This window comes from Biomphalaria glabrata, chromosome 17, assembly GCF_947242115.1.
Source record: "Biomphalaria glabrata chromosome 17, xgBioGlab47.1, whole genome shotgun sequence".
NCBI lineage: Eukaryota > Metazoa > Mollusca > Gastropoda > Planorbidae > Biomphalaria > Biomphalaria glabrata.
The window spans coordinates 15,406,872-15,650,664 of record NC_074727.1 but is presented as its reverse complement, the minus strand read 5'-3'; the positions used below and the strand labels follow the sequence as shown (position 1 = coordinate 15,650,664).

Genomic DNA, 243,793 nt, shown 5'->3' with positions numbered 1-243,793 from the left:
CAAAGGGAGGCTAAGGCCCTCAAATACCTAGCTACGCCACTGTTGTGTCGATTAGTTTTTTTCGTCCAAAACAAGATAATGCTGAGACAGCCAGGGCCATTAGGAATATAGTACAGAAGATAGGTACATTATATATTAAATAGATAGGTTGATAGGGTTATAGCTCTCATGACTTGCACAAGCCTACCTGTAGTAGTTATTGTTGTTAGGACCAAACAGCAGCGCGAAGAGGGGAGCGTTCAAGCCTAACACTATTCCTTGAAAAAAGTAGCAAGTCTAATTGCATCTTTCTGTCTAAATAAGCTGATACATACCTTTGTTTTACAGGACAATTTGATTTTTTTTTGGTCACTGTCAGCCGGGAAGGGGAGAGGAGCTAATCCATATTGTCACAGCCCACCCCGGGTACCTAGCTACGTTACTGTCAGAGGCTCGAACACTCTCTTCCAAAAACAAACCCTGGACAGAGACGCAGGTCAAGTGCACGTGGCTTCCTGTGAAAACGAGATTTTGGAAATGAGACTCTATGGAGACATCTAGAAGTATGGCCTGGAGGGTGCAGAATATGGTTAGAACAGAAATATTCGTTGATTATATGCAGTGATACAAGCACGTTCAAGGGAAGCAATCTACACAGTCGCTACTGGTCGAAACAATAAAAACAAAACAAAAATGATTTGAGGAGAAGCCTGTGTCACTCAATGTCACTCAAAACTGTTATTAATATCTTCAATCAATTAATCACATAAGACGTGCATCGATGTAATTCATTTATTTATTTACATTTCATTAACATTTGTAGATAAAAATATCAAAAAAAAAAGTTTCATTCTTACAGCAGTGATTTGAACACAATATACCTGCTATTTTATAGAAAAGACGCACATTAAATAATTACTTCATAGAAAATATATATAACGCCTTCTAAAAAAAACGTGGAAAAACTAGTGAAATAAGAACTAGATATGCAATCATTTTTTTCCCAAGAACATTTATTCCAGTTGGTAATATACTTTCATTTCATCTTCGGAACTTTGTATTTTTAACAAAAGGTAAGTATATTATTGAATACAATTAACTAGTGAAATCTTGTAGATATATGAAAAGAAATTTATAAGGCAAAAAATACAATGGTCCCAAATAAAGCCATATTGTTACTTATTCAAAATTCAGTGATAACTGCGACATGTTTGAGTAAAGGGAAATAAAATGTTCACTTTGTCCCTAATGTAGGGAGATGGGTCACAAATAGCTTTACAAAATGGAGCTAAAATGGTGACGCGTGGAACATTTAGCACCTTTTCTTAGCTACTTAAGAGCAAAACCCTCAATACAATGTTGAGAAACAAGTTTTTTATTGACTTCATGCACTCCTCCATTTCTTTAGTTTCTGTTCATACACAGACGCATACAAGCATTCACTCATATACAAAAACACTATTTCATCAATTCCATATATTTTTACTCTTTAGAGAAGTGATGCTGGCCAAAGAAGAGATGGCTTATTAAACAAGTGTAAAGGAAATTAATTTGGCCAAATGTAAAGGTTTAATACATTCAGGTTTTCATTGGAGAGAGAGAGAGGTAACAGTTAGTTTTGAAGGTTTCTGACTAGGAGATAGGAAATGTAACAACAGATTCAAACTCAATCTGTGCCACACACAAATACTTACCATCAATGCTAAGTACAGGCAACAATGTAACAAGTGACAATTTAACATTACATAAAATCATATAGATGTAGAAAAATAGCTGATTAAGAAACAATTATTTGCAGCAATATAAATGACAAAAAAAAAAATTGTTTTAGTCTAATTCCCCACCATACAATCTTATGATCATCTATCTTTGCTAACAACACAGTAAATGATTTCAAATACATTTTAAGCTTTATGAATAGCAAGATCCATTTCTCAAAAAACATTTATTCAATTAGTCTTCTTTATAAACATTTTCTGTCTACCAAGATAATAATTAGATTCAATCTAATAAATATATTCAATCTAGTTGACAGAACTAATAAGATTGGGCAAAAAAATGGTAGTAAAAAAATAACATATAAATGAAAATGAACTTAACTTAAGAAGTATAACCTATAAATTTAGATGCATAACCTATAACCTAAGGTGTATAACCTATAACCCAAGATGCATAGCCTATAACTAAAGATGTATAACCTATATATTAAGATCTATACAGAAAAGCTTCTTCATACAAACACTGTCAGAAGTGGGGAAAAAAAAAGCTGTATAATTGATCCACTATTTGATGATATATCACAGTGAAGCCAGTAGTTCACAAACCCTTTGTAAAACATGAATAGAGACACACGATTGGCATGATTTTGATAAAAATGTGCATACACATTTCATGTGCAACCCTAAACAATCTTGATAGAACTTATTTTTTAATGAAGCCTTTTATATCCATTTGCTAAATTTCAAACATCAGGTTAGAATGAGGCAAAAGTTATTCAAAAGACTAAAAGATTAATTAAGTGATATGGGTCAATCAACACTTGCACATCAAGAATCAGGGGGGATAACACACTCTCACTACTTATAGTGCTAACAACCAACAATAACATTGCACTCAGAGTATTTTAAATTTTATACAAATTTGTTTCATAAATGTTTACAAAAAAAATATTGCATACTTTGTAATAGAAAAACAAACACAGAAACTTTTGCATTCTTAGAACTAGCAATATTTTTTCTAAGTACTGAATAAATAATTCTTGTGACAGAAAAGATTCCAGAGTTTCATTCGTTTCCTAGAAACATAGAGATTTATATTCAAAGAATTTGACCCACTACAATTTCACGCAAAGACAACAATGTTACTGAGAGGATTCCATATGTCATAGAGTCTCTACTACACTTTAATAGCTACTAATTAATTCTGTAATACATCTTTTAAAAGGAGGAAATTTGACATAACAGCAGCATTTTTTTTTTTCAATTCATGTTATACTAGAAATATTCCGAAATAGGTATTTTTTAAAACACATTATGTCAAATGACTTTACAATCACTTGGAATGAGTTCTTCAAAGTCAAAGTTTACTAAAGGCAGAACAGAATCAACATGTTGGTAAGAAGTTTTTATCAGCAACAAGACTTTTTAACTGGACCATTGGAAGGATCCTTGCCATCTACCAAAATAGTATCTCCATCCCGGACATCATCTCCAAGCTTGTTGGCCCTGTCTTTCTCTAATATCTGTAATATAGAGGACATTAAAGTTACAGCAGCGTATTGTGATTTACAATCAAATATATCAGCATATATATATATTGTCTGTATTAACAAATTCAAAAAGAAAAAAAAAAGCCAAATGAAATATTAATTAAAGAATAAAAATATTAATAAAAATGGAAACTGCAAACTAGAGACAAAACTAGTGTAGTTTTTTTTAACGAAATTCAGCTTCAGTTGTATTTTTAGTTTATTTTGATTTCAGCATTATTTTAAATTTTGGTCTGTGCCTTTCTGTTTTCTAAAATCCTAATTTTAAAGAAAAACTTTTTTTTTTATTTGGTTAAGACTCATATTACTTTTACTTTTTTGGCTAATTACAATTTTAGTGAACTGCTTAATGAAACAAGACAGTTCATCTTTCTGAAATATTTAGATCTCAAAAATAAAACAAAACCAACTGATCCAGTGTTCAGAAATTCAGCTAAGAGAAGTAGAGATGAGAGGAAAGAAAAGTTGACAGGCTGTCAATTTTGTTTTAAGCAATATTATATCTAGTAGCCTCAGTTCTTTGAAAACAAAAATTATATTGATCGTAGCTTTTAAAACGTGATACTTTTTATACTTTTCTTTACAATTGAAAATTTTTTCATTTAAAAATGTTGAAAAATCAAATTATAAGCATAAAAATAAGCACCTTTGTAACTAAAAACCTGGCAGCCTCATCAATATTGATGTTCTCCCTAGCAGACGTCTCATACCAACCAATGAAACCTTTTTCTTTACAAAACTCATCCATCTGGGATGCATTGTTTACTAATCCTTCCTTAGCTTGATCACACTGTTGAGTAAGAAAGATCATACTAGAGTCATTGTTCAAAGAGAAAGTTGTGATTATTGCAATACAAACAAAAAAAACCCATTAAAAATACATTTTTAAAAAGACAATTACGTCATTTATACAACTTCTAGAACGATTGTTTTTTTGTCCAAAAATAAAAATAAAAATGAATGTTAGATTAAAAAACAATGGAACATATTTTACCCTGACCCATTCCCTTCAAGACAAAAATCCTGGTTAAGTGATCTACTACTACACTTTATAATATTCCGTTGATAGGCCTTTATATCTAGACTTAGAATACGATGCAAAAAATTTCCTGAATATTAATTTATTAAAACTCTTCAAGGAATGCGGAAATACCCAAAGACGTATAGTCCGTTTAATATAAATATTTTCTCATTCTCTAGCATATATTAAATTTATTTCTGTTCTTTCTTCTTCACACCCTAGATCTTTGTTACCTAACTTTTTCCTACGGCAGATCAATGGTACCTAGGTCAAGCGGAAGAAGGGAATATAAATTTCAGCCAAGTGTTTCCAAGCTGGCAGGGTATGAACCCAGGACCATTGAGATGATCAATGGCAGTCCAGGGTGCATACAGCACAACCAGGCAGCCATCCTGATTATCATTATACATTACTAATATTACACTACTTTGTTTTTTTTTCCAAAATCAGGTGCATCTATGCTGTATTCTTTTTATTATTTATTCATGCCGCCAACATTAAGTTTAGAGACAAATAATCTTGAGTACAATAAAAACAAAAAACTTTTAATTTGAGAGCAGGGCTGATTTAGACCTCACTTACTTTGTTCCCTAATAAGACACAGGGGACTGGGGAGCCATCAGAAAGCTGAACTTTGTTGTCGAGGTCACTTTTCCACTTCGTCACAGCCTCAAACGTTGATGCCCGTGTGACATCAAAAACAACAAAAGCCCCTACAGCTTCTTTGTAATACACCCTTGTCATATTACCGAATCTTTCTTGACCTTTGAACAGAAGAAGAAAAATGGTAGAATACAAACTAAATGAGCTGTTTTTTTAATGAAACCATGGCTAGACATACAGATATTATTATACATAAAAGCCATTGTAGAAGACAGGTGCAGAAGATGTAAAGAAAACTTAAATAGACCCCTGGCAGACAATGACTTTGTCTGAATCAGGTGTGGAAAAATATGCAGTTGGCAATTGGGTTTGCTTTGTTATGTGAAACACAGTACTAATTTTTAATCTTTGGAATGGAAGACATTACCATTATTATTTTTAGAATATCAAGGGAGATAAGAGTCTGAAGTCCCTACTAGTTGAATAGTTGGTCAATATTAGCATTTGTTCAACAGGAAGTAAAAAGTTTAAGTTATACTGTGGCCCTGTGGGTAATTGGGGGGGGGGGGAGCAGGTTGTTAGTGACACCACTTATGACTTTCTTTTTTTTTTTTTTTTTTGAGTATGTTTTAGGCTAGGGAAATGTTTGACATAAACCTCTCCAACCTTTTATTTACTTCTTAAGCATTTTTTTTAAAATTTAAAACTCAGTCTTCTCTTGGATTAAACTTCACATGACACATTGGTTCTTTAGCCAAGAACTAATCAAACTTGACTTGACACATTGGTTCTTTAGCCAAGAACTAATCAAACTTGACTTGACACATTGGTTCTGTAGCCAAGAACTAATCAAACTTGACTTGACACATTGGTTCTGTAGCCAAGAACTAATCAAACTTGACTTGACACATTGGTTCTGTAGCCAAGAACTAATCAAACTTGACTTGACACATTGGTTCTGTAGCCAAGAACTAATCAAACTTGACTTGACACATTGGTTCTGTAACCAAGAACTAATTAAACTTGACTTGACTCATTGGTTCTTTAGCCAAGAACTAATTAAACTTGACTTGACACATTGGTTCTGTAGCCAAGAACTAATCAAACTTGACTTGACACATTGGTTCTGTAGCCAAGAACTAATCAAACTTGACTTGACACATTGGTTTTGTAGCCAAGAACTAATTAAACTTGACTTGACACATTGGTTTTGTAGCCAAGAACAAATTAAACTTGACTTGACACATTGGTTTTGTAGCCAAGAACAAATTAAACTTGACTTGACACATTGGTTTTGTAGCCAAGAACAAATTAAACTTGACACATTGGTTTTGTAGCCAAGAACTAATCAAACTTGACTTGACACATTGGTTTTGTAGCCAAGAACTAATCAAACTTGACTTGACACATTGGTTTTGTAGCCAAGAACTAATTAAACTTGACTTGACACATTGGTTTTGTAGCCAAGAACTAATCAAACTTGACTTGACACATTGGTTTTGTAGCCAAGAACTAATTAAACTTGACTTGACACATTGGTTTTGTAGCCAAGAACTAATCAAACTTGACTTGACACATTGGTTTTGTAGCCAAGAACTAATCAAACTTGACTTGACACATTGGTTTTGTAGCCAAGAACTAATTAAACTTGACTTGACACATTGGTTTTGTAGCCAAGAACTAATCAAACTTGACTTGACACATTGGTTTTGTAGCCAAGAACTAATTAAACTTGACTTGACACATTGGTTTTGTAGCCAAGAACTAATCAAACTTGACTTGACACATTGGTTCTGTAGCCAAGAACTAATTAAACTTGACTTGACACATTGGTTCTGTAGCCAAGAACTAATTAAACTTGACTTGACACATTGGTTCTGTAGCCAAGAACAAACTAGTCAGCCACCTTAACCAAAGTACACATAAGTTACAATTAGAGTTATTTGGCACATCCGTACATTTCAGGCCATGTTGTGCCCATTTATTCCCCCCTCCCCAAGACTATTTAGTTATCAACCCAAACGGGAAGGTCAAAAACTGTTTCCCTCAAACTATAACGAGCATTTGACCTGTGCGGAGAAGACTATAGAGAGATGGACACAAGATGATTGTAGTTAACACAGGGCACATAAACAGGTAACTCTAGGGCACATAAACAGGTAACTCTAGGGCACATAAACAAGTAACTCTACTTCAATTTTCAATGAATCTTTAAGTCTTACTTGAAAACTATCATGATCAGATTTGGACCTAAGCAATTAAAGCTACTCTAAAACGCTGGGATGATTTGAAAACACCTACAGACAAGATTTTTTGGCTAGAAATATCTACAAGGCTCAGTTAAAGGTCAATAAAGAAAAAGCTGGCAACATAAGATGAAAGAGTTTTCTGGATATGCTTAAGAGTAGTGGAGAATGGAGATGCAGAGCCTACCAGAGCCTATCCAGAAACAAGACAAAGTTTCTGCAAGTCAGTGAGAGCCTACCTGCAATATCCCATAACTGTAACCTAATTAATGTATCCGCATCCCAGTTTAATACTTTCAGGGCAAAGTCAACACCAATCTGTGGAGAATAAAAACCATTTTAATATCAAAACTAATATCAAGATATTTGACTTTGTTGATAATAGCAGCAGACTTTGTTCCGCAAAACTTTTATTCCAGAACCTACTGAGATTGTGTGCTAGAGCTAAGAATAACTTACATTCCCATAAAAAAAATGAAGATTCTGGATTTCTCTAGATCCAAATTTATAGCTATAGATAGATAAACTATAGATAAAGAGAAAGAGAGAACAAAATGTTGGCTGTGTCTGTTGTGCTTCACTTCAGGCTTCTTATTGCCAGATTTATTCATTGAATTGTTAATTAATACAAGGAAACATTTTTATTTTGTGCCTATTCACATTCATAATAACGTTTGTGCTTTTAACTTATTTAATATTTGAAATAGTTTTTATTTAAAAAAGAGCTTCTTGACTATCTAAAAGGACAAGCTTTAAGCTTAAGTTTTAGTGTCACTACATCTAGATGTACTATAATCTATTAGCTACAAAACAACAGTTAGGTGTGGTAGCTAAACAGTATCTGTACAACCCCCCCCTCCAATGATAGCAATATATAACATTCAGCTGAGAACGTTACATTTAATTTCCCAAAGAACCAGTAAAGAAACTATATATTAATTATGAGATATTTTAAAATCATAAATAGAATGAAGATGGTGTGAATGTAGATGGTAAGAATGTAGATGGTGTCAATGTAGATTGTGTGAATGTAGATGGTAAAAGTGTAGATGGTAAGAATGTAGATGGTGTGAATGTAGATGGTAAAAGTGTAGATGGTAAGAATGTAGATGGTGTGAATGTAGATGGTAAGAATGTAGATGGTAAGAATGTAGATGGTGTGAATGTAGATGGTAAGAATGTAGATGGTGTGAATGTAGATGGTGTGAATGCAGATGGTAAGAATGTAGATGGTGTGAATGTAGATGGTAAGAATGTAGATGGTGTGAATGTAGATGGTAAGAATGTAGATGGTAAGAATGTAGATGATAAAAATATAAATGTGTGAATGTAGAATTGTAGATGGTAAGAATGTAGATGGGGACTAACTATGTAGTTGGTGTGAATATAGATGGAAAGAATGTCCATGGTGTGAATGGCTATTGGAATGGAAATGATGTCTGGGGAAAAAGGCTAACATGGAGTGTAAAGCTGTTGCCATTTATTATTCTGAAACATGGGATATCCTTGCAAGTATTTAGTAATTAATTTATTGTTAAAGTCATAATGAGAGAAGAGTCTTGCATTCTATAAGTGGCAATCAACTTAAAGGTAATAGTCATATATTTGTAAATACTTCTTTGAACATCAGTCAAAAGACAGTTGAGATCTTAAATCATTATGGTAGTGTACTATGGCAGACAAGACCAAGATAATAGTCTTGGGGAAGAAGGAAGGTTATTGGGTTTGATGGTCCAGAGGTGAGAAGATAGTCCAAGAAAGATAAGCAGAAAAGAAAATGTTGAGTCATTAAATACACATTACCAAACTCTACATTTACACCACACTACACCTCATGGTTGAGGAGGGGGGGGTTTAGGGTACAAGTGCAGTGTGGTGTGAATGTAAAAAAAAAGTAAAGTTCCCCTTTCAGACCTTGTGGTCTATAGGGCAGATGATGTAAAGGTCATCTGTTTCTGTGGCCTACGGTTAACAAGGGTGTCATGTGGCCAGCACAAGGACCAACCGCCTTTACTTTTTCCTAACTAATGTCAGGTACCCATTAGAGCTGGGTGGACTCAGAGGCGCCCAGAGATCCTGAAATTAAAAATCCCAGTCTCTACCAGGATTCAAACCCCGGACCCCGGTTCAAAAGCCAAGCGCTTTACCGCTAAGCCACCGGGCCTCTGTGAATGTAGATGGTGCTAATACATATTTGAATGGAAATGATGTTTGTAATAATGGACAAAAAAAAAACAAACAAAAAAAAATTGATGGAGAAAGGATATATGACTAAGGAAAGAGTATATTTATTGTGAGTGACTAGTAGTGTATTGTGTTTGACTGTGTATGGGCTAGTTGACCTTTATTGTTGTGCATGGCTGAGTTAAGCTAAGAAAGTCAGGACTGTGTTGAAATGGGTCAGAAAAACAACAGGATGCTGGAGTGGACAGCATGTACTGGAGGAGAAAGAATCTCAATTGTTATTTTTAAGTCTTCTATTACAAGAGACATACAAATGACAACTCACTGTGGCTCTGTAGTGTTGAGAGAAAAACTGATGCACATATCTCTTGATGATACTGGTCTTCCCAGTTCCCAGCTCTCCTATCACCAATATTTTGTACAAGTGCTCCTTCTTTTCTCCACCGCCTGCCTTTAAGATAGATGAGAGAAACTTTTTGAAACCACAGAAATACAAGTAAAACAACAGTTCTTTAACAACCAGAACTAAAGTGTTACAGTTGATCATTTAACGCCTTCAAAACGAATTTATTTTCATTTAGTTTTTTTTTAAACAAAAAAATTAACAAATTCAGGAAATGTTAACATTATATCATGATTTTCTAAAATTTCAATTAAATTATTTTTTTAAAGAAATCTCTCCTTTTTTTTTTTTGCAATAATATTTAATTCACTTTTTTTGTGTGTATTATTATGTTATTGCTGTAGATATCAATGTGGTCTAAAAGATACAAGAAACCACAAAAAGTAAAAAAAAAAATATGCAAGTGATTTTTCAACTGTAACATTTAATAGTTTCGTAAACAGTTAATAGCCAACTTAATACAAGTGTATTTGTAAGCAGCAGATTTTTTTTTTAGAATGATAAAATAGAAATTACTTTTTTTTAAATCTAGAGTCAATCTGAAAATAGTGTCCAATGCTTTATTTGAGTCTCTCAGGTTCTCACTCACATTGAGTTGAATGATGATGAGAGATACACCTGATTGATACCTGGTCTTAGTGACCCTTAAACCTAAATAATACCTTGTCTAAGTTACCATTAGGATCTTTTTTTTCCTGTTTTTTTTTCTTCTTTCTTTCTCTTTTTTTTTTTTTTTAAGGACAACTCAGATTTTTTCAGCTTTTGACATCAGTTGTCAAGCTATTTACATCTTATGATTTTTTGCTTCCTTTCTATGCCTCCTTTTTGGGCTTTGCCTCTTTTTTGGGCTATTGGCCTCTTTAAAAATGTCTGCAACATGTGGTGTTCCCAAGCGGTCATCCATATAAGTACTAATGACACCCAACATTGCTTGACTTTGGTGAGCGGACAAGAACTGGTATTTTCAACGTGGTATGGCCATAGGATCAATTAAGATAGTCTTTTATCTTACTACTATAACATGTAAGTGCTGTGAATCATAATGATCTTAAATTACATTTATGATTAGTAATTATTGTTACTGAACTAAATTTTTGGAAGGGAAGATATGCCAGCATGAAACATAATAACCACAGGTTTAAATCTTAAGTCACTGAAACAAGTTCTAAATGAATGTCTTGTTCAATGTACTGAACCACAATTACCTCCTACACATCCTGGTGGACAGTACTTCAATGTTTAACAGACATGGTCATCAAAGCTTTATGACAGAGTCAACAATAATGTAACAGTCACAAGGGCTACAGATAATGAAGTGCAATGCAATAAAAGTCACCTTAAAACCCTGTTCACCTGCTCAAGGTGGTTCTGCATGTGAGCTCTACTATATACAAGAGGATGAGGACAGTGATATGTCCCAAGTGTTGAATCAATAAAAGCTTGTGATTATGAGAAGTAATACAGAAAGAGGGGCTGGGGACAAAGAGAGTCAAACATAACAAGTGTTTATATAGTAGACAGTTTTCATTCATGCTGTCCTGTTGTCTACTTGACTGACACTAACACAGTGACTGTGTGTAAGCACACTCACACAGATGATGACTTAATATGCATAATGTATTCATTCATCAAATGCACACATACAGAAAAAAAAGCAACATTTATCTAATGCAGAAATATATGTTCTACATAGGCCTATCTATTACAAGCATAGATACTAATGAAGAAAGATTTTAAATAAAAAAAAAATTAATCTAATGCAGAAAGATGAGTTCTTTATATGTCTTTCTGTCAATAGCCTGGATGCTAGTGAAGAATAGGTTGTTTTCTACTAAAACTAAGAAAAAAAACTGCTTTATTGATCCTTATGGAAATTTGTTGTGATTACAAGGACTCTTTTTTCATATAAAGACAACACAACAGAAACATACACATAAATAGAATGTCATCTAATATAAACCTACAAACTAATAAAAAAAGTTGTAAAAAAACAACACTAATCTAATGCATAAAGATTTGTTCTATGAAGGTCTTTCTGTTATAATCCTACAGGATCTGTTACTAAGAAGAATAAACACACATTTATAAATAAAGCTCTAGATGAAGCAACCCATTTCTACCTAATTATTCATCACTGTCATTTGAATGATACATATTTTAAAAAGTAGATGTGGCAAGCTAGGGCTGATATTTTCTAAAACTTTAAATACATTTTTGTGAACCCTTATCTACTAATAAATAACTCAAATGTAATTCAAATGGCTGTATATTTAAATGAAATAAATACATATATATAATTAATTTGCATTAACAAATGATTAATGAATGTCAATACTTGACAATTATTTTTTTAAGTGATATGATATTTGATATTTTGGGTTTTGGCACATTGGCAAAAGTAAAATTTTCTTTAAGTAAAATTTGTGTAAAAATTCAATTGTTATTTCAAACAGAGTATCAATTTGCTTGAAGTTTTATTTACTTTTTTAACTCAATAAAATAATCTAAATTATATATTATTTAATATTTAAAAAAAAATATACTGGTGAGGTATTGTCTTTCTTTCCTTCAAAGCTAAAATGGATCATGACAGACTTGCAAGAATGGTTCCTAAAAATGTATATAAATGAATATTATACTGATTCTTAAGTGTCACCCTTATTAGGGAACTTAACATCTCATCCTTAACAGCCTAACAATAATTCTGAAAAGTTATGCACACATTCTATCAAAAGAAAACAGAGAAAAAAAAAAGATGTTGAGAAAAATACTTGTTAGCAAATAGGCTAAAAAAAAATGGATTGTTAGACATGAAATAAAAAAAAAAAGTAAACAGGACAGGAGGAAAGGAAAAAATATGTATTTCAGAAACTGACCCCATTATTTTTAATGGATCATGTGATACCTAACTTACAGCCCCACCCATCAACTATCCCCCTCCCCAGCTTTCAGCAGCAGCAACACAAAGGTGAGACTACTCCCTGACCTACTTGAAGTGTCAGCATCCAGGCCAACATGAGATCTACATTCTGTGGTGCATGCCATTGTATGTGCTGCTGTGTCATGTGATGTATGTGCAGTGCAGTGAAAATGCTTTGATGAATGTTGATGAATGCAACGAAGGATGATGTCAGTGAACTTTACAGCTAACCATGATTGCTTATGTTTATTTTGATTCCAGAAGTAGAAACAATATTTTGTTCTAAATAAACTTCTTTCTTCATGTTTAAAAGACATGTTCAATACAAAGGAGCTAACAATCTACATCACAACTTTAAAGCCACCAATCATCACAATAATTATGCTTAGTAATGCTACTTTACCAACAAAAGAGAGATTCAAATGACATGCAACCTTGTTCTCCCTGCCCCCCCCCCTTCCCCATTCACTTTCCTTATGCTCTCACACTGTCAATGTTATGTCTCCTTTCATTTCCCTCCACTCAAACTAAAACATCACAGTCCCAACATCTGTTATCGACCAATTAATCAAATCTGTATGGAACAACATTTGATCTTACCACTAAAGCAAAATCCCTAGTTTTTATATATATATATATATATAGGCTATCTAAACCAATAGAAAGACTTTGACTTTTCCACAAAGGCAACTGCAACAGTATAATAAAAAAAACAAAAAACGTGGTGGTTGAGTGGTAAAGCCTTGGTTTCTGAATCAACGGGTCTTGGGTTTGAATCTAGGTGAAGACTGAGATTTTGAATTTCTGGATTTTTAGGATGCCCAAATCCACCCAAATGGGTACCTGACATTAGTTAGGGAAAGTAAAGGTCATTGTGCTGGCCACAAGACACCCTAGTTAACTAGTTACATCATCTGCCTATTCATAGAAAGGTCTGAAAGAGGTACTTTTATATATCCATTTTTTTTTTAGATCACTGACATTGACAGAAATCATTAGTGATAATCATAAGAAAGAAATTTTTAAATTTTAATTCTTGTACACCATGATTGAAATTCATAAAAAAATATTTTAATAATCAGTCACAAAGTACAACCTTTTCGAAGGTATTACATGTGCTAGCACAGTGGATTACTAAATTATTAATTCACACACATTTTCTTAGAGAAGTTTGACCTGCTTACAAACCCAGTTTAGAAGCAGTTCTCAATTACCGCTAAGAACAGTTCAATTGAAATAGTAGGCCTACACTAGATTTACCACTTTGCATATGGACTACTAAAAACAGGAGAAATGTATCAGTGGTCTATTTCAGTTGAAACACTTTTGTCTTAGCTGCTGTTGTTTTTTTTTACTGTGTAAGTTGATAATGTCAATATTATTGGTTATTATTATTATTATTAATATTTTTTACATAACCTATTAACTAAAAAAAATGTATAGGATATGGGTCACTTTAAAATATATTCTAATAATATAAGAAGCATATTTATTATACATGTTAGTTGATAGCAGTTTTATTTACATTGCCAGGTGTGTAAGATGTTTAAAAGATCAGCATTGATTGACATATACACAGATAAGATAAGGCAGTAGTTCTCAGACTGTGATCCACTGACCCCCAGGGGTCCTCGAGATAACCAAATGGGGTCCATAGAAAGATGAAATTGTATACAATTAAAATATCTTTAGTAAAATCCAGTTTATCTAATACAATAATTTAATAATAATAATAAATTCAAATGAATATTCCAGGCTGGGTATTGAACACTTTTGCACATTGACAAACTCAAATCACAATCACAGATTAATCTATACTTATATCAAAGCAGCTTATTGGAATATACATAAAGCAGGTCTGGCCTTAAGCAAAGGCAAACTATGCAGCTGCTACAACTGGTGAGGGCCTCACACAGGACTAACAAAATAATTTTTTTTTAGAAAAAATGTATAAACTTGGATCAGATCTCGTAGTAGTGCACTATGACTTCATGTTTACTAGTCTAACTTCTGTAGTAGATTTAGATATAGATGGGCAGGTTGTAATAAATTGCATAATTTAATTTTTTTCACTCTTTCTTTTTATTATTATTATTTTATTTTTTTAAATTTCATTTGGGGCCTCCAATTATTCAAGGCTGGTCCTGACGAGGAACCAATATTTGAACAAGGATACCAATAATTCTGGTTACAAAAATATTCCAATTTTATATCCTACATTACGGGTCATTGTACGAACGTTGTTGACTGCTTTCCCATTTTCTTATTTGGAACAATGTGGATTCAGTGCCATAATGAACCTCATCACAAATAAAAAAAACAACTAGAAGTTTTTGCTCATGGAAATTTGTGGTTGTTACATACAAAGATTGGGCTGGACTTAAATACACACATAAAATCTCTTATGACTTATCCAAGTCATTAATGTTTTAAAATTATTTTTTTAAATGTATAATCTCAATAAACACTTTGTTAACTCTTCTTTTTTTACATTTGTAACTTATATCCTATGCATTATGAAGTTTTTTCCCTGGTTCAAATGAAAGTTTGAGAACCACTGAGATAAGGTATACACAACAGGGTCAGTGATGATACTTCTCATTTAGCTTATGTAATCTTTTGATCACAGAAGCCTAATTTTGTTGGACCTGTGTTAAGAGATATCATTTCCTGTAAGAGAACTAGTTTCACTATAGTTAACAATTTGTTAAGATACAAAAGAATGGCCAGCTCCTCTACCACCAAAGCAAAAGCCACTTTAATCTGCGATATATAAGGACGGGAGTGTTTCTCCAAAATAGTCTCCACAGTCACATGAAAAAGTTTTCGAGATGCAACAGTCCTTGTACGACTGAAAGAGGCCAACTGTATGTAAAAGACCTATCAGGGAACAGTACAAGGAAAAATAAAGCAGACAGGGAAAGCAATAGGAAGACAACCTTAAAGAATGGACGGGTCTGTCATTGAAAGAGATTCTATGCAAGGTAAAAGACAGAGAAGAATGGAGAAAATCGACAGATCATGTTTTGGGCCCCAATGGTTCAACAGACTAAGGAACAGGTGAAGTCAAAGATGTAAAAGAAAACCAAAATAAAGAAAAAGGATCCAATCTGGTGTTATGTCATAGGCAGATTTAATGGCATAGCACTTATTTTTTGTACCGGTATCATAGATATAAAAAAAAAAAAATAAAAAGGATAAAATCTGGTGCTATGTCAGAGGGGATTTATTTTATAGTTACAGCAGAACTCGAGGACAACAGTAGCAAGAAACTTAGACTCTACAGTCTCAGTTTATTAAACAGCGCTGTAAGACTATTCCACAATTCATTGTGGCACTCTATAGAGCCTTAAGTATGGTCAACTTTTATAGAACATGTCAACTCATAAATAAGGTTCATTTAAATACACTGGTCACGGCCATAACTAATGAGAAAAAAAAGGTCAAAGAAGTCAGTTCTATTAAACAAGTTCACAAAATGTAACATCCAGTTACAAATGTCCAGCTAAGACAGAAAGAATACCATATTTAAAAGAAAAAAAAATAACTTAAAACTATTTTTTAAAAAAGGTAAATATTGCCTGCATTTGTGTTCAATTCACCTACAACATTCTGTATTCAATTCAGCCACAACTTACAACTGCTTCCTTTAACAGTTGTTTTTTTTTTCAATTTTTTTTTAAGATAAATAGAAGAAGGAAGTTATTACATTATATGGGGAAATTCCAGTGATACTTAACAATATCTTTAATATCTTTTCACAATTTTTTTCAAGGATAAAGATTTGTTTTTTTTAAAGTTCTATTTAAATTTCAAAGAAACAAACAAAATAGAAATAAAACAATTAAGAATTGAGTATTTAACCAACCAGAGTTGACAACTTACTTTTTTATACTGCGTGACAATATCTCCCATTCACATAGACTACGTTCTCTGAAAAGCTTTATGTTTTCTAAATTATGTATCACTGTTCAAAAGCAAACAGACAGAAAGAAAACAAATGGCTAGTGTTACTGACTCTGATAATCACTAGTTACAAAAATAAAGCCTATTTCCTTAGTAACATGAAACAACAATATTATTTAAAACTCCTTTTCTTTTTTCACAATGTTTTCAAAATACTAATGAAATTTAAATGCCTCTCTGAAATCTAGCTTAAAATGCTAGCAGTTCACCAAGTCCTTTCCTTTAACACTAAACATGTGATAGTCCATGAAACATTTGTATTAGGTAAGCTAAATATAAATCATGTGGATAAAAAAAAGTAGATAAAGTAATCAGCTGACATCACACAACAAGGACATTCTTGGTATAGGTATTCTGTATAGGTATAGCCAAGCCAATTTGTACAGGTATAGTCAAACCAATTTGTTTGGTATAGTCAAACCACTTTACAAGTATAATAAGTATAATAACCACTTTGTAATTCTAATCAAACAGAATGTAGACAAAATAATATTTTTACATTTTCTATAATAAATAAATGAAAAATAAAAATAAATAAATGAAAAAGGAAAGGATTTATTAAATTAAGTTTCTAGAAGACATGATAAAAATCGCATCTTCTAAATTAAAGAGGTTCTCTCAATGTGTGGCAGATGTGATGATTTCTGCTTCTCTAGTGTCAATACTTGTGATGTAATATTTATTATTCTTCCTTTTACTAATGGCACAAACAGAAACACTTGCGGGTAATTACAAAGCTTGAAACACAATGAAGAAACTTCTGTATTCTTTTTTCTCTTCTTCATTAAACTTCTTCAAAGTTATAACTCAAACAATACATAGATTTTCAACTCAACATCAACTTGACATAAATATCTTGTTAATATTCAACTTTTAAAAAAAAAGAAAAAATAATTAATTTAAACGTTGTTGTGTAAATTAGTTTGGATTAGCCTTATAATTAGATTTGTAAAAGATCTACACTAGCAATGATAAATCTGTGCGATTACAAATATTTTTACTAATTATTTTTGTTTAGCGCATTTTCATGCTTTCAGCTTTCACAATATGATCCTAATCCTTGTCTGGACCAGTTGGAAAGAGGAAATGGGGAGACTAAAGGGCTATCAGGGTGAATGTTACCAAGATCACTTTAGAAAGAAAAAAACAAAGTTGAACAACCTGAATTCAAACTTGAGGGCTCAAGCTTCCAAAAGCCTTCACAAGCCAACACACTAAAAACTGTGTCAGGGAAGTGCTTATTAAAATAGGTTTTATAGTTATCTATTGTTAGTTTCAAACTTTAAAGCGAGACCCATTTCTTGTGGCAATGTATGAAGGGGACTACTCAACTTATACCACTACATCAGTCAATTAAAATTTCTTTCCCTTGTTTGATACCAAACAAAATATTAATAATAATAATAATAATAATCTTTATTTTCCATAAGGAAATTTGTCTTACAATTTGTGCATTACACCAAACAAAAAACATTATAACTATAAGAAACCAAAGTGTACATTCACACCAGACTCACTCATAATTTACATGTGACAAAGTTTATACCAGATTGTTCTTATTTAATGATTTGATTGCCAGGGGAACAAAAGAGTGTTTATGTCTGTGATGGAGAGGAGGAGATACATATTGCAAACTGATGGAAAATTATGAATAATAAATGGCAGTTGTATTGTGTTGACCTAATGGTTATTGTATTGTTTTGGAAAATAAAAAAGCATGTATCAAGACTTGTGGACCAGATACTGGTTAGACAGGTGAAACAGAGAAAGTAATTAGAAAATGAAATAATGTTTGTTTATTCAAGCTTGTGACAAGCAGGAAGCAAGTTATCAATATATTACCATAGACATAGACAAATATCTATATTCTCATGAAGTCAATTTTCTTGTAAACAAGATTAAATGAGAATTTCTTTTCCCCTCATGAGTCATCTATTTAATAAGCAATGAGGTAAAAAGGTCTTTGAAGACTGCATCACAAACCAAGAGATTCAAGACAGGGTTACTGCAGCGATTGGACCCCATGATGACCTGCTATTGCAAGCTAAAAATTTATGGCCATATTACAAGGTCTTCAGGGCTCGGAAAGACCTTCCTCCAGGAAATAGTACCAGGAAAAAGAAGAAGAGACAGACAGAGAAAGCGATGGGAAGACAACGTAAAAAGGCCAAACACAGAGAGGAGTGGAGAAAGAGGGTGGACAAATCTTGCATGGTGCCCCAACAGACTAAGGGATAGGTAAAGAGGTCAATTACGGAAAAGGTGAAAAGGCAAGTTTTAACATTTTCAGTAAGAATTTCAGAAGCAATGAGGTACAGACTAAAACCAACCACAAACCTACCTACCTTCATAAAAAATAAATGTGTTTAAGGCGAATGTGTAGCTGTTTTGGTTGTTTAATTGGGCCAAATGATATTGTTATTAATGGTATAGCATTGTTAATATTCATAAAAATTCAAAGAAATAATTGTTATGATTGTTAGTGTGAGCCTAAACTGATTAACATCTAAATTGATGAAGAAGGCCTTTATATTTTTTTATAAATTTATTTTGGCTATAACAAAGTATAATAAAAATACAATAATCACTTCCCATTCTTAATATAGCCTCCACTGGTTTTTTTTAATCTTAAAGTAAATAGTTTTTAAAATGTTATATTGCTTATGAAAGAGGCCTTTACAAACCAACAAACTAACCTCTGTGCCAAGGAAGTGCTTATTAAAATAGTAATTTTTAAAACAAAATGGTTTGCTTTCAGAAGATAAAATCTGCCATTGAACCAGAACTTTGAAAGCTGCAAAATATCATGAAATTTGATTTTCCATCTGTCTTCTAGATTTGAGATCTAAATGTAACAGATGGACAAAAACACAAAACTGATAGCAGCTTTCCCATGTTGGGGGCCACTAAAGATAGTATGATCCTGTTTTTCAAAGTGAGCAAAAGAAAGGATATAATTTATATAAAAGAGGTAAACTTTTTCTTTAAAAAAAAAAAAAAAAAAACAATTTCAATTTATTCTGTGACTGGTAAGAAATGTTTTTTTTATAACCAAATTTAAAAGATTTAGCTAATTTTTTTCAAAATACTTTAAAACTTATGGATGCCCACAAAACTGTTTCAATTATTAAATGTTTTAAAACTTTATTTTCAAGTGGTACTTAATGACTAGTCATTACGTCAACTTCTTGAATACATGGAGATAAGGTAATCTCTTTGAGTAAATATAATTAGGTTAACAAACAGGTCATCAGTTTAAAAAAAAAAGATATTTTTAAATTATTGTTCAGTACACACTGCTAAAAAAACAATTTTTAGATTTAGTTGGCTTAAAAAAAAAAGCATAAAATGAATTTAAAAAAAATAATTTTGGTTTTGAAAATGGTTACACATGTACCCATCCCTAGCACAATAAAAAAGTCAGACTGATAGAAAGCCTGGCAGTTGTGTTGGCTAATAACATCTTTTAAGTGCATAAACTGGAAAATTGATTCAACACATGCTCTGTGTTAGTGGCAACACCTGCCTTGAGTACTTTGAATCTCCAAAGGAATAATTGAGAACAATGAAACTTTAAAAATCATTATACATTATACATACAGTTCTATGGTCTACCCATGATGTGCTTTTTTTTTACCAAAGAAATTTTTTTAAAAATTCAATGTGCAAACACTATTTTCCTGTCAAATAAATTGGATACAAAAACAAACTTGTCCAAAGATCCTTTATTATTTTGTGACCCAAAAATATGAGGGCAGTGTTAAAAATTCAACAAACTTCACAAAAAGATAAAAAGCACCAGTAAAACTATCTAAGTCATTGTACTAAATTCTAATATTACAGATGCAGTTTAGAAAAAAAAAAATGTGACAATTAAGTTCCAGGATTAGAACCAACAACCTTTAGAAATGTTTCAATCAAGTCTACACAAACACAGGTAGCTTAACAGCTTTTAACAAACATACAAAAAGTAACAACTTTTACAAGTGAAATAAGTGCTGACTAATAGTAGCCATTAGGAGAGAGGTGGCACTATGGTGTTTTAAAAGTGTTTTGATTTTGCAAATGTATGAAATGGTTCACAAACTTTACTAGTTTAAAACATTGATAGAGCTACTACTGCTTATTGTATCACTATTTGAATTAATTACAGTTTAAGGCTAAATTTAAAAAGTTTGTTTTGTTTAATCAGCTTGTAAAACATTCTGTCTGATAGAGGTAACCTTAGATGTGTTTCTACTAAACATCTTTAAAAGTAATACTGAAACACCAAATTTATTACTACACTGGAATATATATATAGGCCTTCTTCAGTCATAGAACGACTATGGTTCATCTCGAACAAGCAAGATGAAAGCCTGGGTATTAATTATGGTCGGAATGATGTCAACCACGCAGCCGATGTGACCAAAGGAATGGAATATCCAATACAGTTTGGGATCAGTAGTCCAACAGGCTCTGCCAGGCTATAGCACAGTGTGCCAAAATCTACTTAAGGGTCACCAGCTCCTGATTTTTCCTCAGGTTTGTCTCCCGAAGCCTTTCCTGTGTTTGGTTATAGCCGCAAGACAGCGGAGGTTTGGATTCAGAGTTTTCCTTCTCCTAAATAGGTAGCCAACAAAGGCTGATGAGCCCCTCCTACTCGAAGCTTACTTATTTAGGTGCCAGTTGCTCACCTTTGCCCCTTCTACTGTTGGTGATAACGGTTCTGCTAGACTCAAAATCTGAACCCCACCTGAAGGCCAGGAGTTGGACTAGTAATCAGAGGCTATTTGAGACGCATGCCATTGGAAGCATTTTATAGGTAAAGATGGGCTTAAAACCATTACTACTTCTGGCATTAACAACCTATATATATGTGGCATCAACATCAAGTCAAACAATATCTATGATTCAATCAACAAATCATTTTTTAAGTTCCCTAAAATGAACTGACAAACCTAAACTAAAGTGGGTTAGGGGGAGCACTGTTACTCTAGTGGGAAATGCATATTCTGAGGTGTCTACTATGCATTACCCGCTACACTTCTATTAAAACTTGTAGGTCAAATAGCCCCTTGGCTATGCTAATAAAATTTGGTGTTTATTAGCTTTAAACTAAACAAGAAGATCCTTGAGACTTTTTAAGTCGCAACTATACAAAATCTGCTACATACGGAATAACTTGTTGGCAAGGCAATGCCTCATCTAAACTGTTGCAACGTCTAGAAAACATCATAAAAAAAAGCATCGAAAATTACATTCACAACATTATCACATTTAAAGGAACTTTTTGAACAAAAGTGTCTAAGAAAAATCGAAAAAATCTTGGAAGACAACGGCCACACGCTCCATCAGAATTACTTCAGGTCGTCGCAAAGTGGGCGACTGCTGTCAATCAAAACAACAATGGAGCGGTACAAAAACTCGTTCATACCTCACTCGGTCAGACTGCCATTCATTGATCAGGGAACATGCAATGCACCAAGATACCTGTGTGTAGTCATTGAATGAACTCTTTATGTTGTGTCTGTTGTATTTATGTGTATTTTTCTGTTGTGTTGTCTTTATATGAGAAAGGATACCTTGTAATCACAACAAATTTCCGTAAGGATCATTAAAGCAGTATTAGTCTTATAGTTTTCTTTATTGTTTTATTTTAAGGGGGATTTTAACCTCAAAACACTGGGGGGGGGGGGGGGGATCAAAACCTCCTAGGCTACATTCATGGAATTTCTTGAAACTTGACTGTAGTTTGCTTTTTAAACGAGAGGTTTTAATAACAAAAAAATAATGACAATCAATAAGACAGTTAATTAGATCTATAGTACACTTAAACTTAAAGCTCAACTTATCTAGACTCTAGACTAGAGTAATATAGATCTAGATAGATCTATATAGAATATAATTATAATCCTGAGTCAACTCTTTTAATTGTACTAGCTTACAAATCACACTTACTTAGATATCATATGATTTACCTGAGTTTACCTTTTAAATCACTGTGGAAACAAGGTGTAGAAGGCCTACTTACTAGGCTACTAATATAACCAACTTATTCCAACAACTTAGAACAATTCATTATCAAGTCTTTCAAGTGATGCGGGTGAGTAGTGTGAGTGTGATTCGCAAAACATTGTATTGTACATTCATAGTTCCAGATAATATTAATATTAGAGATGTATATATATTCACATTCATTTTTTTTTAAAATCATTCTCATTCGAACATGCTTCAATTATTTCAACGATTTTAGTAAATTTTACGATTCTTTGATTTTGACATCTCAGTTCTCACTCAACTCAATCAAGTGAATACACTGAATATTCATCTTTACATTGAAAATTAATGAGAAATCTAAATAATGGTATTTAATAAAAAAAGATCTAGATCAATAGTGTAAATATAATAACTTGATGGAAATAGTCTTACCATAATTGTGGTTTAAGAATAATATCAGCTACTACAGTCAGTAGTACAGAGAACGACTTTTTTTTTTTTTAATTCAGTCACATGATACAACCAAAATTAGAGCCGATGTAAACAAATCTGAATGTCGTAAAAGATTTTGCATAGTTACTTGCTTGTCGTTAAGCAATAAAAGATATTTGTTTTAAATAATTTTTTTTATTATTAAGAAAATATCAAATAAATGTAGAAAAAAATAATGACAACGTGAAGTACCATTATATTAGATCTAGATTTCAAGCGCCCATAAGTGGGCGTGGTTAGAAGTGGGTATTATAGTAAAAAAGAATGGGAAAAAAAATCTAATCACAAACCTATATACTATATATAGACTGGTTGATCAACTTCGTTCAAACATCAATAAGGCTTGTCTTCGAGTCCTAAGATTAGTGAGGATTGCAGTATTTCCTGTGGCTGCGCAGCCCCAGCTGTGACCTACATATTTTGCCACATCCAGAGCAAGCATATTAGTACCATTGTCCGCAGGTGGTCGATTTAGATTTTCTTTTCGCCGTCTGCGTTTGTCCTCGGCAGCGGATTTTCTTTTGGTCTAAAATGTGTATCCCGCGGCCTTCGTGAGTGACCTCCAGCTGTCTCGTTCTGAGGCCGCATGCAACCAGCCTAGGTGCTCTCTTCTATGTCAGCCAAGGAAAGTTGACGCCTAAGCTGTTCTTTGAAGCGTTCAAATATAAGCATTTGTAAAAGTGTACCATTGATTAGAGCAACATCCAATTATTTTTTAAGGTTAGGGCCTAATAATGTGCTGTCTCGGAGTCCCTTAGAAATCCAAGTTCACTACGACTATTTGCAGACCTAGTAGTGACCGACGCATAGCCTATTATAAGATAATAGATTTTAAATAGACACATAGGCCTATATATCTAAATATACGTGTAAAGGAGGACACAATATACAGGCCTATTTATCTATTTAGAAAAACGGGTCAGTTGGTGATGGTGAATTTATTTGGAAAAAAAAAGCCTCTCTATCAGGAGACAATGGAATTCGCCCCTATCTATTGACCCGGCCCTGCGCGTTTTTTAACGTTAGCATTGTGTCCGAAAATAACCAAGGAAAAAAAATCTGAAAATATGAAGGAATGCATGCTGAATAGGCCTAATGTATATTCTATTCTACTTTTTGAAAAAAATGTTATAGGGTGATAAAAAAAACAACAACTTTGTGACGATATCTTATTCAGGAAAATTTTATGTAGCTATTATATCAGATAGTCAGAAAATGACTTTTTTTCACATCTAATCAAATAGAGCGTACGAAAGTTTAACAATCGTTGCAGGTCGATCCAAGTGACTGGCGGAGTAAATTTCTTCTTTGGTGGTATCATCATGGATTTCTCCACATCGCACCATGCGCGACGGCACTTTGACTCGCTTTGCCTTTGTAAAAAAACTCAAAGCTGGTGTTCCATAAGTATAGTTCCATGGTTAGACTATTAAACATGAGTCATAATGCTCTACTTAAATCTACGCTGTCTGAGATCAGATCCTAGTTTCGCATTTTTTTTAGTCATGTGCGAGTCTCGATATCCCATCAGTTGGAGGCTCTGAATCGGCGGCTATTATATATATAGCCTACTTACTAGTTTGCCTATGCCTAAGGCCTGCGCTGATAAGAGTTTAAACCATATTAGCGCGCTAAACATGCTATTACACGAAAGATACACTGTGCAAAAGAATAAATATTTTGTTAAGTAGCCTAAATGCCGGCCGGACAGAGGGAGGGACCCCAAAAAGAGGTACATATTATGCCTTCTTTTGCCAGATGTCTTAATCCTACCTATATATTGTTATAACTATAAGTTGAGGAAGTTGTCTTGAAGAGGTTGACTCCTTTTATTCCTCTGCGCCTTAAGATTCTCTAAAGTAGGCCTACAAGTGCCAGAGTTTTGTGGAAGTTCTCTGCTATCTTTTCAGAAGCCACTTGCCAGGTGACCGATGAGCCTACTCCAATGTAAGAAAGCACGCTGACGTAAGCTGTCTGTTATTTTCAACAAATGTAAGCTCGCTAAATAACATGTAGCCTACATTTATTTTTCCCCAATGAAATTTGCCTCGCCGTCTGTTTTCTTAAAGCAAAAAAATAGAATCACAGAAAGATGCATGAGATAGAGAGACAGAAAAAGATACAAGGTAGAAACAGAGTGACAGACAGAAAGAGATACGAGAAAAACAGACCAAACAAGGGATCGAGCAAGTGTTCTTTTGCACTGAGTGCGAACAATTGATTTGACTCCATTCATATACATTTAGCGGACTATAAATTTAAAGATAGATGTGTGTCCTGTTCTTAGGTGAAAGATTGTAGATATAGCTCTTTGCGGGAAAGGAAATGGATACTTTCCAGTTTGTTTGGCGTGATCTTTTCTCTTTAAATAGCTCATGCTAGCGCTTCCTGGTGCCACTCTTCTTTGTGATAGCTGGATACCATTGCTTGAGAGTGCAATATAACTGATCTGTCCATTTCTTCAACAATGGACGATCCCGCCTTTGATAGGCTATGTCCGCCTTTAAATTTCTCATCATATAATATGTATCCAGATCCCGCCTTTGATAGTCTATGTCCGCCTTTTAATTTCTCATTATGCATATATGCCCAGATTCCGCCTTTCATAGTCTGTATCCGTCATGATGCATATGTATCCAGGGATTACTAGCGGATCAAGGGGGGGGGGAGGTGGTAGGTGAGAATGAAAAAGCTCTTAGGCTTCATATATTATAGCGCTGCGAATAGCGCATAGAAAAACGCACACACGGTTGCGGACAGTTTATCAGCATCTTTAGAAATATGCTTTTTAGGCAGACAAATCAAGCTGTGTCGGAGGTCTGCCAACATCGCATGGCCTGTGAGAGAGTCCCTGAACTGAAAAAGTTTGAAAAACCTCTGATATAGAACATTTAAAACAACACAAGATGCTGAAATCTTAAATATGAGAATTAGAAGAATTACAGGAATTGGAATCAAATTGGAGTAGGCCTACATCTTTTAACCTAAAAAAAAATCCATTTTCAAGAGTAACAAAAAAAAAAAAAAATTACTTTTCTTATTCATGGTAAACCAGTTACACAGACTAAAAACTAGGTGCTATAATAAATGAAAAACTATCCTAAAAATCACCATATAGACAAAATTATTAAAAATAAAAAAAAAAAAGCATTAGGATTTTTAAAAAGAAATTTGTACAAATCAAACAAGAACATAAAACTAAAATATTTTTTAACTTTGGTTAGAACAATATTAGAATATGCATCCTCTATTAGGGACCCTTCAACTCACGAAAACATAAAGAAACTAGAACAGATGCAAAATAGAGCCTTAGATTTATAAAAAAAAAACTAATTTGATTAGGGTAACATCATTAGTAAAATCACTGAACATAGAGACACTTCAAGACAGAAGAATAAAAAGTGAAGTAACTATAATACATAAAACACTGAACCATAATTTAAGATAAGAATTTAGATACCAGTGGAGTATATGAAAGATGTTATGGCATGATTAGGAATTAGTTATTTGTTTCATAAATAGGGAAAGTTAGAGACAATGACATGACTAGTCAAAACTAGACTAGCAAAATGTTAAAAGAATACTTGTGGACGTAGAGATTTAGCTTGATGACACTCGAGAGTTATTACTAAATTTGTTGTTTGACATGCACTATAAGTGTCGGCTAACTTCTATTGTTGGTCTTTCGCCTGTGTTATTTGATTTCTTTATTTGAGTGTTACCTCCATTTGACTTGTCTGCATAAGGCAGTCTGGAAGCACCTAACAAAGAATACACCTTGGTAGGAAAGGTTCCAAAAGTAAATAATTATGTTATGATATACTAGTGCAAAAAAGATTGCTAAAACTGCCCAAAATACTAAAAGAAAGATTACAGAGAATTTGAAAAAGGGAAAAAAAAATTGAGTTGCTAATATGTATGAATATACATTTTCAATAATAAATTATACAAAATATTTTGTTTAAACTGAATGCAAAGTAAAATTAATAGGATCAAATCAACTCTTCTCTACTATAAACACATTGGTCTTGAAACAAAATTAACACAACCAGTGAGAAAAAAAAAAGGAAATAGTTTGACAAATAAGAAATGAAAATGCTTAGTGACCACTCTGTGTTTAAGCATTTGAGTATCATACATTATTTAATTATTTAAGCCTACAGATCATTATCATATTTAAAACAAATGAACATATATAAGTATTTAAGAGTTTTAATTATTCTGGTTTGGCTGACACATTCTTTTTGTTAATTCCCAAAGCTTAATAATTTTATAATAATTGTCTAGTAAACATCATCTGCCCTATAGACCACAAGGTCTGAAAGGGGAACTTTACATACTTTTAATTTACAAATAAACATATTTTGTACTAAACATGCATTATTATAAAAAAAAAAGAATAAGCATATAGTCAGTAAATAATAACAATCAAGAAATATCATTCTTCTCTGTACATCATTATTTATCATCCCTTTAAAGCCTCACACCACAATAATATGTTTTAGCCTTTAGGGGCAAAATCTTTATAGTATCAATTCAAAGTAAAATCACACTATTAGATAGTAAGCTTCAATCACAATGAAGTTTTAAACAGCACAATTGAAAAACACAAACATAGGAATGAGCAACTCAAGTTTAACTGAACTGTAAAAATCAGAAATGAAACACACTCAGGCTTTATGCCTCAATCACACTGAATTGCACAAATAACTACACAATGACAAGTAATATAAGTCAAGTTCTAGGATTAGAACTTTGAGGGGAAATAGTTTTTACCCCTTTCAAGTGCCAACTGACCACAATAGTGTTTTGTAGCCTGCACAATGATCATATCATTAATAATATGATTATTATGATAAATATTACATATACACAAAAATTCATCAAATATCAGTAATTTCAAAATTCGTTGTCCACTTTTTTAAAGTGGAGTTTAATTTATTGAAAGTGGAGTCTTGTTTAATAAAAGTGGAGTCTTATTTAGCAAAGGTAGAAATAAGGTTTTTTAAAAATTGAATCTAGTTTGTATTTTTTTTTAAATTTTCCTTTTTTTTAAAGTGGGGCTTGATTTATGGAAATTGGAGTTAAAATTTGTTGTATTTATTGAAAATAAAGATGATTTTACAGAAAAAAAAAATTAAAAAAAATCTTTATTGTCTGTAAGGAAATTTGTTTTACAATTTGCACATTGCTTTAGAATTAAGATGATTTGTCATTATATTAATACTTTTGACTAAGCCCCTGACAAGAATGTCTAAAGCAATAATAATATGGCCAAGAGATTATACATTTTAATAGAAATATAGCTAGTTAAAGAAAGAATTTTCTGAAAAAATTAACAATTTTAAAATGTTTTTGAAATTCCTCATAGTGACCTAGTCTCTCTGAGTTGTACTTTCCCCGTCCTAAGTAAGGATAATGGAGAAGAGTAAGTTTAATGCTAGCAAATGTTACTTATAACATATTGCATGCTACAGTAACTACAAGTAAAAACTTAGGATGCTTGGTGAAACAAAGTCAGTATAAAGTAGCAATGAGATGAGTGAAGATGAATGACAAAAGGATGTCTACATTTTTTATCCAATATTCTGACATGCATTAAAGCTATTTACTTGAGAATTACAGAATGATACAACACAATGCCTGATTGGAGAAATGGGTGATCTACATGGAGAAGATGTAACTCTATTTCTCTGTAATTATTTTCCACGTTTAAAAGGAATAATTCATTTTCCCATTTGTTGATCACTTACCTGTTACGATTAAACTTCAATAATGGTTTTCTTTTAATCAGAAAATTTTATAATTTGGTATAGATAAATGTATGCCCTTTTTATATAATACAAATTAAAGTTTAAAAACTCAAAAATTAAGTTAATTTAATGGGGTCAAATCAATGATGGTATCATTAATCAGGAGAGACAGAGTTAATGAAGAAAGAACTTTCTAACATGCAAAGGAATAGCTCAAGACAGAAGGAAACAGTATTCAAGTTTAATAACTTATGCACAAGAGTGCATTTGGAGCTAATGATTTAAAAAAGAGATTATGTCTAGACTTCATTTACATTTATAGCAGCAGATTCTGATAGTGAAAACATTATATGACAATGTTTCCATGGCAAAAATATTAAAATAGAGTAATTGTCATTTTTTGAAAGTTTCTTTAATTTTGGTCGCCGTCTATGTCATTTCCACTAATTTAGAAGGTTTTAGGCAAAATCAGGCATACATATAGATTGTTTTTGGTTGTGAAAACAGTGAATCCTTTTTAGTGTGATCTGAGATTTGACAGTATTATATAGTAATTAGTATTTGAATGCAACTAAATCATTGTTTCCCCTTTGTATGTGGGTGATAAAAAAATATTAAACATTAGTCTGTCTCTAAGAAGTCATATTCTGTTTAAAAAAACTTTTCCAAAACTTAAGTTCATAATATAATTTAAATAACTGCAAGGTAGAGAAGCTAACAAGTAGCAACTAGCTAAGACTTAAACATTATTTTTACAAGCTGAATACCACAGCAGCAAAAGTATTACATCACATGCTTATAACAGAAATCCTACAGTGTTATCTGTCATCACTACCAGGATTTGAATGATGAAGTAAGCCATCTTCAGGATCATCCTTACCAACCTGTGACCGCACGTCTTCTTTAGATATAGCCTGCTTGCTCCTACTAAACAAAGATGATGTTTTCGATACTAACTTATGAAGAGATGAAACTTTTTCAGCTTTTGATGAGCTTTCATGAACAGCTTTGTCCTGTTCTTCTTTGGGAACTGCTGATCTATCCAGTAACCATGTCTTCCCTTTTGGATCTACTTCTGAGACGCTCTCATAGACTGAAACTATCTCTTCATCATGAGCCTAGAAAATAAAGTCCAATAAATAAGATATCAACATTAGCAAATGCTACTAAACAAACAATTCAACTTATATACAGAGTTTCAACTAAATAAAAAGGTAGTTTCTTTTTAAAAATCAATATCTTGGGAACAAAATAGATAGCTGCTTTTTTTCTTTTGCGTAGCAGTGTTGGGTGATTTTTCCTTATTAGATGAATATCACGTATCAATCACCAGCACTTGTCAAGATTTTATGCTGAGTTCCAAATTCATTTTTCTTATATTAGTGTACAGCTCTAATTTCCGCTGGCAAGGACAGACATAGATGGTGAAAAGAAAATCTAAATTAGCATCCGCAAATGTGCTAGATGTGGTAAAATATGTTGGTCACAGCTGGAGCTGTGTAGCCACAGGAAATACTCCATTCCTCATTAATCTTTGGACTCGATGACAAGCCTTATTATTATTATTGTTTTCTTATTTTCATCATTGCCTCAATAAATTAATATTCATGAGGATCATTATTATTATTTATACAACTTTTCTCAGTAATGTCACTGGGGGAGAGGGCACACTTTTGCACTGGGTGGCACATGACATAAAGTGGAAAAACATTTTAGAATTGATAGCAAATATATACATACAAAAAAAAAGCTTCTGCATGATTGAATACTAATTTTATTTTTGGTAAATAAAATGTAGGTTAAAATTTATATTTATCTTCAGAAAGTCAGACAGTACATTAAATGAAGGTTGAAATCCATATATATCTTCAGAAAGTCAGATAGTAGATAAAATGAAGATTAAAATCCATATGATTTGATTTTTGATTTTAGGCACATCGGCACAATTTAGGCCATGTTGTGCCTGCAGTCCCTTAAGGATTGCTCTCTCTCTAAACAACAAGTGTAATAGTTTTAAGAGCAGCAAAACACAAAAAAGCACCAATTCAGAATATGTTTATACATCATTTAGTAAAGCACATAGAGGGAAACAAAAACAGCAAGATACTTTGGTATCTTGTCTGAAAGCAAACCTGACATAGAACATTATGATCATATCCAAGGGATATAACTGTAAGAATGTGAGCTGTCCTGGACATCATGCTAATTTCATTTTTAATTGACAAAAACTGTCAAAACCTGCATTCATAACATATCCCAATATAATGCAGTTACTATGTCTAGAAATGCTTCTGCTTTCCAAACTCTACTAGCAATAATCAGAGACTAGGAGAAATATTCTTGTGTTAGTATATGTGTGTGTGTTATAATGTTCAAAACATGGGGTCCCAGAAATTATGGAAATATACACAACCTTGTTTTGTTTAGTGTAATAATTCCATCACTATCTAAAAACTACAAAAAGTGACAAATTATAAACAGAGCACTCTTCCTTGAACTGGTAACTGAAAGCAAAATAATACATGCAGCAGCATTGAACAACCTATAATGTATTATACCAATCCTGACAGCGAACTGCAAAAAAATGAAAGCTAATCCAGGAAAACTTCTTTTTCTAGCCAGCTTTTTGCTGCTAAACTGTGCAAAGGAAAGAAAAAGCATCCTGTTTTTTTTTTCCGCTATATCACACAGGTGATACAGGTGGGTCTACCTAAAGAAATTAACTTGGGCTATTCAAAGAGGATATAACTTTCATAAAGGTGAGTGCAGAGTCTACAGAGAGGTGGGTGTGTATGGGATTTACTCTGTGTAGGTGAAAATCTAAAAGCATTTGTCCTGTTCTTGGTTGAAAGATTGTCGATTGTTCTTTGCAGGGGAGGAATTTAACACTGTCCAGTTTGTCTGTCGTGGTCATTTCTTTGTACATAGCTCTGCCTGTATTTCCTAATGCTCATTGGTTGAGCCCCTCATTTTATGATTGCTGGCTGACATTTACTTGAAAATGTTATAGTTAACTGGTCTGTGTAATTGTTCCTTCTATGACCCTGTCTTTGATTGTCTGTCTGCTTTTTAATTTCTCATTATTCCTATGTGCCCAGAGATCCCTTTTTATGCATCTGTGATGTTCAAAATGGACATTCTATGGTGGGTTATGAAGAATAATGTTGTCAACTCTCTTGGACTAGATGGGCCTTGCTAGTCCACACTTGAAGAGTAGATGGTATTGACTAGAAGAGTAGATTGTGAGTCTGTGAAGACAATAGTATCTGATAGTTGCATTCTGTGGTAGAGCTTGTTTTGTACAGTCTGTAATGCAGTAATAATTGCTTCACGTCTCCATAAGGTGCATGGGTATTGTTTTTTTTCAGGCAAAACCAGGAGGAAACTAAGACCAGCATTTATGAAGGCTTGAAGGTTAATGTGTCAGCGTATATGTGGATAACTTTCTACAACTCTAATGTTATATTGTTTCTCTGGTGGATTGGTCAGATTATCTCTCAATAATTTTGTCCTAATGTTTGATTGTTTGAGAGGCATGCAAACAAAACAAACAAAAAAAAAGAAGTACTGACCCGATAGTAAAATAGTGCAACAAAAAATGACAGTGATGCTTTCAAAGAAAAGAAGATTGCTACACTGAGTAGGTTCACGCTCATATTGTGATTGTCATAAAAGAAACAGGAGCCCTCTCCATCACATCTTTTCTGCCACACAAGACAAGCCAGGTCAAACATTTTACCAAACAATATTGGACCAGGAATTGAACCTATAAAAATAAAAATAAACGAACAATTTTATTTCTTATACAGGATATAGGATAAGATTAGATAATTTTTTTTCGGCAAAACAAATGGAAATTCAGTTTGACTACAATTGTCCACCATAGCATAACTACTATAATAAGATATACAAGTTATATATGTTAAATGTGTAATAAAATGAAAAAAAAAAAGTATTTCATATACACTTCAGTTCTACATTTAAGACATTACCTAAACACCTGGCCACTATCCACTGTATTCCTAAGCCAAAAGATCTTTGATGGTCTGGAACACAGCTGAAACAAACAGAAAGTAACTTTTACTTCCAACTAACAAATAATTGAAATTATTTTGTCTCATGCTAAATATCGCTTTAAGTAGTCAGGTCAATAATTCTTTTAAGATCTCTGTCTTATACCCATTCAACATTGCATGACTAATGATAGTCAGATAAAGATCTGTTTTTTTTATATCAGTTCATAAAAGTAATGCTCATTATTAAACCAATATTAATTTTTTAATTACATCTCAGAAATTAGATATGCCTATTTAAAACAATTCATAAAAAAAAAGTGAAATAGTGAGCAAAATCTAAAGGTATATTTAAGAAACAAAAATACAAAATGTTACCCTAAACAAAGTTTGTAACACTGAGGCAACTACTAGCAATAAAATAAAATGAGTTGATTCCACTGCAGAACTCATCTAGGACTGGGCATAAAGGATGAATGCCTTAGGGTCAACTTACTGAACATTAACGAAGATGTTGAAACTAATTGAATAGGAATGATGTAAGATATTGTTATGATATATATTTTTAGTATTAGTTGGGGAAAAGTAAAGGCGGTTGGTAGTTGTGCGGCCACATGACATCCTCATTAACCGTAGACCACAGAAACAGATGTCCTTTACATCATCTGCCCTATAGACCACAAAGGGGAACTTTACTTTTATTTTTGAGTATTAATCTAGAGACCAAAAGAGTAGAGAGAATTAGACAGGAAATATGACATGTTTAGAGACGCTAGAAGGAATACAATAAAGAGGCTTAGAGAGAAGACTTGACAACCATTTTTCCATGTAAATAAATGCTTTAAAGGTTTGCTAGCATTTTTTTCAGTTAGTTGAAGAGCGTCTGAAAAGCCAAACAGTTGTGTGAACTCAGATGAAATAGAACAGTTTTGATTGGAGAATAACAATCTCAAGGCACAAAGTAATAGTAGCTTTCTTTACTTTTCTTCAACTTACCGCAGCGTGGCAGTGAGTGATGGCATGGATGTGATGAAGACAAAGACAATCATAAAGGTGAAAAGAAACAAAAAAGTTGTCAACCACTTGCACGAGTATTCACATTTTCCAAACACTCCCATGTAAGTCATGCCTTGTACAATGTCGTCATCTGTCAGGTTGTAGTTCACACATCGACAGTTGTAGTAGGTCTGGAACAATACATTGATTCTATTAAGTTCAATAATGTACAAGAATATTGTGTGGCCACCCAACAAGATCAACACCTGAGTAAGTTTGTTTTGACAGGTTTTGTGCGTTTTACAAGTTTGGAATGTTCTGTCAGAATGGAAGATTATAATATCCTAGCAGGATGGTGGTGGGCAGGGTTCGAACCTGGAACCACAGAGATAACATTCCAGAGCACATACCACATGACCAGGCAGCCATCCTTAATAGAAATGGTGGAAGAGTAACTTAAGTGCTGTCACTAAAGCATAGGTCCCCAAATTTTTCATCTCTGACAACAACTAATGTGTAAGAATTAAAGCTATATCAGATGCTTGTGAGTTACTATAGTGATACTAACCTCCATTGACTCCTTTAAATCTTGTTTAGACGTTTCCTTGTCCTGGTAATAATAAATATAAACACATGTAGTTGGGTTGTTAAATATTCAAGAAAACAAACAATGGTCTTACATTCATACAAGTTACTCTTTGCTACAAATGCATCTGACATGTGTATCATGTAACCTGGTAATACATTCATACAAGGTTCTCTTTGCTACAGTTGCATCTTACAAGTGTATTGTAACCCTAACCCTGGTCTTACACTATTGCTAAATGTTGACAGCATAAAACAAAACCCCACTGATTGAAAACACATTTTCTAGGGCTTTGTTATATAAGTAATGAGTTCCTAAGCCATTATATATAATCAAAACACAAAGTTAAAGCAACATTAAACTAAGTTATACAATTTGCTTTATCAGGACCGATATAGTTTTAAAATTTTAAGTTTTAAATGTGTCATAAAATTGCAGAATGTTGAAAACAAAAAAAATGCATTAGTTTGTTGAATTTTATCAGTAAGTATTAGGTATGGGAGGAGGTGGTGGTGAGTAAGTGATAAGCACTTGGCTTCTGAACTGAGGGGTCTTGGTTTCAAATCCAAGTAATGATTTTGGGTTTTTTAAAACACCCCTGACAACCAACTCTTAAGGGTACCTAATATTATTTGTGGAAAGTAAAGGCAGTTAAGTGAAGGCAGTTAATCATTGTGCTGGCCAAATGACACCCTTTTTAACAATAGGCCACAGAAACAGATGATATTTACATCATCTGCCCCTAAATTGCAAGGTCTCAAAGGAGCACTAAACAAGAAAAACATTAAAAATATATTTAAAGAAAAACTTATGTTAAGTGTAATTATATCAAACAGTCTCGATCAGCCATGTAATTAAATTTGTAATAGACCTCTACTAACAATAATAAATCTGAGTGATTAGAAATTTTTTTTACCAATGTTTTTGTTAAGCCCAAGTTCATGCTTTTAGCTTTCTCACTGCGCTATGATCCTATCACTTGTATGAACCAGTTGGTAAAAAAGGGGGGGGGGGCAATGAAAAGGGTATCTGGATGAATGTTACTGTGATCACTTTTTAAATGCATAAAAAAAGTTGTAAAACTTGAATTTGAACTCAGACCTCAAGCCTCTTCAAGGGGACAAATAGAACTTTTACCATCACAATGGTCAAGTACAATGTCTTGTGCAAAACTTCAACTTGATCTGAGATTGGGTGTAAGAGAAATAATGTGTACAAACTTTTTACCAGACAGACAAAGTTGATATAAGCTAAGTAAGTAAAAAAATTATAAGTAAAAGTAAATTGTTTATGATTTATGACATTAGTCATACAAACTTTTTTATCATACATTAATAATAACTCTAATAAAACTATGGCTATTAAGCATCTTGTTCAACCAACTATGACCTACTGATGTATTGTAGAAAGTACAACAATATAGATATATAGATCTATAATTATTATAAGCACAGTATAATGATAAATATAAGATAATATTAGCTTGAAGTTTAAAGACATGTAAAAAACAAATTTCAGTATTTGGTCATGACAAACAAGAAAGAGAGCCTAATTTGGTAATTATCTTTACACTGCTGGAGTCAGCAAATATTATTAGTAATTGTCTTCTTTGTAGATAATGATGTGCTTACACACCTAGAGTAGGACTTAGTGACATTATTTGTAGATTTTCAAGTCTGGAGTAAAATTGGTAATGAACATTGAAATATGTCACCTTGGAATCCTTGAACTCTCTCAAGCCAGTGCATCCTGCATAGCAGGGGGAGAAATACAGGACATTGTCTCGTCCACACATAGGAAAGTATTCTTCTTCATGACAGCCACATCCTTGATTGCAAGAGCTATCCAACACCTTACCCATGAATGTGGTATTTCTGGAATACAAACAAATTAATATGAAAGCTTTAATTATCTGGAAGCTATGATTGATTTAAGTTTGAAATATAAAGATTCTCAAGATAATGAAAGTCATCAACGATCAGAAAGTTATTCAAGAACAGAGAACTCATAGTGACAGTAGACCTATTTGTTGAGAAGAGCAGCAGTCAGTGGTCAGAGTCAGGTGACTAATAGGTAGAATCTCTGTGATCCATTGTGAACTAAGATGTTGAGCCCCAGGGATCAATGCAGAATCAACTAATACGACTCTAATTGAATATTCGTTACCAATAAAATGATTCCAATATCTAAACTCTCACACAGCCTGTGTCAATCAACTCAACTTGGCATGCAGCTCAGATATTAGACCCATTACATGTTAATCACTGACAGAGAAGGGACATAAAAAAGAGTAACTGGTCCAAACCAGGCTGTAGGATTTTACAAAATTACACATTCTGATGGAGGCTGAGACAAGAAGAATAAAACCTTGTGACGCCTAGCAAAGTTTAAAATGCTGCTGATGTTAGGGATCTTGAATTTTAATTTCTTAGGACTTCCTTGAATTTGTGACATTCTAAATGGTATTCAATCTAGCTAGGAAAGTTAACGGTGTCTGATCATTGTGGTTATCGGTTAGGAGCTTAGCCTTAGAAACAGCTGGCCTTCCCATAGTTCTCTGGTTTTTCAAAGGGATTTAACAACTTATTCCCAAGCTTCAAAAGTTGAACTGGAAAGTAGAAACAGTCTAAAATAAGTCTGTATGACTATCAGTTGTTTGCTTTGTGTGACATGTTTAAGATGTTTCTTTAGAATTGAAGTTTGTTACATCATAGCCTAAGCCTACAACAGGATGGTGTTCGAATCTGGGAACATTAATATGGCAGTCCAAAGGCCATATCACATGACCAAGCAGCCATACATCGGTTTACATCTACATGGCATTCATCTTAAAGATTTATGGCTGTAATTTTACTCGACTCTCTCTTTAATATGAACTAATGTTAGTTGTCAAGGCTTACGTGACATCCGTCTGTCCATAGGAAAGTGTCACGCCAGCAAATGGTCCAGTGTCGCACTCTATAACCAGAGCGAATGTAAGCAAGAACAGAAGAAAGGACATTACGGTGCACAACTGAAGTATCTCCCTTACTTTGAGATTATATAAATGAACAATAAAACCACCAGCAAAAGTAGCCCCACCTCCTGCAGGAATCACAGCTATCCCTGAAGAAGAAAAAAATAATAAAAAACTAATTAAATATATTTTAAACAAAATATTTTAAGTAGAAATAAAAATAAAGCGAACTGAGCTAAGACAGAAGAATGCAAGTGTTAAATGAAAGATATGTAAGTAAGTAAAACAACGCATTTAAGTGCGAAATAAAAGATATGCACTAAAAACAAAGTTTCCCCGGTGTAACAGAAAACGACGAATTAGTAGGCCCATGTGCAGGAGAAAGCAATTATATTGCGGAAGGAATAAAAAATGCCCTGGAGCATATGGAAAGGGTACGTATAGAGGAAGGAACAAAGGCACCGGCCAATGTAACCTTCTGTACAGACTCACTTTCCTGCCTGCAAGCTCTCGAGAGCCCAGATACATGGCCTACACAATTGGCAAAAACTGTGGCATGCGTAGAGCGCCTCGAAAGGGAAATATCAAGTACGTATGGTGATGCAATGGATTCCCTCACACTGTGGAATCAAAGGAAACGAGAGGGCCGACAGTTTGGCGAAGCTAGGAACGCTTCTAGACCCACCAGAGGAGCCAAAAACATACGAGAGTGCAAAAGCGAGGATTTGTGAATGGATCAAGCCCAAGTGGTACAGAAACTGGGACCTTTGTAGCACGGGACGGGAAGTCTGGAAAGTTCTCAAACACCCAAACAGAAAAGACGAGTGGTGGCAGCTAGACAGAAAGGAGCAAAGCAATCTTGGCACGATTCCGCACTGGACACTGTCCGATAGGAGCCTACTTCGCTAGGATCTGGGAAAACCATGACCCAGATGTCGACACTGCCATGCTGAAGACGAGACCGTGGAACACATCCTCTTCGAATGCAGTGTGCTCAGAAACACATTCGAAGATAAGACTAGTCTTGAAACAGAACTGGTGCATGCGGGGGTCTCGCTTTGTACGAGACAACTAAAGAACACTGCCAGATACCTGGACAATGCTATAAGGGATTAATCCCAGTAGGCTACGGATCCTTAGTGCATGGAGGCTTACAAATGTAAGTGCTAAGTAAAGGGATATGTAAGTAAAACAATGTAATTGCTAAGTGAAAGATTTAAAAAAAAAACCAAGTTAGTGCTTGGTCAAAGCAATGTGAACATGAAATAAGAAATCAAGTTAGTGCCTGGTCAAAGCAATGTGAACATTAAATAAGAAACCAAGTCAATGTGAATCAGTAATGTTACGTTTGCTAGTTTCAACCCAAAGGTATTAAGATTGTGGGTAATTATGTTTTGTACATGACAGACTGAAGAACTTTGTTGAAGAAATTATTTATGTCCAGCTACGAATAGTTTTTTTTTTTTTTTTGGACGGCCTGAGTCCATGCGTTTGAAATGGCCATAAAACATTAGAGTAAATCAAAGCAGTTGACAATTCTGATGCCAATATGACACTTTTCTTCACAGTTGGACACATATTATCATTTTTTTAGAGCTAAACATCTTTTAAAAAAATTATGCTTAGGAACGAAACTTACCTACATACAAAGCAGCTGTCCCTGCTGGCAAACCAAACTGGTATTCTATAAACTTAGGCATAAAAGTGGAGAAGCCAGATAATAAAATTCCTGCGAGTTATAGAACATTTCATTTATTAATATTTTTTAGCCATTTCATCCATAAAAGATGACTGATTTAATCAGTGCTAATTTTTTCTTTAGTGAGACCTCCTTATGTGTATGTGTATGTGCTAGCGCTTGAGTGGTGTGCTGTTCTAATTTTTGTTTAAAGCAAACATAATATCAATTAACAAGCATATACCTTGTTGACAAGTTGTTTTTATTATTGTGTGTAACTAGCTGTATATATTTATACAAATGTTTGAGTCTGTGCCCCTTTGAATAATAAAGACCAGCTAATGAAAGCTATCCAGAGAAGCTGTGGAATTGACTTTGGTCAAATAGTTTTGTTTTACATTTTTTCAAATGTTAGTTGAGTATGGAAGATTATTACATCCTAACCAAAACTCTCACGGTGTGCTGGGTTTGAACACGGGACTATTGAGATGATAGTCAAGAGCCAATGACAAACGAAGTGAACAGGCAGTAACTTTGAATACAGAGCTGGAATTACACTTCATCAAGGGAAATGACTGCATACTACGAATTTCCTAATGAAGTTATTTCCCTTGCTAGAGAGGTCTTCAAATGAAGGAAAATTTGTATTTTATGTTAGGGACTTGAAGAGCTTGACAATTCTGTTTGAAATTTACAAATCACTGAGATAGCGAGTGAAAGAATGTCCTAGCAAACAAAGAAGTTTCTAATCAGTGGTTTGGTTTATTTGGCTTGATGATCACAACATACTGAACTTGTAGGATCACAAAGTAAGAGGAGATAAACCATCATTTGAGTGTGATGGACACAGAGAATTCTATTTTCTGGTGACATCCTTCACCTTCAACTATCCCTTAGTCTGTTGGACCGTTGGGGCACCACGCATGATTTGTCGACTGTCTTTCTCCATTCCTCTCTGTCTTTTGCATTGAATAGAACCTCTTTCAATGGTGACATAAATCACTAAAAAAAAAATCTCCACGTAACATTTCTAGTAAACTACCAATGTCAAGAAGAAGCTGTACTCACCATCAGCAGCAGCTGCCAGATTGATGAACATGAATGGAACATTTGTGAGCAAAAGTTTTATGGACAGCAGACAATCTCTTAAACCTAAGCTTTGCCCAGTCACATCCTTACCCTTCATCACCTGCATTTCCTGACCCCTTTCCAGAGCATACTTTTTGGAACCTGAAACAAAGAATAGGGTTACTTAAGACAATTTAAATTTTAAAGTACACAATAAAGTAGTCTGATACAACCTATATCATATATTAGTTAAATTCTACCTTTTTTTTTTGGAGGGGGGGAAGGGTTAGGTCCCATATTATTGGACTTGATTGGCTATTTTGTTATTGCATCTTATGGTGACTACTGGAGCTTCTACCTTAGAGCAATAGAAATCCTATTTATTTACAATTCAAAAATAACTTTAAAACAATATCAGCCAAATGGAGGGTCTGACTGAAAGCCCCCCTCTGTATTCTGTGCTCAGTTTAATGTTGCAAGTAAAACCAATGGCGAATGATTATTATAACTAACACGTAGTACCCTTATAAGTCTATCGCTTCTATGTGGACACTAGGGTTTGGCAAAAAAAAAAAATATGGTCATTAAAATATTGATTTGTGAATCATTTTATTGTAATACGACATGACGATTACTTGAAATATTGGGGGCCATTAAAACTATAATTCACAACTACCTGGTAACGCTGCTGGAAAGGCAAGAAATGGAAAAGCTAGGAGCACACCAAAGACACCACTAATCAAAAAGCCGATCCACCAGGCTCCAACCCATTTGGGATTGTTATTGTCTAATCCATGTCTGCAAGTAGTTATCAAAATAATGATGTGTTAGAGAATAGATTGCTCACAGTGTCTAGTAGGGCCTACATCAATGGCATAGTTTTTAAAGGTTTACTTTTAACACTATAAGACTTTTTTTATGTTTGGATTTAAGTTAAACACAGGGACATTGCTAAGTGCTCATCTGTTATCTGTATTTCTATGTCGTATAGCATGTCAGAGCGCTATGGTCCTATCTCTTTTGTGGACTTGTGTGGGGAGAAGGTTTTCCGTGCTGCCTATAGAAGCTCAGTAAACACAGACTCTGCTCGAGTCAGGTGTCGAACCTCGAGGCCCCATCATAGGTAGCCAAGCCAAGCCAAGTTCAAGCGTACTTGGCCTCTCGACCACGCTTCCCTTGTTCTAGAGCTACAAGGATTTTGGAGGTGGAGGTTTTTGTCATTTGAAGTCTGAACTGAAACTCCTGAGTATACTCAATGGACAAGGGTTAAGTACTCAGTGGTCATCTAACTTAAGTTGTAATGGAACAGGTCAGTGTTTTAACTCATTGAGCTAGATATAACATCCTTTAAAGCCTTTGGTCCAAATAAAGCTTAAGTTAATCTCATCTGAGTTATTTATAGACTGCTGGAAATCAAAGGGAGATAAGGTTATAGTTTTCAAGTTATTGGCATCAAAAAGAAAATGAAAGATATTAAAGACCAGGTAGCAGACAATCCAAATGATTTGTGAGATTCGGGTACATCTGTTGTGGTAGATAATATATATATATATATATATATATATATATATATATATATATATATATATATATATTAAGAGCCAAAGAAAAAGATTGAGGTTTGCTGAAGTAAATAATTCTTATAATTACTTTACCAGAAGCTCAGCAACTATTAAATTTGTAAGAAAAACCTCACAATTATATATTAAACACAACAGCACACCATACATTCATATTTAAAAAACAAATGAAATTCAGTATTTATTTTTCAGACAAATATTATATTTTATAACTAAAAATATTACATTGTAGGGTCAACTGTAATCTCTGAAAAATAATTTAGAAACTCTGCACCGACCATGTAGCCAACAGCTGGTCCAATAATAGCACCAGTGTAGAAAATACCTGTGGACAAAGTAAAAATAGTAAATAAATATCTGCACACCTTCACAAACCACTTCAACTGTACTACTAGCATACATTGAAGTAGACTTATGATGCAGGGGAAATGTTTTAAAGCATAGCTTTGCATACCGTTATAAAATGAAGATTCTCTCTGCGAGACATTCTCATCAATATAAGTCACACCCAATGTGTACATAGGTATGGCCCCTAATCCATGAAGACCTTGCCCAAGAAAGAAGAAATACTTGTAATTCGACAAAGTTGACTCTGTGATGGTGGAACAAATATCTGAGACGTTGGCCAAGGGCTTGCACACAGTGTCTTCTGCATGCTCGACAATCACATAGGACCCAGAAATAAAGTGGGGCAAGGAAAATACAAATGAGCCGATTCCTAGAATAAAAATACCAATACCTGAAATGAAAAGAAAACAAAAAAAAAAAACTTGGGACTAGAGCAGCAGTAGAGCTATTGTCAATGAACAATAATAAACCATGTCAAAGAATTCAATGAATTGAGAAGCTTGTGTGGCTGTCAAACAGTATCCAAGTCAATGGACTCTATATTCAACATTCGGTTAAAGAGAAATGCTTGCTATAATCCTACTTTGGCTTGATTAAAGCTGGAGGGAGTCTGAGAGCTACATGGGAACAAATGAAGAAAGCATCTCAGAACCATGTTTAGAGGAGAGAAGCTTGAAACCCATTGCCCTATAAAGATACACAGACTTAAATGTGTCAAACTTGGAATAATAAGTATGGTTAAAGAAATTGAAACTTGACACAGTTTGTAGTTTTTGAAGCACTTGTAAATACAGAATCAAAAGATTGTATAGAGTGATATTTTTATTTAGGATTTCTGAAAAATTTAAATGCCATCAGTAGATCGCACATTAAACAGCCTCTATATAGGGTTGCCTTATTGTAAGCACCTTTTTTTTGTCACATAATACGAGTATTTGAGCCCACCTTTTCTTTTTTTTCCTCATATGTCCACAAGACAAAAATAAAAAATTTAAAAAGCGATAAATTAATTACCTAAATATCTGGGCTTATGGCCTTGCCCTCCATAGTAAGAAACTGGGATTACTAGCAGCACAAATACTATGTCGTAACAACTGGCAATCAGCCCGGATTCAGAGCTGGTCAATTCATACCGTTTCTCCACAGTCGAAATGACTGTGTTTACAAACCCATTGACAGCCATGCCCTAAAAACAATACATTTTTATAAGCAATGCCTAATTAAGGAAGCAACAAAAAAAAAAGTTTTAAAAGAAATAAAAAAAAAAGTATTTGTACCACATTCTATTTAGTGAACATTCATTTAAAAGCTGAAACTGCTCAGAAGATCTGCATTGCCCTAAAGTCATAGTTATAAAGCTATAAACACTGCTTCCATTAACCCTATAATTGTTACTAGCTTAAAACCTATTCAGCTTAGACAAGCAGATGGGTATGTCTTTAAGGGGGTTTAGCTGTATTGGTCTGCGGTGTCAGGTACTATGAGCTTGGTTTTAGGAACCCATTGCAGCTTGGAAAATACATTGTGTTCCCAGTGTCAGGATTCACTTGTGGGATATGTCTGTGTCTCTAATAGATGCTCATGTGAGAATCTAGCTATGCACACTATTGTGTTCCATTGGCACTTGCCCTTATAACTATGCAATACTGTATAGAAAACGTAACACATGTATGTTTGGGTTTACGCAATGTTTTTTTTATTTGTACAAAGCTTCTATCAACTTACTCTGTCTGTCTGGTAAAAGTTTGTACACGTTATTTAGCCAACACCCAATCTCGGATCAAGCTGAAATTTTGCAAAATTATTTCTTTTACCTGACAATCCAAGAATCAAAAACAAAACAAAAAATAACCGTTTAGTTAATTAACTATTGGTAATTAATTATTTTGTTTGGTATCTCGATGTCCGAGGCAGAGACTGATCTTGTTGTGGCGTAGAGTTCAGAGTAATGTTTCAACCCATCTTACGGCGATCGCAACCTTACATTTCGTACGGTCCCACAGGCTATAGGTCTAAGCCTATGCTAAGAACCAGGAATGCGCCCCCCCCCCCCCCCCGGATTTCAAAGATGCAAACATAGTTTAAATTTATGAAAACAGGAGCGACCTTCTGATTGTAACGATCACGAGGTATCTCACTGCAAAGCATTGTTGGAAAGACTTATGCAAGAGAACTACTAAAACGGCAGCAGATCTGAACAGAACTAGTTTATCCTGAGTCGTACAGTGGCTCTAGGTCAGGTAGATCTACAACAGATACGATTTTCTCCTTGCAACATTTACAGGAGAAGTGCAGAGAAAAACAAACAAACAACAAAAAAAAGCCCCTCTATACAATTTATATCAACTTGACCTTGACTTTTGTACATGTTATCAAAAAGTAGTCGATTTGCTGAAGAAGAAAAAAAAAGAGAGAAAATTAGCTACGCAAATAAGCTACCGGAACTAGTGTCAGCTTTTCTTTTTAAAAAAAACTCCTCCTCTAGGCCATACTCCACTAGAGCGGATGTGTTTTGGCCAAAAACACTGCTATGCATCTTCTTTTCGTTTGTAATCGCCAGCGTCTTTAATTAAATCTACGGAAGATGGAGTATATATCCACATTAGATCATATGGAAGCCTTCTTAACCTGGCTCGACTTAAAGCAACAACGAAAAGACGGAGTATCTAGTTTAGGGAACTGTTGTTCGCCAACGATATGGCACTCACCCCAATACGCAAAAAGGATTTAAAGCGGAAAGTAAATGCTTTTGCATTTTTGGTCAACAGTTCCATCCTAGAACAGGTCTCATGAAGAATGAAATTCTGGCGCAAGACGTCACAGAAGTACCCGCTTGATAAGTATTTTAAATGAAACCCTTACGGTTGTGTAGGATCAACTATTGCCAGTAACCTAAATTTAGACATTGATGTGACAAAAAGAATTGGAAAAGCTGTTGCATCGGTTGTTAATCGTAAAATGTAAAGTATTGTCGGTGAAAAATGCGAAAGAAAATGTTTGAAAAGAAACAAAACAAACTTAATAGTTGAGACTTTTAAAATCTCTTCTGTGGAGAGGCCCCATTCTTGTGCTGTAGCCCCTCGTGCCTTGCCCCAATCTGGCCCTGAGGCTGACCCTTGAAAACACTTACCTGGCAGACTCCGCACAACGTCAGAACAACCAGGAACCAACCCGCGGTTCGAAACTTCTGACAAAATTCTAGCTGGTAAGGTCCCCATCCACAAGGTCCGCCATCGTCCTCGTCTGCCGCCACTTTGGCGTCGACACTCGAGGATAGATTTCCTTCAGAAACCTTGGGACTGACCTTTGTCTTCCCTTCGTCTGCGAGCTTTTCTTGGTCTTGACCGCCATCTCTTTCTTCAGTTATTTTCTCGCTGTCGTCCGGGACAATATTTTCCTCGGGCTGTTCTTCCGTCTTTTGTTTCTTTGTTTCGACGAGTGTTGCATGCGATGATACATTCTTAATGGCACTAGACACTTTGGAAACGGTAGTAATGGCCGTCTGTGATATGTGAGCTACGATGTCCTCCATAGCGGCTCGTTATAAGTGATCTCCTTTGACATTAACTATCAAGCTTGTTTTGGGTTGTTTCTGCTGAACACACTATGACATGTACCGGTATCGATCTCCACTGTACATAGTAACGTGAATATTCTATACGACTACAGCTATTGATGAAGTCATTCGATACTGCCGAATCTAAGCAGCCGACAGCCGGAAATGATATTGTAGTTCCTCACGGCCTTTATGATGAACACCATACTATGTCTAATTTCGAAAACTGCAAACGGTTCCAGCGCCGTATCTGTGGAAATTAGATCTTTATATTTAAGTTAACTCAATTATTGCCAAACTAAACGTCTGACAATTTACGAAACATACGAGATCCTAGAATAGCATTGAACTCCCTTGATGGGAACATCTCAATATTAATCACAATTTCTGAGGACGTTATGGTAGTACCATAGTGTACCTGATATTAGGAAATGGTTCGCTTCAAGGATACAATGTATATACGGTTTCTACGCTATAGTTTCACATCTGGTCCGTATTATAGTTTAGTCTTATACTTCAAATAAATAAGAATTCACAGTGCCGTTGAACACTCAAGAGCAGGACAAGACACTTAGAAAGTCTCTGGTCATCCACTGCACCCAAACTTGTCCCCGGACGTCTTGACCAAATCTTACTTCCGGAAAAGGATGGGCTTTAGGGCGAGAGAGTGAGGTCGACGTGTTGCGCGAATCCTCCTCACTTTAATCCAAATTCCAGCGCAAGTCACTTGTCAGCCCCCCCCCCCCCCGCCCCATAAAGAATGCAAAATTTAGAATAGTGTTTAATTATTTTGTTATACATGGTGGGGAATAAAGACCTCCCAGATTTGGAGGGTGGACCGTATGGGCTGCAGTGGCAGTAGAGAGAGGAGACAGGTTTCATTCGTTAAGCTGGGCTCTACGATTTTCTGTCATTAGACCGATAACAGTTTTTCTTTTTTTTTTTCCACAAGCCCTCATAAATTGGACACGTGAACCACATCGTAACTTAGAAGCATAGAATGACAATAACCTTTAATACAATCTGTAATAGCGAGGCCTTGCTCTCGGTCGAAATGTAGCTGTACCAGAACGGAGAACAATGTTGAAAACCCATTAAAACAAATCTGTTTTTTTTTTAACATACTTTTCAAAAATATAGGCATTGTTTTCTAGATAGTTAGGTTCTTTTGGTAGATTCATTTAAAAGGTGGGAGATCTTTATGCCCCACCCTGTATTCAAATAAGGAAATAGTCTTGTCTCGCAGTATGACCATGGTTCCTCTCAAACAAAAGGGAAATAAATCAAATTATCAACATAAAGAGAACAAGCAGAAAGTGCAGTTAAAGAAAATGTTTGGGAAACACTGAATTAGGATTGTTACTAAGAGGTCATTGTTTGCTCGAGCGACGAAGATAATATTACTGGTGTAACTAATCTCCTTTTCTTTACCTAGGTTCACATCAAACTGCTCATGGTTTACATATCATCGCCTCTACATTTTCTGTTTGGACTTCGGCACTTTAGCTATTGTGAATACGTTTGACACACAGGCAACCCAAAATAAAATAAGTTAAAGAAATGAAATAATCTGGATCACTGCCAGTCGCCCCCTCCTCACTCGGCCGACTCCCCCCCCCCCCTCCGAAGGGGGGCGGACGAATTTTAGTAAAGAAATCACACAATTTGTATTCGAATTTATTAGTTATGTTAATAATAAACACCAATTATTTATATTCCCCCCAACTCCTGTATGTTGGCCGATTTGGTGGAATTGGGTAGTGGCAATGGCATCAATCCCCCCCCCCTTAATTTCTCCTCCCACTTCCGACATTTTTTTGTTTAGACTTTAGAGCATTGAATTATAATAACAAAACAAAGTTACAAAAATGCCTATTGAACAAAATGTATCACTTACAAATGAGCTTTTTTTAAAAAATGTTATTATCGAATAATTTTTTTTCAGCGGCGATCCTCAAAGCCTTAATCTAAATATGTTTAGGTATCTTATCTTTTCAAGGAACCAGTCAGTTATATTTGCAATGTAGTAAGGGCATGTAAATTCAAATTAGAATATTTTTTAAGTAAAACATTATTCAAAAGGTCCTTTTTTAAATAGAATGAATAATGAGCTGTAGACTTCAGGAGAATGCGTTTCTGCAGTTAAGTATGCAAGAAAACGCTTTTGGCGTCCCCCGAACCCCACTAGGGCAGGGGTCTCATACACGTGGCCCAGGCCCGCGAAACTATTTTGTGCGGCCTCGTCCGCGAATTAAAAAAAAATTACATAAAATTTACAATGACCACATATAAGCCGTGAAATGATTTACAACTGCACAAATCAGTAAATGAGGTGTCACTGTCGCCCACCGACCGCTTAGGCTTTCAGCAGAATCTGTGTGAACAGTGGCCTGCTTCTAACCGCTAGCGGCTAGAATCTGGCCACCATTATACCACTGCTCCGACCCTTTGGCCGCGTGTTTAATCAGGCCACGCGGCTAGCGAAACAGGAGAAAGAGAGGGAGATGGGGAGGGATGGGGTACATGTGTCAAGATTCTGTGAAGGCAAGCTTTGTTGTTAGCGAGATGATAGCAAAGGCATCACGACCATTCACTGAAGGCCAGTTTGTAAAAGAGTGTATGCTACGGGCGTGTGAAATTATCTGCCCCAAGAAAAAGAAGCTCTTCGAAGGCATAAGTTTGTCTGCGAAAACAGTTGCAAGCAGGATCACCGAGTCAGCAAAAAATGTTCAACAGAAACTGATTGCCGCTGCAAAAGACTTTGTAGCATATTCCATTGCACTGGACGAGTCTACTGGTGTAACAGACACCGCATACTGTGCCGTATTCATTCGTTGGGTCGACGAAAACTTGAACATTGTTGAAGAGCTATTGGACTTACTACCATGATAGGAACGACGACTGGACGCGACGTGTTTCAAGAACAGGAAGCTTGTATTGACAGGTGTGGGCTACCGTGGGAAAAACACTTGTTTCAGTGGCTACGGACGGTGCACCAGCAATGTGTTCAGAGAAGGTTGGTGTTGTTGGATCAATGATAGATAAATAGAATCAGCTCAGCTTGGCGGGACCTTTTGCAGCCATACTCTGCATTCTGCACCAAGAAGCATTTTGTGGCAAAAGTCTACAAATGAAGAACGTGATGGATGTTGTCGTGAAGACGGTGAACTTCATATGTGTACGGGGTCTCAACCACAGACAGTTTGTGTCATTTCTAGCTGATTTAGAAACGGAATACGGAGAGTTGCTTTATCATACGGAAGTCAGATGGTTGAGTCGTGGAAAAGTGCTGCAGAGATTTTTTTAAACTGAGATGGGAAATAACATTGTTCATGGCAATGAAAGACGGAGACATACCTCAGCTCAGTGAACCATTGTTTTGTCGGATCTTGCTTTTCTTACTGACATCACGCAACATCTCAATGCACTCAATTCACAACTACAGGGCACAAAGCAGCTGATTACCGTGATGTTTGACCACATCAAATCATTCAGATGCAAGCTGATTTTGTTGGCCACTCAGCTGGCAGATGGAAACCTGGCTAATTTGTCATTTCTACAGAGCATTACGGTTGAACCACAGCGCCTGAAAGACTACGTAGACATCCTCTCCAGACTAATTGGAAGATTTTGAACACCGCTTTCATCAATTCACTGCTCTCGAACCACAGTTTTTCCTTGTTGCCACTCCGTTCGCAGTTGACGTGAAAAACGTTCCAGAGAAACTCCAGATGGAACTAGGCTACTGGACGCAGTGTGACACTGTTCTGAAGCAAAAATACGCTGATGTTGGCGTTCCAAATTTCTACCAGTTTCTTCTCAGAGACAAGTTTACAAACTTATTCTGCGCAGCTACTAGAATTCTAGCGATGTTTGGGAGTACGTACGTTTGCCAACAGTCTATCTCCAGAATGAAGATCAACAAAACAGCATTACGATCAAGACTGACTCATGAGCATCTGAGAGCAACTTGCGGCTTGCCACTACACGGGACTTCAGACATAACGTCGATGGTCTGGTCTCTGCCAAACGCTCTCAGCTGAGTGGACAGAAACATGAGTGACGAGCCATCTGCAGTAAGCCTAGTAATTGTAGTTTTTTTTTTATTTTTTTTTGGGGGGGGGGGGAACTACAGTTTCTCCTTTTTTTTAGTGACAGAGACAACGTCAACTTATTGTGATAAACTAAACTGCCAGTGCACGTATAAACTACACTAAATGTAATTAATAATTATAAAAACTTTACTTTAGCATTTAACTGCAGTGACAGTAGTGTTTGTAAAATTTAATGAAAAAACATTCTCTTTTCGTGGTGCGGCCCGCTGACTGATTATTACTTTCCACTGTGGCCCACATGCTGATATGCACCCCTGCACTAGGGGAACTTTCAGTGCTCCCCAAGACCGCGTAGCTGTCAAGAGGCCTCAACATGACTGTTTTTTTTTTATTTTTTGCTTGCTTTGTTGTTTTTTTTTTTGCCGAAGGTTAAGAAACACTGTTTTTTTTAATTAATATATATATATATATATATATATATATATATATATATATATATATATATATATATATATATATAAATATATATATGCTGTACGCGAGTTTATGCATAGGATTAGGGTTTACTGGGCGTTAGGGTTAGGAAATAAATCGCCCCCCCCCCCCCCACTCCAAAGTTCTGGATCCTCTAGTGGTTAGAATACACATGGTGAATATGGATATTTAAGAGTCAAGCGCGGAGGATTCTAACCAAGGACTATATGATATTTTGGCATCATTTGCAGCTAGGATGCACGGGCCGCACGGGTAAACTTAGGCCTACCCACGTGTACAGAAAATTGTTCAAGTTTTTTTTTTTTTTTAATTTCATGAAACAAGTATTTACAGTGAACTTAATATCGTATAGGTAGCCTATTGGGGGGGGGGGGGGGGACGCGAGGGGTCTCCAGTTCTTTTCTTTAATATTCTCTGTAATAAAAAAGTTGAGGCTACGACTTTGAGTCATAGGTTGCAACTTGCACCCCCCTGCACAAAAACTCTGCGGGCGCCCATGCACCTCTCTCTCTATATATATTCGTGAGTTGTCTCAGTCACTTGAAGTTTTCTCTTTAGGCCCAATATTTAAAGTCTGAGGGGAAAAAACACTTTTACCAAAACATCTGTAAATCTTTTTAATTAGAATAAACAATAATACTTTACATGAATACTATTTCATTTCATCTCAAAAAAAAAATAAAAAAATTAATCTGTGGTTAGGTAGCGCAAGGGGCTGCAACGGGTGAAACACCCGCAGAGTTTGAGTGACGTTCAAAGGTTTAATAACGAAGTAACCCCTCTGCCAAGCTTCCCACACTAGTGAAGGGCTTAATTTTTGTTTTAAACTATTTATTCTTTTATTGACAATGTTTGATCTAATCAGTAGGTGTATTTACAACTTTTAAAAAATAAATAATGTTATAAATATTTATTTAAGAATTTACATTTTCAATAATTATTAGTCCAATACCATTTTTTTTTCTTTTTATAAATATACATAATTTCTAACTATTTATACTATATATGGCTATAGGAAATTCCCTGAATCTATTTGTGAAGATTAAGTAGCGCTAGAAATGACCGTTGACGTTTGGAATAGATCTAAACTTTTCCATTAACAATCTATGATGTTAGTAATTTAAATAATATTGCCAATGATGAAAGGTAATAAAAAAATGTTATATATAACTAAATGTTATTTATGTATGATATATATATATATATATATATATATATAGTCTATTGCTAAAAATAGCACAGATTTATAATAGCTATCTAGCTATGAACAAATGTTATTTAAAGATATAGAGCTGTGGATTTTCCCGTTTTCCAGTGTACTTGCTCTGCTATGATTGTATTAATAAATACCAGGTGACCGAGCTTCGCTCATTTAAATAATTTGTTGAGGAAATATATTGACTTATTTTGGATTGGGTAAAGACTCAATTCGAAAAGTTGCTTTCGTGTTCTTTTAGTTAAAAATGTCATTGTACATGGCGATTAGAAAAGAAAGTCTCAAGTCTCCATACAGAACAGGCATATATAGCCACTAGAACGTAATCATCTTTTTTTTGAGATAACGTCTGTATTTTATAAGATTCAATCTAGAAAGCCGCAGCTCACGTCGAGTCGTTTACATTGCCTAAAAGTATTGGGCTATTATTGTCTTGGAAGAAAGTCTTTTTGCAGTGCATTTGCAGTGACATTAATATTGCAATTAGTAGCCTATATTCATTAAGTCTTTAGTATGAAACATAAAGTGAAGCAAAATCTCTAGGTTAAAGGGTAAAACATAGGATAAAACATGCACTTTATAGCAGAGTAACGTGGCACATTTTTCAAATACACTTAAAGACGTTGTGTTAGTATCACTGGCGTATCCAGGGGAGCGGTAGGGGCGATCGCCCCCCCCCCCCCCCCAACTCGGCCGACCCTTCTCCGAAGGGGGAGGCGCGGACGAATTTTAGTAAAGAAATCCCACAATTTTTATACGAATTTAATACTTATGTTAATAAAATATACTAATTATTTATATTTCAACCTATTTTTAGATTATTTCACCCCCCTTCTTATGTTGGCCGATATCAATCCCCCCCTCACCACCATAAACTTTCCAGTGTGTGTGTGTGGAGGGGGGCGGTCCAATTTATTTGTAGAAATCAGAAATTTTATTAGAATTAAAAATAAATAAAAGCTTTGTTTCTCAACCTTTGGCGAAAACGCTTAGAGTAAGGGTTTACTGGGCGTTAGGGTTAGGGTTTGGAAAAAAATCGCCCCCCCCCTCCAAAGTTCTAGATCCGCTAGTGATCTGGATCCTTCTATCCTCTTTCCTTGATACAAGTCTCCAGAAGGTTTATTAAAAATCACATGATGAAATTTGTGAATTCTGATTCGCAATTTTAAAATAAAGCTTGGGAAGAATTAGTTACAACTAACTTACAACTATATTCTCCATGGGGCATCAATGCGTTTTTTTTTTAAAAGTCTTTCTTATTATGTTCGAAACATTACTTAAGACTAGTTATAATGACAATAATGTCTAATTCCTATAGACATTTATTGGAGAGTATACAGTAAATTTAGCTAATTCCTAGGTCTTTCCTGATTTTTTGCATCCAAAGTGCTGCGGAAGCATTACAAATTTGAAAATGCAACCCTTTTAGTTCATTAGGCCTACCTATTTTTCTATAATTAATTGACTATCCAAGAACACGATTTTCAGTATCGTTGTAGGTTATAACGGAGCTAATAATTCTTGATGAATAATCTTCTCATATTATAAATTACAGACGTTCCTTAAAAAAAATGATAACGTCCTATGCACACAGCATCCATGCGTTACGTAGTTGTGCATGTTTTCATGGCTGATTCAGGCAACCCATCCGATTCTCTAATGACACTATGAAAGAAGGGACACTTACACGAATGTTGAATAAATAATATGCTTTTATTTTATTAGGGCGTGGTTTTTGTATTTGTATTATGAATCAAATCGATCTAGCAGAATAATTTTGTCTAAAACATTGGCGGGTAAAAAGTGATACCAGGAACTAGATCTAGTCTAGATCTAGATTCTAGATCTACAATCTAGATATAGATCTACATCTGATCTAGTAGATATAGATAGGCTATATAAAGTACTAGACATATGTTACCCGCGACCCGCGGGTCTTTATTAGCGCATTACTTTCGATATATTTACTGAGAGTGTTTTGTAAGCAATTAAACGAAATAATAATGTAATAAGTAAAGCGAATGTGTCAATGTAAAAATAGTGTGAATAATGCTATCAAATCAAAATAGCTAATAGTCTTAAATCCATTTTTTTTAAAATTAAAACATTTGCTTTTGAATAATCTAGTGGATTGGATTTAGATTATGTTAAACGTAGCTAATGATCCTTTCACGTTATTTCAGTTTCGCTACGAAAATAAAATTAGTTTTGCGAAAATGGTTTACCCAAAGTCGATACATTCTTATCTATTAAAAACGAAAAGAGCGATAGCTTTGTTAAATAAATGGGATTATAAAGTGAACAATTAAACGAAATAATTTTTAGTACGCGATTCATGAATGAATATAGATCTAGGCCTATCTCAACTCGGCTTCGCAGCTTTCGTAAACGAATGTAGCTTTAGAAAACCAAATTTGAATGTTTATTTGATCAAAATATGAAATGAATGGACTTTAATTAATATATTTATGTGTTAAAGTATAAAACTATCTGTGCGAAGAGAAGTTTTATCATCTTAGAGTTGGATTAGAGTTTTAGATCTAGGGATGGGATTATAAAGTAAACAATGCTTTTGAAACACAAAATTGAAGATTAATTTTATTATATAATGAAATCAATGGATCTTCTTTTGTATTTTCATGTGTCAAAGTAAAAAAATATCTGCGCAAAGTGTATTTCTTAAAATTAGATCTAGGTCTAAATCCTTTCTATCTTTTCTCATGTCAACATTGTAGACATGGCCTAGATCCATAAAATACTATAGCTGTAATAGAGTCGGACAACTTTATTTTTTTTGAGGGTCTTAAGTTTGTTTTAGGGCTACAATACATACACTACGGTCTAAGTTGGTACCCAAGGAACATTCCTGCCTAGTTTTATCAAGATTGGTCAAGCGGTTTTGATGTCTATAAGTAACATACATACATACATACCCCTCACATTCTACTTTATAATATAGATATTCACTATAGATTTAGATCTAGATCGATCATCTAGAATCTAGATCTACTGTTATTTGAAAAGAATTTCTCACTGTTTAAATTGTAGATTTACTTCAGCTTGACGGTGCATATGTAAATGTGTGTGATAGTCATATGGATCTACTTAGGTTGTACTTACTTGACGAAAGTCAAATTTGTGAAATTATGTTTATTTTTGACTAAATTATTTTAATATCTCGCATGCAAAGTTTAGATCAGTCTTTGAGGTGCGCGCATTCAACAAGCTATAATCATGTACGTATGGTGCGAAAAAAGAACCTATAGCTCTGAAGTTGCCCTTTTATTAGCGATCTTATCTTATCTTATATAATACAGACGCTACTTCAAAAAAGATGCATATATTAACCTATGACCTAAATCTGCTAAGTCACTGGTTTTTATTTGGATTTTTGTTAATTTTGATAACCAACCCAAAGACATTCATTAGATCTGAAAATACTTTTTTTTTTAAATGAATAATGGGTACTGGTAGGCCTACATATTATGTATCAAATCTTTAGGTGCTCTAGTGTTAAATTACACTGTCTAAGTAATTTGATAAGTATCGGGGTTATACATCTTCCTGCTAACACCAAGGATCACAATCCGCCAAAAAGATAATTAAAATCAAAGGAACCTGCCTTTTTTCCTGCCAATGTTGATTAACGCTAGATATAGTAAGCCTTTTTTTTAGCTGATGATAATCAAATACCTCGGAGTTGTTGTCTCAGATGAAGGAACGAAACCTGATCTACTGGCCCAAATAGCACAGTCCATAGCAGCCCTTTCAAAACTTAAAATAATATGGAAAGATAAAGGCTTAGCCCTCGGCACCAAAATCAGACTGATGCGCTCCCTGGTCATGGCCACATTTGTATATGCTTGTGAGTCTTAGACGCTGACTGTAGAGCTAGAGAAGAGGATCCTTGCAATGAAATTGAGATGCTACAGAAAGATCCTAGGTATCACATTCAAAGACCACATCACTAACCAAGAGATTAGAGACAGGGTTACTGCAGTGATTGGACGCGATGATGACCAGCTAACTATCGTAAAAAAAAAAAAAAAAACAAGCTAAAAATCTATGGCCATATTACAAGATCTTCGGGGCTTGCAAAGACCTTCCTTCAGGGAACAGTACCTGGAAACAGAAGAAGAGGCAGACAAAGAAAGCGATGGGAGGACAACATAAAAGAATGGATGGACATGACATTGAAAGAGGTTCTAAGTCAAAAGACAGATAGGAATGGAGAAAGACTGTCAATGAATCTTGCATGGTGCCCAAACACTCCAACAGACTAAGGGATAGATAAAGGTAAGGTAATAGAAAGGCACCAATGTATAGCATATATGATACATAATTTGTTTGCACAAGTTATTAAAAGTAAAAACAAAAAGCTTTAACAAGAGAACACATTATTTATTTTAATATTTTAATAAATAATAACTATGTACACAAACTCCTTTTTTTTTTTTGCATAGTGTAATCATGATATCCAAGAAAAATAATTTACATATTGAGCATCACATTCAATGATTTTGACACAAAATATATTACACATTTAAAAACCAATATGTATCATATTTATACACAAATTAAGAATGAAAGAAAGAGTAATATATTAAAGAGACTACTTAAACAACTGCTAACCATAATTAATTAAACTAACAATAATTAAAATGATACAGTTTAAAATAATGCCATGAAACAAATTCTAAATTTACCATATAATCACAAAACTGTAATAATATTTATATTATTTTAAATGAAACAACAATTGCACAATTTAAAAAAATATTAAACCTAGCTGATAAATAACCTACCAGTCTGTTCTATCAGAATCTGGTAAGCTAACACATCAACTCATAAATCACTTTTAACAACAAAACCAACTGAAAATGTTAAGTTTTCATTTTGAAATTTGAGGATTATCAATTCTACAAAATAAAGTTTTTATTTTACATATTATTATAATTAATGAGGCACGGTGGCTGAGTTGTAAAGCCATTGACTTTCAAACTGGAGGGTTCCGGGATAGAATCCTGGGATTCTCAATTTTGGGGTATTAAGGGCATCTCTACCCAGCTTTAATGGGTACCTGACATAAGTTGGGGAAAGGTAAAGGTGGTTGGTCATTGTGCTGACTAGATGAAACCTTTGTTATCCTTAAGCCACAGAAACAGATGACCTTTATATCATTTGCTCTATAGACCGCATGGTCTGAAAGGGGATTCTTTTTTTTTTTTTTTTAACTTAATTAATAAAAATAATAATAAGCTCCCTCCTTTGTGGTCAAATATGAGAACAATCTCATTTCCCATTAACCCGAAGATGGCTGTGAATTCTTGTCTCCACTAAGAATACTGATTACTGGCACCACATTAAATATTTATTCTAAAAGAATTTTCTTCACTGAAATATCTTTGAACCATTTATTGATGTATAAATCAATAATTTTTATGAATAATTGACAACTGATTTAGTCTGACACCAAAAAAAAATGTTAATCACACTCCTTAATAGTCACACAGTTGCTGCCTGTGTTACATTTCTAAACATTCCATCTCAGAAGGTTTGATTTTTTAAACATTATATCTCCAGAGGTTTGATTTTCTAAATATTGCATTTCCAGAGACTTGATTTTCTAAACATTGCATCTCCAGAGGTTTGATTTTCTAAACATTGCTCCCCCAGTGTTTAGTTAAGTATGTGTTTATTTTTGCAACATATTAAAAAAAATTTTTTTTTCTCAATTCTGCTTTAAGCATTGTAAGAAGAAAAAAAAAACCCTTTAAATAATGATCTCAAATGATTTCTAAATTCTCCTTTTAAGCACTTAAATAAACAAACAAATTTTCTTTATTTAGATGTATAGCTTTGTTTTGTGCTCTAAACGCTGCTTCCTTAACATTTTAAACTTGAGTATTGACCAAACCTTTTATAAGTCATTGTCTGCCTGGTTGTCATCATTTCGAGTGAGGTTTAGACTAAGAAGTAGATTATCTTTAACTCTGAAGGAACATTTGAAACATGTAAAACATTTTAAATTTTACAAAACTGACTGAACAATGTATATAATATATTGAAGTTTCTATACATAAAAAAAAACCCATTATGATTACTAACAAAAATTAATGTGAATTTTTAAGAAGCAGCCAGCAAGTATTTTTATAAAATACATTTATAATAAATAAATGAGTAGAAATGATTGGAACCTAGGAATCATCATTCTATCCATTTTACTAACTAATAAGAGTTATTGCAATGTTCCCTTAAAAAAAAATTCAACAAGTTTAAATCATAAAAGTAAATTTTTTTTTTTCATTTTTCATAAAAGCCCACACCTCCATGAAAACCCCAAATTTAATTTAATCCAGATTAATGATGGCAATGTGGATGGTCAAGCCAGTTTTTAGTGACCTTGTTAACTATGAAGACATTAAAGCAAAATATAAGTCTTAAAAAACAACTCAAATTGAAACAATGAGCTACATGTGTATCTTTGCCATGGCGTCAAATGAAACAACATTACAAAAACAATAAACTAAAGACTGTATCTTTGCAATCACATGAATAATTTAGTGGAAAAAAAAAGGCTGCAGTTATTTGAGCAAAGTTTACTAAGTGCCTAGTACATTTTGTCACAAAGCTGAATACTCTGGTCATCCATATTGGATCCTGAATGTCTCAGAGAATAAAAGCAACAATGAGAACTATTAATATTAAAAATAGAACAAAATGCTATTTGAAAGGGTATTGTTCACTTGCCTATATACTCTGCTATTATTCTGCATAGTTTTAGGGAAATCAAAATAAATATGAAAATTAGAGCATAGCCTTGACCCCCCCCCCCCCCCCCCCAGTTATGCATCATTTTAGGAAACTTAAAATCAACTTTTGTTACTGTAGTTGAGCTTTCAGTTCAGACCTTTTTTTTGAAAGGGTATTCAAAATAAATTTACAAAAAAATAATCTCATAGTAATATGCTGCCTTGATTATTGTTTGTGTTAAGTATTTAAACATAGTGATAACATAGGAATTTCAACACCATCCTAGTTTTAAATTGGTCAAAATTATGTTACTGCTAAACTCAACAAGTTAAATTACTCTGAGCTGTGTTAAGCATTAAATTTTTTTTTAGAAAAAAAATTATTGTAAACACTATCAGCTTCAAGTGCAATAATGGTTAAAAATTCAAATAAAGAAAAAAACAAAATATTTACAGAAGTGTTTAGGTCAAAAAGTATATAAAATAACAAATTTTGGTTCAGTATTCAATTCAATATATAGTTGAGGAACTGTTATCTGGAATCATGTTCAGGTCTTGATTGATTGGTTTGATAAATAAAGTCACTGTCCTTTAATGATACCCCAGTATCTTTATGTAAAGATAAATCTTGTAAGTTGATGCCCTCTTTTGATTTGTCTTCCTTACTGCTGCCATTTACTTCAACTGTAACCTCATCACTCTTCACCTAGAAAAATACAAACAAAACTTATATAATACAATAAGGGACATGGACTGGCTGGCTGAAAATACTAATTCTCATAGTCAAGCACACACCATAATCTACTGTAAAGACTTTCACTTCCTATATCAATCTTTCTTTGGCATAGTCAAACATTTAAAACTCTTTTAGGTGAAAATTTACAATTGAAATTGCTGCAGGATGTCAACTAAAAAAAAAATTAACTGTCAGAAAAAGTCTTCAAAGAGAAAAACAGTATTCTGGCCAAATGTTTTTTATAAAATAAATAAAACAATGTGTCCAACAAAGACCTTTTATTATAGATGGCCTGAACACTGACCTGCAACATCACAACCTGTGGGAAGTTTAAAACAATAGCTTGTTGCCATGTCACAGGTCTGTATGACATGGTAATGAGCAATTGGTTTAAACTGCCAACAGGTTGTTACATTACAGGTCAATGTTGAGGCCTTCTACAATGAATGGTCTTGGCCCAACATAAAATACCTTTACATGTGAAGAGTAACAAAGGGAAATAATATTAAAGAATAGCTGTAATTTTAAGTTATTTCCCCTATTAAGCAGTAATTAGAACACTAGTAATTGAAAGTTGCTAGCCACTTCAGAGGATGAAGTTTGTTCAATTCTATTTGAATTATTTTTATAAATCTGGAATGTCTTACAATTAAATGCCCAATGTTCAAATGTGTAATACTGATGGTCTTCATGTATACTTAAAATGTGCCATGAAAAACAGAGTACTATTTTGTTCAGTATAAATCTAAATACACATTTTACTTAAAGTTAGGCAGGTCTGCTATTGTGTATGCAGAAGTGCCATTGTGCTGAATATCACCAACCTTATAGAAACACAGAGCAATTAAAAATGTCAAAGCTGCAATCAAGGAGAAGACAAGTGCCAGAACCATCAAATTGATGCTCATGTTGTGATTGTCATAAAAGAAACATGACCCCTCTCCATCACAGCGTTTCTGCCACACAAGACAAGCCAGGTCAAACATTTTGCCAAACAGTATTGGACCAGGTATGGAACCTTAAGTGAAACGAAAACAAATAATGAGCATTAAAATAAGGATGAAAATATAAAGGCATTTTGATATAAGATTGATATACATAAAGAGATAAAAACAAATAACAGTACCTAGACACCTGGCTACTATCCACTGTATTCCTAATCCAAAAGATCTTTGATGGTCAGGGACACAGCTAAAACAAAAATAATGTTAATCTCAATAAAAAAATAGTAGGCCCAAATGCGAAAAAGGTTATTCAAACTAATTCTATTGACGGTCGTTTAAACTAAAAAAAATCAAAAGAGATATGATTAATTTCAAAAGGGATATTTATCATATTACATTATTGTAACAGTGAAAAGAGGACAGAATATGATAGTATATTTTTTATCTCAAAAGAATGTATATAAAAAAAGAAAATAGTAATTCAGATGTTCCATACCATATATAACATGCAAAGAAGTTAAGTAAACATGAAGGTGCAGAACAACTTACCGCAGTGTGGCTGTAAGAGAAGGCATAGAGGTAATGAAGACAAAGACAATCATAAATGTGAAGAGGACCATGAAGACTGTAAGCCACTGGCACTTGTATTCACATTTACCAAACACTCCCATATGGGTAGTCCCTCGCACCCAGTCCTCATCTGTCACATTATAGTTGACACAGCTACAGTTGTAGTACATCTGGAACCAAACAAACAATAGGTTTCTTTCTAATTCATTTAGTAATGATATTGTGCCACCATCCCAATGACAATGAGGCTCACAAATAATTGCCAACTGTTGAACACTAAAAAAACAAAAATTAGGAAAAATTAAGCGCCAAGACCCTGGACAATATATTAAACAAATACTTAGTCTACCAGTTATGAGAGGATACTTGCTGTGTTACTGAATGCTAATAAAGAAAACCATGGACTATAAACTTATTGACAGGATGCTAAATCTAATAAATAAATATGTATAGCACTGTCATCAATTCCAAAGATTAAGGATGTATACAGTATTTCATGTGAACACGTTAACCCAGTTACGACCTTCATATTTTGCAACATATGAGGCAGACAAAGCTGTTGTCCACATGCGACTATTTAATTTTTCTTTTTCCCATCCAGGTCTACTTTCATATGGTCTCAAATGTGTGTCCTGTAACTTTTTTTGAGAGCTACACATCTCTTTCCACATCAGGAGAACATATTTATTTGTAAAGAAGTAAGCTGACACAAACAAATGCAAATTTCATAATAACATTTGATCATATACATCAAGCACTAACATTTTTTATTGCTAAATTTGAATAATACATATTTATTTACTCATAAATGTTAAGATATAGTTTTAAATATTTTGTTTGTGAACTCAGAACACAGTTTACGGCAGCAAGCCCACAAGATGTTATCTGGTAATGTCATTAGGTAAAGCCCACAAGCTGTTGGGGGGTGGTGGCTTAGAAGTAAAGTGCTTCCAAAGCAGGGGTCCCAAGTTCAAATCCTGATGAAGACTGGGATTTTCAATTTCAGGATCCTTGGAAACCTCAGAGTCCACTCAGCAATAATGACTACCTGACATTAGTTGTTGAAAAGTAAAGGTGGTTGATCATTGTGGTGGTCACATGACACCCTAGTTAACTGTGGGCTATAGAAACAAATGACCTTTACATCATCTGCCCTATAGATGGCAAGGTCTGAAAGGGGAACTTTCCTTTTCTTTTGTTCACACAAGCTCTTATCTGATAATGTAGTTAGGAAAATGTTTGTTTTTAAAGATGTTTTAAAAAAAAACAACAACAATTATAATTGGTATTGTAAGTTTAAATTAACATCCAACACAATAATGGAAGGCTGCCTGGTTGTGCAGTATGCACAATGGCCATGATGGTCATGGGTTTGAACCCTCCCTACTGTTATCACCCCCTGTCCTGCAGGACCTTTGTGCTAGGATGTAAATATCTTCAAATTTGAAGTAACATCTGAGAAATTTGAAAAATCAAAACAAATAATGTATTTAATTATTACCTTTGATTTCCCATCATGCCTAGAGCTAGTACATCCAGCATAACAAGGTGAAAAATACATGACATTATCTCGCCCACACATGGGGAAATAATCCTCTTCTGCACAGCCACATCTTTGATTGCAAGAGTTATTTAGTGCTTTCCCCATGAATGTAGCATTACTGAAACAAGAAATACCTAAGTAAATTTGAGAATGCTTTTATTGACAATAATAATGTTGATTTGGTTAAAATTCATTGAATTTATCTTTGCAAAGCCTTGTATTTTCTGATTTACGTTTAGTGATAGCATATGTTTCAGCTTTTTAAAAATATGTATGTATACAGCAGTAATTGGACATTTTCTCCCATCTATATTAGCTTGAAAATAATTCATCAAAGTAATTTTTAAAGACGGAATAAAAATAAATTTTAAAATGCTGACATATGTTCCCAAAATAAGGTATTCACACAAACATTTAACAACAATACTGATGATTATTTAATAAGTCAATTCTATACAGTGCACATACAGGTAACTATACATATATAAATAGATTCTTGTTTTTTTTTCTTTTTAACTCTTTCAGTGCGGTGTTACTCTCAGCAAGTAAATCCCGGAAAGCTTCATTTTTTTCTATCAAAATAATTCGCACTGAAAGAGTTAATAGCACAATTTAAAAACTATTATGTAAAAAAAAAATTCCCAAAAGAAAAACAACCAAAATCTAGGCCTATATATTTTAAACCCTAAGTTTTATTTGTACAACTTTTTTATAAAACAACATGATAAAAAACTTTTACTTAGGTTTGGTTCCCCAGACTTTCATTACTTCTATTTTGTTTGTCCTATAGACTATTTTAACAACTCATGCAGCATACCAAACTTACACAGAGAGTTATTACAACAGAACTAATACTACAATGTTAATCATTTACCCAGTTAATGAAGTTGTCATTTGCCAGCAAGATACCCCCAAAAAAAGGTGCTGCTGTTAGTAGTTCAATATTTCTGTTTTTAATGTTATAAATCTATAAAACAGCTACAGGGCTCTACAACTAGATGCACATTCTTTGACCAGTGGTTGACACTATACTATACTACGTTTTGCACATTCATTGTAATTTATGGGGTTGACACAGAACATAACTATATTAGTGAGACACAGTTGTTAAAATGTCATGAGGGTGAGCATGGCGGCACATATTACTGGTGCTAACACTTAACTAATGTTAACAAAATGTTTGATGGACATTCTCAGCCTGATAACTAACCTGAACTTAGTGGACAGCCTGTAAAACAAACAGTTCAACTAGAAAACCAAAAAGTCTATAAATAATGTGGAAAATGGTGGTCAAACGTTAAGGCAGTTGGCACCTAAACCTAGATTCAAATCATGATAAACATTTTGGGGGGGGGGGGTTAAATTTAGGGAGATGTGTTACTTAGTCTAACCAGCATTAATGGTTCAGCTAACACATTTTTAATTAATTAAAAGTAAAGTTCAAATACTTAAACAACAAGAGGAGTAAAGTACACCACTTTACATTGCCAATCCGTTAGATTTAAAATGGCCAGCACAATGGCCATTTGATTTTACTTAATCTATTAAAATGGGGTGCTGTGGCTGAGTGGTTAAGAGCTTGAATTCCAAACCTGGAGTCCAGGGTTCCAATCTTGGTAAAGACTCTGATTTTTAATTTTGAGATTTTTATGGCACTTCCAAGTCCACCCAACTCTAATGGGTAACTTATTTAAGTTGTGAAAAGTAAAGGCAGTTGGTCATTGTGCTGGTCACATAACACCCTGCTCGTTAACTCTTAGCAACAGAAACAGACATCCTCTGCCCTATGGATTGCAAGGTCTGAAAGGGGAACTTTTACTTTACTTTACATATTGTAAACATGTACCAAACAAATCTACACTTCTGAAAGCTATGAGAAAATCTTCCCATTTTCTAAAAAAATACTCTCTCTATATAATTTATGATGCTTTTTCTCATAGTTTAAAAGTTTTTTTTTTCACATTCAACTAAACCCTATATGGCAAACAATTTAATTTATCTTTAATTTATTCAAAGTACCTGACATCTGTTTGTCCGTAGGAAAGTGTCACACCAGCAAATGGTCCAGTGTCACACTCCATTAGAAGGGAGAAAGCCAAAGCAAACAGAACAAAGGACATAATAGTGCACAGGCGAAGGATACCCCTCACTTTCAGATTAAATAGTCGAACAATGAAACCACCAGCAAAAGTGGCTCCACCTCCAGCTGGAACAACGGCTAAACCTAAAAGTTAAAAAAAAATTAATTAAAATCTTAATTTTATATAATATACTTACATTAACCTTAAGTAAAACTATTATGAAAAGCTTGTGACAAATCATAAGAAATAGTCATGTCATTGGGTAATTGTTGACTAAATAGGATATACATATAGTTTTAGTATAAGTATTATAGTTGTTGTTGTTTTTTTTTAAGCAATATCATAAACAGCTACCAAAATTAGTTAACTTACCTACATATAAAGCAGCTGTTCCTGCAGAAACCCCAAACTGGTACTCTATAAACTTAGGCATGAAAGTGGAAAAGCCTGCCACTAGCACACCTGTATATTAAACACAATGAGTAGATATATGAAGCTTTTTCAATAACCTAATGTTATTTGTAAGAATGAGTGAATGCATAAAAAAAAAGAAATAATAGCTAATTTTATCAGCAGCAGATGCCTTGCCTGGCTTAGTCATGTTCACAGAATGCCACAAGATCAACTCCCATAAGACATTCTGTATGGTGATCTGATAGAAGGCAGAAGAGTGCTGGTTGTCTACTTTTAAGGTATACTGATGTATGCTCTTCATATTTTCACCAAAATCAACACTAACAGTACGAAAAAAGTGGCACTGGATAGATCCACATGGAGAGCAAGCATAAAGGAAGGTCCTGGATTTCAGATGGCATACATACCAAAGTAGAAAGAAGGGTTCAAGTGAAACAGTGCCTGGTGATTACAGATGGACAACCTGTGACCACAGCTGTGTATCAGGATAGGCCTCTTTATTTGGATGAGACATTGCAAAGGGAGAAGATTATCTCCAAAGACATAAAAAGATGTAATAGACTGATTTCTGAATTCCTCCCCCCCCCCTTTACCTATAGAATAATTTCTTCTGGCTATAAACAAGTCAAGAAAAGGTCAAGGCTAGCTGGTAATGTGGTATGTACTTCAAACTGTTATCTCAAGGGTTCCCTAGTTTGAACCCTGCCTGCTCCAATACCCTGCCATCCTACAGGAGGTTTGCGATAGGATGTAAATAATTTTAGTTTTTGAAGAATAGTTTTTGATATGTCACATATTTAAAAAAAAGTTTTAAGATTTTGTACTTCATAATCTAGAGATGTGATAGAAGGATACTAGGTATAACCTGATACTAGGTATAACCTGATACTAGGTATAACCTACAAAACTGCATCACAAATGAAGAGATTAGAAACAAGATCACAGCAGCAATTAGGCTTAACAATGACCTATTGACCACAGTAGAAAAAAAACAACAAATCACAAGGTCCTTGCAAGGCTTGTAAATACCTTTCTTCAGGCAGGAAAATGAAGAAGAGGTGAAAAGTGATGTGAAGACAACATACAAATAATGGACAGGCCAGTCTCAAAGAGATTCTATTCAAGGCAAAAGAAACAGAGGAATGGAGAAAGATGGTCGACAGATCATTTGTGGTTCCCCAACAGTTCAACAGACTAAGTGATAGGTGAAGGTGAATCTTTATTTGCAATATTTTCTTTATGGTTGAAAATGCAGGAAATAAACTTGTTTAAATAAATTTAGAGGGTTTAGTTGTTAAATAGTTTCACTGTGTCTTAACAGTAACTAGTCAAACTCATATCCACAATGCCCTTGCGGTCCCTTGGTGGTCTCTGAAATTGAACACCCTGAAAAAACTTTTTTTTTTATTACCCATACATTCAACTCACCGTCTGCAGCAGCTGCCAAATTGATAAACATGAATGGAATGTTTGTGAGCAAAAGTTTTATGGACAGCAGACAATCTTTTAAACCCAAACTTTTCCCGGTGACATCTGTACTTTTCATAGCCTGTGCTTCTTTGCCTCTCTCTAGTGCATACTTCTTGGAACCTGAATGCACAAATAAGTGAAACTAGGTGTTTTTGACACAAGTAGAATAATATGTAGCTTTTGAAGGTCTAAAAAAACATTAATAACTTTAATTTTGCATAGCTTAAATCAAATTGTAACATGAAGGTGTCTTTAAAGCAGATAAGAGAAATAAATAAAACATCAAAAGAAATTGTTTAGCTTTAAAGAATGCAAATATATAGAATAATAGGGGAAAAATAACTTTATTATCCTTATGAAATTGTTTAGTTTTAAAGAATGCAAATATATAGAATAATAGGGGAAAAATAACTTTATTATCCTTATAAAAAACATTTGTTTCAAACAAGCTTTTTAGTATTATAATAATAATAAAAAAAGATTTGAATTAAAAAAAAGAAAGAGTTTTTCTTTCCTCTCTCTCTTAAGAATTAGATGTGACTTTTAAAATCTGGTAACTAGTCTAAATTTCAGGACTGTGGTTGTTATACAAACAACTAGTGAGCAGTGACTGTTATATTATTAATATAATGCCAATAGATATCAGCTGTTCAAAATAAGCCTTGAAATTAGCATTCTATTGCTTTACTAATCAGCTACAACACTCACTACATTTGAGTTCCTCAACATAGGGTTAGAAAACAGCGCAGTTTGGCACAATGCCAGAAAAAAAAAACATCATACAATAAGAATTGACAAAAAGATTTAATAAAGTAATTATATAAGCATTTGAGCAGACAAGATCTAGCTACCTGGCAGTGATGATGGATAGGCCAGCAAAGGGAGTGACAGCAGCACACCGAATACACCACTGATCAAAAAGCCTATCCACCAGGCTCCGACCCATTTAGGGTTGCTAGTATCTAAGCCAAGCCTGTGAAAAGAATTGAACATTATCAAGTTCCAGGAGAATTACACCGAAGCTCTAAATACTCTGAATATTAAATAAAGATGAGATTTTTTAAACTCCTATTTTTAAACGCTTCTACTCAATTAAAAATATATATAATCCTAAATTATTTAAATGTACAATACTATATTGTAAAAAAAGAAAAGAATATATATTACGTAGTTGGGTCAACTGTCACCTCTGTGTAGATGTTAAGAAACTCAGCCCCAACCATATATCCAATGGCTGGTCCGATAATAGCCCCAGTATAAAAAATACCTGTTGACAAAGCATACAAAGTTAAATTAAAACTAAAGACTTATTTTTTTTTAATTTTCAAAATAGTTATATTAATATTGAATTACTAGATAAAAATGTTTGTAATGTTAAAGCTATTTCACTATGTGGAGCAGAAACCTGGAGACTGAAGGACTGAAGTTTATAGATGACATAAACTGCCATTAGAAAAGTGCAAACAGTTTCCTCTTAAGAAATCTTCACATCTTCTTCTGACACCATTAGCAACAGCGATCTCCTGCAGCCAAGTTTCTGCAGAGGAAGAAATCAGAAAGAGAACTGGTCTGGATTGAGCTCTCCTTGTAGAAGTTTTGCCAACTAGAATCACAAGACAAAAACTGAAGTAGAACTCATATAGGATAAGAGAAAGAGAAATATCTGCAACATTAACTAGAAGTGGTCATCATATAGTTTGATTTCCCCTCGAACAAGATGAAAAGGAAGCTTAGGTTAGAAAATATGGAGATCAGTTGTTTGTTGCCTATAAGCCAAAAGGGCTGCAGGTAAGGGCAAACTATCTGAGAAGTGTGTTTTTTTCAAGTTTCCTGTAATTGCCTTTTAGTGTAAGTGTTTATTTGTTGTTGTTGTGATAACTAAAAATATATTCTGAGCTAACCATTATAAAATGAAGACACTCTCTGAGGAACATTCTCATCGATGTAAGTCACACCCAGTGTATACAAAGCAGTTGCCCCAGCTCCGTGAAGACCTTGCCCCAAGAAGAAAAAATACTTGTAGTTAGATAAACTTGATGCAGCACTGTTGGCACAACCATGAGAGTTGTTCGACATAAGTTTACATACAGTGTCATCTGCATTGTCCACGATGTAACTCCCAGATATAAAGTGAGGCAAAGCAAACACAAATGAGCCAATTCCTAAAATAAGAATGCTGATGCCTGCAATAAACAAACAAAAATGAATTTTTTAAAAATAATGGAACAGATGTATTTATTTATACATCCCTCCTAAAAGTTTAAAATATATTTACAATGTTACAATTAATATTAATTCATTGTTAAGTCAAAATATGATCTACATTTAGGCCTACTAAAAATCTAGTTTATTCTAATAAGACTTATTTTGTTTTTATTTTATAAATTATAAGTAAAGTAATACCATAATATTTACAAGTTAATAATAGTTAATTAGATAGTCTATATATGTAGTTAATAAAGTAAAGGTGGTTGATCATTGTGCTGGCCACATGACAGCCTCGTTAACCGTCGGCCATAGAAACAGGTGACCAATTACAACATTTGCCGTATAGATAGCAAGATCTGAAAAGGGTACTTTACTTTGAAAGAGTCTAGTCGTGCATCTGGGCATCACATGATAATGATTAATTTGGGACCTGAACCAAAAATATGTTAGAACTATAGTCATAGATCTTGACTAGAATCATGGGGTGTAATGACTGGAATGACGGATTGAGAGAGTAAAGGTGTAGTCTAGATTCAAAATCTGTCTTAATATTTGTTTAAAACTATTACTGAATTTGAAAAGTAAACTAGTCTGATGTCTACCTAAATATCTTGGTTTGTGTCCATGGCCGCCAAAATAGGAAACAGGAATTACTAGTAGAACAAATACAATATCGTAACAGCTGGCAATCAGCCCAGATTCAGTGCTGGATATTTCATAGCGTTTCTCTATTGTCGAAATTACTGTGTTTACAAACCCATTGACAGCCATCCCCTGAAATGTATAGATTAAATAAATTAAGTAAAATGTGGAAATTTTATAACAAAGATAGTCTAAAGGCACAATAGTATTTCATATGCTAGGACAAATTCGTACAAGTACTATTTGCTCCTTAGACAGTAGACCCTAGTCCTTCGAGCACCATTGAACGAAAGGCCTAAATTACACAGAAAAACCAACATTCACGACTAGCACATATATCGCGAATGGCATAATTAGGCTTTTTTTTTTGGAATTTATGAAATAATATTAAGTAAGATAAGAATTAAGGCCTGGCCGGAGGCACAGTTTGCTCTGCCTAAAATGTGACACTGGTCTCATCCTTGTTATTTGAGTCCAGAGCGCACTCTTGAGTAAGCCTACGCAATTTAATATCAGCGAGGACTAATTATCTAAAGACACCTACATGCCCAATTGATCAGCAAGTCGCTCTTCTAAAAGAAAGTTCACAGTTCTTGAAGAACTATGAGTAAAGGGTTTTAAAATTTAATAGAAAGTCGAGTACATACGAACGCCACAAGCTCAAGAAGGACCCAAAAAAGGGGTTTGTCCAATGTTCTATGTTTTTGTCTTGCAAATGATTGCTATACTGGCAGAAACACATGAACATCATTTACATCATTACCCCATTCATTTAGGTCTAGACCTACTGTATGCATGACAATACAGCATTTATGAGCGAGTTAGCTTCCCACCCGGAATAAGTGACATACGTCATAACCATCCAGCTCTTTCCTGCTTCTTTACCATTTGGATACCAGCCATTGGGCACATGTTTCGCCTCATTAACAGCACACACACACACACTCACCCCCACACACGAGCACAGGTGCACACTTATTGCACACACTTACTGCAGCTGGCAAATAGCGTAGGATGTATCCAGCAAGATACCCCTGGACCTGGGTTAAAAAATATAATGGTGGGCCCCGTTCCCGTAGTTTGAATAGAACAAAAAAAAAACAACAACAAACAAATCGATTCATGCTGCATGTCCATCCACAATATGGCATTCCAGTGCGGGTACTACCTTTCATGAGTTTTAGTAACATTACACTCAATTCAGTGGCGTAGCAAGGTACATATGGGCCCTGGTTCAGGAATATGATGGTGGGCCCCCTTCCCTACATTGAGTAAAATAAAAACATATCTAACTATCAAGTATGCATAAGTAATGTATGTAAGGTAATCAGATTACTTCACTTAAAGAGACAAATAAAAATGCAGTTTTTTAGATTATGTGTGATTTCAACCTACCTGATATAAATTGGAAAACACTAACCATAGATAAACACCAAAACCTTAAGGACATAAATGATCTTTTCATAGAAACTTTACACAACCTAAGTTTAGATCAAATCATTAAAAAGCCAACTAGATTACACAACACATTAAATCTCTTCTTAACCAACAGACCTGGATTAGTAGTTGATTATGATATTATCCCTGGTCTATCAGACCATGAGATCATAAAAAAAACACAGTCAGATAAAAGCAGTAGCCAATACAAAACCCAAAAGAAAAATCTTACTCTGAAATAAATGTAACCTAACACAACTACACCAAGCTGCATTAAACTTTCAACAAACATTCTTTTTAAAAAAAAAATATTAACCAACAAGTCGATGACCTCTGGAATTTCATTAAAAACCATCTTAAAAGCATTATAGAAAATCATATACCAACTAGATACACATTATACAAAATAAATAAATGCTGGTTTAATAATAGACTAAAGAAGCTTTGTAAACAGAAGGAAAACCTATATAGAAAATTTAAAGAAACTAATACAAAAAGTATATAAAAATTAAACACTTAACCCAAAAAGTAAGCAGACAGCTGCAGAGTGAATACATAAACAATGTAATATCTAAAGATAACAACAAAAACCTATGGTCATACATAAATGGAAACAACAGGCATAGCGCCATTAAAAGATGAACATAAAATAATACATAATGATAATGAAACTAAAGCAAACATCCTAAACAAATACTTTGCATCAGCATTCTCAGCCCCAGGAGACAAAGACATATTACTGAATTTGAACCAAGTAGACAACATAGAAGATATAGTAGTACAAGAAAATGGAATTCAAAAACTATTAGCCAACACCAAACCAAATAAAGCGCCTGGACCTGATGGTATTCCAGCTAGATTACTCAAAGAACTAAGCAATGAGCTAGCCCCAGTGTTCAAAATACTCTTTCAGGTTTCACTTAACCAGGGCAGAGTACCAAAGGACTGGAAGAAGCTAATGTCACCCCCCTATTTAAAAAAGGAGAAAAATCTGACCCAGGAAACTACAGAAAAGTATCACTTACCAGCATCACATGTAAAATCCTAGAACACATAATATGTAGCAACATCATAAACCACTTAGACAAACATAATGTCCTCACACCATACCAACATGGCTTTAGGAAATATAGATCATGTGAAACACAACTAATAGGACTAATTGATGATTTTTCAAAAGGTTTAGATAATAGTGAACAAATAGATGCTATCTTACTAGATTTTTCTAAGGCTTTTGACAAAGTTCACCACCATAGTTTGCTTAAAAAATTAAAATATTTCGGCATTAATGGTCCACTGCATCAGTGGATTTAAGATTTTCTGATAGGGAGAGAACAAACTGTAATAATAATAAATTAAATGGCTCTAAATCAACACCGATAACAGTAAACTCAGGTGTGTCTCAAGGAACAGTCTTGGGTCCACTACTATTTTTAATTTACATAAATGATTTACCGAATTGCATTACTTCAGGAACAAAAGTCAGATTATTTGCAGATGATTGCATAATATATAGAACAATAAAAACAACACAAGACACATATATTTTACAAAGAGAATTAGATGAATTACAGAAATGGGAATCAAATTGGAGCATGTCTTTCCACCCAGAAAAATGTCAGTAACAAAAAAACTAAAACAAATTAATTCCACTTATCTTATTCATGGCAAACCAGTAACACAGACTAAAAACGCAAAATACCTAGGTGTTATAATAAATGAAAAACTGTCATGGAATCCACATATTGATGAAACTACAAAAAATCAAACAAAGCATTAGGATTTATTAAAAGAAATTTCTATAAATCAAATAAGAACATAAAACTAAAATGTTATTTAACCTTGGTTAGGCCAATAATGGAATATGCATCCTCCGTTTGGGACCCCTCGACTCAAGAAAACATTAAGAAACTGGAACAGACACAAAATAGAGCAGTGAGATTCATAACAAACGAATATTCACATTTGACTAGAGTAACACCTTTAGTAAAATCACTAAATTTAGAAAGTCTTCAGGACAGAAGGCTCAAAAGTAAAGTAGCAATCATACATAAAACACTGAACCATAACCTTCAAATACAAAAACAAAATTTAATAAAATACTCTGAAAGACACAAAGATAAAGGTACATTCCTCGTCCCATATGCTAGGACAAATACTCCTTCTTCCCTAGTGCTATTAGAGCATGGAATGGGTTGCCTGAGCTAGCCAGGAAAACCAGTGACTTGGCAGAATTTAAGTCATTGGTTAATATGCATGACTAAATGCATGACGCGTAGGACGTAATCATCTTCTTTTTTGAAGTAACGTCTGTATTATATAAGATAAGATAAGTACAGGCATTCTTTTGTCGGTACTGTCTTTTAGAAGTAATGGAGTCACTCCATCAAGTCGCTTCTTAGACGCTTACTTAGACTTAATTCATCCCGCGCCGTTGGGCGCGGTCAAGCAGAAATCGGTCTCAATGGCCTTATCATCGCGTTTTTAGTCCTTTGTTTTATTGTTGTTGTTTTTTTCAATCTCTAGATCTCTATGCTAGATATATGATAACAGTAAGTAAATTATATAAGAATTTGATAGATTTAAAGTGCCATTGTGGGCCCATATTGGTCATGGGCCCGGGTTCATTGAACCCCTTCCCGCCACTGACTCAATTCAATAACGACTTCTGAGTTTCTGACTAGTAATAGATGACATTAATTTAACTACTATCAATTTCATAATACAGTTTTTTTTTTAAAAAGCACAATATAAAAAAATCCATAAAAAACAAAAAAACAAAGCTTATATAAAGGGAAGAACTCCGCACTTACAACAGAATTACTCAAGAATGTAGAATTTATATCTCTTTTTCGATCTCATGTAAAGAAAAAATATTAATAATTAATTGACTAATTGGTTGATTATTATTGATTCATGTTTTGTTAGGTGCAAAAAATAATTGTTTAAATTTTCAACTTGATCCAAAACACTGGTGTAGGAGAAGTAACGTGAATTCGAAACAAATAATTTAAGGGGACAAAACCCGACATATTTAACCCTATATGTGAATAGGCCTACTGAAGGATAAGTTTCTCTTGTTGGCATCCAACAAAGTAATTAATAACCAGTAACTAGCTGACTATTTGGTTATTATTTTTTTTTTTTGGTTCGAGTATTGTCTATGTTGATGTAATAAAAAGGGATTTAAAATCAGTAAACATTAATACTGACCGTTGGGAAAACATAGCTTAGAACTGATTTACTCAACCTATTTATTATAATCATAATAGACAGCACTAGTTGGAGAGAGACGGTGACCAAGAAAGCTTTAGACAGCGAGAAAACATAGGCCTCGATTCTTGAAGAAAAGCGTGACGCACATAATATGGCCAGTTCCTCTACCACCAAAGCGAAAGCCACCTTGAAATGCAATATATGTGGACGGGAGTGTTTCTCCAAAATAGGGCTCCACAGCCATATGAAAAAAATGTTCGAGATGAACCATAGTCGTTTCACGACTGAAGGATGCCAATGGTATTGTCTACGCAAAGTTTCAATTTGATCCGAGAATGGGCGAAGGAGAAATAATTAGATCAAACTTTGTACCAGACAAACAGATACATTGAGTGAAAAAAAAGAAAAAGATCTTTTTTTTTTCTTTTAAGGGCTTCGAATGGTCATGGGCCCTAGCGTAATAAACCTAGACCAATCGTCATACAAGGCCTGAACACTGAAAGGCGACGTCGCAACCTGTGGGCAGTGGAGACCAATAGCTCGTCGCCACGTCGTACACAGCTGTGACGTCACTAAATTATGCATCTGACCTCCCTCTTCAACCTAGCCTCCTCAAACATATTGACTTTGATGTTTTAATTACCACTATCTTAATTGCTGTGGGGAGTCAATCCATTGACCGTCCCTTAATTAGCATTTTTTGCACTAATTGTTTTTTTTTATTATATTTAGCGTTGGGGGCTAACAAGAGCCTTATGTATTAAAAAGAAAACATAGAAAAATGAGAGAGGGAGAGAGAGAAAAAAAAGAAAGAGAGAGAGAAATAGAGAGAGAGAGAGAGAGAAAGAAAGAAAGAAAGAGAAAAAAAAGAGAGAGAAAGAAAGAGAGAGAGAGAGAAAGGTCTTATGTTATAAACTACAGATGTTCCTTCAAAACAGAAGATAGTTACGACATACGCGTAGCCATGTGTTAATAAAGTATGCATGTTAATTAGAAACTTAAACTCTGTTAAATCATTGGTTTTCCTGGCGGATTCAGGCAACCCGTTCCATGCTTTAATGGCACAAGAGGAGAAAGAGCACTTGCAAGAATTAGTCCTAGCATATGGAATAAGAAATGTGCCTGTAGAAGCGATACAGAGAAAAGGGAGAAGAGAGAGAGAGAGAGAGAGAGAGACTCGTTCACATCTTTTTTCAATATAACGCGAATAGCCAAACAAGGCGTACGCCACAACAAACTCTCACGAACTTTGACCTATTATTTTTGCAGAAAGTCTCCACTTCTGTAACGATCCTTAGACAACGAATATCATTCACGAGTGCGTCTGGCTATTCAAAGCCGGGAACGAACAAGAAGTTAGGGTTAAAGTATGTAACAATAAGATTTGGACCATAATACATTGGGCGAAAAAACTGAGCCATACTTTTAAATACAAGAGTTTTTTTTTCAAGCCAACGTTAAGTAAGAACAGAATAAAATGATTTAAGCTATCATGTAATTATTAATCAACGCTTGAACTAGAATTTATTTTTTAGAACAATTTCTTTGTGCAAAATATTATATTGTTCATCTTTAAGTATGTCAAAAAATATATTTACACATCATATTCTTGAACAAAGTACTATTACAGAATTAAAGAGTGTTATCGAGTTATTTCCAAAGTTGTGATTTGAACATTGATTGCCCGTAGAGAATCCTTCAGTTTTTGAGTGACCGATAAGGAGAGGTTAAATTAATAGTAACAATGTAATAGAGATCTAGAAAGGGACTTTCTGTACCATCCGGCACACTAATTCTATATCATATGGGCCTCCATTTCTAGGTCTACCCGTCCTCAAAAATCATTAAGTTTGATAATGTATCGATATGAATGCATACAGTGAACTCTATATCTTTATAAGAAACATAGGCCTTATGTTGCTTTTTAATCACTAAGTATGTACTGTAGACCCTAAAAGGATGAAGCCTACTAGTCATCATCATCACCAAAATCCTCTCTTGCAAAAGCCCTGGACAGAAACCATGCCTACTAATAGCACTGTCTTAAAATGAAGGTTTTTACATTATTTCGGAAAATGTCTTAAATTAAAATAGAATTACAATGTAGAGTCTCAGAAAGATTTGTTTTTAAACACGACTCTCAGAGGGCCTATATATAAGAGAATATTATAAAACCTTGAACATTTTGATATGTGCCAAATTGGCATGATGCTGCCCTTCCGGGGGCCCTTTCGGCCTATTTGCGTACCGGCCCACCGGACATTTGCCCAAATGTCCATATACTCAGCCCACCTCTGGCTCTAGGCTAATTACAGGCAATAGTAATATCAGGCCCCGTTAAGTTATGCTTGTAGTAAGAATAATGTTCTAAACATGGACTCAAAACAACTTAACAGGATGAACACTGATCTAAAACATGAAATAAAACACACACACACACACAAAAAAAGAATCAAACAAAAAAACTTAGTACCTGACAAGCTCCACATAGTGTCAAGACAACCAGAAACCAAGCCGGGCTTCGAAACCGCTGGCAAAAGTCTAACCGAAATGGACCCCATCCACAAGGGCCTCCGTCATCCGCTTCCTCTTTGTCTTCGACTTCCGAGAAAACCTTCCCGTTAGAATGATCGATCTTTTTTTCGCCGTCTAAGCTAATATCTTTAGTTGGTCCGTTTTTGTTGGTGTCCAAATAGCCATTTATAGAATGGTCATTTTTCCGCTGGGGGTCCAGGGCTGTGTACGATTCGAGAATCACTCCGTCCCCCATAATAGGTTCCTGGCAATTCTTGTCTACTAAGTTATCCTTTATATCCACAACTATATTTTGACTTTTTCTACTGTCTAGAAGGTGCTGCTGACTTCTAACGTCCAAGTGGTCAGCTAAGGAACCGTGTCTGAGCTCATTTCTATCAAACGACGAGGAAATGTCCGAAACGTCCCCTGATACAGGAATGTAATTGTGAGATAGCCGCCGGTGGTCAGTGGCACAGCCTAGAGGGCGACAGCCATGTTGATTACAGTTTTTTGATTCCGGATCTAAAAGTCCGATAACCGGGAAGGAAGTTACAGTTCCACCATGAGATGATTCCAATGGTCTATCTGAAAAACAAAACAAAAAACATTACTTAAAATAACAAGGTTACAAAGACAGTGTGTGGAAACACAAACTGAAAATCCACCCAGGCAGGCTTCAATATTTTCAGAAAGAACATCCAAATGAAATTATATCAAAGACAAATGAGAGATAAGATTGGAGAAAGAAGGTTGACAGATCTTGTGTAGTGCCCCAATGGTGCTGCAGATCAAAGGATAGGTGCAAGTGAATGAAAAGCTAGATGTGAACCTGGCCTAATTAGTTCCCCTTTCAGACCTTGTGGTCTATAGGGCAGATGATGTAAAGTTCATCTGTTTTTGTGGCCTACGGTTAACGAGGGTGTCCTATAGCCAGCAAAACGACCAACCGCCTTTACTTTTCCCCAACTAATGTGAGGTACCCATTAGAGCTGGGTAGACTCAGTGGCGTCCAAGGATTCCGAAGTTGAAAATCCCAGTCTTCACCAGGATTCGAACCCGGGACCCTCGGTTCGGAAGCTAAGCGCTGGTCTATACATAATGTAATTGTTTTGAAAAACCTTGTTGTTTTTTTTTAAAGGAAACATCAGAATTTGCGCTATTCAGTTTTAGCTTTATCATCATAAGAATCCTTGGGCCTTAGGCCTATTTTCTTTGCCTCTTTTTTGGGCTTTATGTGCCTCTTTTATGGGCCATCTTGCCTCTTTTGTGGGCTTTTTTTTTTTTAATATGTTTTTATTTGTAAGTTATCATAATTCACAAGTATTAAATCATAAACAATTGAAAAGTGATTAACCTAAAAATATAATAATAGTAATAGAATCATAGTTCTCGGTTTCCTTTGCTTGTCCCTTTTCCAGCCCTAGACATACAAGCCACATGGGCTTTCATCTCAAACAAAATGCATGATCTTTGGAGTTTTGAAGTTCAGTGTCTTTATTTACTGGTAAAGTCCAACAGTTCTAGGACACATACACACACAAAAGTAGTCGCAGATATATAGTATTAAGGATCACTATGAACCTTTTTTTTAGTTTATTAATCCTTTATTCTTCTTCAAAGTAGGCCTACATTGATGATGTTCAGTTTATTTTGATATTTTTTCTTACACATTTAGAAATTTATATCATCGGTGCCCAACCTTTTTCTGCTCGCGGGCCAAATTTATTTTCGAGTCACGGGCCGCATTGCCTCAAAAAAAATAAAACATAAAAAAAAACGCCAAGTCCAATAGAATCCATCCTCTACACTCTAGCTTCATTATGAACTTTGGGGAAGAAGTTGAGTCGGTTCGGATAGTACGCGTAATGGGGAGGACATGGCCCGTGTGCCGTAAGGTGGGTACCACTGAACTATAGGAATACTCAAAATCAATACATAAAAAAAAAAAAAAAAAAGGTCAAGAAAATGAAGTTTATAAGATTACTATTCGTTTTAAATTAGATCTAACTTATAATGCATACTAATTAGCTTTTTCTTAAAAAAAAACTGCTTGCATAACTGATTTTATAAATTAGATTTTTCGCTTTCAGGAAAAAAAAAGTAGCCGTTGCATCAGAACTTTAAATGGTCTAAAATATTGTGATGTCGGATTTTCAATATCTTTTCTAGTTTACGAGATCTAAACGGGACGGGCGGACAGACGGACAGATGGACAGACGGACAGATGGACAGACGGACAGACATTTCGCACAAAACTAATAGCGTCTTTTCCCCTTTCGGGGGCCGCTAAAAAAGAAGCTTATCTAAGGGAGAGAACCACTAATTACTACAATTTATCGGAAATGGCATGGTTTAGCGACCATTCTGCTATATAAAACAAAACTAATTAATTAGTACTAATTGATTAATTAATTATTAATTTTTTGATTGATTTGTGTATTGTCATCGATTATGGATAATTATGTAGAATTTAAACTTGATCCACAATGGAAAGTGTGTACATATGTGTGTAGTCTTTTTGCTGTGTCAGTTCTATTTATGTGTATGTTTCTGTTGTGTTGTCTGTATATGGGGAAAATGTCCTTGTAATCACAACAAATTTCCATAATGATTAATAAAGCAGTCTTAGCAAAAACGTGCCAAAATGTAAAAATTGGATTAAATCCACATCCATCCATCCATCCATCCATCTATCTTTTATCTATCTATCTGGATAGATGCATAGATAGATGCATAGATAGATAGATAGATGCATAGATAGATAGATAGATAGATAGATAGATAGATAGATAGATAGATAGATAGATAGATAGATAGATGGATATATAGATGGATGGGTGGGTAGATAGATAGATAGATAGATAGATAGATAGATAGATAGATAGATAGATAGATAGATAGATAGATAGATAGATGGATGGATGGATGGATGGATGGATGGATGGGTGGATGGATGGATAGATAGATAAATAGATAGATAAATAGATAGATAGATAGATAGATAGATAGATAGATAGATAAATAGATAGATAGATAAATAAATAGATAGATAGATAGATAGGTAGATAGATAGATAGATAGATAGATAGATAGATAGATAGATAGATAAATAGATAGATAGATAGATAGATAGATAGATAGATAGATAGATAGATAGATAGATAGATAGATAGATAAATAGATAGATAGATAGATGGATATATAGATGGATGGGTGGGTAGATAGATAGATAGATAGATAGATAGATAGATAGATAGATAGATAGATAGATAGATAGATGGATGGATGGATGGATGGATGGATGGATGGATGGATGGATGGATGGATGGATAGATAGATAGATAGATAGATAGATAGATAGATAGATAGATAGATAGATAGATAGATATATAGATGGATGGGTGGGTAGATAGATAGATAGATAGATAGATAGATAGATAGATAGATAGATAGATAGATAGATAGATAGATAGATAGATGGATGGATGGATGGATGGGTGGATGGATGGATAGATAGATAAATAGATAGATAAATAGATAGATAAATAGATAGATAGATAGATAGATAGATAGATAGATAGATAGATAGATAGATAGATAGATAGATAGATAGATAGATAAATAGATAAATAAATAAATAGATAGATAGATAGATAGATAGATAGATAGATAGATAGATAGATAGATAGATAGATAAATAGATAGATAGATAGATAGATAGATAGATAGATAGATAGATAGATAGATAGATAGATAGATAGATAGATAGATAGACAGACAGACAGACAGACAGACAGACAGACAAACAGACATAGTGAGCTCATATACGTTTTGTAAAAAAAATACATCTATTCTGACATTAAAAGCATTGCTATTTCAAACTAAGAAGACGTCTATGAGACAAGATGTCAACGTCAAAGTTTGTCAAATGTAAGCCGTGCCTCTAGGGTCTCGATATCAAAAGTTGATTGTACACAAATGCATAAACTTTATTAGTTTCAGATGTCATGAATGCATGGCTATGTCTTCGGTTTGAAATATGACTGCCTGTGTTTCACAAGACTACGGGAACCCAGTTGCGACCTGCATATTTTGCCTATGTCAGCCCGGGGGCGGGAGAGGGGGTCTATTTAATAATAATTATAAAGTTTATCATTTCTAGCATAAGAGGTGCCTAACCCTGGGTGGAGGTGGGGGGGGGGGGAAATACATTTCCAACGCATGTATCGGTTGCAGAGTACAGATTAAGCTTCGTTCTGACAAGGGGGCATGCTTTAAGCTTATTCTAATTTCTAAATGAGCTTCAAAACTCGTCTCCTAACCCGAGAGTCTTGGGATATGGGTCGTCAATAGGGATGTAACAAATTGACATCTGCTTTGGTCACTACACAGAAAGTTGTTCAGATAAGTCGATGGAGGGGAGTTTCTAAGAGCTTAGAGTTCCACGAGTCTTCAACTCAACTTTTAGGAAAATTTCAAAGAAGAAAAGCCCCAAAAATGTTTTCATGCAAGTCAAACAATGTCCAACGAATCATCAACTAGAGGTAGCATAATCAATGGGAAATAATTAATAACATGGCATATGTATGGAAAAACAATGCCAGGTTTTTAAAGCGTCAGACACTAAACTCAACTTACGTCTATTATCTATAAGTAATAAAAAATATACGAGTCATAATTTCAAAAGTTCTTTAAATTCTACATTATTGAAAAAATAACTATCCAGGAATGTTTCTATGTTTCGAACTTGTGTATACAATTAGTATTTAAACAAAAAAATTGGATTTTAGATATAGCTTTAGTTCGTATCATAGACTTATCGATCAGGCAATAACAATAGAGACTATAGAAACAACATTGAAATGTCGATGTCTTGACTTGTAGCGATGACATTCACATTTATTCAAATTCGAGGCAGAAAAAAACAACAAAAAAAGTCTATAAGACGTGGTCGGTTTGAATTGGTTTACTCAACTTATTTGTTATAATCATAATAGTTATATTAATTTAAGTCTGTATTTCCACTCACCCCATTCAGATGCCGCCTCTGCCCATGAAGTCACAAGCAATGTTTTGAAAACAATACAACCTTAGGCATATATGATGCTTGATATATAGAAATTTTGCCCGCTAGCCCACTAGATCTACTCTCTCTCTCTCTCTCTATTGAATCAAGATCACTATAAATAATATACGACACTGAAGTGTTTTTGAACCGTCACGAGAGCTTATTGCCTGCAATGTCGTGATACGAATCCTACTATGTGCACACAGCCAGTCATTGCTATTACAAACAATTGGAAGGAGTCTCACTTCTGCCAACGAAATGACCTAAATTTATTGGGCCTCTATTCATGTCAAATACTGCCGATAGTGTTAGATCGATCCATGAAAAAAAAAGCATGTAACAAAGACATATGTGTTTTTGTCTGGGCTGGATATAGTGTAGTCCTTGGGACTTGTATCGATGCAGTTTGAGTGAGATGTATACAGTATTCTAAATGATTTTATTTGGTTAATGAAGTCGCAAAATAAAAACCCAGCTATGAATGGTCTAGTCTTAAAGATGTTGGTAAACATCTAAATTATTAGCATAATTTTATTATATCTTTGAAATTTAAAAATGAGATAAAAACAGACAGATAATATTTTGTTTCGGTAAATTTTTTAAATTTATGAAAACTAGTTCTCCATTATTCAGTGAAATGAATCAGAGAGAGAGACAGACAGAGACACAGGCAGACAGACAGACAGGCAGAGATAGAGACGAAAGAGAAGGAGAAAGACAGAATGAAAGATAGGAGACAGAAGATAGAGGGGGAAGAGGAGGCAGATGTCAGAAGAGAGTAAAAGAGAGAGTGGCAGAGAGTCTTAATAACAATATAACCTCTAAGGTCAAAGTTCAAGTTTAGAAAAGCAAAACCACTACATAACCAAAGTTTCATTGTTAATTGTGTATGGACAATTAGAGACCGAGCTGGGTGTCTACTGGATAGCAAGTAACGCTGCAACTGTAGCAGGCTTATAAGAGAACGGACAAAACTTAGTTCCCATTAGGCTTAGAATTGATTAAGTTTAGAACAAGATTCTCATTAGACGTAGAATTGATTAAGTTTAGAACAAAATTCTCATTAGACTTAGAATAGATTAAGTTTAGAACAAGATTCTCATTAGACTTAGAATTGATTAACTTTAGAACAAGATTCTCATTAGACTTAGAATTGATTAACTTTAGAACAAGATTCTCATTAGACTTAGAATTGATTAAGTTTAGAACAAGATTCTCAGCAAATAACACAAATCTTGTCAACTAAAAAGGAAACCCAGATCTAGCTGGTTGTTCTGGTTTCTTCACTTATCGTAATATGTACAGATTCTCCTTTAATAAGGTTCAGCCTTGTTTAAATCTCGTCATTCAAGTTTATTTTAGACTCAATTATATTGGATCTAACAATGAAATATCATTACATACCTGCAAATCTCATAATCAGATTTACTGGCCTGCATCTTGTCACGCGTCAGACATCTATCAGATTGAAATGTGCTTACGGACATTATCCCCCCCCCCCCAGCCCCCACCCTTCCCACAGCTCAACATTTTGACTTAACAGATCAATGTACACAAGTGGTAAGGGACATAGCCTTATAACACGTTTTGTATACGAAGTGTATAGCCCAGTAGACTAGTGGCATCAACGCTACCACTAACCAACATATAGTCAAACTATCTACGTCTAGACTTACTATAGCTTCAACAAAAAGATAACCATAGTTACAACTTTTTAAAATTCTGCACACACTTATGAACCAGTGACCCGAAGCCTTGGAAATTTAGATTGCAGTCACCGGTGGAGAAAAGAGCAATACAAACTGACATTCCAAATAGTTAAAAGGTTTCTAGATCTACAACCAGGTCACTAGTTTCCAGTCTAATTCACTAGTACAAATGAATGACCCAGAGCCTACTATTGATGAAGAACTTTTAGACAAGAGTTCTTGATCTTTTTTTGCTGATTTCCCGCCATTATTTCAAAAAAGTCTAACAACTAAAAAAGTGACAACGACAATAATTCAGTATTAATTTTCTTGCTTGATTATTTTGACCATACCTAATTCAGCCGAGATCGATCGTTATAGAAGGCGAGAACAGTGACCTGCGACGTCACAACCTGTGGGCAGTTTAGACCAACAGGTTGTGACGTCAGTAGGCCCTACCATGCCATATAACTCAGTAATGTAGGATTATGCTCCCTTTTTCCATATAAACAAAAATTAATTAAGTAGCACTAATTGACTAGCTAATTGGTTAATTTTTTAATAGATTGATGTATTGTCATTAACTTTGAATAATTATGCAAAATCTAAAAAGCGGAATACTCCATATATACAGCCAGATCTTTCAATAAGTAGCATTTTTCCCTTGTTCGATACCAAAGAAAATAATCAATTAACAATAATTGATTAACAAGCTGGTAATTTTTTAAATTGATTCATGCTTTGTTAAGTATAATTAATAATTGTGTAAAGTTTCAACTTGATCCGAAAATGGATGTGTGAGAAAAATGTGTACAAAAAATTGTCAGATCTGATCACGTTAAGACCAAAAGAGAAAGCAACTCTTCTATTTTAAGACACCCAATGGCGAGCACCCCCCTTGCTTAATTAGTGAACTAATAATTGAATTCACACGAATTAACGTACGATTAATTGCAGGCGTTAAAAAAATGAAAGTGGATTGAAGATTGCATTAGTAATTAGGAAATATATTTTAGTTGGCACGCTGCGTTTAATTGTTAACAGCGATAGAGTAGTTGGCACCTACTTACTATAGGAATGAGCGACCACTAGAACCAGTTGGTGCAATACATGTATACTAAGCTCTATAACCCTACACTATACGGACACTACAAATTATGTGTTATTCTTTCTGACTAATTATACTACAATTATTGTAATTGACATACTCTCAAGTTCCTTTCAAAGTTAATGGAAAGCGGATGAAGACTGCGCGCAGGGGCGTATTCATGGTGTAGGGATACACAATTTGTCAAATGGTGTGCTGTTATTACTATACCTCTATTTCATTCGTAACCTCGTGGAAACAAAAACCCGAGTGGGTGGACGTGATTCTCGAGAATGGCTCTTACGATTTTCATTGAAATTCGACACTTGCTGTATATCGTTGGGAAAAAAATTACTAGCTAGTTGGCCGCACTGGGAAAACTTTAGTTTGACCGCTATAGTTTGTTTTAAATTAAAACAGAAAGAAATGTTAATTTGGCTTTAGAACGAGAACATATTTATCTTGAACGGACTTTGCGTCTTCGGGTATTTCCGCATTCCATGAAGATTTTAATCAAGTGATGTTCAATCAATTGTTATTTTTAAATCTGACATTCTTTAGTTATGAAGAGAGAAAGAATCGCTCTATAAGTTGTCTAAAGGAGGTATTGTCATCTAAAAAGTATTTTTTAAAATGTTTTTCTTATTAATTTTAGAAACCATGGCTTTGCTTTTGATATGAAAGTGTGTCACTTAAGCGAATGCAAAAACATCAATTAAGAGCAGCATTATCTTATCTTATATAATACAGACGTTACTTCAAAAAAGAAGATGATTACATCCTACGCGTCATGCATTTAGTCATGCATATTAACCAATGACTTAGATTCTGCCAAGTCACTGGTTTTCCTGGCTAGCTCAGGCAACCCATTCCATGCTCTAATAGCACTAGCATTAATGTATCCTATTGATACTAATACTTATATTAATAAAAGAGCAATGTAGTTCTGCTTTAAAAAAAATAACATAATATCACGGGAGCTTGATGACTTTAAACTATGATAAAACATGCATATTTCACAGGAAAGTGAATACGCCAATGCAAAAATACATATCAATGCCAAAACAAGCCACTCTGCCTTGACCCCCTTACCATCACTCCACAATGTGTCGCTGAAGTGTTTCTGACTGTCGCGGCAAGCGACTCAATCATTAAACACACAGTCTGTCTGATGAAGGCCCTAATTGAGCAAGATTACAGCGTTTAGCTGAAAGGCTGGTGAGCTATTAAAGATCCAATAGAGCTGATTGGCAGAATAACAAAGCTGTAATTAATATCGATCTGAAGCCTACACGAGGTGACAGCAGACTCCGTTGTTTTCTTAACCCCTTGTCCAATCATATAATTAGCGAGTGTCAAATTTGAGATTAAGAACCAGCACTGACCAGCATATGTTTAAAACCTCCAACGAAAACGAAGCAGTTGATAGTATATAAGTCGCGTTAGGTTCTCATAGAATTCTGGATCTTGAGGATTTTCCCACTAAAAGTTTATCAGAGTAATCTGCTCTTGATTTATAACTACATTTTTAAGATTCCGTTGAAGCAATTTAAAGCTATGTGGTGGCGATGTAATGGAACGTAAAACAATGTAAGAAACAAAAATTAATTAAACATTGTCAAGGTCGTGATATCACGTGACAGTGTTTTTTTCGTTGTTTTATCAATATTGTCAAATTTGTTTGTTTACGATTGGTGAATGAGGTCCTTCCATTTTATACCACCACATCTGTCAAGTACGATTTCTTTCTCTTGTTTGATACCAAACAAAGTAAATAATTACCAATAGTTAATTAACTTATTGCTATTTCTTAAAATTGATTCTTGTTTTGTCAAGAAATAATTGTGCGTAATTTCAACTTAATACGAGATTGGGTGTGAGAGAATTAACACAATCTTTTTACCAGAAAGACAGACAAACGGAGTGAGTTGATCTAAGCTTTGTAATTGCTTTGCGCTACAAGTCAGATAGCTTATACATTTTAATTTTCAGTGTCGAAAAGTTAACACAAATTATCAAGGTCTATTAAAATATTCCTTTTATCAATAAATCCCACTTCTATACACCGGATACCCCAGGTAGCTTGGGATTTATGGATTTATCTTCAATAATGAAACATAACTTTAACAAATAGCACAATGAAGCAATAGAAAAAAAGAATACTTTTTAAAAACAAAGCTTATCTAAGGGAAAGAAGCACTAATTACTGATATTTATCTAAAAATTAAATGGTTTAGCTCCCTTTCAATGAATCAATTTAAAAAATACCAATTTGTTTATCAATTAGTGGTAATTAAATATTTTTTATATAGAAAAAGTAAGATAAATGTTGCAGAATCGAGAGATATAGCAGTAATTGTGTGGTTTGTTACGTTGTATAAGCTTTGTATTTTCTAAATTGTATTTTTTCATATCTTTCCTCTTCCTTTGTAAATTTAAGCCAAACTCTGACAGTTTGCAATTATATTTAATTGATGACTTGAAGAGTGGAGTAACCTCTCTGCCAATAGGCTACATACAATCTCAAACGTCACATGGCTAGTTTCAAAACTTATGAATATTTTAAAATCAATTAAATGGATAAAAATAAAGATAAAAAATGAAGGGAATCATCAATATGAACAGTTAAACTAAAGAACTAATTTAGTCAGAATTATGCTCCATTAAAACAACGGAGAGATTGGATATAAGGGTATGGGTTGCTGTGTTACGGTCCTAATCAAATGCATTGAAAAAGCTTTTTTCAACTGTTCAGACAGGCAAACAACATAAATACAACAGCGGCTTTCGCCGTTGGGTGAATAACACTCGTACAGGTAAAGTGAATTTCACAATCCGATTCAATACGACTTGATGAAAAAAGGGTTTGTTGTTTGTCAACGTTTCTAAGGGTCTCTACGTGTTTGTATAGTGGCTGACGAGAATATAACACATCATCCAGCCGTTGAATGTCCTCTCTGTAAGTAGGAAACTTATTTGAACCAGGAACTAAATCAAAACCCAAAGCAGAGTAGATCTCCATGCGCTCAAGTTTTTACTTTATACTTTTATTGTTTTTTTTTTTTTTTTCAGTAAACCTATGCTTCAGATTCAATCTAATGTTTGAGAAACATGTATTCGTAGTCCAAACTTACAGTTTACTATGTAGTTAGCAGGCGTTATTATAATTTGTTTTCTTTAAGCATATGTGAATAGTAATTATCATTCCCTAGATATACTCTGTTACAAATGAGTCTTTCTGAGATTGTTTGATGTCATTCACATGATAAATATTTTTTTTATTTCCCTAAACCTCAGAATTAAATGTAATATCTCTAGTATTGAATTCAAGCAACAACTAACAAATGTTAAAATTTACAATGTAACAGAAAAATTATTATCACTTCGGTAATTACTAGGATTTCCACAATCGCCATGTGCATATAGAGCTGTCTGATATTACCGTTTGGTTAGTTACACAGATATTCCATTAGTTTTTTATTTAATTAAAAGCTAAAGCTTTCTAAACAAGATGATAAGGTCTCTAACTCGCCATTTAGAAAACTGTCTGATTTTGCCGTTAATTCAAAAAGAAAAAAAAAAAGGAAAAAAAAAGTGTTTATTTTTTTTATATATCAAAAAAAAAAAAAAATCTATACAGGATGACAATGGGCGTAACTAATATGAGTGAGGAGGAGTCTTATGTATCAGAAAGACAAAGGCAGGCTTTAAAAATTGACGAGTCATATGTATGTATTTTGTAAAAAAGAAATTTACTCTAGAATAATAAAACATTACTGACCAATAAATTAATATATATATATATATATATATATATATATATAAAAGCTGCCAACATTGTTAATTTTAATAGATAGACCACAGTGAGAGGTATAAATGTCAACTTTTACTGATACGTTTGTAATAAAAATAGCGTTTATAATGTTTTCTATGTGCATAGTCCCGGATTAAATGAACTAAACTCGAAATTGTGTTAATAACAATGTTGATAGGTAAATAAACGCTCATTGTACATTTGAATACAATCCTAGCAGCTCTCAGCAAGATGTAATTTTATCGTAAAGTTTATTACTTCGATGGAAATGGCTACAAAATAAGCTAAACTAAACATTTTTTTTTTAATGACTCACGCCCTATGAATATTTGTACAGAACAAGACATCAACTTTTTTAAAAACAAGTCATAGATTGCCAGGAACCACAACTCAGTTATACGCCAGAAAAAAAAAACAATAAAAAAAAAAAGCAGGAAGACAATTTGTCTAATTACTTCCCTTTATTAACAAGAGTGCGTCTGATGGGTAAAGAGGTGGGGCAGGATGTGTGCAAGAGGTAGGACGCAATAGATGCAGGAGGTGGGGCAGGATGTATACAAATCTATTTGCCATGCACATGATTAGTTCAATAAAATCTTAAGTTGTACCCTAAGGCAGATACAGATTTCGAAAGACGTATGTTTTAAAGTTATCTTCATGCTGTCCTGCAATCTTTAGAACATAGCGACATCAGTTCAATCTAGTCAAGAAAAATTATATCGAAGTTTTAAATAGGTATGCGGTTTTTGAGCGAAAACATGTTACAAGTGGAAAGAATACAGTGATAGATATTGAGATTATGTATACAGAGAGTACAGAGAGACAAGGAGATAGTTAGATGGACGGACAAATAGTTAGATAGATAGATAGACAGACAGACAGACAGACAGACAGACAGACAGACAGACAGACAGATAGATAGATAGATAGATAGATAGATAGATAGATAGATAGACAGACAGACAGACAGATATATAGATAGACAGATAGATAGATAGATAGATAGATAGATAGATAGATAGATAGATAGATAGATAGATAGATAGATAGATAGATAGATAGATAGATTACAATGCAGCTAAACTAACTACAGTAGATCTACTCAGAGCGAGACTATAATTTGACAATTTAGCAAACAGGATACTTCATATCTAATGCACCAGGTCACATGGGATTGATGAAAAAAATGACACGCCTCATCAAGGAACTGCATTTCAACATTCAAAGAATGACATGACTAATACTTAGCTCAATCATCTACACGGACAATGTGGGACTAATACTTAGATCAATCATCTACACAGACAATGTGGGACTAATACTTAGCTCAATCATCTACACAGACAATGCTGGACTAATACTTAGATCAATCATCGATAACGGGAGAGAGGATCGGAGAGAAAATAGGAAGAAATGGAAGAGAGAAAAGAGGAAGAGAGGGAAAAGAGAAGAAAGAAAATAGGAAAAGAGGGAAGAAAATAAGAAGAGAGAAAAGAAAAAGAGAGAGAAGAGAGGGATGTAGAGGGAAGGTTATGAGAGACAGAGAGAATAGGAAGAGGAGAGAGAGGGGGGAAAGAGAGGTATATGAAGAAGAAAAATGGATGAGAAAGAAAGAGAGAGAGAGAAAGAGAGAGAGAGAAAAAGAAGAAAGAGAGAGAGAGAGAGAGTAAAGGATGCGAAGAAAGGTAAAGAGAAGAAATAGAAATGAAAATGAGGATAAAATAGAAAAAGATAGAAATGTAAGAGAAAGAGAGGAGTCTAAAGTCAGACAGGAGTCTAAAGTCAGACCGGAGTCTAAAGTCAGACAGGAGTCTAAAGTCAGACCGGAGTCTAAAGTCAGACCGGAGTCTAAAGTCAGAGAGAAGTCTAAAGTCAGACAGGAGTCTAAAGTCAGACCAGAGTCTAAAGTCAGACCAGAGTCTAAAGTCAGAGAGAAGTCTAAAGTCAGACAGGAGTCTAAAGTCAGACCAGAGTCTAAAGTCAGACAGGAGTCTAAAGTCAGACAGGAGTCTAAAGTCAGAGAGAAGTCTAAAGTCAGACAGGAGTCTAAAGTCAGAGAGAAGTCTAAAGTCAGACAGGAGTCTAAAGTCAGACAGGAGTCTAAAGTCAGACAGGAGTCTAAAGTCAGACCGGAGTCTAAAGTCAGACAGGAGTCTAAAGTCAGACAGGAGTCTAAAGTCAGACAGGAGTATAAAGTCAGACAGGAGTCTAAAGTCAGAGAGAAGTCTAAAGTCAGACAGGAGTCTAAAGTCAGAGAGAAGTCTAAAGTCAGACAGGAGTCTAAAGTCAGACAGGAGTCTAAAGTCAGACAGGAGTCTAAAGTCAGAGAGGAGTCTAAAGTCAGACAGGAGAGGATTCTTATGTGCATACATGAATAACAAAGATCTAAATGTAATATTTAATTACAGGAACTTACCCAACCCTTGCACAATGAAAGTATTTAGATCTAAGTAGATATCTTGTGAACGCTACAATACAATATCATAATACAACAATGTCATATCTATACGCCTAAGAAAAACAAAACCAAAAAAAAAAAGTTCAACAATTTAAATATTTATGCACACAGGTCAGGTGAGAGAAACACAGAGTAGATCTTACAGTGGTGAAAAGAAAAACCTTGAAAAACAAAATTGCTGTTCCTCAGTGCATATGTTATTAAAGCTTCACTGACCTATATACCAATTAAGGTTTGAGGCTTACCTGTAGAAAGAGGTGGGACGCACAGCGGATGTCAATGTAAGTTATAGACATAGGCGAATACATATAGAGGTGACAGCGAGGAAGACAAAGGTTTCACTCCATCTCTAACCATTTTTTTTTCAAAATGGAAATAGATTAAGTACCTAAACTACCTATGCTTAAAAGACTACCAAAAAAGGCTTTAAGATTTTAAAACATTTTTGAGATCGTAAAAAAAAAAACTCGCGTCGCCCATGAATTGTGGGACTTCACAAAGCGCTAACATGGGAGGACAACTACGGTCAAAATTAAGTCCAGACTAGGGGATTGTATCTCTCTAGTGAGGCATTCTTCTAAATGTATTCTTAAACCATCGTTTATTTCAGCCTAACATTTAGATTGTTAAAATGTGCAAGTGTGTGTGTGTGTTAGTAGGCTGCTGTGTGAGTGTGCTTGTGAAAAGAAAAAGGGGAAGGGTGGTGACAAGAAAAGACTTAACACAACGTAATAAACGACTAGAGCAGCCCGCATCAGACCACCTTATCTTTGAGAGCAGCCAGCTTCATCTTTAAGAGCAGCCCACATCATCCTTAAGAACAGCCAACCTCATTTTTAAGAGCAGCCCACATCATCTTTAAGATCAGCCAACCTCATTTTTAAGAGCAGCCCACATCATCTTTAAGATCAGCCAACCTCATTTTTAAGAGCAGCCCACATCAGCCCACCTCACCTTTGAGAGCAGCCAGCTTCATCTTTAAGAGCAGCCCACATCAGCCCACTTCATCTGAACAGCCAACTTCATTTTTAAGAGCAGCCCACATCATAAAGAACAGCCAACCTCATTTTTAAGAGCAGCCCACGTCAGCACGCTTCATCTTTAAGAGCAGCCCGCCTCATCTTTAAGAGCAGCCCACATCAGCCCATCTAATGTAGCGCCCGCCTCATCTTTAAGAACAGCCAACCACATCTTTAAGAACAGCCCACATCAACCCACCTCATCTTTAAGAGCAGCCCACCTCATCTTTAAGAGCAGCCCACATCATCTTTAAGATATCCTTCCCCATAAATGTCGAATAAACCAAAACTGCTTAATTGTAAGCTAATTAGTGCTAAAAAAGGTTAATTCATCTATCTTCTAAAGAAGTCCAATTAGAATCATTAACTTTGGATGTCAAGACATTCCTTAAACTTTCTTCATGAATTGAATAAAAAAAAACAAGTACAATATAAAAGTGCTTCAAAAACAAAGTTAATCTAAGGGGAAGAGCCCCACATTTACAACTATATCTCTCAATAATATAGAAGCTATTTCCCTTTTCAATATCAAACTAAATAATAAATTACTAATAATTAATTTGACTAATTTCTTAATTTTTATAAAAATGGTTCATGTTTTGTTAGGTGCATTCAATAATTGTGTAAAATTTCAACTTGACCCGAAAATTGGTGTGAGAGAGCTAGCTTGTTAGAAATGTTTACCAGGCAAACAGAAAGAGTGAGTTGATATAATCTTTGTAAAAAACAAAACAAAATAATTATTCCGCTTTCCACCTTTCTGAAAAAAAAAGGTTCAACCTTTGATTGGAAGCTCTGACCACTGAAGCAGACCTGGGAAGAGACCACAACAAATCTGTTTTTCCCCGAGGGAGTTTGCACTAATGAAATCATAACCACCTCTCCCTTCTGTCAATATTCACACTCTCCCCTTTTTGTGCGAGAGGTTTGATAAATTCATAAGCAATAATGGACGAGGAATGTAGAGAGGGGGAATCCAATCACAACATCTTTGAGCATCGTGTTCATACCAGTTTCACAACGTAGTATGAGATCGTTTGAGGCGTTCAACTAAAACATCTCACTAAGCTGGTACAATATCTATCTAAGTATATTCTGATGAACTAAGGCAATAAGAACAGTATCTAAGTACTTTCTATTGAACCAAGGAATTATGTACACTAATCTAAATATTTTATGATGAACCAAAGCAGTATTTCAGCTATGTGCCAGAGCTTGGTTTTCAAAACACTGTAGTCTCTGAGGCTTTTGTAATGTATAGTCTATAATACCTTTTGGCAATACACTTATCTTATAAATCGCAGACGTAACTTTCACATCACAAAAAATGATAATGAAGATAGTTTGTGTGCTTCCCCTGCGGGCCAGTTTCAATCACAAAACACACTTATGTTATTGTATCTACACGATATGTACCTTGCTAGTATAGATCTAATCAAGTAACTTATCTACTCTATAGTGTTTGATCCTTATATAATTACGTTATTTGTTAAGACTACATGTCATTTGATTCTGTTTTTTTTTTACTCCAGTAAAAAAAAGCAATAGCCAGTTGCGTCGCTAAGAGAGGGTGGAAGGGATGCGGATCTCACAGGGATCAAGGTGTGTCACCAGAGTGCAAGTGAAAAACTTTTTTTTTCCTTTTGCAGACATTTTTAAAGAATTGACACGAACTAGATACTAGAACACGTTTCGGCCTGTTCCATAATAAAGAAAGCTTTAATCTGAAAAATAATATTAGACGAGTAATGGACGGTTAAAACCAATGGCCAACCGCATCGCGAGACACCAACTTCAGCGACGCTGCTGGCGCCAACTACGCAAAGCAAAGCGACTGATGTATTCCAATAAAGATTTGGTCTATTTTGTGCATTTCATTAGTGTAGGATGAATTTTTAGTAGAAATTCACATTCAAGGTACTATAGAGAGATTATGTTGTTGTTGTGTGGGGGTTAAGTAAAAAAGTATTTATTTGTATTGTGTTGGTACCAAACGAACATTGCAAGCAGGGCCGGCCTTAGATGACTGGAGGCCCTAAGCGAAGTGATTTTGGTAGCCCAAAATGAAATATAAAAATTAAAAAAAAATGCAATTTATTAAGAACCTGAAATTCATAAATCGTAATTTCCGTAGTAGAGACAGAGTTAGAAACACAGAGTCATAGTGCTCTACCATGTTTAATCCTAGTTTCGCAATGTTTTATCTATTTTTTTTAGTCCTGTGGGAGGACACGACCAAGTTTGGGACCCAGGCGCCTGCCTAGTTTATCTACGCCTAAGACCGGCCCCGACGTAAGTATACTATAATAACCTGAGTGATTCCTGATCTTATGACAGCCAAGAAACATTAAATTATTACACATATCTACAACTTTTTAAAAATGTCTCTGATAGTTTAGTTTTAACGAAGAGATAACTCGTTAACAAGTCCAGACAATTGCAGTTGCCTGTATTATCTTATTCAATAGAGTGTCTACACAAAAATATAAAGATAAAAAAAAACAATTGATTTACTCTTCATGTTCATGTACTTTTGCTTGTCATTTAAATTGTTGTTGAGACTCGCTTTTCTCTAGGTCAAAGCAACAAAAGAAAGGCGAAGGGTACACTTCATCATTTGGCAATAAAATCATTAAATACATTTGAACAATCTGATATAAACATTTACACGTAAACTACGAGTATCGGTGTGAATGTATACTTTGGTTTTCTATGGTTATAGTGTAAGACAAATTCAAATTTCCTTATGGATAATAACAATTATTATTTTTTATCTCTGACGCCTAGATGCCAATACGATACGGTGTATCCCCGCGTATGTTAAAAAGAAGCTATTTCAGAATATTCTTTAACAAAGACTCTGGTCACCGAGCGACTCGTGAGGTTCGCTGGACATGTGTTCCGACAGAATGAATTACACTTAGAAAGAGTTGCAATGACATGGCAGACATCAGGTGGGAAGAGGCTTCCGACTTAAGATATTGCCAAAGACAGATATTTACGGAAACGGCTTCCCGCCAAATGCGTCGAACGGCGAGGATAGATCTAAGTCTCAGTAAGTAATTTAACAAAGACATTGTAAGAAGAACAATTAATACTTATGCAACTTACCTATTTAATGATACAATGTTAAACCAAAGGAATGCACTCAATCAAGATATATCAAATAATTGAACAAACAAAAGGGCTGCGGGCTATATCATATGGTGCACACACACTGTAGTAAACCTTATTGTGCATTCTGTTTGATACAGGATTTGATTGCTGCGAATAGCACGAATGTAAACATAGTCGGTCTAGTTCAAGTGACCAACTATTCTGTTGTTTTGGTTACTGGCCTAGTACAACCACTGTGCAAAACACAATACACACGCCTTCCACGCACAAGGTAAACACACACTTAGAAGTGCGTAAAAAAAAAACAACTACAAAAACATAGGATATGTCGAATCCTAGCAGGACCTTCGCTATCAAACGAATAATATATTTGTTCATGTGTTTGCATTGTGGCTAGTGCATCAATGCGTTTTGCTAGTGTGTTTATCTGTAGCCTTTTAACAAGCGTGTAAGTGTATGTGTGTTTGTGTGATCGAATATGTGTGTTTGTATGCGAAGCACACACAGGCAGAGGAGAGAAACGTTATCTTTTGATTTCCCTTGACACAATTTATTGTCATTTTATGTAGCATCGCTAATTACAGCGGCGAACCTAACTGGCTAGGAAGGAAGGGTGTAATCTATCAAGCTGCTGCATCAATTAATTCAATTTACACTGCTTTTCTTATAAGATACCAAGTGAGTCCCTTTCATCAGCTCACAGACTACAGCCCAAGCGAAGTCCTGGCTGCATTGGCGTAACCCAAATATTAAAATAATCTAGCTCTAGGTGTTTAAACTTGACCTTTGGTTTCTGATTATTAATGCTTTGAAGCTGCATTGGCGTAACCCAAATATTAAAATCATCTAGCTCTAGGTGTTTAAACTTGACCTTTGGTTTCTGATTATTAATGCTTTGTTTCAAAGATTGCCAAATGGCTATCAGCAGGAATGACGAAGGTGCTGGTTTTTGGTTGCTCTCGAATGCAAAACATTCAGACAACGACAATAATCAGAACCAGGGCCAGCCTTAGGCCACTATGCGACCGCAGTGGGCCCCGCGCTCATTCTAGGTGTAAATTAAACCATAATCCATATATATATAATAACATGGTTTCCGCATTCCCTGATTTTGCAAAATATAGGCTACACAAAAAAAGATCTGGAAATCTGAAATTATTAAAATCTCCTGAAAACTCATAAAAATCTCCTGAAAAATAGACAAAATTGTAATTTTGGAATGCCAATCGTACGCGCGATAAAAAAACCGGCATTGTCAGCTTTCATTTACTAAAACTTTATTGCAAAGACGAATGTATTTTAAAATGCAAAATCTAAATTTTGAAATTATCCTTATCCCTACCCACACTGGACCCCGCTCAATCCGTTTCGCATAGGGCCCGCAATGTTTACGCCGGCCCTGATCAGAACTCACGTGAAAGATCATTTAGATCTAATGGGGGATAATCCGTGACAAATATACAACTTAAAATTTTTCTCAAAGATATTGCTTCAACTTTATGCTCCATGAGTAATAGCTTTAACCAAGTAAATCTTCTTGAAGCTAGTAGAAGGGAAGATAACTAAGCAAATCTTCTTGAAGCTAGTAGAAGGGAAGATAACTAAGTAAATCTTCTTGAAGCTAGTTGAAGGGAGGATAACTAAGTAAATCTTCTTGAAGCTAGCAGAAGTGAAGATCTGGTTGATTTGTCGAAATTTCAACGTTGTCTAAAAAGTCTGTTATGAATCTTTTCATTAAAACACAAGAAATAGACTCAATGAAATACCTAGGGTCATATGTAACAAGCGATGAAGGATCTCACAAAGACATTAAAAAACTCGTCTGAGATTGGCGTTTCCGTCACGAGTAACATCAGCTTCCAAGTAAAATTAAAACTATTTTCTTAGCTAGAGTTTGTTTCCCCTGCTGTATGGTTGGTAACGCTGGACACTGAATTTGAAATAAAATCAAGCCATTGAGACTATGTCCTAGAGAAAACTGCTGGGTCTCCGATATTGTACTTTGAAAAAAGGAGGAAAATAGTGCAAAGAGACTAAAGCTCAGCTGGTTGGGTGATATTGTAAGACACATTGTCAGAATCATCTTTCAAGGTAAAGTGCAGAGAGCACCAAGGAAGGGTCACCCAAAGAAGAAGCTGTCACAGGAAGACGAGACAGTAGAACACATCCTCTACGACTGCTGGGATCTCAGAGACACAATCGAAGATACGACTAGTCTTGGAGCAGATAGAACTGGTGCATGCGGGGGTCTCGCTCTGTACGGAGGCAAGCAGACCCTACAAAACACTGCCAGATACCTGGACCGTGCTGTAAGGGATTAATCCCAGTACGGAGTCTTAGTGCAAGGAGGCTTAGAAATGGCTGGACAACTAGAAAGAATGCGCAGGCTCCTCTTAATATTCCGCTATGGACAGCTGCGGAGTAGGTACAGTGTAGGGATTTGGTTACGCAAACCGTCACTGCAACCCTAGGACGCAAGTCAAGAGATTGTTGATGATGATTGTTAGTGTCACGAGTCTTCTTCTTAATCGCTGAAAGTGCTTGAATATGTTGCAGGTTCTTTGTTGACGATAGTGCTGAGATGTGCTAAAGATATTACAAGAAAGTACTGTGATGTGCCGGTGATTTCTGTAGATGTATATCTCAAGATCTAAGTGCTATTCAATAAACGAAGATCCTTTTTAATGCAAATACAGAACTTTAATTCAATAACTAGGAATCACTGTATTTACAGAATGTACAGAAATAAAACTGTATCAGATGTATAACTTTGTTTCAAAGTTCAATAATGAAAACATTCAAATTTACTACTAGATCTAATAAAATACAAGACTTGTCTCTACACATTCTAACTCAAAACTAAAATAGGTCCTATCTCTACAAAATGTACATCACGACTGAAGGTTCTCGATGGCGCCTTTTCTAACGCTTGGCTTAACCAATGAAATTATTTTCTTCAACCAATCAAAACACTTCCTGTGAGATGTTACGCTAATTTGATTGAAGTGTGTCGTGGGTATTTGCGACATCTGCAGTCTGTTCTCCCGTACTTCACATAGTTTATTTTAATTTATACTTTGGTGACATTAAATTGATATGTAACAGTTAGCAAAGACATTAGCTTCGTTGTGACTTCAGATCTGAAAAAAACAACAAACATCTAGTTCGATGTCTACCTCTTGCAGTTCCATGACTTCCATGTACGCTATTTTCTCTTATTTAAATGCTTAAATGAATCAGCGGCTGCCAAATATTTATCCGTTTGTAAAGAAATGCCTGTTGGTGGCCAATAGTCATTACAGCACAAGGTACACGAGCAAAAGTCGAAACTCGTATTTTGAAAATAGAAAACAAGTTAATTGAAGTGGATGGCTCTAAGTCTCAAGGATTAAACGCTAGAAAAGCTCAACACTTACTGTAGACAATTTAGGAAGTTCAAAATAATATAAGACTATAAAAGATTACGAGAGATACAGAGAGGGAGTGAGAGAGAGAGAGAGATAGAGAGAGAGAGAGAGAGAGAGAGAGAGAAAACAAAGGAAGAAAATTAATAAAAAAAGAAAAGTATGAAGACAAAACAATAACACGAGTGACAGAGAGGGAGACAGAGAGAGAGAGAGAGAGAGAGAGAGAGAGACAGAGGGAGAGAGAGAGAGAGATGCAAACACACAAAGAAAGAGCGAAAGTAATAGAAAGGGAAACAGGAGGAAGAGTAAAAAATGAACGGCAGAAAATGACAAAGAGAAAGACAGAGAGAAAGAGAGAGAGAGAGACAAAGAGAGACAGAGAGAGAGAGAGAGAACTTAGGAGAATAAGAAAGTCTCTGTCCACGGATGTATTCTTGTCAAGAGGATGTTAATATAATAATAATTGTCTGCCTAAACAAATCACTGGCGTCACAGGGAAAAAACACTAAACACATGACGTCACTACACCCACAAGTTTTAACGGATCTAAACCTTTCCACAAGCAAAACAAAGCGGTTGCCAAGGGAATCGTCAAAAATAAAAACAAACACTTAAATCCAGCGAGACCTTAAAAAAAAATGGGGGCGGACAAATGACTGAGCATGCGTGCCAGTAGTATCGCGCTGTCGGTAACACTGTGACATAGACACTCTTTAGTCTTTGTTTAAAAAAACAGATTTGAATGATCTAACTCTATGCAATTATAAGTGAAGTAAGTCAAAGATAGATTCTAAAAATCTTGTATTCATAATTCGGCTTCCAACATTTTTCACATATCTCCGTATCTATTCTACATACCTCTTAATTTTTGTTTAAGTGTGCGCTTCTAAAAGAAAAGAAATGACCGATACTACATAGCAAAGAACCGATCAATCGCTGTCATGTCTCTCAATATTGCAAGGACCGATTCCTTTTTTTTTTTAAACAAGATAGATTACAATTAACGGATTAACTAAATGTTTAATTTTTGTCATTGATTTATGTAGTGCAGATGTAAGTCTAATATTTGTACCTTGATAAAAGGAATATTAAAATAGATTGAAAGTCTGGAGGTTAAGTGACTGTCTTAGGGATCATTCATTTCAGACGTCTACATGGACTAATTTCGGGATCCGAGCAGGCCTTGGGTAATAGGAGGCCCTACGCAAAGCGAACATGGAGGCCCCAGCCAAAGGAATAGGGTGGCCCCCAAATGAAAGGAAGAAACAATGGTCCTCTAGCATATGTAGCCTAACAAGTTGATCTATACATTTGCGCATAAATTATTGTAGAGACTTAGAGCTAGGCCAGTAGAGGCAGAGATTTGCTATGTTTAAAATTTGATCTATGTTTCGCAATTTTTTCTCTCTATTTTTTTTTAATCCTGTGTGAGGCCCCCACCAATCGCAGGCCCTAGGTGGCTGATTAGTTTGCCTACGCGTAAGGCCGGCCCTTTCGGACTAAACCAGACGTTGAGTACTGGAAGAGCATGACCTGGACCCTCCCAAGTATAAAATGTAAAGCTGTAGAAAATATGCATATAACAAGGAAGAAAGTGGTGTCAAAAGTCAGTCAAACGTCAACATGTGTTTTGTAGTTCCGAACGAATCAGTCAATCAATAAATACAATATTTCAATCAACAGACAGCTGGAGATCTCGTGCAAAAGACACCAAGCACACATTTGAGAATCAAAGGGAATCTACTCTAGTTGGCAACAGTAAACGGAAAAAAAGGAGCTTCATGTCATCTATTCTTAATTATTTTTTACAAAATTTATTTTTAATAATTTTTTTTTTTAGAAATCACAAAATGAACCAGAATCGTAAGAACATCATTACACCGTATCCATTACATAACGTACAATTTTACAACAGAATTATCATCTTCATAAACTGTCAACAACATTTACTGTTAACGAATGAAATTAATAATTGAACTCTATTGCAGTGAGACGTCACAAATGAATGACCCCGTGTGTGTGTGTTTTTCTAATCGGACATCAACGCAACAGTTTAAAAAAAAAACTGGGTTATCTGCCGTGATGCAGTATGTCTTGTTTTAGCCTTAGGGTGCACTATCTTTTTTATAGCCATTTGTGATTGCCGATGTAAACGTTGCAGAATCATTGACAATGTCATGTTACAAATACAATGTCATGTTACAAATACAATGTCATGTTACAAATACAATGTCATGTTACAAATACAATGCCATGTTACAAATACAATGTCATGTTACAAATACAATGTCATGTTACAAATACAATGTCATGTTACAAATACAATGTCATGTTACAAATACAATGCCATGTTACAAATACAATGTCATGTTACAAATACAATGTCATGTATGTTACAAATACAATGTCATGTTACAAATACAATGTCATGTTACAAATACAATGTCATGTTACAAATACAATGTCATGTTACAAATACAATGTCATGTTACAATTGAAAGAAACAAGTAATAAAAAATAAGATAACTTAAAAAAAAAACCCAAAGCTTTTCTAAGGGAAAAAACTGCTAATTACTGCCATTTTTCTGAAAAGGACAGGGTTTTTGCTCCCTTTTGTGCTCTATAAAACAAACTTGTTAGCAAGCTTTTCTTTACTACCTGCCATGTTCTCGTGTACTTTTTAGTTACGGATGTTTCCATTCTTAGTGCCAGGGTGAGACTGGGGACAATAGTTAAATACACCAAATGTTGCCAGCTTTTTGTCTACAACTTGAAAATCAAATGTTGACGCAGGAAGTATTCAATAAGTATACAAGCAGGATCTCATGCAGTCATTTCTTAACTACAACATTCTATAGAAAGGGGTCATATATTTATTGTTGAAAGTTAGACATTTATGTTTATTTCTGCAAAGAGTTATAAAATATGTCTTTAACTATTATAATACATCCATGCAATTGTTTTTTTTAATTCCTAAGCATATTGTTGTAAACCCCCCCTCCCCTTCCCTACTTACAAATGATTTTTTTCCCACATGCAAACTACAGAGATTCTCTGTTTCTGCTGGAGAATGTAAAATGACCTCTGAAGTGTGTTGCGGGACATTCGTTTTTGGACTTTCTCTAGTGAGAATTGCTTTCTCTTTTTGTGTTTATGGATCAGTGGATGTGAAGTCGAGTTGGAGTATTGTAAAGTATTTCTTTGACCGGGAATTTTGACTCATCACAACTGTAGTCTGCTTCGGCAATCAGAGTGATAGCGGCGTCCGGGGGAATCGGTGAGTTCTTAATTTTGTCTTGCTTCAACCCTAACAATATAATTAGTTTGCATTTTGTTGGCCAACATCTCACAAAGGCGGCTGCTTGGAGGTAGAAACATTAGAGCACGAGGAAGGAAGAAAGGCGGCTGCTTGGAGGTAGAAACATTAGAGCACGAGGAATGAAGAAAGGCGGCTGCTTGGAGGTAGAAACATTAGAGCACGAGGAAGGAAGAAAGGCGGCTGCTTGGAGGTAGAAACATTAGAGCACGAGGAAGGAAGAAAGGCGGCTGCTTGGAGGTAGAAACATTAGAGCACGAGGAAGGAAGAAAGGCGGCTGCTTGGAGGTAGAAACATTAGAGCACGAGGAAGGAAGAAAGGCGGCTGCTTGGAGGTAGAAACATTAGAGCACGAGGAAGGAAGAAAGGCGGCTGCTTGGAGGTAGAAACATTAGAGCACGAGGAAGGAAGAAAGGCGGCTGCTTGGAGGTAGAAACATTAGAGCAAGAGGAAGGAAGAAAGGCGGCTGCTTGGAGGTAGAAACATTAGAGCACGAGGAATGAAGAAAGGCGGCTGCTTGGAGGTAGAAACATTAGAGCACGAGGAAGGAATGTGGGGGAAGAAGAAAGAAATGCAAAGATACAATTTGCCAGTAGCGTCATAATGAATGCCATGATAAGGACTAATTTTTTTTGTTAGTTTACCTTCTTTTGTATATAATTTAATTTTACATATGATCTGGCTGCTATACTTTTAAAAAATTCACTATAACTTTTATTGTTACAAATATTTTTGTGTGTTATGTATCGACAAATGCCGGCTACTTAAAAAAAAAAGCTAACCCTTTGCGTTTCTTTGTTCAAAAGTATATATCAGCGGCAGGACCGACAATACTTATTTCTATTCATATATATATATATGTCACTGACATGCTCCATTAAGTAGCTATGCGATGAGTGTGAGAGAGAAACACCAAATAGAAAAGCTAACTATTAAAGCTATTTAAAAAAAACAAATTACAATAACTTTCAAATACTAAAACCCTGACACTAATACCCAGTGTAAGATATTATTGTAATGTGTTTTTAAATAAAGGAGTTATATTTTAAAAGTCTTAACACATTTTTTATGACAAGGACGTACGAAATTACGTCCCCTTTACGTCTACACTTTAAACAAACGATACAACTTTTATCCCGTCGATCGCTCTTAGACCGATATATAATTAGTGCAAATGAGATATTTTTATCACTAGGTTAATTTCTCCGGTTATAAATAGACCTTCTAGACATTATAATTCGAAGTTAATTAGTCCGCCCCAAGTTAATGACGTCAAAACGTAGCAATACGTCCAGCATTCCATCACTATAAAAGTATAAATACACTGGCCAAGTATTTTGTGTTCTTTTTTTTTCAATCCTCCGTCTCACCCAGATAATGACAGATATATAGGCCTATTCCAATCCTATCCACCTTTATACACAAAAAAAAAGGATAGGTAAAATTCTTGACAGCACTTAGAGTATAGACCTAGGTATGATTCTATTGTCTTATTATTATTGTTTTCCGATGATGACTGGTGTACGTTTATTACTAGTTAGAAGTGAATTCAATTCATTGTAATGACTCTGATACTTGTAAAAGGTGATTATTAATCACACTAATAGATCCTTATTGAATTTATAAAGCGCATTGAAAAAACTAACATCACGATTTATCTGTTCTTTTATCTTATATAATACAGACGTGACTTCAAGACACTTGAACCGACTGAAAACCTACCTATAAAGGCAAAGTAAGTACATTTGAAAAGACCTAAATGATGTTTGAAAAGGTCCGTGGTAATACTAATTTTATTTCAATCATACTTTTAATTCAAAATGTGAAACTAGTAGACATTTCTACACAACAGGAGTGATATTTTAACACTAAGAGATTCTTACCTTTGATTAAGTCTGGTACATTCCTATGTCCGGTCAAGTCAACAGAACCTGTTGAAGGCCAGGGTTTAACAGTGTTGGAATCCAGTCTTCCAGGCGCGTGTAATGGTCTAGACGATGCGCTAGGTTCTTTACTCGGCACAGATAAAGCGGATCCTGTCTCTTTGTGGAAGGCCGGTAACTCACTGACCGATGCGCACTTGTTTTGATTATCTGCCCTTGACCGATTCGGGTCCAGAGCGCTACCGGGGCCATTTTGGGAAGCGGTCCGATCGATTCCAGAGAAATGGGCGTCATCCGGGTCAATGTGCTGCACGCGACGTGGTGACAGGTTTGACGTCACCGTCGTTGAACGAGGTGTTCTTACGTGGGCGTTTTCAAAATGTGGGCTCAACTCAAGTTGGGAATTGTCTTCGATTCTTGATGAGCTTTTCAGAAGTGGAAACCACTCTTTCTCATTCTGATGACTATTCCCCTTGGAAAGAGGAGACTTGAGTTTACCTTGACCGTGCTTCTTAGACGTAGGCGCTGTAAGGTGGGGTGTAAGGGGCGCCGTAAAGCGCACCGTAAGGGGCGCCGCCTCGTCATCGCTGACCGCATCGTGTTTTCTGTCCTCCACTTCCACTATCACCAGTTCATCGTCCGCCTTGTCGAACGATCCGTCCGGCAGCTGCTCTTCCTCAAACAACCGTTCATCTTTGGAAGCTACTCCCCTGAAAGCCCCACTACTAAACGAGGTCATGGCAGACCTACGTGGTGGGTCCTACTGGTAATAATCCTCAGCAGTTAATCCCCAAGTAGACTCCTATGACTAACATTCAAAATGATTCCACGAGAGACAATCGACACAACATCATAATTAGTTTTAAGAAAAAAGAAAACACAACACTGACTCGTAATGCTGTTTTCAGAGGCACTCCATAGAGGAATAAAAACCTACCAGTTTCACGGTCCCTGAACACTTCACACTGAAATAAAGACTCTCATTCCAAAGCGTTTCAGAACATTGACACTAAATAATTCCCCTTTCCCTTGCTCGTTAAAACACTAGGCGCTAGAAGAAAATCAAAAGTCCGTGAGGGGAGGGGTGGTTCACACCCACTAAAAAAAAAAAGGGGGGGGGGGAAGCAATCCACTTTCCGTCTTGAAGCGCTGTATAAGGAATTCCAGCAGAGTTGCCGTGGCTGAGGGTTACGGTCCTTGTGCAAAGGGAGACCATCTGGGCAGAATTAAACCTTCAAGGGGAGGGAACTGTTCCAACGGGAGAGAATCCATTGTTTACAAGACAACTGCGCCTGTGGAGTAGAAAGATTTTTTTTTATATAAGTTACCACTATTGACTTTAAAAAAAAAAAAAAAGGGAGAGTTAGGGAGTTGTTTGGATGGGGTAAAGGGAGGTAAGAAAGCGTATTTGGGATAAGTTAAAAGTAGCGAAAGTTTAATCCCTTTAGACTCCGAAAGATGGGTCAGTAAGAAGACTTCACAAAGTATATAGGTCACTCATGGGGAGGGGAGGGGGAGTAGAGGAATAACGCTACAAAAAAAAAGTGTGGGGGGGGGGGGGAAATGGTGAGCACTCAGGGAACTGCACTGATTTCTGCAAGTTAAGCTGGAGATTTACCGTCAGCACTCAGATACACTTATGTCTAGGTCTGGTTCACAAACGTTTTTCCCTCACGATCTCTCTCTCTCTCTCACACACACACACACACTCTCACACACACTCACACAATCAAACGGAAATGAAAAAGCGAAGACGGAAGTCTGATGCTTCATGATTTTGTTCTGTCTGTGAGACTTTTGTCTTACTCTCTCTCTCATTTTCTCTCTCTCTTTTTCAGTCTCTGTCTGTCTCTCTGCCTCTCTCTCTCTCTCGCTCTCTTAGTCTCTCTTTGTCTCTATTTCAGACTCTGTCTCTCTGCCTCTTACTCTCTCTCACTCTCTCGCTCTCTTAGTCTCTTTCACAGACTCTCTCTTTGTCTCTCTCTTTCAGACTCTTTCTCTCTCTCTCTCTCTATCTCTTAGACTTGTTCTCTCTCCCTCTCTCAGACTCTTTCTCTCTCTCTCTCTCTCTCTCTGTCTTTCTGTCCTCTGTCTTTCTCTCTAATAAAAAATCATTAAAGGATTTTTCGATACTTCTCTTTCAAATATGTAATCACTTATAACCATGAAATTCTTTTGGAGACTATAACCGACTTTTAACGAGGAAGTCACGAGACTAGCACACACATTTAACTTAACCAAACTAACGCCAAGTACCCACTACAGTAGTGAAGACTCAGAATAACTTTACCCAACCTAAGTGTGTCGCCCTCGCGGAGACTTCTGTTGGAGGGACATATAAAATAAATTTACCAATTAGTCAATTAATTACTGGTTATTAATTATTTTGTTTGATACCAAAAAGTTAAATATTTCACCCACATACTTTCTCGGATCAAGTTGAAACATTATAAAATAATTTATTGTGCCTAACTAAGCATAAATCAATTGTAAAATTTGCAAATTCTCCAATTAATTATTGGTAATTAATAATTTTGTATCATATAAATCAGGGAAATAATATTGGTAATTAATAATTTTGTATCATATAAATAAATTTTACATTATTGAGAGACATAGTTGTAAATGTGGAGTTCTTCCTCATTGATACGTGTTTTTTTTTTTTTTTTTTTTTTTTTTTAAAGTAGCCTATATTTGTTTTATTTTGCTTGTTTTTTTATTGGATATATTTTTTAGGGTCCATAACAAAAGTGGTTTTAAAAAAATCGAGTATATATTTAGTAACACAGAATACCAAGGGAAATCAGCAGTTAGTAAATCAACTTATTAGTTGTACACGAGTTATCTAGGGTAGAGAGGCTTGTGTCACTGGCACAGATAACAGATCACTGGTGCGGTCAGAGTTTGTCTAAATATTGCTTTTGTCAGGTCGGTGCGTGTGTGGAGGGCAAGCGGGCGTGGTGTAGCCTGACCAGGGACCAGGAGGGTTATTAACTCGCGACAGGTGTAGAGGGAAAGATAGAAGAAGAACAAATAAACAGGACCAAGGGAAGTTTTAGAGAGGAAAATAAAATCTGATTATTTATAGAACGTGAGGCGAAAGGGGAAACAATTCTAAGGCTTACACACTTGTATGGTACACAATGATATGAGATAGCCTCAGCATTAAATCACAATTTTAATGGTTGAAAAAAAAAATGTTTTTGTATCTGAATAATCTTTTTCAATTAATAAATATGCTCATGATTTCATACCCCTTCCCCCCCCCCCAACCCCCATTGAGGCTAGCACGGAACTCTTTTCTGTGGGTGTAAAGATATAATAAATGTTTTCAATTTATCCCAATGGCGCTTACAGTTTTCAATGTAGCAGCATTCAAAACCATTGAATAGAATCTTTTCCGTATTTCAGTATTCAATGCCATTGGAATTGAAATGCAATTAATAACACCAACTAAAGTGCACTACTATAATGTAACAGCATTCAATACCATTACAGTTTATGACTTTCATGTAACAGGATAAGGTAGAGATTAAGTTTATGACTTTAATGCAACAGCATTTAATACTATTACAAGGTATCGTTTTCATGTAGCAACTCTGAAATAACGGCTACAAAGTAATAACATATAAAGTCACCACTTGAAATAATTACTACTGTAGTCTTTTAAGCTAGCACTAGCATTGAGTGAAAAAGTGGGGGGGGGGGCATCTGACCGAGACCAATCGTTGTTGAAGGCCTCAACATTGACCTGAGACGTCACAACCTGTGGGCAGTTTAGACCAATAGCTCGTTGCCACGTGACAGGTCAATAAAGATTGGTCTCCAACTGATAGTCCGGAGTTTGAGGGGGGGGGTCAAGGTAACTAACTCCCCTCCCTTCTCCACACACAGACAAACAATCCGCAAACCGTGCTTCAAAATGAGCCAAAAGATTTCTGAAGCGTTGTAATGGTGGTAGTTCAAACAAAATGTCCCCCCCTTAGATATTGGATCTAGCGAGGTGGTCTAGCAGTAACGCACTTTGCTTCCAAACCTTGGGTGTATCGGGTTCGTCTTCTTTTGGTAAATACTTGGATTTACAACTTCGGGACGCCCTTGAGTCCAGCCAACTCTAATAGTACCTGACACCGCTTAGTCGTCGCCCTGGCCACATGACATCTTTGTTATCTGTCTGTTATAGAAAGTGATGGCCTTTAAATCATCTGCTCTTAAAAATCGCAAGGTCTGAAAAGGGAAAGTTTACTTTGTACTGTTATCACCAAGTCGGTAATGAAGACATCCTAATTTCTTTGCATGTTTGAAGACACTGAAATATGGATTTAGGAAGGTGCAGAAAACGGCCATAACGAGCTGAAGGAATGCACGGCATTGTATCACTTCCATAGTCAGCTTAACTTCAGTGTTGACAGTGGGTAACCTTGCCACTCCAACAGTCCTACTCTCCTATCTCCCCCCCCCCCCCTGTCTAACATAACACATCTTATCCGACTGCATCATTTGTGCACCTACACCCCCCTTCCCTCCCACCAACTAACCTCCTTTTCAGGTTTGTATACACGGTAAAACCCCCCAGCAAGAGTTTATCTGAGATGTAGATTTCAGCTGACATAAAAAGTGAACAAAAAACTTTTTTTTTCTTTCTTTTTGTTTTAAGTGTATGTGTGTGTGTACGTGTGTGTATGTGTGCGTGTTCGATTGTGTACGTGAACATTTGCTTGTGTACGTGTGTATACGTGATTTCTATTTCTCCTAATTGTCGTGTTTTTTTTTTAACTATTCCCCTTGGGTCTCTGCACCCACACACAGGCACACACACACACACACACTCACACACATATACAATGAGCTTCGTGGCATCGTTTTTGTATAAGCATCGCATTGCTATTTCCAGACATTTGTTATTGACCCCGGGGGAGAGGGGGAGGCGGGGGCCGCCGCTGCACGTGCTTGTGGCTGGTAAGCGTGGACAGAAGTCAAGATAATGTACAGTCAATAGCATGGTCGAACACATGTTTTACAAGTTTCAGAACGCGTCAGGTTTCGCCTCTACGAAGTTAACAAGGGACTCGATCGAGTCTCTATTACTCTCTATTCCAGCGTTTCTCAAACTGTGTGGGGAGCTTGGAGCCTTCCCCCCCCCCGGACCCTTAACGTACAAAGGGAGCGTGAACGTATTTTGTTTTGGTTTAGGGGAGGAGAGGGCTAAAAGTGTAAAAATAGAGAAACACCGCTCCATAGTAACCATCTTAAAATCACCAATAAACTCTAGTGGTTCTGTTCTGTCTGTAATATCTCAAGCTCAATACCTCAATAGCTAGCATTGTGCAAAACTGTGCGGTACTTTATAAGTTAAGCCAAGCAAAATATAAAAATACTTAAAGAATAACGTGTACAATTTTCTAAGGGGGCAAACCCTACACATTTACTTTATTCAATCATATCACTGAATACTAAAGGATTAATTTTCCTTTTTGGTAACAAACAAAATAATTAATTACCAGTAATTAATTGACTAATTTTTGTACTAATTATTTATTTTTATATATATATTGATTCATGTTTTGTTAGGTATAACAAATAATTGTGCAAAAGTTTCAACTTGATCTAAGAATGATTGTGGGAGAAATAACCTGTTCACAATTTGTACCAGACTGACAGAGTCACATTAGACCTTGTAAAAAAAGAACGTCGTCAGAGAGATACAGGAGGGCCTGATGAATGCTGGTCGTCAATCTTTTTGAATTTGAAACCAAAGTTCTATAAAATAATGTTGTTCTTTCTACTAATTTGGTTGTTGAATTGTTTTGCTGGTCGGGTTTTATCACCAAATGCCGAACATATAAGAAAGTCATTTGTCGAAATATATAATTTAGAATAATAAATGTATGCTAATTAATGCTACTACAAAGCGTTTGTAAGACATTATGTAAGGCCCGAACAATACTTCTGTGAAACAATTTATTTAATCAACCCATAGATCCTGAGATGAACTCCAGTTGGTGACAAGGCAGGGAGACCTAGGTCTCCCGTAGTGCCCTGGTAAGGAACTCTGCTGTTTGGCGTAGTGCCTCATAGCTTCCATACAAACATAGTGAACCACTGGATACGTCTTCCCGCAGCTCGCGGAGCTGCGGACACTCTTGCAAGACGTGCGCCACCGTCTCTTCTGATTCCCCGCAGTGTCGGCAACGGGCATCAAAATTTGGCCGGAACCGGGTTAAGTACGCACCTATGGGGCAGTGTCCCATGCGCCACTGCGCTATTGTTGTTTGTTCCGACCTTTTTAGCCTCCACCACGGGTCCTCTCGATTTGGGCGGCGCATGTGCTGCCAGACTCCCCTGGCAGTGTTGGAGTCATCCCAGGATTTCAACCACTTTTCATGTACCCACTCTCGTATAACTGTGGTAGCCTGTTGGAACGTACTTGGTGACTCGAAAGTGAGCACGGCCAGCGCTCCTTCTCGTGCTTGAGCATCAGCCACGGCATTGCCCCTCACGCCGCAGTGCGAGGGCACCCTCTGCATAAAGATGACAGCTCCAATAAATAGGCGGATGACCCATAGATCCAGTTTCTCTCTCTCTCTCTCTCTTTTAAGTACACTTTCCCTTTCAGACCTTGCGATCTATGGGGCATATGATGACCTACCCACCCGCCAGACAGAACAGTGTACACTGTTCTCATTCAGGCCGGTGAGAGGGAGCTCTTGTTCACTTTTGCTGGCCTAGAGTTCCAAGAGCCGAAGGCTCAACTCTACCTGACAGTTTCAAGAAGAAGAAGAAGAAGAAGTGGCCCACGGTTAACGAGGGTGTCATGTGGCCAGCACAGCGATCAACCGCCGTTACTTTCCTCCAACTAATGTCTGAGATGGGAGGACTCAGAGGCGTCCTAAAGATTCGGAAATTTAAAATCCCAGTCATCACCAGGATTCGAACCCGGGACCCTTCGGTTCGGACTTCCAAGCGCTTTACCAAACGGCCACCGCGCCTTCTGTCTATCTCTCTGTGATGTAATTAAATGTTCATTGTCAATAAATGAGTGAACGAATAAAAAGACATTGTTCTTTGCTCAGATAACAAACGAGAGACAAACTGAGCTTCCAATGGGCGGATGTTCTGTTAATTAGTTCATCTTGACAGCAGCTTCTGGTTTACCACAAACTTTTTTTTTTCTTCCTCTTTCTCTCTTCCTTCTTTCTATTTTCGTTTTTACGAAAACCATTTTACGTTTTTTTTCCCTTCAGTTTTTATTCCGTAGGCATCCATCATTCTCATCTTCTGTCTTTCCTCATGGTTCCCTTTTTTTTTGCAGGTTGTGACTACTTACTTCTACTGGTTTCATGCTCTTTGTTAATCACTCTTTGTCGTTCTTTTCTCTTTCTTTGTTTTCCTGTCATTTACTACACGTCACTTCTCTTTTTTGTGATCAGTCACTAAATATCTGTCTTGTTTTTTTTATTTCTGCACATCACTCATCGTCTGTATCTTCTCGTTAGTTCTTCTGTCTATCACTCTGCTTCTGTATCTTCTCTTCTTCTGTCCAACACTCTATGTCTGTATCATCTCTTAAGTTTTTCTGTCCATCTTTCTATGTCTGTATCATCTCTTAAGTTCTTCTGTCCATCACTTCATGTTTCTTCTTGTTTCTTTTTTCTGTCTTTTGTCAGTCCCACTTTCTATGTCCCACAAGCGATGTAAACTCTTCTCTTCTTCACTCAATGTATGTATGTCTTCTCTCGTTCACTCAATGTATGTATATCTTCTCTCTTTCACTCAATGTTTATATCTCTTCTCTCTTTCACTCAATGTATGTATCTCTTCTCCCTTTTACTCAATGTATGTATCTCTTCTCTCTTTCACTCAATGTATGTATCTCTTCTCACTTTCACTCAATGTATGTATCTCCTCTCTTTCACTCAATGTATGTATCTCTTCTCTCTTTCACTCAATGTATGTATCTCCTCTCTTTCACTCAATGTATGTATCTCTTCTCTCTTTTACTCAATGTATGTATCTCTTCTCCCTTTTACTCAATGTATGTATCTCTTCTCTCTTTCACTCAATGTATGTATCTCTTCTCTCTTTCACTCAATGTATGTATCTCCTCTCTTTGACTCAATGTATGTATCTCTTCTCTCTTTCACTTAATGTATGTATCTCTTGTCCTCTTTTGTACATTACTCAGCTCTCTTTAATTTATATTTTCTGTCACTTACATTGTCTCACTAATTTTTTTTTCTTGTGTTGACTTTCTTTTTTTCTCTTTCACTCTCTGACTTTTTTTTCTATTCGTCAAGCCAAATGAGAGAAATAAAAATAAATCTAACTCCTAAACAAAAAATGTCTTTCCATTTGACTTTTCTAAAACGTGTAACTAAACGTAGATGTATCTAGAAATGGAAATGCTCTATTGTATCGGATCTTTAATTTAAGCCGTGATCTAGTCTCTTGCTCGATTCATGTTTATGGCCATCTGGTGCAATTATTGTTTCTACGTGTTCTCTAAACCTAGATGTCAAACAACGATTTCCGGTTACTCGAAAAAAAAATGTTTCTTATTGCTGAAATCCTTCAATTAAAGAAGACAGGGAAAAGTCAGCAAAAATGAACAAAGAACAAAAAATTCGCAGATTAAAAAGAAAAAGGCTAACACTTGCTCTAGGGAGGGAGGTGGCACGCCCATGCAAACCTGGAAGAGGTCATCAGGCAAGTTGAGGAGACTGAAGTGAGATGGGAGCAGATGAAGAAAGCTGCTCAGAACCGAGTTCGGTGGAGAGGTGTGGCTGCGACTCTCCTGGGGAGGTCCACATTAATAAGTCAGTAAGTCAAGTTTTTAGTAAAAGCGAAATTACTGTCATCTAATAGATAACACCGTTCATCATTACCTTCTTATAAGTTTTTGAGTCAAGTCTTGAAACTATTTAACTGAGACTTTTTGAGCACACAACCAATGCTGCTTACAGAAGAGTATCAACAGACGTGACCCACTACTTTATGTCTTTTCAAAAAGTTGTTCTTCTAGAGTCCGCATGCTTCCTTTGCAGGACACTTCAAGAGAAGCTTGGTCTACGAATCATGCTTAGGTCTGAAACATTCCAACTTAAGTCCTTCTCAGTATTTAGAAATCACAGCCACACTCATACACAAATTAATAAATTTCAAATCCGAAAAGCAGTCCATTTTGAATCAAGGTGTGTAGTGTTAAGAAAAGCTGTGAGTATTTTGACGGCTAAACATTGAGATCAACATCTTAAAAAATGGGAAAGCTAATACAAGCACTCACTCGAATAGAAACTTCTGGAATCACTACGATGGAAACTAACTAGAATAGACACCAACAGGAATGCACATTCCTACAATTGAAACAAAATCTAACGAAAAGACAATACCAGCAGATCGCATCTGTTGAACCTGGGGAAATATGAACAAAGGGCCGCCTAATTGCTGTACGGCATTCATTAACACTAGTTATTAAATTAATGAGTTGATAGGTACGACTTTTGACAAATGAACATGCTAAAATGACATAGGCGTATCTAAAATAGGGATTGGGTCTGACAGTCAAAGGGGCCACACATTTTAGATAGAACTCATAGAACAGTTCTATTTCTTGTGTTTGAGTCATTCATTCTAGAAATAAAAGGATTACTTTATTATGATACAAACGTGACTAGTTTTAGGTCAGATATAAAAACTGTGATTTATTTAGACTGCGTCTACAACTGCACATATAATGAGTTAACACATAAATGACATAAAGATAAATGACATTTGAATTGGATATTTAAACACGAAGCACAAAAAGATCAAACGATTACATTTTAAACACAAAAAGATTATTTCATAACTAATGAAACCATAAAGATTAACACTGAGCTGCCTGATTGTATGATAAGCGCTTGGGACTGTCGTCAAGGAAGGGCCCGAGTTCAAACACAAGCCGATGCCATCCCGTGTGGTCCTGCATGGGGTCTGAGGTTGAGTTAGGATGTAACAATATCCATTTCTGAAGGAACCTTCGAAACTTGTAGTTAAAAAAAAGTAACATTATCCTCCTTATAAACCTAATCCAATGTTGTCCGCCATTAAAATTAAAAAAAAAAATCTTTTTTTTTTTTTCAGGATTCATTGTTCTTTAATTATGAATTCTTTTAACCGGGGTCCTGGGTTCGAAACTCTGTGAAGACTGATTTTATAATTTCGGGATTTTAAGGGCGCCCCTGGGTCCACATAACTCTAATGGGTATCTGACTTTAGTTGGGGAAAGTAAAGGAGGTTGGTCTCATGACACCCTGCTCGTTAACCGATGGCCAAAGAAACAGATGACCTTTACATCTTCTGCCCCATAAATAGCTATGTCTGAAAGGGGAACTTTACATTACTCTTTTTTTTCTTTGAATTGTAAATGAATTATAATTTAATATTTATCTCTTCTAATGATGGTTTTTATATGAATGTATTTAGGGCATAGTTTTATAAATAGGTGTAAATGAGTTTTATTACGATGTCGCGTGTGACTCAATGTATAACTACTAAACACTATGGGCTTAGGAACTTCATAAATCAAGACATACAATCCTTATACGCCTAGAATGGAACTCCAGACCCTCAGTACATCGGGAAACGTTTCAACTACTTGGCCATCAAATTTCCACAAAATTAAAATCTGGATGTAATGGGCGTTCTACCCTAATGAAAAACCTTGATCCCATTCTGTGACCTACATTCAGGAGCTCCCCGGAGCAGCATCATTTAATTAAAACACCATCAGATAACGTCAACATGACAGCACGTGCATTCGAATACTTAACACAAGGCTTTCCCACACTCCAGTAAACCCCTTCCTGTGGGGGAGGGGGAAGAAAAGAGAATTGGGAAATGGGGTGAAATGGGTAAAAAGCTGTAATGTAAAACATCCTTCACCCAAAGAAAAACTAATTAAACTCATCGGGGTGTTAGAGTTGCGCGAGCAAGGCACGTGCTTCTCACTCTTGAAGGAACACAACTTTTTAAAACTAGTTTAAAATCATTATAAGCTGGTAGAATGCTCAGTAACCATAAACTTCATACAACTTAACCACTTGCTACTTTTAAAGTATTTTAGAATTTAACTAAGCTTAGCCCCATCGGAGATTTTCATATATAGCGGAAATCTATAAATAGCAAGTTTTTTAAGTGTATCCCGAGTAGAACAAATAAACAACAACAAGATTACAAAGAGAGTTTATGTTATCACAAAAACTCAGAGGCGGCCCCCGTCGGAGTCGGATCCCTGCCGGATCCGCCATTTCGCAGGAAATATTCAAGACGGGATTTAATTTTGATGGTCAAAAGTAATAATGTTTCAAAGATTCATTTGCCGTTGTGAAAAAAAAATGTTTTTTTTTCTGTTATACATGTTTCGGATGTTCCTTCTAAGTTAAATATTTTAACTTAGTGATACTGAAAATACGCACAGAAACTTGTCACTCTCTGTTAACATATTGTAGCATTGCCTCCCTTACATCTATGTAATTGTTTTAGAATTGGTGTATTTTTACGAAAAAAAAAACGCTTGCATAATTAATTTTATTAACTAAACGGTTGTCTTTTAGAAAACCAAAAGTAGCCGTTGCACCTAAACTTTTCAAGCCGCATCGCATGGTGAAATAATATTTTTCGTTTATCTTCTAGTTTTCGAGATCTGAGTGTGACAGACGGACAGACGGACATTTTGCACAAACCTAATAGCGGCTTGCGGGGGCCGCTAAAAAGGAAGTATTGATAAGCTATGTTTGTAAAAAGTTGTATGTTCAATGTTGTGCACATTTTAGCACTAAAGTATCACGTTTCTTAAGCTCTTCTCTTTTTCACTTTTATTTAGTTGGCAACGTTAAATATCAATTTAGAGTCCTTGACATTTTTTAGTTAATCGGGAAAATCCCTAATTTAGATGGTGCTGATTAAAATCTCTCACTATAGATATGTAGAAGGTTTAACTCGTATCTTATAGAGTACAGACGACGTTACTTCAAATGGTAGATGATACAGTCTTACGCGTCATGCAGGTGAATTAATGATAAAACAATATAAATTTAAGTGACAAAAGATAGGTGTAATCGTGTGAAATAGGGAAGTAGGTCAAATTTCAAAATAAAAACTGAACAAAATAATTTCTAAAAAGTCAAAAGATCTAGAGATCAGATGTACCTTTTATTTATATCTCTAAGTGACCAGAGTGTATTTAGTGATATTTAGAAAAAGAAAAAAAAAACAAGACTTAATTCTTTCCGTTTTTAATCTCTTAAAAGACTGAAAAATTTCACAGAAAAGTCAAAAAGTATATTGGTAACTAAACGACGCCCTCATGACAAAAGAGCTAGTACTCTAAGAAACAATGAAACATCCATGAGCTAGTACTAAGAAACAATGAAACATCCAAGAGCTAGTACTAAGAAACAATGAAACATCCAAGAGCTAGTACTAAGAAACAATGAAACATCCAAGAGCTAGTACTAAGAAACAATGAAACATCCATGAGCTAGTACTAAGAAACAATGAAACATCCAAGAGCTAGTACTAAGAAACAATGAAACATCCATGAGCTAGTACTAAGAAACAATGAAACATCCAAGAGCTAGTACTAAGAAACAATGAAACATCCAAGAGCTAGTACTAAGAAACAATGAAACATCCATGAGCTAGTACTAAGAAACAATGAAACATCCAAGAGCTAGTACTAAGAAACAATGAAACATCCATACCTTTGTATCCAAAGATTATTTCTATCCAAGCAGTTGGTCTACGAATAAAACTGGCTTAGAATCTGAGCTTTGGCTAATTGTCCAAGTTACGTGGGTTGATCCCCATGCGATTAACACTCAAGCAGCTCACGTCTGCTTCGATTTGTTCACTTAACGCGCGTTCAGGTTGATGTTAAGTTCCTCTTCTCCTACTTTCGTTTTTTGTCTTATTTCCGGTGTGTTCAGAGAACGAATATCGCTTTATTTCACCAATGTTTAACTTTTTTTTGTCTTATTTCCGGTGTGTTCAGAGAACGAATATCGCTTTTTTTATTTCACCAATGGTTAACTTTTTTTGTCACAATATAGGTCTACTTTGGACATCATAGATCTAGTCAACGTCTAACGTTATACGCATTTGTTAATAAGGTTGCGCTTTGGGTTGTAGCTTCGAGACAGCTAGTCCAATGTACCTTGGTAGACATTGTTAACTTAACTTGATACGGGAACTCTGATAAAATACTCTGTATTTTGTTGTTGTTTTTTTAGAGCTAAATAAACTTGAGTTTATGTAACAGATATACATAACTGTCAATTTTACAACGCAATTCAAAACTATCATAAATAAATAATAATTACAATATTATGTGATGGAAAGACAACATAAAAGAATGGACGGGCCTGCCATTGAAAGAGGTTCTCACTAAGGCAAAAGACAGAAAGGAATGGAGAAAGACGGTCGACAAATCTTGCATGGTGCCCCAACGGTCCAACAGACTAAGGGTTAAGTAAAACAACGTCTTCGATCCTGAAGATTTAAAACGAAATAAAAGTTTCACATGACTACGCAAACACAGTTGTGACTTGCATATTTTTGCACATCTGATGCAGACCAAGCCGTTGTCCGCTGGGGGTCTAATTAGGTTTTCTTACTTTCTACTGCGCCCGTCTTTACAAGAGTTGTTTTTTTTCGTCCTCAAATGAGTCCGTGGACTTCATGAGAGCTCTCCGACTGTCTCTTTCCGAGGTCATCTATGTCAGTGGGTTGTAGCGAAATGGTGCCTAGTTTTATTTTTATAGTTCATTAAAGCGGGCACCTCTGTTAGACTCCTCGGCTCCGAAGCCAAGAAAATACATGGAAATACAAGATACATCCATTTGATTAAGCACTAGATCTACATACACGAATAGAATAATCTCTTTTCCTTTCAATAAATCATATCATTCCATATTTATTTACTAATACACACAGATTTCATAACGGACTATAAAACATGTCATTATTTGGTATTTGTCATCCTTAATAAGGGAGATAAATACCGGAAGTAAATTGAGGGAGCTAATCTTCATTCAACAATAACCATTTACCAGGGGAGAAAGAATGCGTCATAATTGTATTGTGTTTTTCCATCAATCAACCCTTTAAGTATTTCAATTTATTTTTTAAGTAATTTTTCCCACGTGAGCATGAGAATATTTTTAGAATGATTTATGAGTTAGCTGAATTAAAAGGAAGGATTCAATTCAGGCGAGTGATAAATGATAAGCTTAACAGAATGGGACTGTTTTTTCTCTTTTCTAAATGTATCAATTAATTGGGGTAAGGCCTTAGGCGCCTACCTATAATGCCTACATCTTATATATAAGTGCGTGACAAACTGATTAAGAGACTCTCAATTAAATCCCTGTGACAGATACACATGTACAACCCGGAACAGAAAAAACTGTGTGAATATTTTTTCTTCATTTTTACAAAGCTTATATCAAATCACTCTGTCTGTCTATCTGTCTGTCTGGTAAAAAGTTTGAAATTTTGTTTTCTCCCACTTCCCATTCTCGGATCAAGTTGTAACTTTGCACGATTATTCATTGTACCTGAACAAAAGCATGAATGCAAAAATAGTAACTAATTATTTAAAAAATAGTGTAACTAGTAATTTATTTCGGTTTATATAGTAGAAAGGGCGTTAAAACCTGCCATCTTTAGATAAATGGCAGTAATAAGCGGTTCTTTCACTTATATAAGCTATGATTTGCTTGCTTAAAATTTGCTTCTAAGTTCTACTTTGATTACTTTTTTTTTCGCTTGAGTTTTTTTAAATTAGTGTGTGTGTGTGTTTGTGCCTTTTTTTCAAATGTGTAACTTTATGCTGACATTGGTAATCTATCTTGTGACTGTTAAGTTCTTCGATGATCAGAAGATATGCGTGCATTTAGCTCAGAGGGCCTATTGCTATGTTGACAGAGTTTGATTCTAGTATCTTCACAACAAAAGGAAACTGTCCAGTCTGTGTTGCTATATGTGATGTGTACTTGATTGTAACTAAATGAAGGCCCTGTGATCTTTCTAGTGCTTCTAAGCTATCAAAGGTATCAAGTGTATTGTGAAGTCACTATAATCGTGTTCCTAGGCATGTAGCTATACCATCTATCTATCTATCTATCTATCTATCTATCTATCTATCTATCTATCTATCTATCTATCTATCTATCTATCTATCTATCTGTCTACCTGTCTGCCAGTCTATCTGCCTATCTATCTATCTATTATCTATCTATCTATATTTATCTATCTATCTGTCTACCTGTCTGCCAGTCTATCTGCCTATCTATCTATCTATTATCTATCTATCTATATCTATCTATCTATCTGTCTACCTGTCTGTCAGTCTATCTGCCTATCTATCTATCTATTATCTATCTATCTATATCTATCTATCTATCTGTCTACCTGTCTGCCAGTCTATCTGCCTATCTATCTATCTATTATCTATCTATCTATCTATCTATCTGTCTACCTGTCTGCCAGTCTATCTGCCTATCTATCTATCTATCTATTATCTATCTATCTATATCTATCTATCTATCTATCTATCTATCTATCTATCTATCTATCTATCTATCTATCTATCTATCTATCTATCTACCTGTCTACCTGCTTATCTATTATCTATCTATCTATATCTATCTATCTATCTATCTATCTGTCTACCTGTCTGCCAGTCTATCTGCCTATCTATCTATCTATTATCTATCTATCTATATCTATCTATCTATCTGTCTACCTGTCTGCCAGTCTATCTGCCTATCTATCTATCTATTATCTATCTATCTTTATCTATCTATCTATCTATCTATCTATCTACCTGTCTACCTGCTTATCTATTATCTATCTATCTATATCTATCTATCTATCTATCTGTCTACCTGTCTGCCAGTCTATCTGCCTATCTATCTATCTATTATCTATCTATCTATCTATCTATCTGTCTACCTGTCTGCCAGTCTATCTGCCTATCTATCTATCTATCTATTATCTATCTATCTATATCTATCTATCTATCTATCTGTCTACATGTCTGCCAGTCTATCTGCCTATCTATCTATCTATTATCTATCTATCTATATCTATCTATCTATCTATCTGTCTACCTGTCTGCCAGTCTATCTGCCTATCTATCTATCTATTATCTATCTATCTTTGCTTTACTTTGATTGGCTTATGTGTGTGTATGCTTATTGTTTCCAATTTGCGCTATATTTTAAACTATTTTCTCGTGTTCCCCCCTCTGCCATTAATTCATGGCCATTTAAGTGTAGGCCAATCATACGTTCGATCTCTAGAGCGAGCAATGCTTTATTCAAATGGAAGCCAAACATATTTTTGATTTCACATTTGACCTCGTTTATTTACAGAATCACATTAAAGTCTCGTGTACATACTCACTGTTCTGATTACTTTGCACCCAACTTAAGGATATTAGAACCCTCCTAAAGGCCTGCCTGTAAGGTACACTTACCAAAAGTGCTTTGTGGGTAAATGCCAACATGCCAGTGATCTATCGTTCTTCGAGCTGGACAGCCAGGGCGATGGCACGCAGACACCGAGCAGGCAACACGAAACCAGCATTTAGATTCAGCTCGAAGTTTTGGCATTAGACCTTGGCCCGGCACAAGTGTTTATGTAGATACCTGGATCAAATCTCGCAACGTGGGTTTCCCACTGTTATAGCCTTCGGAATTTTTACGAGTGGAAATAATGATCGGGGAAAATTGGTACCGTCCGCTGTTGGGGGTCTTAGACTACAAGAAGCGAAAGTGTAGATTGCAGTGTGAGTGTTTATTGACTAAAGTGAGCTAGAAACATAGAGCACTGATAGGAAGATGTTTTCTACACAGCATTAAAGATAGACAGACAGACAGACGGATAGATAGATAGATAATTAGATAGATAGATAGATAGATAGATAGATAGATAGATAGAAAGATAGATAGATAGATAGATAGATAGATAGATAGATAGATAGATAGATAGATAGATAGATAGATAGATAATAAGATAGATAGATAGATAGATAGGTAGGTAGGTAGGTAGGTAGGTAGATAGTTAGGTAGTTAGATAGATAGATAGATAGATAGATAGATAGATAGATAGATAGATAGATAGATAGATAGATAGATAGATAGATAGATGTGTTCGGCGACAATCGATGCAGTCAGCACCCCCTTATCGCCGCCACTGTATCTATCCACCGAAACTTTTTCCAAGCATAAACATTCTTTTACAATTAGTTTTGTGCTAAACGTTTCTCTTTGATAAAAGTTTCATTGCACAACAGGTGTAGACACAAGGCAGACACACAAGTAAACTGATACAATCTTAACATTGCATGGTGGTCATATGTTTATTATTTTAAAACTTTAAAAACAGTGTTTCTCAAAAGTTTTCACCAGTGACGCCACAAAAACCTAAAAATTGCATTCGCCCTCCTCCCTTTAGCCAGTTGGGGTCTGGATAGCGCTCTAAGCTTCCCCTAAAATCACATCTGAAATATCGCAAAGATTCGCCAAAAGAATGTTTTGAATCTTTTTTCAGTGTCTCTCACAAAAACAAAATTAAAGTGCAAATTAGAAGATGAAATGACGTCACTTAATTTAATAATTTATTTTTTTATTTTCTGTAATAACGTCATTGTGACTTGATTAATACTTAAATATGTATTTATAACTACAATGCAAATATAAACATTTTTTTTTGTCCCTGAAAAAAAAATACTGCCTTCGCGCCCCTTTTGTCTGCAAGTCGCGCCCCCTAGCTGCTCGCGGTCTACAGTTTGAGAAACGTTGCTTTAAAGATGTGCAACGATACAGGACATCTTGAGAAAAACCCAGGACCTTGTTCCCTGCGCCTTAGGGTGGAATGCAATACTCCGTAACATCTTCACATGTTTAGGGTTCAAAGTGCAAGGAGGAAAAGTTGATGCGACCTAGTGGCATACAGCAGACGTGAGCGACCTTTCATTGAGATTCTTATAAGCTTTATCTCCTGACTGAACGCACTTTTTACAAAGCTTTTGTCAGCTCTCTCTCTCTCTCTCTCTCTCTCTCTGTCTGTCTGGTAAAAAGTGTAAACACGTTATTTCTCCCACACCCATTCTCGGATGAAGCTGAAACTTCGCATAATTATTGATTGGCATAGACAAGTCATGAATCAATAAAAAAGTAACCAATTAGTAAATTAGTTACTTGTAATTAATTATTGTGTTTGATACCAGCAAGGGAAAGTAATCAATATTCACACATATGGCTAAATTTGTTGGGTTTAGTCCCAATAATTGTTTACATGCATTTCTCCGATCAAGTTCATACTTTAAACAGTTATTTATTGTACATAACAAAATGTGAACCAATTTTTAAAAAATACCCAATTAATTATTGCTAATTTTTTGTTTGTTTGATATCGAATAATGTAAATAACTTGTACATTATTGAAAAATATAGTTTTAAGGGCGGAGTTTTTCTTCTTTAGTTGATTTTTCTATTAACATTGACTCTTGCGCTTCTCATGTCCTAGTCCCCACAGGGGTGTAAACAAGAAAAAAGGAAAACATTAAATCCGAAATACACGGTAATGCGCTTGGCCTCAAAATTGAAGGGGCACCTGGTTCGAATCCTACTGAAAACAGGGATTTGTTAATTTCGGGATCTTTATGGCGCCTTTAAGTCCACCAAGCTCTAATGGGTACCTGATATTCTTTGGGGACAAGTCGTGCTGGCCACATGACTCCCTCTTTAGCCGTGGGCTACAGACACATCCACATTGGAAGCTAAGTTTGTCTTTTGTTAGTATCTGAACAAAAAACTTGGTCTTTTTATTCGTTCACTCATTAATTTACTCTGAACATTTGATTACATCACACAGAGAGAGAGAGAGAGAGAGAGAGAGAGAGAGAGAGAAAGAGAGTGGAGGCGCGGTGGCCGTTTAGTAAATCGCTTGGCTTCCGAACCGGAGGGTCCCGGGTTCGAATCCTGGTGAAGACTGGGATTTTTAATTTCGGGATCTTTAGGACGCCTCTGAGTCCACCCAGCTCTGACGGGTAGCTGACATTAGTTGGGGGAAATTAAAGGCGGTTGGTCACTGTGCTGACCAAATGACACTCTAGTTACCTGGGCCACAGAAACAGATGACCTCAACATTATCTGCCTTCATAGATCGCAAAGTCTAAGAGGGGAACTTTACTGAATTTATCATTATTTTTGACCATTCCCCATCCTTCTTTTCAACACATTCTCAAAGAAAATTTCCTTAAAAATCAACTTTTACTTCCACAAACAGAAAATTGGAAAAGTCGTTGGTTTAAATACCATTTTAGCAATCTCTTATCTTCTTTCCTTTATTCCCTCATGGGCCGTAATAATCCGAAGATTAGCCGAAGATTACGCAGCTATAGCACGAAGCCGCAGCTGTTGCAAACACACGCACACATGACCGCAAGAGCCCGCTGAGAAACCAAACAGTGAAGGTCGCGGTGAGGGTGAGCTGGTATTTACCTACTCACTCACCACCGACCAGCCAGCTTATTGTTTCAGGTCATTGTTTACAAGACGTTACAACAATCGCAACGGAGCAAGACGTATTCAGATAGGAAGCACTTGTGTGGATGGTCTGAATTATGCCACCTCAGGCCTAGTCTTGACAAGTTGGAGGTGCTAGTCGGACAAATCTGGGAATAAAGGGCAAAGCTGTTAAAAAAGGGGAGACAAAAAAAGGGGAGAGAATATGGGAGACGAAAAAATATACACAGTATAAAAACATTTTGCCAACATAAAAATGTGCCTATAAGCCACACTTCCGAATTCTAAAGTCTATTAATCCCCAGGAGCCAAACAACCTCTTCGGAGCCTCTAGCACATGGGAGCATAGATCTTGGAAACTACAATTCCTGAGAGCAAAGCTACCTTTTTGAACCTACTAACCCCGCTAAGTAGCAACCACTTTTGAGCCTATAACCCTTGGGAGCATATCTACCTCTTAGAGGCAAATAATCAATCGGGCGCTGGCAATCTCTCGAAGCCTACAGTCTCTGGTAGCATAGCTACACCAGGGAGTCTACTAACCCCTTCAGCCTAGCAATCTCTTTCAAGCATACTAACTCATGGGAGAATAGGTACCTTTTGGAGTCTACTGAACCTTGCTAGTCAGTCAAAGTCTTGGTGCTTACTAAACCTCGCCAGTCTGTCAAAGTCTAAACCTTGCAAGTCTGTCAAAGTATTGGTGCCTACTAAACCTCGCCAGTCTGTCAAAGTCTTGGTGCCTACTAAACCTTATCAGTCAGTCAAAGTCTTGGTGCCTACTAAACCTCGCCAGTCTTTCAAAGTCTTGGTGGCTAGTAAACCTTGCCAGTCTGTCAAAGTCTTGGTGCCTAATAAACCTTATCAGTCAGTCAAAGTCTTTGTGCCTACTAAACCTTGCCAGTCTGTCAAAGTCTAGGTGCCTACCAACCTAGAAACCTCTTTAGGGCCTCCTGTACTCCAAGGTTACTAGTAAGTTGACAACCATCTAGAAGACTTTAATCAATAATGTACTATTTACATCTTAAAGCCATTCTAAGTGCAGAAGTTTGAATAAAAAAAAATATGTGTTCAGAGAAGAGTGAAACAAAAAAAAAAAGGTTAGTGGTTGACCCAGGTCATTGCGTCCTTGAGACGCTGGCTAGAGAAACAATGTCTCGAACAGAGAAAGAATGCCAGATATGTTTTAGGGAAAAAACAAAGTCACTGCATTCTGTCTTTCCCGCTGAGAGAGGTATCACTCACACGAGGCAGCAGGCGGAGCGGAGAAAACAGAGATAAGAGAGGGGGCGGTGATAATCCTATGTGAGGAGAGAGGGGGGAAACTTCTTAGTTGTAATGTTGTGGTTAGTTACTGTAACACTGGAGGAGATATCCAGGTCCGAGCAGACGACGACAGCATTTATTTCAAGGCAAAGTAAAGTCAAGTTTCCCTTTGGGGCAGATGATGTTAAGGTCATCTATTTCTGTGGCCAACGCTTAACGAGCAAGGTGTCATGTGGCCAGCACAATGACCACCGCCTTTACTTTCCCCAGTCAGGTACCCATTAGAGTTGGGTTGACTCAGAGGCGCCCTAAAAATCCCGAAATTCAAAACCCCAGTCTTCACCGAGATTCGAACCCAAGGCCCCAGGTTCGGAAGCTGAGCGCTTAACCACTCAGCCACTGCTCCCCTATTTCAAGGCAAAAAGAGAAGCAAATTTATAGCATTCGTGGAGGGGCAGTCAGCTAGGACGTTAGGACCAGCATCGCTAAATAGACCAACAACATTGCTAAATAGACCAACAACATTGCTAAATAGACCAACAGAATGGCTAAAAAGATCAACATCATGGCTAAATAGACCAACAACATTGCTAAATAGACCAACAGAATGGCTAAAAAGATCAACATCATGGCTAAATAGACCAACAACATGGCTAAATAGACCAACAACATGACTAAACAGACCAATAGCACCATTAGGATGGCAAGATGGACCAATAGCTATGGACAAAACAAAAGAGTTAAAAGGACTAACTTTAGACATTCGTGAAGACCATCACCCGCTTCAAATCTAATTGTGTATTGGACATTTTCACCTATAGCAGAAAAAAAATTTTGTTTTGAATGTATTTTATGAGATTTTATCTTATCAGACATATACATTTATTTTTTAAATGTTTAGATGTTTCGGATATTCGTTTCTTCAGAGTTGAAGATAATGACATTCTACCCAAATCTCCCGCAGGACGACGGGAAATGGATAGCGCGCATGGGTCGAACCAGGAACATTGAGACTACCGAACAACAATCATGAGCGCATACCACACGACCAGGCAGCCGACCCAATGGCTGTTTTGAGTTACGTATGTCGCTGAACAAGAAATGCTAGAGATAGCATCGCAGGCTATTGTCAACGTGGAAATATGAAAGTGCTTACTAACAGAAGTATATAAATCTTGCTAACTTACAGAAGTATATAAGTCTTGCTTAATTACAGAAGTAAATAAATCTTGCTAACTTACAGAAGTATATAAATCTTGCTTACTAACAGAAGTATATAAATCTTGTTAACTTACAGAAGTATATAAGTCTTGCTTAATTACAGAAGTATATAAATCTTGCTAACTTACAGAAGTATATAAATCTTGCTTACTTACAGAAGTATATAAATCTTGCTAACTTACAGAAGTATATAAATCTTGCTCATTTACAGAAGTATATAAATTTTGCTTGCTTACAGAAGTATATAAATCTTGCTTACTTACAGAAGTATATAAGTCTTGGTTACTTACAGAAGTATATAAATCTTGCTTACTTACAGAAGTATATAAGTCTTGGTTACTTACAGAAGTATATAAATCTTGCTTACTTACAGAAGTATATAAATCTTTCTTACTTACAGAAGTATATAAATCTTGCTCACTTACAGAAGTATATAATCTTGTTTACTTACAGAAGTATATAAATCTTGCTCACTTACAGAAGTATATAAATCTTGCTCACTTACAGAAGTATATAAAATTGCTCACTTACAGAAGTATATAAATCTTGCTCACTTACAGAAGTATATAAATCTTGCTCACTTACAGAAGTATATATATCTTGCTTACTTACTTAAGTATATAAATTTTGCTTACTTACGAGTATTTAAATTGTCCTTCCTTGTGAGTATTTAAATACTGCTTACTTACAGAAGTATATAGATCTAAATCTTGCTTACTTACAGAAGTATATAAATGTTGCTTACTTACAGAAGTATATAAATATTGAATACAGTAAGACGTCAAGTAAATCTAAAAAACAAAATTAAAAAAAAAATCTCTAAAAATTTTTTTTGGGACTACTTGAGAGAGGATACTTTTGAGAAAACAAAACAAAAAGAATTTCTGGCCACAGTGCTGACAAGGGTTACATTCCTTTTGTTTATCTTGACAACGCTTGACACGTGAAATTGAACGAGCCAATGGTAGACGCGCTTCTAGCTAGCTAGATTCGTTTAGTAGAGGATGTGTCGGAAAAGTAAAATGTTATCAAGCAAGGCGTCAGTTCTTTTTGTTTTTTTCTTTCAAAGGTCAAAGTCTTCTTTCTTTCTGTCCTTCTTTCTTTCTCGCTTTCTTTCTCGCTTTCTATCTTTCTCGCTTTCTTTCTTTCTCTCTTTCTTTCTTTCTCGCTTTCTTTCTTTCTTGCTTTCTTTCTTTCTCGCTTTCTTTATTTCTCGCTCTCTTTCTTTCTCTCTTTCTTTCTTTCTCGCTTTCTATCTTTCTCGCTTTCTTTCTTTCTCTCTTTCTTTCTTTCTCGCTTTCTATCTTTCTCGCTTTCTTTCTTTCTCGCTTTCTTTCTTTCTCGCTTTCTTTCTCTCTCTTTCTTTCTTTCTCGCTTTCTCTCTTTCTTTCTCGCTTTCTCTCTTTCTTTCTTTCTCGCTTTCTCTCTTTCTTTCTCGCTTTCTTTCTTTCTCGCTTTCTCTCTTTCTTTCTCGCTCTCTTTCTTTCTCGCTTTCTTTCTTTTTCGCTTTCTCTCTTTCTTTCTCGCTCTCTTTCTTTCTCGCTTTCTTTCTTTCTCGCTTTCTCTCTTTCTTTCTCGCTCTCTTTCTTTCTCGCTTTCTCTCTTTCTTTCTCGCTCTCTTTCTTACTCGCTTTCTTTCTTTCTCGCTTTCTCTCTTTCTTTCTCGCTCTCTTTCTTTCTCGCTTTCTCTCTTTCTTTCTCGCTCTCTTTCTTTCTCGCTTTCTTTCTTTCTCGCTTTCTCTCTTTCTTTCTCGCTCTCTTTCTTTCTCTCTTTCTTTCTTTCTCGCTTTCTTTCTTTCTCTCTTTCTTTCTTTCTCGCTTTCTCTCTTTCTTTCTCGCTTTCTCTCTTTCTTTCTTTCTCGCTTTCTCTCTTTCTTTCTCGCTCTCTTTCTTTCTCTCTTTTTTTCTTTCTCGCTTTCTTTCTTTCTCGCTTTCTTTCTTTCTCTCTTTCTTTCTTTCTCGCTTTCTCTCTTTCTTTCTCGCTTTCTCTCTTTCTTTCTTTCTCGCTTTCTCTCTTTCTTTCTTTCTCGCTTTCTCTCTTTCTTTCTTTCTCGCTTTCTTTCTTTCTCGCTTTTTATCTTTCTAGCTTTCTCTCTTTCTTTCTTTCTCGCTTTCTCTCTTTCTTTCTCGCTCTCTTTCTTTCTCGCTTTCTTTCTTTCTCGCTTTCTCTCTTTCTTTCTCGCTTTCTCTCTTTCTTTCTTTCTCGCTTTCTCTCTTTCTTTCTCGCTCTCTTTCTTTCTCTCTTTTTTTCTTTCTCGCTTTCTTTCTTTCTCGCTTTCTTTCTTTCTCTCTTTCTTTCTTTCTCGCTTTCTCTCTTTCTTTCTCGCTTTCTCTCTTTCTTTCTTTCTCGCTTTCTCTCTTTCTTTCTTTCTCGCTTTCTCTCTTTCTTTCTTTCTCGCTTTCTTTCTTTCTCGCTTTTTATCTTTCTAGCTTTCTCTCTTTCTTTCTTTCTCGCTTTCTCTCTTTCTTTCTCGCTCTCTTTCTTTCTCGCTTTCTTTCTTTCTCGCTTTCTCTCTTTCTTTCTCGCTTTCTCTCTTTCTTTCTCGCACTCTTTCTTTCTCGCTTTCTTTCTTTCTTTCTCGCTTTCTCTCTTTCTTTCTCGCTCTCTTTCTTTCTCTCTTTCTTTCTTTCTCGCTTTCTTTCTTTCTCTCTTTCTTTCTTTCTCGCTTTCTCTCTTTCTTTTTCGCTTTCTCTCTTTCTTTCTTTCTCGCTTTCTCTCTTTCTTTCTCGCTCTCTTTCTTTCTCTCTTTCTTTCTTTCTCGCTTTCTTTCTTTCTCGCTTTCTTTCTTTCTCTCTTTCTTTCTTTCTCGCTTTCTCTCTTTCTTTCTCGCTTTCTCTCTTTCTTTCTTTCTCGCTTTCTCTCTTTCTTTCTTTCTCGCTTTCTCTCTTTCTTTCTTTCTCGCTTTCTTTCTTTCTCGCTTTTTATCTTTCTAGCTTTCTCTCTTTCTTTCTTTCTCGCTTTCTCTCTTTCTTTCTCGCTCTCTTTCTTTCTCGCTTTCTTTCTTTCTCGCTTTCTCTCTTTCTTTCTCGCTTTCTCTCTTTCTTTCTCGCTCTCTTTCTTTCTTGCTTTCTTTCTTTCTCGCTTTCTCTCTTTCTTTCTCGCTCTCTTTCTTTCTCTCTTTCTTTCTTTCTCGCTTTCTTTCTTTCTCTCTTTCTTTCTTTCTCGCTTTCTCTCTTTCTTTTTCGCTTTCTCTCTTTCTTTCTTTCTCGCTTTCTCTCTTTCTTTCTCGCTCTCTTTCTTTCTCTCTTTCTTTCTTTCTCGCTTTCTTTCTTTCTCGCTTTCTTTCTTTCTCTCTTTCTTTCTTTCTCGCTTTCTCTCTTTCTTTCTCGCTTTCTCTCTTTCTTTCTTTCTCGCTTTCTCTCTTTCTTTCTTTCTCGCTTTCTCTCTTTCTTTCTTTCTCGCTTTCTTTCTTTCTCGCTTTTTATCTTTCTCGCTTTCTCTCTTTCTTTCTTTCTCGCTTTCTCTCTTTCTTTCTTTCTCGCTTTCAGTATTTCTCGCTTTCTTTCTTTCTCGCCTTCTTTCTTTCTCTCTTTCTTTCTTTCTTTCTCTCTTTCTTTCTTTCTCGCTTTCAGTATTTCTCTCTTTCTTTCTTTCTCTCTTTTTTTCTTTCTTTCTCTCTTTCTTTCTTTCTCGCTTTCAGTATTTCTCTCTTTCTTTCTTTCTTTCTCGCCTTCTTTCTTTCTCTCTTTTTTTCTTTCTTTATCTCTTTCTTTCTTTCTCGCTTTCAGTATTTCTCTCTTTCTTTCTTTCTCGCCTTCTTTCTTTATCTCTTTCTTTCTTTCTCGCCTTCTTTCTTTATCTCTTTCTTTCTTTCTCGCTTTCAGTATTTCTCTCTTTTTTTCTTTCTCGCCTTCTTTCTTTCTTTCTTTCTTTCTTTCTCGCCTTCTTTCTTTTCCTTTTTTAACACTTTTTGTTTTCATCAACTTTTCACAAATGTGCCAAGCCCTCCCCTTCCAAACAAATACAAAACCCCCCTTTCTACTAAGAAGTGATATGTATTCTGTCACAGCTTTAAAAGGTATAACACAAACGTATGCTAAAAAAAGACTAATCATAAAAGAATTTATTGTAATAATGTTAATACAAGCTTATTCTTCAGTAAACAAGTCTTTCACTCTCCGAGCACTGATACCAAACTGCTTTGTCCCACCAAAAAGGGGAGGGGGGCATATTAAATTACGAAACGCCCGTCTCAGAGGATTTAATGCTTCCCTTCTCTACACACATTCGATGTCCTCTCGCTGTGATTAGAAGTTTTGAAAGTCCGGACAGTACCGCGTCAGATGTGACTGAAAGGCATTACTGCCCTAGTGCTTCATTACATTGAACGTAGAGTCGATAGATGAAAGTATTTTGTCATTTTAACTTTATGTGAGTGGCACAACGACAAAAGTATGACGGGCACACATGGACACACTTAAGTGTGACGGGTACACAGTGGCACACTATAGTGTGACGGGTACACAGTGGCACACTATAGTGTGACGGGTACACAGTGGCACATTATAGTGTGACGGGTACACAGTGGCACACTATAGTGTGACGGGTACACAGTGGCACATTATAGTGTGACGGGTACACAGTGGCACACTATAGTGTGACGGGTACACAGTGGCACATTATAGTTGACGGGTACACAGTGGCACACTATAGTGTGACGGGTACACAGTGGCACACTATAGTGTAACGGGTACACAGTGGCACATTATAGTGTGACGGGTACACAGTGGCACACTATAGTGTGACGGGTACACAGTGGCACATTATAGTGTGACGGGTACACAGTGGCACACTATAGTGTGACGGGTACACAGTGGCACACTATAGTGTGACGGGTACACAGTGGCACACTATAGTGTGACGGGTACACAGTGGCACATTATAGTGTGACGGGTACACAGTGGCACACTATAGTGTGACGGGTACAGAACGGGACACGTAATGGGCATACAATGACTTACAGAAATATTTATGGCTTAAAGTTTATGTAGCGTCCCGGAGTTGCTCGCTTTTAACAAGTACCTTTCAAACGTTTCATACTGAATTTAGCGTCTATTCATCAATCGTTTAAAACAGAAGTACAACAGCGAGATTTAATAAGGGAAGATGTAATCCAAGAAACGTATCCCGTGCTATCATTTGGCTTCTGAACTCGAGTAAGATCTAGACTGAACCACTCGTCTCGAGTCAGATCTAGACTGAACCACTCGTCTCGAATCAGATCTAGACTGAACCACTCGTCTCGAGTCAGATCTAGACTGAACCACTCGTCTCGAGTCAGATCTAGACTGAACCACTCGTCTCGAGTCAGATCTAGACTGAACCACTCGTCTCGAATCAGATCTAGACTGAACCACTCGTCTCGAGTCAGATCTAGACTGAACCACTCGTCTCGAGTCAGATCTAGACTGAACCACTCGTCTCGAGTCAGATCTAGACTGAACCACTCGTCTCGAATCAGATCTAGGCTGAACCACTCGTCTCGAATCAGATCTAGACTGAACCACTCGTCTCGAGTCAGATCTAGACTGAACCACTCGTCTCGAGTCAGATCTAGACTGAACCACTCGTCTCGAGTCAGATCTAGACTGAACCACTCGTCTCGAGTCAGATCTAGAAACAAGAATTAATTATTTACCTCCAGATTTAAACTCAAGCCCCCTCTGTTAGGTAGAATAGCGGTTTATGCCAAATAATGTGGCCTATCCCAGTATTAATGCCTACTCTTGTTTGTACTTGTACAACATAACGTTTGGGTAACAAGACCTTACTCGGTCAGACTATAGAAACACCACTCGTTGATCACGAAACATGAAAAGGATCAAGATGTCTGTATTCAGTCGGTCAATGAACACTTTATGTTGTGTCTGATCTAGTTATGTGAATGTTTCTGTTGTCTTTATACGAGAAAAGAGTCCTTGTAATCACAACAAATTTCCAAAAGGATCAATAGAGCAGTCTTAGTCTTAGTCTTAAGTCAGACTAGGCTTCCTATTTTGTATAACACATTAGAACTCAATGACATGAGGGTTCCCTGGCAATCAAATCATTAAATAAGAACAATCTGTTATAAACTTTGTAACATGTAAATTATGAGTGAGTCTGGTGTGAATGTATACTTTGGTTTCTTATAGTTATAATGTTTTTTGTTTGGTGTAATGCACAAATTGTAAGACAAATTTCCATACGGATAATAAAGATTATTATTATTATTATTATATCTTCCTATCAGTAAGCGAAGTCGCAACCAATACTAACATTCATTAAACACGAAGAGAAAAAAACTGTCCTTCTAAAAAAAAAAATTATCCCCCAAAAGAAACCTTATAGCAATCATGATCATGCACTTTTTCATCAAGACCTTTATGAAGCGGATCAAAGTACGAGGCAGATAGCGAGTGTGCCAGTGTGCGATATGTCCGCTAACATCTCTGATTAGTCGGGATCAAACCTGGCAGCAGTCTCTTTAGAAAATATATTTTTTTACTTTGATCTTCCCTCTCCTACATCCCCACCGCCAGATCAAAAGTCGGCATGACATCTGCGTGAGCGCGTGGTTGCCGCGCGCACAGTAGTGTGAGTATAAACACATTCGCTTTCGTTAAGACATATATACTGAGTAAGGCATCCAAAAGATATATATTCTGTCTTAATCGACTCAGGGCCGGCCTTAGCTAAAGGCAAACTAGGCAGCTACCAAGGGCCTCGTTCACGAAAAATTGTTTCGAGAGAAAACAAAAGCGAAACTTGGATGAAATCTGATCTAAATGTCTCTATGCTCTATGCTCTATGCTTTATGCTCTACTAGTTTTGAAAGTAAAACAAAAAGTAAAGTTCCCCATTAAAACAATGCGATCTACAGTGTCGATGATGTTAAGGTCATCTGTTTATTTGGCCAACGGTTAATGAGTAGGGTGTCAAGTGGCCATCACAACCACCAACCACCTTTACTTTCCTTAACTTACGTAAGGTACCCAATAGAATTTGGTGGACTCTGGGGCATCCTAAAAATCCCGAAATTCAAAATCCAAGCCTTCACAGAGATTCGAAGTGTTCCCTCTTAGTCCCAATTTTATTTGTCAAAATGTTTTAACATACAGACTACAGAATCTCGATACAGTTTTGAACTCTGCCATGACTGAAGAACTGCAACTTTTTTACAAAGCTTATATCAACTCACTCTGTCTGTCTGTCTAAAAAAACAACAAAACTTTGTACTCGTTATTTCTCCGACACCCAATCTTGGATCACGCTGACATTTTGCACAAGTATTACTTTTACATGAGAACACAAAAATCAAGAATAAAAAAAATAACCAATTAGTTTATTAACTATTGGTACTTAATTATTTTGTTTGGGATCTCGAATGAGTGAAAGAAATTTACTTGACCAAAGCGGTGGTATAAGCTTGAGCTCAAATTAAGGAGGTCTAACATCATTGACAATACACATACAAATACACATACACGCCCACTAATACTTAAACAAAAACAAAACAGTACACCACCTGCACAAATGTAAGTCAATAGGCAAACACACACTAAGCATGTGTGTGAGTGTATTTCGTTGCTTGGCCGATTTTAGTTGAAGACATTGAAAAACCTTAAGTGCCAAAATAGGTCTTATGAATGGTGGCAAAAGGAAACAGGCCCTATTAGCACGATTCAGACCAGTCGAGGCTTATCTTGCTAGAGTCCTAAAAAACACTTTGATCTCCAATGTCAAGACTGCCAGCAGAACAAAGAGACGGCTGAACAAGTCCTGTACAAATGCACAACACTATCTATAGCTTTTATATAGCGCTACTTTCATGCTTAGAGCATGCTCTAGAGCGCTATGGTCCAATCTCATTTGTGGACCAGTCGTGGGGGGGTGGGGGGGGAGATATCCTGGAGAAGGTTTTCCGTGCTGCTTTTAGCCCCCTTCGTAGGTAGCCAAACCAAGCCAAGTTCAAGCTTACTTAGCCTCTCGACCACGCTGCCCACTATACGCAGTGTTTCCCAAACTTTTTTTCCTTAGCCGAACACTTCCTACTTTCTCTGTATTTAGCGGAAGACTTTTTGCTTATTTTTTTTAGAGAGATTAATTGACGTGGTGGCATTCTAGTTAATTATTCCATTAGTTCGTGGAACACTTATTCAGGCCTCACGAAACACTTGGGTTCCTCGGAACACAGTTTGGGAAACACTGCTATACGGATGTAAGTTCGATATCGAGTAATCGTGGCAGGGGATGCTGGGAATGAAGCTGGTTCGCGTGGGAAGCTTGATAAGGGGAACCTGACACAGCCGCTTTCTTGGGCAAGAGTGACGTTCTTAGCATGGTTCCCTTGAGAGTGGAGACTTACGAGTCAGAGACTACGACGCTGATGACGCCATTATATTTGTTACATAGAATTAGAGTAAGCTGTATTTCTATGTGGCTTTATAGTTACGTTGTACAAATCGTTACAATGTAGGATAGACTAAAACAACAATCAGGATCGAGGCTGAGATGGAATAAACAAAATAGGAAACAAAAGAAGACAGAATAAGCTAGAACTAGAGGAAGATACAGAGACATGACAGGGAAACAAAAGAAGACAAAATAAGCTAGAACTAGAGGAAGATACAGAGACATGACAGGGAAACAAAAGAAGACAAAATAAGCTAGAACTAGAGGAAGATACAGAGACATGACAGGGAAACAAAAGAAGACAAAATAAGCTAGAACTAGAGGAAGATACAGACAGAGACATGACAGGGAAACAAAAGAAGACAAAATAAGCTAGAACTAGAGGAAGATACAGAGACATGACAGGGAAACAAAAGAAGACAGAATAAGCTAGAACTAGAGGAAGATACAGAGACATGACAGGGAAACAAAAGAAGACAAAATAAGCTAGAACTAGAGGAAGATACAGACAGAGACATGACAGGGAAACAAAAGAAGACAAAATAAGCTAGAACTAGAGGAAGATACAGACAGAGACATGACAGGGAAACAAAAGAAGACAAAATAAGCTAGAACTAGAGGAAGATACAGAGACATGACAGGGAAACAAAAGAAGACAGAATAAGCTAGAACTAGAGGAAGATACAGACAGAGACATGACAGGGAAACAAAAGAAGACAGAATAAGCTAGAACTAGAGGAAGATACAGACAGAGACATGACAGGGAAACAAAAGAAGACAGAATAAGCTAGAACTAGAGGAAGATACAGACAGAGACATGACAGGGAAACAAAAGAAGACAAAATAAGCTAGAACTAGAGGAAGATACAGACAGAGACATGACAGGGAAACAAAAGAAGACAAAATAAGCTACAACTAGAGGAAGATACAGACAGAGACATGACAGCGAGATAGAAATGAAAAGGAAAGAGAAAGAGAGAGAGAGAGAGAGAGAAAATGGAGGGGTATAGAAATGATACAATACTGAAACTCAAACGAAGCCATTGTCACAGTTAATTTACGTTTCAGATACAAATCTTTCTCCCCTGCCCTCTCAAACTACATCCAATTAAAAAGACATTCACTTCTAGATTTAGGTTTCGCTTTTTTTTTCACTCAATCTCCCTTATGACTCATAACTTTGAAGACTTTTAGTTGTGTATTTATTTAACTTAATGCATTTGATGAGACTACTCTTCCTAGATTGATATCACTATTTTCTCATTATCACATCAATGGACCCAGTTGTTGCGCGTAGAGCGCTACGTAATTCAGTCCCTACTACCAGAGCGATACCGGTATTTCATGGCATGAAATTCGTGGCATACACTAACATATACATGGCTTTTAAGTACTAGATTTGTCCTTATACTCCAGCTCCAAACTATTGTTGGAATAATAGGCCTACGTCTGTGCTAATGATTGCGAGTCCAAAACGGTACCTAAGAAAATATTCACTCAATATTTAATTATTTAACGGAAGCTTATAATAATTGTTTTAAAAATGAGAAAGGGCGTGGTTTCTTATTAGTAGTGCGACTGGCTTCCGGACTGTAAGGGACTTGAACTAGAATTTCGGTTAGAACTGGGAGTTTGAGTTTTGACGTCCCTTAAGTTCAACCAACTCTTATGAGTTTTGACGTCCCTTGAGTCCAACCAACTCTTATGAGTTATCTGGCATTATTAAGTGAAAGAAAAGACAGTGAAAGGCATTCTATTGTCGAGGGTCCCGAGTAAAGGCGTTAGGCCGTTGTGCTGGCGACATGACACCCTCATTAAACATTTAACATGATGAGCTGTACATCAACTGCTAGTAAGGTGTGAAAAAGAAACTTCTTTTATGATTATATGGTTACAAATAGAGCGAGCAGATAAGACCTTTTTTTTTTTTGTTGTTGGAAAAGATTAGTTGCTACCTAACACACATCTGCGAGTTTGCATAAAGCTCACATCTTAACCTCTTAGCATACTCTATAAGCTCATGCGCTTAAACATAAGTTATTTCAAAGAGTCCTTACTCACGCTTCTTATACAAATCACTCCAGCATGCATGGGCATACACCCACGAGTGCCCAAACTTTTAATTTCCGCCCTGCAGTCTGGTTCGTTTCCTTTTTTTCTCCCCTACCCCCCCTACTTTTCTTACGTTTCCTATATCTGGACACCGCCCCCTCCCTCCTCATGGCACCGCCCCCACCCCTCCACGCTTCCCTTGCACTTTCGACTAGCGAATGTTTATTTTCGTTCATAGCCCAGGTTCAGGGTCGTTCATTAACATAGCTGGGAACATCTGGGAAGTGATGGAAGGGTCGAGAGATGGAAGAAGCAAGGGGGCGGGGGGGGGGCATGCAATTAATTATGAAATCACAACGTAAAGAATACCGTGGTAATAACCATAACCCCAAAAAAGAGCAAACTTAACATAATGTTGCGTCATCGCAAGAGTTAAGGTTCTTTCATTGGCTTTTAACCGCCCACACGTTGATGTGTGTGAAATGTGGGAAATAGGAGGAGGAAAATGGGGAAAGTGAATTGTGAGACTAATTAGAAGTAGTGTTCAATGGTATTTGTATTGTCTGTTGTAGTACATTTTTACACCGCTTATTTATTCATTCATTTTATGTTTTGTTTTGTGATTTTTTAAATTTTTATAATTTTGGTTTCAAAGTTCTTATTTAATCGGAGAATACTTAAGAAAAAAAATTTCTTACACTGGCCGTGCTAATAAAAATGAAGCTTAACTACAATCTAATATGTATATAAAAGTTCCGCTTTCAGACTATGCGGTGCTTAGGGCAGATGATGTATAGGTCATCTGTAAGCACATGCTTAACGAGAATGTCATGTGGTGGCCAGCACAACGACCAACCGACTTTACTTTTCCCCAACAAATGAATGATACTCATTAGAGCTGGATGGACTCAGAGGTGCTCTAGAGATCCCAAAATAAAAAAAAAATCATAGTCTTCAAAAGAATTCAGACCTGAGACCCCCGGTGCGGAAGCCAAGCGCTTACCGCTTAGCATGCGCGCCTCCACAAATTAATAAAATAACATGACAAGAATGAACAGAATCCTGTTGTAAGTTGTTGTTTTTTAACCTAAGGAAGCCTATAACGCTCTGACCCCTCTCTGTTTTCTAGTGAGGGAAACAGTACTGTGTTTGTCGATAGCTTTGTACTTCAAGCAGGATTGTGTTTGTCGATAGCTTTGTACTTCAAGCAGGATTGTGTTTGTCGATAGCTTTATACTTCAAGCAGGATTGTGTTTGTCGATTGCTTTGTACTTCAAGCAGGATTGTTTGTTTGTAAATAGCCTTGCACTTCAAGCAGGATTGTGTTTGTCGATAGCTTTGTACTTCAAGCAGGATTGTGTTTGTCGATTGCTTTGTACTTCAAGCAGGATTGTTTGTTTGTAAATAGCCTTGCACTTCAAGCAGGATTGTGTTTGTCGATAGCTTTGTACCTTAAGCAGAATTGTGATTAACGATAGCTTTGTACTTCAAAGCTTACGATATGGTTGCTGAATATATTGAACCCAGCCTTTTTGTCTACATGGCCCACCAAACAGATGACCTATGACCTATGACCAATATTTAAACGTCTTGTGGGATGAGTCAAACTTTGTAACCTTGTTTCTTAGTAGATATTGAATTTATTTTTGGCATTCGTGTCAATAGTCTGGTCGTGTAGGCTTAAATTAGATTATTCAAACAAATAAAGAATTTCTTATTTATAGAAAACAAAACTTTAACTCTCTCTCCCCTGTCCAAGCTTGCCATCAACCACTAGGAAATAAAAAGAAAAATCTTTTTTGGCTGCTTAAAAAAATAACAATTCAAGGGAAATAACTTTTCTACATTCCACTTAAATGGCTCAGGTAATGTGTATTTTAAGAGTTATGTCTCATGTCTAGCTTTTTTTTAAGTTGCTACATTCGTTCTCCCCACCCCACACTCTTTTCCCACAGCTCTCTCTCTCTCTCTCTCTCTCTCTTTCTCTCCCTCTCTCTTTCTTTCACTTTTATTTATTTTTTAAATATATTTTTAAAATGCTGACGAGACTTGCCTTTAAGATTACGTCTTTATATGTTAAGTTAACTTCGAGCTATATTGAAATTCCCTTACTTTCAACTTCTACGATATCCAATATTTAAACTGATTTAGTTACTTTCCTTGGCGTTGTAAAAACAAAATCCTAGCTAACGCATGAAACAAAATAAGTTATTTTTGAGGTCAGTAATTCTGATCAGTGGCTAGACAATAAAGGCTAAATATACTTTCTATACAGCTTCTTCGTAAATGTCCTATGAACTGAGTTAAAACTCTTGGAACTCTAGATCAAACGGAAGCTTGCCTCCATCGGCCTATCTCAACAAAGATCTGTCTATGAAGGATCCAACCAGTTGTACATTATTACATTTTATTACCGACGGCTCGTATCCCACGACGCTCGGATCAGAAGCGAGGCCAAAGACCGAGCACATCGGAAAAACTCCTACATATTCCTTCTCTGTACCACATCAACCTTATAGGTGTCCGCCATAAAAAGAAATGAAATGTTACGTTACTTATAAACACTAGTTCTAGCTCAAACGATCAGAAAAACAAAAAGTTCGCGTGCTTCTTTTGATAAGCTTCTTCGTTTCATCTTCACCTGCGTATGTCTCCCCTCTGGTGTAGCAGATGTGTTCATCAACATTTCCTTATTACAAGTGACTCCAATCAAGTCGGCCCGCTTGCAGGGCCTAAATCCCAACGCTGCGTAATGACGCAGTAGAAATGACATTCAACCAAACAATTTATAACACGTGATTGATGGGAGATCACATGACTTGGTGTGTTATTTGTGTGTGTGGGGGGGGGGTATTCCTATGGTGCAAACAATTCTTTGTGTTATTAGACATTTATCTACGTCTTTTTTTACACGTCTGACCTGATATTGCAGATGTGAACATGGTGCCTGAGTGGTAAACCTCTTGGCTTCCTAACTGGAAGGTCGCGGATTTGAATCTCGGTGAAGACTGGAATTTTGAATTTCGACCTTTACCTTGTGGAAACCTCGACTTCATTTTTTTTTAAGTAAATGTAAAGCCTTAAAATAGATTTACTTATCAATGGGAGGCGTTATGCTTTAGGTTGGAGATACATGTCTGGGTTTTAGTAAACAAGCAGCTTGGGGGTTTTACTTAGTGAGTCTCTTTGTAGCCTACGAGACTCCCTAGGCTGGCTGTTTAGATCTAATTCATAGAATTCTCAAGGATTAAATGATTAACATTATTTTTTGTTTAAATCCGTTGCGACATTAGCTACATTTATTTGTCAGAACAAGTGTTTAAAAAAAATCCATTGATTGGTAAGGTTTATGGTTTCTTATTCTATTGAGTTCTTGTAATGCTCCGATATTGGATTGCAAGGAGTCTTTCTGGTAAATATTTTTAAATTAATAAAAATGATTTTTCTAGAATTTTCATGTGTTCTTAATTTTTTTTCCTCTGATTTAAAAGTAAATAAAAACATCTTCTCATTCTCGTTTTCTCTTTCTCCCTGTCAGACATCACCATTAACGTGATTTCACTACTCGTGGACAGACTTACACAATGAGCATATTGTGTTTTGTTACACTTTGACACAAGTGCAGATGGACCCAATACTGACTTCTTGTTGAAATGGTAACGCCTTTAAAAAAAACACACTGCCATAATATCATATTGTTACAAATGAACAGTGATAGGTAGAGGTCAACGTATGACCCCGGCGAGATGACACAGCAGCTAGTGTTCCCTGGAATCTACATGTACAAACAAAGACAGGATGTGACGTGTCCACACGTGTTGTTCCAGGGGACGAACAGATCTAAGTAGGGGGACAGTTACTAATGAACAGTGACAGATAAAGGTCACTACGTGTGACCCCGACTTGATGACACTGCAGCGAGTGTTTTCTGGAATCTACGTGTATAAATAAAGACAGGATGTGACGTTTCCTGACATGTTATTCCAGAGAATACTAGGAGTGTTTGTGCAACTTTGGAGAAGCGATTAGGGACTCTATATAAGCCAGAAAGTTAATGTGAAAGTCAGTCGTATGGAGTCGTCAGTGAGCCGTTACAGTCGATACAGACTATGTAAGACGTGTGCGGCTCTGTGGAAGAGAAATGTGTACGACTCGATGCAAGTTAACTAGGGTAGAGTTAACTGGAGTGGACTACTGTCGTTAAAGTCTATACAGCGAACTACAGTGGACTTGAGCCGTTACAGTCGATACAGTCGATGTAAGACGTGTGCGGCTCTGATGTGGTAGACTAGAGTACGACTTGGTTCAGCTTTGGGAGACCTGGAGCGACACTGGGAAGTGTGTCGTTGGTCTGTTCTGTGGAATACGGCTCGATGCAAATTGAGAAGAGAGGAATTGCAACGAAGTGAAGAGATGCAGTGCAACGAAGTATAGCTAACTGTAAACTGACAGATATTGTACAGTCTTCTACGCTACACGTTACAGTAACGAATTGTTAGAGTTAATAGTCATTAAAGTTATATGAAACTGAAAGTTTAGTCGTCAAGTTATTAGAGTTAATAGTCATTAAAGTTATATGATACTGAAAGTTTAGTCGTCAAGTTCTTTGCTGTGTTTTTATTTGTGTGCCAACTAATACATCTAGCCAGAAGATTCAGAAATACGTAACAATTGGTGTCAGAAGTGGGATCTTTCTGGCTAGAATGTGTTCCATCAAACTTCTTAATGAACTTGACATGAAAGAACTTAGACAAGAGCTTCGAGAAAGAGGTCTACAGCTTAACGGAAATAAGGAAACGCTTACAGCACGTCTCAGACAAGCCCTGTTGGAGGAAGATGAGAATCCGGACACTTGCCAATTTGAAATCAAACCTAATACGATGGAGCTCCTGAGAACCTTGCAATACAAAATGAACTCGGTGAAAGAGAGCATTAAGGAGATAGAATCAGAAATCAACACCAGATTTTCTTCATTTAACCAGTTGACCAAAGCCATGAATGAAAATGAACAAATAGCTACCACGCCCAACAAGACAGAAGAACAAATAAAAGATCAAACGAGAATCATGATTAATGAGCTGCTGAACACTCAGCAGTATCAGATTGAGTCGACAGATGAAAGAGCTACACCATTGATGAACAGCGAACAATTGTCCAACCAAGAATGTGGCGATACAGACAATTACGATAAAGAAGCTGGTGATGGCTGTGCTGTCTGTGACTGTGATAGCAAACCAAACGAATGTGGCCAACAAGAAATGAAAAGAGACGGTAGCTGTTTCTGTTTCAACGAAAAGCAGAATGAGACCGCTGAAGAAACAATAGAAGAGACCTATAGTTTGACCGAAGCTTTAGCTACAGATAAACCTGATATGAGTACCTCAACCAGCCAAACAGATCAAGACAACGTTGGGTCTGCGTCCAAGCCTGTTGCTGTGGGCCTTAAAGACTTCTGTCTTCTATCTGCCAGTGTCTACGAGAGGAACTCGAAGCTTGATTACTGCAGCTATGTGTTTGACAAGAACTGTACGTACGTAGCTTTAGAAGAAGACTGTGAATGCCAAGAAATACACCAGCAAGGTCTGGACTTAACAGAAGCTTGTCCAGCTGTCAAGATCAGCGCGAGAAGCCCTGGTCAAAGTCAAGGAATTACAATAGAAACTGATGCTGAAGTTGATGGACCTTTGCACGTTGAATGTTATCAACCTGCCCCACAGTCGAGTCCTCCAGACTCGGATGAAGGTGATGACGTGTTTGACAACTTGCCTTCAAGTGGACTTGCAGCTCATTCGCATAGCACCCATCGAAGAATAATGCTGAAACAACTTGTTAGATCAACAGTCTTGATGACTACAGCCATGAAATGCAATACCTTCCTATGTGCTATGTGGCTGCCATCAGCATTAATTGACAAGAGAGTAAGACAACGACATCAACGCAACCAAAGAAATTTCAAATGGAGGAAGCGGAGAAAGCGACACATGCAGAGTGCAATGTGGATGGCCCCAACAAGATCAAGATACAAACCCACCCCTTCTCCCACTGATAGACCCCCACCTGCATTTATGAAACTCCATAGCCCATGTTGTTAGAAAACAAGCCCACCACTTCTCCCACTGATAGACCCCCACCTGCACTAACGAAACTCCATAGCCCATGTTGTTAGAAAGATTCTGTCCGGAACCATCAGACCAAAGAAGAAAGCCTTACGAATCAGTTGAAAGTATGAAGCCACTAAAGAATAATCTAAGAACATTCCTCATTAGAATAGGTTTGATGAAGTATAACAGAGGTTTTAGAAGAACGATAATCAAGTCAGAAGCAAGAATGACAGAACTAGTTTAAGATGCCAGAACTGTGAAGTGAGTAACCATCTGAGATAGAACTGTACAAATAAAACTGTGCGAGAAGAGCAACCCAACAGGCATCGTACAAACCCAAAGTCAGTTGCTGTTGTAAGAAGAACATGTGAATAATGCTGTACTGTAATGAACCTGGTCATCTCTGAAGAAGCTCTGGAAAAAGCCCTAACCCATCTGTAAAAAGATGCTTGAAAATGTAAAACTCAGCCAGTGAAGCACGAACTCGTTAGAATGCTGATGAATTTTCTCGACAAGAGTGCCCAATGTCGTCATCTGAAGGTCGATGTTTCCATACCAAGATTGATGAAAACATTTGTGAGGAACTGCTGAAAAATGAGGATTTGGCTCCCATTCTTCTATGGAAAGAAGATGGACATCGGCCAGATTGAAAGAACATCTCTGAGAAGGGGGCAACCTCCAAAGCTTCCTACTTGATCGTCGATCGATTTCATCAGTATCGTGATGAAGTAGAATCTGTTCGGGACGAACAGATCTAAGAAGGGGGCAGTGTTACAAATGAACAGTGATAGGTAGAGGTCAACGTATGACCCCGGCGAGATGACACAGCAGCTAGTGTTCCCTGGAATCTACATGTACAAACAAAGACAGGATGTGACGTGTCCACACGTGTTGTTCCAGGGGACGAACAGATCTAAGTAGGGGGACAGTTACTAATGAACAGTGACAGATAAAGGTCACTACGTGTGACCCCGACTTGATGACACTGCAGCGAGTGTTTTCTGGAATCTACGTGTATAAATAAAGACAGGATGTGACGTTTCCTGACATGTTATTCCAGAGAATACTAGGAGTGTTTGTGCAACTTTGGAGAAGCGATTAGGGACTCTATATAAGCCAGAAAGTTAATGTGAAAGTCAGTCGTATGGAGTCGTCAGTGAGCCGTTACAGTCGATACAGACTATGTAAGACGTGTGCGGCTCTGTGGAAGAGAAATGTGTACGACTCGATGCAAGTTAACTAGGGTAGAGTTAACTGGAGTGGACTACTGTCGTTAAAGTCTATACAGCGAACTACAGTGGACTTGAGCCGTTACAGTCGATACAGTCGATGTAAGACGTGTGCGGCTCTGATGTGGTAGACTAGAGTACGACTTGGTTCAGCTTTGGGAGACCTGGAGCGACACTGGGAAGTGTGTCGTTGGTCTGTTCTGTGGAATACGGCTCGATGCAAATTGAGAAGAGAGGAATTGCAACGAAGTGAAGAGATGCAGTGCAACGAAGTATAGCTAACTGTAAACTGACAGATATTGTACAGTCTTCTACGCTACACGTTACAGTAACGAATTGTTAGAGTTAATAGTCATTAAAGTTATATGAAACTGAAAATTTAGTCGTCAAGTTATTAGAGTTAATAGTCATTAAAGTTATATGATACTGAAAGTTTAGTCGTCAAGTTCTTTGCTGTGTTTTTATTTGTGTGCCAACTAATACATCTAGCCAGAAGATTCAGAAATACGTAACAATATGATATAATAGACCTTTTATCTGATCACAGCACAACATTAGATATTGCAATACTCAGGCACACGAATATACAAACACACATTCAAACAAGTCCTACTAGCCTAGTTTCCCGTCTTTCAATTAGAAACTCGGGGGAACGCTTAGCTCTACTATACACAGAGTGTGCCGAACAAAACGATTTGCTTTCTGAAGACAAAACTAGTAGCCTCTGCACCTCAACTTTGTATGCTATAACTATCATGAAATCCTATTTTCAATTTCTTTTTCTAGTTAAAATGAGCGATAAACGTGACGTACGGATGGAGGACGTAAGACGGACAGACCACGCAAAACTAAGAGCTGCTTTTCCCCTTTCAATGGCCTGCACACAAATTTGAAAGGTAACTTCTTGTGTTTTCCTCGGAAAACGCTTCTCTGCCTCGACTCGGCGCGCAATAGGCAAACAGAACAGAACCGAGTCGATTGCAGTGACGGGGATGGAAAAAAAGGTCTCAACATAGGCATGTCACTAACCTCGTAGCGTTCCTCAAGGGCCCATTTTTAAGGCGGACACCTGCAAGGCTGATGTGGAACTGAAAAGGAATATGTTGTATTCCTTCCGGAAAGAAACAACTTAAATGGGCTGATGGAAGGGAGCTACCATAAGCTTAGAATCAGTTGAGCGAGTCCTCCAACAGAATGTAAAGGTCTAGTCTATGTTGGAGATGTTCATACATGGCGAAACAAAAACTAGCTGTTTGGTGTATCCGGTGTACAAAATAAAGGAAGTGTTCATAAGCCTTTTAGGACGTGTATACATTCTTTGGTGCAATTTTTAGCCCTGCAGAATTAAAGCTCTTCCTTTTGCAGCCCAAAATCAATTGTCAATATGGAAGAAGCTTTAGACCACAGACCTATATATATATATTATATCTAGACTGGAAAACGGAACAAATTGTTATCCACTATTAATCAATTTACAGACCTATATGTATAGATTTTTATGTACGTAACTTTTTTCAAGCCCTAAGGGAAGTGGCCGCAAATCTAGGAAAATCGATTTTTTCTGTCTTAGAAAAGTAATGAATCTTTTGTTTTCAAAGTTTAGAAATAATGCAATACCATTTCCTTGGATTTTAATTTAGAATGGGCTGTTAATCACAGAACTATATATTCAAGCAACTATATGAAATAAATCCATTTCCTGTTAGCTTCCATTGAGATGATGTTTCGAAAATTCTAGATCGAAATAATTCATGTTTGCTGATTTTAATCCTCTTATTGTACATTTAAATAGATTGATTACCTAGATCTAAAAATTGCAAAATAATTATGAGACGAGAGTGCTCTTACTTTCGATGTTCAACTTTAGATCTAGATCTGAACATTATTATGATCTGAACATATGTTACATAGGGTAGGGTTGAAAAAAAACACCAACTTCACTCTTATAACTACTTTACATAACAGCGCTTTGTTTCAGCTTTTTATTTTGAAAATTTTCACATTTTTTAGTATTGTTAAAAAATGTGAATGTCCAGTCTAGATATAATATATAAAGGTATGTGCTTTAGACTTTCAATCTTAGACTTTAAAACTTTTTTAAAAGGAAACGGGCAACAAACTCGCGGTTAAATCAGGAATTGAGAAGACACTGCTACGTGTTGAAATATTGTTACAATTTTAACGAGATTATATTTTATTTTAGTTGTCAACAGTGAAGCGTCCTTGACATTGTTTAGTGTGTCGTGAAAAATCTCAAAAGAGCTAAGTTGAAGGTTAAAGGCATTCTCTATGTCTACATTTGTGTGTCTGTATGCATTTGCGTTGAACACAATAAGGCAAGCCCTCACCTGGAACCCCTACGGAAAGACGAACAGGGGACGGTTCAGGAATACATGGCGCCGCGATTTGGAAACAGGTGCCAAGCAGATGGGAAGACGCGGGGACAATTTAAGAGAGACTCTCTCAGAACCGAGACGCCTGGAGGAAGCTGGTTGATGGCCTGCGCCCCCGAGAGGGACCACAGGCAGAGCTAAGATGAGATGATGTATTCGCTTTATGTATAGATCTAGATCTACATTATTCGACGGTCTCGTCACAGCCCACAAAACATACTCTGCACAGAGTAGCCACACTTAACGCATCCATGTCCTCTGTACAGAGTAGCCACACTGAACAAATCCATGTACTCTGCACAGAGTAGCCACACTTAACACATCCACGTACTCTGCACAGAGTAGCCACACTGAACAAATCCATGTACTCTGCACAGAGTAGCCACACTTAACACATCCACGTACTCTGCACAGAGTAGCCACACCTAACACATCCATGTCCTCTGCACAGAGTAGCCACACTTAACACATCCATGTCCTCTGCACAGAGTAGCCACACTTAACACATCCATGTCCTCTGCACAGAGTAGCCACACTTAACACATCCATGTCCTCTGCACAGAGTAGCCACACTTAACACATTCATGTCCTCTGCACAGAGTAGCCACACTTAACACATCCATGTCCTCTGCACAGAGTAGCCACACTTAACACATTCATGTCCTCTGCACAGAGTAGCCACACTTAACAAATCCATGTCCTCTGCATACCCACGTAATGCTAGAAGCTTAAAAATAATATACCTGTTAGTTAAAACCTTACCTGTGTAACACACGAATAAGCCAGGAATCAATATCCGAACTAACAACATAGTCTAAAAATAGCGAAAACACACACACACACACTTAACAGCCCAAAACTAACGCACTGGTTATCAAGTAATTCACTAGACTTATGCAGCCTAACTAGAGTTTGTGTTATCAAAGTGTAAAAGCTAAGGTACAAATACATTTGAACTGTGCCCCAAACAGAGACACACACAGAGCTAAATTTAATTGTCGAATATTTGCCCTTGTGCTGTGTGCAGCTTACTTTTTTTTTTTTAAATAAAGGGTGTAAAATGGGGAGGGGGAGTTCGACATGTCTTTCGTTGGACATAGTTAGCATAGCTTGACAGTAAAATAAATATAGCGGTGACTCTAAACTCTAGACCCCAAGCCAAAGTGGCGTTACAGAATGTAGCTTCACATGACTGCTTTCTTTAAAGTGATACGAATACAAAATGCACAGTCCTGTTAAAAAAAAAAAAAAAAAAAGGTGTAAGCCAAGAAATAAAACTCGATAGGAAGAGCTGTCCTTCGCACCTGGTGACCTCAACGGAAGTCACGTGTCCATTGTCATCCTATCATTTTGAAATGTAAAGTTGTTGTTTTTTTATAGTAGTGACTGCTGTGATTATTTACAATTAAAGTATGTTCTGGACGAATTTATTTATGATAAATGTGTCTTTTTTTATTCCTCACTTCGGGCAACAGACAAAACCTTCTGAAGTTTGAACTTAGTTTCTTAATCCAATTTAAAATTCAGATTATATTAGTCTCTAATTCAAGTCAGCTATTTTGTCACTGAGCTGGGAAACTGGAACCCTTATTAACCATTGGTCAATGAAAAAAAAAATGTATACTTTTCTTGACCTGACCTTTGAACTTTTAGACGACATTTAAATTTTAAAATAAAGAAAAATATACAAAGAATAGTAATAGATAGGGTCTAGTACTGTATGTGTCATTATCTATCTATCTATCTATCTATCTATCTATCTATCTATCTATCTATCTATCTATCTATCTATCTATCTATCTATCTATCTATGCATACTGTTGTAGATCTGTCCTGCATCGGCGCTAAAGGTGCGTACCAGTGCGCAATTCCTAGACATGACAGTAGAAAAAGACATACTTTACTTTCGCTTGGAATGGCAACTAAAAAAGAAGTCGCAGGACAGACGAATTCGTCTTTTGAATATTCTATTAAACCATTCATTTGTTATCGTCTTTTAGTTGCCTGACACATTGAACCCTCACAGATCGGACGGAAAGACGGCTAGACCGGTGAAATCTTGCTGCTAACGTTTTGAAGATCTCCGGCTTGATACTGCGTAATGAATTTTTTAATATTTAGTACTTGAAACTCACGAGGTCGTTACTGTTTTTTTCCCTACGTTTTTTTTTTCATTCGATGAGGGAACTGAAATTGATTGGTCGTTGTGCTGAACACACACTATTCTGCTTAACATTTCAAACATAGCGACATCGTGTAAAGGTGATTGAACTCGCAAGCGTCGAGGTTGATATGAGGGTTGATTAAGATTTAAAAAAAAAGAGGCCCATAGTTTCTTCTTTTTATGAATGACATAGTTGGCGGCCGTGGATGAATGTAAAATGTCCCCTTCAGGTGTCAGCAGCCATTATCGACGCCCTCATTTGTTTACTTGATATAAATTGACCCTGTCACACGAACAAGCCCTAAAAGACCTATATATAGACTCTGGCGGTGTCTCTTGAAAGCATTTTTACACATGACGGAACTGTAACTATTAGAAGAGAGCAGCCTTCTATTTGCAATAGAGATATTTCTTATTTGTCTTTAGAAACAGCAGTGTTGTGGCTAGGAATGGGCCATCAGGGGCTTGAGCTCTTAAGAAGCACCTGCATTTTGCATAATATTTAAATTTAATGTAAAAAAAACAAACAAACACTCATTTGGGCCCCCTCAAGTTGGGGCCTTGGGGGATTTATCAAAATCTTCCCCTCCCTCCCCCCACCTTAGCTACGCCTCTGAGAAACAGTGTCACGGTCCTTTTGTGTTTTCATCTTCTAGTGTACAGTTAAACCTAATCGTCACATTAACATGAGTTCCAGACTTTCTTATCTCCCCTCTTTTTAAAAAATCTTTTCTTATACATTTGTTTTCTGTGAAAGCTTTAAAAAAAAAAAAAAGAAAAGAAATGTATCTTTTTCAGTGTGTGTGTGTTGCGGGTGTGCGCATGTGTGTTACTTTGGCTGAAGATTTAACTCATGTATTTGTTATCAATGTCTTCCACAGCCGATTTGGATGTTTGGAAAATATAGGGTTACACGGGGGAGGCTACAATACAAATACAAGTGGCGACAACTCTTATCTAACAGTTTTTTTTTTTATCCGAAGAGTTAGCGTTCTTCTTGCTAGAGGAATGCCTAGAGTTGAGTTTCTAGTATTACTAAGTCCAGAAGTCTAACTCGAGTTGATTTTTTAAAAAGCTCTTTAAGTCTAGAAATATGAAGGTTTATGTGTGTGTATATGTGTGTTAAGAGATAATTAATTAATTTATTTAGAGAGTTTCAAATAGTAAGAGGCGGGGCTAAAGGTGTCAAGACAAAAAGTGAATAGATAGTGAAAGAAACAACAAGAACAAGAAAGAATATGACAACAAGAAAAGATATAATAGAGAGAGTAGACATAGATAATAGAGAGAGTAGACATAGATAATAGAGAGAGTAGACATAGATAATAGAGAGAGTAGACATAGATAATAGAGAGAGTAGACATAGATAATAGAGAGAGTAGACATAGATAATAGAGAGAGTAGACATAGATAATAGAGAGAGTAGACATAGATAATAGAGAGAGTAGACATAGATAATAGAGAGATAGAGTAGACATAGATAATAGAGAGAGTAGACATAGATAATAGAGAGAGTAGACATAGATAATAGAGAGATAGAGTAGACATAGATAATAGAGAGAGTAGACATAGATAATAGAGAGAGTAGACATAGATAATAGAGAGAGTAGACATAGATAATAGAGAGAGTAGACATAGATAATAGAGAGAGTAGACATAGATAATAGAGAGAGTAGACATAGATAATAGAGAGATAGAGTAGACATAGATAATAGAGAGAGTAGACATAGATAATAGAGAGAGTAGACATAGATAATAGAGAGAGTAGACATAGATAATAGAGAGATACAGTAGACATAGATAATAGAGAGATACAGTAGACATAGATAATAGAGAGATAGAGTAGACATAGATAATAGAGAGATAGAGTAGACATAGATAATAGAGAGATAGAGTAGACATAGATAATAGAGATATAGAGTAGACATAGATAATAGAGAGATAGAGTAGACATAGATAATAGAGAGATAGAGTAGACATAGATAATAGAGATAGAGTAGACATAGATAATAGAGAGATAGAGTAGACATAGATAATAGAGAGATAGAGTAGGCATAGATAATATAGAGACAGAGTAGACATAGATAATAGAGAGATAGAGTAGACATAGATAATAGAGAGATAGAGTAGACATAGATAATAGTGAGATAGAGTAGACATAGATAATAGAGAGATAGAGTAGAAATAGATAATAGAGAGATAGAGTAGGCATAGATAATAGAGAGATAGAGTAGACATAGATAATAGAGAGATAGAGTAGGCATAGATAATAGTGAGATAGAGTAGACATAGATAATAGTGAGATAGAGTAAGCATAGATAATAGAGAGATAGAGTAGGCATAGATAATAGAGAGATAGAGTAGGCATAGATAATAGTGAGATAGAGTAGACATAGATAATAGTGAGATAGAGTAGACATAGATAATAGTGAGATAGTGTAGACATAGATAATAGTGAGATAGAGTCATCATAGAGTAGACATAGAAAATAGAGAGATAGAGTAGACAAAAAAAGTGAGATAGAATGAACATAGAAAATAGTGAGATAAAATGGACAGAGAAAATAGTGAAAGAAATTAGTGAGATAGAAAGAAATCTCAGTTGCAGTGACTGCATTGACTCAATATTAACACTTCATCGTTGTAATAGTGATATAAAAGTAAGATTTAAGTAAGCCTTCACTCCATGGTGGTTTAATTCATGTAAAACTATGTAGCTTGCATGATTCGTTACGTTAATTATGTAACGTTCAAGTTTTTGTTGAATACTCAAAATAAAGACGCCATTGTAACTTGAAGCTACCTTATCATTCAAGTCTATAACTCTCAGCGTCCCGTAAGCACTCTCTAGCATCTGGACATCAGAGCCAGAGCATGTACGTCTTGCTTTCATCTCATTAGCATAGTTTGCATACCGTGTCCATCTCATTAGCATAGTTTGCATACCCTGTCCATCTCATTAGCATAGTTTGCATACATTGTCCATCCCATTAGCATAGTTTGCATACCGTGTCCATCTCATTAGCACAGTTTACATACCGTGTCCATCTCATTAGCATAGTTTGCATACCGTGTCCATCTCATTAGCATAGTTTGCATACCCTGTCCATCTCTTAACATGGTTTGCATACACTGTCCATCTCATTAGCATAGTTTGCATACCATGTCCATCTCTTAACATGATTTGCATACACTGTCCATCTCATTAGCATAGTTTGCATACCCTGTCCATCTCATTAGCATAGTTTGCATACCATGTCCATCTCATTAGCATAGTTTGCATACCCTGTCCATCTCATTAGCATAGTTTGCATACATTGTCCATCCCATTAGCATAGTTTGCATACCGTGTCCATCTCATTAGCACAGTTTACATACCGTGTCCATCTCATTAGCATAGTTTGCATACCGTGTCCATCTCATTAGCATAGTTTGCATACCCTGTCCATCTCTTAACATGGTTTGCATACACTGTCCATCTCATTAGCATAGTTTGCATACCATGTCCATCTCTTAACATGATTTGCATACACTGTCCATCTCATTAGCATAGTTTGCATACCCTGTCCATCTCATTAGCATAGTTTGCATACCATGTCCATCTCATTAGCATAGTTTGCATACCCTGTCCATCTCTCCAATTCCCCCCCCCCATCCCATCTTTATGATGTGTCTCTTTCCATAGTCTTCCATCGCCCCCCCATGAAGTGTCTCTTTCCATAGTCTTCCATCGCCCCCCCCATGAAGTGTCTCTTCCCATAGTCTTCCATCGCCCCCCCCATGAAGTGTCTCTTTCCATAGTCTTCCATCGCCCCCCCCATGAAGTGTCTCTTTCCATAGTCTTCCATCGCCCCCCCATGAAGTGTCTCTTCCCATAGTCTTTCATCGCCCCCCCCCATGAAGTGTCTCTTTCCATAGTCTTCCATCGCCCCCCCCCATGAAGTGTCTCTTTCCATAGTCTTCCATCGCCCCCCCCCATGAAGTGTCTCTTTCCATAGTCTTCAATCGCCCCCCCCCCATGAAGTGTCTCTTTCCATAGTCTTCCATCGCCCCCCCCCCCCATGAAGTGTCTCTTTCCATAGTCTTCCATCGCCCCCCCCCATGAAGTGTCTCTTTCCATAGTCTTCCATCGCCCCCCCCATGAAGTGTCTCTTTCCATAGTCTTCCATCGCCCCCCCCCCATGAAGTGTCTCTTTCCATAGTCTTCCATCGCCTCCCCCATGAAGTGTCTCTTTCCATAGTCTTCCATCGCCCCCCCCCCCACCTATTCATTAACATCCTTTCCCCACATTTCCTCCCACGGGCTTGACAGTGGTTTAAGATAAGGGCATGCTATCGCTCAATCCGGGCTGCTGACCACTAACAAGGTCCAGTTCAATGGTACGATCCTTAGCATGTCCGGGATTCTTACTCTGTAGCCACCTGTCTTCGTTCCGTCTTGGTTCCGCTAAATTTAAGTGAGTCATTATTACTATTTTCACAGACTTTTCGTTCACAGAATTTTCACAGTATTTTAAAAGTATTTTCAAAGCATTTTCGAAGTATTTTCACAATATTTTCAAAGTACTTTCGAAGTATTTTCACAGTATTTTTACAGTATTTTTGCAGTATTTTAAAAGTATTTTTACAGTATTTTCAAAGTATTTTCGAAGTATTTTCAAATTATTTTTGCAGTACTTTCAAAGTATTTTCGAAGTATTCTCATAGTATTTTTTGCAGTATTTTCACAAGATTTTCACAGTATTTTCAATATATATTTTCATAGTACCCAAACAAGCATTCTCATTTTGTTTCACTTGCAAGCTTACAAGATCGCTTCAAAGACATACGTCATTAAATGTAATCTCTTTCCCTTTTTTTTTTTAACGGCAGAAACCTGAATCCAGACTAGATCTTAACAGTTCTAAATCGGAACTTAAGGTTTAGTATTAGATCTAGAAGTCCATATAAAGAGCATGCCAAAAAAAAAATCGCACACCGCAACTAATAGTAAGAACAGACCAGTTTGTTAAATTTATAAATTAAAATGATTTAATGGCTAAAAGTTTACACAAGATAACTGATGAAAAAAACCCAATATAACCGAGAAATGATCGGTGTGATCGGCTCCGGTCACACCTTTGCGTCTTTTGTGTCGTTGGTCACCAGTCCAGCGGCTCCATAAGTAAAACTTAACCCTAGAGAAGCTAATTTATGTTTTAAGTCGAGTTTCCTCCCGTGAGAGCCAGTACCTTTATCTTGACGAGGAAAGATAGATTATAGACAAATGTAGTTATGGGTGGACAAGAAAATGATGAATAAGCCAAACAAAAGAAATGTTTCCCACGCTTGCTGGGAAAACTCAACAAACTTTTGTATCCAAGTTTCGTATCGTCACAATTAAAAAAAAAATATTGTTTTCCTCTTGTTTTCTCTGCTCTTACTTTCCTCTATATATGTACTCATAACGCTTGGGCTTGGTGGCTGAGTGGTAAAGCTTTTGGCTTCCATTCCGAGAAGTCTTGAGTTCTAACCCCGGCGAAGACTGAATTTTCTAACTTCGTTACCTTTAGGACGACCCTGAGTCCACCCAAGTGACCGTCGGCCATAGACACAGATAAGCTCATAACTCTTAGACAGTATTAAACTGAAACCTAACTAAACCTTAACTTGCGTCTAGACAAATACCGTGGGGGAGTGAGGAGCGCTTAACAAAGGTTTCCCACTTCTCTCTTAAGGCGGAGTTCCACACAAACTCCGGCTAAGAAGAAAGAGCGGCACGCTGTCTCGTCGGAACCACTAGCGGATCCAGAACTTTGGAGTGGGGGGGGGGCGATTTTTTTCAAATCCCTAACCCTAACGCCCAGTAAACACTAACCCTATGCATAAACGTGTGTACAGAACACACATACACACACACACACACACACACACACACACACACACACACATATATATATATATATATATATATATATATATATATATATATATATGAGCATTTTAAAAAGCAGCATTTCTCAACCTTCGACGAAAAAGTGGGGCAACGCTATAAGGTTCCCTAGTGGGGCTTGGGGCAAAGCCCCGACGACAAAAGCGTTTTCTTGCATTCTTCACTGAAGAAACGCATTCTCCTGACATCTACAGCTCATCATTCATTAATGAAGTTCGGGGCGAAGCCCCGACGACAAAAGCATTTTCTTCTATTCTTCACTACAGAAACGCATTCTCCTGACATCTACAGCTTATTATTCATCAATGAAGTTCGGGGCGAAGCCCCGACGCTAAAAGCGTTTTCTTGCATTCTTAACTGAAGAAACGCATTCTCCTGACATCTACGCTTATTATTCATCAATGGAGTTCGGGGCGAAGCCCCGACGCTAAAAGCATTTTCTTGTATTCTTTACTGCAGAAACGCATTCTCCTGACATCTACGCTTATTATTCATCAATGGAGTTCGGGGCGAAGCCCCGACGCTAAAAGCATTTTCTTGTATTCTTTACTGCAGAAACGCATTCTCCTGACATCTACGCTTATTATTCATCAATGGAGTTCGGGGCGAAGCCCGAAAGGACAAAAGCGTTTTATTGCATTCTTCACTGCAGAAACGCATTTTCCTGACATCTACAGCTCATTATTCATCAATGGAGTTCTGGGCGAAGCCCCGACGCCAAAAGCAATTTCTGGCATTTTTCACTGCAGAAACGCATTCTCCTGACCTAAAGCTCATTATTCATACTATTAAAAAAAAGGACCTTTTGAATAATATTGTACTTGAAAGATATTCTAATATGAATTTATAGGCCCTTAATACATTGCAAATAAAACAGATTTGTTCCTTGAAAAGATAAGATACCCCACATATTTAGATTTTGGCTTTGAGGATCGCCGCCGAAAAAAAATTATTCGATAAATAATATTCAATAACATTGTAGTATAAGTTGTGAGTTATAGTCCCAAATTTATTTAACTAGAAAAATATCCGATTGAGTAAAGGTTGGGAAAAGGCGACTATAAATGTATCTTTTTTTTGGTTTAGAACTCATCTCAATCATGATTCTTAAAGTGAAAAATTTCATTTGAATTCTAACTTTTCCAATGCAAAGTCTTTCTTAAAATAATTATGATAAATTCATGTGAAATTACATAAACTCTGGAAATGGGAGGGGCGGTAGAATGAAAACGATTAATCCTCGCTCCTTTAATAATTTCTGCTAAAGATTGCATTTGGCATTAAAGAATAAAAAAAAAAGTAGGGCGACTCGATATAAGAATTTAATTTATAGTATATATAAATTATATTAGTGAAAGATTTTTTACATTTTGTAATTTCTAAACTATAATACTAAAAGAAAAAGTATTGGTTTGTCCGATGGGGGAAATGCAATTGCATATATCGCCCTTCCCACCTGGTGCAACCCTTTTTCCTTTAAATTTACTAATGATAAAATTTGAGATTAGAGTATGGTACGACATAATATACAATGGGTTCACATATCAGTACGTAGTTTATATTATATAGATATTCAACTAATTTTGTTCACAAACTATGATTCTCCACAAAAATAGGACCGCCCCCCCCCCCCACTCAGAGGGCTAGAGTGGGAAGGGCAGTACATGCAATCGCCCTCCCCCCCAACCCCACCGAATCGACCAAGATACTAGAAAGGGAGCGACATAATATAAAATTGATAGATTAATTCAACTAATTTTGTTCACAAACTATGATTTCTCCATAAAAGTAGGACCGCCCCCCCCCACTCAAATGGTTTAGGTGGGAAGGGCAGTAGAGGTATTCGCCCCCCCCCCCCAACCCGGTAAACAGGGAACGACATAATATAAAGATCGGTTAAAATTTCAATAACAAGTTTTAATCATATAGATATTTAATTGATTCTGTTAGCAAGCTGTGATTTCTACAAATAAATTGGACCGCCCCCCCCCCCACTCGAAAGTGTATGGGGGGGGCGGTATTGATACCATTGCCCCCTCCCGACCCCACCAAATCGGTCAACATACTAGAGGAGGGGGCGAAATAATAAAAAATAGGTTGAAATATAAATAATTAGTATATATTATTAACATAAGTAATAAATTTGTATACAAATTGTGTGAATTCTATACTAAAATTCGTCCGCCCCCCCCTTCGGGGGGGGGGTCGGCCTAGTGGGTGGGGGGCGATTGCCCCTACCGCCCTCCTCCCCTGGATCCGCCAGTGGTCGGAACTCTCCTATTAAAAGCGCGCAGAACCAAGAAACAATCTTGAAGATAAGTATTACCATGCATGTACATTCAACATGCATTAACCTGCAAGGTACACATGCAAAACAAAAGTACCCTATGAAGGCCATGAAAGCGACTGTGAAAAGTTGCCTGTTGAAAGTTGGACACTATGTAATTCAACACAGTAATCTGACGAGATGGACGATGTTATTCGTGCTCTGCAGACGTGTTTGGTAACAAGCACGTCTCGCTTCTATTAGTATATGTCTTGATGTGCTAAATGGTGCTAAATGTGCTAAATGGTGATTTGTTCTCAGACTGTCTTTCTGTCAATACTCTATGACAGCTTACCTGCCAACTTTTAATATTGAAGCTTTTGTGACGTCTGGTATGATGGATAAAAACAACTGGCAAACGAAAGCATAACAAATGATCTCTTCCTGTAAAAAACTGGGAACTAATTAAGAGGCATGACCGTGACGAGAAAATGAAACGTCCACTACCATTCCTTCGCTTCATGGGCGACCTACCGTTTAGGACATTAGGAACCAGCAAAATATAAAAATAACAATTTTAACTCTTTCTCTCCTAATCGACGATCCCATCGTTGATTTGAACTCATTAAATTAAATTAAAATTTAATTTTATAAACTTGACTTAGTGTTGTATAAAAAAGAGCATGCATTCCACTTTAATTCTATACCAAAATACAAACATTTTCTGATAACAAAGAACAAAGCTATTGAAGCTTAATCATAACAGGGTAGTGAAATAGTAATGAGCTAAAAGAAGAAGAACTTCGAAGCGTGGAAAAATAATAAAGGAGAGAAAGAAGCTTACCTAAGGGGATAACTCCACTTTTATATATAGAGGTATCAATAATGTAGAATCATTTGCCCTTTTCGATATCAAACAATATAGTTAATTACTAATAATTAATTTATAATTAATTTACAATTTTTTTATTTTTTTTTATGATTCGTCTTTTGCTAGGTACAAAAGATACTTGTGTAAACTTCAACTTGAGCAGTAACATGTTCAACATTTTTACCAGACAGACACCAATAGAAAAAAAAAACTTAAATGACGGCAATATCCCCATAATGAGGAGTGTCTTTCTCTATTGTTAATTATTTATATTTTAGTCTTGAAAGTCTAAGCGATTATATAACTATTCATAAGTTTAATGTTTATTTCTACGGTTAAATTCTCTGAAGTGCAGCGAAACTTTGGTGACATTTTCGTTTGTGTTACTCCGACACGCCCCCCCCCCCCAACCTTTTAGCCATAGTACTATCAAGGGTCCAGTGTATTTTCATTTGACTGCATCAACAAATGTATCTCTATTTGACTAAATCCATCGTTGGAGGAGGTGAATTCTTTCCTTATTATTTATATCCTTTCTTTCCCTCCTAAAGTGTTTATCAAATGTTAGTATTACGTTTTTTATTCCTGTATTTTTGGATCTTCGGAGAAATGTGAATGTTATAAAACATAATAAAACAGTATAAAACAAATCTGTGGCGTAGATATCCAGAAGAGTTTCATCCCGAACCCAATCAGTCAAGATCAGTGAGTCGTCAATAACTCCATAGAGATTAGAATTGCTTGTTTGTGTACATAAATTTTGTGTATATTATTTTCTTCATATAGAACATAGGATAAAAGCCCTGACCATTTGGTCTTTTCATAAAGTCATTGCTTCCCCATGTTGCTCGCTCGGGAACAGAACGTACACACACTGACCATCGTTTTGACCACTAGACCTAGGGCGAGGTTAAACCTCCCATGGCATATGTGCCGTGCAGTATAAAGCAAAAATAAATATTCGCTTGACCTTCAGGGCGCGTTCTGATCTTTTTTTTTTTTTTACTACAGATCGAGACAGAAAATAGCGCCCCCCCCCCACCTCCGGTACATACTTCACATTTTTAACGTTGTTGTTTCGCGAGATATACTGTACAGTAAAACCATCTAAGGGAGATAGACTCTATAGTGAAACCATCTAAGGGAGATAGACTCTATAGTAAATACATCTTAAATGTAAAGTAGCCATTATACCATGGATAAAACACTGAACCAGAATCTTCAAATACAAAAACAAAACCTAATAAACTACTCTGGAAGACACAAAGATAAAGGCACATTCCTCGTTCCATATTAAGCTAGGACAAATTTGTACGAATGCTCCTTCTTCCCTAGTGCTATTAGAGCATGGAATGGGTTGCCTGAGCCAGCCAGGAAAACCAGTGACTTGAATTTAAGTCTTTGGTTAACATGCATGACTAGATGCATGACGCGTAGGACGTAATCATCTTCTTTTTTGAAGTAACGTCTGTATTTTATAAGATAAGATAAGATAAGATATGATATGATAAGATAAGAAGACTGTATAGTAGTAAAGTCATCTAATGGGGATAGACTGTATGGTAAAGTCATCTAATGGGTATAAACTGTATGGTAAAGTCATGTGATGGGGATAGACTGTATGGTAAAGTCATTAGATGGGGATAGACTGTATGGTAAAGTCATCTAATGGGAATAGACTGTATGGTAAAGTCATCTAATGGGGATAGACTGTATGGTAAAGTCATTAGATGGGGATAGACTGTATGGTAAAGTCATTAGATGGGGATAGACTATAGACTATATGGTAAAGTCATTAGATGGGGATAGACTGTATGGTAAAGTCATTAGATGGGGATAGACTGTTTGGTAAAGTCTTGTTATGGGTATAGACTGTATGGTAAAGTCATGTAATGGGAATAGACTGTATGGTAAAGTCATCTAATGGGGATAGACTATAGACTGTATGGTAAAGTCATTAGATGGGGATAGACTGTATGGTAAAGTCATTAGATGGGGATAGAATGTATGGTAAAGTCTTGTTATGGGTATAGACTGTATGGTAAAGTCATGTAATGGGTATAGACTGTATGGTAAAGTCATGTAATGGGGATAGACTGTATAGTAAAGTCATCTAACGGGGTGAAGTCACAGATAAATATGAGAGTGAAAGCCGAAGTGGAGAGTATGAGCGAGAGAAGAGTAGAACATAAAGACTTGTAGCTGGAACTGGATTAAAATGTTCCAGATAAAAGTTCCCTTGCTCCTCTGTCTACATCCGCGTTGACGTTGAAAGCTGTGCCAAAATACAAAGTCTGTTACATGGATTGTAATTCTCAGCGTCTGGTTATTTTATTAACAGTAACGTAAAATAATTTAAGACTCGTCCAACAGCTAAATTAAAGTGTTGCTACGGAATCGGTTTTATGAAATCTTCTGATGTCAATGTAATTTTATTGAATTCTGTCTCTTTAATCGCTCTACCAAATGTTTCTTACTCTAAACAATGTTTTCTACTTTCTTTTCTCTTTCTCTCTTTCTGTTATAGAGCTGCCTCGCCAAGGCGCAATAAGATATATACAAACACATTCCGGTTTTAAACCTTTCTGTTTCTATCTCACTATCTCCTTCTCGCTAATTCTCTCTCTCTCTCTCTTTTCCCATGTAAAGTAAAGTTTCCCTTTTCATACCTTGCGATCTATGGGGCAGAGAATGTAAAGGTCGTCTGTTTCTGTGGCCCACGGTTAACGAGGGTGTCATCTGGCAGCACAACGACCAACCGCCTTTACCTTTCCACAACTAATGTAAGGTACCCATTACAGCTGGGTGGATTCAAAGGCGCCCTAGAGATCCGGAAATTAAAAATTCCAGTCTTCACCAGGTTTCGAACCCGGGGACTCCTCGGTTTGGAAGCTAAGTGCTTTACCACTCAACCACCGCTCTCATTCTCTTTTCTTGTATCCCTCTTTTTTTTTCCTCTCTCTCTCTCTCATTCTATCCCTCATCCTTTAACCCATTAGTTACTAGTAGTGCAAGAAATTCTAACTCTAGATCTATATCCTTAGAAAACATTCGTTTCAAACGATTCATTTGAGAATAGATCTTACCTTGACCTTGAGCAGTAAAGCTGAAAATAAAGCATTGATCCAGAAGAAAATACAAATCAGACGGGGAAAATTCCCACAAGATTATCCCTAACTTTCGCTAGTTGTGGCAATATTGGAGGAGGTTCGTTTTCTTCTGCTCCTAAATCCAAGAATGACCCCCCCCCCTTCTCACCAGAACCCAACACATGCACACTTAAAGAGACGCACACCAGAACAGATAATCAAATCCAGACTTCCTTTTCTTCTTCCATTTCATCCGCAATGAAAAAAAGGGGAGAGAATGCAGAGAATAAACATCCATAATAGAATTCGTTTGTTTTAACCTCCCTTTCTTTACAAAAAGGATTGGAGTGCTGACTTTAAAATAAGGACATATCTATCTATCTATATATATCTATATTACATGGGCGTAGCCAGGGGGGGGGTTCCTTGGGGTTCAACCCCCCCCCCCCGAAATGAAATCCCCCAACCCCCGCAGGGGGAGATCGGAATTTAGTGACTGATTTTTTTGCTTTGATTTTGTTTATTTTAGGTGAGATTTTAATACTAAACCATCACTTGCCTCAGCACAGCCAATGTAGTTTTCAGTTTAAAACCCCCTACCAGGGGGTTTTGAGTTTAAAACCCCCTACCAGGGGGTTCGAGTTAAAAAAAAAAACTACCAGGGGGTTTTGAGTTTAAAACCCTTTACCAGGGTTTTTTGCAGTTAAATCCTCCTCTTCTATAAAACAAAACAAAAAAATGCAAACGACAATCCCCTAATGCCAAGAGCACAGTTAAGAAAGATTTTGATTTTAAAACCCCCTCCAAAATTACGATAAACCCTCACTTCAATATAAAAAAAAGAAAATTACGCACTCGAAATTCTATGAGCGTAGCCAAAGAGGTTTTGAATTTACCTCCCCCCTCTTAAGTAGGGTTTAAAGCTAAAAAATACCTCTTCAATACGCGGTATAAAAAAAAGCAAATTACGCACTCAAAATGTTATGAGTGTAGCTAAATGGGTTTGACTCAGTTTTGAGTTTAAACCCCCCGCAAGCGGGGTTTGAAGCTAAAAAATACATCTTCAATGTAAGAAAAAAGCAAATTACACACTCAAAATGCTATGAGCGTTGCCAAAAGGGGTTTTGAGTTTAAACTCCTCTTCAGGGGAGTTTGTTGCTAAAAAATACCTCTTCAATATAAAAAAAAAGCAAATTTCACACTAAAATTATTTGAGCTTAGTCAAGCCAATTGGGGGTTTTGAGTTTAAATCCCTCTCCTACAGATGGCTTTTTTTTTAAAGTTTAAAACCCCTCCAGATAGTTTTGAGTTTAAAATCCCCATACAGAGCGTTTTGAGGTGGAAAACCTCTATCTTCAATATTATTCTAAAGCAAACTACAGTTACTAAATTCTATGACCGTAGCTAAATGGGGTTTTGAATTAAAAAAAAAATACTGAGATTTTTTAGTTTAAAACCCCCAACAGATGATATTGACGATAAAACTTCCCCTTTCGATATAAATATATAAAGCAAACTACAGTCACTTAATTCCAAGAGCGTATTCAAGAGAGGTTACACATTTCACCAGTGGCGGGGGCTCCATTAATAAAGTGAAGTAAATAGTCCTCTGCCAAAATTGAAAATCACTAAATGTGGCTCAACAAAGATAGCTAAGACGGCTCTTAGGAGTCCGTTATAGAGATGGGCTCTAAATCAAGGAAATCCTATGCCGAACTGGGAGTTGACACTTTAGTAAGATTGTGACAGAGCGTCGCATGAGGTTTGCGGGACATGTTCTCCGACAAAATGAATTACGCATAAGAAGAGTTGCGATGACATCCTAGTACAACTTGGCGCCACACATTCATGGAGGTCCTTAGAGCAAGTGGTAAGAGGCTTCAGACATTACCAGTAACAGATTTTTGTGGAAACAGCTTGCCGCCCAATGAGCCGAACGGCGCGGTAGGGTCTAAGTCAGTAAGAATAGCACATTAGGTTTTTGAAATAAAACTTTTTAAATAGCAGGAAAATGCACTGTAGATACCTCAGAATATGCATTTTGTTGGCTTTCAATACCAGAAATAGTGCTTGGCGGCCGGGCTTCGCCGCGCGCTGCGGGGAGCTCTTAGCGCTCCTCCAGACCCCCTTGCTGGCAATGGCGGAGAGTCTACATTTTTTCCACTAACTCCAGGAAGAACATATTCTATGGCACAATAAACGTCTTCTGAAAGAATGATGGATCAGGATGTAAAAAAGATTATGTACACACACACACACATGTATACATATTTTAAAAAATTTCGCGGGGGGGGGAGGGTGGAAAAAATCTCCCCCCCCCAAACCCCCCTCCCCCGAAAAAAAATCCTGGCTACGCCCATGCTATATTATATATATATCTCTATCTATCTTTCTATCTATCTATCTATCTATCTATCTATCTATCTATCTATCTATCTATCTATCTTTCTATCTATCTATCTATATATATATATATATATATATATATATATATATATATAAACAAACAAAATACAAACAAAATTTTAAATGAATGTTACTGTATCAATTGGTATGATCCTGTCACACATTTAACATTGTATCCAATCTCGACTAAGAAGAATAGATCTGTGCAATTAGAATTCCATACACCTACAATATCATGTAACACAATTTTCTCTATACGCTGTAAACCGTGTCAGTCTCATTGCACTAAGGCACCGTGTTGAGAAATCTATTCTCTTATAGCAAGGCCAAGGAAAGCGGCAGTTCGTTGCAGAGTTGCCCTGTCTCCGGACAGAGCCAGCTCACCATGCGTACCAGTGTCTTTTTCACTCAGATGTCCATCTTGGGGTGTGTGTAGTATCGCGCACTCGTACAACAGATGGTTAACCGTTTCAACGTCGTGCTGGCAGCGTCTACATCGTGAGTCGAAGTTAAGTTTAAATTTAGCAAAATAAGCTCCGATTGGACAGTGTCCCGTTCTGTACCTAGCAACTGTAGCATGTTCTTCCCTGTTTAACTGCCATAATTCGTCAGATTTAGAGGATCACAATCAGTCTGTCTAAACGTCCCAGCCTGTGCTTCCGATTTAGAGGATCACAATCAGTCTGTCTAAACGTCCCAGCCTGTGCTTCCAATTTAAAGGATCACAATTAGTCTGTCTAAACCTCCCAGCCTGTGCTTCCGATTTCCCAATTCCGGTGCCACTTTAAATACAAACTTTGCATTTGTGAGTACAACTTGGCTGGCCATTTTTATATATCATCAGTAATTATCATTGAATATTTTTCTAGCTTGTCAAATGTTAAAAGAGTATATAGCAATCACGAGAGCTAAAAACCAATTAAAGTACGTAATTCTAGAATAACAAGCAGAATGTTTCCTTACAGGCCTTGGGAATTACGGAAATGTATGATATCTATCTGACAGTACCGTTCTAAGAGATGTATTAAGACCCATTAAGTGTTCATATATAATAAGAAAAAATTCCTTCGCATTGATGACTAATCATCATCAGAAGACAGTAAAGTAACTAGAGAATTATATCAGAAGACAGTAAAGTAACTAGAGAATTATATCCATGAGTTCCCTTCTTGCACGTCTGCTAGAATAAACAATCTATATATATATATATATCATTCTCTTCTTCGCTCAACAGCTTGGACGAGCAAGAAGTAAAGGAAAAAATCACTCTCTTATTTCTGCGGATAGTCCCCCCCACGAAAAAACAATTTGGGGGGGGGGGGAACATGTGGTATTCAGACGTCGCTACGGATGGCAGCGCGCTGGACTGTCAAACCCTGCCCGCTTCCATCCCCCCTCGTCATGCGGGAGGTTTGGACAAGGAAGTAAACTATCCTCAACTCTGAAGGAATATCCGAAACATGTAAATCATTTTACAAACACTAAATAGCAGCGCCAAAATTAACCATTGTGACCAAGAAGTAATTGACAGAGAACAAGTAATCTACTATGTAAATTCACCCGACACTAAATAGCAGGGTCGGACTTAACTATTGTGGGGCATTATGCGTAACGGATTTCGCGGGACCAAGTTTGGTTAGGAAAGCGGATAATAAGTGAAATTTGAGAGTTTGTATTAGAAAATAAATTCGTCTTTGCATTTTATTCATTCTTTACTACGTATAGAACTACTTTACGAGCCTTGCGTGTAGCAAAGTCATACAGTATATCTGAGGATATCATAATAATTCTGTTTTCTTCATAGATCACACTCAATAGCAAGAATTACCAAATGTTTTAATTTATCATTGAGAATTGTTGACTTCAAGTAATTCTTCATTAGTTTGGGGCGCGAGAATATTCTTTCACCAGATTCCACAAATACACCCCTAAATGACAATTTTGGTCTATATATTTAAGAAAACATCAACGAATAGACGCGGGTTTGTCATTGAATGATATTATATCCAAGAAAACATCAACGAATAGACGCAGGTTTGTCATTGAATGATATTATATCCAAGAAAACATCAACGAATAGACGCAGGTTTGTCATTGAATGATATTATATCCAAGAAAACATCAAAGAATAGACGCGGGTTTGTCATTGAATGATATTATATCCAAGAAAACATCAACGAATAGACGCAGGTTTGTCATTGAATGATATTATATCCAAGAAAACATCAAAGAATAGACGCGGGTTTGTCATTGAATGATATTATATCCAAGAAAACATCAAAGAATAGACGCGGGTTTGTCATTGAATGATATTATATCCAAGAAAACATCAAAGAATAGACGCGGGTTTGTCATTGAATGATATTATATCCAAGAAAACATCAAAGAATAGACGCGGGTTTGTCCTTGAATGATATTATATCCAAGAAAACATCAAAGAATAGACGCGGGTTTGTCATTGAATGATATTATATCCAAGAAAACATCAAAGAATAGACGCGGGTTTGTCATTGAATGATATTATATCCAAGAAAACATCAAAGAATAGACGCGTTTTGTCATTGAATGATATTATATCCAATAAAACAACAAAGAATAGAGGCGGGTTTGTCATTGAATGATATTATATTCAAGAAAACATCAACGAATAGACGCAGGTTTGTCATTGAATGATATTATATCCAAGAAAACATCAAAGAATAGACGCGGGTTTGTCATTGAATGATATTATATCCAAGAAAACATCAAAGAATAGACGCGGGTTTGTCATTGAATGATATTATATCCAAGAAAACATCAAAGAATAGACGCGGGTTTGTCATTGAATGATATTATATCCAAGAAAACATCAAAGAATAGACGCGGGTTTGTCATTGAATGATATTATATCCAAGAAAACAACAACAAAGAGGAATGGTTGACAGATCTCGAGTGGTGCACCAGCGGTTCAACAGACTAGGAATAGGGGATAGGTGATGGTACTTAATCATACCTTATACATCCAACATATTACAAAGCTCTATGTAACTATTCATACACATCCATTTAATCACGTATACGGATTAAATTTGAGCTGTTGGTTACATGTAGCTGTTAAATAATATTTTCAACTGTAAGTTGGTACGAAGTAAGACTGAGACTAACCAGATGCAGTTCCCTTGTCCGATGACAACTATTCACTCAATAAAATCCAAAAATTAATGCTCGTCCTTCTTTGGTTACTTAACTCATATCGAAATAATTAGAATCATGGAATGTAAAATTTGGATCTAGTCCAACGTTATCGCTCTTGATTCTAAAATGCTTCCAACTGAACAAAAACAAAATTGATATCACTGTTTAAATGATGCCTATATAAGCAGGCATTTAGATTTTCACTTTATGTATCAAAATATATAATGTTTGAAAAGAATTGCTGAAATATTGGTACATTTTAAATAAATTTAGATTTTAAAAACAAGTATTAATGCCCTAGAGAGCACTAGTCATTATTTGTAATTACCAAGATGGTTGGCCCACCCAAAACGAATATAGTTAATATCATAAAGCATTTTTTTTTCTTTTGTTCCGAAGTTCTTCATTCTTGTGAAACTTTTCACCCTTACAATCACAGGTAAAAATAACATCTGTCTGTACATTAGAGAAGCCATTTTTTTTTTAAACTTAGCGTATTTTTTTTTCAGGGTTGACATCGCCGTTACTTCATTGACTACAGTTGACCTTGTCATCACCTCTCCCGTCTGTATCCATGACTTTACTATCCAACTAAATCACAGCCACATAATGGAGGTGTGTGTGTGTGTTTCCCAACGCATGTCGCAAGTTTGCCATAGAGTTCGACTATTGGGATTCATTATTCCTCTATACGGTGATCAATGCTTTATATGTTCCAGCAATGACATAAGAGACTTCATAAGCTTTTAGAAATATATAAAGTGTTTCTGTCATTGGCCCTTAACATTACATGAGAATCTGAACTTCTTGATGCCATATTACACAATTTTCTGACTTGAACATTGATTTTCCTTGTGTAATTTTTTTTTTCTAATGTATATATCTGCAAAATAGAAATAAATACAAAAGAAAAAAAAAAACACAACAAAATGAATACAAAAATTAATTTTTAAGTATTTTTCTTTAATATCACCATATTATCCAAAGATTTTTTTTTTAAATTGCATATCCATTTCAACATAAAAAAAGTTAAATATTTGATCTAGCGATAAATCTGTTAAATCATTGGCAAGATATAGTCATAATCGCATTCATATTTCCCTGTAATAATGTTTTTAAAATATACTTTAAGTAAAGGGAGAAAATAAAAATAAAATGCACGCACTCCACTGACCTATAAAATAATCAAAGATAAAGGCACATTCCTCTTTACATATGATATGTACAAATGCTCCTTCTTCCCTAGTGCTATTAGATCATGAAATGGGTTGCCTGAGCAAGCAACGAAAATCAATGATTTGGCAGAATTTAAGTCTTTGGTTAATAATGCATGACTAGATGCATGACGCAGGGTACGAAATCATCTTTTTTGAAGTAACATCAGTATTTCAAAAGAGAAGATAAAAAAAATGATTTCAATGACATGCGTTTTTAATATCTTCTGACATGCCAGTTCAATTCCTGGCCTTCACGTGAGCCTCAAAAAATTGGGTCCGGCAGTACTAGTATTACTAAAAGCAGAAATTTTAAGCTTCGGAAAGAAGCCTTTACTAAGAACACACATAATTAAAAGAAAACTCTGAATTCGAACCTTTGCTGCCTTGCAGCTATAACCAACCATTCCAAAGGGTTAAGGAGTCAACCTTGTGGAAAACTCAGAAGTTGCCTATTCTTAGGCAGCCTGCAACATGCAGTACTTTTTCTTTATAAAACTTGAAATAAAAAAACTTAGATATAAGTGCAGGACACTAATAATTGAATCTCTTGACAAAGAACAAGACTTAAGATTTTAAATAAGAAGGAATAATTGAATTTCTAGATAGAAATTAAAAAATCAAAACTTTAGACCTAGAAATTAAAATGTATATCTAAATTCAGGAAACTGTAAAACATGTTTGGCCATTTGATCAAAATTAAACTTGAACTCAATTTATGTCACCAAAATTTGTCTCTGATTTAGTTTTGTTTGTTTTACATTTTTTCAATGTTCCTTCAGATTTAAAAATTATTCCAACCTAGCCCAAACCTCCTGCAGGAGGGCGGTGTGGTGGTGGTAGACGAGGTTTGAACACCATTGTCAAGACAGCAAACCACATCTATTTTATTATCTGTTCAATTTGTGTCATTGAATTTCCTTGGCGAGGCTATCATATACCGGTAATTAAAAGGTAACTAAAAAATACATGATTTGCATGGACAAATATTGCACCTTTTCGAATCGTAACAATCAACAAATTTGTTAATGTTACACAAATAAAACAATAAATATTTATCACACTGGGACAGAAAAAGATACATACTTTAAATATTTTTTATGAAAGACTAATTTCTACATGTCAGTCAACATTTACAAATTCCCAAAGGTTGTCTGTAGTTCACATATTGGGTTCTTTGCCTTATTTACTATTAGACAGTCTAAATGAACAAAATAACACTCTGATGGTCTTCAGTAGTAGGGCTTTGTGTAAAAAATTAAGAAATCAATTGGGAATGTCAAAGATAATTAATACATTTGAATTTACTTTTCAAAATAAAAAAAAATGGTCAATTTTTTTGTACAATACATGTTTAGGAACTAAACCATAGATTTAGGATTTTGTTTCTGATGATCAAAGATGTCTTTTATGAACAAATTTAGATTAAAAATAATTAAATTGTAATACATGTATTATTAAACCATAGATTAGTATCACAAAATAACAGCCCATTAAAAGAAATTGTTGTGCAAACAATGTTAGTAAATGATGAATATTTTGAAATCATCAACAACAATGTATTATTCAATCAAGTTTTTTAGATTAATATCACAATAAATTATTAAATTAGAAGAGAAAATCAATTAATGTTACACTCTTGCTAAAAAAACCTTTGTGAAAAAAATAGTAAGATCTTCATAATTACCTATGAATTGTTCTAATATTTATACAGTTTATAGCAGCGGTTCTCAACCTTTTAAGCTCGGCGACCCTTTTTACAATTTCTCACTTTGCCGCGACCCCCCCCCCCCTTATACACACAAAGCAATAGAAGAGTAGACAATAACAATCCATATTTTCAATGGTCTTAGGCGAACCCTGGAAAATCATCAATCGACCCCCCAAAGGGGGTCGCGACCCACAGGTTGAGAACCCCTGGTTTTTATGGTTGTATACACATACTTGACTTTTCACAAAAAAAAAGGCGAGCAATGCACTTCAATGATAGCATACCACACATCTTCCATCCCTTAACAAAGACACTGTTTTGACAAACTCTGTATAACCTTGTGTTATCTTTATCTACATTTCGTGTTTGGATGGCTTAAACTATTGGCGAGAAGTTATTAATTTTAATTTGTCCAGCCTAAATAGAAAAAAACAACAACATGGAGAATAAACGAAACAAAAAAAAAAAAATACAGACCTTCATCAACAGATGCCTAAGAAATATCTTGAAAATACACTGATACGAGAAAAAATAAAACATCAAACTGTAGATGGAAATAGAAATATAGAGGTGCAGATCTTAGAGAAAGTGGAGATGGATAGATCACTGCCTTAGTAAAGATACTAACAACAGTGGTAGACAGGCCTTAAAATTGAACTTTCCAGGGCACAAGGAAGACCAAAAAAGAACGTGGCGATGCAGTGTACGAGATGAAGCTGAGAGGACAGGAAAAAGCTCGGAACTAGCAAGAGACTGTGGAGAGTGACATGTTTTTAGTAAGGCCCAATGTTCCAAGAGGTCGTAAAGAAATGATGGTAATGAAATAAAAAATAGTTCAGTGTACATTGAATAGTATTTACACATCTACAAGTTTCACTTCTCCATCACAGATTCATCATATATTTACAAATGTTCAGGTACAAGTTCACAACTTATTAAATCTTTACATATATAGCTTCTCCTTTAAAATCTAAGATAAGCACATATCTAATTTCCTATGAACTTGAAGATGGATATGGAGTCCTATTCTTGCTTTAAAAAGCCAGCCACATACATGACATAGGTACATTTGGTCTTCTGCAAATATAACTGCTTCTTTTCTCAGCTTTTTCACAATCGTTAATGTGAAGCTCACACTCTTAAGGAATTCTTCGTAACATTTGTGTTGACCCCAACCCCAGAGAGCACTTTCTAGCACACAGCTCAATTTTTCTTTGGGGAGTTGTACCTTGGAATACGCTCTCAAGGTGGTCAACATAAGAGATATAGATATTATATAAGAGCCCTTTCAAGGAATGTAAAATGGCACCCTTCAATGACAACTATTGATCTCTCCTCATGGTGAGAAATATAAGTTTCATGCAATAAGGCAAAGAGGACAGCCATCAGCAGAGAACTAAGATGAATAAACAAGGGACATTACAAGTGACCAATTAATTAGTATTCTTTTCCAAAAGATATACAACAACAACTGTCAAATTTGTAAGAACATCATTACTGCCAATTTTGAAGGTTTTTGCTTTTTCAACTCATGAAAAATTAGCAACCTAATAATTATAGGAGTTGTAAAAAAAAACAACTAAAGCAGACAACATTGCAACAGACCCAACCTTCTAGTCTTGTGTGCGGTCTAATTTTAAAAGCAAAGATGGTAGTTAGGAAATGAGATTGTGCTTATCTTTGACTATGAAGATGGTGCTATAAAAATAAAGGTTATAATTAGTATCAGAAAATGTAAAAATTAAACTAAAAAATGACCAATTCACAAAAATCCTTAGACAACATTATATCTAGCTTAAAATTTAATTGAAACAATGTTTCAGTCAATAATTTGTTACAACTTTGTATCATACCATCATTGTCAAGTGGGATTGCTGTTTAATAATGTTAAACTGTAATTTTCTATCTAGAGATCCCAGGTGAAACTAGTGAACCTGACAAAAGATTTACATGGTGCTAATGTCTGTTAAATAAATATAAAACAGATTTTAAAAAATGTGTAAATTGGTATACCCTTAAACTACTATAGTTTTAATGATAGTCTTCAAATAGCAAATTTCTCTCATTAATTTTTTTGATTGGCTGTACATTAATAAATTCAATTGCTATTTCTTTGGTGAGGGGATATCAAAAGAAACTCAAAAGTCTATAAATACCCACCCAAAATAAAAAATCTTGACAAACAAGTCTTATTTTACAAAGATGTATCCATGGTTTGTGATGTCCTTTCCTCATTGTTGCCAGCCAAGGACCCATCCTCCTAAAAGTGGACATCCACTTCAACCTCGTATTCATGCTGTCTCAATATCACCAAAGTGAGGATTATCCAAATCTGAGTCCACTTGAGGCACTATTTCAGGATTGTTAGAAGCACCTCTGTGAAAATACATTGTAAAGAAAAGCTAGATTTGAGAATATGCACAGGGAATATAAATATATAGAGGGTTGCTTGGTTGGTTTAGTCAAATGATGATAATAATGTCTTTTTTAAAATATTGAATTTAATTCATATTTTCAAAACATTCCCACCTCTTAATGGAATTGAAACATTTTATAGTATTCCCCAAATTGTGTTAAGTTGTGTAGGTAAGTGAAATTATCAAAGTATGAATTTTGCAAGCCTAAGTGTCAATAGTTATCAATAGTTTAAATTTCTGTAAACAAGAAAATATGTCAACTGTGATATCTACACAAACACTTTCAAATACTCCAGCTGTGCACACTATTCTCTCTCAGACTCTAATTGAAAGGTGTGAGAAAAGCAAAGTTGCCAAAAATTCCAACAGGGAGATGAACATGGATAATATTACAACCATTAATAAGAAAAAATTACAGAAGAGAACTATGCAGCTATAGACAAGACATTTTACTTAAATGTCCAATCATCACTCTCCAATGGTACACTAACTCACTGTATTAAATAAATAATTATATTTTCAACAGTTGTTCATTAGTTATTTCAAAAGTGAGATCGGCTCTGTGTACATAATCAATTTGAGAATGTCATGTAGAGTTGAGCCATAGGCTCTTGAAGCTCTAAGCCAGTAAAAGCGAACAAGAGCTCCTTCTCACCGGCCTGATAAAACAGTGTGTTCTGCCTGATAGAGGGTCTTATAAGTATTTATATTGTTACAAATGAACAGTGATAGGTAGAGGTCAACGTATGACCCCGGCGAGATGACACAGCAGCGAGTGTCCTCTGGAATCTACATGTACAAACAAAGACAGGATGTGACGTGCCCTCACGTGTTGTTCCAGGGGACGAACAGATCTAAGTAGGGGGACAGTTACTAATGAACAGTGACAGATAGAGGTCACTACGTGTGACCCCAACTTGATGACACTGCAGCCGATGTTTTCTGGAATCTACATGTATAAACAAAGACAGGATGTGACGTTTCCTCACGTGTTATTTCAGAGGTACTAGCCGTGTTTGTGCAACTTTGGACAAGCGATTAGGGACTCTATATAAGCCAGAGAGTTAATGTTAAAGTCAGTCGTATGGAGTCGTGAGTGAGCCGTTACAGTCGATACAGACTATGTAAGACGTGTGCGGCTCTGTGGAAGAGAAATGTGTACGACTCGATGCAAGTTAACTAGGGTAGAGTTAACTGGAGTGGACTACTGTCGTTAAAGTCTATACAGCGAACTACAGTGGACTTGAGCCGTTACAGTCGATACAGTCGATGTAAGACGTGTGCGGCTCTGATGTGGTAGACTAGAGTACGACTTGGTTCAGCTTTGGGAGACCTGGAGCGACACTGGGAAGTGTGTCGTTGGTCTGTTACGACTTGGTTCAGCTTTAGGAGACCTGGAGCGACACTGGGAAGTGTGTCGTTGGTCTGTTCTGTGGAATACGGCTCGATGCAAGTTGACAAGAGATGAATTGCAACGAAGTGAAGAGATGAATTGCAACGAAGTATAGCTAACTGTAAATTGACAGATATTGTACAGTCTTCTACGCTACATGTTACATTGACGAATTGTTAGGGTTAATAGTCATTAAAGTTATATGAAACTGAAAGTTGAGTCGTCAAGTTCTTTTCTGTGTTTTTATTTGTGTGCCAACTAATACATCTAGCCAGAAAATTCAGAAATACGTAACAATTGGTGTCAGAAGTGGGATGTTTCTGGCTAGAATGTGTTCCATCAAACTTCTTATTGAACTTGACATGAAAGAACTTAGACAAGAGCTTCGAGAAAGAGGTCTACAGCTTAACGGAAATAAGGAAACGCTAACAGCACGTCTCAGACAAGCCCTGTTGGAGGAAGATGAGAACCCGGACACCTGCCAATTTGAAATCAAACCTAATATGATGGAGCTCCTGAGAACTTTGCAATACAAAATGAACTCGGTGAAAGAGAGCATTAAGAAGATAGAATCAGAAATCAACACCAGATTTTCTTCATTTTACCAGTTGACCAAAGCCATGAATGAAAATGAACAAATAGCAACCACGCCCAACAAGACAGTAGAACGAACAGATACGATAAAAGATCAAACGAGAATCATGATGAACGAGCTGCTGAACACCCTGCAGGATCAGATTGAGTCGACTGATGAAAGAGCTACACCATTGATGAATAGCGAACAATTGTCCAACCAAGGACGTGGCGATACAGACAATTACGATAGGGATGCTAGTGATGGTTGTGCTGTCTGTTACTGTGATAGCAAACCAAACGAATGTGGCACACAAGAAATGAAAAGAGAAGATAGCTGTTACTATTTCAGCGAAAAGCAGAATGAGACCGCTGAAGAAACAATAGAAGAGACCTATAGTTTGACCGAAGCTTTAGCTACAGATAAACCTGATATGAGTACCTCAACCAGCCAAACAGATCAAGACAACGTTGGGTCTGCGTCCAGGCCTGTTGCTGTGGGCCTTAAAGACTTCTGTCTTCTATCTGCCATTGTCTACGAGAGGAACTCGAAGCTGGATTATTGCACCCATGCGTTTGACAAGAACTGTACGTACGTAGCTATGCAAGAAGACTGTGAATGCCAAGAAATACACCAACAAGCTCTAGACTTAACAGAAGCTTTTACAGCTATCAAGGTAGGCGTGAGAAGCCCTGGTGATAGTCAAGGAATTACAATAGAAACTGATGCTGAAGTTGATGGACCTTTGCACGTTGAATGTTATCAACCTGCCCCACAGTCGAGTCCTCCAGACTCGGATGAAGGTGATGACGTGTTTGACAACTTGCCTTCAAGTGGACTTGCAGCTCATTCGCAAAGCACCCATCGAAGAATAATGCTGAAACAACTTGTTAGATCAACAGTTTTGATGACTACAGCTATGAAATACAATGCCTTCCTATGTGCTAAGTCGCTGCCATCAGCATTGATCGACAAGAAAGCAAGACAACGACAACGACATCAACGCAACCAAAGAAATATCAAATGGAGGAGGCGGAGAAAGCGACACATGCAGAGTGCAACGTGGATGGCTCCAACAAGATCAAGATACAAAACCACCCCTTCTCCCACTGATAGACCCCCACCTGCATTTATGAAACTTCATAGCCCATTTTGTTAGAAAACAAGCCCACCACTTCTCCCACTGATAGACCCCCACCTGCACTAATGAAACTCCACAGCCCATGTTTTTAGAAATATTCTGTCCGGGACCATAAACCAAAGAAGAAAGCCTTACGAATCAGTTGAAAGTGTGAAGCCACTAAAGAATAATCTAAGAACATTCCTCATTAGAATAGGTTTGATGAAGTATAACAGAGGTTTTAGAAGAACGATAATTAAGTCAGAAGCACGAAGGACAGAAAAGAAGTAGTTTAAGATGTCAGAACTGTAATGAGTAACCATCTGTGACAGATTTGTACAAGAAGATCAACCCAACAGGCATCGTACAAACCCAAAGTCAGTTGCTGTTGTAAGAAGAGCATGTGAATATTGCTGTACTGTGATGAACCTGTGTATCTCTGAAGAAGCTCTGTAAAAAGATGCTGGAGAATGTAAAACTCAGCCAGTGAAGCACGAACTCGTTAGAATGCTGATGAATTTTCTCGACAAGAGTGCCCAATGTCGTCATCTGAAGATCGATGTTTCCATACCAAGATTGATGAAAACATTTGTGAGGACCTGCTGAAAAATGAGGATTTGGCTCCCATTCTTCTATGGAAAGAAGATGGACAACGGCCAGATTGAAAGAACATCTCTGAGAAGGGGGCAACCACCAAAGCTTCCTTCTTGATCGTCGATCGATTTCATCAGTATCGTGGTGAAGTAGAATCTGTTCGGGACGAACAGATCTAAGAAGGGGGCAGTGTTACAAATGAACAGTGATAGGTAGAGGTCAACGTATGACCCCGGCGAGATGACACAGCAGCGAGTGTCCTCTGGAATCTACATGTACAAACAAAGACAGGATGTGACGTGCCCTCACGTGTTGTTCCAGGGGACGAACAGATCTAAGTAGGGGGACAGTTACTAATGAACAGTGACAGATAGAGGTCACTACGTGTGACCCCAACTTGATGACACTGCAGCCGATGTTTTCTGGAATCTACATGTATAAACAAAGACAGAATGTGACGTTTCCTCACGTGTTATTTCAGAGGTACTAGCCGTGTTTGTGCAACTTTGGACAAGCGATTAGGGACTCTATATAAGCCAGAGAGTTAATGTTAAAGTCAGTCGTATGGAGTCGTGAGTGAGCCGTTACAGTCGATACAGACTATGTAAGACGTGTGCGGCTCTGTGGAAGAGAAATGTGTACGACTCGATGCAAGTTAACTAGGGTAGAGTTAACTGGAGTGGACTACTGTCGTTAAAGTCTATACAGCGAACTACAGTGGACTTGAGCCGTTACAGTCGATACAGTCGATGTAAGACGTGTGCGGCTCTGATGTGGTAGACTAGAGTACGACTTGGTTCAGCTTTGGGAGACCTGGAGCGACACTGGGAAGTGTGTCGTTGGTCTGTTACGACTTGGTTCAGCTTTAGGAGACCTGGAGCGACACTGGGAAGTGTGTCGTTGGTCTGTTCTGTGGAATACGGCTCGATGCAAGTTGACAAGAGATGAATTGCAATGAAGTGAAGAGATGAATTGCAACGAAGTATAGCTAACTGTAAATTGACAGATATTGTACAGTCTTCTACGCTACATGTTACATTGACGAATTGTTAGGGTTAATAGTCATTAAAGTTATATGAAACTGAAAGTTGAGTCGTCAAGTTCTTTTCTGTGTTTTTATTTGTGTGCCAACTAATACATCTAGCCAGAAAATTCAGAAATACGTAACAATATTTACACTGTGGTTTCAGTCACTCCAGATTAAAGATGTGGACAAAGGTAGTGTGCACCAGGAACCACACTGACATTTTCCTATTCTATAACACAGTACATAATCTGTCATAAGCATACTGTAAAAACTAAAGATACTCTAAAATCTAACACTTATCTTAATATCATCATTTAAAGAACATCTATTTGACAATTCTGCTTCATTTGATTTTGAACCAGAAGTCTTATTTAAATCAATGCAGAAAGTTTATTTATAAATTGAATACTTCTATATCTTATTGGTTAAGGAAAGTGTTGAATATTTATCTTGACTTTCAAAGAGAGAGAGATTTTTAAATTGATATTAGAAAGTGTCTGGTATTACTAAATACCAATAGTATCATTTCATACACCCCCAGATCTACAAAGATGTCAAGGCTAGAATCAGTGGTAACTAGTAGTTAACTGGTGACTGGGGTCTGTCTGATTCATTGCTTCTATCCATTTGTTGTGGTTTAAATAGAAAAATAAAATCACGCTGGAAATAGAAAATCAACTTAATTCAATAAGGTTACATTCAGCCATCATGTTGCAGTCATTGATGAGTCTTGACATTCTGAAAAGCCTTCTTAAAGAAAGTTTCTTCAGATCTAAACCTCTCTTCTCTCTGACTATCTCCCTGATCTTTGAAGAAGTCAAGACAACCAAAACTTCCTTGCGTTAAGCTGACATAGAATAAGATAACTGAAATACATACTTGCATTATCTTTCAAGTGACGATGATCCATGGATTAAAATATTTTCAGAAACACATAAAAAAAAAAGAAAGCTAAGCTGCTAAAAGTATAAATATTGATGCTTCTGAAGCATTTTATGTCTCAAGAAACAATGTTTTTCCATTGTACATTGTATTGTAACTTTTCATGTGAATAAAGATCTTAGATAAGCATTAGCAGTCATAGGTTTGGGCATTTGCTGAAGCATATTAACCTTCCCTTCAAAACATAAAATCCTGGTCATGCAATCCCCTGGTTATTTAATCCCCTGTTAATTTAATCATTAAAAAAAATGATCAATTTCAGGAGGTGCGGTGGCTAAGCGGTAAAGCACTTGGTTTCTGAACTGAGGGTCCTGAGATTGAATCCTGGGATTTTTAATTTCAGGATTTTTGGACGCCTCTGAGTCCACCCAGCTCTAATGGGTACCTGACATTAGTTGGGAAAAGTAAAGGTGTTTGGATGTTGTGCTGGCCACATGACACCCTCGTTAACCGTAGGCCACCGAAACAGATGACCTTGACATCATCTGCCCTATGGATCACAATGTCTGAAAGGGGAACCAATTTAATCATTTTCCATTAATCTATATGCTATATTACCCAATTAATATGAGTCATTGTGTTATCTTGCTGTTATAACTTTGCCTTAAAGAACTAATTTCATCTAATAATCTAAACCAGTCCTTTTTTTTTTGTAAAAAGAATAGGTGCTGGTACTCAGCGATGGATGACCTAACTTTTAACTACTAATACATTTATAATGAACGTTAAAATGCAAGAAAAGTAATAATGTTTTCCCCACATTGAAAAAAGTGCCAATACGCCGTACAGTACGTACCGTCACAAAAAAAACCCACTTATCTAAACTATGTATATTGCTAAGACTCTACTTCAGGCTCTCAGCAAACACTGCTCAACATGACACAAACAACTCAGGCTCCAAATGAAATAACTCTTAACTCTAATGTCTAATAAATTTACACTAAATATTGTAAAATAGGCAGCACAATGACTGTACTAACACTTCACTGCTGATAACCATACTGCTTTGTTAAATTCTACTGGACTCTGTCTTGTTGCCAGTCATCCTGGAGTCTAATGTACATGAACGACTTTACTCAAGAATAACTGTATCATCCTATCTTGCTGTGACATAAGGGAAAGTTGACTATTATGACTAATTGTGATGGTAGGTCTGATTTCCCTTTAGAAGAGTATTTAAGGTAATGTTAAAATTTACCATTTGTTCCTAAGTTACCACCTTAACCACAGAACCTTGCTGTGTGTTGTATGAACTGTAGATATTTTTCCTGTTAATAACTGGTCGTGTGTCTTCTTAGGGTACTCAGTAGAGGTATGTCCTGCTTTGGAGATCTTTGGACTAAATATATCTTTAATCAAAATTGTATTTTATATATGTTTGATTATCTAGTAGCCTCAAATGATTTCCAGGCAGCCTATTTTAAACTCTAATGATTTTAAACCTGAGGTAAATGTTTTTTTATTCCCAAGCGTAACATATATCTTCTAGCCTTATGTGTGTGATAATCTCAAATTAGTTTTGAATTACCCGAAAGGCTTTCCTGAACGGATGACTATAAGTGGAATTCCCTAAGGCTTGAAGTTTATCTTGATCGTATTTTGGCTACAAGTGCAAATGTGTTGGCCTGAAGTCTAGACCTTAAAATTTTTTTCCTTTTGTTATTCCTAATGAGACGTAAGATTGCCTTATGGCATTGAATTGTTATATGTATTTTTTTGTAATATATGACTTATGCACTATGCATACTATTTTAAGGTGTGTAACTTTAAAATTGTTTATTTTTGTTTGAGAAGGCTTGTGTGCTATTGCCAGTTAATTACACATTTATTTGACTCTTATTGTACAAAAAAATATTTGTATATATATTTACCTGAAATTTTGTTGTCTTATGATTTGCATACATTAGAATAATTATATAAGTAGTAATATTTTAAATATATTGTTAATCTTGATGGTTTTTTTTCATTTGTTTCTGTTTGATTAAGGGACTAACAGGCTAGCACATTTGGGTCTATAATTAGACAAGGCTATAAGGTATGGAGGAGGTAATGGAAAGAAAATTACATGAACCATGATTTTGCTGCTACTAATTTATTTCCTTATGCTCATATTTTCTGTTTATCAAAATGGTTTCTTTCACTTTTGTATTTTGTCACCATGAATATGGGTTGCATAATTTAAACTTTATGATAGCTTTTCTTTTATTCTTATCATCATTGACTAATCTAGACTATGGAGAGAATTCATAGCACCTATGTGCTATAAGTTGAGACGGTTGAATGACATATTGTGATTTGAGATAAACAGTATCTGTGTGTGAATTGTATCCATATTTCTACAAATGTATGAAAATAAGCATTTTGTTTATGAAAATGTGTATTTGTAGTCAATATAGGTGTATTTCCTTTTAAATATGTATACACAAATACATGTTCATTATATTATTATTAAAGTTTCTGTCTAAAAAAAATCAGAGCGTCATTGGATGAAGTGACCATGATATTAAGAAACCAAGGGATTAAATAGACATGGATCAAATGGCAGATGATTGAATGACCAAGGGATCAAATAAACATGGATCAAATGACAGGTGATTGAATGACCAAAGGATTAAATAAACATAGATCAAATGACAGGTGATTGAATGACCAAGGGATTAAATAAACATGAATCAAATGGCAGATGATTGAATGACCAAGGGATTAAATAAACATGATCAAATGGCAGGTGATTGAATGACCAAGGGATTAAATAAACATGATCAAATGGCAGGTGATTGAATGACCAAGGGATCAAATAAACATGATCAAATGGCAGGTGATTGAATGACCAAGGGATTAAATAAACATGAATCAAATGGCAGATGATTGAATGACCAAGGGATTAAATAAACATGATCAAATGGCAGGTGATTGAATGACCAAGGGATCAAATAAACATGGATCAAATGACAGGTGATTGAATGACCAAGGGATTAAATAAACATGGATCAAATGGCAGGTGATTGAATGACCAAGGGATCAAATAAACATGAATCAAATGGCAGATGATTAAATGACCAAAGGATTAAATAAACATGAATCAAATGGCAGATGATTGAATGACCAAGGGATTAAATAAACATGAATCAAATGGCAGATGATTGAATGACCAAGGGATTAAATAAACATGAATCAAATGGCAGATGATTGAATGACCAAAGGATTAAATAAACATGGATCAAATGGCAGATGATTGAATGACCAAGGGATCAAATAAACATGAATCAATTGGCAGATGATTAAATGACCAAGGTATTAAATAAACATGAATCAAATGGCAGATGATGGAATGACCAAGGGATTAAATAAACATGGATCAAATGACAGATGATGGAATGACCAAGGGATTAAATAAACATGGATCAAATGGCAGATGATTGAATGACCAAAGGATTAAATAAACATGGATCAAATGACAGATGATTGAATGACCAAAGGATTAAATAAACATGGATCAAATGACAGGTGATTGAATGACCAAGGGATCAAATAAACATGGATCAAATGGCAGGTGATGAATTACCAAGGGATTAAATAAACATGGATCAAATGGCAGATGATTGAATGACCAAGGGATTAAATAAACATGGATCAAATGACAGGTGATTGAATGACCAAAGGATTAAATAAACATAGATCAAATGACAGGTGATTGAATGACCAAGGGATTAAATAAACATGAATCAAATGGCAGATGATTGAATGACCAAGGGATTAAATAAACATGGATCAAATGGCAGATGATGGAATGACCAAGGGATTAAATAAACATGATCAAATGGCAGATGATGGAATGACCAAGGGATCAAATAAACATGATCAAATGACAGGTGATTGAATGACCAAGGGATTAAATAAACATGGATCAAATGGCAGATGATTGAATGACCAAGGGATTAAATAAACATGAATCAAATGGCAGATGATGGAATGACCAAGGGATCAAATAAACATGATCAAATGACAGGTGATTGAATGACCAAGGGATTAAATAAACATGAATCAAATGACAGGTGATTGAATGACCAAGGGATTAAATAAACATGATCAAATGACAGGTGATTGAATGACCAAGGGATTAAATAAACATGGATCAAATGACAGGTGATTGAATGACCAAGGGATTAAATAAACATGGATCAAATGGCAGATGATTGAATGACCAAGGGATTAAATAAACATGAATCAAATGGCAGATGATTGAATGACCAAGGGATTAAATAAACATGGATCAAATGGCAGATGATTGAATGACCAAGGGATTAAATAAACATGGATCAAATGGCAGATGATGGAATGACCAAGGGATCAAATAAACATGATCAAATGGCAGATGATTGAATGACCAAGGGATTAAATAAACATGATCAAATGGCAGATGATGGAATGACCAAGGGATCAAATAAACATGATCAAATGACAGGTGATTGAATGACCAAGGGATTAAATAAACATGGATCAAATGGCAGATGATGGAATGACCAAGGGATTAAATAAACATGATCAAATGGCAGATGATGGAATGACCAAGGGATTAAATAAACATGGATCAAATGACAGGTGATTGAATGACCAAAGGATTAAATAAACATGGATCAAATGGCAGATGATTGAATGACCAAGGGATTAAATAAACATAAATCAAATGGCAGATGATTGAATGACCAAGGGATTAAATAAACATGGATCAAATGGCAGATGATTGAATGACCAAGTGATTAAATAAACATGGATCAAATGGCAGATGATTAAATGACCAAGGGATTAAATAAACATGGATCAAATGACAGGTGATTGAATGACCAAGGGATTAAATAAACATGGATCAAATGGCAGATGATTAAATGACCAAAGGATTAAATAAACATAGATCAAATGACAGGTGATTGAATGACCAAGGGATTAAATAAACATGGATCAAATGGCAGATGATTGAATGACCAAGGGATTAAATAAACATGGATCAAATGGCAGATGATTGAATGACCAAGGGATTAAATAAACATGGATCAAATGGCAGATGATTAAATGACCAAGGGATCAAATAAACATGGATCAAATGACAGGTGATTGAATGACCAAAGGATTAAGTGATGGGGATTAAGTGACTGAAAAGCAATCTAACCAACAATAAGAGGATATGTTCATTTGTTGATCACATTTCTCTTGATATACCATACCTTGCCAAAAACCTAAGCAACTTAAACAGAGAAACATTTACATTGTTATTGTTTTCTATATCAGCTAAACTATATAAAACCCATGTTTTTGTAAGCAAAAAAAAAAAAAATTAAAATTACTTACGCTTGGGAAAACTGTCTATTGTGATATTCATTTAATTCCTTAACTGGATCCAAACCAGCTTGAGTCTCTCTTTTGTCAACTTTAATGGAAATATAAAGTTAGTTTTAATATTTCCATCAAGAAGACGAAAAATAAATAACAGATACAGAACAGAAAAGGTGTTTCTTTTTATATCCAACTGTTAATGACTTTTTTTGTCTTTTAAAATTAGATAATATTTATATAAAGATAACGAAGGAGTAGCTTTCCATAAATGTTTGTGTGTAGGCTATAGGGGTGAACTGGATAGTATCTCCAGCTGAATATTCCGCCATTTTTCACTATCCTTCCATATTTGATGGCTACAGCCAAATCTCTCTGTAGGATAGTTGGCCAGATAGTAAAAAGTACACTTGTACCTATTAGTATGTATAAAGTGGACTTCATTCCATTAAGTGTTTTATGGATTTTATAAAAATTTATATTTAAAACATAATAATGTGCTTAAAAATATATGAATATGCACCAAACACCTTTTATTACATAAACAAAGCTTGTTAATATATGTATATATAAATGAAACTTTACATTACAAATGCTCTTTACATACAGAGCAGCAATTGCGATCAAATTTTAAAAATATTTTGGTTGTTATGTTATGTTCCTTGACCACGCTGACCAGAAGTTTATCTAGCTGTGCAGGTATATTTCCAGATGTAAAGATGAACAACTACCATCCCTCTTTTATTTGTTTAATCCATCACATTGAGTTTATTGATAGACAGGTGATCACATGTCAACTACAATGGACATAGGCTTAATGTCAGCATATTGACACTCTCTAGAGGTAACAACTTATAACAGCCAAACGATTGTGATTTAAAAACTCCATGATCTGCTCACACCTATACTTGCTGCATGTTTCAGAGGACATGCCTGATGCAATTTCTGTCATTATGTATCAAATGTATTGACTGTAGAGTGGCACTATTGAAAGGTTACTAAGTCTAGCATAATATGCATAAAAATATTGAAAGTTTGTAAAAGGCTACTAGCTTTAGAAGAGAGTACAGAAACAAGAGAGATATTTCCATTTGTACAACACTGCTAGAATAACCAATAGCTGGTAAAAAAAAACATACACCATTTTACACAGCACTTGTTAATTAAAAAAAAAGTCTTTGGTATAGTTTGTAGAAGTCAATTTACATCTTATTGTTTTATTACATGTTTCATATGTTACTTCAAAAATGAAGATTATTATATTTCCCTGTCAAATTTTCCATAATGAAAGGGGTGGTTGCCTGGCAACTGCAATGACAGAGCAAAGCGTACCTCACAATCAGACAGCCTTCCAAGTCTTTAAAAAAAACAAACATACAAAATGTTTAAGTCAATATCATTATCTAGGAGCTCACCATTATAGCTTCTGCGATGACTCATTTGTCGAATGATGAAGATGAGGCTGACTAAGACTACCAACAGCATGCCAATAAAGAGCACTACATACCAATATAAAGTCCAGGTCACGTCTACAAAGAAAATATATATATTTAGAAAATATATTTAGAAAGTTATAAAACTTAATGGCTATATAAAGAGAAGACCAACAAGCAAATAGCTAAATGGACAGAAATAATGCAATTATGGAATACATCAAAACATTTAATCCCCTGAATGGTTAACTAGTAAGGACCCAAAACTGAAACAAAAAAGTTTTTTTTAGTGTAATATTTTCTAAGTATTCATCATTTTTTTTTCTTTATGAGTTCTCAAAGAATATAGATACAAAAGCTACTAAAACAGACTTGTTAGAAAGGTTATTTTAAGCACTTTGACTTAGACATACAGTATAAAAAATGTATTCAAGGCCGTCATTTTTTTTTTTCTTTATGAAATGTATAGTATTAGTTTAAAATAATGTCTCTTAATGACATTTATTTTTATATTTATTTTTTATTTTAATGTTATCTTTTTAGAGAACGGTATATCAATTCTACCTGGTAATGATAACAAATGTATTAAATTTTGTTTTCTAAATCTAGCACAAGACTAAGTCTAGATTAGCATTTAGTAATTTATACACATTTAACATAGTCTTTAATACACATTCTATATTCAATTGTACACAGTTATAGGATCATTTATACAAATTTATTGTAAGGATATATGTGTGAGTTGATGTTATTGTATTTCTCCAGTACCCTTGATTAGAGCCCTAAATGCTTGAGTGTACAGTTTGGGCTAATTTCAGATGCGAGTAAGAACATGAAACATACATCATCAAAATCAGAATATTTTAGAATAATTTTTGTTGATGTGCTTAATTTGTATAGGTGTCCGCGGGTCACATAAAATGCTCTGGATGGCTGCATGAACAATTATTTCTTTTGCTGACAACACAAGAATTAATAAAAAAAACAATTAGTTAATTAACTACTGGTATTTAATTATTCTGTTTGGTATATTGAACAAGGAAAAGAAATTGTGCTTAGCTGAAGTGAAAGTATAAGCTGAATTAGTCCCCTTTATGGGTGGCAGCTTGAAAGTAAGTTTGAAACAAACAATAGATAACTGAATCTTCTTTTTTCCTACACAACTGACTGTGTGGTTAGAATTTTCCCAATATGTCAAGCATAGCATATTGAGAAAACTAAAAACATGAAACAGAGCTAAGCAAAAACAATTGGTAAAAATATTTATAATCGCACAGATTTTTTATTGTTAGTCTAGATCTGTCTGTGGCATTTTACGTCTCAAGAGACGATCTTTTCCCTTTGCAACTTCTTGTGTGACTAAAGAGGCCAATCCTTGATACACAGCTGCGATCGCAGTTTGGGCATATATAATCACCAGGCGCCGTTGCATTTTCACCCTTCTTTCTGCTTCTGTTGTGTATGACATCTGCAATCCGAGACCCTTCCTTTATGCTCTCTCTCCATGTGGATCTGTCCAGTGCCACCTCTTCCCAGTTGCCAGTGTCAATTTTGAAGAGCTTCATGTTGCATTTGCATACATCCGTATAACGTAAAAGTGGGCGACCAGCGGCTCTCCTGCCTTCTATTAGATCGCCATACAGGATGTCCTGTGATAGTCGACCTACTGGCATTCTACAAACGTGGCCAAGCCAGCCAAGGCGTCTGCTGCTGATAACAGAGCGGATGTCCTGGCATCCTGCTCTATGTAGCACTTCCTCATTGGTTATCTTATCTTGCCACCTTATTTTAAAGATCCGCCTTAGGCATTGGAGGTGGAAGACATTCAGCTTTTTTTCCTGCCATGAGTAGGTTGACCATGTTTCACTTCCGTACAGCAAGGTCTAGTCTAGATCTATTACAAACTTAATTACATAACTGATCCAAACTAATTAATACAACTAAACTTCGTATAATGTAAGGTTTCCCTTTTAGACCTTGTGGTCTCTAGGGTAAATGATTTTAAGAACATGGTTTCTGTGGCCTACGGTTTAAAAGGGTGTCATGTGGCCAGCATGACAACCAACCTCATTTACTTTTACCCAACTAATGTCAGGTACCCTTTAAAGTTAGGTGGACTCAGCGGCGCCCAAAGATCCCGAAATAAAAAAATCCCAAACTTCACCAGGATTCCAACCCAAGACCCCCAGTTTGGAAGCCAAGCGCTTTATCGCTCAGCCACTGCACCTCCCAAACTTCGTATAAGCTTTTTTTTCCGTAAAAGTATTTTTTATGTTTATTTTTTAAAACAGATTTCGTTTTTTTGGGTTATATGTAATTATTAAACAGTATGTTCAAATAAAACTTGGTTTAAAAGAGACTTAAGTATCTTGTTTTCTCATTAAAAGAATTAAACCAAGACTAACCTGGTTCAGGTAGTTTGCTTTTTTCTATTACTTCTATTGAAATAAGTTTATACTCGTACTTATGAGAAATATTTAATAGATAAAATCCCAATATTGATGCTTGTTCTTCTTTGGACATTGAACTAAAATTGAAATAAGCAACATTAAAAACTTGATCATGGAACGTAAAATTTGGAAATCCAACCATATTGCTGTCTTTTCTAAAAAAGGTCCAACTGAAAGATAAAACATTTAATATATATGTTGAATGTATCCACATAAAAACTTTCACATTTTTAATTCATATGTATAGGAAAATTCTAAAAAGGAATGACGAAATAATACTATGATTTAAATTTTAATTGAATTTAGATTTCTTAAAAACAATGAGTTTTAAATAGGAAAAGTAGGCCTCTTTATTTGTATTACCAAGATGGTTAGCCAAAATAAAGAAATAAAATTAATCTCCTTAAGCATCTTCTTTGTGCTGAAGAGCTCTTCTGGAGAAACAGCGTTTTATTTTTTCAGCAATGAAATCATGACCATATAATTCACCATACAATGCGTTGTCACCAATTCTCTCAACATAACAAGATCAAGAGCTTCTCAATAGTCAGCATCTATATCCATCGTTTTTTTAATCTATTTTAATCTCACTCATATAACATATGTTGGGGGCAGTCAGTTTTCCTAGTGTCGGTTGCAAGTTGTTTAGTGAATATTATGTGGATTTGTCAAAAGATAGTCAATATGCTTGTCGGACTTGTTCAATCCAAATAGTCCATTAAATCAAATTTAAAAATAGTTTGGCTGAGTATAGTAATGACATTTGTTACACTATGAATATATTTAGACTCAATGTGAACAATTATTTCTACTTTAGGACAGTGTTTTCTAAAAGCTCTATGGCTATAATGCAGAAGTTTTATATGACATATGAACTTAATTGAAAAATTTTCCACTTCAAACTTGTCTTTCAAACATGGATGTATCTTGGAGACGGTGGGTAATATTAAAGGAGTGGTCACCCCTTCTACCCTTCTCAAACAAAACAAACAACTTTTGGTCAATTGTTGCAAGTAAGGAAAGGTGTGAGAATAACTGCAGTTATAGAGAATAAAGTTTATAACAACTTACTTGAATGTCAGTTTTTCAGAGATGTCACTAGTTGCAACAACTGTAAAGTTTAATATGGTTTGCACATCATAAGGGTCTATGATAATATTTTCCTCAGGTGCTTCGACAATTATTATGGGTTCTGAATACATAAAAGGAAAAAAAGTTATATATTTTTGTACATCGTAAAACAAAACTGTGAGTGAATGATCAGACAAAGAGGCAGCACAAGACATCATGATTTCAATTTCTTTCTCCTGTTCTTAATTGATCACTCTTCAGAGGCTTGTGGTGGGATGTCACATTAGGGATCAGCCGGAAGAGAATTGAGTTCAATCGATCTAAATTTGCATATAACTTGATACCAGGTGACATCATGGCTCTAACAGTAAGCTTATGAAAACAAAAAGGAAATAGGGTAACTCAATAGTTCTTAGACCATGTGATTTACATAGAAAAATAACATGCATCTGCTGTAGTTTCCCGAGTGCAGTAGGCAATATGACACCATACAGGTTGAAAAGGGTAAGACCCATTTTGAGCAGCAATTTTCAATTCATGTAATTCTTAAACACTTTTTGTTAATGTATTTTTTAAAAAATGACTTGAGACAATAGGGTCTCATCAAGATGTCAACAAAGGTTCAAGATAAATCCATGAACCTTTGACCCAGGAAAGGCTTTAATCCCCTGGCCTGCTCGAAGGATTGGCTTTTCACTGACACAACTGTTTGAAGGCCCCCATCAATAAGATTATCATTTAATGCCTTCCATCTGTTCATAGGTCACAGTCCCTTGAGCCAAGGCAATGGGTTCTCCCATCCCATACAAGCCCATGAGGGGACACTGCATATTCCTATTATGTATTGACACGTTCCGTGGAGGAGCCATCATCACCCAATGGACCTTGATGCAATGGAGAAGACTGGTTAGCAAGCCTTTTCTCCATCCTCACCACATGCAAGTACACTCACTAGAGAATAACTGTGGCAGTCCACTGGAGGCTAGGGTAGTTCTCGTTCTAAGCCTATCTGCTTTACCAGACAGACGTTTCCAGTGGCGGCGCTATGCTGAGGTGACAGGAGCTGGAATTTCTGCAGCCTTTCTGCCTAGTTTGTTGTGTAAAAATTATAGCCCACCAATTTAAAGTAGATAAACTTCTACTACTTGACATTTATTGTTTGCACTTAAAACATTGAAAGATGCCAATACCCAAGGTAAACATCTAGTAGTCTACTAGTTTTATTATTGATAGTTATGTCACATATTACTACTTTTTGGTAAGTGGTTAGCTTAATTATATTTCTGATCATTATTTTAGGGGGTTTTAGGTGACTGCTGGTAATATAATTAAAAAAAATGTATGAAAGATGTTTGAGTAACAGCAGAAGCACAAATTTTCATTATGGTCACTGTACTTACTCAGAACATTAATGCATCCTTCACCCATGGTCTTGCCAACAGAATTTGACACTACACAAGAGACACAACAAATGTCCGCAGGTTTTTTAACCGATCTAATTGTCAGTGAGTAAACGTCAATATGAAATTTAAGGCTATCTATAAAGAAAAAACACACTTTTTCACAATCATTGAGATTTAAAAAAAACAAAACAAAACAAGTTGCTTTAAGCAGTTAAATAGATGGGTAACTCATCAGACAACACAAAACAGACTTTTACAAAAATGTTGCCATTGATTGTCATTGATTAAATATTTTGATAATGTGAAAGCTTATCCTAACATTCTTGGATAATTTATTTTGTTCTGAGGTACCCAAATTAAAACAGATGCTAGTAAATATTAGATGACAGACATGAAAGAAAACAGAAATACATTTTTCTCGCTCCCCTTGACCAGATAAAAAACCTGGCTACATATATATATATCATATGTGTGTGTGTGTTTGTCTATCAAAGAAAAAAAAAATAGGCAGAAGATACAGTTTTCTCCACCTTACCTATCTCCTCCTCAACACCAAATATAAAGTTTTAAAATTATCCTTTTTAGATTGTATTACTATGGCTTTATGCAATTAGAGATAAATATCTGAATTATATATGAAGACCATAAAAAAGGTATATTTAATAAGATATATATTATAGAGTTAAAAATAATACATCAATGGGATTAGTAATATCTTTGTAAGCATTAAAATATAAAACTGAGAATGAAAAACTTGTATTAATTTTATTATTGCGCTTTATTGTTGTGGCTGAGTGGAGAAGTGGTTTACTTATGAACTGACTGAACTCTGGTTCAAAACTCGGTCAAGACCAGTATTTTGAATTTCTGGATTCCTAGGACACCTCCAAGTCCAACTAACTCTAATGGGTACCTGGGGGAAGTAAAGGTAGTTGGTTGTAGCTCTGGCCACATAACACCCTCATCAACCATCTGCCATAGTAGAAGATTAGCTTTACATCATCTGACCTATAGATCTATCACAATGTCTAAAGGGGTAATTTTCTTACTATTGTGACAAAAATTTCAACATATTTATTATCTTAATGAATGTGAAGTAATATTTTGAAAATACAAAGTGCTGCAAATGTAGACTAATAAGTCTAATTAGAAATCACTTATAAATGTAGAGCAAGTTTTGTTTTCAAGTAAAGTTGCATTCTAACATGCATGTCTATAGTAGTATAGTATAAAACGTGTTCATCAATTTATAAATAAGTGCTCTATCATTGTATGGAAAGAAAGAGAAAATATTTTTTATTACTAACTCAGCAAGGCATATACACTCAAAGCTAAGATCTATACTAAAACTTCGTATAAAAAAATGTGTGTTGGTTTTTAAAAGAATAATATTACCTAGGTGTGAATCAAAATGCTTTTCCCATTGATCCGCCAAACAGGAGGGGAAGGTGAGACCTCATCTGTAAGAGATCTTGCCAGGCAGTGCATTTCCACATCTTTACCTTCTATTACCGTAGCATCTTTGGGGCCTTGATTCTCCCTGAAGATAGGTTTATCTTTCAAGAGACAAACAAAAAATAATTAAATTTCAAACTGAAAGCAGAAATCCTTTCTGAGTCATCATTGTAGCACTATACCTTCTATGAGTTGCCTGATTGGCTTTTTACTTGTAACACAAAATATTATATAGAATATGTTTCTTTACTAAAAAAAAAAAAACATTACAAAAATACTTTATTAAAAAAAAAACAACTCCTTTATACAATTTATAGAACGATTTTTTTTACTTTTAATAACTAATGAATTTTAATTTAATAAATGAGAACATTTTTTAAATTTCCAAAACCTTCCTCCCCACCAGGAGAAAAACTCCTGGTTAAGCAAATATTGTATAACTTTGAAATCTCAGGAGATCAAGAGTTAATAAATTTCCAGGCAGTATCTGTTAACTCTTTCTCTCCCAATTGACGATGACAACATTGATTTGACCCCTATTAAACTAATTGGATTTTTGGATTTATAAAATTTAATTAGTGTTGTGTAAAAGAGCATACATTCTCTTTTAATTCGATACCAAATATAACATTTTCTGATAACGAAGAAAAAAGTTATTTAAGTTTAATCATAACATGTTAGTGTAATACAAATAAGCCAAATGAATAATACTATAGGAAACAGTAAAATAATTACGGAGAGCAAGAGTTAATACTTGATATATGCACTGGCCGATCCAGAACTTTGGAGGGGGGGGGGCCCAAACCCTAACCCTAACGCCCAGTAAACCCTAACCCTATGCATAAACGTGCGTACAGCATATATATATATATATAGTATATGATATATATGAGAATAAAATAAGACTGTTTCTCAATCTTCGGCAATAAAAACAGAAAAAAAACAAGTCTTTCTCTTGCAAGCTTGGGGGTCTGTAAGCTTGTTCAGTGGGGTTCGGGGCGAACCCCCCACGCCCAAAAGCGTTTTCTTGCATTTTTCTCTGCAGAAACGCATTCTTCTGACATCTACAGCTCATTATTTATCAGTGGTGTTCGGGGCGAATCCCCGACGCCAAAAGCGTTTTCTTGCATTTCTTACTGCAGAAACGCATTCTCCTGACATCTACAGCTTATTATTTATCAGTGAGGTTCGGGGCGAAGCCTCGACGCTAAAAGCGTTTTCTGGCATTCTTCACTGCAATAACGCATTTTCGTGCCCTACAGCTCATTATTCATTCTATTATAAAGTGCCTTTTGAATAATGAGAAAAATATTCTAATATGAATTTATAGTCCCTTAATACATTGCAAATAAAACCGATTTGTTCTTTGAAAAGATTAGATACCCCACATATTTAGATTAAGGTTTTGAGGATCTCAGCCGAAAAAAAAAATTCGATTAATAATATTCAATAAAATTCTAGCATACATTGTGAGTTATAGTCCTAAATTTATTTAACTAGAAAAATATGAGATAGAGTAAAGGTTGGAAAAAGTCGACTAGGAAAAGATTATCTGGCTTTTGAACTCATCTCAACCGTGACTGTTATATTGATTGCATTTTGCATTAAAGAATAGGGGTTGGGCGACTCGATATAAGAATTTACTTTATAGCATATATAAATTATATTAGTGACAGATTTTTTTAATTTTGTAATTTCTTACTATAATACAAAAAGAAAAAGTATTGATTTGTCCGATGGGGGGAAGGGGATTGCATGTATCGCACTTCCACCTGTTTATATTATATAGATATTCGACTAATTTTGTTCACATACTATGATTTCTCCATAAAAGTAGGACCCCCCCCCACTCAAAGGGTTTAGATGGAAAGGGCGGTGGAGGTATTTTCTCTTCCCCTTCCAATCGGCCAACAGGTGAACGAAATTATATAAAGACCGGTTAAAATACCAATAACAAGTTTTAATCATATAGATATTTAATTGATTCTGTTAGCAAACTGTGATTTCTACAAATAAATAGGACCGCCCCCCCCTCGAAAGTTTATCGGCCTATACCCCCCCCCCTGGATCCGCCAGTGGATATATGTGAGTTATAGCCCTTAGGGAAACTCAACTAGAGTTGACAACATTTCTGGTAAACTTCTACAGCCTGGAGGAGAAACCATGATAAAAGCACTTTTTAAGATTTGGCTATCAGGAGAATGACCCAAGCCCTGGACCCAGTGGCGTAACTAAGGGGGGGGGAGGGGGGGAGAAATTTAAAATCCCCCCGGGCCCCCACCTAGGGGGGGCCCCCAAATGGGTGTCCGAAATTTATTTATAAATACATACATTAATATATTTGATTGACAAATAGTGTCAACGGGTGTCTTTTTTTTCAACATTTATGGATTAAAAATTTATCACAAAGACTAAACCTAGATCTAGGTCTATCAGTACGTTGACTTTGTTGACATTTTAAAAATATTTTTTCCCACAGAGATCAAAGTTTTTTTTTAAAGTTAGTTTTACATTTTAAACTTTGTTGCCACGAATAAAACTGCATGATATACAGCGAATTCCAGGTATCTTATTACCTTTACTAATAATAGATCTAAATGGCGAGTATTTTATGGCTACACTAATTAACCTTGAAGCAAAATTTACAGAATCGAGTATAACAGATCCAAAAGTTATTCTTAATAATGCAAGAATAGTCCATTATTAGGGTTTGGCGTCTTTAATTTCAGAATTAAACTTCACTCTCGAGTTATTACCCCTCTATTCATCTTTCCTCAATCCAATGGAAACTCTATTTTTATTTCCATCTAATCCTTTTGCTTTCGCACAAAACATAAACAACAAACAATAACGTAATATCATATAATATTAGCACATCCTTCCTTTTGAAGTTATTATCACACCCTTCCTTTTAAAGTTCTTAAGAGTGATATCTACCATTTGGAGGCCCTATGCAAAACTGATCGCGCGGGGCCTAGTCTGGGTAGGGATGAGCATAATGTCAATATTATTTTTTTTTGAATTAGAAAATAGGCCTACTTTCGTCTTTGCAATACATTTTTATCAAATGAAAGCTCGAAATGCCACTTTTTATTTATTGGCACCCCAAAATGTCAATTTCGTCTATTCTTCAGGAGATTTGAATAAATTCAAAAAAAGTTCAGGACTTTATCGTATATTTTGCCTTTTCATGAGATTTCCTGGAGGCCCTGGAAAATCAGGAGGTCACGAAAACCCTGTTATTTTATATACGTTATAATGGTTTAATTTAATAATGTACACTTGGAATTAGCGCGTGTCCTATGAAAGCGCGGGGCCCACTGCGACCGCATAGGCTGCAGTGGCATAAGGCCGGCCCTGTCTACTAGGAACTTTAACAATTCGTCCACTTCTGGTTGTCTTGACTGGCACAACAAGTTCTCTAGACGTTGGTCTATAACTGTCTGTTTCGTTTGTTCCAACAGTTTGCAGTTCATTGTCTCCATCGGTATCATAGTACCCAGAGATGTCTTCATCGAAACTCTTATTCAAAAAGCGTTGATTTCTTCTGTATGTTTTTCCGTTTGTCTTTAAGATGTAAGATCTGGGTGCTGAATGTTTTTATGACAACTGCTTTCTGCCATGTTTGACCTAGACGAACTCTCCGACAGAATAATCTTTAGGTAGTCTTGCTTTTGCATTGTATTTCACTTTGCTTTTCATCTGTCGTTCGTTGAGTAATGTCTCTGCATTTTCAGCTACCGATGGTTTAAATAGTTTGGGATCAGTTCGAATGATTCCCTGAGTCTTCTACTCGTCACCAGTTGTGATGGTGAATACGGCAGTCCACTTATCGGAGTATTTCTATACTCGAGCATAACGAGATATGGATCTTTCCCACTTTTGTATGCTCTGAATCCTTTTGTTTGCGCACAAAACATAAACAACCAACAATGACGTAGTACCATATAATATTAGGACAGAATCTTCTTCATGCAGTGGAAAATTAAGAATTTTTTGCCTATCTTGAATTCTGGTCAAAGCTCTTGCTCCCAATTAATATAGTTCGGAAGAAACTACAAAAGTCTGGACTGCATATATGGAAAGCTGCTAAAGAAATTAGTACCCTTTCATGCTTTCTGTAAAATGATGAGAAACTGACAAAAACCCAATCCAACAAAAAAGCAAAAGAAGGTAGTGAATACTATGGATTCCCTGTAATCCCTGTGGGAAGCGTGGTCGAGAGGCTAAGTGCGCTTGAACTTGGCTTGTCTTGGCTACCTAGAAGGGGACTCGAGGTTCGACACCCGACTCGGGCAGAGTTGCGTTTACTGAGCGCCTAAAGGCAGAGCGGAAAACCAACTCCTAGATTGGACCAAAGCGCTCTGAGCATGCTATAAGCATGAAAGTAACGCTATATAAAAGCTATAGAAGAAAGAAAAGTTGAGATGGGAAGTTGAGTTCTAATGTAGGACTGCAATTCAACAGATTTCATATGGAGATGAAGGGCATTTTCAAAGGCTGGAAAGAAAATGGATACCTTTGGGTTTCTTCTTGAACCAAGACACCTGTTAGATGAAGACCCGCTCATGACAAACTGTGCTACTTTTCCTGTTTGTATGATGTCATTGATGCACGAGCACTCTTCATCAACAAACCAGTAATACAATCACCAATAGACATATTGAGGAAACAGGCTTCATATGGTAATTACGTGTGCTCAAACTTTGCAACCTCCTCCGAATACTGCTAACTCAGGCCACTTCCATTACGTCATGTGAGAGATCATTCTCAAAGCTCAAGTTCATCAAAAGCTATCTCAGAAGCACAATGACACAAGAAAGGCTTATCATGGCTTTAATGTCAGTGAAGTCACAAATACTAGAAAGTATCGATGTAGATGATGTTATAGATGTCTTTGCTGCACAGAATGCACGACGTGAAGCGATATCAATTGAGATTTGTCACTTGTGCATTATTTAACTAATAAACAAAGCTTTTATTCATTAAAAGAGTCTTGATTACTTTTTGTTAAGTTTACTGATATACTGAACCAATTTGATTTGGGGCTTATATATCTTTGCGTACATTATTCCATGTCATATGTCGAATGTCAAAATGCAAGGGGCCCCCAAAGAGGTCAATCCCCCCGGGCCCCCAAATCCCTAGTTACGCCCCTGCCTGGACCCAGTCACTAATCATCACTGATCAAAAGAAAGGCAATTTACAACTCTGTCAAACCTACTGCACCATCAAACTCATAAGCCATCCCAGCAAGGTATTGCTTAAATTTATGTAAAACAGTCTTGAACTAAGAGCAGACAAAATTATTTAACAAGAACAGTCAGGTTTTAGACAAGGTCGCAGCACAACATAACAAATACTAAATCTCAGAATACTCTGTGAGAAATCTGTGAGAATCTTTTCCTTTACTGATTTCAAGAAAGCTTTCGACTGAGTTTGGCATGGGCACTCTTAGCAATATTAGGAAAGTACAACATAAACAAAAACATAATAAAAGTTAATAGTGCGGTGTACTTTAACAAAAACATTGGAATTTGGTTCAAAACTACAGTTGTAGTAAGACAAGGTTGCCTTCTCTCACCAACACTTTTCAATATATTCCTTGAAAGGATAATGGAAGATGCTCTCGAGGGCTACAAAGATTCTGTAAGCATTGGAAGAAGAAAAATTACTAGCTTGTGCTTTGCGGTGACATAGATGGTCTGGCAGGGACAGAAGAAGAATTAGCTGATTTGGTGAGGTGCAAAGACAGATTTCCACAGCTTATGGTATACAAATAAATGACTAAAAAACTCAAATTATGACCAATAGCCAACAGGTCTTTAAGAGGGACATCAGTATTGGACGTGAAAAGCTGATAAAAGTCAGTAAATGTAAATACCTTTAAACTCAGAACCACCACCTTAACTACGCTCACGGAATTTGGTGACTGTAATTAATCACTTTAGTTTATATTGTAGGGGGTTTTAAATTTAAAGTGTCATGTCCCTAGAAACACCTCATTGTTAACAAAATGAGAACAACTTTACCTAGCTCAAATTAGGTCACGTGTCACCATGCTTCGATGCCAGAGAGAGAGCTAGAAAGTTAGACTTAGAAGTCACAAGTTTTAAAGTAAATAGTTACTCATTTTATTGATCATTATTACTGTATCATGTATCTGCTTTATATATCATTTGTACATATATTTATTATTTCAAGTTTGAGTTTAAAATAATTAAAACTCCAGAAAAGCAAATCAGCACTTTGTTACTTTTTTACTTATTAAAGTGTTTGAACTATAATGAAGGCACCTCCAAACCTGCATATGTCACAAGTTTATCTCATCAAGATCTTCAAGTCAAACAAACATAATAAACACGTGACAAAAGCTCTCTGGAGTTGTTTTTTTTACTAAACACCCCCCTCCCCATTGTCTACGCTCAATATAATCCGGTGACTGTAGTTTGCTTTAGTTTTATTTTAAAGAGGGGTTTTTAACCTAAAAATACTGGAGGGGTTTTAAACTAAGAGTCCTCTGAAGGGAGGTTTTAAACTAAAAATCCCTCTAGGCTACGCTCATGGAATTTGGTGACTGTGATGGTTTGGCTTTAAAATCTCACCTACAATAAACAAAATTAAAGCAAAGAACCAGTCACAATATTCTACAATCATTTCAGGGGAATGGGGGTGTTAAAGCCATGAACTCCCCCCCTACCCAGCCCCACATATGACATCGAGATTGTTTAAAATAAAGAAGTATGTCTCCACTAAAGTGATCAGAATGGTAGAATTTCTCCAGAAAGTTATACATTGTACTAAGGGCAAACATTAACATGGAAAAAAAAGACATATTACTAATCATGAGGAAAATTTTATGATGATCCTGTTCATTGCAGATATATGTGCTCTATATAGTGACCTAAATTGTCTCTCGCATTTTAATACTGGCCGCATGCGTCTTTGTTTGAATTAAATGACATGTCATTTGATGTTTTAAACTAGGATAAATGGTTCGCTCTAGAGGACAAACATTAGAATACATTTTTGCAGCTCAGAATGCAGGAAAAATATTTTGTGTCTAGAGAGTCATCACAGGTAGAAGTCTGAGAAAAGCTGATTTAATTAAAAGCTCAAAGGCACACGATGCATGTTTTTTCCAATTAGAGTTGGCCTTATTCAGCTTTGCCCACCAAGGGTCACTATGTGATCCATAATCATTGCTTGTGAGGCAATCATTCGAAAACAAAGTGTTTGGAGAATAATTTTACTCCAATATTTCTTTTCATTTTCCAACAAATGATGTATTTTTTAAAATGTTCACTACCTCTATTTTTGGAGATTACATCACTAGCTTATTTCTGCAATATTGGCATTAACCATTTTGCCATTTTGTTCTAACTTTTTCTATACAGCCATGGTCCTACAGCTTTGGATCTATTCTTAAGGTAGGACACTGACCCTGAGTAGGATGAAATTTCTATTATTTCTATATGATAATTTTTATTGGCTTAGAATTTTTAGTTGAGATCTTGACAATCTGACTGTGAGGGGAACTTGGATGATTTGCTACCATGGTAGCAGCTAGTGCTTCCCTTTCTGCTCTGTGACTGTCAGAGAGCTCTCCAGTTGCAATGGATTTTTCTAGTTTTCCTCCATCTGGTCATTCGATAAGTATTCCAGCTCCTCCATATGTGGTGGCTTTATGGGATGAGCCATCCATGTAAACTCTGATCCACTGATTGCTAGGGTAATTGGTATGTAGAAAACAGTTCACTATTTCCTTGAGCTCTGTTGGTCTGTAATCAGATTTTCTTTTTATGTTTTCAATATGGTCCTTATAGTAGGAAGAGGGCTTTCGTCCCAGGGTGGAGATTCATTATAGTGTATAGAGGATTCCAGAGTAATTTTTTCAAGTTGGTGTTTCTTTTTTTAGGTTTAGAGATTCCTGTATGAAATCAAAAATATGTTACAGGAGAGTTAAAATGGATGGGTGGGAGGGGGGAAGGGCAGAAGGTTTTCTGGCCAAAATATTATGTGAGCATAAGACAAGCGTATGAGAGAGTCTTTGAAATATTTGGATAAAGAGCTAAGAATGACTCTACCAAAAAAAAAAACACTTACGGGTTACATTCACAAAAATGCTGTTTCTTTTAGACCAGATCGATCCAAGTTTAGCTACACAAAAGTAGTATCCCTCATCCTCTTCCTCCACAATGTTGATAACTAAGGACCTATTTTCATGTGTTAACATGAATCGGTCATTATCTTGAATTATATTGCCGTTATTCAAGAACCAGAATATTAGCATTGTTTCACGTGGGTTGCTAAATGAAAAAAATGTTTTGTGTAAACGTCAAATATAATTAACAAATCACTGTCAGTCTATTAGGTCCACATAGGCAATGCAAAATTTAAAACCACTGATTTTATTTTCTAAAGATTTAAAAAAAATACACAAACAAACTGTGCATGTGCATATGTAAATTAAAGCTAATATAAACAACAGCAAACATTAGACTTGGGAGAGTAACTTCAAGAATGTTGTTTTATTTAGAGCATAGGGTCTGACATTTAAATTATTTATATAGTTGGTTATTACATGTGGCTGTTTGGTGATGAAAGCCATGGAGAAATCTATGAAAAGCACTCAGGCATATAATTTGAGTGTCTAGAGATGGTTATAGAGTTAATCCAAAAGTAACAGAATAGCATCTATCCTGTTTGTTATTGACATTGAAGCACATATTTTTCAAATCATTTCATGACAATTGATGTTGGTGCAACTGGGTAAAAATCATTTAAACTTTCTTTTTATTTTTGATATCTTGTTGTACCGGTATAATTTCAGAAGTATCCCAGTTTTGTGGAATTGGGCTCGTTTCTAGCGAGTAGTTAAAGATGTGAGAGAAGACAAAAGATATTTGTTCATCAAATAGCTTGACTGACTTGCCACATATTTTATCAGGCTCAGAAGCCTTATTTAAATTTACTCTTCTGGATAGTAAGATCAGTACATCTTTAGTAATAAAACTGGTATAAAGTTATTGTTTTCTTTGGTTAGAATGTTGACAAAACCTTTTTTTCGTATGCCAACAAAAACTTATTTGTTGAAAAGGGTGCAATTTCTCCTCATCCTCTACAACCTGTTATTTTCTTTAATCTATCCAAGTATACTTTTCAGATGTTGTTTCAAAAGAAGTTCTTGTCTTTCTAATTGTATGTTGTTGTTTTTTTGTCTTCAATTATTGATTTTTGTTTTTGTCTTTTTTTTTTCAATACTAATTTTGTTTACGTTTCTGCTCATTCAAGGCTTATTAGTCCATAAACTTGTAGTATTTTAGGTGGACATGTTAACTCCACATAGAATAACAGAGAGATAAGTTAACAGCTACTATCTGGTTTTTGGTGTCTGGACAGTTCTTAATGAATACATCTCAGTTCATAGTTTCAAAACATCCTCTTTATTTTTCTACAGCTTCTTCTAACCATGTTTTGATAGTTTGTATTACTCTCTTTGTTGTAATATGGATAAGTTGATAATAAGGTATAAGTTTGATGACTGTACGGTCAAATTATCCTAGTTGGAATATTAAATATTATCAAAGTTTCATTTTGGTGTTGTATAATTTTAGTATAGGGATATATAACACATATTATATGATTAAAATGGTAAACTGATTCTTTAAATTTACTTTGGACAATAAAGCATATACTGACTGCTAAATGCACTTACAATCCAGAAAACACACATTCTAGTCTTGCAGATCCATTAAGTTGACTTAAAACATCTTCTGAGTATTCAATTTTAGGAGCAATAGTTGGAGGTGAGACTGTTTAATTGTAATATAGGTAACATAGGTGAGGAGAAATAACATCAATTAAAAAATGCTTATAATATTTAGTTTAACGAATACTTATTATGTCCATTATGTAACATGTATGCCTAAAATATAACAAATTTGAATTGTGCTGACTACCTAACACCAGGGGCGGACTGGGTATCAAAATCGGCCCGGGCATTACCATATAAACCGGCCCACAAATGTCATGTCATATATTTTCGGTGTGTGTGTGGGATTTTAAACCTCTCCGCAATTTATATATATATTAGTGTGTGTCTATATGTAATTAATCTTCATTACATTCTTATCTTTCATTCTTTCAAAGTTTTTTCTACCCTAGAATACTCTCTTCCTATAATTAGTGAAAGGCAGTAACATCCGCCAAGGGACAGCTAGGGAGTCTGGGGGAGCGCTCCTCCAGTGGGGTCCGGGGCGTAGAATTATTTTCGTTATTTTAAGCTTTAAAAAATGCATATTTTGATGTATCTACAGTGCAATTAGTCTGCTACTCTTCCGCTAAAAAAATAAAAACTAAATCTTCTATTCAGTGGAGTCCAGCGACTGGTAGAAAAAGGTAAAATGCTTTAGTTTTTGTATTGGAGGTGGGGGGGGGGAGGGAAACCATAAAACCCCTTTTGGCTACGCTCATGAAATTTGGTGACCTTAGTTTGCTTAAGTTGGCTGCACTGGGGAAGTAAGTAAAGTTTCCCTTTCAGACAATGAGATCTGAGGCCGGTGATGGTTTGCCAGTAAAGACTAGGATATTACATTTTTAGACTTTTTAGGGTGCTCCATCTAACTCTAATTGTTATCTGACAGTTGGGGAAAGGTAAAAGAGGTTGATCATTGAGCTGGACACACGAAGCCTTTAATAATAATGGGCCAAAGAAATAGATGACCTTTACATTATCTGCCCCAAAGATTGCAAAGTCTAATAGGAGTACATTAAAATTTTGTTTTTACATAAAACCCAGAAACCTTGGCCAAAGAAAAAGGTTTTGTTCATAATCTCATAAGAATTTTTGTTTACTTCTTATAGCTATATAAAATTTAAAAACATATTAAATCTGCTATATTGTTTTATAAGTAAAGAGTATTTGTTTTAGCTTGAAAAATTCATTTACATAAAAAGGGATGATTTAAAATGCACAATTTACAGCTGACAAATTATTAACATTTAAAATAATACTGTTATAATGTTTTCTACTTCATGTTGCAACAGATTCTTACAGTATTTATCACATTTATAAGTATTATTGAAAGTAAAAAAACAACAACATTGTTTTTTGGTGTTAAATACCTTGATCTATGATATCTATCTGTAGTTTGTGAATACGTCCTAATACAGTCCCAGCCGTTGGCTTCCCATCAATTGAAACAACACATCTAAGCTTTTCTGACTCATCTTTTTTTAAAATATATGAAATATGAAGGCTACCTAGATAGATACAGACAATTTACTAAATAAGAATAGTAAAATGTTAAGTTGTATAAGCATTCAATTTTAAATTTATAAATGTACCACTAAAACAAGAATAACCATGATCAAAAAGAGATTTTGTGTTAACAAAAACTTTGATGTGGGCTTGTCCACCTATTGGTCATTCGTTTGGTTCTTATCTTATATAATACAGACGTGACTTCAAAAAAGATGATTACGTCCTACGCGTCATGCATTCAGTAATGTATATTAACCAATGACTTAAATTCTGCCAAGTCACCGGTTTTACAGGCCAGCTCAGACAACCAATTCCATGCTCTAATAGCACAAGGGAAGAAGGAGTATTTGTACAAATTTGTCCTAGCATATGGGACGAGGAATGTGCCTTTATCTTTGTGTCTTTCAGAGTATTTTATTAAATTTTGTTTTTGTATTTGAAGATTATGGTTCAGTGTTTTATGTATAATTGCTAATTTACTTTTGATTCTTTTGTCCTGAAGGCTTTCTAAATTTAATGATTTTACTAATGGTGTTACTCTAGTCAAATGTGAATATTCGTTTGTTATGAATCTCACTGCTCTATTTTGTGTCTGTTCCAGTTTCTTAATGTTTTCTTGAGTTGAGGGGTCCCAAACAGAGGATGCATATTCTATTATTGGCCTAACCAAGGTCAAATAACATTTTAGTTTTTTGTTTTTATTTGATTAATAGAAATTTCTTTTAATAAACCCTTATGCTTTGTTTGATTTTTTGATAGTTTCATCAATATGGGAATTCCATGACATTTTTCATTTATTATAACACCTAGGTATTTTGCATTTTTAGTCTGTGTTACTGGTTTACAATGAATAAGATAAGTGGAATTAATTTGTTTTAGTTTTTTTGTTACTCTTAATAACTGACATTTTTCTGGGTGGAAAGACATGCTCCAATTTCATTCCCATTTCTGTAATTCATCTAATTCTTTTTGTAAAATTTCTGTATCTTGTGTTGTTTTTATTGTTCTATATATTATGCAATCGTCTGCGAATAATCTGACTTTTGTTCCTGAACTATTGCAATTTGGTATACCGTTTATGTAAATTAAAAATAGTAGTGTACCTAAGACTGTTCCTTGAGGTACGCCTGAGTTTACTGTTATTGGTGTTGATTTAGAGCCATTTATTATTACAGTTTGTTCTCTCCCTATCAGAAAGTCTTTAATCCACTGATGCAATGGACCATTAATGCCGAAATATTTTATTTTTTTAAGCAAACTATGGTGGTGAACTTTGTCAAAAGCCTTAGAAAAATCTAGTAAGATAGCATCTTTTTGCTCACTATCATCTAAACCTTTTGAAAAATCATCAATTAGTCCTATTAGTTGTGTTTCATGTGATCTATATTTCCTAAAACCATGTTGGTATGGAGTAAGGACATTATGTTTGTCTAAGTGGTTTATGATGTTGCTACATATTAGGTATTGCCAATTAAGACTGGAAACACTAAATTTTAGTTCATAGCCCCCAAGAACCAAATATCAAATAAAAATAGTGTTTTTGCCATTTTTCTGACATTGACCAAAAGTGACTTGACCACCATCTTGATCTTCAACTGGTTTCTCAACCAATTTAAAATAAAAACTAACCATCTTTATCAATATACATTCGATCATCCAAAATCATCGGCATGGGTTCTTTTCCTTTATACCAGTTATATATCACACTTTCAGCCATGACTTTCACATTAGTACAAGGCAATTTCATGTATTGATACTCGATACCATTCAATGGCATAGTTTCAAGCCCTGTTTCAATCTCTTCAAGTCCTGTTAATAAAAAATTCATTGAAATTCTTTTATAAGAATTAAAAAATTTGACGTTAGTAGTTAACAACAAAACCTCAAGAAAAGTGTGTTGACGCATTCTCATACAGCTGGTATACATGTTATCATTTGTTTGCATTTACTAAGTATACAAAACATAAAAGTGAAATAATTTCAGAAGAATCATATTTGATTATAGAAATAAAATCTTTGAGGATACTACTAGTATTAATCAAAAGAATAGTATTTAAGAAACCAAAATAAAGTGGATACACCACTTAATGTGTAATCAGGTTTTTTATTTTCTCTGTGTATGTCCAACATGCCTAAAGGTATTGTTCAGAGTGTTGACAATAAGTCAAGTAAAATATGTATTTTAATTGTTGAAATAAAAAAAAGTAGTTTTCCTTTCAGACCATGCAGTCAATGGGGCAGATGATGTTAAGGTTATTTGTTTCTTTGGCCAAAGGTTAACGAGCAGGGTGCTATGTGGCCAGCACAACAACCATCCACCTTTAATTTCCCCAACTATAGTTAGGTACCCATTAGAGTTGGGTGACTTAGACTTGACTTAGGTCCTCCCGCGCCGTTCGGCGCATTAGGCGGCAAGCTGTCTCCATAATGATCTGTCACTGGCAATGTCTGAAACCTCCTCCCACATGGTGACCACTGTTCTGAGGTCCTCCATGAAGGTGTGTCGCCAGGTAATACGAGGACGTCCCTGTTTGCGCTTTCCTCGTTTTGGCTTCCATGTTATCGCAACTCTTGGTGTGCGTAATTCATTTTGACGTAGAACATGTCCCGCAAACCTCATGCGATGCTCAGTCACAACCTCACTAAGTGTTCGACTCCCAGTTCGGCATAGAATTTCCTTGTTTGAGATCCGGCCTGTGTAACTGACTCCCAAAATCCGTCTCAGCCATCTCTGTTGAGCCACATTTAGTCTTTTCTCAATTTTGACAGATGACTTCCACGTCTCACATGCATATGTAGCAGTTGGAATGACGATTGTGTTGAGAAGGTGTATTTTTGTCTCGAGTCCAATGGCTTGGCTAGTCCAAATAGGCTGCAGCCTTTGGAAAATGCTCCCTGCCTTTCCTATTCGGCACGCTACATCATGGTAAGCATCTCCATCATTTGTTATGATGCTGCCAAGGTACGTGAACTTGTACAGCTTGTACTTGTCTGACTGGGACACCCTTTGCCTTATATCCCACTCGCATAATTTTAGTCTTATCCAAGTTTATGCGGAGGCCAATTTTGGGTGCCTCTCTGTCTAGGCTCTCAGTCATTTCTTGAATGCCTTTATTTTTAACCCCGATTAGTGCAACATCATCAGCAAAGTCCAAGTCCGTCAATCGGAGTTGTTCATGCCATGGAATACCAAAAGAAGTCTGGTTCATTGCTCTCCTCATTATGTAGTCGATGGCTAGGACGAAAAGGAAGGGAGATAAGATGCACCCTTTAACCAACTGTCGCCAGATCTAACTTACATATTCAAGGACCCCTCTCCAGACAATGATCTCAAGGTCAAGACAGACCCAATAACTGCTGAGGAGGTTACCATGGCCATTGCAGTGCTAAAGAATAACAAAGCACCAGGACTAGACATGATATCAGCAGAAATGCTAAAATATGGGGGACAGTGCATTGTTAACAGAACGACTGATCATTTAAATCTCTGTTGGCAAACTTCAAAAGTCCCAGAGGACTGGCAAAAGGGAGTGATTGTAAAGCTTCCCAAAAAGGGCAACTTGGCAGACTGCAACAACTGGAGGGGCATTACTCTCCTCTCTGTCCCAGGCAAAGTTTTCAGCACTGTTTTGTTGAGACGGCTTCAACAGTCTGTAGATGAAAGGCTCAGAGAAGAACAAGCAGGTTTCCGAAGAGGCAGACCATGTACAGAGCAGATTTTCGTTTTACGAAATATCATAGAACAAAGTCTTGAGTACCAACAACGGCTAACGATCAGTTTCGTGGACTTCAAAAAAGCGTTTGATAGTGTCCACCGTGAATCACTTATGGAAAATAGTTAGAGAATACGGTATCCCAGAAAAATTCGTCCAGATCCTACGACACCTTTACAGTCAGTCTAGTTGCTGCATTAAAACAGAAGAGGGAACAACAGAGTTTTTTACAATCGAGACAGGTGAGACAGAGTTGGGTGGACTGACACGTAACCTTATCTATGCTGGAGACAGAACTTGAATAAAAAGATATTAAATGCTACTTACAAAGTGAAAAGAAAACATAGATTTTCTGCTGCGACTCATTTTATAGCAAAATAAAGCTTTTATTTACATAAATTTACTTTTTTTAACACATTGACAACTACAATTAATTAGTTATTTAGATTTCATCAAAAATATTTTTTACTGAAACTAATTTATAATCAAACATTTAAATAACTATTTAATAAGGCTTGTCTTCGAGTCTGAAGATTAACGAAGAATTGCAGTATTTCCCATGGCTACGCAGGCAGCTGTGACCTACATATTTAGCCACATCCTGGACAAACATAACCTTTGTTCGCCGGTGGTTGGAGGACAGGCGCAGACGACGAAATAACTATTTAATTAATGACATTTGAAACAAAAACAAAAAAAACTCAACTTACGCATCACTCTAAATGTCAGAGGGGGAGAAATACTGACAGCAAAAGTACGTCCTTCTGGAGCTTTAAAATAATTGGTAGAAAAACACCTGTATTCTCCTTCCTCATTCTCAGAAAATCTTTCAAAAGTCAACACGCCAGTATAGGGATCAAAAGAGATATTGCCAGTAATAGTGTTGTTGCCTTCTATCTCTCCCTTCCTCCACTCCACTCTGCAATGTTTTATAATATTTTTAGAGCTTAAAAAATAAAGATTACATTTAAGCCTAGGACAGCTTAAACCCCCAAATAGAAATTACAATTACATGCCTTAACAATAGTTTTTAACCTTTTGTATTTTTACTCTGCTTTACTTTCATACTTAGATCTAGAACTATATGTAGAGGTTTATTAGTGCCAATTTTAAAGACAAAATATTCATAAATAGATCTAGAGTAGTTTATGCTATTCAAACACCTATAGGCCACAAAATATCAAAGTTTGACTTTGACAATGCATTATTTGATATTTGAAATATCAAAATCTTCTTTAGCTTAAAGAGAATAAGGATGACTACCACTAACCTATATTTGTTATCATATCAAAGGCCTATATTGGCCTTATATTGGCATTAATAAACTCTGATTTTAATTCTATATTAATATTAACTAAATTTTAACATAATTTTAAGACCCCCAGGCATAGCCCCTCACATGAAATCATAATGATGTTTTCAAATTATGCATAAATACGAACACAAAAAAAAAATAAAACTTTTAACACACTTCTTCTACCAAAAATTAGGTCAATGAGATAGTGACTTCTACACTGACTTTTACACTTGTTTTATGTTTGCATGATTAGATGTGTGTTTTTGTTTGATTAAATTCATTTAATAAATTTCTATAATACAGATGATCTCTTGTAGGATGGCCATTTTTGATCTTCTATCCTGAAGGATTTCTAAATTTAGTGATTTTACTTACTTTAAGGTGTTACTCTAGTGACTTGTCAAATGTGAATATTCGTTTGTTATGAATCTCACTGCTCTTTTTTATTTCTGTTCCAGTTTCTTAATGTTTTCTTGAGTTGAGGGGTCCCAAAAAAAGGATGCATATATTCTTTTATTGGCCTAACCAAGGTTTTTTTTTAGTTTTATGATTATGGCAAAAACAAAATGTAATTTTATAGACCTGGCCCCACACGTCTAGATCGAGAAGCACAACTGACTCTATGTATTTGAGGCTGACGTCACATTTTAATGGTCGATCAATTATTGAAGATCACTTTTGATACAGTGTCTTGGCTTTTTCTCCCCCCCCCCCCATTTTCACCTGCCAAAGACAGTTTAATTTTAAAATACCATATCTACATTCTATACCTCCCCCTTTCCTTTTATTAATATCTCTTCACATCAAGCACATGCGCTAGGTATTTGTTTTTAACACATAATTCAGAACTAAATAGTATGGCAAGGGGCATGTAAATAAAAACAAACCGAGAAAATGCGCACTATAATGATAATAGCATCAAAGTATTATATGTGAAATAAAAATAAAATCAAGATTTTAAAATGGGTACAATTTGTGCATAGTGTTACAAATGAACAGTGACAAGTAGAGGTCAACGTGTGACCCCAGCGAGATGACACAGCAGAGAGTGTTCTCTGGAATCTATGCGTATAAACAAAGACAGGATGTGACGTGCCCTCACGTGTTGTTCCAGAGGACGTACTGATCTACGAAGGGGGGCAGTGTTACAAATGAACAGTGACAGTTAGAGGTCACTACGTGTGATCTCGGCGAGATGACACTGCAGCAGGTGTTCTCTGGAATCGACATGTATAAACAACGACAGGATGTGATGTTTCCCCCCGTGTTGTTCCAGAGGATACTAGCAGTGTTTTTGCATCAATGGACAAGCGATTAGGGACTCTATATAAGCCAGAGAGTTAATGTGAAAGTCAGTCGTATGGAGTCGTGAGTGAGCCGTTACAGTTGATACAGACTATGTAAGACGTGTGCGGCTCTAGTGGAACAGAAATGTGTACGACTCGATGCAAGTTAACTAGGGTAGAGTTAACTGGAGTGGACTAAAGTCGTTAAAGTCTATACAGCGAACTACAGTGGACTTGAGCCGTTACAGTCGATACAGTCGATGTAAGACGTGTGCGGCTCTGATTCGGAAGACTTGAGTACGACTTGGTTCAGTTTTGGGAGACCTGGAGCGACACTGGGAAGTGTGTCATTGGTCTGTTCTGTGGAATACGGCTCGATGCAAGTTGAGAAGAGATGAATTGCAACGAAGTGAAGAGATGAATTGCAACGAAGTATAGCTAATTGTAAACTGACAGATATTGTACAGTCTTCTACGCTACATGTTACAGTAACAAATTGTTAGAGTTAATAGTCATTAAAGTTATATGAAGCTGAAAGTGGAGTCGTCAAGTTCTTTGCAGTGTTTTTATTTGTGTGCCTACTAATACATTTAGCCAGAAGATTCAGAAATACGTAACAATATCAATGTAAATCTATTTACTTTAAAAAAAAAAGCACATTTACGGTAAACCACAAATAGCTGATACAAATTGTAACACATACTTATTTATTTATATCTGTAGCTTGCAGTAAATTATTTGAAAAACAACAATTTAAAAAATATAATTTAAATATTGTCTTTATTGATTTATATCCCTTTGATGTTTAACTATTTTTAACATTAAAATGGTGTTCGATTCTTTATGAAGCTGAGATATCAATGCTTACATCATTCAAAAATTCAAACACACCCTATTTAAACCTTAATTTTCATGTTTGAGTAGCAAGGGGCTGATTCAACAAATAGTTGCAAATATTTCTCAGCCTAATTAGAAGCATAATAATAAGGTTTTGTTGAGCTGAAGCATCATTGGCATTAAAAATACACTTAACCTATGACCTACCTCACTATTCCCTAGAGCAGCGATTCTCAACCTTTTAAGCTCGGCGACCCCTTTTTATAATCCCCCACCCTGCCGCGACCCCCAGCTGACACACACATACAGCAATAGAAGAGTAGGCAATAATAATCCATATTTTCGATGGTCTTAGGCGACCCCTGGCAAATGGTCAATCGATCCCCAAGAGGGTCGCGACCCACAGGTTGAGAACCCCTGCCCTAGAGGTAAAAAAAAATTACGTTTTTATACCAATATTACCAATGCACTTTGAATATAAGTAAAAAAAAATTATCCTCGGGTGAAAATGAAACTAAATATATCTAAACTATAAAGACATGGATGATGTACAATAGGTATAGACTATTTTCGTCATAATCATTGAATTAAAGGAGAATTATAAAAGTTAAAAGACATGGGGGGGATGGGGTTGAAAAGTACCTTAACATCATGAAGGTGTTCGATTGATGTTTGTTGTAAAATGTTTTACATGTTTTGGATGTTCCTTCAGAGTTGAAGATAGTTTACTTCCTAGTCCAAACCTCCCGCAGGACGACGGGGGATGGGAGAGGGCAGGGTTTGAACCAGGGACCATCGATAAATCCAAACGACAGTCCAGCACGCAAACCGCACGACCAGGCAGCCAGTTACTCTAGATCTAAAATTCTGAGGGAAAACATTTTAAACTTGCTAGATCTATAATCTAGTCTAGATCTAACTAAGTCTTGCTGAGTAACTTGCTGAGTAACTTGCTGAGTAACTTGCTGAGTAACTTGGTCTTCAGTCATTGATTAAATATGGTTACAAATTAAATCTAGAATTTTAAATTTATTCTAGGATCTTATATAGGTCTAGATTATCTGATTATAGAAATAGATCTAAATAATAATAATAATAATACATTTTTTTTTATTAATTTAGACAATATTTAGAACTAATTGACCTGGTGGCATTCTAGCTGATATCGTTTTATTTTTTTTTTAACCTTAAAATTTCAAACAGCTTCTTGTTTAAGAAGTTCAAAGGTGTCTGAAGAAATTGCGACAAACTGTTCACGCCTCTTTGGCTCCAGACGAAATTTGTTTTTGTCAATGTTGATTTTAATCTGAGGATTCAATAGTTGGGATAGCGACGAAATTCATATTCACCTACCACATCATGATATTGCCCATATTAGGGGATTATTTCTTGAAATATCACGTTCAAGGAAAAATAAATCTCAATCCGTAGCTCGTTCTTATGTGTTGATACAGAATCTTCATCTTTTTCGCTTGGCTTCTATTTATTGTGGTCAATATGTCTTTGAATACTATTAATGGCTTCAACGTTGCCCTTCAGACTAGTAGTTATCAATGTTTCTAATGTTTTAAATTTAAGTGCACGGTCTCGAATTGACGATCATTGTTTTTGAAGGTTGACTTACCCTTCGTTTACTTCAGTTTATTCAGGGGCCAAGAATCCAAAATAGGTGAGAAAATTAAGACTGCATAGCAACTAACACTCCGCCTACTTTACAATTCTTCTTGAACTCGTTCGTGATGCCAATTGAGGGCCAGATTCTGCTTTGAGAGAAAATGAATATAATCCAAGATTCTTTTCATTATCAGATTTTTACCTTTAGGGCCCTTTGATCCCTGCCGACTGCAGTCAACAATTTTAACAAGAGAAGACAATTTCTCCGCCTTAGCTAGCACAATGATCGCCAGCCAGACTTATCAATCTTGAGCAGCGCACATAATATTAACACAGAAGCAAAATGAATACATTTTTAAATCAAATACAGTAGTTTTTGTTTGTTCATGTTTGTACAATATAAGCAGATTTTAATGACAAATTTTATGCTCAGTTTGATGCACCTCACCACTTGATGCCACGTGTGGCCCGCACCACCCACACATGGATAGCTACGCCACTGCATCCAACTCTTTATATTGGCCTTCCCGAAAAAGAAACGATGAATCGAACAAGTTTTATACACAGGTAGTGGCTAACACTAACACTTCCATGTACGTTCTCTCACCATCCCATGACAGCTGATCGCTGGCAACTTGCCTTGACCTGTGCCATGTGTCAAATGATTGAACACACTGTTAACCCTTCCAGTGTCTCCACTACAGTTATAAGAAAATATTTTATATAATACATACATACATACCTTGGTGATGGTAACCCCGTAGCATTGCATACAACAGAAAATCTTTGATTCAGTGATTTGAAGATGGTCTTAGAACTGTTAGGAGTATGAATATCCGGTGGCCTAAGTGCTTCTGAAAAAAAAATGATGTTATGCTCTAAATAAAATATCTAAATATCTGCAACACCAATAATGTGAACATCAGGAATAAAATTTGTGACCCTAACATTGAACTTATGTGTGTCACACTTAGGCCTTACTACTTGCCAAGAGAATTCACCCAGGTGTGTGTTGTTGTTGTGTACATACCACCGACGGCTGACACAGCGACTGCGTCGGAAATAATTTTTGATGTGCTTCACAATGTACAATCGAAACACCCGGACTCTGTTTGTATCGTAACTGGAGATTTCAACAACCTAAATATTGACAACACACTGTCAAACTATTGCCAGTATGTCTCCCTCACCCAAGGCAGGGCAGAACGCTCGACAAATGCTACGTAAACATTAAGCAGGCTTACAAATGTAAAAGTTTGTTCCCACTTGTAGAATCTGACAATGTATTACTCCATCTTATACCAAATTACAAACCTACTCTTAAAACTACAAAGAGAGTTATAAAAACGGTCAAGATGTGGTCTGAAGAGGCTGTAGAAAAACTACGAGGATGCATTGAGAAAACTAACTGGGAAATCTTTATTGAGAACTGTCCAGAAATAAACGAACTAACAGAAACTGTTAACTCATATCTATCATTCTGCGAGGAGTTAAAAATTCCAAGCAAAAACAATACAAGTCTATGGAAACAATAAGCCCTTGATGACCAAAAAAATCAAACACCTTATTACTGAAATGAAAACAAAGTATTAGGCTAGCAACGAAGAGTTTATAAATGCTAAAAATAAACTGAGAAAAGCAATAATTAAAGGGAAAAAAACATACAAAGAAAAAATTGAGAATTTCTTTGCCAAGAACAACTCAAAACAATGCTGGAATGGATTAAAGAAAATAACAGGCTGCGCCTCAAAACGAGAACAAATTTTAGTGGCTGATGATGAGAAATTGGCCAACGAACTAAATTATTTTTATTCTCGTTTTGACAAAGAAGATTTTGTTGATCTACACAAAGAACTTTTCAACACTCTGTCCAAAGGAAAACAAGAGCCCTACGTCAATTTTGTAACTGAGGATGAAGTGACCTTGTTATTTAAAAGAGTAGACGTAACAAAAGCTTCTGGAACAGACAAAATTAGTGGCAAGCTGATCAAGCTATGTGCGGAGCAAATCTCTTCTATCTTCTGTCATATCTTTAACCAGTCATTGCAAACGTGCGTAATTCCAAACATCTGGAAAACTTCAGAAATCATACCAGTGCCTAAGAAACCAAAAATAGATTGCTTAAATGATTTCCGCCCAGTAGAACTAACACCTATTGTTATGAAATGTTTTGAAAAATATATGCTTACACAACTTGTAGCAAAAGTCAATAACAGCCTAGACCCTCACCAATTTGCATACAAAGCAGCTAGAGGAACTGAGGATGCCATTCTATTGCTTTTGGACCAGCTTTATAAGCATCTCGATATACCCAAAACATATGCACGAGTCCTTTTCGTAGATTTCTCCTCGGCTTTCAATACCATACAGCCACATCTAATGATAAACAAACTGAGTAACTTAAATGTAAGCCCTTACTTACAAGCATGTGTTCTAAACTTTTTAACCCAACGGCCCCAGTATGTTAAAGTCAACAACACCAAATCGTCAACTCGAGTACTATGTACCGGTGCTCCACAAGGTTGTGTACTTTCTCCTGTACTATACACTCTTTACACTAATGACATAAGAAGCATCTGTGACTCAGTTAAACTCATTAAATTCGCTGATGATATTGCCATAGTCGGTCTTATTTCAGGAGACGAAACTCAGTATCGAAGCTCAATAGAAGAGGTTTACAAACTGGTACACCGACAACTTTCTTGAACTGAATGTAACAAAAACTAACGAACTAATAATAGATTTTAGAAAGAAAAAACAAACTATACGTGAACTGCAAATAAACACTACATCTATAGAACAAGTAAAGGCATATAAATATCTAGGCGTTGTCATCAACAACAAGCTTTCATGGGAAGACCACCTTGGAACTCTGACAAAGAAAACAGCCCAGCGACTCTTTTTTCTATACAAACTCAACAGTTTTAAATTAAACAAGAAGATCCTTGAGACATTTTACGGCGCGACTGTACAAAATCTGCTAACATACGGAATAAGTTGTTGGCAAGGCAACGCCTCATCTAAACTGTTGCAACGTCTAGAAAACATCATTAAAAAAGGATAAAAAATTACACTCACAACATTACCACATTTAAAGGAACTTTTTGAACAAACGTGCCTAAGAAAAATCGAAAAAATCTTGGAAGACAACGGCCACCCGCTCCATCAGAACTACGCCAGGTCGTCGCGAAGTGAGCGACTGCTGTCAATCAAAACAAGAACGGAGCGGTACAAAATCTCGTTCGTACCTCACTCGGTCAGACTCTATCACCGCCACTCATTGATCAGGTAACATGAAATGCACCAAGATACCTGTGTGTAGTCGCTGAATGAACTCTTTATGTTGTCTGTTGTATTTATGTGTATTTTTCTGATGTGTTGTCTTTATACGAGAAACGAGTCCCCTTTATATTAGGATGCCCTCTTAGGCTTAATGAACACAAACATGAAATAGATACAACATATAACTATACAATCTTCTATGTTCATAGACTCTTCGCTAGCATTGTGGTTACAGCGATGGCCTGAGAAGGCTTTAGCCCAGAATTTGGAATTCAGTTCGTTCCCCTTTTTTTAGTTTTAGAACATACATTTAAAAAACGACCCCCCCCCCCCTGATAGCGAAGCAGGACGTTTTGGCGACGCCGTTTTGGCGACGCCGTTTTGGCGACGCCGTTTTGGCCCCGCCGTTTTGTCGCGAAGGTCGTTTTGGCGCGAGCCGTTTAGGCGACGGGACGTTTTGGCGCGAAATATATTATGTACGTTTATTGTATTATTTCTTTTAAAAGAATTATTCATATCTATGTTTTGCATGAGTGTTTGTGTTCAGACATATTTTTCACGTACTAAATGTAAATGTGTGTTTGTTTTTCACATCATTTTCTTTAATAAACATTTTGGCTTGTGTATGTGTGTTTATTAAGAGGCACACTTTTATTTTGAAAAAAGTTTTTCAAGATATTTTACTTTAAAATTAAAAACAAAATGAAACGATGATAGACTAAAAATGGATGCAATGATTTGTTTACATTAACATTGGTTTATTTAATGACTGTATGGTATCTCCAGCTATACATACCAAACACTTGCATAGTGTTTGTTTATATTTGTGGATTCACGTTAGAGTTTGTACTGACCACATTCCGTGTATTGATCTTTACTATGTGTGGAGTTATTGTCGTCATACAGCGTAATAGAGCTTTAGATGTTAACATGGTTTTTGTTATATTAAAGTGTGACACTTAGCTAGTTCGTATATTACACTAATGTCAAATAAAACTAAATCTTTTGGAAAGAAATCCAAAAATGTCATCCAGTGCGATTAGCAGAACCATAGACTATATATTACATGGACTGCCAACACTAAGGAAACTAAGCATAAGTTCCTTTCACCGAGGCGTCCTTGGTTGCGTGGTAAATTGACTTCCGGTAGAATTTGTTACTATATAAAGAAACTATTCCCGAAGATTTTTACCATCAATTTTACAGCAAATCATAAATGGAAACTTAATTGTCATATACGATGTTACAGAGGTAAGTGTGCACAAATCAATTTGTGACTTAGATCTATAACTGTAAAGCTTTATAGCTGATTTTCTTAGCCAATATAGACTAATTAGCCAAGCCTGTATTTCGTGTATTTTCTTGTTTACGACGTTGATTGTTTGCTAATTGGTGCTGCCAGTTTGGATTATTTGTTTTTCTTTTTTTTTTCATCACATTTGATAATTATTATCATTATTTTTACAATGTATATTTTAAATGTGATAAGCGATTTACTGAAAGAGTCAATACATTTCTGAGAGTGTCATTTATTAATTTTGTATATAATGGGTGATACAGGCCTAAGTTAAGTCTGTGAATGAGTCAGTCTAAATAAATTAACAATATAGTGAGTCAATAATTTTAAGCCTACAATCTTACATCTTTACCAACTTTTGTTCAGATCTACAAATATTTTTTTTATTCAATTTGATTTTAATTTCAAGATAATGTGCATTTTTATCTATAGTAATGGAAAATCAACCATAAAAAAAAAATCAACGATGTATGTATGACTAACTGAAAAATCTGCATAAAAATTTCGGCCTTTAAGTTTTTAGTGTTTTTTTTTTAACTAACTAGAATCCCAAATAACATCCAATTCTTCTAAAAGCTATAAAAAGATCTGATATTGTTTCGAATATATTCGCCCAATAAAATTTTAGAATCATTTAGGCTCTACTTCACTATAAAGTGATTGTACACATAAACATGTAGACTTTCACCCAGATGTAGTGACCTATGGCTATAAACTTTATCTACAAATACGAACTTACACACAACACACTACTACACTACTATATATATATATATATATATATATATATATATATATATATATATATATATATATATATATATATATTTATATATATATAATAGAACACTAAACACTATTTATGTAAATGCCCATTTTTAAGTTTGTAAAATAATAATTTGTTTTTATAAAAAATCTGGCTATGCCTATAGTACTTTTAACAAAATTATGACTAAAAATATTATGAACGTCGAGTCTCTAGATTCATCATCTTTGTGTGTCTGATAAACCCAGAGAATGAAGATATAGAATCTATATAGGCCCCCTATTCTATTGTTACGTATTTCTGATTTTCTGGCTAAATGTACTAGGCACACAAATAAAAGAAACACTGCAAAGAACTTGACGACTCAACTTTCAGCTTTATATAACTTTATTGAATTATAACTATAACAATTCGTCACTTTAACATGTAGCGTATACGTCTTACATCGACTGTATCGACTGTAACGGCTCAAGTCCACTCTCTTCTACTGTCTCGCACAGTAGAGAACAGTATCGACGACTGTACTGACTCTTTTCACATGAACATCTCTGGTTTATAAAGAGTCCCTAATCGCTTGTCTATTGTTGCAAAAACACTGCTAGTACCCTCTGGAACAACATGGGAGGAAACATCACATCCTGTTGTTGTTTATACATGTCGATTCCAGAGGATGCCTGCTGCAGTGTCATCTCGCCGAGGTCACACGTAGTGACCTCTAACTGTCACTGTTCATTTGTCACACTGCCCCTCTTCGTAAATCTGTTCGTCCCCTGGAACAACACGTGAGGCACGTCCCATCCTGTCTTTGTTTACATGCATAGATTCCAGATAACACTCGGTGCTGTGTCATCTCGCCGGGGTCACACATAGTGACCTCTACCTGTCACTGTTCATTCGTAACACTATTATATAGAATCTAGCTTTAGTTGACTCTAGACTAGATCTAGGATAATTTCAAGTCTAGATGTTCAGCTTCATCTTACCTTGATCATGATGATTAATTTTAATCTGACTTCCTGACTTGTTAACTTAAACTTCGTCTTACTTAGCCCTTAGTCGCCTTAGCCTTAGCTTCTTCATATGTGAATCATGAATGGAAGTGCTTGGCTCACAGTGTCACAGATCGTTCTTTAAACTATTTGAAGATCTACTTTATCTTTACTAACGACTCTAATCTATATCTAGTTTATGTCTATATTTTATATGATAATAATAGACATAGACTCTTATACTTATAATAAAGACAAAGTTATAAGATCTAGATCTAGAATCTGTATCTAGATCTATTCCCATTTGTGATTTATACACTACAGATTTAATGTTTCTGATGAGCAATACTACTATCTACAGCCATGCCCATTAATATAGGCCCTACTCATGTACTAGATCTAGCTCTTTTGATCACAACTCATATCTTGCCTAGATATAAACAACTGTACTAGATTGGACTAGACATTCTAATCGGTTCTATTTTCGTTTTTCATTATTCTCACATATTCTAGTAGGCAATAGGTACCAAATTGTGCTATTTATTCACTGTAGATCTAGATCTTAACTTTTCTCTTAACTACCAAAGAAGTACACAAAGGATGTTGAAAGGTACCCAAAGGGCTCTTATTGCTACCATTCAATGTGTGGAATCAAGTATTTACCCAGATACTGCCACAATATGCTCTTATTGTTTTCAAAGGAGTTTTCACACAGTGCCAGAAGCTGTATAAATACATTTAACAGTAAGTTTTTAAGTAATTAATCATTTATTTTTAAACGTTATGTAAGTCTATTTTAATTGTAAGAATCCATGTGCTATTTTATTTAAAGCTAACTTATAGGTGAATATTTACACAACACAATATTGTTGTTATGTTGTAAATAAAACATATTATATTCCCTCCAGCCTGTGCAGGGTATTTCTAAAGTGATAATTTTCTCATGCAGGCCAATACCACTCTTTTGTTATCTAAGGTGTTTTCCTTCAAATTATACTTTCTTGCATAAGAATTAAATATATTATGCAACAATTCTCAATTAGAAATACAGATTAACCAGTTATCTTGGTGGAAAAGGATGTCAGATGAGTTGAGAAAATGCTTAAAGAAAGTCTTTACATAATTCTTTGAACTAAGTCACTATAAATATTTTGGAGATTTTTAAAATTTAATTAGAATTTTATTATTGCTCACATTAAAAGCAATTGTTCTTTTCTTTTCCGCAGATGTATATTTCAAGAAGAAATGATGCTTTCTTATTTCTAAGAGTTTATCAATAGGATGAATGCCACAAAACTCACTTGTTATGCCAGAAACTCTTCCTACGAAACTTCCAGTAAGTAAAAAAAAAAGTAAAGTTTCCCTTTCAGACCTTGTGATCGATAGGGCAGATGATGTAAAGATCATCTGTTTCTGACCATTCTGTTGCCTACGGTTAAGGAGGGTGTCATGTGGCCAGCACAGTGACCAACCGCCATTACTTTCCCCAACTAATGTCAGGTACCCATTAGAGCTGAGTGGACTCAGACTCAAATTAAAAATTCCAGTCTACACCAGGATTTGAACCCCGGTCCCCGGTTCGGAAGCCAAGCGCTTTACCGCTAAGCCACCAGGCCTCCTTTCAGTAAGTAGGGCAGCTTAAAATTTAATACTTTTATCTTAGTGCAAAAAGAATAAAAGCTGTCTTCAAATTCTCCCTTTAAATTTGCAAAGATATGTTTATAATTTAATGTATGCAGTAAAAAATTATGTTTCAAACACTCAGTACAATATTCAATGACTCTCTTTATTTGGGTTACCTCAGCATGCTTGTGCAGAAAATTTCCAGAATTTTTTTAAAAATCTGTTCCCTTCACTTTCAAGTGCATTTAATCATTCATTAAATTTTCATAATATTACTGAATATAATGTCAAAGATTAAATATTGTTATTATTATACTATTCCTTTTTTTTGTAATATTTTAGTTTCATAATATGTTCCCATAGCATTTTTTGTGTAAAACCTCTAATATACTTTACTATACTCCTAATATACTTTTTAAGGAACTGTTTTGTTAGATGTTTTCAGAATTGATTTTATCCGTAAAGGACTTGAACATATGGAAGTTTGGTACTATATGAAACTAAGATTGAATTGGTGACTTGTTATGAATTTAATGTATGTTGTTTCTATTCCATCAACAGTACTAGAATTTGTCCAGTGCCTGTGATCCTCTGAGTTGAATGAGAATGTGCTCCATAATACCTACTAGGAGCTTGCTGATAGCTGGAAGTTCATGAATACTATGTTGTCCTTGATTTGATGATTCTGAAAACTACCATTTCTGAAGACTTGAGCATTATTTCTATAATTTAAAAAAATCTTTTCAGGAAATATTGTGTTTATAATATTAAGAAAGGGAAGATAATATTGTTCTTACTAATATTATTGACTTATTAAAATAGAAAGCACATCATTACCAATATTCACTTGTCAATAAATGTTAGCATTATTCAATTTTTAGTTACATGTTCAAACTATTAAATTTTATTATTTAAATTATAGCAACTTTCTCTTTCAGTCCAGCTTAAGATACATTCCTGTAAAAAGTCTATAATAATAAGTTAATGTCGATGTAGTACTGTTCAGACACTTACAAGTTTAATCCTCTATACTTCACAAAAAAAAGTGTTTGAATGGTTTTCATTTGTTTGTACATCAAATATGTATTAATATAATTATCATTTTTAGATGAAACATTAAATACTGAAGATGACCATCTCAATTTCTGATGTAGGCCTATTCTCATTTCATGAAATAAACAAAATATTATCTGAAATTTCATCCCTTCATGGTAACTGTAACTGGCTTCATAAAAAAATGGAGTGATGACTGGGTTGACTATACATTTTTGTATAAATAATGCATCAATGAATGTAGCTTATACTGTTCTTTTCCTCATCTTGAAATGTGTGGACTGATAATTAGCTGTTGCATGATACTCTAAATGACAAATATCTTCTACTCATTACAATAGCATATTTCCATGCTGTTTGGCTAAGTGGAAGCAGATAAAATTTGTTCCTCTATTAGCTGTAAAATCTCGAAATTCATGAGCAGCTGAGAAAAAAAGAAAAGAAATTCAAACTAGTGTAGACATGTTATAAATATATATATTTGCTAATTAAAAAATGTAAGACTACTTTATGTTACAACAATGGACAGCATCTTTAAAGTTGATTTCAATGCAATCACAAGAAATAATTTTTTCTCTACAATTAGGCCTGCTTTAATGATTTTTTTTATGTAAATAAATTTTATGCATAGGATTAAATATAACATGTACTTAAGGAGATTTTTTACCTATTATTTCACAATTACAAGTAATTTAAAGTGATACATGTATTGATAACAGAATGTTATTGGAGAAAGTAAAAAAAAAATCTCACTTGTAGTAGATCCCTTTCAATTTGAAAGTTAGTGACAATCAAATCAGGTTTGTGGAAGTAGTATGCTCCTTAAGTAAAAAAAACAAAAAAAACAACGAAAAATGCATTATAAAAAGTTTTCGCTTTAAATAAAATTTCTCTTGGGTGACTTGAGTAGAAAGTAATAGAAATATGAACTTCATTTAGCAATATGCTCACACTAAGCAGAAGTGGTTTTTACTAGTGAAAATTGTCTGTCCAAATAAGCTATTGAAACTACTGTTAGCTTCACATGATATGAACTGTAAAGTTTGACAGTTCTTCATCTAAGACTTTTAGGTACCGGTATTATCTATCAAGAGCAGGGTAAAACAAGGATGGGTTTTGGCCATCAACACTATTCGGAATTGTTTCGTCTGTACTCTCATAGCGCTTTGGAAGATGTAGTAGACCCTATATATCCACAGTAGATCGGATGGAAGGCTTCTTAAACTGGCTTGGCCAAAACGAGGAAACTACGTAACCTGATTAGGGAACTGATGTTTGACGACGATGCTGCTCTCACTACCTTTCGCAGTAATTATTACAAAGGCTAGTCAATACTTCGACAGCTGCAGATCAATAGTTCAGTCTTACAATAACTCTCACCAAGACAGAAAAAGGGCATAAAAAGTCAACATCATCAAACTCCATTTGAGTGAGGGCTTGAGAGGCTCAAATCTTCTCTTGCAAAAGCCCTGGACAGAAACCCTGCTGTATTGCGTAGTGCATACATGTCACCATACAGATTGAGAATTTTTTGTTCTGACCTGTTGAGACGGAGATCAGCAAGTCTGGGGCAGTCAAACAGAAAATGAGTCACGGGGGCACCAGGATTCGAAATTTGGCCATAGCCGTGAGAAACATGAGGCAACAGGACAGTGGCCTGTCCTGCACCGTGTTATAATAACTTGCCATAAAACATCACAGAATGTACTTTTTCTATTTTATCAACGACAGCATCTAAATGCCAAACATACTTTTCTTACATTTTTCAACTCGGAGAAAACTCTACATCTAGACTTATTACTTTTACTTTAGGCCTACACATAATATAGGACTTTTTTTAAACTTATAAATGAATGGTCATTTTAGCCTATTATAGTAAGAGCATATAGATCTAAATTTACCGGGTTATCCTTCTGAATAAGTCTTACTATTTGGTTTATATATATATATATATATATATATTGTTGTAAACTTGTCCCCCCCCCTCCCGACCATTTTTTCCCCACGTGAGATCTTTTTGAATTGTTGTTTATGTTTGGAGGCGAAACTGACCTGAGCGAGTGTGTTGAGGAAAAAGGAACTGGAGTTATGATCGTGGATTTCTCAACGGAGGATTGTTTTTTTCTTAAATCGGTTTTGTGAATAGTTGTATGTACATTTTGATTAGGAGGACTGTGCAATTATTTCGATTATTCGGATTATTGACTGTTCGTAGTAGATTGTGCTTCTGCAACCAGAAGAATATCGGCGACCTGACAATCGGTGAGTTAACTATCTTTAGCCTACTCCAAAGTCGTAACAATATATATATAGGCTATGCTCTCACAAGAACCTCAATTCAATCAATGTCGTAAACAAGAAAATACACGAAATACAGGCTTGGCTAATTAGTGTATATTGGCTAAGAAAATCAGCTATAAAGCTTTACAGTTATAGATCTAAGTCAGAAATTGATTTGTGCACACTTACCTCTGTAACATCTTCTTTAACAATTCAGTTTCCATTCATGATTTGCTGTAAAAGTGGTGGTAAAAATCTTCGAGAATGGTTTCTTTATACGTAAAAAAAAATCTACCGGAAGTCAATTTACCACGCAACCAAGGACGCCTCCGTGAACGGGACTTGTTTATTGAAAAATATAGGCTTAGTGCGTAGAGTTGGCAGTCCATGTAATATATAGTCTATGGCAGAACTCACATATAGCATGTCATTACCATTCAGGAATCTGATTTATTATAGGCCTATATTCATTAAATAAGTAAAAACCTTTATAATTTAAAAAAAAAAAATTCGTTGAACTGTGTTAGAATTCATACTACACATACAATATTATGGCAGAGTGAAATAAACATTGTTATAAAAGCTACGTGCTTATTAAATTATCGTCTAATGATATCTCGCGCCAAAACGTCCCGTCGCCAAAACGGCTCGCGCCAAAACGTCCCGTCGCCAAAACGGCGGGGCCAAAACGGCGGCGCCAAAACGGCGGCGCCAAAACGTCACGTACCGCCCTGATAGGCCCTACCTCGTTCTTTCTCTCCCTTTCCAACTGCTCCACACAAGTGACAGGATCATAGCGTGTTGAGAATGCTAAAAGCATGAATTAGAGGTAAATAAAAACTATTTGTAAATAAATAAAATATTTCTAATCGCACAGATTTATTATTGTTAGTCTAGATCTTTTACAAATTTAATTACATGACTGACTCAAACTAATCGATACACATTAATAAAAGCTTTGGCTTTTAAACAGAATATTTTTTTTATTTTGTTATTTGCTTCATGAGTTATTCCCAGGGGCGGACTGGATGTCCAAATCGGCCCAGCATTTCTATACAGTACGCCTCGGTACGGCCCATATCATTTGATGGGACTCCAATTATAGGCCTATCTGTTCTCAAAATCATTATGTTTTCTTTTATGTTGTATCGATAACTATATGCAAACTCTAAATCTTTAAAAGAAATATAGTTCTTATGTTGCGTTTTAAATGCTATGTTTGTAGGTCCTAAAAAGATAAAACCTACTAAAAGCACCAGGGCCGGTCTTAGGGCACCGGGGTAGCGACATGTAGGCGACATTCCTCACAACTACAAACTCACTCCCAATCATGCGCGTCAGTCTTTCTCAAACTTTTACCAGTATGTTATGTATGTATGTTATGTGTGTATGTATGTATGTATGTATGTTATGTATGTATGTTATGTGTGTATGTATGTATGTATGTTATGTATGTATGTATGTATGTATGTATGCATGTATGTATGTTATGTATGTATGTTATGTGTGTATGTATGTATGTATGTATGTTATGTATGTATGTTATGTGTGTATGTATGTATGTATGTTATGTATGTATGTTATGTGTGTATGTATGTATGTATGTATGTTATGTGTGTATGTATGTATGTATGTATGTATGTTATGTGTGTATGTATGTATGTTATGTATGTATGTTATGTGTGTATGTATGTATGTATGTATGTTATGTATGTATGTTATGTGTGTATGTATGTATGTATGTTATGTATGTATGTTATGTGTGTATGTATGTATGTTATGTATGTATGTTATGTGTGTATGTATGTATGTATGTATGTATGTATGTTATGTGTGTATGTATGTATGTATGTATGTATGTATGTATGTATGTATGTATGTATGTATGTATGTTATGTATGTATGTTATGTGTGTATGTATGTATGTATGTATGTTATGTATGTATGTTATGTGTGTATGTATGTATGTATGTTATGTATGTATGTTATGTGTGTATGTATGCATGTATGTATGTTATGTATGTATGTTATGTGTATATGTATGTATGTATGTTATGTATGTATGTTATGTGTGTATGTGTGTATGTATGTATGCATGCATGCATGCATGCATGTACGTACGTACGTACAAAAGTACATACATACCTACATATATACATACATACATACATACACATACACATGCACGCACGCACACACATACACACACATAGCCTTCTGTCACCACCTCAAAGTTGGTGCCATAGAGTAGAAACCCTAATTCTGTATTGTGTATGTTAATTCCATATTGTGAATCTTATTCACAACCCATGTTGCACTAAGGTGAACACTTTTGACCTTAGGTGAACCAGAGAGTTAAAGGCAGTCAGTCCACATAGAGATCTTGTAGCAAGCACTTGTATTGAGTCACTTAAGATATAAGCAGTAGAGTTAGATGTTTAAAGTAGTTGGTTATAGAATAAGTACTAAGTTGTGATATTCGTATATTACTGTTGGATTAATACTGACCATTCCTGGGTCGAATTGTATGGGGTATTCACTATGTGGTGTTATATTAAACTTATTGTATCTGCTACACCCAGCGTCATTTCATTATTCAGTGATTTGTAACAAGAACCCAATGTCACCACCACGCCTACATTGATAACCACAGCCACATTCAATACTATATAAAATAACCCGGTGACACCTTCATACATACATACATACTGTTATGACTTTACATTGTGCGGTGTCATTTGGCGCGATATTGTGTACCATAGGACACGATAGAGAAACAGAGGAGAAATGGATACAATTGGACAATATCTGGGAAACAACCATTCCGCGAAAATACTTAACAAAATGAAGACAATACTAAGAACAACTGGAATCAAATTGACGGACTGTGATAGCCACGCACGACTCTTATGTTTGAAAGATACTCTGAGACAGAAAGCTAAACTAAAGGGAGCTAGGTTAAAGCGCTACAACGAAACCACCAAAAGAAAGGAGCATAACGCTTTATTTCAGCACATGAGAAAACAGTTCTTCCGTAAACTAGCTGATAATGGTGCTGACAAAATTCAAACCATTGATAGCACTAAACACGGCTCCTTTACCGACTACTGGGCGGCGCTTTGGTCCGACCCGCTACATTACAATGTGCAGGCTGACTGGATCGAGGAAATCCAAACTAAAAACAACCTAATACCAGAAATGCCTGATGAGGATTTCACAGCTGAGGAAGTCTCCGCAGCTATTTCAAAAACCCACAACTGGACTGCTCCTGGACCGGACAATATTCACAACTTTTGGCTGAAAAAACTTACAGCCGTACATGCACCACTAACATCAAGTTTTAACGAGCTAATATCAGAACCGTCTTCAATGCTGTTAGAACTCACTGAAGGGAGAACATCTCTCCTCCCCAAAAAGGGGATCCAAACCAACCATCAAACTATCGCCCTATCACTTGTCTGTCAGTGGTGTATAAACTATTAACTTCACTTTTAAAAAGTAAAATGTATAAATTCTGTTCTGCCCATAAGCTACTAGCAGATGAACAACAAGGTTGCATTGAAGAGTCGATGGGCTGTAAAGTACAGCTAACTATAGATGGTATTATATTGCATCAAGCTAATAGAAGAAAGAGAAATTTACACATGTGTTACATCGACTACAAAAAAGCTTTCGATTCAGTTCCGCATGATTGGCTATTAAAAACCCTGGACATCCATAGAATCAACCCAAGAATAAAACAACTATTGAAAGTCTGTATGAATAATTGGAAGATAAACCTGCACCTAAATCGTGATAAACTAGGTTCTGTGCACATAAGAAGAGGTATATACCAGGGTGACTCACTATCTCCACTCTGGTTCTGCCTAGCGATTAATCCTCTATCTACATTACTCCAAGACTCTACGAACGGTTTTAGGGTTGACACTAAATGTACAAAATGTGTGTCCCACTTATTATACATGGATGATCTAAAGCTATATGCAGAAACCGAGCAAAAATTACACACCTTAATCAAAACGGTAAAATGCTTTAGTGACGACATCTGTATGTCTTTTGGCCTGGATAAGTGTGGCATCATAAGCATTAAAAAGGGCAAGGCAACGAACACCAACATTGAATTTGAAGGCATCGAGGAATTGAACTCCGCCTCTATTTATAAATATCTTGGAATAAACCAGAATGCCAAGATAAACCATAAGAAATTAAAAGAGGACTTTCTTGGCAAATATAAGCAAAGAGTTAATAAAATCCTCAACACCAAACTGTCTGGCAGTAATCTCATCATTGCAATTAACAGCTGGGCCGTCCCTGTGCTCCTTTACACGTTCGGTGTGATCAAATGGACTGACACCGACCTACATGACATTGACAGACTCACTAGAAAATTACTAACCAAGTTTCGATGCCTACACCCCAAGTCCTCCACCATAAGGTTATACCTGCCCAGGAAGGATGGGGGTCGTGGATTGCAGAACATCTTCAAATTGTGTAAGATGCAAGTTTTAAAAATACGATCAAAACTGCTCGCCTCCAGCAACAAATTAGTTTCCTTCCTACGGAAATACGACTCCGATGCAACCCCTCTGAACCTACACAATGCTGATGTCAATATCGGTTTGGAAGACGTAGGGCATGAGATTCGCCAATGGGAAGAAAAAACACTCCACGGAAAATTTCCGGCTTCATTACATGGGGACAACATCGACAAGGCTGCTTCCTTAACATGGCTCAAAGCAGGTCATCTCTACCCTGAAACAGAAGGCTTTGTTACAGCAATACAGGACAGAGTAATCAGGACAAAAAATTACGAGAAGCATATCCTGAAACTCAATGTTGTCGACAAATGCCGAAAATGTGGAAATGTGGGCGAGTCGATTGAACACATTATGGCAGGATGTCCAGCCCTATCAGAATCAGCCTACCTAAGTCGCCATAACCAAGTTGCAAAGTTAATACACCAACACCTGGCTTTGACGTACAAATTGATCGGTAAGGACACTCCCCCTTATTATAAATACTCTCCGCAAGAGGTTCTCGAGTCTACTGAACATCTGCTGTACTGGGATAGGCCTATTCTGACCGACAAAACGGTAGATTTCAATCGCCCGGATCTGCTGTTCATCGATAAAAAAGAAAAAACCGCTACCATTATCGATATCGCCGTACCACTGTCTCATAATTTACGAAAAACTGAGATAGAAAAACAAAGAAAATATGGGAACCTAGGCTTGGAGATTAAGCGTCTATGGAAATTGTCCAAAATAACAATATACCCCATTGTTATATCAACCGAGGGGATAATAACAACTGACCTCACAGACACCTTCAAGGCCCTTAACATTCCTAGGAACATCTTCGTTGCCTGTCAGAGGACGGTACTGCTGCAGACCTGCCACATCACCAGAAAATTCCTCAGTGGAAACTGTTAAAGGGACTACGATGAATTTTGTTTCTCTTTAGCGAAATTCGACCCTGGCAGCGCCAGAGAATGACTACTCGTTCATTTCTAACATAATAATAATTTTATTTATAAAGCGCTGTTAACAAACAAAATGTAGGCTCAAGGCGCTGTAACAACATTACAAACAAAAACACGAGAGCTAAAATGACAGTTAATCTAAAAAAGTTTTAAACAGATAGGTCTTAATGTTCAGCTTATACCACCACTTCAGTCAAGGAGTATTTCCATCCCTTGTTTGATATACCAAACAAAGTAAGTCATTACCAATAGTTAATTAACTAATTGGTTATTTTTGTAATTGGTTCTTGAGTCATCAGGTAAAAGAAATAATTGTGTAAAATTTCAACGTGATTCGAGATTGGGAGTCGGGGAAATAACTTGCAAACGTTATGCAGATTGCAACTGAGAGACAGACAGTTAATAAAGATCTAGGTTCACAGTTAGCAATAAACAAACAACCACAAATAGTGTCATGGTGGAGAACAATACTTTATTATATTCAACGCGTGCACCTTTGCGCACCATATCAACATCCCCTTTCTTTAAAAAAAAATATAAAGAAAACCATTTCTGGGAGTATCTTAAAAAAAACAACAAAAAAAAAACAACACAACCTGAGCATCGTAATTTCTCCGTTAATTTAGTAGCACTTTCACTTATCCCCCACCCGCCAAAAATAAAAATATAAGTCCTTCGTTTGCTTTATAAACGAAATAATAATGTTATAAGTAAAGCGAATGTGGAATACGCGAATGTAAACATTATATGAATGAAACTTTCAAAATAGTCAATCGATCTAAATTAAATCTATTTTTTTTAAATCACAATGCAAGTCAACATGGAAGCTATAGCGAACGAATGTATGAAAAATATTTTAGAAACACAAATTTTGAGGCTTAATTTGATTAAAATATGAAATGAATGAAATTTATTTTGTATGTTAATGTGTTAAAGCATAAAGTATATCTTTCCTCTTTGAATTAGATCTAGAGTTAGATCTAGACTGTATAGAGTCTAGACTTAGATGTCGGCTTCGATGGATGAATGGGATTTTAAAGTACGTCAGGACATCTAAATTCGCAGATATAAGGAACGAATTTATGTAAAAATGCTTTTAAAGCTTAGTTTTATTAAATAATTAAATCAATAGACTATATTTTTTAAATTTTCAGGTGTGTATGTATGTATGTATGTATGTATGTATGTATGTATGTATGTATGTATGTATGTATGTATGACGATACATCGACAAATATACATACTAGAAAAAAACAAGGTTAACCGTATGATTAGAGACGCAAAAGCTAGTCATATTCGACAAAAAATCGAAACTTCTGATTCTTCAAAGGAGCTATTTAGGATCACCGCTGAAATGTTAGGGGGAGCAAATAACGAACGTTTGCCGTCATCTCTCCCAGTATCTGAGCTCCCTGATTCCTTCCATAGATTCTTCATTGGCAAGATTGAGCAGATTAGAAATGACATGCCATCCCTCTCTTCATAGCTTGACCAATATCCAATTTTTCAAAATTCTCCTTTTTGCGAGTTTCAGCGTGTATCTGAAGATTATGTCAAAAGTACTATTTTAAAGATGCCAAATAAGTCATGTGACCTTGATCCCATTCCAACTTCCTTGCTCTTTGAATGTTTAAATGAGCTTGTACCCACAATTACTAACATTGTGAACTCTTCACTGTTTTCAGGCATTGTACCACAGCAATGTAAGCATGCACTTGTCAGGCCCTTATTAAAGAAATCCAGTCATGACCCGGAATGTCTAAAAAACTATCGCCCGGTATCAATTCTTCCCTTCCTGTCAAAGCTTCTGGAGCGCATCGTGTTAGCGCAAATTCTTTCTCATCTTGAACAGTACTGTCTCTTGGAAGAATCTCAATCTGCATATAGGAAGTGCCGTAGCACAGAGACAGCAGTGGTCAGGGTACTAAACGACTTACTTCACAATTCCGACAAAGGCCACATATCAATTCTTTCCATGCTGGACTTGTCCGCAGCCTTTGATACACTAGACCATGAAATTATGATGGCCAGATTCTCTGCAACTTTTGGTTTAGCAGGAGTCGTCCTAAAGTGGCTTGGATCCTACCTGACGGAACGCACCCAAAGTGTCATTGTTAGCGGGACGGAATCAACAAGCTTACTGTTGAAGTACGGAGTACCCCAAGGATCAGTTCTAGGCCCAGTACTGTTCACTATGTATACATATCCACTCAACAAAAACGCTAGCTGTGGCATTCATACACATACATACATACATATACACATAACATACATACATAACATGCATACATGCATACATACACACATAACATACATACATAACATACATACATACATACACACATAAAATACATACATAACATACATACATACATACATACACACATAACATACATATATACATACATACATACACACATACATACACACATAACATACATACATAACATACATACATACATACTTACATACATACATACATACATACATACATACATACATACATACATACATACATACATATATGGCTCCTTTTGTCTCGAAAGGCAATGGATGCGCCCAAATGAGTCACTGGTTTTGGCTTAATCTTGAGACGGGGCAGAATCTGGTGTGGCTAATCAAACCAATTCTAGAACGGCAGACTTTGCCACAATTCGTACATGTGTATGCCTCTGATTTAGGGCTAGCAGACAGGGCAGCTTTCTTTTTATCCCTCTTGATTAAAGCCGCTTCAATTCTTTTGTTCTCAGCAAGGGTTGTCCCAGCACGCACAGTTTGTCTCCATGCACTCCGGTCTTTGGCTATGTTTTCCCACATACTTTCGCTGATGCCTGAGGCTCTCATGTCTCGCTTGCAGACATCTCTATATGTTAGTCTTGGGCGGCCCTTGGGTCTGACTCCTTCCACAAGCTCAGCATATAAGATATCTTTCGGGATTCTGCCATCTGGCATGCGGGTGACATGTCCGAGCCAGCGTAATCTTCTTTGTGTCAGGAGAGCATACATGCTGTTCATATTGGCCAATCTTAAAACTTCCTGATTGGAGACATGGTCCCTCCAAGAGATGCCCATTATGCGTCTCAGGCAGCGCAAGTGGAAACTATTCAATCTGTGCTCTTGGTACATGTATGTTGACCAGCTCTCACTGCCATAAAGGAGAGTGCTCACAACACAGGCGTTGTAGACTAGGATTTTGGTCGCTGTGGTCAATTTACCATTTTTCCAGACGCGCTTGGAGAGTTTTGCCAATGCTGTGGTAGCTTTTCCTATCCTTTTTGTCAGCTCGATGTCTAAGTCTAGGTTACTGACAATTGTTGAACTCAAGTAGGTAAATTCCTGCACCACTGAAAGGGTGTGGTTCCCAATTTGTATTATAGGTATTTCTGCGACGTCTTGTGCCAGGATTTCGGTCTTGGAGAGACTTATAGTAAGGCTAAACTCTTGACAAGCAGCTGCTAAGGCGTTTACTAGCTTCTGTAGACCTCCTTGTGAGTGAGATACGAGTGCCGCGTCATCGGCAAACAGCAGCTCCCTTATCAAGATACGTCGCCTTTTCGTTTTGGCTTTAAGACGTGCCAGGTTAAAGAGCCTTCCATCGGATCTGCTATGGATGTATATTCCGTCTTCCAGGGATTTAAAAGCACTGGATAGTACGACTGAGAAGAAAATGCCAAATAGTGTAGGGGCCAGTACACATCCTTGTTTGACACCGCTCTTAATGGAGAATGGCCTGGAGGAAGAACTTTCAAACTGAACGGTGCCCTGCATATTTTCGTGAAAAGCTGACACTAGTTTTCTTAACTTATTTGGGCAGCCGATTCTCTCTAGTACAGCAAACAGACCGCTTCTGCTAACAAGGTCAAAGGCCTTGGTCAAATCAATAAATGCTATGAAGAGGGGCTGCTTTTGTTCTCTGCTCTTCTCCTGTAGCTGCCGAAGAGAGAAAATCATATCTGTTGTAGATCTACCTGCCCTAAAGCCACACTGCGACTCTGAATAAACACGATCTGCCAGGATCTGTAATCGCTTTAGTAATACTCTAGCAAAAGCCTTTCCGACTATGCTAAGCAGTGAGATGCCTCTGTAATTGTTACAATCAGAGCGGTCGCCTTTATTTTTATAAATTGTAACAATGTTGGAGTCTTTCAATTCCTGGGGGACCATTCCTTGTTCCCAGCACAAGCTTAGCAGTTCATGGAGTGGTTTGATTAGGGCATGTTTTCCAGCCTGAATTACTTCAGCAGGAATGCCATCTCCTCCGGGTGTTTTCCCATGTGCAAGCATGTCAATGGCAATGCTCAGCTCCTTTACTGAGGGCGTTTCGTCTAATTCCGTCAAAACTGGAAGTGATAGGAAGTTGGAAACAGCATTTGGTGAGATGGCGTTTTCAATCTGGTAGAGTTCTGCATAGTGTTCAACCCATCGTTCCATTTGCAGCGCACGATCGCTGATGATTGAGCCATCTTTTGACTTGAGCGGAGCACACTTGCTGGTGTGAGGTCCAAAGGCTTTTCTCATGCCCTCATATAGTCCTCTTATGTTACCACAGTCGGCACAAGATTGAATATCTTCGCATAGCTCCTGCCAGTATTTGTTAGCACATTGTCTCGCTACTCTTTGGGCATTGTTACGTGCAGCTCTGAGCCTTTTTAAGTTGCTTGGGGTGGGATCCTTCTTGTAGATTAGCATGGCTGCTCTCTTGTTCGTAGTGGCAGTTTCCATTTCTGGTAGACTAGCTTCAAACCAGTCTTCGCTTTTCTTGGTTTTATTTCCAAAGACCAGTGATGATGTTTGGTAGATTGTATCACGCATAAACGTCCAGCTTTTTTCTACCTCAGTCACAGAGAAGTTTTTAAAAGCTTCCTCTAATTTGTTCTCAAATTCGGTGCAAAGATCAGGATTTTTTGTGCTAGTAGTATTCAGGCGTGATTTTCTTTTTCCCTGTGATGTGTGGATCTTAGTTGGCAGCAGTCTTGTCCGGCAGGACACTAAAGTATAATCAGTATCACAATCCGAGCTTTGCTAGCTACGTGTCAGCAGTATATTTCCAATGTCCTTTTTTCGTGTCAGTATCATATCCAGCTGGTGCCAGTGCCCAGACCTAGGGTGCCTCCATGAGACACAGTGCTGTGGTTTTGTTCTGAAGTATGTGTTGGTAATGCAGAGCTTATGGTATGTGCAGAATTCAAGCAGTCTTTGTCCGTTCTCATTCATCTTTCCTATTCCAAAAAGCCCAAGACAGTCTGGCCAGGTAGTGTGATCTGATCCTACTCTGGCATTGAAGTCACCTAGAAGGATCATATGTTCTTTTTGAGGAATGTTTGCAATGGCTTCTTTGAGTTCTTCATAGCACTTGTCTTTGTCCTCCTGAAGCGAGCTTAGTGTGTGGGGAATAGGCACTAATTAGAGTGACTTTTCCAGATGCTGTCATCATACTTACGCTTAGTAGCCGTTCCGAGCCACCAACTGGAGGGACTATCATGGGAAGAAGACTGTTCTTGACAGCAAAGCCCACACCATGTATTCGAGTCTCATCCTGTGCTTTCCCTTTCCAAAAGAAAGTGTAGTCAGTCTCGCGGAGCATGCCGTTTTCGGCCAGTCGGGTTTCTTGCAGGGCTGCAATGTCGATATGTAGCCTTTTTAGCTCGTTGTTTATAACTGCCGTCTTCCTTGCATCGTCGATCTGCCTTATTTCATCAGTGAGACCAGGACACATTGTCCTGACATTCCAAGTGGCCAGTCGCATGACAGGGATTTTCTTTTTCAGTTTAATTTTTCTTCTTTTGTTGCTTGGTGCAAGTTTCCAGCCTACTTGTCGTTTTAAACTAAGCTCTAAGCACCCATTAGAGCAGGCAGGCTGTGGCGGATCAGCACCTAACTGACTGGGGGCTGCCCAGGTTGAGGCGGGCGGTAGCTGATCAGTGAGGCGCGAAGACCTCTCCCACCGTCAGAGACAACCCGTGGCGTCCATACATTACGCCAATCAAGTTGGACTTATAACCCGTAACTGTTGTCTCCCGTGTTGTTTTAGCCGCTTTGCAGCAGCACCAGAGTTTCCTCTCCGGGGCGCATTCCTGGGCCTTGGATAAAGGGGTCATGGGTGGCCCATGCGTCATGATCCCTCTCTCGACCTTGCTGATGTGATCCAAAGGAACGCATCGCATTACATTTGGCACCAACTCAGTTGCAGAAGCTGCCAGAGGGAATTTCGCAGCTGATACTCCCAACGCCTAAGGGGCTTCACTCCTGATTTCTCCTCGAGGTTGTCTCCTGAAGCCTCAGTACCGCAAGGCAGCGGGGGTTTGAAGTCAGAGTACCCCTCTCCTAGATGAACTGCCTTACTAGGCTGACGAGCTCCATCTGCCCGAAGCTCCCGGTTTTGTGGCGCCAGGTATCCGCCTTCAAAGGTTGTCATGGCCAGGGGTGTCAATGGGGTTAAGCTCCCATTGTCTATAAAATACTCCTAATGGCATGCGTCTCAAATAGCCTCTGACAACTAAGTCCAGCACCTGGCCTGCTCGTGTGGCTTAGATATTAAGCCCGGCGTGAGATGGCGTTTTCAATCTGGTAGAGTTCTGCATAGTGTTCAACCCATCGTTCCATTTGCAGCGCACGATCGCTCATGATTGAGCCATCTTTTGACTTGAGCGGAGCACACTTGCTGGTGTGAGGTCCAAAGGCTTTTCTCATGCCCTCATATAGTCCTCTTATGTTACCACAGTCGGCACAAGATTGAATATCTTCGCATAGCTCCTGCCAGTATTTGTTAGCACATTGTCTCGCTACTCTTTGGGCATTGTTACGTGCAGCTCTGAGCCTTTTTAAGTTGCTTGGGGTGGGATCCTTCTTGTAGATTAGCATGGCTGCTCTCTTGTTCGTAGTGGCAGTTTCCATTTCTGGTAGACTAGCTTCAAACCAGTCTTCGCTTTTCTTGGTTTTATTTCCAAAGACCAGTGATGATGTTTGGTAGATTGTATCACGCATAAACGTCCAGCTTTTTTCTACCTCAGTCACAGAGAAGTTTTTAAAAGCTTCCTCTAATTTGTTCTCAAATTCGGTGCAAAGATCAGGATTTTTTGTGCTAGTAGTATTCAGGCGTGATTTTCTTTTTCCCTGTGATGTGTGGATCTTAGTTGGCAGCAGTCTTGTCCGGCAGGACACTAAAGTATAATCAGTATCACAATCCGAGCTTTGCTAGCTACGTGTCAGCAGTATATTTCCAATGTCCTTTTTTCGTGTCAGTATCATATCCAGCTGGTGCCAGTGCCCAGACCTAGGGTGCCTCCATGAGACACAGTGCTGTGGTTTTGTTCTGAAGTATGTGTTGGTAATGCAGAGCTTATGGTATGTGCAGAATTCAAGCAGTCTTTGTCCGTTCTCATTCATCTTTCCTATTCCAAAAAGCCCAAGACAGTCTGGCCAGGTAGTGTGATCTGATCCTACTCTGGCATTGAAGTCACCTAGAAGGATCATATGTTCTTTTTGAGGAATGTTTGCAATGGCTTCTTTGAGTTCTTCATAGCACTTGTCTTTGTCCTCCTGAAGCGAGCTTAGTGTGTGGGGAATAGGCACTAATTAGAGTGACTTTTCCAGATGCTGTCATCATACTTACGCTTAGTAGCCGTTCCGAGCCACCAACTGGAGGGACTATCATGGGAAGAAGACTGTTCTTGACAGCAAAGCCCACACCATGTATTCGAGTCTCATCCTGTGCTTTCCCTTTCCAAAAGAAAGTGTAGTCAGTCTCGCGGAGCATGCCGTTTTCGGCCAGTCGGGTTTCTTGCAGGGCTGCAATGTCGATATGTAGCCTTTTTAGCTCGTTGTTTATAACTGCCGTCTTCCTTGCATCGTCGATCTGCCTTATTTCATCAGTGAGACCAGGACACATTGTCCTGACATTCCAAGTGGCCAGTCGCATGACAGGGATTTTCTTTTTCAGTTTAATTTTTCTTCTTTTGTTGCTTGGTGCAAGTTTCCAGCCTACTTGTCGTTTTAAACTAAGCTCTAAGCACCCATTAGAGCAGGCAGGCTGTGGCGGATCAGCACCTAACTGACTGGGGGCTGCCCAGGTTGAGGCGGGCGGTAGCTGATCAGTGAGGCGCGAAGACCTCTCCCACCGTCAGAGACAACCCGTGGCGTCCATACATTACGCCAATCAAGTTGGACTTATAACCCGTAACTGTTGTCTCCCGTGTTGTTTTAGCCGCTTTGCAGCAGCACCAGAGTTTCCTCTCCGGGGCGCATTCCTGGGCCTTGGATAAAGGGGTCATGGGTGGCCCATGCGTCATGATCCCTCTCTCGACCTTGCTGATGTGATCCAAAGGAACGCATCGCATTACATTTGGCACCAACTCAGTTGCAGAAGCTGCCAGAGGGAATTTCGCAGCTGATACTCCCAACGCCTAAGGGGCTTCACTCCTGATTTCTCCTCGAGGTTGTCTCCTGAAGCCTCAGTACCGCAAGGCAGCGGGGGTTTGAAGTCAGAGTACCCCTCTCCTAGATGAACTGCCTTACTAGGCTGACGAGCTCCATCTGCCCGAAGCTCCCGGTTTTGTGGCGCCAGGTATCCGCCTTCAAAGGTTGTCATGGCCAGGGGTGTCAATGGGGTTAAGCTCCCATTGTCTATAAAATACTCCTAATGGCATGCGTCTCAAATAGCCTCTGACAACTAAGTCCAGCACCTGGCCTGCTCGTGTGGCTTAGATATTAAGCCCGGCGAAACTGCTCTTACTAACAGGTGAAGGGGTGAAGGCGGATACCTGGCGCCATACATACATACATACATACATACTATCGATGTTTTTGACAATGACGGCGCCACCGGTAAAAGTTTGAGAAAGACTGACGCGCATGATTGGGAGTGAGTTTGTAGTTGTGAGGAATGTCGCCTACATGTCGCTACCCCGGAAACCTGGAACATACATACATACATACATACATACATACATACATACATACATACATACATACATACGCATTCTTTTCTACTTTATAGTATAGATTAAAATTTAGGCCTACCATCTGCAAGGCAATGTCCAAAGCAACTATTTAATCTAGTTAAATAAAGTAAATTAAGTTTATAAAAATAACGCAAAGAGTAGCACTTACCTTTATTATAATGCAAGAGACATTCAATACATATTAAATTCTTTTTTTTAATTGGGTAGCGTGGTTTAGAGGCTAAGAATGCTTTAACTTGACTTGGCTTGGCTACCTATGAAAGAGGCTCCAGGTTCGACACGTAATACATTCTTCCAGATACCCCCCACCCCCACCCCAATTGGTCCATAAATGAGATTAGACAAAAGAGCTCTGAGCATGCTATAAGCTATATAAAAGCTATAATTATTATTATTTTTCATTACGTCTAGGTCGGTTTTGTTGTACAGCCTATCACAGTTGGCTGTATGAGGCGCTATCGATGTTTTTGACAATGACGGCGCCACCGGTAAAAGTTTGAGAAAGACTGACGCGCATGATTGGGAGTGAGTTTGTAGTTGTGAGGAATGTCGCCTACATGTCGCTACCCCGGAAACCCCGGAAACCTGGAACATACGTGCATACATATATACATACATACATACAAACGTACATACATACATACATACATACATGCATACATACATGCATACATACATGCATACATACATGCATACATACATGCATACAAACATGCATACAAACATGCACATAAACATGCATACAAACACGCATACAAACACGCATACAAACACGCATACAAATACGCATACAAACACGCATACAAACACACATACAAACACACATACAAACACACATACATACAAACATACATACAAACGTACATACAAACATACATACAAACATACATACGAACATACATACAAACATACATACAAACATACATACATACAAACATACATATAAACATACATACAAACATACATACAAACATACATACATACACACACACACGTACAAACACACACACACACACATACACACATACATACATACATACATACACACACACACACATACATACATACATACATACATACATACATACATACATACATACATACATACATACATACATACGCCTTCTATTCTACTTTATAGTATAGATTAAAATTTTGGCCTACCATCTGCAAGGCAATGTCCAAAGCAATAGAGCAGAAGAAATTTGCGTAGAATCATGACCATGGAGGTATTTTGTTAGCCTATCTGCTTCCTGAGAAGTTTGGTCAAAAGTGTGATATCTGAAAATATAGTACAATTCTTTTAGCATTAGTGTAAAACCACTCATGTGTGTGTCAGGGATGTACTGAGTGGACCAGGTTTCCGGGGTAGCGACATGTAGGCGACTTAAAAAAAATAGTTTTTGGAATAAAATATGACATGAATGTAGATAAAACAAGTGCTTTTTGTGACGGTACGCACCGGTACAGCGTACCGGCATCTTTTCCAATTTGGGGAAAAGTATTACTTTTCTTAAATTTTATATTTTATTATTAATTTATTAGTAGTTAAAAGTTAGGCAATACACCATTGAGTACCGGCACCTATTATTTAACACACAAAAAATCACTGGATAAAACTATAGATAATAGAAGAGATAGAGAAACACGTGACTAAATGGTGTTTGTTTAGGATTGGTGAATGAGGTCCATTAATTATATTACGAAGGAATATTCAATATCATAACAAATGTTTCAAATCAGGAGTGAATCCTTCAACATTTGTGCATAGATGGCTACATAATAAAAAAATGTCTCTCATGAAGTCTACTTAGACCGTTCATTAAAGTAGTCAATAATTGCTGTTGACGCCGGATGGTAATGGTCTTAAGCCCATCATTACCTATAAAGTGCTTACAATGGCATGCGTCTCAAATATCCTCTGACAACCAGTCCAACTCCTGGCCTTCGCGTGTGGCTCAGTTAGGCCTACCGTTACCTCAGACAAGAGAAGGGGCAGAGGCGAGCAACTGGCGCCTAAACCAGTAAGCTTCGGGCAGAAGGGGCTCGTTAGCCTTGGTTGGCTACCCATCTAGGAGAAGGAAAACTCTGAATCCAAACCTCCGCTGCCCTGGGAAACACGGGAAAGGCTTCGGGAGACAACCCTGAGGAAAAATCAGGAGCTGGTGACCCTTAGGCAGACTGTGGCACACCGTGCTACAGCCTGGCAGATCCTGCGACGCTACTGATCCCAAACTGTATTGGATATTCCGTTCCTTTGGTCACATCAGCTGCGCGGAAAGGGGGAAACTGCTGTGTGGGCGACATCGTTCCGACCATAAACAATGCCCAGGCTTTCATCTCACTTATTGCTCTGAGATGAACCATAGTCGTTCTACGACTGAAGGAGGCCAATGATTGAATGATGATTGAATTGCTGTTCGAATATGTGTGAAAGGTATATCGTTGCGAAAATGTAAAACATATACGAAAAGAGAACATTACCTGAAAATAAAGGACACAAGAATTACGTGCACTCACTCGACATAGCAAAGAATAGAATGATAAAAAAAAAAAACCCACACAGAACAAGTCTACATATGCACAACATATGTCTCGCCTTACCAGTTTCCCGCTAATGTTTGTGAATGTCAATTAACTCTAAACTATGTCCTATATATAGATGAAGTTCCTGATCTGCTATGTACATTACAAAGGCGTATCCAGAAATTCATTTTTTAAAACATTTAAACAACATTTTATGACTAAAAGATTGACATAAAAAAGAAAAGTTTGGTGGGTCAAAACTTTTTGTTTGTTTTTCAAATGAATTGCTTATTTATTGAGGATCTTTAAGAAGAATTTTAAACATACTTTTCTGTTGTTGTTTTTTTTCGAAGTTTTCGAAATTTAAGATATGGCTTAACATGAATTGTAAAAAAAATTATATCGTACATGTAGAGGTGAAAACGGTATAAATACGTGTGGAGGTGATAAAATAGACCCTAAAGAAAAAAACAAACAAGTATACAAATAAAGGAAGAAAGATTACAAGAGATTTGTTTAAAAAAATGTCAAGGATGCGTTATTTAAAATCACTGATGGTAACTAAATAGAAAAAAATACTTTAATGTTACAATCTCTTCGGCTTAGATGTTAGAATTTAATCTCTTTAATAGTAGCTAACTTATTTTTTTTAAAATCCATGGCACTTTTTAAAATACATAACTAACGGACACTTCCTATATCAAGGGCATAGCGCGAATTATTTTTTTAATTTCGGCTAAGACAAAAAAATCCGTTTTTTTTCCTTTGCATACGCACACGCATAAACAAACGCACACACATACACAAACGCATACAGTTACACGTGTATATATTAACTTCAGGTAATGCCTCTTAAGCCATCCCATCAAAGTGCTGTTAAAATTATACCAAACCAAAGCACAAGCTAGTAATTTTTGTTCTTCCAATGCTTACAGAACATTTGTAGCCCTTGAGAGCACATTCCCTAATTTTGGATATGCTGGGTTCGACATTCCTATTTTGGATATGCTGGGTTCGACATTCCCTAATTTTGGATATGCTGGGTTTGAATTCCCTAATTTTGGATATGCTGGGTTTGACATTCCCTAATTTTGGATATGCTGGGTTCGACATTCCTATTTTGGATATGCTGGGTTTGACATTCCTATTTTGGATATGCTGGGTTTGACATTCCTATTTTGGATATGCTGGGTTTGACATTCCTATTTTGGATATGCTGGGTTTGACATTCCTATTTTGGATATGCTGGGTTTGACATTCCTATGTTGGATATGCTGGGTGAAGGAAGAGGAAGTGTAAAAGAAATCCAGTGGTATTCATAAAATGTGGTCACTTTTTTTGTTATTGACCTCAGCCCCCTATCTAAGTACTTTTATTTCTTTGGATAGGGAGTAGGCTGTACCTATAATCTGTGTTCAAGATACACCATTTAGTTATTGTTATTTAACACTATGAAGATCTCCAATGTTCGTATCAAAGCAAATAAGTTTTGTTGAATATTGTATTGTACTACTATTTCTAGTTTAGTAAAATCTCATCCAAGCTCCGAAAATTTCCTCCATAAAGCCAACGTGGGTTGACGGGAAATACTAGAGGTTTATTTTCGCCACCAACTCCGCAATTTCATATCTATTGGTATGCTTACGATTCCTGAAATTTACCAAATGTATACCTGAAACAATTGCTAAATTGGAGAACATACAAAATTTGTTACATTATCAATAAATAACATAGATAAATACAATGTTAAAAATAATATATGCTGGTGAATTAATTTCTAATCAAAAGTATGCCCGCTTCCCCTTCCCAAATGTTTTATGTGGTTACAATGATTGGGAAGGAGGCTATTAATCCCACCACACACACCGATCTGCCTGTATACATTTTTTTTTGGTTTATGGCTTGGAAAATGGAAAGGGAAACACAATATTAGAAAGGTGGTTTAAATTAAAAAAAAAGAAGCCGGTATTATTTAGAAGAATACAGGATTTAATTATTTACACAGTTTAAAAAATATATATATATCAAACGCTCTTTCGAAAAACGAGAGAGATGTAGATCGCCCATAACATATCCCCCAAACCGGATCCGCCAGAGGTACATTAACACTTAACTCTGTTAAACACTAGGTTAATTTATGTCGATGTTACTGACGCTGTTGACAGGCGTTTTGACAGTGTAAATGCAACAAAGGCATAGAGCTCCAGCGACCGATTTTCATAGGTCGGTTACATTGAAGAGTCGACTATTATTTTACATCATGCGGTATACATGCAACATATGCAGTTAGTAACGTCTCTGGGATAGATGACACTCAGTGAGGTCAGCTAATGGTGTCACCATCAACCCAACACATTTTTTTTCAAATCTTTAAAATAAAAACTATCGTTTTAGCTGTTTTTCTTAGAGTGACATAATGGGGAGTTAACTACTTTTTAGTAATTTTAAAGGTAGTAGTGATTCCCCTAAAGAAGTTTATATAAAGCCTTGCGAAGTGTGTTTAGTTGTCACTTGCTCCTGAGTTACCAGCTTGACCACTGGACCTGTGTTGTGAACTGTATATATATATATATATATATATATATATATATATATATATATATATATATATATATATATATATATATATATATATATATATATATATATATATATATATATATATATATATATATATATATATATATATATATATATATATATATATATATATATAAATTTGTTAGTTATTGGTCGTGGATTCAAATTGGTTTCAAACCATCAGATAGGCTTTCCTGAATGGATGACTATAAGTGGGTCTCCTTAAAGCTATTAGTTTATCAAGACCTATTTTTGGTGAAAACTTGTCGTATATTGACCTGAAGCTTGTGACCTTAAATTTTTTTTTATTCACTGATGTGTGATATCCCAATGGCATATGAAGTGTGATTATTTGTAATATATGACATTTTTGGTGTGTCATACTAGTTTTGAAAGTGGTATTGTTCCTTTTTTGTTATTGAGGACTGTGAGGCTACGGCCAGTTATTTATATATTTATTTTACTCTTTATGTAATTAAACTATTTGTATATAAGTCTTATTTTGCATACATAAGTGTAATTATATACCTATAGGTTCTACTTAATAACCTAGGAAATATAACTAGGGACCAAAATACCATTGGACGAAAGTGCCAGTCTTCCTCAAATACTAATCTAAATAACCTTATTCTAGCTATAAGTCTAATGGGAACTCGCTATGAACCAAAGGTCGCAAGTGGACTGTTATTGACAACACATCTCATAGACTACTTTTAGCTATACCCGCTACAAGGTAATATTAATAAATCAAATTTATTATGTAACAAAGAAGCAACCTCTTTTTTATGTAACATGGGATGCTCTTTAGAAGCAACCTCTTTTTCTTATTTTTCTATACAACAAGAGGGCTCGTATTTTTTTTAGATCAGTGTTTAACGCTAGAACTTACTGATGTTATGCATTGCAGTGAACGATTGATTATTGTTTATTTATTGTTTATTTACTGTAAGTTCTCAAGTTTTGCCTGCTGTGAGACGATTGATGTTAGTTATAATATACAGTTGTATCTACATTTTGTTGATTTTGTTGTGGATAACTTAGATTCTCAGATAACAAAAAAATGCAAAAGACTACCAAAAGGCGCTAGAAACTACCAGAGGGCGCTAGAGACTAGCAGACAGAGAGCGCTGGAAATGTTGCTACACACTATCAGAAGTTGCTACTTGTGCCCATCTGCCCTTACGTGTTCTATTTGTTTAAAAGACATTGTACTTAGCAAAAATTTTTCTTGCACGTGTCAGGTTGGTAATGTCAAGATAGATAAATGACCACAAAGACAGAGCATTATTATCTTACTCAAGAGAAACAGTCACCAGTCCTGTTGACAAATCAATTTAATTTTGATAGAGAAGTTCAGCAGCTGCGATAGTTTGTCTGTTTAGAGTTGAGATTTATTTTCTTTTTATTCTTTTAGTAAATTCAGTGTTATTAAGCAAGTCTCCTCATATTTATTTGTATTGTACATGAGTGACAGCGTGATGGCCTTCAATGAAGTCCAGAAGGGAATCGGCGCCTGCAAAGGCGCAATTATCCCGTTGATTATTAGAAAGGCTTTTATCCAACAACCAGGCCTGGGCATGGGGCTCTTTACCACTGTCTGAGGGCTTCCAGCGGTGGGCAAGCCGACCATACCGCGTACACAGCGCGCCGTCCCCGTTCCTGGGCCGCAATCGCTATAAGTGGCCGGGAGCAGCACTAACCATGGGAGGGTTACCTCATATTCCTATAATGTAACCGCCACTGTTCCGTGCAGGAACCGCCACTCCAGCTTTTCCGGTCACTGACGGTCCTCTTTGTGTAACAGTGAGGCGGACTTTTTAGACTTATTAGCGGGCTATTTGTTCCATCCCTACCCCAAATGAGAGAGAAAAAAAACCCCAAAAGCTCACGCAGGGAATCCTGCAAGGGCCTTGTTTGCTACTTGTAGGCCTACTTGTCCTATCTAGTTCCACTACTAGACGTTTCCACCGGAGGCGCTACGCTGAGGCGACGGGTAGCTAAAATCCTCCAGATGTAATAGAAAAAGTTAAACATTATACTATACTAGTCGACCCGCGGCTTAGCATACGCCGCTATTTAGTGACGAGTGAACACTTCCTGAAAAACACAGCTGTCAAAAAAAGTGGGGTGGGTTTGAGCAAACGAGCGTGTGCGCATGCCTGGAAAACAAGGAAGGCGAGCGTGCGGGAGGGAGCGGAGAAGGGTTAGAGAGTCGGCGTGCGTACGAAGTGTCCTGGTGTCCCGCATGGTTTGACGACGTAGAGATTTATATACAGGGCTAGCCGCGAATTCTAGGTTTAAATAATTAAATTAAACCATTTTAATCTCTCTCTCTCTCTCTCTGTATATATATATATATATATATACCATGCTTAGAGCGCTTTTGGTCCAATCTAATTTGTGGACCAGTGGGAGGAGGGGTATCTAGGAGTTGGTTTTCCGTGCTGCCTTTAGGCGCTCACCCGAGTCGGGTGTCGAACTTCGATTCCCCTTCTAGATAGCCAAGCCAAGTTCAAGCGCACTTGGCCTCTCGACCACGCTTCCCACTGGCTTCCCACACATATATAAAAGCCGTGTAAGTCTCATTGCACTAGGGCACCGTGTTGAGAACTCTTTTGTCTGATAACACGGACAAGGAAAGCGGCAGTTCTTCTCAGAGCTTCTCTGTCTCTGTACAGAGCCAGCTCTTCATGCAAACCAGTTTTGCTTCACTCATATGGCCATGTTTAGGGTGTAGTGTTGCGCACTCGTAGAGGATGTGGTTTACTGTCTCGACGTCGCCCTGACAATGCCTGCAGCGAGAATCGAAGTTTGGTTTAAATTTAGCAAAATAGGCACCGATTGGGCAGTGTCCTGTTCTGTACCTAGCAATTGTCACCTGTTCTTCCCTATTCAGCTGCCACCATTCGTCCGATTTTGAGGGCCCTTTTAAGTTTTGCCAGACTTCCCTTCCCGTTTTACCGTTTTCCCAGCTTTTGCACCATTTATCTCTTGCCCATTCGTCCACTATCGCACGCGCCTGCTCAAAAGTCTGTGGCTCGTCCACAGGGTCCAGCTTTGTGCCGAGCTTGGCTAATAAGTCAGCCTTTGTGTTACCTTCAACCCCCACATGTCCAGGTACGTATTAGAATGTCGTCCGAATTTCGTGTTTTTCTTGGAGGCGTCCCACGCACGCCAGTGTTTTTGCCAGTGGTTTCGGGAGCGTATCAGCTGAGCTTTCAATGGCTTGTAGGCTCGACAGAGAGTCTGTAAACAGCACAATAGGACTGGGTTGTGCTGTTTTCTCGTTAAGTCTTTCTTCAATGTACTCTACTGCATTTTGAATTGCTACCATCTCTGCTACGTAATTGCTCCTGCCAGAACACGCACCTAGAATCTCATCGTTTTCAGTCGCGCCAGGGAATCGAACCACCACACCATACCCAGAGGTTTTTTGTCCAAGGTTCTCTCTCGTGGAACCATCTGTGTACACCTTAATGGAGTCGGCGATAGTTTTCCTGGCTGTGTTTCGTAGGACATTTTTTGTGCATTTCTTGTTAACTTCTGGGTCAATCAACGATTTCCTCACCTCCGGGATTCTAAGAGCATTCGCCGGAGAATAAGCCCCTTTCAGAGCGAGAGCTGCTCTGTTCTGGGGTAAATCAACTTCTTTGGACAATTCCAGCACCGAGTGCATGAAAGAGTTCCGTTTCAGTCGACTTCCGCCTTGCCAATTGTCGACCAGACATCTGACCGGGCAGCCTTCTTCTAGCCGTGTGAATTTTTCGTAAGCGATCATAACGGCTCGCTCCCTTCGTAGTCTCAGTGGTGGGAGATTTGTCATGACCTCACATGCCGCTGTTGGCGTCTTACGAAATGCATCACAAATGAGTCTAATTGCTTGGTTCTGCACTGAGTCCAGCCCCGCTAGAGACGTTTGTGAGGCATAGAC

General features: G+C 36.2%; 6 protein-coding genes and 2 long non-coding RNA genes across 16 annotated transcripts; 2 read left to right on the top strand and 6 right to left on the bottom strand.

Annotated features, from left to right (window-relative positions):
- Positions 1–757: 757 nt before the first annotated feature.
- On the bottom strand, positions 758–23,146 carry LOC106057866 (ras-related protein Rab-32-like). Of its 3 annotated transcripts, none has more exons than XM_013215196.2 (6): positions 23,002–23,146; positions 9,627–9,752; positions 7,357–7,435; positions 4,851–5,032; positions 3,894–4,037; positions 758–3,220 (listed from the first exon to the last, which is right to left on the bottom strand). In XM_013215196.2, exons 1-6 carry the CDS (start codon positions 23,002–23,004, stop codon positions 3,107–3,109), a joined length of 648 nt encoding a protein of 215 aa, XP_013070650.1. In that variant the 5' UTR covers positions 23,005–23,146; the 3' UTR covers positions 758–3,106. The 3 variants fall into 3 exon arrangements, with proteins under 3 accessions (XP_013070650.1, XP_013070648.1, XP_013070649.1); XM_013215194.2 differs by lacking the exon at positions 23,002–23,146 and adding an exon at positions 16,510–16,840; XM_013215195.2 differs by lacking the exon at positions 23,002–23,146 and adding an exon at positions 16,206–16,226.
- A 4,014-nt stretch (positions 23,147–27,160) lies between these two features.
- LOC106062919 (solute carrier organic anion transporter family member 4A1-like) lies at positions 27,161–54,526 on the bottom strand. Its single transcript, XM_056014884.1, has 15 exons — positions 54,396–54,526; positions 45,170–45,845; positions 43,054–43,225; positions 42,146–42,430; positions 41,917–42,016; positions 40,788–40,909; positions 40,112–40,273; positions 39,005–39,094; positions 37,310–37,514; positions 36,124–36,283; positions 34,392–34,433; positions 33,824–34,014; positions 32,807–32,871; positions 32,387–32,580; positions 27,161–29,932 (listed from the first exon to the last, which is right to left on the bottom strand). The coding sequence occupies exons 2-15, from the start codon at positions 45,569–45,571 to the stop codon at positions 29,633–29,635; spliced, it is 2,490 nt and encodes an 829-aa protein (XP_055870859.1). The 5' UTR covers positions 45,572–45,845; positions 54,396–54,526; the 3' UTR covers positions 27,161–29,632.
- A 2,048-nt stretch (positions 54,527–56,574) lies between these two features.
- On the bottom strand, positions 56,575–159,438 carry LOC106055582 (solute carrier organic anion transporter family member 4A1-like). Of its 7 annotated transcripts, none has more exons than XM_056014878.1 (16): positions 159,297–159,438; positions 102,748–104,039; positions 75,848–76,476; positions 68,682–68,853; positions 67,773–68,054; positions 67,039–67,138; positions 66,723–66,844; positions 65,830–65,991; positions 64,360–64,449; positions 63,926–64,130; positions 63,117–63,134; positions 61,865–62,024; positions 60,343–60,533; positions 59,976–60,040; positions 59,674–59,867; positions 56,575–58,819 (listed from the first exon to the last, which is right to left on the bottom strand). In XM_056014878.1, the coding sequence occupies exons 2-16, from the start codon at positions 103,484–103,486 to the stop codon at positions 58,646–58,648; spliced, it is 3,303 nt and encodes a 1,100-aa protein (XP_055870853.1). In that variant the 5' UTR covers positions 103,487–104,039; positions 159,297–159,438; the 3' UTR covers positions 56,575–58,645. The 7 variants fall into 7 exon arrangements, with proteins under 7 accessions (XP_055870853.1, XP_055870851.1, XP_055870854.1 ...); XM_056014876.1 differs by lacking the exon at positions 159,297–159,438 and adding an exon at positions 145,741–145,963; XM_056014879.1 differs by lacking the exon at positions 159,297–159,438 and adding an exon at positions 115,491–115,857.
- Positions 138,211–143,126, top strand: LOC129923544 (uncharacterized). The gene is made up of 2 exons (XM_056014885.1): positions 138,211–138,667; positions 138,794–143,126. Exon 2 carries the CDS (start codon positions 139,959–139,961, stop codon positions 141,345–141,347), a length of 1,389 nt encoding a protein of 462 aa, XP_055870860.1. The 5' UTR covers positions 138,211–138,667; positions 138,794–139,958; the 3' UTR covers positions 141,348–143,126.
- A 6,392-nt stretch (positions 159,439–165,830) lies between the features above and the next one.
- On the bottom strand, positions 165,831–200,191 carry LOC106062593 (uncharacterized). The gene is made up of 10 exons (XM_056014886.1): positions 200,139–200,191; positions 198,730–198,826; positions 197,118–197,320; positions 188,952–189,112; positions 187,554–187,691; positions 186,154–186,274; positions 185,038–185,252; positions 182,615–182,728; positions 181,218–181,296; positions 165,831–170,180 (listed from the first exon to the last, which is right to left on the bottom strand). The coding sequence occupies exons 5-10, from the start codon at positions 187,579–187,581 to the stop codon at positions 170,096–170,098; spliced, it is 642 nt and encodes a 213-aa protein (XP_055870861.1). The 5' UTR covers positions 187,582–187,691; positions 188,952–189,112; positions 197,118–197,320; positions 198,730–198,826; positions 200,139–200,191; the 3' UTR covers positions 165,831–170,095.
- On the bottom strand, positions 188,952–236,044 carry LOC106052157 (brother of CDO-like). Its single transcript, XM_056016266.1, has 5 exons — positions 235,921–236,044; positions 209,767–209,878; positions 204,701–204,909; positions 201,907–202,086; positions 188,952–189,112 (listed from the first exon to the last, which is right to left on the bottom strand). The coding sequence occupies exons 1-5, from the start codon at positions 235,979–235,981 to the stop codon at positions 188,952–188,954; spliced, it is 723 nt and encodes a 240-aa protein (XP_055872241.1). The 5' UTR covers positions 235,982–236,044.
- LOC129923697 (uncharacterized) lies at positions 215,276–217,987 on the top strand. Its single transcript, XR_008775700.1, has 3 exons — positions 215,276–216,102; positions 216,585–216,694; positions 217,543–217,987. It is a non-coding gene; the product is annotated as an uncharacterized LOC129923697 (long non-coding RNA).
- Positions 218,002–220,716, bottom strand: LOC129923698 (uncharacterized). Its single transcript, XR_008775701.1, has 3 exons — positions 220,504–220,716; positions 218,788–218,855; positions 218,002–218,458 (listed from the first exon to the last, which is right to left on the bottom strand). It is a non-coding gene; the product is annotated as an uncharacterized LOC129923698 (long non-coding RNA).
- Positions 236,045–243,793: the final 7,749 nt, after the last annotated feature.

What these genes read in the sequence shown, in the direction of transcription:
- LOC106057866 (XM_013215194.2), bottom strand. Translation starts at nt 16,539, where the DNA reads ATGGGAGATATTGTCACGCAGTATAAAAAA. An exon ending in ACAGTTATGGGATATTGCAG is followed by an intron (nt 5,033 to 7,356) that starts GTAGGCTCTCAC and finishes TTCTGTTCAAAG; the next exon opens with GTCAAGAAAGATTCGGTAAT. An exon ending in CCAGGTTTTTAGTTACAAAG is followed by an intron (nt 3,221 to 3,893) that starts GTGCTTATTTTT and finishes TCTATATTACAG; the next exon opens with ATATTAGAGAAAGACAGGGC.
- LOC106062919 (XM_056014884.1), bottom strand. Translation starts at nt 45,571, where the DNA reads ATGGAGGACATCGTAGCTCACATATCACAGACGGCCATTACTACCGTT. An exon ending in AGAATCTTCATTTTATAACG is followed by an intron (nt 42,017 to 42,145) that starts GTATGCAAAGCT and finishes CTTTGTCCACAG; the next exon opens with GTATTTTCTACACTGGTGCT. An exon ending in GAGAGTTCAAGGATTCCAAG is followed by an intron (nt 34,434 to 36,123) that starts GTGACATATTTC and finishes TATTATTACCAG; the next exon opens with GACAAGGAAACGTCTAAACA.
- LOC106055582 (XM_056014878.1), bottom strand. Translation starts at nt 103,486, where the DNA reads ATGACCTCGTTTAGTAGTGGGGCTTTCAGGGGAGTAGCTTCCAAAGAT. An exon ending in AGTGTCTTCATTTTATAATG is followed by an intron (nt 67,139 to 67,772) that starts GTTAGCTCAGAA and finishes CTTTGTCAACAG; the next exon opens with GTATTTTTTATACTGGGGCT. An exon ending in TCTCTTACAGCCACACTGCG is followed by an intron (nt 60,041 to 60,342) that starts GTAAGTTGTTCT and finishes TTTTTGTTTTAG; the next exon opens with CTGTGTCCCTGACCATCAAA.
- LOC129923544 (XM_056014885.1), top strand. Translation starts at nt 139,959, where the DNA reads ATGTGTTCCATCAAACTTCTTAATGAACTTGACATGAAAGAACTTAGA.
- LOC106062593 (XM_056014886.1), bottom strand. Translation starts at nt 187,581, where the DNA reads ATGGGTGAAGGATGCATTAATGTTCTGA. An exon ending in TCTGAAAAACTGACATTCAA is followed by an intron (nt 185,253 to 186,153) that starts GTAAGTTGTTAT and finishes TTTATCTTTCAG; the next exon opens with TTGGACCTTTTTTAGAAAAG. An exon ending in AAGCAAACTACCTGAACCAG is followed by an intron (nt 182,729 to 185,037) that starts GTTAGTCTTGGT and finishes TTTTCTTTGTAG; the next exon opens with ACGTGACCTGGACTTTATAT.
- LOC106052157 (XM_056016266.1), bottom strand. Translation starts at nt 235,981, where the DNA reads ATGGTCATGATTCTACGCAAATTTCTTCTGCTCTATTGCTTTGGACAT. An exon ending in ACGGGGTTACCATCACCAAG is followed by an intron (nt 204,910 to 209,766) that starts GTATGTATGTAT and finishes AAAACATTGCAG; the next exon opens with AGTGGAGTGGAGGAAGGGAG. An exon ending in AATGTATATTGATAAAGATG is followed by an intron (nt 189,113 to 201,906) that starts GTTAGTTTTTAT and finishes GTCTCTTGAAAG; the next exon opens with ATAAACCTATCTTCAGGGAG.